At 40.6% G+C, this 254,191-nt stretch overlaps 3 protein-coding genes across 15 annotated transcripts; 2 read left to right on the top strand and 1 right to left on the bottom strand.

The window, feature by feature from the left end:
* Window positions 1–20,640: 20,640 nt before the first annotated feature.
* LOC140733536 (pumilio homolog 2-like) lies at window positions 20,641–159,142 on the bottom strand. Of its 8 annotated transcripts, none has more exons than XM_073056988.1 (22): window positions 158,965–159,142; window positions 158,284–158,654; window positions 134,418–134,486; window positions 108,261–108,366; window positions 105,137–105,324; window positions 91,883–92,046; window positions 89,177–89,462; window positions 81,018–81,111; window positions 79,075–79,200; window positions 72,729–72,871; window positions 72,026–72,161; window positions 66,297–66,440; window positions 54,983–55,273; window positions 51,327–51,563; window positions 50,022–50,289; window positions 43,662–43,791; window positions 40,349–40,477; window positions 40,105–40,242; window positions 28,293–28,418; window positions 26,888–27,009; window positions 26,390–26,582; window positions 20,641–23,374 (listed from the first exon to the last, which is right to left on the bottom strand). In XM_073056988.1, exons 2-22 carry the CDS (start codon window positions 158,638–158,640, stop codon window positions 23,243–23,245), a joined length of 3,579 nt encoding a protein of 1,192 aa, XP_072913089.1. In that variant the 5' UTR covers window positions 158,641–158,654; window positions 158,965–159,142; the 3' UTR covers window positions 20,641–23,242. The 8 variants fall into 8 exon arrangements, with proteins under 8 accessions (XP_072913089.1, XP_072913087.1, XP_072913091.1 ...); XM_073056986.1 differs by having other exon boundaries at window positions 40,343–40,477; window positions 79,075–79,197; XM_073056990.1 differs by having other exon boundaries at window positions 40,343–40,477; window positions 79,075–79,197; window positions 89,177–89,453.
* A 4,802-nt stretch (window positions 159,143–163,944) lies between these two features.
* LOC140733537 (b(0,+)-type amino acid transporter 1) lies at window positions 163,945–243,843 on the top strand. 6 transcript variants are annotated; one of them, XM_073056996.1, is made up of 7 exons: window positions 163,945–164,699; window positions 172,183–172,316; window positions 176,403–176,532; window positions 178,439–178,563; window positions 183,037–183,124; window positions 241,995–242,075; window positions 242,655–243,843. In XM_073056996.1, exons 1-7 carry the CDS (start codon window positions 163,950–163,952, stop codon window positions 242,685–242,687), a joined length of 1,341 nt encoding a protein of 446 aa, XP_072913097.1. In that variant the 5' UTR covers window positions 163,945–163,949; the 3' UTR covers window positions 242,688–243,843. The 6 variants fall into 6 exon arrangements, with proteins under 6 accessions (XP_072913097.1, XP_072913096.1, XP_072913099.1 ...); XM_073056995.1 differs by lacking the exon at window positions 242,655–243,843 and having other exon boundaries at window positions 241,995–242,546; XM_073056998.1 differs by lacking the exons at window positions 241,995–242,075; window positions 242,655–243,843 and adding an exon at window positions 222,581–222,748.
* Window positions 194,688–196,441, top strand: LOC140733543 (rho-related GTP-binding protein RhoB). Its single transcript, XM_073057006.1, has one exon. The coding sequence runs from the start codon at window positions 194,870–194,872 to the stop codon at window positions 195,458–195,460; it is 591 nt and encodes a 196-aa protein (XP_072913107.1). The 5' UTR covers window positions 194,688–194,869; the 3' UTR covers window positions 195,461–196,441.
* Window positions 243,844–254,191: the final 10,348 nt, after the last annotated feature.

Raw genomic sequence — 254,191 nt, 5'->3', positions numbered from 1 at the left:
TCATTTACTAATGCCCACCTCCTCTGCAAAGTCCTTGATTATTATTCTAGCTTCCAAATTCACGTTTGCTTGTCTTATAAGTCTGTGCCTGGATCTTTCCAAGCAGATTTCTGCCCATCACAGAGATGGGTACAATGTCAGCTTGTATGATTTTGACCAGATTGTATTACTATTTATCCAGTCACAGCTAGAGTCACAATTACTTCTTTCTCCATTCTGCACCATTGCCTCTGAAGTCCATGAGCACTTCTCCTTTATTCCCCTTTTTCTACTCCACAATGGCAATATGTAAAAGCACAAACAAGCTTAAACAAACAGCTTTACGTCAGTTGCCTCTCTGTTTCTAAACTAATTATCTGACATCCAGTACTGGGTTGGCAGAAAGTGACTCAAATGAAATTCATGGGGAATATGTGCACCATTTATCATGATCTATGTTATTTTGCCACAAACTCCATTCCTCTCCCTGGTAACTGTCTGGAATGTATAAATTGATCGTCACACCTCACTATCTGGTGTGGGTAAGAGGGCCCGACGAGGGTCACCGGTTGAAAAAAACTGATGGTAAGCCATAACAGCACGTTCGTGCAAAGGGGTTTTATTTAATGCCAGAAGGAAAAAGTGCAGAAACTGCCCAGAAGTTGTGAAGAAAAGAAGTACTTACAAACAGACAAATGAAAATAAACATGTACAAATATACAGAGGCTTTCTTCATGATACACTTTGTCTTTAACATTCCAATATAACTATTCGCTCCAACCTCCATACCTCTCAGTAAAATCAAACTGAGTTTAAGTCTGCCTGCGTAGGGTATAGTACGCTTCCTCCCTCTAGCCCAGGATGCCACAAACTGTCTCTCAGGTCTTTTGGGGCTGTTCTGTTGTCTACAAACCGATGTAGTGGGGTAAGTGAAAATAAATGAAACTATTTAGAATGTCTGTGTCTAGAATCCTTACTTTTATGAAGGGATAAAAGGGATTGTTTTGCTGTTGGGGTGTATAAATGGTGAACTCCCAAGAACTGCAGAACGGGAGAACAAAGTGAAAAATATACTAGGAAAGCTAGACCAAGGACAGAATGAGGAGGAGTGACTAACCAGGCAAAGGGGCATGGTTAGCAGGAGAACTAGCACTGCCAACCTGTTCGTCACATAAATTCTGATTTATTTACAATCACCACTAAGACTAGTTCTTTCCACTGTTATTACAGTGGCCAACTTTGCCTCAATGCAGCTGCCACAGAAATGTTCAGGCATGTCTTGGTAACCTCTAGGATCAAATTTTCCAAAACACTTTTTGCTTTGGAAACATGGTAATCCAAAACATTGTGTTCTGTACTCTGACTTGCATCACGTGTGGTTAGTTGATCAGCCTTGTGCTTATTAACATAATTATTACTTGTTAATTATTGCTAATTATTAAGGGAATTTTACTATGACTTTTTAACACCTGAGTAAAGATTTGAATTTCAAATTTAAGTCACCTTGATGACCTTGCACATTATTATTTATGTAATCTATTCCATGACTATAACTCTCCAAAATCTTATCACTTTTTGTATTCTGATCTCGTTATCACCCCTCAGTACATTTAAAAATCCTACATAATCAGAATTAAGATCAGGTCCATTATCACTGACATATGTTGTGAATTTTTCTGTTTTGTAGCAGTATACAGTGCAATACATGAAATGACTATAAGTTACAAAATATTGCAAAAAAATAAATAGTCTTTGATAGATAGGAGAGTACAAACAATTACATTTTTATTGCACTAGTTAAGGAAGAGTTTACATGAAATTTATGCAAAATGAATTTTTGTGGAATGGTGATTTTTTAGATATATATGCTCATTTATTTATGATGTGAAATTTGTTTTGCATCAGTGGTGCAATGCTAACAGACATAGAATTAATATAAATTACAAAATTCATAAACACAAATGTTCCTGGACCATTCAAGAATCTAATGGCGGCTGAGAAGAAGCTGTTCCTAAGCTGTTGAGTGTAGATTTATGTGCCTCCTCCCTCATGATAGTAATGAGAACAGGGCATGTTGAAATTGTGAGGTACCTGAATGATGCATGCTGCCTTCCTGAGGCACGGCTTTTTCAAGACATCCTTAATGGTATGGCCTGCGATGAGTCGACAGCCCACTGCAGCCTCTTTCAGTCCTGTCTATTGGAGCCTCCCTACAATGCATCAAGTTGGCATATCTCCACTATACACCTGTAGAAATGTACTTTTCTTTATGATATTTTAAATATCCTAAAACTCTAATGAAGTAGAGTCGCTGGAGTGACTTCTTCGTGATTGCTATGTGTTGGGCCTCGGTGTTGACGCCCCGGGACTTAAAGCTGCTCAACCTTCCCTGTGTTGCCCTACCATGTTATTATCATACCTTCTGATTACACTTATAAATTATATATGTATCTGAAGAATCCTTGTGAGAACACATTAGGCAAAAACACAAGATTATCTCTTCACGACATTCACCCTAGCTCTTTATTGCTCACTACCATTATTCTGTTTACATTTTTGGCTTGGTACTGATCTGAAATGACATCTAGGTTTTAGTCTTATTGTAAGCCAATTTCTTATTCACATTGTGTAACAATGAAAAAAGTAGGAATCAAGATCCAACTGGTCTGTGGGTCAGATATTTCACAGCCTTAAAGGCGGTACTTTTTTATTAGCATCAATAATTATTATTGAGAATTGAGGTTCCCAGAAAGATCAGATTCTCATTGCTTGGGTTGAGAGGGTGGTGAAGAAGACATTCGGCACACTTGCCTTCAGAGCATGGAGTACAAGAGCTGTTTTTTCATGCTACAACTATACATGACATTAGCAAGACTACACATGGAGTTTTGGTTGCCCAGAAGAATTTCAATAAGATGGAAAAGATGCAAGAAATATTCACAAGGATGTTTATATTCATCATTCTCCATAACTTCCACCTTCTCCAATGGGAATCTACCACAAAGCACAGTTTTCCCTGCTCCCTCCTCCCTGCTTTCTTTTGGGATCACTCCCTTGTCCACTCATCCTTCCCCACAAATCTCCCTCCTGGAACTTATCCCTGCAAGTGTGACAAGTGCTACACCTGTCCGTACACCTCCTCACCCCCCCCCCCCCCTATCAACATTCCACATTCTGATTCCTCCACGCATTCCTTCTCCTCACCTGCCTAGCAACCCTATCTGGTGCCCATTCTCCTTCCCTTTCCATCACGGTCCATTGTCCTCCTTCAGACTTTTAAGTCTTTCACCTATCACCTCCCAGATTCTTACTCCACTCCCTCCTCCGTCCTCAACCAACCCACCTTCACACTTACCTGGTCTCACCTATCACATGCCTGCTTGTACTCCTTCCCTCACTCCAACTTTATCTTAGAAACATAGAAAACCTACAGCTCAATACAGACCCTTCGGCCCACAAAGCTGTACCAAACCTGTACTTAATTTAGAAATTACACTGGGTTACCCATAGCACTCTATTTTTCTAAGCTCCATGTCTCTCCAAGAATCTCTTGAAAAACCCTGTGGTATCTGTATCCACCGCCATCGCCAGCAGCCCATTCCACACACTCGCCACTGTCTGTGTGAAACACTTACCTGTGACATCTCCTCTGTAACTACTTCCAAACACCTTAAAACTTTGCCCTCTTGTGTTAGCCATTTCAGCCCTGGGGAAAAGCCTCTGACTATCCACACAATCAATGCCTCTTATCATCTTATACACCTCTTTCAGGTCACCTCTCATTCTCCGTTTCTCCAAGGAGAAAAGGCCAAGTTCACTCAACCTATTCTCATAAGGCATGCTCCACAATCCAAGAAACATTCATGTAAATCTCCTCTACACTCTTTCTATTTTTCCACATCCTTCCTGTAGTGAGGTGACCAGAACTGAGCACAGTACTCCAAGTGGGGTCTGACCAGGGTCCTATATAGCTGTAATATTACCTCTTGGCTCTTGAACTCAATCCCACAGTTGATGAAATACACCATATGCCTTCTTAACCACAGAGTCAACCTGTGCAGCAGCTTTGAGTGTCCTATGGACTCGGACCCCAAGATCCCTCTGATCCTCCACACTGCCAAGAGTCTTACTATTAATACTATATTTTGCCATCATATTTGACCTACCAAAATGAACCACCTCACACTATCTGGGTTGAACTCCATCTGCTACTTCTCAGCCCAATTTTGCATCCTATCAATGTCCCGCTGTAACCTCTGACAGCCCTCCGCACTATCCACAATAATCCCTACCTTTGTGTCATCAGCAAATTTACTAACCCATCCTTCCACTTCCTCATCCAGGTCATTTATAAAAATCACAAAGAGAAGGCATCCCAGAACAGATCCCTGAGGCACATCTCTGGCCACCAGCCTCCATGCAGAATATGACCCATCTACAACCACTCTTTGCCTTCTGTGGGCAAGCCAATTCTGGAGCCACAAAGCAAGGTCCCCTTGGATCCCATGCCTCCTTACTTTCTCAATAAGCCTTGCATGGGGTACCTTATCAACTTTCTTGCTGAAATCCATATACACTACATCTACTGCTCTATCATAATCAATGTGTTCAGTCACATCCTCAAAATATTCAATCAGGCTCGTAAGGCATGACCTGCCTTTGACAAAGCCATGCTGACTATTCCTAATCATATTATGCCTCTCCAAATGTTCATAAATCCTGCCTCTCAGGATCCTCTCCATCACCTTACCAACCACTGCGGTAAGACTCACTGGTTTATAAATTTCCTGGGCTATCTCTACTCCCTTTCTTGAATAAAGGAACAACATCAGCAACCCTCCAATCCTCCGGAACCTCTCCCGTCCCTATTGATGATACAAAGATCATCGCCAGAGGCTCAGCAATCTCCTTGCTCGCCTCCCACGGTAGCCTGGGGTATATCTCGTCCGGACCTGGTGACTTATCCAACTTAATGCTTTCCAAAAGCTCCAGCACATCCTCTTTCTTACTGTCTATATGCTCAAGCTTTTCAGTCCACTGTAAGACATCCCTACAATCGCCAAGGTCCTTTTCCATAGTGAATACTGAAGCAAACTATTCATTAAGTACCTCCACTACCTCCACCAGTTCCATACACACTTTTCCACAGTCACACTTGATTGGTCTTATTCTCTCACATCTTATCCTCTTGTTCTTCATCTTGCTTTTGCCTTTTTACTTCCCAATCCTGATTAAGGGACCATGTCTGAAACATCAATTATTTATTTGATTTGACTTGTTGAGTTCCTCCAGCATTTCGTGTGTGTTGCTCAAGGTTTCCAGCATCTGTGGAATCTCTTCCAGGTGAGGCAACATTTCACCTTCTCTACACTGGTGAAAGCTGTCATAGGTTGGGGGACTGAAGCTTATTTCTGCAGAATTAAACTGCAGCAAGTTGTAAGCTCAGTCAACTCCATCACGGACACGAGCCTCTCCAACATCCAGGAATCATCAAGGATCGAAACCTCAAAAAGGTGGCATCCATTATTAAGGACCCCCATCATCCAGAACATGCCATCATCTAATTGCTACCATTAGGGAGAAGGTACAGGAGTTTCTTCCCCTCTGCCATCAGGTTACTGAATGAACATTGAACTTTTAAACACTACCTTATTGCTTCTTCTTCTTCTTCTTCATCTTCTTCACGTTTTGACACTACTTATTTAATTTATCGTTTTTAATATATATTTCTTATTGTAATTTATTTTTTTATTATGTATTGCAATGTACTTTTGCCACATAACAGTGCATTTCATGCCATAAGCCAATGATATCAATCCTGATTCAGATTCCGACTCCTGTCTTCACAGGCCTGCGTTGGTTCTTGAGTTATGAGGAGAGATTGCACAGGCAGGAATATTTTGTTTTCTCTGGTGTGTTGAAGGCTAAGGGGTGATATTCCAGAACAATCTAAATCAAGGGCACATAGATATGGTTAATGGTCAGTCTTTTTTACTCCTGGCCAGGGGAATCTAAAGCTAGGGAGCATAGATTTAAAGTGAAAGAAGGATTCAAAAAGAACCTGAAGAGAACTTTATCACAGAGGGTAATGGGTACATGGAATGAGCTACCAAAGGAGACTGCAGAGCTGGGTACAATTACAACATTTAAAGGCCATTTTGACAGGTACATTGATAGGAAGGGTTTAAGGGGGCTATGACTCCAATGCAGACAACTGTGACTAGCTCCAGTTATCAACTTGCTTGGGATAAATGAGTCGGACTGAACGGCCTTCTTCCCTGATGTGTGACTCTTGTTATGTTTTGTAACTTCAAAACACTAAATTAATTCAAAGAAGTTCGACTTTAAGTGAGGCACGCACGCACCACGTGATTGCATGATATTAAATATTGAAGGAACTTGACCCAAACATCGACTGTACTCTTTTCCACAGACGCTGCCTGGCCTGCTGAGTTCCTCCAGCATTTTGTGCGTGTTGCTTGGATTTCCAGCATCTGCAGATTTTCCCTTGTTTGAGCATGATATTAATGTACTTATACATGTAATCCATGATTAATTATTTAAACAAACAGGAATGCTTAATCAAACAATATATATATACAAGATCACTCAAATATTATTGAAATATTAAATACACAACTCCTCTCCCTATTAGCTATAAAGTCCATCTCAATATAGAATGCATCTCAAATATATACACAGTATATAGAGTAATACAACTACTCTACAGCTTAGTAAATTTTAAATTATCCCATTCAGGCTTAAAGATTTAATCACTGTGGAGGATTGCTTACTCTTGTGGGATACTGTCTTTCCTTTCAAGAGGAATCATGCTGCTTGACTGGTGAGACTTGAGGCTTCTTAGGTTCTGGGGCCTCCTCAGTGGTGGCTGTAGGAGTTGGTTCTGAGACTGTAGGAAATGGTTCCGATAGCAGTAGCCAACTTTCTTCTCTGTCAATCACTTGTGCTCTCCTCACTGGCCGATGTGTCATCTGGAGATGATAATCAGGCTCTGTCTCCACTGTGTAGGCTGATTGTAGACTTCAGGAGATGGAAACCAGTGGTCCATGGGCCAGTACTCATCGGAGGATTGGAGGTAGAGAAGGTCAGTAGCTTTAAATTCCTGGGTGTCACTATCTCAGAAGACCAGTTCTGGACCCATCAAATAACTGTAATTGCAAAGAAAGCACGATAGGGCGTCTACTTCCTTCAAAATTTCTGGGGAAGTGGCATGACGTCAAAAACCGTGACAATCATCTATAGATGTGCAGTGGAAAGTGTGCTGACTGGCGGCATTACAGCCTGCTGTGGGAACGACAATGCCTTTGAGCAGAAAATCCTACATAAGGTAGTGGATTCAGCTCAGTACATCATGTGTGTAGCCCTCCCAGCCATTGAGCACATCTACATGAAACGTTGCCTTAGAAAAATAAGCATCCATCATCAAAGATCCTCACCACCCAGCGTATGCTCGTTTCTCGCTGATGCCATCAGGTAAAAGGTACAAGTCCCTCAGAACTCGCACCACCAGGTTCAAGAATATTGTGGGCCGAAGGGCCTGTAATGGGCTGTACTATTCTATGTTCTATGTTTTTGACGTCATGCCAATTTTCAATTTTCCTCAACCATCAGGCTCCTGAACAAAAAAGTTTAACTACACTCATTCTATTTCCAGTGTTCCCACAACCAACAGTTTCACTTTAAGGACTCTTTATCGTGTTATTTCATGCTCTTTCATTTCATTTATTTATATTTGCATTTGCACAGTTTCTGGTCTTCTTCGTTCTTCCTCTTTCATTGATTCTGTTTACAGTTACCATTCTATAGATTTGCTGAGTATGTCCACAGGAGAAAGGATCTCAGGATTGTACGTAATGACGTATACGTACTCTGATAATAAATTTTATTGCGAACTTTTTTTTAGGAGGGTGGTCCAGTTCTGTCTGTCCAGGAGTGAAATGTTGAATCTCCCGCTTTGAGGAGCTTAGATTTGTCTCAGCTGTTTGTCCTGCATCCTCCTTCCGAGATTGGGTTTGAGGGGATCCAAGCGTGAACACAAGGAGCGACTCCAGGGACAGCATAGCTGGTGAGATGTTGGTTGTAGATTACGTTGCACTGCAATATTCAGGGAGGAAATTGGCGAGCTTCTGGTTCAATGTTAGTGTAGTCAGTTCTGCTGACATTGCTTGCTTGTTCTTTATTCTCTGGACAAGCCTTCCCGCTACGTCATTTGTAGCTGGGTGGTACAGCGCGGATGTAATACGTCTTATTCCTTTCAGTTTTAGGAATGATTGAAACTGTTTGGCCACAAATTATGTCCATTGTCACTGACAAAGTGTTCTGGAACACCAGTCCTTGCAAAGAGGCTTCTCAATAGATGAACAGTTTGCAAGGCTGTAGTAAATGCTGTTGGGACACTTCTCACCACTTCATCACTGCATCCACTATTACCAAGAAGTCTGTCCATGTACAGTCCGGCAACATCCACATGACTCCTCTGCCAGGTCAGTGCAGGCCGTTCCCAGCTCTTGGCATCTTCTGGCCACGTTGGCATCCTGTGCAGTGCATGGCAAGCTGTTCGGTCTGTTGATCTATCCCTGGCCACCAGACAAAGCTTTTCAACCACACCTAGATGACTGGCACGTACTGTGGCTGCATTAACACTTCAGCTCACTGCTTGGATGGTACAACAACTCTCAATCCCTACAAAGGGCAAACCCCGTCAAGGGCAACTTCACCCTGGCACCAGTAAAAATGGGGGAAGTGGGAATTCTGTTGAACATTCCAGCTATTTTGTGTCGCCATGTAGACCTGTGATAGTGTGGGGTCTTTTCTGGTTTCCCTTTGGATCATCTCTGCTGTAACAGGGAAACTTTCGATTTGCATTAGGGAGAATACATCAAGGAATGCCTTTTTCTGTATATTTTTTCCAGTACTTCCTTTTCTAAGGATAAATGGGACAATCCACCTGCACTTCCATGATTAGTTGTAACTGTGTCTTCCCAGAAACAAAGCCCATCATACTGCTGCTGTTAGTGGAACACCCTTCTGTGGACTGAAAATGGACACTAGGGGTTGATGATCAGTAACAAGGGTAAACACTCTCCCATATAAGTACTGGTTGAAACATTTTACATCCCAGACCAGAGTCGAGGCCTCTTTCTTAATCTGTGCATAATTTTTCTCTGCAGCAGTAAGGGGACATGATGCAAAGGCTATGGGGCAATCACTTCTGTCACTCTTAACATATGACATGACTGCACCTACAGCATAATGTGAGGCATCACAGCAGGATTCACTGGACAATGTGGATCATAATGTGTGAGTGCAGTGTCTGTTGTCACCATTTCCTTTACCGTTTTGAAAGCCACCTCACACTGCGTTGTCCAATCCCACTTCTCCCTGATCTGTAGTGTTGTGTTCAAGGGATGGAGCACAGTAGCCAGGTTTGGCAGGAACCTGTTACAGTAATTAACAAATCCTGAAAAGGACCGCAATTGTGACTTGTCCCTTGGCCTTAGAGCTTCCACCACTGCTTAAATCCTCTCAGCACACTTGTGTAATCCTTGTGTGTCAATCATGTGACCACAGTAAGTGATGCTTGGTTTAAATAATTCACACTTGTCACATCGTGCTTTGAGCGCATAATCTTCTAATCTTTTTAACAGTGTCTTGAGGTTTTGGGGATGTTCCCTGTCATCCTCACCAGTAACAATGATGTCATCAGGTAACGCTGAGTGCCTGGGCAGCCTTGCAGCTCCTGGCCGTAGCTTTCTGCCAGAGTGCAGGTGCAGGTGCTGCTCCAAAAACAAGACTATTATCGTGATAAAGCCATTTGTGAGTGCCATTTGGACCCTTCTTCCATTTCCATCTGCAAGTAGGCCTCAGCTAGGTCCACTTTGCTGGTGTGTTGTCCTCAGAAGGGGGTGCAAAGGTATCATCTTTCCTGGGCAGAGGGTATTGGAGTAATTTCAGTACTGGTTTGATGGTAACCTTGAAATCACTACAGATCCATTCTCCTTGGTTACTCTGACCACTGGGGTTGCTGAAGGGCTCCACTCCACCTTGGAAAGAAGTCCTTCAGCCTCCTTGTGATCTAGCTCACTGGCTGCTTTATCACAGATGGTATAGGAAACTGGACAGCCTTCACAGTGGGTGTTAAATTTTCATTTAACACTATTTCACCCTTGATAGGTTTGAGTCTTCTGATACCATCCTTGAACATTGCAGGGGACGTAGCATGCAAATTGTGGATGGATCTCTAATTAAGGTATCGTTGTTTCAGCCAATCTTCCCCCACAATGCTGGTTCTTCTTTTCTTTTTACCACATACAAGCGTAATGTAGCTTGTTGGTTGTTGTATTTCACTGTTGCAGATTTCCTGCCCACAGGAGTTATCTTTTCTCCAGTATAAATTCTTAGCTGGATATCTGCAGGGTTCAGTTTAGTATCTTTGAAATGCCTTTCAAATTTATTTTGTGAAATGACGGAAACAGCCGAACCGGTGTCCAATTCTATTTTAATCAATTTGCCATTCACTTCAGGTATAAGCCATATTGCTTGTCTATTGCTGATTTTCACACTGTAAATCTCAAGACTGCACAATCCTGTGTCACTCTCATCATTATCAGATTTTTCACCCACAACTTGCTATTAGTGCTATTTTTGAAATGGCAACTTGAATTTTTATCTTTTTCTCTTCCCTGTGCAGTCCAGTTATTTTGGTCTACCTGTCATGCTCTTTGGATGTGTCCTTAATTGTTTGCCTTTAAATCTGAACTTGTTTGGTGTTTGTGAGCCTCTGCCACAATGGTAAAACAATTTGTTTGACCAGGCTGGTTTCCATTTAGTTGAAGCAATTTTATTTATGCTTACTTTCATTCCTGACTGCAACTCAATTGCATCTCTGTCTGCAGTTTCCATTGAATTTCAATTGCTCGTTTGAAAGTAAGCTGTGCTTTAGTTATGAGCTTTTCTTGAATGCTGTCTTGTAAGATTCCACAAACTAAACGATTTCTTAATGCATTATTAAGCCCAGTATTGAACTGACAATGCTCTGATGATCTCTTCAATTCAGCCACGAATGCTGAAATGGACTCCCCTTCTTTTTGATTCTGTTTGTTTCTGTTTATTTGGTTCTAAGTGTTCCTACAGTTCTTTTACAATATCTGCAGAGCTCATTTCTGCTGGTTTGGTTGGAGCAGTCAAACTTCAAAGCAAACTGTATGCCTTTAAATTTACTGTGCTTAGCAAAATTGGTACTCGCTTTCCATTAGCTAATTGAGTTTCAAAATACAGTTCCAATAGTTCAGTATACATGAACCAATTACCCATTGTAAAATCAAAATTTCCTGTCTTTCCGATGTAGCCAGTCATTTCTGATTCTTTTTAATGATTAGTATCACCCGGTACTCGTGCTTTATGAATCAGTGAATATTTGTGTTTAGTGCCTTTTTAAAAAAAACTATTGTGTCTTCCCTTCCGAAGACTTCTCCATGACCTGGGCTATTTCTTTAAAATTCTTCCATTCCTTGCTCTTTTTTTTAGTTTGAAAATCTCGCTGCACTTTTACAAGTTGCTGGCCATGTCAGGTTCGTTTTAAAAACAACTCATCACCAACATTATGTTTTGTAACTAATCAAATTCCTAATCATATTATTCCTCTCCAAATTTTTTTTTACAATGGGTGCAGAAGTAGATCATTCGGCCCTTCGAGCCTGCACCGCCATTCTGAGATCATGGCTGATCATCTACTATCAATACCCGGTTCCTGCCTTGTCCCCATATCCCTTGATCCCCCTATCCATAAGATACCTATCTAGCTCCTTCTTGAAAGCATCCAGAGAATTGGCCTCCACTGCCTTCCTAGGCAGTGCATTCCAGACCCCCACAACTCTCTGGGAGAAGAAGTTTTTCCTTAACTCTGTCCTAAATGACCTACCCCTTATTCTCAAACCATGCCCTCTGGTCCTGAACTCTCCCAGCATCTGGAACATATTTCCTGCCTCTATCTTGTTCAATCCCTTAATAATCTTATATATTGCAATCAGATCCCCTCTCAATCTCCTTAATTCCAACGTGTACAAGCCCAGTCTCTCTAACCTCTCTGCATAAGACAGTCCGGACGTCCCAGGAATTAACCTCGTGAATCTACGCTGCACTTCTTCTATAGCCAGGATGTCCTTCCTTAACCCTGGAGACCAAAACTGTACACAATACTCCAGGTGTGGTCTCACCAGGGCCCGTTACAAATGCAAAAGAATTTCCTTGCTCTTGTACTCAATTCCCTTTGTAATAAAGGCCAACATTCCATTAGCCTTCTTCACTGCCTGCAGCACTTGCTCATTCACCTTCAGTGACTGATGAACAAGTACTCCTAGATCTCTTTGTATTTCTCCCTTACCTAACTCTACACCGTTCAGATAATAATCTGCCTTCCTGTTCTTACTCCCAAAGTGGATAACCTCACACTTATTCACATTAAGTGTCATCTGCCAAGTATCTGCCCACTCACTCAGCCTATCCAAGTCACCCTGAATTCTCCTAACATCCTCATCATACGTCACACTGCCACCCAGCTTAGTATCATCAGCAAACTTGCTGATGTTATTCTCAATGCCTTCATCTAAATCGTTTATGTAAATCATAAACAGCTGTGGTCCCAATACCGAGCCCTGTAGCACCCCACTAGTCACCACCTGCCATTCCGAGAAACACCCATTCACCACTATCCTTTGCTTTCTATCTGCCAACCAGTTTTCTATCCATGTCAATATCTTCCCCCCAATGCCATGAGCTCTGATTTTACCCACCAATCTCCTATGTGGAACCTTATCAAATGCCTTCTGAAAATCGAGGTACACTACACTAACTGGATCTCCCTTGTCTAACTTCCTGGTTACATCCTCGAAAAACTCCAATAGATTAGTCAAACATGATTTGCCTTGGTAAATCCATGCTGGCTCGGCCCAATCCTATCACTGCTATCTAGATATGCCACTATTTCATCTTTAATAATGGACTAGCATATTCCCCACTACTGATGTTAGGCTGACAAGACGATAGTTCTCTGTTTTCTCCCTCCCTCCTTTCTTAAAAAGTGGGATAACATTAGCCATTCTCCAATCCTCAGGAACTAATCCTGAACCTAAGGAACATTGTAAAGTGATTACCAATGCATCCGCAATTTCCAGGGCCACCTCCTTTAGTACCCTAGGATGCAGACCATCTGGACCTGGGGATTTGTCAGCCTTCAGTCCCATCAGTCTACTCATCACTGTTTCCTTCCTAATGTCAATCTGTTTCATTTCCTCTGTTACCCTATGTCCTTGGCCCATCCATACATCTGGGAGATTGCTTGTGTCTTCCTTAGTGAAGACAGATCTAAAGTACTTACTAATTTCTTCTGCCATTTCTTTGTTTCCCATAACAATTTCACCCAATTCATTCTTCAGGGGCCCAACATTGTTCTTAACTATTTTCTTTCTCTTCACATACCTAAAAAAGCTTTTGCTATCCCCCTTTATATTCCTGGCTAGCTTGCGTTCGTACCTCATTTTTTCTCCCCGTATTGCCTTTTTAGTTAAGTTCTGTTGTTCCTTAAAAACTTCCCAATCATCTGTCCTCCCACTCACCTTAGCTCTGTCATACTTCCTTTTTTTTAATGCTATGCAATCTCTGACTTCCTTTGTCAACCACTGTGGCCCCTTTCCCCCCTTTGAATCCTTCCTTCTCCGGGGGATGAACTGATTTTGCACCTTGTGCATTATTCCCAAGAATACCTGCCATTGCTGTTCCACTGTCTTTTCTGCTAGGATATCGGTCCAGTTAACTTTGGCCAGCTCCTCCCTCATGGCTCCATAGTCTCCCCTGTTAAACTGCAACAATGACACCTCCGATCTGCCCTTATCCTTCTCAAATTGCAGATAAAAACTTATTATATTATGGTCACTACCTCCTAATGGCTCCTTTACTTCAAGATCGCTTATCAAATCCTGTTCATTACACAAGACTAAATCCAGAATAGCCTTGTCCCTGGTCGGCTCTCATACAAACTGTTCCAAGAATGCATCCCTTAGACTCTCTACAATCTCCCTATCCTGGGGTCCAGCACCAACCTGATTCTCCCAATTCACCTGCATGTTGAAATCCCCCATAACTACTGCGACATTACCTTTGCCACATGCCAATGTTAACTCCCTATTCAACTTGCACCCAATATCCATGCTACTGTTTGGTGGCATGTAGACAACACCCATTAGGGTCCTTTTGCCCTTACTGTTCCTCAGTTCTATCCACACAGACTCTACTTCTCCTGATCCTATGTCCTCCCTTGCAAAGGACTGAATCTCATTCCTCACCAACAGGGCCACCCCACCCCCTCTGTCCACATTTCTGTCCCTACGATAGCATGTATACCCTTGTACATTCATTTCCCAGGTCTGATCTCTCTGCAGCCATGTCTCCGTTATCCCAACAACATCATAGTTATCCATTCGCACCTGAGCTTCAAGCTCATCCACCTTATCTCTGACACTTCGTGCATTCAGATATAGAATTTTTAGCCCATTTCTCCTCTCTCTGTTTAAATCCCTGCCTATTGTGCTTAACCCAGCTCCCCGAACTCTCATCGGGCTATACACCCCTTGAATTTTGTTGTCCTTCCTAAATTTACTTATTCTTTCTGCACATTTAACTCCATGTTCCGTCAGACCATCCCCCTGTACATGTGTCCTCCTTATCACTTGTTCCACCTCACTTTTCTCTACTACACACTTAATATTCCAGAAGCGTGTAGTCCCCACCTGTCCTTTAATCTTCATCTCGCTATCCTCTCTCGCATTCTGGATCCCTGCCCCCTGCAAATTTAGTTTAAACCACCCCCCCCCCCCGGAGAAGCACTAGCGAACTTTCCTGCAAGAATGTTAGTACTGCTCCAGTTCAGGTGTAAACCGTCCCATCGGAACAGATCCCACCTTCCCTGGAACAAAGCCCAATTATCTAAAAACCTGAAGCCCTCCCTCCTGCACCATCCTCTCAGCCACGTATTAATCTGTATAATCCTTCTGTTCCTTGCCTCACTCGCATGTGGCACAGGTAGCAATCCTGAGATTGTTACCCTGGGGGTCCTACCCTTCAGCTTCGCACCTAACTCCGTGAACTCACTACGCAGGACCCCCTCACTCATCCTACCCACGTCATTGGTCCCTACATGGACCACAACATCTGGGTTCTTGCCCTCCCTCTCGAGAATAACCTGCACCCAATCTGAGATGTCCCGGACCCCAGCACCAGGGAGGCAACATACCATCCGAGACTCCTGATCTTCCCCACAAATGTTCACAAATCCTGCCTCTCAGGATCTTCTCCATCAACTTACCAGCCATTGAAGTAAGACTCACTTGTCTATAATTTTCTGGGCTATCTCTACTCCCTTTCTTGAATAATGGAACAACATCCGCAACCCTCCAATCCTCCGGAACCTCTCCTGTCCCCATTGATGATGCAAAGATTATCGATAGAGGCTCAGCAATCTCCTCCCTCACCTCCCACTGTACCCTGGGGTACATCTTGCCTGGTCCCGGTGACTTATCCAACTTAATGCTTTCCAAAACCTCCTGCACATCCTCTAATATCTACATGCTCAAGCTTTTCAGTCTACTGTAAGTCAACCCTACAAACACCAAGATCCTTTTCCGTAGAGAATACTGAAGCAAAGTATTCATTAAGTACCTCTGCTATCTCCTCCAGTTCCATACACACTTTTCCACTGTCACACTTGATTGGTCCTATTCTTCCACATCTTATCCTCTTGCTCTTGACAGGTTACCACACTCTTCTAGGCCATGGATACAATTCAAGCAGGTAGGTACAACACACTGCTCGAACGAGAAGTTGAAGGTTTCTGTGAATACACCAGCTGGTTGGTCAGCACAGCTCTTCAGTACTCAACCAGCTACTCCATCTGGACCAGATGTTAAGAGTCAATTGTTAAGCATGTCATTTCAGGGTCCTTGGAGGCATATGATAAAATAGAAGTCAGCATGGTTTACTTAAGGGAAAATCTTGCCTGACAAAACTGTTAGAATTCTTCGAAGAAATAGCATGCAGGATATACAAAGGAGAAGCAGTGGATGTTGTGTACTTGCAGTTTCAGAAGGCCTTTGACAAGGTGCTACAGTGAGGCTGCTTATCCCATAGTATTATAGGATACTAGCTTGGACAGAAAATTGGCTGATTTGCAGGGGGCAAAGAGTGGGAATAAAGGGAGTCTTTTCTGGTTGGCTGCCCATGACTAGTAGTGTTCCACAGGGATCTATGTTGCGACTGTTTCTATTTATGTTGGGAGGAGGGGGAATATCATTGAACCCGATCAATGTTGAAAGTCCTTAACAGAGTGGATATGGAGAGGATGTGGGAGTCCGGGACCAGAGGACACAGCCTCAGAGTGGCGTATCTGTGGAATTCATTGTTGGAGGCTAAATCATTGGTATATTTAAGGCAGAGGTTGATTGATTCTTGATTAATCAGGGCATGAATGGTTACGGGGAAAAGACATGATATTGAGGCTGAGAGGGAAATGGATCGGCCATGATGAAATAGTAGAGAAGGCTTGAGGGGCCAAATGGCCTGATTTTGCTCCTATATCTTATGGTCTAAATAAATGAACTCCCAGTTCTAGATCTTCCATAGCATTCTACAAAGTACTGTGGTTTGTGCTCCTCTTTTGGTGTGAGTGTAGCAGAAGGCACAGATAGATTTGCTGGCAGAATTCCATCAAGTGTAAGACTTCCACGCTTCAATACTCATGTGCCAGAGGTCTCAACTAACCTGAATTTGGACCTGCTTGGATACCATTGCCATGCAGGAAACTTAAACATTTAGATTTCTGACGGTGTCAGTATTGCTTTTAACAGTATTGAGTTTTCACCCTGCCTCCTCCCAAATCAGGGTCATATGAAGTGATAAGATAAGGTGGAGGATGGTGGTATGAGCATCTGGTGCATATCACAAGTTCCAGTTATATGGCCACTGACACCAGGCAGGCAATCTCTCAAGAGAATTGATAGTAGCTGGGGTCACCTGTCTTGTAAAGACACTGCCCAGGAAAAGGCAAAGGCAAAGAACTTCTGTACAAAAATTTGCCAAGAACAATCATGGTCAAGACCATGATCACCCATGTCATACAACACGGTACACAACGATGATGATGGTCACTGAGTGTCTACCACAAAACCCTTCCATTTATACATTTCCTGTAATTCTGCCCATCTGTAATATCAGATAATTTGTAGGGGAAATCCTTATTTATTGTGTAATCACACAATCAATAAAGCACCAATTATTGCAATAGCTTTCCATCTTCGATCAACAGAAGTTAGCTCTCATCAAGATCTTGCTGCCCATAGCTTTATTATAAGTGTCATCCATCAACCTCATGCTCAGCTCCACTGACAATACCATCTCAATTTCAAAATCCTCAGCCCTGCTTGCAAGTCATTCTTTAACTTCCATCTCCTCATTCCTATAGTTCCTTCGGAACTATTGAAGTTATTTCAAATTTTTCATTCTTGTGCACGCTGGCTGGTCCATCATTGGATTTTGAATTGAATTGACTTTACTATTTACATCCTTCATATATATGAGAAGTAAAAATCATTACATTATGTCTCTGTCTAAATGTGCAATTTATAGTAATTTATAATAAACAGTATGAAAACAGGATAGTCAATATAACATAGAAATACAGTTGTGTCAGCATGAATTAATCAGTCTGATGGCCTGGTGGAAGACACTGTCCCAGAGCCTGTTGGTCCTGTCATTTATGTGGAGGTACTGTTTCCCGGATGGTAGCAGTTGGAACAGTTGGTGGTTGGGGTGACTTGGGCCTTCAATGATCCTTCAGGCCCTTTTTACACACCCGTCTTTGTAAATGTCCTGAATAGTGGTAAGTTCACATCTACAGATATGCTAGGCTGCTCACACCACTCTCTGCAGAGTCCTGTGATTGGGAGGTACAGTTCCCAAACCAGGCAGTGATGTAGCCAGTCAGGGTGCTCTCAATCGTGCCCCTGTAGGAAGTTCTCAGGATTTGGAGGCCCATACCAAACTTCTTCAACCGTCTGAGGTGAAAGAGGTGCTGCTGTGCCTTTTTCCCCCACACAGCCGGTATGTACAGACCACGTGAGATCCTCGGTGAAGTTCATGCCGAGGAACTTAAAGCTGTTCACTCTCTCAACCCTAGATCCATTAATGTCAATAGAGACTAGCCTGTCTCCATTCCTCTAGTTGTCCACAATCAGCTCCTTTGTTTCTGCGACATTGAGGGAGAGGTTGTTTTCTTAACACCACTGTGTCAGGGTGATGACTTCTTTTCTGTAGGCTGCCTCAGTATTATTTGAGATTAGGCCAATCGGTGTAGTGTCATCAGCAAATTTAATTAGCAGATTGGAGCTGTGGGTGGCGACACAGTCATGGGTATACAGAGAATAAAGGAGGGGGCTTAGTACACAGCGCCAAGGGGCACCTCAGAATGTTTTTTCTCATAACCCTCTGAACCAGTCCCTTTAAAATATTTACTTACCTGTAGGACACACTGCATCCATTATGAAGCCAAGGTTATCATTCTTACTAAAATTGAATTACTGCACATACATGGCTCCTCCATGGAAAGTTTGGAGCACCAGGTTTCTGGGAGTGTAACAGACTATTTCACTTGGTCCCTACCACCTCTTTGGTTTTTTAAAAAGGACAGCAGCATCTCTACTTCCTGAGAAGATTGAGACAAGTGAGGCTCTCTCCACCCATTTTAAACAATTTTTAATGTAGCAACATTGAGTATGCTGCCATTACTGTTTTGTATGGGAATTGCAAGGCATCTGAGAGGATCATTGGGGTCTCTCTTCCACCCATTACATATTTATCAGGAACACTGCATACATAAGGTTCTTAACATTAACAATGACCCCTCCTATCCGTCCAACAATTTCTTTGACCTCCTACCATCAGGCAGGAGGCACCAAAGCATTAGGACAAGGTCTGTTAAGATAGGGAACAGTTTCTTCCTCCAGACCAACAGACTGCTGAACTCCCTGCTACCAAATATGAATTTCATCATACGGTCTCATCATGCATGAAGTGCCAGTAGTGGTATACTGTTTACTTTTCAATATGCACCTTATTTGTTATGGTAACATTATTTGTGTTGTGTGTGTGAGTTGTATGTACTGTGTTGTGCACTTTGGTTCAGAGAAATGTTGTTTCGTTTGCTGGTGTATATGTGTATAGTTGAATGACAATAAACTAAATTTGAACTTGAATCTTAAGGCCATCCCACTTCATTGTACTTGCTACATCATGTCTGCCTCCTCATAAAGACATCCTTTTATAAAGAATACCTTTTCCAATGTGTTTTACAGTAAAAGTATTTTCTATGTAGCTCATAATACATAGCTCATTGGAAGTCCACTTGTATGGAACAAATAAGCAGAAGCAATGTAATATTGATCAAATATTCCATTTTAGTGATGTTTGTCGGACAAATGCAGCAAGAATACTGGGTGGGGGATAATACTTGTTTTCTTTTCCCCAAAACAGAGCCATGAATGAGCAGATGGGCTTCAGTTTAACATCTAAATTGCAGCATATCTTATAGTGCAATACTACTGTTGGAGTGTCAAACTGAGAGGATTTTGCTTTAATTCCGAGCATGGTACTTCAACATACTTAACCCAGCAGAGAATGGCAACAACGAAGCCAGATAGATAAGTATGAAAAGAAGATACTCATTCAACAAAAGTAGCATTCAATTAGTTTCATGCAATTGTCGAGGTACAAAGTTCAGATAAATTTCTGCATAATATTGGGATGTGGAGACATCCTTTGGATGATTAATGTATTGCAATCCCTTTAAACTATTGAACACAAAATTAAGTTGTGTGGAACTTAGATCTAGTCCACACTGTGGACTGTATAGCACTTTGGAATATTTGATCTGTGAAGGACAAAAGTATTCAAATAATCATGACTTTCATCATGTGTTTGTGACAGCTCCAATAATTTATTCTATTTGCAGTGACACATAACATTATCTCCTTGTTATGTATATCCTGAAACTATATACTGTTCTTTTTAATGTTATTTGAAATTTAGATTGCTATTGTATTTCTTATGTAGCTGAAGCTGAATTAGAAGTATTGTCCGCAGCCTACAGAACATCACTGTGGTTTATTGGTGCCATCATGATGTCACACCAGTCAATACTAGTATGCTTCAGAGCATAGGACAAGTAGGAATCAGCCTGTGCAGCACAAAGTAATGGGAGAAACCAAAAATAGATTAAGGAGCGGAAACTCAGCTGATCTAGAACTTTGTTCCTTGAATTCCACCTTCAAAACTTTTATCTGTACTAGATCTGGTCTTCCATTCATTGCCTACTACATTTGATCTGTTATATCCTGAACTACAGAATAGGGTGACTACAGAACCAGTCTGCTATTTAGGACTCAAGAACACCTCCATAATCATGGATTGCACATTCTTTCCCACAGAAAATCATATACTACTTGGTGGCTCATGGACCCTCATTCTTAACCCTTTACACTATTGCTTGCAGATATGTTCACACTTAAACTTCATTCAACGCAAAGTGAAATAAAAACATTTTCATACGGAAAACAAAACAGGTTTAATTCATACGTTATTGACATTCTTTATGTACAGCATATACAACAATGAATGTAAGATTAGTCTGTCTTACTACCAAGGAGCCAGGTGGCAGACCTTATAACAAAAAAATGGTCCATCAACTACAAGGAAATGTCAGAGCATTCTCTAGTGGTTTTGTTCATTTGATCTCAAATCTAATTAAAACTTCATCAGCTTTTTCACCTAGACTCACACTACCCAAAACTAAAACTAGAGCACAATCCTCACAAAGTGACCTCCTTAATGCAGCAAATAAATAGCTGCCATGGAAACTAGGGCTGCACTTGACTGATGTTAACAAGCCTACAGGACTGTATGCACACTGTAGGCTAACAGCCAATTATCTAAACATGGCCAACATGATTTTTCCTGATGATTAATTTTTTGCAGCTCTCAAACAAGATTAAAGTCTGCAAAGCAATTGAAAAGCTAGAAAGCAAAGAGCCATAGTACACCGAAATTGAAAAATACAGATGTCATAGCATGAAAAGACTTTAAACTAATAGTATAAAATAATCAAATATTAAAAATTTAACATTGAAATATGAACTAGTTTGAATAATTTAAGTTCAATGATTTTTAGTACAAATTTTTAAAAAATGACTGCACAGCCCTAATGAAAACAACTTTTATCTCTTCAATGCTAAGGACATCACATCCAAAGGCATTAAGATAAATAATTCCCAATTGTTCCAAATCCAAAAGTCATTCTGTTTATACAAAATACTGACTTTTCAAGTATCACTAAAGTACAATCACAATTCTTATCTTTCAGAAACTGAATATACAAAGCACGTTTCAAAATATTTCCAGATGCAAAGAATACAAATAACTATTAATTATATACGATTGCAATTCTGCCTGCAAAACTTCATCAGGAAATGTACATAAGGCCTCCTGTAAAATGTACATCTATATGTAGTGTTACAACCACATGTTCAAATAAAAATTTGACAATATCATACATACTTCCACTTACTAAGATTGACAATCCCAAAATACAGTACTTTTCTGTACAAAAAGGATTTCCTTTTGAGATGGAAAGTAATTTTGGTTTCCATGGTAACTGGGTGCCTCGGTCTAATCTTTTCAATTTTACTATGCACAACTTTCACTGAAACAAGGAAACATTACGATTGTAAATTTTTCAAAATTTACCATATGAACAGAATATCATTAGCTACAATTATAACAAAACATACTGTCCTAATAGATAAAAAGCTAGTTCATCTTTTAAGCCATAGAAAGATAGTTTTTTAAAAATCACTTTTGATTTAAAGAACTTTACATTATACAACACTCTGCAAGGGAAGGGGAGCAAGTTAGTGAATGTACATTACGATGCAAACTTTGTTTTCTGAAGGGTAAAAGACTTCTTAACATTTACAGCATCAGGTTTACAAATGTACAATTTTACAACCAAACTATGTATTACTACCAAGTTAGCCAAGCTTGTGATTAAACACTGAAATTGCAGGTTCTCTTTTGTTTACAAATTGTAAACTTACACCTATAAATTGGAAATCTACACATATACACTATGTATTTAGAAGTAAAACAAGTTTCATTATTTTTACATGCGTTATGTTGGGCTACCAAGACCAGCCTTTAATGACCCATTAATTTTCAAATCTGCACAAGATTTCTAATTTTTAAATTGAAAAAGTAAAAATAAAACTGCCACACAGTCATACACCTCCTTACATTAGTAATTTAAAAATACAAATTCCCTCAAATCTTTGCAAAATAGACTGAAAAGCCAAATTTTGATAGGGGAAAAAAATCAACTTTTCAGGCAATTTTTACATTTAGGTTATGCGTATTACAATGATTCCTTAACTGCCACTTTGTCCAATGGTTAAATACATATGTATATACATCACTGCTATACATTGCTGAAGTAGAAAAACAGGGCAGTGTTTATCTCAAAAAATAAAACCCTATCGAGTATCAACATCTCCATAGTAAAATAAACATCAGGAGTAACATTACATATCAGCCTGTCATTTAAGCACTTCCCTGAATTACATCAAATTTCAACAAACCAAAACCATTTGGTGTGCTATTTAAATATTGGAGTCAACAAGCATTTGCTGAAGTATAATTTAACTTCATCCTGTTTTGATTATTTGATTAATAGAGTATTTTAATTAGCATCTCCCGTAAAAGTGGAACTAATCAATTGGGCTTGAAAAGTATCTAAAACTACCTGAATTTAAAGTTAATCTAAAGAAATATAAAATTCTTTACAAAATAAAACAAATGATTTTACAAGATATAATTTACAGCATGCACAATTTTGTTCAATACAATTATGTTAAATTTATACAATCTGTACTTTACCAAGTTTTCCCACAACCTGCCAGCAAGAAGAAACCAAATGCACAGACTTGGACACGAGTTGCAATTGACTGGTAAAATATACAATTTACAATTAATTTTTAAAAATGCAACAATAAAATGTTATTTTGTCTCTCCACTATTAAGGCCTTCATTGTTTGGTACACCCAATATTTAAGTAGCACAGTTTAGTATATTTCTTGTGTAAATCAAAAACTTAGAGTATTCCATTTTGTGGTCCTCCAATTGGCCCCAGATCAGTGCTATTCTTCATGTAATACTTTTCCAGTTTGGCTAAGATGTGTTTTCCATAAGTGTATTTTCGTAAGGTTGTAATATGAGGACGAATCTGTATACAAACAAAAAAACATTCAGAAACATCTTTTAAAGTGACTCATAAAATTGATAGACCCATTCTACTTTAATAATTAGTGCCTACTATAGAATGGGATACATATAACATTAGAAGAGACGTAGCTGAAAATCCAGGTATTTCAATTGCATCTTTCAATTTGCAAATACTACTAAAAATGTAACAAAATATACTTGCATTATTTACCAAATAAAGGCAGAGTTGTAGAGCACAAAAACAGGCCCTCTTACCCAAATTTTTCATGCGGGCACAGATGCAACCTGTAAAGCACTGGAATAACTCAGTGGATTAGGTACAATATGAGGGAAATGGGTAGTCAACATTTCAGGCTGTAGCTCTTCAAATGGACAAGAAAGTAGAAATAGCCAGTATAAAACGGTGCAAGGAAGAGGCAGGTGATAATTGAACCCAAGTGAGAGGGTTAGGACTTAAGACAAAACAGCAGAATTTTGCCATTCAGTCCATCGAGCCTGCACTACAATTCCATCATGCTGATCTCGGATCCCACTCAACCTCTTTATCTGCCCTCTCACCATACCCCTTGATGCCCCGACCAATCAGGAATCTATCAACTTCTGCTTTAAATATACCCAGGGACTTGTCCTCAACCGCAGTCAGTGGCAGAGCATTCCACAGATTCACCACTCTTTGGCTTAAAAAATTTCCTTCTTCCTTCTATTCTAAAGGGAAGTTTGAAGCTGTGCCTTCGAGTTCTGGACACCCCCACCAGAGGAAACATCCTTTCCATGTTCACCTTATCTAGTCCTTTCAACATTCAGTAGGTTTCAATGAGATCCCCACGCATTCTTCTACATTCCAGCAAGTGCAGCCCCAAAGCTGCCAAATGGTCCTCGTAGGTTAACCCCTTCATTCCCAGAATCATCCTCATGAACCTCCTCTGGACTCCCTCTAATGACAACACATCCTTTCTCAGATAAGGGGCCCAAAACATTGACAATACCCTAAATGCAGCCTGACTAGAGTCTTATAAAGCTTCAGAATTATCTCCTTATTTTTATATTCTATTCCCCTTGAAATAAATGCCAACATTGCATTTGCCTTTTTTACCACAGACTCAAACTGTAATTAACCTTCTGGGAGTCTTGCATGAGGGCTCCTAAGTCTGTCTACATCTCTGATGTTTGAATTGTCTCCCTATTTAGATAATAGTTTGCACTATTGTTCCTTTTACCAAAATGCACTATCATACATTTCCCAACACTGTATTCCATCTGCCACTTTATTGCCTATTCTTCCAATTTGTCTAAGTCCTGCCTGCAATCGCATTGCTTTCCCAGCACTACCTACCCCTCCACCTATCTTTGTATCATCCGCAAACTTGGCCACAAAGCCATCAATTCCACTATTGTATTGACAAACAATGTGAAAAGTAGCAGTCCCAATATGGACCTCTCATAGGTAGGCGATAGGGTTGATAGGCACATGAGGGCAGAAATGATGCCAGAAGGTTAAAGGTAATAGGTGGAAGTGCTAAAGGGTGGAATATGATAGAGGACAGTGGAGCATGGAACAACAGAGGTTGTGGTGGGGAGGGCAACTAATGGAAGGATATTGTGCTTGACAGACAGCTGGATCAGGTGAAGGGGCAAAGAGAGAAGAGTGAGAGTGAGCCAGAGATATGATATAGGAGGAGAAAGACAATTACTGGATGCTTGACCATCTGATATTCATGCTGCAAGATAGGAGATGCTGAGGTACAATCTGAGGTGTTTGTATCTTTAATTTTCATTTGGCTGCAAACTGGCAGTGGAGGAGGCTGTAGACAGGTATGTCAGTGTGTGAATGCAAAGTATAATTGAAATGGCTGGTCACTGGGAATTCCTGGCTGGCACAATTGACGGCCAGATACTTCCACAGCCAGGACATGCTCAAATGAAAATGGTGGACAGCACTTCATGTTTCACCAGGTTGGGTAAGCTCCAACCTGGAAGAGTGATAGTCAAATTCTGAATTTCCAGTAACCAACCACCCTCAGTCCTTTTCCCTTTTTCCCCTCTCTCCTCCTGATCCAACTGGCCCCCACATGCCCATACATCCACGCTGGTTGCCCTGCCTACCTCGCTGCCTTTATTCTATGCACTGTCCTCTCCTTCAGCTCTGTCACTTCCATCCATCACCCAACCCCAAGCTTCTTATTTCATTCCTGCCCTCACTATCATCCCACCTCATCAGCTGGATCCACCCGACACCTTCTAGTTCTTGCTACCCCCATTCCCTCCATCTTTTCACACCCGCCATCTCCCCTTTCTTTCTAGTTTAGATGAAAGATCTCGACCTGGAAAGTTGACTCAGATGCTGCCCGACCTGCTGAGTTCCTTCACTGCTTTTTGTATTGCTTCATATCCCAGCAACTTGTGCTTTTATGAGGACCCAAATGCCTTCCCAAGCTAGTTCCAAGTGCCTGCACTGGGTCCATATTCCTCTAGAGTTCAAAAGGACACAAGTTTAGACTTTGATAATCTCTGGCTTTGTTTTAATGGAATGGTGGTATCCTACTCAGTGTTAATTACAAAATACACAGCTATGTACGTTAACATTTTGTTTCCTTGAGCAGACAGTAATAATACTTTCTGATAACCACTGATAGTCATAAAGCAGAGCACAGAAAGGAGTCATTTGGATTGAGTCTGCACTGACCATTACGCACCCATTTACACTCATCTAAGATTAATCCCGCTTTACTCTCCCCACATTCCCATCAACTTCCATTAAGATTCTTACACAACAGGAACAATTTACTGTGTAGTGGTTAATTAAGCTAACAACCTGCATGTCTTTGGGATGGGGGGATATAACTGAGCTGTACATTGAAACCGAGTCTCATGCAAACTGCACACAAACAGCACTAAAGATCAGGATTGAACTAGGGTGGCACTGTACTTACATTGTTTAAATCTCTTGTGTTAATATACTAGCCTTTAGTATATTAAATACTAATTTGAATTATCAAGCATATCAATAAAAATTTACCTTGTGCATGATGATTTTACGCTGAGCTGGTTCTGCCACATCAATCATCTTCTGAACCACATAGTTAGCATATTGATCTTTCATCATTGTGTATAAGGCACTATGAGGACCATCATTCTGACAACAGATCTCATCGATCAATAAAGCACGTTCAGTACGAGAGGCATGAGTGACACACTTTTCCACAACATTGCTAGGGGGAAAAAAATCATTAAAGCATGTTCAATCCACCAAACAAAAGATTTTCATTTTCAAATTTTGTTGTGCAGAGTGGTGGCATGAAGGGTCTTCAATGAAAGACAAAGATGGTTGAACTAGGATGTACTTATAATATTTAACCTACTAAAGTATTCTTATATTACACCATTTATGACTGAACGTTTCATTCAATCATCCTACTTAATGTATCTTCAAAAAGATAAAAGTATATGGGAATAGCCTCACAGTCCTATTATTAGTTTCCAAGTACATATTTATGTGAAATGCAAATTTGTATACCTGGCAAACTTATGTTGACTCAGAGCAAGAACTTTCCCCCTTATTTCAGCAACAATCTTGCTCTTATCTTCAGGGCGCCCATGCTCCAAAACGTGCTGGATGACATAATTTCCATATTGATCCTAATAAAACACAATGAAGAGACTTCTGTATCAATACATAATTCCATAAACAGTGTTTTGTTACAAGCATTTTTCCAATTGGCTGTTAAATTTTGATTCCCTCTAATGGTAAATGATATTGTAAACGCCTCAGGGGAAAATAAAAATTCCTAGTTCATAGAGTTGAGTCAATTTAATTTACTGCAGCAAGTAGTAATTAGTAGTAAGTAAAGTTACAAAATGCCCGAACTGTGTGCCTATTGACAAGGTTTAATTTGATAGTGTATGACAGATTAGAGGACATAAATTTAAACAAGAGAGATGGCAGATGCTGGAATTTGCAGCATAAAAACAAGTGTGGTAAGAACTCAGTGGGTTGATGTTTCTAGCTAAACCCCTTCATCTGAACTCCAGAAAATAAAAATCAAGACCCAAAATATCAACTGTCTCTTTCCCTCCTTTCCAGATGTTACCTGAACTGCTGAGGTATTTTAATTAGTTTTTTAAAAAATCAGTTATCCATCTCACCAGGATCATTTAGTTACATTTTTTAAAATCCGGCCAAAATTAAATATCACAAAATATATTTCAGGAAGCTGTATTCGCAACACTTCAGGATTAACTAAAGAACGCCACTAAATCTCCATATTTTTCCTTCTCCAAATCATTTCTAACATTCCCTAATTTCCTTATACTTTATTTCTCCGGAGAATCCTATTTAATGATCTTAAAAATACTTTTTCTTATGTATCTATGCAAGGAAACTGAACCTCATTTACTATAACCTCAGTTAATAAGAAAAGCTTCATCGCAGAAATGGGCAGGTAGCAATCAGATGCAAGTATTTGTCAAAGCTGATAGTTGCAATGGATACATGTTTACACCTCATTACTTAGCTTCTGTTACTTAGATTAACGATTGTATCACTAAGTACTAAGCACAGATAAGTGGAATTTGCAATTAAAGACAATGAATATATGATATTAGTGGTGATGGCAAGAAATGCATGTTATATCATGGAATACACACATTTTCTTTCTTAAATGTAGATGTAATCAATTAACTATCAAATTGAAAAGAGCAACAGAACTACTTATTTAAATAGATAATTATTATAATTTAAGAATGTGATCCGCAAAACACTGAGTTAATATTAACATCTCAGAAAAGGTCATTTTTAGCCATCTATAAATCAACGACCCTAGAAGTGTCAGATCTGATATCAAAATCATGCTAATGATCTTAGAATTCCTTGTAAAAGAGGTGTAAACTTAACTGAATTAATACGTGTTAACTGATCTCACCTGCACTAATTGTTCAGTGTGCTGATGCAATTCCTCTAAGATTGGAAGAGTCTGCTCAGGTGTGCAGTGTTCCAAAATACGCTGAATAACTCGACAACCGTAAGGATGCATGGACAAGACAAATACCTAGAATAAAAGACAAAATTATTGTAAAATTCTTCCATCTTTTCTCCAACACATCAACCTTGCTTTGTCAGAATCTGATAGAATATATTTTTCTTCCAGTAAAAATATTTTTTAAATGCTTAGGTGGGAGGAGGCTGTGGGGAAAGAAAAGCAATACCAGACACCTTTTTTCCAGAAAAACACAGTTGAAGAAATGTGAATACAGTGGATTCCATTAACTGGGACATTGGTTAAACAGCCACAAGGGACAACTCTTAAAGAACAAAAACAAATCCAGAATATACCTGGGATTTGCTTTGTTTAATTTGGACAATCACCATCATCATGTGCCATGTCATATGACATGGGTGATCATGATCTATGACTATGATCATTCTTGGCAAGTTTTTCTCCAGAAGTGGTTTGCCATTGCAATCTTTTGGGCAGTGCCTTTACAAGACAGATGACCCCAGCCGTTATCAATGCTCTTCAGAAATTGCCCAGTGACAATGGCTGCACAACCAACTCGTGATGTGCACCAGCTGCTCATATGATCATCCACCACCTGCTTTCAATGTTTTATGCGACCCTGATCATGGGGCCAAACAGGTGCTACAACTTGCCCAAGGATGACCCACAGGCTAGCAGAGCGAAGGAGTGCATTATACCCACCTCTTTTGATAGAGACAGATTTCCACCCTGCCATCCATATTTGGGACAATATACTGCTTAATTGGATAGAAGACTGCTGCTGAACATTTTCTAACCAGCACCAGTTACATGCTAAGTTTTTAAGTAGTGTTGGGTGGAGTGGGGTGGGGTGGGGGGGGGGGGGGTGTGTGTGTGTGTGTTCAAAACACAATGATTTTTGTCATAGACAGTTGGGAGAAATAAGCAGTAAGAAGATTAGCACACCCAGCTAAGCCAAATGCTTATTTAAAATTTCTTATCTGAAAATAACTGTTGGCACCTGCTATAACTTTAGAGTTTCTCTACTTAATTGTGATAACCTCCACCATGGCCATTTCGTTAAGGTGGACCAAAGCACAAATTGGTCTAACAATAGTCCTAATAATAGAAGTCAACATTACTATGAGCAAAGTTTATACAGTTTTAAATGCTTCCATCTGATAAAGGCTTGAACACCTCATTCACACTGAAGATTAGATATTGCAGTCCTGATTCTGGTTTAAAAACAGGAAGTTAGATAATAATGAGCATCAACCCAATCTTGCTCACTGTAGAGAGATCAGAAAAGGCCACAGAGGGTTGCACACTCAGCCAGCTCCATGAGCACTAGCCTCCCCTGCATAAAGGACATCTTCAAAAGGCAATACCTCAAAAAGGTGGCATTCATTATTAAGGACCCCAGAAAAAGTACAAATGATTTAGTCACAATCTTCCAATCCTTCATGGACACAGGGATAGAGTCAGAGCAGTGAAGGACTAAAATGCCGGCAATTCAGTTTAAAAAAGTGTAATGGCACTTGTCATTTTAATTTCAGTGAGGATATTTTAATTATCAAGATGTTGCTTAACCAGTAAATGCAATGTCAAGCAGCACAAGCCGGTAATGTGAAATAACTTTATCAGGGAATATTCAAGCAATAATAAGTATACGGGAAAAGTTTTGGTGATAACTGTCGAAAGTGAGCATTAGGAAAGTTAAAACAAGCTGTTAAGGAGGTGAAAGTAAGTTGTATTAGAGATTGCAATGGCATTAGACTTAAAGCTCAACTTTGTGTTAGGTATGTTACCATACTTATCAGGTGACTGCTCAGAAAAATTTCTGGAAAATGTTCATAACCAAGATTGAAAAAAATGGCTTCCTTTAGAAATTGATGTTGATTTCCTTAGAGCATAGGTTAAGTGAAGCATATGGTTTTGATGTAAGAAATAAGAATTAGTTTATAGTGACCTTACTTAATATGATTGCTGAGGAATCAGCTGTTCTGCAAATAGACGGTTTGCAGTGAGGATTTCTACAAAAAAAGTGTGGCTGATTTAAGTGACTATCAAAATAAAACATACAGGAGCAAGGGTAGGGGAAAGGTTTAACTGCGTGGCTCTTCTGAAGAGAACAACTAAAATGAAAGTGCCAAGTCGACAAGCTGAGGAAATCTGAACAGGAAAGCCTGTGATATATAACACTGAGAGTATTTGACTTCTTTACGCATACCAATTTATTTTGTTTGTTATGTCTTGGGGAGGCAGTGGGGGTATGCTCCCACTACCTATTAAATGCTCCCAATGGCATGTGTCTCTGACAACCAAGCCCCGCTCCTGGTCTTCACATGTGACTTAGCTACTGAACCTGTCGTAACTGCTTCTATTGACAGAAGGGGCAAGTGTGGGTTATTGGCACCTTAAAACCTGTTGCTTGGGCAGATGGGGCTCGTAAGCCAAGTTTGGCAGCTCATCTAGGTGAAGGAAAACTCTGATCTCAAACCTCCACGACCTTGCAGTTATACCCACTCACAGGGAAGGCCTTGGGAGTAAACCCCTGCTGGATTCCCCAAGGCAATCCTATATTGAGTTCAACTCTGACCAGCAATTCCTGCAACACTGCTGGTGCCAAATGTATCGGCCTCTGCCATTCCTTTGGATTTACCAGATACATGAAGAGGGGGAGTCTGCTACATGGGCAACAGCTAGCTCTCCATATTGTACTACTCTAGTTTGCATAACATGTAGACAGCTGGGACATAACTTCCATGGTCACCCCAGACCAATGGAGGTCTTTATTTGACATGATGAAATACAAGGAGTTTTTGTATCAATTTTATTCAAATATTTAATTTCATATATATGCATTTTTCCTCATCCCTTATGGGTTCCCTCAATCTTGGGTCCTCTACCAGAGGCCTGGGAGCTTGAGGATTCGGCTCACTATCCTTGCTGTTCCTAGTAGTGTGCTCTTCTGGAACAAGATCTCCCCTGTTGTTCCTGGGATTTGTTGGGGCTACTCCCCCACTCCGGGTGTCACAGCTCCAAGTGTTCCTATCACCACCGGGATTACTCTGGCTTTAACCTTCTACATCAGTTCTATCTGCTCTTTCTAGTCCTGGTATTTTACCAGCTCTATTTTTTCTTGATGTTACTGTCATTCAGGATTGCCACATCTATTACTATGGCTTTCTTCTGTTCCTTGTCCAGTATTACTATGCCTGGTTAGTTGGCCAGTACCTGCTTATCAGTCTGTTTTTGGAAGTACCATAAGATCTTAGCTCTGTCATTCTCCACTACCTCCTTGGTGTTTCCAATTTGGATGTGGGTGCATCCAATCCATACTCAGCGCAGATGTTCCTGTACACAATTCCTACGACTTGGTTGTGCCGTTCAGTGTATGCTGTCCCTGTATGCATCTTGCACCTTGCTACTACGTGCTGGATGGTTTCAGCGGATTCCTTGCACAGTTTGCTCGAGTCTTGTCTGGTGTGCTTCTATTGCTCGTTCTCACCGTTTTTGTGCTGTCCCTCAGCCCTGCCATTTCCACCCACTGGTAGGACTTTCTTATATCAGCCACCTCTGATATCTAGCGATGGTATATCTTGTGCAGTTGCTTGTCTTCCCATGGCCTCTGGTCCTCTAGCTCTGCTTCACCCACTTCCTTTTCCAAATCCCCTGCCTGCTGTCTGAGGTATTACCCTAGCAGGTCATCCTTAGGGGATATCTTCCTGACATATACTCATGATTGTTTTGCATTTCTTCCAAGACTGTGGTTGACACTTCCAATTCCCCAGTCCTCCTTTATTCCAGCAGGTGCGCAGTTGCTGGATGACAGACCTTAAAATGGAATCCTCCATGTATTGTTTAAGTAGTTTCCAGGTGTTGACATCAGTGGCTTCCAGTTCATTCCTTGTCTGGCACACTACTGCAGCTGGGTATGTGATGACTGGTAAGGAAAATGTGTTGATGGCTCTGATCCTGTTCTTCCCATTCAGCTGGCTTTTTAGGACCTGTCTCACTCTTTGGAGGTACTTGGATGTTGCAGCCTTCCTTGTGTCCTCATTGTGGCTTCTGTGTACCTGCAGAATCCAAGTATTTGTAGCTGTCCTGTACATCTGGTATGTGGCCTTCAGGTAACTGGAATCCTTCCGTCTTGATGAGTTTTGCTCTTTTCACTACCATTCACCTGCACTTTTCCAGTCCAAATGACATCCTGATGTCTCTGCGGTATATCCTTGTCAGGTGGATTAGTGAGTCAATGTCTCTTTCATTTCTGGCATTCAGCTTGATGTCATCCATGTACACGAGGCGGCTGATGGGGTTTAAGCCTATGCAGAAAAGCAGCAGGGGATAAGTGCATCATCCTGGTATATTCCACATCTGATGGTTACTTGTGCGACTGGCTTTGAGTAAACTTCTAGCATTGTCTTCCAAAAACCCACTGAGTTCTTAATGAAGGTCCACAATGTCTTGTTGACCTTGTACAGGGACAAGCATTCCAGGATCCATGTATGGACATTGAGTTGTACGCTTTCTGGCAATTGATCTAAGCTGTGGTTAGGTTGGTTTGCCTGATCTTGGGAGTCTCAAATGACTATTTTGTCTACCAGTCGTTGGTGCTTGGAGCCTCTTGTTCCATTACCAACCCCCTTCTGAGCTGGGCTCAGGAATTAACACACACGTTCCTTCAGCTTGGTGGCTATGATATCTGATAGGAGCTTCCATGTTGTTGAAAGGCAGGTGATAGGCTGATCATTTGATGGTGCTGCTCCTTTGTGAGGATTCTTCATTATGAGTACTGTCCGTCCTTGAGTTAGCTAGTCAGGGTGAGAGCCTGCTTCAAGCAGCCGGTTCATTTGGGCCAAGTGTGTTTCTTCAGCCAACAGGTGTGGGATCATGTCAGGCCCTGGTGATGTCCAGTTCTTCATACTTGCTACCCGTTGCTGGACATCTGTTGCTGTGATAGTGACTAGTATCTGTGTATTTGTACACAGCCTAGTATCTGTGGAATGCTCTGCCTCAGAAAGCAGTGGAGGCCAATTCTCTGGATGCTTTCAAGAAAGAGTTAGATAGAGCTCTTAAAGATAGCGGAGTCAAGGGATATGGGGAGAAGGCAGGAACAGGGTACTGACTGTGGATGATCAGCCATGATCACAGTGAATGGCGGTGCTGGCTCGAAGGTCTGAATGGTCTACTCCTGCACCTACTGTCTATTGACTAGTTCTTCCCCTGCGAGACTGCAGAAGTTTTTCAGTCACTGGTGTCATGTGATGCTTCTTTCTCCCATATACTCTTCCAGTACTTTTCAGTTGCCATTTTGGTTGGTTCAGGTACCGGCATGTTGTTGCTCTGGGACTGTGCTTTTTGGAGAACAGCGCATTTATTTGCTTGTCCTCTATGTCCTTAGTGTACCTCTGTGGTCTGGTAGCCAGAGCTGTTAACTGTTGCTTAGCAGTTTCCAGGGCTTTGGCTATGGACATGCCTCTGTATTTCCTAGTAGCCGAGATGAGTCTTTAGTGTTCCTACCTTTCTGCAGATCAGTTAGTCTGCTGATCTCCACCCTTGTGGTTTTCATCTTGGCTTCTAATCCAGAGGGGGTTATAACAGTACATTCCACTGTATTTCATTTTGTAGCCCAGCATTTCTAGAACTGCTGCTGTTGATACATATATCAGGTTATATTTTAGTTATATTGGAGGCTGCAATTGTGAGCAGTGTTTCTAGCATGCGATCTGATGGAATTTTATCACTAAATCTGGGGGGGGGGGGGGGAGCTTGGTTCGTTGATTTGACTGTCACCAGTTTAGCTTTAATCTTTTCTTTGGTTGCAGCAGCCAGTGTCAATATGCCCCGAGGTGAGGTTCGAACTTGCATTTCCCGTGTACAAGTAATACTATAACCTTTGTGCCATCTGTGGGCTGTGGCGGTGGAGTTTGAACTCATATTTCCTGATCAGCTTGGTTCTGCAGCAATGGTGCATCATAATTGTTTGTCTTCCAATTCAAGATATGATAACAATCCTCTAGTGACGACGTTTGATTGCTGGGTAACCAATTGTTTTTCTGTGAATGTGGACGATGGTTTTCGTTGTTGCCAGAGTCTCCACATGGGCTTGATGTATCCTCTTTCATGTGGGTTGCTGTTAAAGTAGCATTCCATTAATTCCATGTTGTCCAATCTCGATTTGCTTCAGTAGCCAATTTCTCACCAGATGGTCCCAGTTCCCTAATCACTGGCATGGACCTTGTTAATCCAGGCAATGTCAAAGCTGGGATGATTCTTCTTGTTATTGTCACTCTCATCTGGAGGTTTTTGTTGGCAAATGGAGAGTGAAGGGTCCAGTCTAAGACCTCTACCAGGCAGCCAACATGGGACCTGAACCCAGACCCTCGCGCCCCGGAGCCCCAATGGTTCTCAGTGTCAGCCTCCAAAGTTCCCAAAGGTTATTAAGGTTCTTAATAAGAATCTTATTTCAATTATGCCAATTTCTTGTTTGTTTAACAGTCAAATATGAAAGTAAAAACCCATTTTGTTTACACTTTTAAACCTGGTTGCAGCCACCACAAAACTGGAGTTAAAGGAAGACGCCCTCAGCCCAGAGCAATTATGCAAGAAACAGAAAGGTTTGCCTTCAGTAAGTATTGTTTTGAAAGGATAGTTTCAGTCTGGTTGGTTTGTCTGCTTTACATTCTATAAGCATAAATAATGGCTTTATCAAACAAGCTGATATTTATTAACATATAACATCACATCAAGTAGAACAGAATTAAGTGTCAAAAGGTTTATGCACATTTTATCAAGTATGGAAATAAGTAAACACAAAAGCTTGGAATCATTTTCTACACAAGATTTCAGTTCTCAGAAAAAAAATTCATACAAGAGCCATCAGCTTTAAATCCCTGGATATTAACAAATCTGATGGCCTGTCCTGGGTGCAGCACATTTATATAATCATAACAAAAGCATACCAGCATCTTTACTTAGAATCAGTATCAGGTTTAATATGTGGTGAAATTTGTTGTTTTGTGGCAGTACAGTGCAATAGATAATAAAATGTATAGTACTGTCCAAAAAGTCTTAAGCACCCTAGATTTTTCATACCAATTCTGTTTTAGATGGGTTTTTTTTGTCTTTTGCATTAGTGTGCAGTAGAAAATATCAAATTTTAGATGACCAAACATTTATTTTTCAAAAAAAGTTACAGAAAAAAATATTGCATTTTGTTAAAGAAATTAACATATTAAACTTTTCAAGTAAAAACTTGATTACTTTGTAGGTATATTGCCCATTATTAAACAAAGATAACAAACATGATCAATAACATGAGTTGAATGAACTAAACTGATTAACTGAAACAGAAACGGTGTAGAAGTAATCAAACTGGACAACAAAACTAAAAGATAAGGGGGTGGTAGATGTGGCAGTTTAACCTTTAAATCATCAATTCTTACACAATAACAAGAGTACAGCAACAAAACAGAAGATGGTCATCCTGTATTAGAAAGGCCTCTCCCAAGCAGAATATTTGCAGCAGCATGAGTTTCAAGATGTGTTGTCCAAGCTCTTCTGAAGAAGCACAAAGAAAAAGGCAACATCTATCAAGGATCTCCACCATGGCAGATTTTGCAGCCACCATCAGGCTGGAGGTACAGACATCTGAATTCCCACACCACCAAAGTTAAAGGTACAAAAGTCTCACACCATCAGGTTCAACAACAGCTACGTACCTTCAAATCTTCCTACCCAGGCTTGTGCCCTGGAGAGGACACAGTCCACCAGAGGCACAAACCCATGATCCCTTGGGATTGAAGGCTGCTTACTACTATTACTACTTCCCTTCAGCTCTTTAGTTCTTGAACCAAGCAACAAAACCCTAATCACTACAGTTTGGCAACACTATGAACATTTTAGTTCATCATGATCAAAGTGGACTTTGATTATTGATCTAATTGCATTGTCTTGTAAAACACTGTGCATAATTTACAGTGCCTTGTAAATGTATTCAGTCCCCAACCCTTTCTACATATAAAAGGAGTATTACAACCAGGGACTGTGAATTTTTATTCTCCTTCCCCCCCGCCCCCACAGTGGAGCCCATAAAACAGGGAAAATTGTAACGCATGAAAAATATCAACAACTGAAATGTCAGCAGTTCAAAAGTGTTCATCCCCTTTGCTCAGTACGTAGTTGAACCATTCCTAGCAGCTGATACAGCCAGTGGTCTTTTAAAATAAGTCCCTATTAGCTTTGCTCAACATGATGGAGCAAGATTTACCTCCTTGCAAATATCAGTCAAGCTGTGCCAGGTTAGTTGGAGCAGCAACCTGGAAGTCTTGCCAGAGATGTTTGATCGGGTTAAGGTCAAGACTGTTGACTGGCAGTGAGCTTTGGGTTGTTTTCCTGCTGAAATATCAACTTCTTGCCAAGCTTAAGATTTCTGGCAGAGGCTAGCAGGTTTTTATCCATATTAGCAGCATTCATCTACCCAGCAATCCTGACCACATTTTCAGTCCCTGCTGGTGAAAAGCATCCCTATAGCACAAAGCTACCTCCACCATACTTTAAAGTAGGAATGGTATTACTTGCCTGATGTGATGTATTAGATTTACACCATATGTACCATTTAATGTTCAGGCCAAAATGTTTCACCTTAGTCTCATCCAACCACAAGACCTTCTACCATATCTATACAGTATCTTCTAACTGACACTTTACAAGTCTTTATGGGCAAGGGTATGCTTTATTTTGACAAGGCTTCTTCCTTGCCATTCTTCAATAAATACCCTTTCTGTGCAAGCCATAGAGATTGTGGAGCCATAAACCTCGTCTCCAGTTACAGCCATTGATTTCTGCAACCCAGATTGGCTGCTGACATCACATTAGCCGCTCTCCAAGTGCCATTTTTCTCCGACAACTAAGTTTAGAGGGGAGACCTCACCTAGGCAGTGTGGTTGTGGCTTCCTATTTTTTCCACTCTTTCATGATGGATTGCAGAGAGCTCCAAGCTATGTTCAGTGCTTTTGGGTTTTGTACCCTTCCTCAGATTTGTGCTTCTCTATTAACATTTCCCTGACTTGTCTTGAACGCTCTTTTGTCTTCATTTTGGTTTGTTCTGTTGACAATCTACCATACTGTTGGACCTTACAGAGAGACGGAGTACTTATTCTAATGAATTCATTGAAAATGATCCTCCAATTTACTACATCAACGAACTAGGTGAGTTGGTAATACTACACCTGAGAAAGGAGAAACTTAGCGTTGTAATTACTAAGGGAATAATTTCAGCCTCCTAATTTAGGTTTATAATTATTAATATATTGTTGACAGGTTTTTGGACTTTTTCTTTTGATTTGACAATGCTTTGTCGATTGGCTCCAAAGAAGTCTCACTTCAATATATTTTAAATTGTGGAAATGAGACATTAAAGTATGAAAATATTTGTGGGAGCTGAATACTTTTTCAAGCCACTGTATATTTATGTTTTTCTTGTGAATTTTATACAATGCTATGTGTCTGTGATGCTGCTCTAAGTAAGTTTTTCACTGCACTTGAGCAGAAGATGTACGCTGACAATATTCAATTGAGGAATATTTCTTTTAAACTGAATATTTGTATAAATATAATTAATCACAATTGCAACAAAAATTGTCTGTCTATCTGATGATACACACTAGTCTGATTATATTTGGATTTTTAAAACTTCCACTCAAGTGAATGCTTAATGAAAGAATAAGCTTGCTTAGCAGGAAACAATGGTATAATTCTGGAAAAATTCAGCTTCTAAAATTGTAAAAATACTTATTTAATGACCTTTTTCAGCTACATAAAAAAAATCTGCCTCGGCATCAATAACCTATACAGTGGGCCCTCCTTATCCGTGAATTCCACATACGCGAATTCAACCAACCATGAATCGCCAAAACCCGGAAGTGCTCTTCCAGCACTTGTTGTTCGAGCATGTAGACTTTTTTTCTTGTCATTATTCCCTATACAATGCAGTACAACAACTATTTTACATAGAATTTACATTGTATTAGGTATTATTAGAAATCTAGAGATGATTTAAAGTATACGGGAGGATGTGCGTGGGTTATCGTGGATTGGGATTGGAAAAAATCGGAGGTTCTTTTACTAAGTAAATCGGAACAGATACATCCGGTATTATTTAGTGTCAGTTAGTCAAACGTTTGTCTTAGTATATAGTATATATTTTACCTTTCTATGCATATAAAACACTTAAGAATGTATGTTTCAGCGCCGGGCTCAGGAACGGAAGCTCCTGATTTTGATCCAAGCGAAAGACCGCTCCCGAGTGTGCTCTCCACTGCGCCAGGTTGATGTGGAGGATCAAAAACCCAAAACCCAATAATTAAACCACTGCGTTGCTTAGTAATAATTGTAGCTTTCATCGGGGCAGGGCCTTTCTCACTTTATCCTTTAAATTAGTTCTGATCGTTGACCGATGTAGCCTAAAGCTTTTCCAATGACCGATGGCGTTTCACCTCTTTCTGATCACTTTATTATTTCCACTTTATTTTCAATCGTGATTGTGATTATTTTCGTGAACAGAAACACTGAGGATTCAGACCTCCGCCACTGGGTCCTAATGTCCACTGCACTGAGACAGGTTAAATAAGGTCTGGGGTTCCGCTGGGTCCTAAGGTCCACCGCATTGAATAAGGGACTTGAGCATCCGCGTATTTTGGTATCCGTGAGGGATCCCAGAACCAATCCCTTGCAGATAAGGAGGGCCGACTGTACTTATATTGCCAGACAATATAAGAGTATACATAAGAGTATACCAAGCATAATATTGTCATATTATTGTCTTAATTTTACAAAAATGTATTTCTGGTACTTTCACTTACCAAAGCTTGTGAACATTCTCCCTATGATTCATTGCTCCCTTTTGTAACATGTTGTAGGGTTTCACTGCTGCGTAACATGCTGTAAAGTTTCACTGATAATGTAATGGTTTCTCTGTATCAGCAATGTTTGGGTTATGACTAGAGATAACTGGGGTTTGGAATGCTGTTGTTCTTTCTTATGAGTCTGGGAGAGAGATTTTTGCGGTCTTTTGCTGGGGAGAGACGTGGAGAGAAGACGCAAATGGAGAGAGTTGGTAGACCACCTGACAGGGTGGACTTGGAGCGAAGGTCTGAAGGGCAGCGATAATCAGAGGAGATCAATGGTGGACGATCAGCTTATCAGTGAGCTCCAACATTGTGCAACAGACTGTTTAAAAAGATTGGGCTCTTTTTTTCTTTTCTTTACTAACTATATAGTCAAAGTAAGAATTATAAAGCTTAATCGTTTAATCGCATATTGTGTACAGTTTGTTATTTCAGGGTACTGATTTGTTACAGGGGACACATTGCTCAACATCCACCCAAACGACATTTCTTAAGTTTGGCCGGGCCGGGGATATCACGCCTTATATTAAGCCACTAGCCGAAGCGAGAGTTATACTTTAAAAGTAGACTAGCAATATACACATCGTATTATACTACAATTGCTTTACATTTGGTGAGGGTCCAGTCTGGAATTGCTACTTAGTAAAACTATGTTGAGTGCTGGTTTAAGAGAGTTCTTTAATTTTATCAGTTGTGGTACTTGAGAATAAGTCGTCACCACGTAAGTGTTTCATCTCTTGGGATGAGATACAACCAAAGGAAATAAAAGCACAGATGAAGCATCTTACTTGATATGGTTATCTTTACTTTAAAGGAGTTTCATTGAATCAAAGGTAACTGCTCACCTGTCCTTTAAAAGCGTCAATAATGAACTGGAGTGACTGTGGTTGCACACATTCAATACATTTTTGAACAACATGGTTTCCATTTTGGTCTTTAACACATTTTAAAACGTGTCCATCTAATTCTTTTACCATGTCATTCTGGAATGAGAAGAACACCATTAGAAACAGAATTTATGAGAAAAATACTACAATATTTATATAGTGTATAATTATTTTTTAAAAATCTGTTCAAACTTACAATTACCTGCTGGTCTGCTGAAATGGATTCTAAAGCCTTCTGAATAACACGACAACCATACATCTGGAGAGCCAAAGGTAAAACATGGCCACGGATACGTTGGGCTAAAGCTAGCTTCTGATCCAAACTTCCAAACTGAAAAGATCAAAACAAACCATAAATTTCAAGCCAAATGACATGTGAATCTAGCAACTCAAAGGCTACAAAATGTGAGAGCGCATGAGTGAGAAGCAGAGTAGAAATCATGAGCCAGAAATTAAGTAATGATATTCAACCTAACATTTTAAGTGTATAAAACAGATTGCATTGAACATAATTGAACACCACTGGCACTGAGATGCTGGTAATTGGTTGCCAAAGGAAACCAACATTCCCAATATATTTGCTTGTAAAAGTGCCATAAGTTGTTCAAAGCTCAATTCCACAACTAAACATATTTATCAAAATAATTTTAACATTTTTATAGGCCTTGTGACAATAAACAGAATGGAAGATGATCAGATCTACCATAACTTTTTTCTTATTTGCCTTTAGCTTGTCTTATTTCAAATTTAGAGGACCTTAACTCCACAAATTTAAAAAAGGGAAAAGATGAAGTTAACATCTAAAGAAATGACAAATTCAGCAACTTCTTTCTGAAACAGCAAATGTATTGCCAGCTACATGTGATCCACTGGAGATGTACATTTGTTTCCTTCATTTTTATATATAATAATATTCCACCTTAACTACAGTAGCATGAACTGATATTTGATTGGAGCATGAAGCATAGAAGAGAAAATTAAGCAGATGATCATGGAGGAGACAACGAATACAAGCTTAAGGGATTGCTTATAGGACTTAGTGGTTTACTGAGGTTTTGCTGGATTTTGAACCTTTCAATCATGTGCGTCGAATGCAGTCTGGTTTTGCTTTGATTTGGTAAGTGGAAGGTAACAACTGCACCACACAAGCAGCAAGAAATGACCATCTTGAAAAGTTCATCAATGATCCTGAGTCTCAACTGCATCATTCACATAGTTGGAGTCACAAGAACACAAGCTGGTTACAAGCTTATGACAGGAATAGATACTCTATGGTAAATGTATTAATTTCCTTTCCTTACTACATGCGAACCTCCAGTCAACTTCCCAAAATATGTACAGTGACAATATTTCATAAACTCAAAATTATCCAAATTATTTGATTTGTAGCATAAAAGATATATGCTTAAGCAATTCAACCAGATGAAATTGACAGTGTGTCACTGAAGACAAGAGTAGTCATACTGCGTGAATATTGGCTCCAAGTGATACATCACTGCTATTTGGATGCAACACAGACAAAATGCTGGAGGAACTTAGCAAGCCAGGCAGCATCTATGGGGAGAAATAAAAACAAGAGTACAGTTGACATTTCAGGCCAAGGAATGTAATATGTAATATAATATTCCCTTCAAGAAGCACCCTTCTCAAGTCTGCTGAGTTCCTCCAGCATTTTGTGTGTATTGCTTGGATTTCCAGCATCTGCAGATTTTCTCTTGTTTGTGACTGTTATTTGGATACTTTTTTTCACTTCAAATCATTTTGTCTTCACAAACTGGTAAATGTGCAAGTGTTTTTGGGGACATACCAATTCTTCTGAAACTCCTAACGAATTCCTTCTGAAACTGTCGTGCCTTCTTTGTGATTGCATCAATATGTTGGGCCCAGGATACAGAAGATCCTCAGAGATGCTGACACCCAGGAACTTGAAACAGTCCCTTTCCACTGCTGATCCTTCACTGAGGACTGGTTTGTGTTCCCCTGAATTCCCCTTCCTGAAGCCCACAATTAACTCCTTGGTCTTACTGACATTTGGTGCAAGGTTGTTGCTGCAACACTACTCATCCAGCTGATCTATCTTGCTCCTGTATACCTCCTTGTCACCAAAGATACAGATGGTGTTTGAGCCACACAATCGTGGATAGCACGAGAGTATAACAGTAGGCTAAGCACACATCCTTGAGGTAAGCCAGTAGCGACTGTCAGCAAGAATGAGATGTTATTTCTGATGTGCACAGACTGTCGAGGATCCCGTTCCAAAATGGAAGTACAGAGGCCTATGTTCATGGAAGATAATTAAAACTTGTCAGATATACCAGCAAATAAAAGTTCTAATGAGAAGGTAGAACTAAAGGAAGTACAGATTAGTGGTAGAACTTCGGAATTCTCTAACCTGCCATACTGCAGTGGCTCAATGTATTAAACAATGATTATTACACTTCTGGGCACTAAAGGAATTGAGGGATCCAGACAAGGCTGAAAAAATGTCACAAAGATGAAAACACAATCAGCTATAAATATTCATTATTACAGAGAAGGCTCAAGGGGCCAGCCCATCACAGATAAAGTCCTCCCCACCATTGAGCACATCTACATGAAGCATTGTTGCAGGAAAGTAACAATTTATCTGGAACTCCCACTACCCAGGTCATGCTCTCTTCCTGCCATCAGGAAGGTGGTACAGGAGCTTCAGGACTCACGCCATCGGGTTCAGGAACAGTTATTACCCCTCAACCATCAGGCTCTTGAGCCAGACGGGATAACTTCACTCAACCTCACTTGCCCCATCATTGAAATGTCCCCACAACCTACTGACTCGCTTTCAAAAACTCTTCATCTCATGTTCTCGATATTTATTGCTTATTTAATAATAATTATTATTATTACTACTACTCTCTTTTTGTATTCACACAGTTTATGTCTTTTGCACACTATTTGAACCCCAAAGTTGGTGTGGATATCCATTGATTCTATAATGGTTATTATTCTGAATTGTCCGTCAAATGGCCTTTTGGGCAGCCTCGGGAGAGAAGAAGGTTACGGGAGTAAACCCAGACAGAAAATCTGGAGTGGAGCCCCTATGGCGGCTGCACATCACTGAACATCCTTCTGGCAGTTCCTGCATCCAAGCTGGTGCCAAACATATTGCTTTGCTTTCCTTTCGACTACACTGGTGAGGCTATGGGGGACTTTGACAACTGGGCACTCAAGGATTTCCATTCTTTCTGCCCAAGCTTGTGGAAAAAATTCTATTGTCCTTCAAGATAGATGGATGCCATCAAATCAATTATTCTGTGTTGGATTTATTGCAAATGTCTGCAAGAAAAAGAATGTCAGGTTGCATATGGTAGCATTTTGTACTTTGATAATAAATTTACTTTGAACTTTGAAGGACCAGACAGTCCATCCTTGGCCCTGATGTTACTAGCACACCCAAATCTTGAGAATAGAACAGCTAATTAAAACAGCCATTACATTAGAATAATTATCAAGCAAGCTTCAGAAAATATGCCTACCTCAAAGAACTTCTGTATTACATAATTTCCAAACACATCAGTCATCAACTGATATGCTGCTTGCAGGATTTCACTGAAAACCATCTGACGTTCCGCAGGGGTAGCTCGCTCCAATTTTTGCTGAATGAATCTGTCAGATACAATCACAACCCCCCCCCCCAAAAAAGTGTAATTGACTATATGCTAATAGCATTGTAAAATCCATTTTTGTTTTAAATATTTCATCCAGGCAAATGAGTAGTGTTCATTACATAACCAAAATACTCAAGTTGATTACAATCCATACCATGTAGCTGTCAAAGCTGAGGTGATCAAAAAAACCATAAGTCATAGGAACAGAATTAGGTCATTTGGTACATCGAGTCTAGACATTTCATTGTGGCCAATCCATTTTCTCTCTTAACCCCATCCTCTTGCTTTCTCCCTAGAATAGTGCATGTACTGACAAATCAACAACTTATCAACTTCCACCTTAAATACACCCAGCCTCCACAGCCGCCTGTGGCAACGAATTCCGCAGACTCATCACCCTCTGGCTAAAGAAATTCCTCCTCTTTGCCATTATAAATGGATGTCCTTCTATTCTGAGGCTGTGCCCTTTGGTCCTAGACTCCCCCACTACAGAAAATATCCTCTCCATATCCACTCTCTCTAGGCCTTTCAACATTTGACAGGTTTCAATGAGATCCCCCCATTGTTCTAAATTCTATTGAGCACAGGCCCAGATGGTCCACATACGATGATCCTTTCATTCCTGCAGTCATTCTCATGAACCCTTTCTAATGTTGGTGCATCCTTCATGAGACAAGAGGCCCAAAACTGCTCACAGTTCTCCAAAGCCTCAACATTACATCCTTGTTTTTATATTCTAGTCCTCTCGGAATGAATGCTAACATTGTGGCGACCCACTTCCTAGCGCACTTGAACCGGCTCACAAATAGCCAGCGCGCCGGCATAAAGGCCAGTCCCAAAAGGGCGCCAGGTCTGCTTCACTAACAAAGGGAAAAGCTCGCGCGGGACAGGACTGTGAATACATGCCTCCTACAGCATCCGCGCCCGGGGAGGGCGGGATCAGGGAGGCTTTATAGCGAAGCCGCGAAGTTCGAATAAAATCTTCTTTAACTGCAGTTTACCGTCTCCGTGTCATTATTTCAGCGCTGCGTGTAGCACACCGCTACAATTGGTGACCCCGACGGTCCAAACGATATTTGGACCGGAGATGAATGACGCCGCATCTGTTCATGCAGTTTCTTTGAAACTGCCAAGCTTCTGGACGCTGCGACCTCACCTGTGGTTCCAGCAAGCAGAAGCCCAATTCCACGTTCGGCAGATAACCTCAGAGGACACACGTTACTACTACGTGGTGAGCTCCCTCGACCAGGACACAGCGGCCCAGGTTGAGGAGTTCATACAGTCTCCCCCAGCGGACAGCAAGTACACGGAATTCAAAGCCCTGCTCATAAGGACTTTCGGACTCTCACTGCGCAAGCGGGCTGCCCGTTTACTGCACCTGGATGGTTTGGGGGACAGACCTCCATCGGCTTTAATGAAAGAGATTTGTTGTTTCTGGCCTCTCATGTTTGAGCAGGCATTCCTGGAGCAGATGCCCGAGGACATACGCCTGCTGCTGTCCAACGGGGATTTCAGCGACCCCCGGAAGGTGGCAGCCCGGGCGGACTTGCTGTGGAACGCCAAGAAGGTGAGTGGGGCGTCCGTCGCACAGATCACCAGGCCACGCTCCCAGCAGCAAACCAGACCCGGCCCGGCCACAGAGCCTGCTAACCCCAGAGGCAGGGGTGGGGAGCCCAACGAACAATGGTGCTTCTACCACCAGCGGTGGGGTGCAGAAGCCCGCCGCTGTCGCCCGCCCTGCAAGTTCCCGGAAAACGCCAGGGCCAGCCGCCGCTGATGGCTACGGCGGCTGGCCATCGGGAATGCCTCCTGTATGTGTGGGACAAGCGGTCGGGACACCGTTTTTTGGTCGACACTGGTGCCGAGATCAGCGTCTTACCTCCGACGAGTTATGACACCCGCAACAGGGTGCCGGGTCCCCCCGAGGGCCGTGAACGGCAGCACAGTAAGGACCTATGGCACCCGTACGGTGCAGCTACAGTTCGGCTCCAGCCGGTTCACGTGGGACTTCACGCTGGCCGCCGTAGCCCAAACGCTTCTGGGTGCGGATTTTTTGCGGGCTCACAGCCTACTGGTCCACCTGCCCAGGAAGAGACTGGTCCATGCCGAGACCTTTCAGACGTTCTCCCTGGGTGCAGCCCAGTTGCCAGCCCCTCACCTCGACTCCATCACGCTGTCTGACAACGACTTCACCAGGGTCCTGGCGGATTTCCCATCGGTTCTGGCACCGCAGTTCACGGCAGCCATGCCCCGACATGGCGTACAGCACCACATCCCGACCCAGGGACCACCCCTCTACGCCCGTGCTCGAAGGCTTCCCCCGGACAAGCTCTGACTGGCGAAGGAGTTGTTCAAGTGGATGGAGGAATTGAAGATCATACGGAGGTCCGACAGCCCATGGGCCTCCCCCCTGCACATGGTGCCCAAAGCGACAGGGGGCTGGAGACCATGCGGTGACTACCGCAGGCTGAACGAGGCTACAACACCGGACCGCTACCCTGTGTCGCACATTCAGGATTTTGCAGCAAACCTGCACAGCGCACGGATCTTCTCCAAGGTAGACCTTGTCCAGGGATACCATCAAATCCCAATGCATCCAGATGACGTCCCCAAAACGGCACTCATCACCCCGTTTGGCCTTTTCGAGTTCCTCCGCATGACGTTCGGCCTGAAGAATGCCGCACAGACATTCCAGCGGTTAATGGACGCGGTAGGACGTGACCTGGGCTTCGCTTTCATCTATTTGGACGACATCCTCATAGCAAACAGCAGTCGTCAGGAACATTTGTCCCACCTTTGTCAACTCTACGCCCCACTGAGTGAATACGGTCTAACAATCAACCCGGCCAAATGCCAGTTTGGGCTCGACACCATCGACTTCCTGGGCCACAGGATTACTAAAGATGGGGCAACCCCTCTGCCCGCTAAGGTAGACGCAGTACGCCATTTTCCCCGACCCACCACAATCAAAGGCCTTCAGGAATTCGTGGGTATGGTAAATTTCTACCACCGCTTCCTCCCTTCAGCTGCCCGAATCATGTGCCCCCTGTTTGCCCTGATGTCAGGGGAGGAGTCCGCCGCCGCTTTCATTAAAACGAAAGAAGCCTTGGCAAACACCGCGATGCTAGTGCACCCCAGAATGGACGTCCCTACCGCCCTCACAGTGGACGCATCCAACACGGCAGTCGGTGGGGTACTGGAGCAACTCATCGCGGGTCGCTGGCAACCCCTGGCGTTTTTCAGCAAACACCTGCGACCACCCGAGCTCAAATACAGTGCTTTCGACCGGGAACTGTTGGCGCTATACCTGGCAATCCGGCATTTCAGGTACTTCTTGGAAGGTAGGCCCTTCACCACATTCACGGACCACAAGCCGCTTACCTTTACGTTCATGAAGGTGTCTGACCCCTGGTCGTCCCGCCAGCAGCACCATCTGTCCTACATCTCTGAATACACGACGGATGGCCAGCACGTCTCAGGTAAGGACAATGTCGTGGCGGACGCGCTCTCTCGCCCTAACATTCATGCCCTTTCCAAAGGGGTAGACTTTGAGGCACTGGCAGAGGCGCAGCAGGCAGACGAGGAGATCCCTAGTTACAGAACCGCAGTCTCCGGCTTGCAGCTCCAGGACCTCCCCGTAGGCCCAGGTGAGAGGACCCTACTCTGTGACGTCACCACCGGCCAACCCCATCCCGCTGTCCCGGCAAACTGGCGGCGCCGTGTTTTCGACTCCATTCATAACTTAGCGCACCCCTCCATCAGGACAACCGTCCGGATGGTCTCCAGCAGATTCGTTTGGCACGGTCTCCGCAAGCAGGTCAGTGAATGGGCCAAAACGTGCATGCACTGCCAGACGGCCACGGTGCAGCGGCACATCAAAGCTCTGCCGCAGCAGTTCCACCCCACCCACCGGCGTTTCGACCACATTCATGTGGATATTGTGGGAGCGCGGCACCTCCTCACTATCGTGGACCGGTTCACCAGATGGCCAGAAGCGATCCCGCTCACCGACAGCACCCCCGAATCTTGCGCCCGGGCACTGATCACCACCTGGGTGTCCTGCTTTGGTGTACCGGCCCATATTACCTCCGACAGAGGCGCCAGTTCACCTCCAGCCTGTGATCAGCTATGGCTAGCCTTTTGGGGACACAGCTGCACCACACAACTGTCTACCACCCACAGTCGAACGGCCTGGTGGAGCGTTTCCACCGTCACCTAAAGTCGGCTCTCATGGCCCGCCTGCGAGGAGCTAACTGGGTGGACGAGCTTCCCTGGGTCCTGCTCGGAATCCGCACGGCGCCCAAAGACAATCTGCACACCTCGTCGGCCGAGTTGGTGTACGGCGTACCCCTGGTCGTCCCTGGGGAGTTCACACCAGCCGCAAGGGGGCACGACGAAGAACCCGCAGCAGTCCTGGGCAGACTACGCGAGAGGCTTGGCAACCTGGCCCCCATACCCACTTCGCAGCATGGGCAGAACCCAACCTGCATACCCAAAGACCTGCAGAACAGTAAATTTGTGTTTGTACGAAGGGGCGGGCATCGGCCACTGCTACAACGGCCCTACAAGGGGCCGTTTATGGTGCTCAGGAACAACGGGTCCACGTTCGTGCTGGACGTTGGGGGGGGAGAGAGGAGGTTTTCATGGTGGACCGCCTCAAAACGGCCCATGTGGACGTGGCGCAACCGGTCGAGTTCCCGGCACCACGGCGCAGGGGCCGACCTCCCAAACAGGGTCCAGCCCAGACTGTGGACATTGGGGAGTGTATCGCCGGTTCTGGGGGGGGGGTAGGTGGCGACCCACTTCCTAGCGCACTCGAACCGGCTCACAAATAGCCAGCGCGCCGGCATAAAGGCCAGTCCCAAAAGGGTGCCAGGTCTGCTTCACTAACAAAGGGAAAAGCTCGCGCGGGACTGTGAATACGTGCCTCCTACAGCATCCGCGCCCGGGGAGGGCGGGATCAGGGAGGCTTTAAAGCGAAGCCGCAAAGTTCGAATAAAATCTTCTTTAACTGCAGTTTACCAACTCCGTGTCGTTATTTCAGCGCTGCGTGTAGCACACCGCTACACCACTGACTCAACCTGTAGGTTAACATTTAAGGAACATTACACAAGGACTTTTGCACCTCTGATTTTTGAATTTTCCCTCCGCTTAGAAAAGTCTATGCTTTTATTACTTATGCCAAAGTGTATGACCATACACTTCCTGACACTGTATTCCATTTACCACTTCTTTGCCCAATCTGTCCTTCTGCAGACACCCTGCTTCCTCAACACTACCTGCCCCTCCATCTACCTTAGTATTGTCTACAAACTGCCACAAAGACATCAATTTTATCAACCAAATCATTGACATATTATGTAACAAGAAGCAGTCCCAACACTGACCGCTGCAGAGTATTAAAGATCAGCAGCCAACCAAAAAGGCCCCCTTTATTCCCACTCTTTGCCTCCTGCCAATCAGCCAATCCATGCTAGTATCCTTCTTGTAATGTCATGGACTCTTAACTTGTTAAACAGCATTATGTTTGGCACCTTGTCAAAGGCCTTCTGAAGATCCAAGTACACAATGTCCACTGATTCTCCTTTGACTATCTTGTTCATTATTTCCTCAAAGAATTCCAACAGATCTGTCAGGCATGATTTCCCCTCAAGGGGACCACATTGACTTTAGCCTACTTTATCATGCACCTCCAAGTACCCTGAGACCGCCAATAGATCACACTTTCATAAGGTAAAACTTTATAATAAAGAATAGGAAATCTTTCTCCTTGGTGGCAGTTTTAGTATGCCTCAGAAATGTAAAATTGGTTTATTCCTGAATAATCTAAACAGGGCATAGGTGCCATGGGATCCAACAGAAGACATGGAAATCACTGAATTAGTTGCATGAATTTTAAAAAAATCACTAACAAATATGGAACAAAAAATAGTGAATAAAAGCCTGAGACTATAGTCTGCTTAGGTCACCAAACTGTTGGTAAGAGATTAGGTCTGGAATGCACTAGCAGCACAAGTAATGTAGGAAGACTGAATTTAGCATTCAAAATGAGCTAACTCATTATCCAAAGCAATTTGTAAGGCATACAAGCGAAATGCACTATGCTGTAACTATTGTGATTTCCTTGAAGGCATTAAAATTATAGAAATAATCATTATGCTTCATATAATAATCAATAAAATGTAAGAATATATTCTCATTTTTTAAAAAAAATCAACAAATCATTACCTAGACCCATGTTGGTCCTGGGAGAATTCAACTATGTGGCCAACCAGGTCACGTAACTGAAGATTAGGAAAACGGTTATTTCTAAAGTCCTCCAACAGCCTACTACGGCCTGAAGGCATAATATCAGATCGGCTGTAGCGAAGACGAGAGGGAGGAAACAGCTGGCTGCTAGAACTGAACAGACTTGTTGAACCAATTCCACTACGACTTTTAGCTTCAGCACCAGGTGCTGCAGAAATGAATCGCCCACTGCCATTTGTCAGTCCACCTGCAGTGAAAACAAGATGAATCTTACAAGACTGTCCATGTTTTATATAATTGCTCAGCATGAAAATTCAAGTTTCACAATAAGGGAATATGAACCATTAACTTCACTTGCGCTTTCCTTCCTATCTAAAACTACGTCATATACAGTACTGTGCAAGTCTTAGGCACAAATATATAGCTAGGGTGCCTAAGGTTTTTGCACAGTACTGTATTTGTCAAAGTGGAATGGAGAGTGAGTTTGTAAATCTGGCAGGAGCAAATGGTGTTGGGGATGGCAAGTGAAGTGCAGTGGGAGGGATGTGGGACAGGTGGCAGAGAAAGCGTGCCAAGGGTGGGGTTGGTGTGGGTGCAGGAACACCCAACCCTGAGCCACCAGCCATCAGGTATGGACATTCGATTCCAAACAAATTGGTTTATTGATCATTACAGAATGACTCACCGGTGCTTCCTGCTCCTCTCCCTCTCCTCTCTCCTTTTCCCAGCCACGATTCCCCTCTCCCTGCCCCTGACCCACTCTCATCCAAAATAGAGACCCATATCGGAATCAGGTTTATTATCACTCATATGTCATGGAATTTGTTTTTGTGCCCAAGACTTTTGTGCAATACTGCATACTACCAAATAACTGAGCTTTACCACTTTTTACACACAAAAATGCAAATGATACTATTCCACAGAATTAAGATCTATTCACTTTATAATTTGCACATAACTATGAAAAGACATGTTTGAAGTTTGAGTGAACTATTTCAGTTTTGTTAATTACTGATAATTGCTTTCTTTTCCATTTAAGAAAAAAAGACTATTTCTTTGGCATAAACATATAGTTGAGGATTACAACATTAAATGATAAACCAACTAACTTGCAAATTCATAATTAAAGACCAATCTTATCTAGAGTGTACAGAGAGCAACTCTCAAAAAAGATAGTTTTCTTTTGCATGAGACCGAACAGAAGCACGTCCAGCTGACAATCTAGATACAAATGAAAATGCACATTAAATCAAACTATCATGCATTATGGAATAGCAAACATACCAAGATGAAGAGTTGATGAAGATCCCTGTGTGGAAAGAGATGGAGGCGGTGTTAAAGAATGACTAGGCGTCTGGCTAGGAAGGGGCATGCCAATTGGACCAGGCGAAGAAGAAAATCCCAAGCTGTTGTAGAACTGCTGTCCAATTGGAGGCAAATTGCTGTTGGGCCGTTTGTATAGATCAGAAGCAGTAGACAATGAATCTCGTCTTGATACACTGCTGCTTCCAGAGCTGCCAACTGTAATATCAATATTTGGAACAAAGATTAATAAAAACATTTACCTTTTTTTAATCTTCAATGACTGCTAAACCATAAAAATACATTATGAATCAAGGAGGAATGGCTGTGATGATTAACAGCTAAATTGCTATCTTCTTGTCTTGGCATCTTTCTTGTCATTTAAAATCATACTGATCAATGTTCACAGAACACTAACAGTACTTTCCACTGGGAGGTTATACTTTAAAGCAAGAACCAATTTAAGGACAACTAAGTGAAAGAAAACTTACAAAACAAATTAAAAGAGCATTTTTTGGAAATGGCATAGATAGAACAGTGGAAATTAAATAAAAATAACCTACGAGGATTTTAAAAATATGTCTGTTATGCCTAATATCCAAAATGATAAATTGCTAGATGTTGAAGGAACTGTTAACTAGGTGCCATAAGGAAACAAAATATATACTAAAGTGGGGGGGGGGGGCAAGTTTCAGTAATATAACTAAGATTATGTAGCATTTGTATCTTTACAATAACTAAATATGTCAGACCATGCAAGTTAATAATGTTGCTCTTAGTGGAATTGCCTATTTTTAGCCATTAAAACAAAAGTCTGTAACTTTTGTGCATCTGCTATCAAATGTAAATCTGTTAACTAGAAGACTTCCCATCTCTCAGCAATCTTGCTGATCTGCCTTAGAATTTACAGCTGGGGGGGGGGGGGAGGGCCTCACCTCACCAATATCATTCTAGGTTAGACCTTGCATAAAGTTCCATTTGGGAGCTGTAAGGCCATGGATTAAGTGGCAAAGAGAAAGCACCATTTGCAGAGGGATTTTGTTTCAAAAATTAATTTAAATTGTTTTCTACAGTTTTAGTAAGTTTTAGAAGTCACAAATACTTTTAAACTATTCAATATAGCAAAATTGGACCAAAGTCTACTTAATGTCAAAACTTTCAGAGTTGGTTTGCAATAGGAGCACAGTGCACTCCAGGTCAAACCCTGGAAGCAATGCAAGTAAATAGCTGATTTACTAGTTTTCATTTTTGCCATTGACAGTTATCTAAGAATGAATGAAATATTTTTCATCAATGTAATTTTGAACATCTAAGGAGTTGAATGTGCATAGATGCAAGATTTTTTAAAAATAAATAAAAAAACCAAAAAAAATACAGCAAATGCTGAATATCTTAAGAACATGCTCAAAATAGTAAGACTGGATGGATCTGCATAGAGGGAAACATTTAATGATCTTGCAATGAAGAACATGTTTGTTTTCAATGTAATGACACTGCTTCCCTGCAGCTTCCAGGATTTCTAAGTGATAATTCTCTCTGTGAATACTTGGTTCACAATTCCAACTGCATCAACATCCACTCCCCTTTTCCTGAAACTGCAAATGATATAACACCTGCCCATAAGCATCTTTCCTTTCAAACACTCCTTACCTGTACTTCTTCTGATTGACTATACTGCATTCAGTGCTCAATGTTGAGATACCTCTGCTCATTTCACAATGGTGACCTTAACATTCCAATTGCCCAATACTTTAATTCTCCATGCCAGTATTAATTATATTTCATAAAATAGTATCAATATGGTGCAATGATATCAGTCCAAGGCCAACCAATTGTAACCTTTCAATCCAAACACATCACTTTAAAGAGAAAGTTCTGCATTCAGCTCTAGTTGTTCTGGGCAAGCCCAACATTAGCCTAACAAACATCACCTTAATTCCTGACTGTTACAACCCTCTGGATGCATCAATGAATTCAACAATTTCAACAGACCAGCCTTTCCAGTTGTATTTCCAGCATCCTCTCATTTCAGGATTTCCAACAACAGTTATACCTTCTCTTAATTCCAATAATTTTATCTCTCTCCTTCCTCATACATTTGTCCACAATTAGATTGTTTGTGGTTAACAAACTTCAAAATCTTCTCCCAACCAGTACCACCACCATTTGAGTCACCCAGCCTATCAGAGCCATTCTCATTGTTCTTCCCACTGCTGACCCTTTTCTACAACTTAAAACTATTTCTTTCTGATGATGAAAATCATTGACCTGGTTTTAACTCTAGAGGCATTGCTGATGTGCTAAACAATCCCAAGTTTTGTTATTCTTTCATTCATAGTACATGTCAAGCAGATTCAGAGACAACATAGTTAATACTGGCCAGTCAGCACAAATTAAAAAATCAATTCTTTCACAAGGTGTTTTTGATGTTTGTTGAGACCTGTTTGCACACTACAGTACACACCATTCTAACTAGCTAAGTGTGTGAAAGTTACTTGCCAAGGATACAATAATATCTCCATCTGATTAGAAGAAAATTTGACCAGGCTATTTTTTTTTTAAACAGTGACTTTTAATTTTTTCTAGATAAAGCAGATCCAGAAAAATCAGTCAAATCTTGAACAAAGCTTGAAAGAAAATGGCAAGGCAGAAGGAACATGCTCTTCAAATAAAAGATTCACACAATGTTATCAGAGGGGTAACTGAAAGTCAATTTAAATAGGTCGAACAATTTCTGCAAAGAAGAGGTCAAAATTATGGCAATAACTCAGGATAATGGGGCTGGACTTTAAAGATTTTTTTGTCTTGCAAGAACTCAACCATCCTCAAACTGGTATAATTTAAGGGTGCAGGACAGAAGATACTAATGAAACTGTTTGTGTCTCTACCTTCAGGACAATCACTGCATTGAGTCTTACTTTGCTTTTGTACACAATAATAATGAAAAACACATTTAATGTGTAATTTGAAATCAGCAGTAAAGAACAAAGGACAAATTGAAATATTTGGTATTAATCCGGTTATTAATCCAGACAAAAACCGTATCAAAATCTACACAGAGCTTATAACTATGTCCTCCTCCCCCCCCCCCCCCCACCACCGCCAGATGCAGTAAACTCTCATTTATCTGTATTTATGCATCTGGAATTCTCACATAAAATTCTAAGGATTTTATTTCAAATGTTACACAAAGTAATTGTAAAGGCATTTTTAATTGATTTATGTTTATGTATCAGGGCAGTGCAGCATTATCTTCTTTGAAAATATGGCACGTATTTGAAAAATTAGTCATTTAATTTATTTTATCTGTATTTTACAATAAAAAATTTTAACCTTAAAATGTCCAAAACATTGATTTTTAAAAGGGTAAAGAGATGACATACAGTTCTACATTTTATTTGGATATATGCATAATTTCTATGACAAGTATTTTCACCTTAAATTAATCCGAAAATGGTACAAATAGTGATAATCATGATAGTGATACCATTTTCCATCAAACTGCAGAGGTGCCAATGAATAAAAGTTGATTTTGTTATAGTTACATTTTTTGTTATATTTGGCTAATGCAAATAACATAGTACGTTTGATACAAATCCTTGATATGCAAACATGCTGATGATGTAGGAATTACTTACCTGCTGATCCAAATCCTCCAAGTGCAGAACCAATAGCAGCACCCAGTGAGTTACTGCTCCCAAAGCTAAGTGATGTGTTGCTTGGCTGGCCTGGCCCTTGAGAGAACAGTGAACTGCTCTGAGAACTATTTGAAAGGGAGCTGCTGCCATAAAATGAGCTTGACTGCAAGTTGTTACTCTGTTGCTGCTGCTGCTGCTGTTGTGGTTGTGTTCCAATTGGACGGAAGAGACCACTTGCTGCTGCTGCTGCTGCTAAATTGCTTGCTGTTCCATTAGCTGAAGCTGCCACAGCTGTTTTAACAAAATTACCAAAAAAAACAATGCCAAGACAAAGTTAAAATAAGGAAATGTCACATTTTCTAAAAATGGCTCCATTGACAGAGATACAGAAACTTATTTAAAATGCATAATGAAATCAACAAAAAATTTGCAGAGAAAGCTATTGAGGAATTATCTAGAACAAACTTTCACAGAACCTCCAGTTAATTATAAAATGAAATATAAATGAGACTAGAAAATTACTTTGACAATCACTCTCAAGAAATGGGATTCAGTATCTTTTTGTGTTCTCATCCCTTAAAACTCAGTAATTAAGATCTAATAGGAATAAAAAGTCAAACTACCCACCTTGTAAGATCTTCCTCATTCTACAAAAGAAAACATCCTCCACATATCAATAGGATTGAGCCTAGGTTACCAATGGGAAAAATCAAAAGGATGAAGGTCCATCATACCATGCAATAGGTCTCATAAGGAACTTTGCCCTAATGACCCAAGGGACCAGATTCTTTATTACCCAAGAGAAGCAAAAAGATCAGAAGACCAAAATTCTGTACAATATTCTTCCGAAAAGGACATATTGGACTTTCTGGGGGAGGATGGTTCCTGTGGAAAATAAGGAGCATCCTATGTGGCAAGGGTACTTCTTCCTCACTTCAGCATCCTCCACAATAAAAAATGAAACATAATGAAATGACACCCTTTGAAAAAGATGGAAAAATGAACATTTATTGATCATCCATTTAGAAACACTGTCAATAGATACTGCTAACAAGGCTAACCAAATAGGCCTATTGCTTCAAAATTAGCGAGAAGAAAATATTCTAAAAATTAGTGCAGCTTGCACTGGTGTACCAAATTCAGGATTATCATCCAGTTTTAGACATATGGATAGCTTTTGATAAATTGGACACATTTCAAAAACAAGTAAAGCAAATTCATTGAGATCAGACTTTAAAGTATAAGAAATGAATCTGTATTCAATGAAAATGAAATTCATAAAGGCAAAAGGAAGATTGTTTCTTTCAATTTAGTTCAGTGAGGATAAACATATAAAGTCAATTCTTGGCCAGTCTTTTACTAAGATCATTGATAAATTCCGCACCCGGCCCCAAAGGTCTTAAAAAAGAGATCTCGATTTTTACTTCAAAGGTGACACACTTAAAATAGTTAAGTTGTTACAAATTAATTGGCTGCCTATGGATTAAATGAACACCTCTCAAACCATGAAGAAAGAATTTGTGAGTTAACAGACGAGGTGATACAGATGCAAACAATGCAGTAATGCAAGTAATGGGTTCAGCAAAGGTGATTTTTCAACAGCATAAGAATACACAACAGGTAGATTATTTTGCAAGTGGACACAGTTGAAGGAAAAGCTGAAGTCATTTTGGTTCATGTTCCAATCAAAGGACGAGTTGCTTGAAAATTCTCAATATGGTGAGATTGAAACAACTTCACAACGTGACCTAAGCCACACTTCATCTCATTTTAACTCCTGTGAAAATCGAAAACATGCAAAACACTTGTCTATGGTTCAGACTTATTTTTGACTACTTCCACTGCTGGAATGTTAACCCCTTCAGACATTCAAGTAGAAATAGATCACTTTGTCAGATTTTGATAAAAGCAGTTGGAATTTTTTTTACTTACAGAACTTGGGGATTAAATAACTTGTGAAAAATTATCCATGACAAACCTAGATTTAGCTATACAAGTATGTACAATTATATTCCATGGAAACACATACACTTTAGGCCAAGCTAACAATGCTTCTGGAAAATCACCAGACTTAAATACAATTACAGGTGGAAGACAGGGGCATTTAGTTCTTCCATTTTAGACTACAGGAGCATCAGACAGTTATAGATAATCTCTAGAAATTACCTTTATTCATTTCTATTTTATGCTTTTCTTAAATACTAACAATTTTGCATATGAAAGTTTAATGGTTAGACCTCAGACTACACTTAGTGTATCTGCACAAAATCTAAGCATACCATTTGAAAATTTACCCCAAGTAGCAATCTGCCCAGAAGGAGGCAAAGGCAAATCATTTCTGTAGATAGATTTGCCAACAATAATCATGGTCACAATGATCACCTACGTCATACGACAGAGTACATAATGATGACCAATCTTAAAGTAGTTATACATGATGATAATATACAATAGTCAGCATAAGCATCAACCAATTTTATGGCCTTTGACACACCCACTACCATGTCCAATTTTCATTTGGTCATTGCAAACTATCAGACATCGATTCCAGTGACAACAAGTCAATGTATGGAAGTTAGTAAGTTGTGTGTTTTTAAAAAGCATGTTAGTCAAAAATTTAAATTACATTTGAAATCAGCCAAGCTGAAATCAGTTATGATCTTACAGAAGGGGGCAATACAGTCAAGTTAAATGCTCGTATTTCTATTCCATATGATCTTACAGTGACCATATATGTTTCACAGCACACACAGCTCCTTTACAGAGTGAACTTTTCTTAGAACTCCATTTAAGTTTAAAAGCTATCAAGGACTTAATGTAACTAGGGGTTTGAAAGAAAACAGTGACTATAGGAACTGCCTTGTTGATCGGGAATTTCCAAAAACAACATTAAGTTACATTTTTATGGGTATTCAATATAGCAAAGACGTGTTTGTTAGGAGCTACATTCAAAACTGAAAGACAGTGGAAAATTAAAGTTAGAAGAATTAACTATAACACAAATGGTTTGAATACAATTTGATAAAATGGATAAGGAACTATATAAAACCCATACAGGTTTGTGGTTAGACCATATAACATACAAATCTACAGCACATTACTGGCCCTTCAGGCCACAATGTTGTGCTGACCATGTAACCTACTCTAAAAACTGCCTAGAATTACCCTACCGCATAGCCCTCTATTTTTCTAATCTCCATGCACTTATCTAAAAGTTTCTTAAAAGACCTTATTGTATCTTATTAAAAGACCCCACCACCATTGCTGGTAGTGCATTCCATGCACCGACCACTCGCTGTGTGAAAAACTTAGTCCTGACATTCCCTCCGTATCTACTTCCAAGCACCTTAAAACTATGGCCTCTCGTGTTAACCATTTCAGCCCTGGGTTAAAAAAAGCCCTTGGCTATACACACGATTAACACCTCTCATCCTCCGTTGCTCCAAGGAGAAAAGATCAAGTTCACTCAACTGCATGCTCTCCAATCCAGACAACATCCTTATAAATCTCCTCTGCACTCTTTCGAAACTATCCACATTCTTCCTGTAGTGAGGTGACCAGAACTGAACACAGTACTCCAAATGGGGTCCAAGGTCTTATATAGCTGTAACATTACCTCATAGTTCTTGAACTCAATCCTACAACTTTTGAAAGCCAACACACCATACGACTTCTTAACAACTATGTCAAGGTGCACAGCAGCTTTCAAAGCGGAGGGGTCCCAGAACAGATCCCTGTGGAACACCACTGGTCACTGTGCTCCATGCAGAATATGAATCATCTACAACCACTCTTTGCCTTCTGTGGGCAAGCCAATTTTGGATCCACAAAGCAAGGCCTCCTAGTATCCCAAGCCTCATTACTTTTTGAATGAGCTTTGAATGGGGGACCCTACTGAAATCCATATACAGTACATCCACTGCTCTACCTTTATCAATGTGTTTTGTTACCTCCTCAAAGAATTGTTAGGCTTGTAAGGCACGACCTGCCCTTGACAAAGCCATGCTGACTATTTTTAATCAGATTATGTCTCTGCAAATGCTCATAAATCCCGCCTTTCAGGATCTTCTCTAACAACTTGCCCACCACTGAAGTTAAGACCACTGGTCTATAATTTCCTGGGTTATCTTTACTCCCTTTCTTAAACAAGGGAATAACATTTGCAACCCTTCCAATCCTCCAATACTTCTCCTGTCCCTGTTGAAGATGCAAAGATCATCACCAGAGGCTCAGCAATCTCGCTTGCTTGCCACAATACCCTAGGGTATATCTCGTCTAGTCCTGTGACATATCTAACTTAATGCTTTTCAAAAGCTCCAACACATCCTCTTTCTTAATGTCTATATGCTCAAGCATTCAGTATGCTGTAAGTCATCTCCACAAATGCCAAGGTCCTTTTTCCAGGTGAATTATGAAGCAAAGTATTCATTAAGTATCTCTGCTACCTACTCTGATTGCATGCACACGTTTTCAGTATCGCATCTGATTGATCCCTTTCTCACATGGCTCATCCTTTTGCTCTTCACATACTTGTAGAACGCCTTGGGGTTTTTGTTAATCCTGTTTGCCAAGGTCTTCTCATAGCCCCTTCTAGCTCTTCTAATTTCATTCTTAAGCTCCTTCCTGTAATTTTCCAGAACACTCTCAGTACCTAGTTTCTTAAACCTTTCACTAGATTTTTGTTTGTTCTTAACTGGATTTTCCACATCCTTTGTACATCATGGTATTTTTACTCTACCATCCTTTCCCTGTCTCAGTGGAACACATTTATGCAGAATGCCATGCTAATGTTCACTGAACATTTGCCACACTTCTGCCATGTATTTCCCTGAGAACATCTACTCCCAATTTATGTTCCCAAGTTCTTGCCTAATAGCATCATATTTCCCCCTACCCCCAATTAAATGTTTTCCCAAATTGTCTGCTCCTATCCTTCTCCAACGCTATGGTAAAAGAAATAGAGCTGTGATCACTACCTCCTAAATGCTCTCCCACCAAGAGATCTGACACCTGACCAGGTTCATTTCCCAATACCAGATCAAATACAGCCTCTCCTCTAGTTGGTTATCTACATATTGTGTCAAGAAACCTTCTGAACACACTTAACAAAATCCACCCCATCTAAACCCCTTGCTCTAAGGAGATGCTCATCAATATTAAGAAAGTCCTATCACAACAACCCTATTACTATTGCACGGTTCCAGAATCTGCCTCTCTATCTACTCCTTGATGTCCCTGTACTGTTGTGGGGTCAATAAAAAAGAAAAACACATTGTAGAGTTTCTGCCAGTAACTTCCACCCATACTGACTCAGTAGACAATCCATGATTTCCTCCTTTACTGCAGCCTTGACATTATCCCAATCTAAACATCAAGTATAAAGCACAGTGCTTTTTTTGGGGATTCAAGAACATATCCAATACTAATTCAATGTAAATAGGGTTTCCGCCTCCAGCACCGTTAAGCATCAAGTTCGATCTTGTTATTCCTATCTACTCTCTTGCCCATTCATATGTTTTTACACTTCATTTGAGTCTCACTTCAGCCTCTTTTGTGGCAAATAAAGTTACCTTAACTTATACAATCTTCCCTCATAGCATAGGTTTTCAGGATTTGGGAACAGATTTGTAAATACAAGAGACCCTGAGATGTTGGAAATCCAGAGCAACACATACAAAATACTAGAGGAACTCAACAGGTCAGGCAGCAGCTGCAGAAATGAACAGTTGACATTTATGGCCAAGATCCTTCATCGGGATTGAAAAGGAAGGGAGAAGCCAGAATGAAACAGAAAAAATAATCTTTGTAAATTGTCCTTTCAGGCTCTCCGGTGCAACCCCATTTTCCCTGTCACTTGGTGAATCAGAAATGTACACAGTAATTGAGATATGAATAAATAAATGAATAAAATCATCTTAATCCCAAATATTCATTAATCCTTAAATATAAGGAAGGTTGATTATTGCCCAGAAATGGATAAGTTTTAAAACAGATTGATTTTTAAGAAATCCGGTTAACTTCTCTTAAATTCCCAAACAAGGGAGACAGACAGCAATCAATAACATTCCCCAAGTTTCTGATTTATCTACGATGGGATGACATGAGAAAGGTACCACATCAACAAAGAATGGGTCTCCTTTTTCTAGCCACTCCCATTTGATCTGCAGAAGTTTCTCACATTAAGATAACTAATTGACAATCATTCTTGTCATTTTGCACTGATGCTGGAACCTAGTACCTATTACAAGATAGGTACTGGTGGTATGGTACTCTCTTCTCTACATGGCCTAGAATCATAAGACATGTAACAATGCAACATCTTGAAGAATGATGGAAAAGGAAACAAGTATTTTATGTAATTCCTTCTAACATGAGGCATCATCAAAAATCATCATCAAAATCGACTATCTTCCTGATTTGAATTGAATTGACTTTATTTCTTACATCCTACACATACATGAGGAGTAAAATTCTTTACGTTACATCACCATTTGAATGTGCAATTTATAGTAATTTATAATAAATAGTATGTACAACAGAACAGTCAAAATAGCATAGAATATAATTGTGTCAGTGTGAATTAATCAGTCTGATGGCCTTATGGAAGAAGCTGTCCTGCAGCCTGTTGGTCCTGGCTTTTATACTGTGATACCAGATGGTAGCAGCTGGAAGAGTTTGTGGTTGGGGTGATTTGGGTCTCCAATGATCCTTCCGGCCCTTTTTTCACATCCATCGCTGTGAATGTCCTGAATAGTGAGAAGTTTACATCCACAGATGTGCTGGTCTGTCCATACCACTCTCTGCAGAGTCCTGCGATTGAGGGAAGTACAGTTCCCATACCAGGCAGTGATACAGGTTTCCCCCGCTAGCCGAAGGTAGAGCGTTCCTATGAAATGATTTGTAAGCCAGAATGTCGTAAAGTGAAGAAGCAATTACCATTTATTTATATGGGAAAAATTTGTGAGCGTTCTCACATCCAAAAAATAACCTACCCAATCATGCCAAATAACATACAAAACCTAAAATAACAGTAACATACAGTAAAATCAGGAATGTTATGATAAATACACAGACTATATAAAGTAGAAATACTTTTCTGCAATCATTGCAGTACAGTACTGTCCACCGTAACGAAAATCTCACGCAAGCACTCTCGGCAGAAACATTTGGCGCAAGCGCACTCGGCAGCACTCTCCAGTTACCTTTAATCTATGAAGCTGCCAAATGAAACCAAATATAACACATAAAATACACAGCCTATATAAAGAAGAAATAATGTATGTACAATGTAGTTTTACTTACTGGAATCCGGAAGACAGCAAGCACACCGATGATAGTGTGTTAGGCTGAGTCGTCGGAGGCTGGGGTGGTGGGAGACTGGGGTGTCATCTCATCGTCATCTGTTTCCATCAGGGCAGGCAGGTCATCTTCTATGTCTGCCTGCCTCAATGTCGAAGGTCGAGTTTCGTCATCTGCTGTGGCTGATATGGAAGGCTTGAAAAACGACAGTATGCTTGACTGCTTAGCCTCGCGCATTTTTCTATCATACAGTTCTTTGTAAGCACTCAAACCACCCTGCAAACATGCCCCAAATCTATGTACCCTTTCAAAGTTAAAGTCATACTTTCCTGCAATCATTGCAGCATTGTCAATCGCAGCGAAAATCTCATCGATGACTTCACTTTCAGGCCGTTTGCTACTGCGTTTGGTTTCAATTGTTATCTTTTCCTCTTGCAATTGTATCAGCTCTTCATCTGTCAGTTCTTGGTCATGGGATGCCAAAACCTCTTCAACATCATCTTTGTCAACTTCCACAAACCCAGCCTCCTTAGCCAAACTCACTATTGCCGTACTTATTGTTGATGGTTCGAAGCCTTTAAAATCATTCACTGCTTCGGGATATAGTTTCCTCCAACCGCCATTTCTCATCGAGACTGTTAGTCTATCGAGAGCATCTCCAATGTTGACGATTGCCAGTTTTATATTGTACTCTTTCCAGATCTCTCGCAAAGATGCTTCGGAGTTGCCCTCTCTGTCAATGGCACTTACAATAAAACACATCACATCTTGCGTATAGTAAGCCTTAATTGTGGCTATTAGGCCTTGGTCACACAGCTGCAGCAATGATGATGTATTCGGCGGTAAGAATGCAACACGAATGTTACCGCCATACTCGGTAATGCCAGGTGGATGAGCAGCACAATTATCGACAATCACAAGACACTTATTATTGAGGTTATTTTCTCTACGATGTTTGTCAACAAAAGGACTACCGTATCTACTCACATACTCAGAAAAAAGCACTTGGGTATTCCAACCACTTGGATGTGAATGGAACACAACGGGAAGTATTTTCTTATCAACGCCTTTAAGTGCCCTCGGATTTTCTGAATGGTACACTAGTAGAGGCTTAAGGACAGCATCACCAGTGGCGTTAATAATAGGCATTAGGTAAACCTGTCCTTCGATGCCTTGTGCCCCTTAGCCTGCTTTTCTTCTATCGAAATAAATGTCTTCCTCGGCCATTTTTTCCAATAAATTGCAGCTTCGTCACAGTTAAACACTTGCTTATATGAACCACCACCTTCTGTAATTATTTTCTTCAGTTCTCCTGGGAACTTTTCAGTATCAGCCGAAGCACTCTCTCCAGTAAATGTTAAACTATGAAGCTGCCTTCGCCTCAGAAACTGATCAAACCACCCAAGACTACCTTTAAATTCCACTTTCGCAACACTTTCATCACCATCGTCCAGTGCTTTCTGCTTCAGCTTATTAAAAAGACTGACTGATTTCTCCTTAAGTACAACTCAACAGAACACCAAGCTTTGTACACCCATCAATCCACTCAAGCAATAGACTTTCCATTTTATCCATTATTGGATGCCGACTAAGAGAGATCACTTTGCTATGAGCAGAACCAACAGTAACATCAGCAGCTTTCAAGATTCTTCCTCTCTGCGTATAAATAGTGTGAATGGTGGATGCAGGCAAATTCAACTCGCAGACAATGTCCTTACTTCGTTCACCACGATCGAAACGTTTAATTATATCTAGTTTTACGTTAAGTGTAACACCCTTACGAGCTCTTTTAGACTTTTCCGATACAGGTACCTTAGAACTCATCTTGCTAACGGACGAATAAGATAAATCGACATACAGTAAAGCTCAGATGCTCACAGGCACGTGCTTAAGCAATGGTGGCTAAATGCAGTTCTGGGGGAGGAGCTTGGCTGCTTTCTTCGCGTGCTGCCTTTCTTTGTAACAGTGAAAACACCTTCTGTTAGCGAAAACAGGTAACCAATGTAGGTCTATCTTAACAGTGAAGTGTCGTAAAGCAAATGTTCGAAAAACGGGGGACACCTGTACAGTCAGTCAGGATGCTCTCAATTGTACCCCTGTAGAAAATCCTTAGGATTTAGTGACTCAAGCCAATTGTCTTCAACTGTCTGATGTGAAAGAGGCGTTGTTGTGTTTTTTTCACCACAAAGCCGGTATGTACAGACCACGTGAGGTCCTTGGTGATGTGTATACTGAGGAACTTAAAGCTGTTCACCCTCTCAACCCCAGATCCATTGATGTCAATAAGAGTGAGCCTGTCTCCATTCCTCCTGTAGTCCACAAGCAGCTCCTTTGTTTTTGCGACATTGAATACCAGCTATTCACTTTTATGCCCATCGCAGTTATGGCTGTAATTATATCAATAAATGCTTGCTAAGCTTCAATATCAACTGCTGAAACTTATTTCATGCCTCGGAATTCCAATAAGGGATTGGAATTTGTTTATTACTGTATGAACCAGGATGCAGTGAAAAGCTTGTCTTGTATACTGTTAATATAGATTAAATCATTACATTCAGGTAAACCTAAGTAAAACATAACATAATGCAGAATAAAGTATAACAGTCAGAGAGGAAATGGCTGTGCAGGCAAACATCAAGGTGCAAGATTTAACAAGGTAGACTCTAAGGTCAAGAGTTCATCTTCATGCATTTGAAGTTACATGACCTTCACATAACTTATAATAGATATTTAGATTTTTCTTTTGTCTCCCAAAATCTGGGTTGAGACTTGCATTAGTTTGTATACATCTTTCATAATTCAAAGTAAATTAATAGCAGCATTTTATACTGTGATACCGTCTCCAGATGGTAGCAGCTGGAACAGTTTGTGGTAGGGCATTAGACCTTTTTGGGGAAAAAAACTGATTTGTAAGGCATGGAGTTTGTTGAGCATGCCTTAACAACTGGATAAAAATATATTTCTGACATACCCAAGTGACATTGCTGAGAAAGGTTCAGAGTACACTGCTTAAGAGATGCATTTTCTTGCTCCTCAAATAGCTCTCAAAAAAATAGATCTGTGCCCAGTTGAAATGTAGCATGAAGAACAGTGAATGTATACAGTATGTTTAACAAATCCATTGTAATTGAAAATAAATTGATTTATAAAATAGTGAAGAAATGCTGGGTATTCACTTATGTCTATGAAATTAACCAATGTATAGGGATAAGAGTTAAGTTCGGAGATTTTATTGGGTTTGACTTGGTTACGAAGTAATGCACATAAAGACTAAAAGGTAAAGTGTCCCTCTATTAATCCCCTGCCCTACTAATTAACTGCCAAATATGCAGTTAACCTTTATGGTGAAATGATCTACAAATGATGTCTATAATATTCAGTAACTGGAAGCAACTGCTCAATTTTCATCGCTGAAGATCAATTTCATTATCCAAAAGGCCAATAATTAAGATTATAGCCCACAAAATATAAATTAACATCTGTAATATTGGGCTAAACATGGTGTCAGGCAACTTCAAGTTCCTGTTCTTGAATGGTAACTTCTAGATTTTATTTTAAAATGCAGGACTGCACATGCCCAAACCTAAAAGAAAAACCCTTCATTGGAATTTCCACCAGCAATCTCATATTCAGAGATGGCAATCTGTCACCATCCTCTGCTTTGTTCACTGCCCTAAGTCAGCTATGCTTATGAATGTGCAATGTAAAAACAGGGATTGAAGAATTATTTTCCTATGTTCCAATCTGGAGGGGGGAAAGAACACCTTTAATAGGGGCATGCATGGGCTACGCACATGACCGCCCACAAATAAAATCAAACAAGCACAAAATTCAGCCAAGGGAGCAAACATTGAACTCTGCAAGGAATTTAGTGGCACTGATGAGGCTTTGCTGATCATATATTCTGACCATTGCTGCTGGTAAAAAGCAGACAAGCAATTAAGTTTGACATCCCAGACACATCTTTCACTTGAAAGCAATGAATATAGTGCTTCATATTAAAACCAGAACCTACCAGCTTGTGCGGCAGCAGAGCTGATGATAACTGGTGTCGATGCTACCAGCCTAACTGGTGTCCCTAATCCAGTTCTTGCTCCAGGTCCCACCACTAAGGTGCCAGTCTGGTCATAGTAAGCAGCTGGTGCTAGAACTTGATAACCTAAAAAGTAGTGATTTGGTAATAAAAATAGGTGGGAAAAAATCAACTCTACCCACACTTCAAGTCCATAACTCAAAAACCAACAGCTGTTAAAATAATTTGTTCACTGTTCACAATTAAGCATAGAATTTAATTGTGCCATTCAGATCCAGTACAATGGTAAGGTGAAGCTTTTGAGGGAATCCTTAATAGATCAGCCTCTCTTGTCTAAAATTATTCCTGAGCATCTCCATATAGCCTATTTTTATATTATATAAATAAGATGTATTTATATATTAAAAACAGATATAGGATAATTTTTTTTTATATTATGAAATTTGATTATCATACGTTTTCCTTTTACTTTCCAGAGACCAGAATAATAATCAAGCTTGAACAATAAGAAATGGGGGCCCTTCAGTACACCACATCAATTTTTTTGCCCATCTACACCAAATTAGTTTTCCTGCATTTCGACCATATCCATCTTGCCTTGCTTATTAAGTGTTTGTGTAATTGTCACTTAAATGTAGTAATTGTATTTGCTGGCTTCACCTCTTCTGGCCGTGTTCCAGGAATGTACCACTCATTAAGTTTAAAATAAACCACACACCTAAGATCCACTTTAAAATAATTTCCTGCCATGTTTCAAGACTCCTGCCAATTTCCTAAAATACATTTCACTATCTACCTCATGGATGGTTAATCGAATCCTTGTCATATATATTTCTTTCAGGTCACCCTTCAGCTTCCATCAGCCCCAGAGGAAAAAAAAAGGGTAATCTGATCTCTTCTCATAACTTAAGTCCTCCATTTCAGGTAATATTCTGGTGAATCTCTTCTGTGCTCTCTCGAGGGCAATTCTACAGTGTGATGACCGGACCTTCAAATGCAGCTGAACAGAGGTATCTAAAGTTGCAACTTAAGGATTGAACTCTACTATGCCTTGACCAATGAAAGAAAGCATGGCATATCCCTACCTCACCACCCTATATACCTATATTGCCACTTACAGAGAACTAAAACCAATGGCTCCTAGTTCTCTCTGTTCAACAATATTCCTCAATGCCCTAACATTACCCCTCTTTGACTCCATCTGGGTGTCTCCAAAATTAATGTGATTTCTCGAACTTCCGATAATGCCCTCCACCCCCTCTCTATTTCCCAGTTCCCTCTCTCACCTTATCTCCTTGCCTGCCCAATGCCTCCCTCTGGTGCTCCTCCCACTTTTTCTTTTCTCCATTGCCTTCAGTCCTCAATCCTGAGGACTGGAGAATGGCTAATGTTATCCCACTTTTTAAGAAAGGAGGGAGGGAGAAAACAGAGAACTATCGACCTGTCAGCCTGACATCGGTGGTGGGAAAGATGCTAGAGTCCATTATTAAGGATGAAATAGTGGCATATCTAGATAGCAGTGACAGGATTGGGCCGAGCCAGCATGGATTTACCAAGGGTAAATCATGCTTGACTAATCGGTTGGAGTTTTTCGAGGATGTAACCAGGAAGTTAGACAAGGGAGATCCAGGGATGTAGTGTACCTCGATTTTCAGAAGGCAGTTGATAACGTCCCACATAGAAGATTGGTGGGTAAAATCAAAGCTCAGGGCATCGGGGGGAAGATATTGACATGGATAGAAAACTGGTTGGCAGATAGAAAGAAAAGGATAGTGGTGAATGGGTGTTTCTCGGAATGGCAGGTGGTGACTAGTGGGGTGCTACAGGGCTCAGTATTGGGACCACAGCTGTTTACCATTTACGTTAACGATTTGGATGAAGGCATAGAAAATAACATCAGCAAATTTGCTGATGATACTAAGCTGGGTGGCAGTGTGACATGTGATGAGGATGTTAGGAGAATTCAGGGTGACTTGGATAGGCTGCGTGAGTGGGCAGATACTTGGCAGATGGTGTTTAATGAGAATAAGTGTGAGGTTATCCACTTTGGGAGTAAGAACAGGAAGGCAGATTATTATCTGAACGGTATAGAGTTGGGTAAGGGAGTAATACAAAGAGATCTCGGAGTCCTTGTTCATCAGTCACTGAAGGGGAATGAGCAAGTGCAGCAGGCAGTGAAGAAGGCTAATGGAATGTTGGCCTTTATTACAAAGGGAATTGAGTACAAGAGCAAGGAAATCCTCTTGCATCTGTACAGAGCCCTGGTGAAACCACACCTGGAGTATTGTGTACAGTTTTGGTCTCCAGGGTTAAGGAAGGACATCCTGGCTATAGAAGAAGTGCAGCGTAGATTCACGAGGTTAATTCCTGGGATGTCTGGACTGTCTTACGCAGAGAGGTTAGAGAGACTGGGCTTGTACACGCTGGAATTAAGGAGATTGAGAGGGGATTTGATTGAAACATATAAGATTATTAAGGGATTGGACAAGATAGAGGCAGGAAATATGTTCCAGATGCTGGGAGAGTCCAGTACCAGAGGGCATGGTTTGAGAATAAGGGGTAGGTCATTTAGGACAGAGTTAAGGAAAAACTTCTTCTCCCAGAGAGTTGTGGGGGTCTGGAATGCACTGCCTCGGAAGGTAGTGGAGGCCAATTCTCTGGATGCTTTCAAGAAGGAGCTAGATAGGTATCTTATGGATAGGGGAATCAAGGGATATGGGGACAAGGCAGGAACTGGGTATTGATAAGGAATTGATCAGCCATGATCTCAAAATGGCGGTGCAGGCTCGAGGGGCCGAATGGTCTACTTCTGCACCTATTGTCTATTGTCTCTCCTTTTGGACTCCCCCTTGACCAGCCCTGTATCTCTTCCACCAATCAACTTCCCAGCTCTTTACTTCACCCCTTCTCCCTCCATCCACCCACCCACCCTTTTACTTAAGACTCTTCATCTTTCTTCTCTAGTCCTTCTGAAGGGTTTCAGCCCAAAATGTTGACTGTATCCTTTTCCATGGATGCTGCCTAGCCTGCTCAGCTCCTCCAGCATTTTGTGTGTGTTACCTCGCACTTGTCAGGATTAAATTCCATTGCCCAAAGCTCTGCCCAACTTTCCAACTGATCTATATCCTGCTGTACAACATCATCAATTTTCATGACACCTCCAAACATACTGATAGAGTCAGACACCATAGCACAGAAACAGACCCTCAGTCGATCTAGTCCATGGCAAACTGTAATTCTGCCTATTCCCATTGCCCTGCATCTGGACTATAGCCCCCCCAATACCCCTCCAATCCACGTACCTATCCACACTTCTCTTAAATGTTTCAAACACTCATCCGCCAGATCCACTGGCAGCTCGTTCCACACTTGCACTGCCCTCTGAGTGAAGTAGTTCTTCCTCAGGTTCCCTGTAAATATTTCACAGTTCACCTTTAACCTGTATCCTCTGGTTCTAGTCTCACTCTGCCCTGGTGGAAAAGGACAGCTTGCATTTACCTTTAAAAATACACACCTTGATTTTCTATACCTCTATCAAATCACCATCATTTTCCTACTCTCTAAGGAATAAAACTCTAACCTTTCCCTGTAACTCAGTCCCAATAACATCTTTGTAAATTTTTTTTGTAATCTTTCAATGTTATTGCTATCTTTCCTGTAGGTAGGTGACGAGAAGTGTGCATAATGCTCCAAATCTAACCTCACCAATGTTTTATACAACTTCAACATAACATCCCAATCAATACTCTAGATTTATGAAGGCCAATGTACCAAAAATTCTTTTTACAATCCTCTCTGTATGAATCTGTTTATCTAGATCCCTGTTATACCGCAGTCCTCAGCGCCCTACCATTCACTGTGCAAGTTCAAACCTGGTTTGTCCTGCCAAATTGCAGCACATCACTAGTCTTCATTAAATTCCATCTACCATTTTTCCAGTTGGCCCAGATCCCACTGCAGTTTTGAAGGCATCCCACATACCAAGTATTCCTTTGCCACAAAAAAAATCCACACCTGTGAGAGGACCAGTCTTTTCTCCATAATTATCTTGAAACTAGTGGAATTATGATCACTAAATCCAAGCTGTTTTCCTACACACATCTCTGTCACCTGCCCTATCTCATTCCTAATAAAGAGATTCAGTTTCACACTCTCTAGTTGGGACCTCTACATATTAAAGAAACTTTGCTGAACATATTTGACATTTTATCTTATCCGGTATTTTGACAGTATGGGAGTCCCAGTTAATATATGGAAAGTTAAAATCACCTACTATCACACCAATATTTTTCTCACAATGGTCTCCACAAATGTGCTGCTCTAAATACCACTAACTTTTGGGTGGTTTATACTATTATCTCAGTTCCACCTGTACAGCCTTAGCAATCCAGTCTGTCCTGCCTGAACAATGCCATGACAATTTCCCTAATGAGTAATACTACTCTTCCCCCTTTAATTTCCCCCTCTACTATTGTTTAATAAAGCAACAGAACCCTAGAACATTGAGCTGCTAGTCCTACCCCTCATGTAACCAAGTCTCAATAATGGCTAAAATATCATAACTCCATATGCTAATCCAACTTCTAAGCCTATCCACAACACTCCTTGCACTGAAATAGATGCAACGCAGAACATTAGTCCCATCCTGAACAGCCTTTCAGTTCCATTATAGGCTTAACATGTACTTTCCTCAGCACTACCTCACTAGCAGCTCTGGCACTCTACCTCCCATCCCCAAGAGCAGCACGAGCAAACCTTCCCACAAGGATACTGGTACCCTTCCAGCTCAGGTGTAAACCATCCCAACTGTAAAGGTCCTACCTTCCCTGGAAGAGTGCCTAATATTACAAAAAAATCTGAAGCCCTCCCTCCTTCACCATATCCTTTTCCACATTAAACTGTTATTTAACCCGGATGTGGCACCACAAACCCCCCCCCCCCCCCAAGCAAACCTTCCTGCAAGAATATTGGCTCCATCGTCACTTGGAGTTCAGCTGCACACCTTTCCATTTGTACAGGTTCCAATCAGAAAAACCAACTTTCAACACTACCCTCCGCATCCTATCACTAGCAGATTTTGGATCCAATCAGCCAGTTCATACTAAATGTCTAGACCTGTCTAGCACGCGGGACTTGTTAAATACTCCAGCCTGACCATTGGATATTTTCATGCTTCTCCTTCTCATGATTCCATCTAGCTCATTTCACCAACAAGATCCCCTCTCCATTTGGTTCCATCCTCCCTTCACCTCTTCATTTAGGATTCCCATCATCAGCTTCCTTAATTTTCCAATTCCACCTTTTCCCCTCCTGGCTCTACCTGATCATCAATTCATAATCAAGCTTTCTATCCCATATCCTCACAGTCTTAGCAAAAAGAAATATGGCATGTTGGTCAGGAAGGTCTAACTGGTTCATCTTCATCAGATTATAACAATACAGAAAAATTTTATTTAAGACCTCTCTAGTCAATGGAGAGAACTTGTAAATCCAATTCCTGATTTTACCTGTGGAGTTCAGAATGTGTGAAGTTCAAGGAAAACAACTATACCATCTTTTGAGAGAAAATACATTGCATGAAGTATAGGAGTGCTCTTAGTGTAGGAAATTACACTCCTCCAGGAGTTACTGCTTGTCTTCTGTGATGGAGAAAAGTGGAGTTACATATTAAATAGCTCCTCTTCAAAAGTAATTGTAACAAACACACATACCTGGCATTCCAGTGGCAAGGCCTTGACTAAAGGCAAGAGCTGGATTGGTTGCAGCAGCAGCTGCAAGCGAGTCAGCTTGTTGACTCTGCTGGCCCTGATTTGGAGTGAGTGGGCGCTGATTTCCACCTCGCAGGACCTAGCAATTATGCATAGAACAAAGACGATAATTTTCATGATACAACAGCAGCTAGCCAAGCTCATGGATAAATTCATTATTCTTTATCACTAAAATTCAATTACTAAGGCATGATTTATAAAAATGTTTTAAAGAAACTAAAAAATAAATATAATTTATGCAGAACAGTAGTTAGCACCGTCTCTGCACAGCTCCAGAAACCCAAATTTGACCCGGACCTTAAAGGCTGTCTATGTGTACATTGCGACTATGTGGGTTTCCTTCGTTTTTTTTCCACTTGCCAAGGATGTACACATTGGTTTGTAAACTGGCAACCATATGTTTTGACTAGTGTAAATTGAGTGGAAGGTGAATAAATGAGGTGGGGATCTGAAATTGTGTGGATGGGTGTTGAAAATCAGTGTGAACACACTGAACTGAAAGAGCCATTTCTTTGCTATATAACGACAGAATGAACAAAAATATCCATCCAATATTTATGTAAATTTGTACAGAGAATTTAGTAGAATACGTTACAGCCATTCATGGAAGGTAACCTAGATAGTGAAATCAATGAGAAACACATACTTGCTGTCCTTGCTGTGCCTGTGTTGCAGCCTGTTGGTTGGCAGAATTGTTTGCAGCTGCTGCAGCTGCTTGCTGTTGGAACAGATTAGCTGGATACACACCCCATGGAACTCCATAATACTGAGGAGGGACAACGGTAGGACCTAGCACAAAAATGAAGCAACAGGTCTTTTTTCAGCAGCACTAGAAAACAGTGTTCACAAATACTAATAGAAGTCCTCTAATATTTTGCTTCCTTTTGTAACCTTTATCAATATCCATCTCCCAAACATGAATGCCAACCCATTCATCTGACTCTTTTCAATCCCCCACCACTGTCCTCTGCATGAAAGTTGCTACTGTTTCAGTAGCGACCTGAAACTCCAGTGCCTGCACTTCTTACTCAGAAGTAAAACTTTTTCATTTGTATGAAGTTATTACTGAACCATGAACACTCAAAGTCTCTCCGTAATGTTAATTACTAGGAGCATTTTCTATCCTACAAGTATGCCACAAATTTAAAGGTTTTGAATAACTGGAAGTTGGTTTAAAAAATGCAGATGGATACATGTATAATTGGGAAAGAGGAAGGATTTAGAAGATCACTTAACACAAATGAAAGCGGAATAATATCTGGAACTCAAATCAGAAAATTCCAAACCAATGATTTCAGTACATCTTAGGGGCAAATATTCAGAGTGCCACTGAAGAAATACTCTGCTGCTGGAAGTGCTAAATTTTGCATAAGGTAGTAAATGTAGATTTTGTCTGCTCTCAGGGTGTGTTCTAAGAGAGGACATGAAAGATTATATTTACTATTCCTTCTGCATCAACATTTTATCTGATCATGCAGATTGTGGGACCAACATACAAAGCATCTGCCACATTTCCCTATATTGCAACAGTTGTTTTACAGTTACACACTGCTCCTACTGATACCATGAAGGCCACAATAAATAAACAATATAACCACAAATATCTGTATGTGAAATGAACTGAATCAAAGGATCTAATTGTGCAAGTAATAGAAGGTGGTTACAAATGCAAATTGCCAGGCCAATCAAATACAAAGAAATAATGACTGTTGCTGATTGAGGCCTTCATTAACCTCCATCCAAAAACCAAATTAAAGACACTATAGTGAATGGAGGACTACCTGTAATATAAGAGAAATTAATAGCAAAAATAGTGAGTAGTAGCCTTAATGTAAAAGCCATTAGAGATATGGTTCTTTGGTAACTTTAGTTTTAGAATTAATTATTCTGGGCTATTTAGTAATTAAAAAGGAGAGACAAAATTGGAAGTGGCTTGGGGTGGAACAACTGACCACTGCAACAGTGAAGGACAACAAAATAGCAAATAAAGCTCTTTCCTTAGAAAAGTGACAAGTAGAAGACATGAAGGGACAGGAAGTATGTGTGAGAGGCCAATATTCTGTACTGGGTGTCAGAGGTAGGAAGTCCGGGAGACTCCCAGCCTCCCAGACGGCCACATCTGCACCAGGAGCGTCGAGTTGCAGCTCCTTAGGGACCGGGTTAGGGAACTGGAGATGCAGCTTGATGACCTTCCTCTGGTCAGGGCAAGTGAAGTGCTACATAGGAGCTATAGGCACGAAGTCACACTGAGGCCTCAGGAGACATTAAGTGGGTAACAGTCAGGTGAGGGAAGGGCAGGAGTCAGATACTAGAGAGAAAAGTAGCGTACAATCATCACAGTGATATTCGTTTCTGCGCTTCGCAAGTGTCCTTGTGGCTGTCCCCCCTTAATAAGTACTCCTGCTTGAGTACTGTTGGGGGGACAGCCTACCTGGGGGAAGCAATAGTGGCCGCACCTCTGGCACAGAGTCTGGCCCTGTTGCTCAGAAGGGCAAGGAAAGGAAGAGGATGGCAGCAGTGATGGGGGACTCTATAGTTAGGGGGTCAGACAGGCGATTCTGTGGACACAGGAAAGAAACTCAGATAGTAGTTTGCCTCCCAGGTGCCAGGGTCCGAGATGTTTCTGATCGCGTCCACAATATTCTGAAGCGGGAAGGAGAAAAGCCATAGGTCATGGTACATATTGATACCAATGACATGGGGAGGAAAAGGGAGGAGATCCTGAAAAACACACTACAGGGAGTTAGGAAGGAAGTTGAGAAGTAGGACCTCAAAGGCAGTAATGTCGGGATTACTGCCTGTGCCACGTGACAGTGAGTATAGCAATAGAATGAGGTGCAGGATAAATGCATGGTTGAGGGATTGGAGCAAGGGGCAGGGATTCAGATTTCTGGACATTGGGATGAGTTCTGGGGCAGGTGTAACCTGTACAAAAAGGACGGATTGCACTTGAATCTGACAGGGGCCAATTTCCTAGCAGGGAGGTTTGCTAAGGCTATTGGGGAGAGGTTAAACTAGAATTGCAGGGGGGTGGGAACCAATATAAAGAGACAGAGGAAGGGGCGGTTCGCTCACAAATAGAGAAAGCTTGTAGACAGTGCAAAGAGGGAGGATAGTCAGGTGATAGAGAAAAGATGCACTCAGACCGACGGTTTGAGATGTGTCTATTTTAATGTAAGGAGTATTATGAACAAAGCAGATGACCTTAAAGCGTGCATCAGTACTTAGAGCTGTGATGTTGTGGCCATTAGAGAGACTTGGATGGTTCAGGTACAGGAATGGTTACTTAGGGTGCCAGGCTTTAGATGTTTCAGAAAGGACAGGGAGGGGGGCAAAAGAGGCGATGGTGTGGCACTGCTGATCAGAGATAGTGTCACAGCTATAGAAAAGAAGGAAGTCATGGAAGGATTGTCTACTGAGTCTCTGTAGGTGGAAGTTAGGAACAGGAAGGAGTCAATAATTCCACTGGGTGTTTCTATAGACCACCCATAATAACAGGGACATCGAGGAGCAGACAAGGAGACAGATTCTGGAAAGGTGTAATAATAACAAGGGTTGTCATGGCGGGAGATTTTAATTTCCCAAATATTGATTGGTATCTCCCTAGAGCCAGGGGTTTAGATGGGGTGGAGTTCGTTAGGTGTGTCCAGGAAGTTTTCCTGACAATATGTAGATATGCCTACAAGAGGAGAGGGTGCACTTGATCTAGTATTGGGAAATGAACCTGGTCAGGTGTCAGATCTCTCAGTGGGAGAGCATTTTGCAGATAGTGATCATAATTCCATCTCCTTTACCATAGCACTGGAGAGCAATAGGAGCAGACAAGTTAGCAAAGTGTTTAATTGGAGCAAGGGAAAATATGAGGCTATCAGGCAGGAACTTGGAAGCATAAATTGGAAACAGATGTTCTCAGGGAAATGTATGGCAGAAAAATCTCAAGCGTTCAGGGGATATTTGTGTCGCATTCTGCATAGGTATGTTCCAATGAGACAGAAGAAGGACGGTAGGGTACTGGAACTGTAGTGTACAAAGGCTGTTATAAATCTAGTTAAGAAGTAAAAAAAAAGTGTACGAAAGGTTCAAAAAAACTAGGTAATGATAGAGATCTAGAAGATTATAAAGTTAGCAGGAAGAAACTTAAATTAGGAGAGCCAAAAGGAGCCATTAGAAGGCCTTGGTGGACAGGATTAAGGAAAACCCTAAGGCATTCGACAAGTATGTGAAGAGCAAGAGGATAAGATGTCAGAGAATACCACCAATCAAGTGTGACAGTGGAAAAGTGTGTATCGAACCAGAGGAGATAGCTGAGGTACTTAATGAATACTTTGCTTCAGTATTCACTATGGAAAAGGATCTTTTCAATTGTACGGATGGCTTTCGGATGACTAAAAAGCTTGAGCATGTAGATATTAAGGAAGAGGATGTGCTGGAGTTTTTGGAAAGCATCAAGTTCGATAAGTCACCAGGACCGGACGGGATGTACCCCAGGCTACTGTGGGAGGCGAGGGAGGAGATTACTGAGCCTCTGGCGATGATCTTTGCATCATCAATGGGACTGGGAGAGGTTCTGGAGGATTGGAGCGTTGTGGATGTTGTTCCCTTATTCAAGAGAGGGAGTAGAGATAGCCCAGGAAATTATAGACCAGTGAGTCTTACTTCAGTTGTTGGTAAATTGATGGAACAGATCCTGAGAGGCAGGATTTATGAATACTTGGAGGACATAGTATGATTGTGAATAGCCAGCATGGCTATTGTCAAAGGCAGGTCGTGCCTTACGAGCCCGATTGAATTCTTTGATGATGTGACTAAACATATTGATGAAGGTAGAGCAGATGATGTAGTGTATATGGATTTCAGCAAGGCATTTGATAAGGTACCCCATGCAAGGCTTATTGAGAAAGTAAAGAGGCATGGGATCCAAGGGGACCTTACTTTGTGGATCCAGAATTGGCTTGCCCACAGAAGGCAAAGAGTGGTTCTAGATAGGTCATATTCTGCATGGAGGCTGATGACCAGTGGTGTGTCTCAAAGATCTGTTCTGGGACCCCTTCTCTTCGTGATTTTTATAAATGATCTGGATGAGGAAGTGGAGGGATGGGTTAGTAAATTTACCAATGACATAAAGGTTGGAGGTGTTGTGGATAGTGTGAAGTTTTGTCAGAGGTTACAGCAGGACATCGATAGGATGCAAAACTGAGAAGTGGCAGATGGAGTGAGGTGGTTCGTTTTGGTAGGTCAAATATGATGGCAGAATATAGTATTAATGGTTAAGACTCTTGACAGTGTGGAGGATCAGAGGGATCTTGGGGTCCGAGTCCACAGGACACTCAGGTTGACTGTATGGTTAAGAAGGCATACAGTGTATTGGCCTCCATCAATCGTAGGACTGAGTTCAAGATCCGAGAGGTAATGTTACAATTATATAGGAATCCAGCCAGACCCGACTTGGAGTACTGTGCTCAGTTCTGGTCATCACACTACAGGAAGGATGTGGAAACTATAGAAAGGGTGCAGAGGAGATTTACATGAATGTTGCCTGGATTGGGGAGTATACCTGAGAATAGGTTGAGTGAAATCGGCCTTTTCTCGTTGGAGCAAGAGAGGATGAGAGGTGACCTGATAGAAGTGTATAAGAAGATGAGAGGCATTGATCATGTGGATAGTCAGAGACTTTTTCCCAGGGCTGAAATAGCTAACACGAGAAGGCACAGTTTTAAGGTGTTTGGAAGTAGGTACAGAGAAGGTGTCAGCGGTAAGTTTTTTTCTTACAGAGAGTGGTGACTGCGTGGAATGGGCTGCCGTCGACAGTGGTGGAGATGGATATGATAGGGTCTTTTAAGAGACTCCTGGATAGGTACATGGAGCTTAGAAAAATAGGACGGCAATGGTAACCCGAGGTAATTTCTAAAGTAAGCACATGTTCGGCACAGTATTGTGGGCCAAAGCGCCTGTATTGTGCTGTAGGTTTTCTATGTTTCTATGTCTATGTTTCTTGAATGAGTGAAAACAGAGATAGAGAGTCCGAAAACACTGCCCATTTGACAGCAGCTAAATAACATGATTGTCATTCAGTTAATGTGACAAAGTTGTTAATAAAGCCAAAACAAAAATAACAAGAGGACTTAAATCTTGACATAAACTGTAGAAATGAAAATAGCAAAATAAATCATAGATCACAAAAGTTTGCTGCAGCAAGGAATAACGGAATCAGCAAGAGAGCTGGTTATTTTAGAGCGATGATTGAGCAGAAATCTCAGAAAGGAATTCACTGGAGAAAGAGATTACAAGATAATATTTTACTTCAGCTCTGAGCGTTACGTGCCTAAATCTGAACCAGTATGTGAAATTCAAGTACGGTCATCTTCATGAGAATTTAAGGCAATATTGAAAAAAAAATTTAAATTCTGAATAAATTAATGCAACTAGCAAATACAACTCTAAAGTAATTTTCACATTACTACATGAAGGTTAAGGATTACAAGGGATCGATGGAAAAGGTTCAATGTTCTGCCAAAGGTAAAGTAGTAGGCCTGACATTTGGCTGTTCTCGAATTCAAGGAATAGTCAAAAATATGTACAAGTAGCATATATAACTTCTTTAGAATATGCTATGGAAAACTATGGCTGGACACATTATGATGTTATGATAGCGGAAACGGAAAGTTTTCAATTCTCCAAGTACTGAACTGGCTTTTAGATTTAAAATACCAAACCGGTTATTTGGCTCCACCTTCAATACAAGGGTGAGAATCTCGCTGAAGTTCTTTAGCATTAATATAACTTTATCAGACACAAATATTAGAAATCACTGATTTCAATTGGGACTGAAAGCAGTTTGTTCAAGTGGAGTACATGATCTGTTCTGATCTATACAAAAGTGTTTAATACTGAGTTGCTTCCTTCTTTCTCCCACCCCCAGCCCCCAACAGCCTTTTAAATTAGGCCTGTACAACTTTATTCAGTTGTTACTATTATGGAAAATGGTTGATCACCTGCTAAAGTAGCTGCTGCAGCCAGTCCTGCTGCAGTGTATGGATCTGTGCCTGGTGGAGCTGCACTGATTATGTATGGGTTTGGCATAAAGGCAGCTGGAGCAAGACCTGCTGAAAATACACCTGCTGTTCAAGACAAAAAATACATTATTTACTCCTATTCCAAAAAAATCCAAAAGGTACATTTTTGAGTACCAGTCCATCATTCTTCGGTTCTGCAATTCCCCACAGAAATCTAAATAACTCTTTGTAGCAATACATGGTCTTTTCCTTCATATTGCCAACATAAATGAACTTCCATCCCATTGGACAGATTCGATACTTTACCATAGCATAGAAGATACTAACACAAATATCATGGAGATAGAGGGGATAGTTTTCTAAAGAAGTGGTCACACATGTCCTTGCAAACATGACATCTCAGTATGGTTACAAACCCTTAAGTTGCAAGAAACATTTAGAAACAGAAAGGAGGCAGGATCTGGAGAAAAATGAAATGCACATGTTTTCAAACTTAAATCAGTGAACCATCAGTGAAGCAAGATAAAGGGTCTTTAGACGTGTAGAAATGGCAAGCAATAGATTGCAGATTCTGTAATGAAATTAGTCTAAGTGTTGTACCCTGGTAACATTTACCATTAAGATTGAAAACCAACATATAATCATCTCAGCCATGAAATTCTATTTCTTATAACCTTTACAGTGAAGATGTAATTACATTTAGGATAGTGCATGTATTAATCTGGGAATAAGATTGAGGAGCAACTACCATAAATTATCACAGATATTCCTGGCTTGCTGTCCAACATTTCCTTCATCTGTACATGCACCATTTATATTATTGGTGCCAGTATGCAGAATTCTAAATTCCCATTGATTCTATTTTATGAAATGATCTCTAATCATCTTAAAAACTTTGGAGAAATCTGAATACAGCAGTATTTTCTAGCCTTCATCTAGTGCTTTGTATTCTGCATTTGATATCAAATTCCACCAAATACAAAATTGACTGCAGTACAGATTCAAACTGATGACAACAAAACCATCCAAGTTGCAACTTTAAACAGAAACTACTGCTTACATACATGACAAATAAAATGATATTTTAAAATGATCCGCTATCTGTATGCAAATATGGAAAAGGTTACTCTAAGAAATATAAATTCCACTTTTCTTTGCATGACATAAGTGCTGATAAAATTGTGGAGATATTGAGCAGTGTACAGGGGTGGAGGTAGATGCAGCAGACTGTTTATTGCAGGGTCTCTATGGAGGACTACGTAGCCCAATGAACTAAGTCATTTGAAAATGCACTGCATTGCACTGTCATTCTATCTCAAGAAATAATTTCTTGCAATGGAATTGCTTATAAAGGGAAGATATTGCAAAGTTACCTGTTTTTTTTCCAAAATCAGATGTGAGAATGCTGCATTACTGGGCACTTTTACTGTAGTGGCTAATTCATTTTATTTCAAGTAAGGAATCAAGCAACTATTGAGATTTCATACCAAAGTATGTAAATAGATTTGCTTCCATAATTTCCACTGATAATATTTTTCTGGGTATTTCCTATAACTCCCAAAGTTCTCCCTTCAAGGGATTGTGGAGATGGTCAAAGTCTGTCCCAACTGGTTTATGGCAGTGTTTATGCTCCACACAAATCTCCTCTCAACCATCTTCTAATAAACATTATATTTAAACTTCTAAAGATAAATCAATATGAACAATAAGTTTCTAAAGTGTTCAAGGAAAGTTAAAAAATCCTAAAGCAATCCAAAACATTCAAACATGGCCTAACATACATATTAAGCGGCTACATTAAAGTGCAAGAATTGGCCAGACAAATATTCAAAAGGATTTTTTCCCCCCAATTCATCAAGGGCAAAGTATTTAACCTTGAATTTTGATCAAGTATTGACTAAATAGTTATTCTTGCTCCTTACCTATGTGTGGCTGCTGTGTTGCTGCTAGTGCATACTGCTGCTGTTGGGCTGCAGTCAGCTGCTGTACTGTCAGTGCATTTTGCCGTTGGAAGAGCTGCAATGCACAATTACAAAATGAATGTGGAGAACCACAGCAAAGTACTTTTATATTTTACCTTACTGGTTCTTCAAAACTGCATGTAAAAATGGCTCAAGGAAAAATATATTCCTATCACCATTCAAATACACTCTTAGAAGTAAGTATCTTGTAAAACAGCATCTAATATAGTTAATTATAACAGGATAATTTAGTTGTATTGTGAAGAAAGGCTTGGTCTGGATGTAATATGGCTTACTGAGGGTGAGAGAGAATTTTTCACCTGCTTCCAGTATGTATGTTCTCGTTCAATAGTAAGTGACAGTAGCAGGTTCTCAGAAACTATTCATAGTGTGAGAGCAGTCAGGAAATTTAAGCAATTATGTAAATAAAACTATTTATTGATTTAATTTCACAGCATAACTGGATTTAACATACTTAAAATATCATTGGCTCTAAATGATTTCTCAGAGTTAAACAGCTCAAAAATAGGCTAACCACATCCATGCCAACCCTTCTATACTAATCCCACTTCGTAAAACTTATCTATAACCTCTTATGTCTTGGTAATTGAAGGGTCGCTCTTTATAGTTAAATACTGACAAACCATGCTTTCATTCTCTCTCAATCAAATTTTTCAATATTGTATCACCAGGGTGGGGGGAAAAATCCTACCTCAAATCCCTATCAAACCCATCATTACCTACAACCTTAAAAAAGTATCATCTCTGGTTTTAAACATCTCTGCTATGTGCAAAAAATTTTATCTATCCTACCTGTACTCTTCAATTTTGTCTATACCAATCAGAACCTATTAACAACTGCCATGCCAAGGAAATCCAGCCTATCCAAAGAAACCTAGTCTCTCCTTGTACTTGAGGCATTCCATTCCAAGGAACACCTCTTATTCCTTAGACTGAACGTGTTAATCCCTACCAAACTCAAAAGCCTCATAAGTTTTGGCTAATTAATAGAGTAGTTCATAATGAGCTGAAGCTAAAGTTAACAAAACTAATTTCTGATTCTCCCAAAAATACTGCAAGTATAGTCTCATATTTTGTAGATATCCCTGGAATCTGGAAAAAAATAAAGGCTTTGAAATAATAATTATACATTTGAGTTTCTTGGAAAATAGAAATATAATAATTCATATATATTAACTCTGGAACATAATAGAATTCAGAAGCTACTTCAGATACATGTGACTTGTAGATTTTGTGAAAATCAAAAACATTAATGATAATGTAGTTGTAGGCAGAATATATGTAAATTTTATCTGCAAAACCCACCCATTTCAATTAGAAAGTGATCCAACAGCAAATTCAGAAGACAAACAGCAAATTCAGAAGGCTCTGTCGTGGGCAAAGTACTGGAGAGTTTAACATCGGTAGCTGAGTGAAGGGCGCTGAGTAGGCTATGGTCAATTATGGATAACTCTGAACATCCTCTACATAGCACCATCCAGAGACAGAGAAGCAGTTTCAGCGACAGGTTACTATCGATGCAATGCTCCTCAGACAGGATGAAGAGGTCAATACTCCCCAATGCCATTAGGCTTTACAATTCTACCGCCAGGACTTAAGAACTTTTTAAAAGCTATTATTAATGCTTTTTGAGATAGTGATTTAGATGCATATCATATTTTTTTACTGAGTTAAGTATTGTATGTAATTAGTTTTGCTACAACAAGTGTATGGGACATTGGAAAAAAAGTTGAATTTCCCCATGGGGATGAATAAAGTATCTATCTATCTATCTATGAAAGTGAATATAGTTGCACAACATTTCCTATTAAGACACCATTTTCTCAGTCTTTGATTTTTTTCATCTTTATTATCTTTCTTGTATTTTTTAAATATTACTATCATCTAACTGCAGACAAGTTATAGTCTATTTCACTGTGTACTAATTACAGACCACCAAAGTAAAAAAGTAGGACTGCCAAGTTAACCAATAAAAACTTACTTCAGGTTAATGGCATTTCTAATCATATTTTTAAAAAGAACTAAAATCCTAGTACTGTATCTTAGAATGCACCTGTCATTAAAACCTTGTCTTAATCTCTCAAGAGTTTAATATTTTCAATGTGTCCCATTTACATCATCAGCTTGCCTATATTTGTGTAGTTTTCACACTCCTTCAGTATTTGCATTCCCTCCCTATACCTCATTCTTCTCGCTTTTCCCCATTTCACCCTACCCCAATACTTTTCTTATGTCTCTCCACTCTCCATCACCGGTCCTCCTCCTGTCCCATATGGTACCATAATGGAGCAGGACTTACTTCCAGATACTGGATGAACATTGGGAGAGCATCAAACACAAGAGAAAATCTGCAGATACTGGAAATCAAAGCAATGCACACAAATGTTGGAGGAACTCAGCAGGCCAGACAGCATCTATGGGGAAAAAAAGTCCAGTTTATGTTTCAGGCCAAGACATCAGTACTGCCGAAAGGTCTTGGTCTGAAATGTTGACTGCACTTTTTTTCCCATTGACAGAGAATGTAGGCTTTCACTAATATTTTACAGGAAGTGGCAGAGTGCCAATATTTTTGAAGAGTGGGGGCATGGAATTTGCAATTATTCGGAGGCAGCATACTGTCTGCAGGTCTTGTGACTTTTGTGAGAGTTTGCTAATAGTTTAGGTCTTTTTTGTTGAGGGTGGTGACAATAGGTAGGGAAATGAATGGTGGCCATAGTCTAAATTCCAAGATATATGGCCCAGGCAATTCTTTAAAATGATGGCCTAATCTCATATATGATTAAAACTTTAAATTAAAACCTAGTAAAGTGTACTCATATTAATGCTGACTGACAGCTCTAATAAAGAAAACCATCACCATAATTTTTCATTGAATCACTTCTAATGCTTTGTCTTCTTTTTAAAATTTACATGGATTCAAACTTCCATTAAAAAAGAGGTTTAATTAATATTTAATTAATTTTTTTTCCAATCCCCAATACTTATTTCTGAGCATGTCATCATTTTCCAAACTGTGACTGCCCAACCAATTCCATATTTCGATAAAATATCTGCACTTACTCTAACAGGACTAATATAGCTAGCCTCTAATACAAAGCCTTAAAACAGTTATTTTTGCATTTACTGTTTCAGATGATTCATGCAATCAAGATTATGTAATGGATACACAATCTGAAGAGGAAATAAAATACGAAAATAAAATTAAAAAGTGTGAAGACTAAAGACATAAATGACCAGCATCTGCAAATAATTGTGTTATGAGGATATATTATAAAGAAATGTACACAAAAATGTTAATCAATATTAGCACTACCTGTGCTGAAGAACCTGCTTATTAAGTTCTTGTGAATTATCCATGAACAAAACTATAGCCAATCCAGCATGCAATCTAATTAAAGCATGATATTTTCTAAAATTCCACAAGCTCAATTTATGCTGAAATAATGCTAGCGGCTAATTAATACCTAAAATCCCACAACTCTTCTACATGGTAGTCAATGAGTCAATCTGTAACTAAAGATTTTGCCCCTTATCTCAGAGAGGCTGTATTGTCATTGGAGAGTCACAAGGAGGGTCATGAGGATGATTCCAGGAATGAAGAGATTAACCAATGAGGAGCGCCTGGCAGCTTTGTCCCTGGACTCACTGGTATTTAGAAGAATGCGTGGGGATCTCATTGAAACCTACTGAAAGGACTAGATAAGGTGGATGTTGAGAGGATGTTTCCTCTGGTGGGGGTATCCAGAACTAGACAGCACAGCTTCAAAACTGAGGAGCGACCTTTTAGAACAGAAGTAATAGGGAACTTTTTTTATAGCCAGAGTGATGAATCTGTGGAATGCTCTACCACAGACTGTGGTGGAGGCCAAGTCTGTGGGTATATTTAAAGTGGAAATTGATAGATTTCCAATTGATAGGGGCATTAAGGGATACGGTGAGAAGGAGCGGAGTGAATGGGCTGAACGGCCTAATTCTGCTCGCATGTCTTATGGTCTAAAGAACACTGGAAACTTTGCAAAGTGCAAGCTCAAAATAGAAAATACGAGCAAGAGACAACTTGAAAACACATAAATCTAATTCTATGTTTGAATAAGAGTGGAAGTTTAAAAGAATGCCATTGGGAGATTGACTGAGGTTATTGAATGTCTAGTAAAAATGCAAAATTATTTCAACAGCAACACATAATATGCTAAAACACAGAAAACTCCACTAACAGAGAGTCACTGACTGACTAAAGAGGTAATTCTATAGTAAGAAAATGACCATAAAACAAGGGATTAACAAGTACAAAAGCAGATGCCAGAAATTTATTATATTTTTGTAAAAATTATAGTTAAAATCAACTTAGCTGCCAATCAACTGTCTAAAACACGATCAAAGGCACAGTAACTCACAACATTAGATGAGACTGTTCAAAAATATTGGACCTTGCAATTTAATAATTCCAAGCTAGCTTCATACAGATGTTAGACACTTCACAGAGACGTTAACATTGGTTAAAAACCAGGAGAGAATGAGATCAGAAACAAACATGTGAATGATGTAAATCAATTAAATGAATCTTCCTGTTAACATATCAGTCAGGATTGTCCTGCCTTTACCTGCAAATCACAGAATCAAATACACAGAAGACCACTGTGCCTGGGGTAATTCTTTTAAAGAGTTTTCCAGTTCGTCCAATATACATTCTCGCTTGGCCCAGTAACTCTTTTCCCTCTTCCCAAGCATTTATCCAATTCCTTCCATCTTATAAGGTGTTGTCCTTAACATTACAATGACTTCCTGTATAAAATCACTTCAAAACACCCTCAATCTAATTACATACATTTCTGAATGAAAAACTTGTTGCCTTTGCTATCTTTCTGTATCAAGTGGTAATTAGTTAACACTATACAGAATTTTTAAAAATCTATTACTTTAACATTGCACTTAGCATATACAGTGCATCTAGCATAACAATGCTTGTTTAAAGTTCCAAGAATTCAAAATAATTGCTTTCATCTCAGATGATGACATAGCCTTTTATCTTTTATGCTCAACTAGAAACCAACTGTGGAAGGTGATTATATGAAAAGCCACAAGAAAACAAAAGGTGGTTTAACCTCAAACAAGTCCTTTGTTCTGGCTTGAACAGTGGGTTCACCAGCACAGGAGTCCCTTTTAGGTTGGAATAGATTTACCTTACTGAACTATCTTTCAGAATCTTATCATTAATACCCTGATATTCTGCTTCAAACTATTAGTTCATGAAAATAATTTTAAAACATGTTTAAACAGGAAGAGGCAAAAATAATTTTGCAGGCATCATGACTCTCAAACCTTATCTTTATATACTAATTAAAATCTGGGGAAACTGGGAGGTCTCAAAGTGGTGCAAGCAAACAACGCAACCAATGGCAATGCCCTGCAGATAGTTAATGAAATTAATTTTCTTCTTTTAAATATGATTCTTTTACTACATGTGATTAGAACCTGTGGTTTACAACTTGATGCGCATTTTAAGGCTGAGTGACCTGGCACGGAGGTGTCTCCGAGGTTAGGAGCAGACTGTGTGACCTGGTAGGCTGGATGCAAGCAAGGTTGAAGTCGACGAGGATGAGAGCAAAGGTCAGGCGGGTGTTCGGCATCATCTGCCTGTGTGACTGGTATTCCTCTCCCTGTCGCTAGCTTCTGTCAGAGGAAAGTACAGGAGTCTTGGGATCCACGTTGCAAGGGTTGATCGGTAAAGCCTGTGGGCTCATTTTGGGGGGGCTTGGATGTTCATGTTCCATGTATATCTGGATTCTGGTTATTCTTCTTTTTCGATATTTTTGAGCGGTTTGATTAGGGTGATCAATACAAACCTGGGGCACTTGGCGAAGAATGGCTCTGTGTAGTGGCTAGTGGCATGACGCTGAACTGAACTAAACTGAAGACTCTTGGATTGACAATTAACATTCGTTGTGTTGTTCACTCGCTTTTTACTATTTATGCAATGTGTTCTTTTTTCATACTCTGGGTAATTGATGTTCTCTTGAACGGGCCATAATCTTTCTTTGTTTTTATGGTTGCCTGTGGGAGGATGAATCTCAGAGTTGTATACATACTTTGATAGTAATTGTGCTTCTTTGAATAAGAGTGGAAGTTTAAAAGAATGCGATTGGAAGATTTACTGATGTTATTGAATATCCAGTGAAAATGCAAAATTGTTTCAACAGCAACACATAATATACTAAAACACAGAAAACTCCACTAACAGAGAGTCACTGACTGACTTTAAGAGATAATTCCACCATTTGTAGACAATTTGGCTTACTGTGGACTGATAAGTACTCAGATCTTTAGAAACACTGTGTAGTCTTTTCCAGCTTCATGCATCTCCACAATTCTTCTAAGGCCCTTGAAAGTTGATTTGATTGAGGCATGGTGCACATTAACAGATCTTTCTTGAGAAGAACAGGCTCTGTCAGTAACCTGACTTTGTGTGCCTTTTTTTATTGGGCTGGGTACCTCTACAACCCACACCTCCAATCTCATCTCATTGACTGGAACCCCTGACTCGATATAGCTTTTGTAGAAGGCATTACCCCAGAGTTTCACATACTTTTTCCAACAAATACATGTAATAATAGATCATTTTTCCCAATAAATAAATAAACTAGTACAATTTGTTTTGTGTTACTTATTTAATAGAGTGCTGTTTATCTAGTTTTAAGACTTGTGGAAAGATCTGATCATATTTTGGTTATACTTATGAAGAAATAGAGAAAATTCTACAGGTTTCACAAACTTTCAAGCACCACTGTCTACATACATATTCATATATCTAGGGTGCCCAAGACTTTTGAACAATACTGTATTTGTCATTGTGGAAAGGAGAGCAAATCTGTAAATCTGGTGGCAGCAAAAGATGTAGGGAAATATGAGGGTGGAGCACCTTGAGATGGATGTAGAACAGGTGGCAGAGGAAGAGTGCTGGGTGGAAGAGGGGTGTTGTGAGTGCAGGCACACCCATCCCTGAGACTCCAAGCAAGGTCATTTGATTCCAAACAATTTGTTTATTGATCATTGTAGAATGTCGTTGGTCCTTTCTGCTCCCTCCTTTTTCTCCTCCCCTTTTCCCAACCATGATTCCCCTCTCTCTGCCTCCTTCCCATTCTCAGTCCACAAAAGAGACCCACATCAGAGTCAGGTTTATCATCACTCACGTCATGAAATTTGCTTTATTTTGCAGCAGCAGTACAGTGCAATACATAAAATTACTACAGAACTGTGCAAAAGTCTCAAGCACTCTAACTATATATGTGTGGCTAAGACTTTTCACAGTATCGTATATCATGTTAATTCACTTACTTTTTATAGAACTACTTAGATTTGAATACTGCACAGATAGAGCAGGAGGAAAGTAAACCTGTAAGCGCAAAGCTGTGAAATTTTTAACTAGAAAGAAAATGTAAAAATTGGTTTAATAAGAATAAGATGAAAATTCACATTGAATGCAAGCATTAATGAACATTAACAGTAATCTTCTTCAACAAAGATGCTGAAACTGTCAAATAAAATTTTTGTGGAAGGAAATGTTTAGAAAGAATATATGCATTATTCCTGGTAAGCTTTGTTGGGGAAAAAAATGATGATAAATAGTTAAAATCATGTAATTTCCTGGAGGCAAGATTAAAATAAGAAAACAACTTCAATTTGAATCAGAACCTATATTAAAACATATAATTTTTTAAAAGCTTATTATTACACTCTGAAAATACTTGACATTGGCAAAACTATACAACAGCATATGCCAATTTTTCTTTGGTGGCAGGAGCCACATCAATTTTCTAGCAGAAATGGTTAAGCCATTAAAATGGTTTTCAGAAGGAAAGAGTTACTCAAATTCTGATTGAACATTTTTTTTTAAATCTTCTTCTATAGGCACACATAGCTGATTTATCTTAGGAAAACCGTTTTTTTTTATGTGAAGCACTGAATTTTAACCAAGTTGTTGCAATATGTTTGGGTTTTGTAACATTCTGATATACTTTTCTATTTCAAATGTACTCAACTCTGTTAATAATGCTTACATGGGGGAGAATCAAACATCAAGTCACTCAGCAGAAAAGACTAACCTGATGCTGGGAGTTGTAGTCAAAAAGACCTACAGCTGCTGCTGCTGAGGAGTCCATGGATACTTGACCGCTTGAATAGTCAAACTGCAAATGATCTAAGCCAACTGCGGCCTCAATGGTGTCTAAACTTTGAGTGTCAGAATTATGGAACTCTTCTCCAGATGGTTTATTTGTTGTAGTATTAGACAATTGGACTAAACCTTCTGAAGTATTTTGGTTTGGACCCAGGCGTTCAGCCACTTCTGTGGGAGAGGCTTGATGACTTCCAGGAGTACGACTGTGCAGCATAAAAATACAAATAACGATTTATAGTTTTCTGTTAAATGCAATATACACTCTTTTAAAAGGCAGTATTTGAATTAAAAAGCTACTTTAAAAAGTTTAATGGGCAGTTCATACTGCTATTAAAACAATTATTTAAATATCATTATAAATACTAGATATTGAGTGCCTGTAAAATTCAAATTTACCCTCTTTTTAGTTTACTGCAAATTACTTTTCATTATCAAACAAATTAATGAAATAAATAGGTAAATAAAATGCTGTGGCCCTTATCCCTCAAATGGCATCTGCTGATTATTTGAAAATTCATGCACTAATATCAACATACAAGCACATTTTTTCCCCAGGTTTGGTACACTTTTGGGACCTTTTAAAACATGTTGGGTCCTTTCTCAAATACTTGTCCTCCACAACTCCCCATCATTATCCAAACTGACCTCTCTCCTCCTCCAGTCATTTTTTTGACATGGAAATGTCCTTAGGCACAAAATTCTCTCTGCAACAGAAATCGCCCTTAGTGTAGCAGGATATTACTACTAACTTAATGGAAGATATAGCTTCTGATTAACTGAATATACTTTGTTCATTTTGTTTCAAAAATGATTATGACAAATCTAAAAAGTAACAATTACGTCAAAATTGACAGAAATGACATCAAAATATTAGAAATATTAGAAATGCCTATGAACTGCCGGAGTGTGAATTGGTTGCCCTTGAATGATGAAGTACTTTTTGGTTCCATAAAACTTTCCACCTCTCGTAGGAGAAACTGTGCTCGTTGTAGTTCTCACCTAACCACTACTGACTTAATATCTATTACGATATATGTAAGACAGCACACCTGATAGCTTTTCTTCCAAAACCAATTGCAAAGCTGCATATATATCACTGAAACATAATTCATATTCCATCTGAATTTGTATGCGGCAGATACTGCACATCAGTAACTGCAGATCTAGAGCAATGTCAAGGCACATTTACAAAAATATCATGCATCGTGCCTTATGCTTTCCATGTAAAATGACAAATATATAGAAACAATTTGAAATTCTAAGCAGTCATCCATGAGTTAAGACTCCTTTTAAATGGGAAACTGTAATTATCCTTGGAAATGAATCACTTTCGTTGATAACATATTTTTTTTTATCAGACAAGGACCATTTATTGAAAAATGGATAGCAATGGCAACATTTTAACAATGATCTCTAAGCATATCTATTACTGATGATATATTAATAATAAACATTTTCTCCAGATCTTAATATCAAGAAATAACATTAAGTTACCAGTATATCCCACTTAAGTCACAGATTAATGACTTCCTCCATGCTCTTCTTTACTCAAAGCAAATGGTTGAAACCCAAGGGTAAAACCTTTCATCCATTGGTAAATTCAGCTCCAAACCACCCAAAGTCTGTGAGATGGTTTCTTCCATATTTTAAATCTAAATATATTGATGATGTTGTTTCGCATTTACTATATACTATAAGAATCTATTATTCCCCAGATACCTTTCTCTTAAAATAAGCCTACAATTAAAAAAAAACTTGCTGCATTTTGTTGATTCCTTTTCAATTTCCAAACCCTCCTCCACCCGATACCCCTAAACGTGTTGGAGAAGTGTATATTTATAATCAAAAGACTACAAGCAGATATAGGCAACTACCCTCAACGTAAGTTTCTTAATCCAGATGGCAGAATAACTGCAGTAAGGAGAAAACTTGTATCTAATGGCGCATATAGGGAGTGGAAAAGTCTGCAGAGATGATAGAAAACAAGAAGACTTATAAGAATGTGCAAACATGGTCTTGTCACATTGTGATTTGAGAATATTAGATTTCACTGTTGAGGATGTAATTGATTACAAGTTGAATTAAAGCAATTCAAGCTCTTTCTCTCAGTCTGTATTAAAAATCGAGCCATGATACAAGCTGTGAAATCTTCATCTTCAAAAATTATCTAATATAAAATTCCAGTATAGAGTTTATAAAAATTGGCATTAGGTGACAACTTTGCATTCTAAGTAACAGTTAAGTTAGTTGTTCACACACTAAAGTTTGGTTGGAGATACCTTTCTTTTTATTTTGCTAGTTCTTGTCTATGACTGGATATTGACTAAAATTAGCCATTCCAGAAATAAACAAACTTGAAGTAGCTTCAGATGAAACCAGCAAAATTGTATTGACAATACACCTTGCCCTATTCCTTACAAAGGGCAGGGCAGGGCGGAGATGGAGGGGAGGCCCATTTTCAAGTCATTTTTATATAGCCCTTATACTTGGTCTGCTCAGACTTGCACTGCTGCAAGACTTCGAAATAGACTACCTGAGCACTTGATAGCATGCCAACATTTAATTTATGAAAGTAAGTCTGATAGCTTATAAACTTTCACAAAATTTATGAATACCGAAATAAGACACTTACTTGAAGTCTTTGCAATCTGTATCTATTCCATTCTGCAAAACTAGCCCATTAGCTTTGGAAATATCATCTTGTTTCAGATCTCTTTTTTTATCTTCCTCGAATGGTGATGATTTCCCTTTCTGATCAGCCTTGTCATTTTCATCAGGCTCTGTGTCTCCAGCACCCTAATGAAACAAATCCACTAAAGCAGGCATACTACAGAGACATACTGTTTAGAGTCCTCATCATTAGTTTACATCAGGATATTTCCAAGCAGAACTAATGTTCCAAATATTTTAAATGCCCAATAGGAAAGTTAAAGGATGTATTTCTTCATAAATACTAACGACAAGTCATATAAACAAGGAAAGCCCCTGTTTCAATTCAGAAGCTCTGTTAGTCTAACCAGAATAGTGGCAAGGCTGCTATACGTGCTTCCAGTGATGTTTTTGTTAAATTTAGCTCTGGCATCACATCATAATCCAGAAGTCTCCCCGAGAAATCTCTTCAGAATACTAAAGAAATTACATTTTTCCATAATATTCCTAGTTTCCTTCTCCTTCAAATATCTCCAAAATTGCTCTTCTTAACCTCAGGTTAAACTCAGTTGTTTAATATTTTTCCTTGTCACTCCTCTCAACTTTGAATTTGTTTTGACCATTGCTTTGCTATGTACCTGAGCTTGATACTTTACATGATTTCTACATTCATTTTTTGCTGAACACTTAGTGCAGAAAGAAATTTCAGAATGACCTTTTAGTTAGCAAAAATTAAAACAATACAAGCTTAGGAAGAAGTAGAAAGAGCCATTATTGTGCTTCACTTAAGATGCACTGAAGATACATCAACCTTACATTTTGAGTTATTGGCTTGGGCCAAAGTATTGTTCCATAGATACATACATCTCTGCTAAATGTTAATTCTCTGCAAATGATCTAGACAATAGATTTCACAATTCTATAGCAATAGGCTGATATTGAACTCTTCTTCACCCAAAACACTCAGACCTTTCCAGCAAGTATCACTAAATTACAATCAACAATTGGTAACATTGGCAATCATCTGTTCCTTGAACACCAGCCAACAGTAATAACTATTATCCACAAGCTGTAATGAGCATGAGCATTCATCAGACTATACAAACATTTATAAAGAGGAAACCGATGACAAAGAGATCATTACATCAAATAACTGATGTAATTTTCTTAATAATTGGAGACATGCCTGCTTTACCAGTAATCCATTTAAAAGCAAGAAATAAAGGTGATAGCACTCTACATCAAATATCACTTCAGTTTAAATTCAAGGAATAGACGAAGCAAAGAGAAATCTCCATAATGTGCAATAACTATTTAGGGCTGAGATCAGATAATCAACATTTAAATGGATAGTAATAGATAAATCCTGTACACATTAAAAAAACATTGAAATGTTGCAAGTGTGGTGCAGCTGCATGAACAATTACTGTTGTAAATTACTCTTTCAGGTAATCAGCTCTCACCGTACATCAATAATGTAATGGGCAGCAAATGAGTAGATGAGAGGCTTTAGCACTAAACCAAAGGTCTTTAGTAGTGCACTCACAAAGGAAAATGGAGGCAACTAGGTCAAAGCAACGGTCGCAGTCCATTCGGCAGAAAAGGCCTCACGCAGGTCAGGGAAGGTGAGATTTAAAACAAGGCACTTCAACAATTTTTCACTTTTTTTGTTTTCAGCAGTGCAGCCACAGTTGAATCAGTGGAGGAGGCCTCACACAGGTTCAAGAAGAGATTAATTTAAAATTGAGCTTTTGTGGGATTTTGTTTTTTTATGGCAGTGCCGTCACAATTTATTAGCAAGGGCAAATAAAAATAAACCAGGGACAAGCAGAGCAACCATTGAGCGAGTGGACCAGGGTTAGAGTGGGGAGGCTTTTGCTATCAGGCTTGGGGGAAGAGCAGGCTTGGACAAGGCATCTGGTGAATTTCTTTCTTCGTCTTCTTCATTCTTTGCCTTTTAGTGCATAAGTTAGAGCAGTGAGAAAGTCTCCAAGGGTTGTGATACATTCTTTGTGTGAGATGTGGGGAGACCTCCAGCCTCATGGATAATGACATCTGCACCTGGTGCGCCGAGCTGCAGCTCATAAGAGAACATGTTAAGGAAGTGGAGCTGCAACTCGATGACCTTCAGCTCATACAGGAAACTGAGATGATACATAGGTGCTACAAGGAGACAGTCATCCCTAAGTTGCAGGAGGCAAATACCTAGATGACCCATCAGGAGAGGAATGGGAAATAGGCAGCCAGTACAGAGTACCCCTATGGCCACTGCCCTCAATAACAAGTATTCTATTTTGATACAGTTGAGAAGGATGACCTACAGGGGAAAGCTATAGCAACTAGGTTTCTAGCATTGTGGCTCAGAAGGTAAGGTGGGGGTGGGGGGGGGGGGGGGGGGGGAGGGGGGGGAAGAGAGGGGAGAGAGAGAGTGAGAGAGAGAAGACAAATGCATAGCTAGAAGAATAAACACAAGACATGAGAATCTGTGGATGCAATAGAGACACCCGGAAGGTATTTTGTCTCTCAGGTACCAAGGTCAAGGGTGCTCAGATCGGGTCCACCACTTTCTAAAAGGGGGAGGGTGAGCAGCCAGAAGTCTTGGTACATATTGGCACCAATGACATTGATAGGCAAAGCGAGGAGATACTAAAGAGACAATTTAGGGAACTAGGTAGAACACTGAAAAGCAGGACTTCCAGGGTAGTAATCTCTGGACTGCAGCCTGTGCCACACACCAGTGAGGGTACAAAAAGGATGATTTGGCAGATGAATGTGTGGCTGAGAAACTGGTGTAGGGTTTCAGATTTCTGCATCACTGGGATTTCTTCTGGGGAAGGCATAACTTATACAAAAAGGTGGGGGGAGAGGGCTACTGGTTTACAAGCAGAGGCAATGTGGTCAGACAGATGAAAGGCAAAATTGCTGTCAGTGGGATGAGTTGCAGTGTAAAAAGGGGGTCAAAATCAAAAAAGATGATGAACACAGGACTTAAGTTGTTATATTGGAATACACGCAGTATACAGAATAAGGTAGATGATTTTGTAGCACGGTTAAAGATTGGCAGATATGACATGAGCATCACTGAGTCCTGGCTGCAAGATCATAGTTGGAGGCTTAAAATCCATGGACACACATTGTATCGAAAGGACAAGCAGGTAGGCATGGGGTGCCATGGCTCTGTTGGTAAAACATAAAATCAAGTCCTTATAAAGAGGTGATATGGGATAGAAAGACAGAATTCTTGATGGGAATTATATACAGCCCTCTGAAGAGTAGCCAGGATGTAGGCTAAAAATTACAACTGGATATTGAGAATGCATGCCAAAGGGCAATGTTACAATAGTCCTGGGGGATTTCAATATTCAGGAACGATTAGGAAGATCAAGTTGGTGCTGGAACACAAGAGAGAGAATTTGTAGAATGCCTACAAGATGGCTTTTTAGAGCAGTTTGTGGTTCAGGCCACTACAGAATCAGTTGTTCTGGACTGGGCATTGTGTAATGAACCAGATAGGATTACAGAGGTTAAGGTAAAGGAGCACTTAGGAGACAGTGGTCTTTATATGACAGAATTCAACCTGCAATTTGAGAAGAAGCTAAAGTCAGATGTATCAGCAGTACAGTGGAGTAAAGGGAAATACAGAGGAATGAGAGAGGAGCTGACTAAAGATGATCGGATGGGGACGCTAGCATGGATAACAGCAGTGCAGAAATCACTGGAGTTTTGGGGTGCAATTCAAGAGTGGAAGAGAAGATACACCCCACAGAAGTATTCTAAAGGCACAAGGACAAGAAAATCTGCAGATGCTGGAAATCCAAGTAACACACACACACAAAATGTTGGAGGAATTCAGCAGGCCAGGCAATATTTATGTAAAAGAACAAAAAGTTGAGGTTTTAGGCTGCCTTCAAAGACATCATGGTGAAACCCGCACTTGACATGGAAGTCAACACAGAAGAAAAACAGAGTATACGATAAAGCAAAAGTTAGTGGGAAACTAGAGGATAAGGGAACTTTAAAAAAAGAAACCCATGTGGGGGGTGGAAGAAGATGAAATATGAAGGTAAGCTAGCCAATAATATCAGAAGATACTAAAAGATCTTTCAGATATACAAAAGAGTAAAAGAGGGGTGAAAGCATATATTGGATAGCCAGAAATGGATGCTGGAGAGGTAGTAATGAGGGACAATGAAACGGCACACAAGCTGAATAGGTATTTTACATCAGTCTTCACTGTGAAAGACAGTAGCAGTTTGCCAGAAGTTTGAGAGTGTCAGGGGCAGAAGCGAGAGCAGTTGCTATTAATAAGGAGAAGGTGCTTGGGGAGCTGAAAGGCCTGAATGGAGAAAAGTCACCTTGACCAGATGGACTACACCCCTGGATTCTAAAAGATAGCTAAAGAGATTGTGGAGGCATTAGTAATGATCTTTCAAGAATCAGTAGATTCTGACATGGTTCCAGAGATCTGGAAAATTGCAAATGTCACAACACTCTTCAAGATGGGATGAAGGCAGAAGGAAGGTAATTATAGGTCAGTTAGCTTGATCTCAGTGGTTGAGAAGATGCTGGAGTCTATTGTTAAGGATGTGGTTGCAGGTACTTGGAGGCACATGATAATAGATGGAAGTCAGCATGGTTTCTTTAAGGGGAAATCTTACCTGACAAATCTGTTGGAATTCTTTGAAGAAATAACAAGCAAGATAGACAGAGAAGAATCAATGGTGGTTGTGCACTTTGATTTTCTGAAAGCCTTTGACAAGATAAGAGCCTATGGTAATACAGGAAAGATACGAGCATGGATAGGGCATTGGCTGACTGGCAAAATGAAAAAAAATGAGTAGGAATAAAAGGAGCCTTTTCTGATTGGCTGCCAGTGACAAGTGGTCTTCTGCAGGGTTGGTGTTGGGTCTGCTCTGTTTTTATGTTGCATGTCGATCTGATGACAGAATTGATGACTTTGTGGCAAATTTTGCAGACTATACGAAGACAGGTGGAGGGGCAGGAAGTGTTGAGGAAGCAGAGAGGCTACAAAAGGACAGACAAATTAGGAGAATGGGCAAAAAATGGCCAATGGAATAGTGTCAGGAAGTGTATGATCATGCACTTTGGTAGAAGGAATAAAACCACATACTATTTTCTAAATGGGGAGAAAATTCAAAAATCTGAGGTGCAAAGAGGCTTGGGAGTCCTCGTGCAGTTTTTCCTAAAGGTTAGTTTGCAGGTTGAGTCAGTGGGGAGGAAGGCAAATGCAATGTTTGCATTCATTTCAGAGGACTAAAATATAAAAGCAAGGATATAATGAGACTTAATAAGGCTCTGGATAGGCCTCATTATGAGCAGTTTGGGGCCACTTATTTAAGAAAATATTTGGGTTTAGAGGAGGTTCACAAGAATGATTCCAGGAATGAAAGGGTTATCGTATGTGGAGCAACTAATGGCTCTGGGCTTATAGTCAATGGAATTTAGAAGAATGAGGAGAGATCTCATTGAAACCTATCAAATACTGAAAGGCCTTGATAGAGTGGATGTGGAGGGGATGTTTCCTATGGTGGGAGCGTCTAAGACCAGAGGCACAGCCTCAGAATAGAGGGATGTCAATTTATAACTGAGATGGAGGAATTTCTTTATCTGGAGGGTGGCGAATCTGTGGAATTCGTTACCATAGGCGGCTGTGGAGGCCAACTCATTGGCTGTAATTATGATAGAAGCTGGTAAGTTCTTGATTATTCAGGGCCTGATAGGTTACAGGGAGAAGGCAGGAGGATGGGGTTGAGAGGGAAATAAATCAGCCAGGATTAAAGTACCGAATGGCCCAATTCTGCTCCTTGGTCTTATGGTTTTAATGTCAAATGGACATTTAGAAATAGCTTGGCATAAAATGTTAATTTGCAATAGAACCTGGTTTTGACTTTTATATCTGATGGAAATCTGTTCACTAATCTTTTTTGCTCATTTCCTTTTCTGATTATTTATGTGCTCTGAACATCCAATGAAAGACATTTGCTTTAAGTATTACACTACATCTGATAGATGCACTCTGATCCTACACTTTAATTGTTAAGAAATTATACTGCAGTACTTTTAGATCTACTTAGCAGCAGACCCTCAAAGAAATTTAGCAGAAAAGCACATCAAAGAATGATGGGCAAGCTATATTTCACTGCTTTACACAAAATACTGCCCTTTATATTTTTAAGTCTTGTTTTTGGACTCTTCAAAGAAATCTGACAAGTTCAGTGTTTTCTTCTGTACATTAAAAACAAAGACACTAAGTTTTCACAATATCCTATAGCTACTAAGAAGCATACTGTTTCAAAATACACACAGAAATTCCATGAATTGTAAGAGAGAACAGGGAAGTGAACAGGAGAGTGAATTGACATACACTCAGTGGGTCAATGGGCCTTACGGAAATAAGACATGGGAAAATCCGATACTACTGCATATGCAAAAGGGTATCGTTTTCTACAATTTACATTCTAAATATTGGAGTGTCCTGAATCCAAACTTTAGAATTGTTTTCCTTCCCACCTAGGTCTCTCACATTATATCTCCCAATAAAAGATTATCTGACTTTTTTTGTTATGAACAGATTGTCAAATGTCCAAATTATGCCTAGGAAGACCTACTTATCTATTAACATACCATGAACTCCATCTAATTTACAGAAACTGCATACATCTTTCAAATTTTGTAGGTAAACATTAAAAATCTAAATCATTATTGTGCCTTTAAGACAAAGTCATACCCAAAAGCATTTTCAAAGTTCAATCCCAAGCCAATGGAAGATTAGGGCACATACAAATCAACCCAGTTAAAAGGATACTTTAAAGAACTGCAACAAGAAAAAGTAAACAGAGCTGAGAGAAGAGTCAGAATTACATTAACATAAAACCAAATCAATTCAAGCCTGGGCTTTCAGTAAGATTAATAAAAATAATTGCTTTCAGTTTTTTGAATTGTCATAGTCCTCATTAAAATATCTGCATCTAACAAAACCATTAGATGCACAGATGGCTAATAATCAGTGAGTCTTTTGATTCAGGCAAGAGAAAGTATCAATTAACTAATTACCACTTAGCCTCTGAAGGCCAACATCTGCAATCTTCTCAAAGAAAACAGCTTAAAACATTTCATGGAGAGGGCCGGGGGGGGGGGGGGGGGGGGGGGGGGGGGGGGAATCACTATGAATAAATTAAGTTGACCTGGAAGGGACAGTTTAAATGGTGAATTGGGAGCAAACAAGAGGACAACACTTAATTGGAGAAGTTGCTAGTAGGTAGAAGAAATGTGTAACCCACCTCCAAAGGCAGGTCTGTGGTTAGTGCTTAATGTGTCCAATGGAAAGTGTACAGATATATACAGGAGCGAATTGTTGGCAGTATGGTAATGAGGAGGCATACAGGAACGAGATCAATCAGCAAGTTGAGTGGTGTCACAGCAACAATATTACACACAACTGAAATCAGTCCAAGGAATTCAGGAAATTGTGAACTTCAGGAAAAGAAGCCAAGAGAAGACACCAGTCATCAGCGAGGGATCAGAAATGGAAAGGGTGAGCAGTTTCATGTTCCTGGATGTTAACATCTTTGACCATCTATCCTGGGCCCAACATATTGATGCAATTACTAAGAAGGCAAGACAATTTCATTAGGAGTTTGAAGAGAATTGGTACATCACCAAAACTACTCGCAAATTTCTACAGATGTATTGTTTGGATTACTGTCTGGTTTGAGATGCTACTGCACAGGATCGGGAAAGCTGCAGAAGTTGTAAACTCAGCCAGCTCCATCATGGGCACTAGACTCCCCTGCATCCAGCACACCTTCAAAAGGCAATGCCTCAAAAAGGCAACATCTATCATTAAGGGCCCCATCACCCAGGACATACTACCATCAAAGTGGTGGCAGAGGTGCCTGAGGACACACACTGAATAGACAATGTATCTTTGAACACCACTTCAGTATTTTTCCTCTCTTTTTGTGCTACTTATTTTATTTAATTTTCTTTCTATGCATACTTTTATTGTAATTATGTATTGTGATGTACTGCTGAAACAAAACAATAAATTTCACAACATACGCCAGCGATATCAAACCTGATTCTGATTCTAAATCAGTGGCAAAGTCAGTGGCATCACAATGCTTGAAATAAAAGAGCTCCCCAGGCACCTTGGTGTGCAAGGTGGTTAGCTAAGCTAGAAGACAGTGTATTAAGTTTTACTGCTAGTAAAGAGACACCAAAGATATAGAATTAATGCAATTAAGCAATTTAAAAGACAATGTAAATAACAGAAGAGGATGAGGGGAGAAAAATGTTCAAAAAATAAAAATGAAAGACAATGATTGGAAGAATGGAGAACCCAAGAAAACAAAACGAACGAAGTAATGAACTTCAAAGGGAAATTGCAAGCAAATACCAAGGGGAAAGGGCATGAAGTTCATGGAAGGCTGCATCAAGAGTCCAAAGCATTTTAGTGCACATACAATTAAAAATAAAAGTTTAAGGTGAATTGGGGGGGAAATTGGGCTTCATTCCATTAGCTTTCCATTAACAATGTTCCACTGTACATCAGAACATTTTACATAAAATGTGCACAAAAAATTAGTTTCTAACCAATGAATATTCAACAAAGGAAAATATTAAAATTCTCAGTAATTGAGACTTTATCTCAGTAATTCTTTTCCTACAGATTTGGACTTGATAAAGAAAAAATATTCCCACAGAATACTGCAATGCATTTCTAATATTTTTAAAACAAAAGCATCTGATTTCTATGCATCTACCCGTGTCGAATTTAACTTCATAAACGATGGAGTCTAAATACAGTAAAACTTGAAAAATAATAGCACAAAATGCTATTAAGAGAGGTGGAACAAACTGAGAATATAATTATGAGCCAATATATAATCCTATAAGCTGGAAAGTAATCATCACACTTTTGGAAAAGTCATGATTAAGACATTACTTGATGAATAGAAAATACAAAGAACGGTTTAAAAATATGATGCTGTTTCATTTAGATCATACAAAATAAAGGGGACGATTTAATAACAATGTTAGAAAGGGATTTAAAATGATGGCAGATTTATTTTTGCATAGAATCAGAATAACTACTTATAGCAAAATAGTTGTTGACTGATTTGGTGGAATGAATTGCTTCCTAACTGTTATTTCCGCACAATAGGCAGGATGAAGTTGATCCTAAACCACATAATATCCAAGCCAAATCTGAGACAGACACTCTGAGACACTCATTCAGCTGTTGAGAAGGGGATGGCATTTATGGATTCACGCGACAATAAGCCATTTCCAACCTATCAGCATTTGTTAGAAACAAATTAAAACTAAAACCATTGAAAAGTATGCCTTTAATTAGCTTAAAGAGTTTTATTCAAACTGAAATTACTTTAATGAGGTGACAGGGTAATCCAGGTTAAGGGCAGGCAGAGTTTCATGGAACTAAGATGGAGTCAGTAGGAGACAGGTTGAATTTGATTTGTAGCCATAAGGCCATAAGAAATAAGAGCAGAATTAGGCTAGGCCATTTGGCCCATTGAGTCTGCTCTGCCATTCCATTGCGGCTGATTTATTATTCTTCTCAACCTCTTTCTCCTGCCTGCTCTCTGTAACCTTTAACACGTTTACTAATCAAGAAATATCAACCTCCTCTTTAAGTATACTCTATGACTTGGCCTCCATAGCCACCTCTGGCAGCGAATTCCACAGATTCACCACCCTGGCTCCTCATCTCTGTTCTAGAGGGATTTCCTTGTATTCTGAGGCTGTGCTCTCTGGTTCTACTCCTCTCCACTATAGAAAACATCCTCCTGATGAGATCTTCCTCACTCTTCTAAATTCCAGTGAACACAAGTCCAGATCCATTGAACATTTCTCATGTTAACTCTTTCATTCTGGAATCACTCTTCTGAACTCTTCTGGTCCCTCTCCAACTTAGATAAAGGGCCCAAAACCACTCACTATACTCCAAGTGCAGTCGAAGCAATGCCTTATAGAGCTTCAGAATTATGCTCAGTACACCTAGGAACACCTTTCTAGACTGAGTAGGACACCCGTTTTTTCTCCCCAGAAAAGTATGAATTCTTCATGGCATGGACTCCGCAGATGTTGGATACATTCCTTAGAGACGCTGGGCTATGTTGACATGATAGCATCACAGTTGCTACAGATTTGTTAGCTGCACATTCATTTTGCAAATCTCCCATTCCACCACATTCCAAAAGTATTCTATTGGATTGTGAGTTGGTCACTATGGCAGCCACTGGAGTACAATGAACTCATTCTCAAATTGGTTCCATGAACATGACAATACACGGGCTTTGAGATATGGCATGCTAGAAAAATTCCTCAAATTTCTGGCATACTGTAAAGACTTATGCAAAATACTTCCACTATTAGCAGAATTCACCTATTCTTTGTCCCCCATTACTACCTTTCCAGTGTCATTTTTTCAGTAGTCCAATATCCACTCTTCTCACTTTTATTCTTTAGTTCAAAGTAAATTTATTATCAAAGCACATATATGTCACCATATATAATGCTGAGATTCATTTTCTTGCACACATACTCAATAAATAGAGCCATAATAGAATGAATGAAAGACTGCTCTAACAGGGCAGACAACCAGTGTGAAAAAGACAACAAACTGTGCAAATACAATTAAGCAATAAATATCGAGAACATGAGATGAAGAGTTCTTGAAAGTGAGTCCATAGGTTGTGGGAGTAGTTCAGTGATGGGGCAACTGAAATAATCCCCTCTGCTTCAAGAGCCTAATGCTTGATGGGTCATAGCTGTTCCTGAACCTGCTGGCGTGAGGGCTGAGACTCCTGTACCTTCTTCCTGAACAGCAAGTAGAGAGCATGACCTAGGTGGTGAGGGTCCTTGATCATGGGTAATTGGATTGCTGCAAAAATGCTCCATGTAGATGTGCTCAATGGTGCAGGGCTTTACCCATGATGGACGAGGGCGTATCCACTGCTTTTTGTAGGATTTTCTATTCAAGAGTATTGGTGTTTCCATACCAGGATGTGATATATCTCCACCACACACCTATAGAAGTGCATCAATGTTTTAGATGTCATGCCAAATCTTTGCAAACTTCTTAGAAAGTAGAGGTGCTGCCGTGCTTATTTCGTAATTGCACTTACATGCTGAGCCCAAGACAGGTCCTCTAAAATGATAACACCAAGGAATTTAAAGTTGCTGACCCCTGTCCACCTCTGTTCCATCAATGAGGACTGGCTCATTGACCTCCGGTTTCCTCCTCCTGAAGTCAATAATCAGCTTCTGGTCTTGCTGGCATTGAATAAGTGATTGTTGATGTGGCACCACTCAGCCAGAATTTCAATCTCCCTCTTATATACCGCTTTATAGACATCTGGGGGGAAAAAACTTACAGTACCCTCCTTTAAATTATTGCCAGCTTATCTTCATACTTTAGCTTTTTGCTTTTTAATGCTTTTTAGTTGCTTTCTGTTGAATTTTAAAAGCTTCCCAATCCTCTAGTTCCCATAATTTTCGTTATATGACCTCTCCTTTGCTTTTATGTTGTTTTTGACTTCCCTTGTCAGCCTCATCCAACTTATTTATTTGGGGTGGATCTACCCTGCATCTTCCAAATTGCTTCCAGAAATTCTAGCCAGTGCTGTTTTGCCATCACTCCTCTAGTGTCCCCTTCCAATCAACTATGGCCAGCTTCTTTCTCAAGCCTCTGTAATTCCCTTTTCTCTGCTATAATACTGATACATCTGATTTTAGCTTCTTCCTCTCTAATTACAGGATGTATTCTATTATACTATGATCATTATCTCCTAAGGGTTCCTTTACCTTGAGCTCCTATCAAATCTGGTTCACCACACAATATAAAAAATGAAAATTACCCTGATTTTCACAACCTACCAACATACGGAAATCCCCAATGACTAACATAACTTTGTCCTTTTTACATATCTTTTTTCTATCTCCCATTGTAGCTTGTACCTCTCATTCTGGCTACTGTTCAGAGGGACTGTATATATCCCCCATTCATGTCTTTTTACTCTTGCAGTTTCTTAACTCTACCCACGAAGATCCTAGGTCATCTCTTTCTAAGGATTTGATCTTACTTTTTAACCAAGAGAGCCACCCTATTCCTCTACCTACCTGCTTGTCCTTTTGATACAATGTGCATTTTTGTTGTTAAACTCCCAACTATGATCTTCTTTTAGCCACAGCAATACACACAAAATGCTGGAGGAACCCAGCAAGCCAGGTTGCATCTACAAATAAAGAGTAAACAGTTAACGTTACAGGCTAAGATCCTTCATGAGGACGCAGGAAGGGTCTTGGCCCAAAATGTCGACTGCTTATTCATTTCCACAGATGCTGCCTGGCCTGCTGAGTTTCTCCAGCATTTTGTATATATTGCCATGATTTCCAGTGTCTGCAGATTTTCTTGTTTCTTTCAGCCACAACTCAGTGATGCCCACAAAGTCATACCTGCCGATTTCTAATCTGCTACAAATAATATTGTGAGTACTGCATGCATTCAAATTTAGTCCTATATTCATATTCAATTTTGCTCACATATTACTGAAAGTTAAGGAATTTGAAGACACAGATTTTAACTTAAAATTACAGCAAATAGCCAAAAACATTCCAGCAATGACAAGGATGATTGAAAAGATATCTGCGAAAATGTGCTAAATTTTGAAAAAAACATTGTGATTCAAAAGGCAGAAAATCACACACTGTATCTACAGAAAAGAAAGGCTCGAGTTCAGCAACAGACAGTCTAAGATATGGAATATTACAAATACGCAACATATTTATAAAAGGGAGAAAATAAAATTAAAGCCATCCCAGGGACAAAATGGTCAACAAGATTGAAAATAACAGCAGAAAATACTGGACATATCAAGCAGATCAAGTAACATCTGTGGAGAAAAAAATTAACATTTACACTTACTACAAACTCTTATTTAAATATTTCTTCCCAAATTCACAATCCTACGAAATTAGTCTTTAGCAAACCAATACCTAATATAATTGCAAGCTACTAATAAAACTTATGTTTACATAATGCAAAGATCACATTAAGAAAAAAATTAAAGCACTGCTCAAAAATAAGTGTCTTGATCCAAGTACACTAAAAGCTGGCGACTAAACATTTAAATTTAAGTGAAACAATATACTTAAGTTCACACAATATATAATTTGTAGGCTGGTTACTTACAAATGGTCCCTTCCTAAAACGAGTGTCCAGTTTATCCCCAGGTGAAGATCTCAAAACATACTCCACCATGCTTACTCCTAGACCACCACTTTCAGAACGGGGAGACAGAACAGAGCTGACTTCACTGTTCCCATGAAAACCTTGGCCAGGTCTTCTCTGAACCATGATTGGCTGTGATACAGTATGGCCTATGTAATTTAAATTTAAACAGTAGATAAATGCTTGTTCACTGAGATAGAACTAAAAAGTTATCAATATCTGAAGCTAGCATAATCAATAAGAGACTCATATACATTGTAATCCTACGGAGGAGATAACATGGTAATAAAAATTATGTCAGAAAAGCTGCTTGTTAAACTATTACTCTATCACCCCCCCACACCCCGGCAAAGAACCAAGGCATCTTTTTTTTTCTCTCAGTGAAAGATGGGAGAAAAACACCATATATTGGAAGCAAGAGAAAATCTGCAGATGCTGGACATCCAAGCAACACACACAAACTGCTGGAGGAAATCAGCAGGGCAGGTAGTACCTATGGAAAATAGAGTACAGTTGACATTTCAGGCCAGGGCCTTTCAGCATGACTGGAGAGAAAAAAAAATGAGGAGCAGTTACTCTACTACCTGCTGAATTCCTCAAGCAGTTTGTGTGTGTTGACCATATATTGGAATTCAGTCTTAATTCTGTTTTGTGTTTTGGGATCAGAGAAATTGCCTCACAAGGAAAAGATGAATACAGAATAAACAGTATGCAATTATGGAAATGACAATCCTGATTTTCCAGTCTTTTTACATTCTGTGATTGTTATGGAAAAACAAAGGTTTTAAACTCTTAAGCTGCATGTAATTCTGAGACTGGCATAGCCAACAAGTCTTAGAGAAGGTTCTTCCAAAGTACTTGATATTATTTTAAATCCTGAAGATCCTGAAGGAAAGGTTATAAGAAACTTCAGAACAACAGAATGGTATTGCACCAAGAGAATAATTATACTGGTTGGAAGCAAAGGACAGTGCAAGAGAAATGAGAGACACAAGATAATTATTTCATTATAATAGTCACTTGCTGAAACTAACTGAAATGATTTTCTAAAATCAAAAGACAAGTCACAAGGAACTGAACAATTCGTTTTTAAACCGAAATTTTCAGAAACCTATTTGGAAATTCTATCTAAACATACAAAAATGCAATCCATAAACAACTTAACATTTAATTATATTTTTATATATTCAGCACATTCTTAAGCAGAATTTGCTCAACAGTTCGACAATGAGGAGGAAGTGACACATGCTTGCAGTCTTCATTCAGTGCAAGAAGCTCTTGGCTTCAATCGAGTATCTGTGGAATACTCCTGAGCAGAGACTAGATACTTTGCTTCACAAGATTCAATAACATACTAAACCATTTATAGGCTAATACTACTAACTTAAATAATGGTAATTATGTACTGCAGGTGGTTGCAGGCCACTTACAACTAAAGTGAAGGGAAACTATATTACTGAGCAGTAAATCTTCATTAGGATTACCAGATTTAACAAATAAAGAGAAAAGGCACAAAGATCAAAATTAAATTGTCACTCCACAGACTGAGTCAATGATTATCTATCAACCCTGAAATTTGCCAGTTATCCATCATTAATTTATTATTCGCTCCCATTTTCTACTTATAACAAATCATTTCTGTAGTACAAAAAATACTGCGAGTAGCAACTGAGGAGGGAAAGAAAAAGTCAGCATTTTAGGACAAAACCCTACATGAGGATAGAAAGAAGAGAGAAGATGATACAGAGGTAGGGAAATGGCCCTGAGTGCCTGAGGGCGAAGCCCTCTTAGTGGACGCTCCAGATGCCTCTGGCACACCTGTTTCCGGTGACAGTAATGTCCAGTGTCCTGTGAGACAAACCGGGGAGAAACTATAGGAAAAAGGGGGAAAGTTGACAGCAAAGGTAGAGGCGGTTACCACTTGGCCAAGGTCCCAGACTGTGAGCACTCTGCGCTCATTCCTTGAGTTCTGTGATATATGCTGCCTTTCGCTAACTCCCCATTGATTGAGGAAGAGTCTCCCGGCCCTTCTCCCATTGAGTTAGATGAGGGGGTGCGGAGGTCTCAGAGAATTAGGGACCACCAGATAGGCTGGCCTATGTTGCACCAGGGGAACAGAGTGTGACCCCTATCATTTTGGGGAGCTATGCCACTGCCTTTTACACCTGGATTGGGCTTTGTGTTTTGCAGGAAGGGTTGGCGAATCATCTCAGCGTCATGAGGACATGACTAAATTTGGTGGGGGGGGGGGGGTGGGCGGAGTGTAACCCGCTGTAAGGTTTCACTGCTAATGTAATGGCTTCTCTGTAGCATCAATGTTTAGGTTATGACTAGAGAAAATGGGGCTTTGAAACATATGTTATCCAATGGGCGAAATGTTTTTCTTTTTTGTGAGTCCAGAAGAGATTTTTGTGGTCTTTCGTTGGGGCGCAAATGGAGAGTCGGAAGACCACTGGATGGTGTGGACTGATGAGTGAGGGTCCAAGGGCCGGCTACGCTTGGAGGTCGATAGGAACAAATGAATGAACAGTGAGCTCTAACGATGCACAATAGACTTTTTCCTTAAAATGGGCCCTTTTACTTTTTATTTTCTTTACTAACCCTCTATCCGAATTAAGATTTATAAAGTTCAATCATTTATTTGCATATAGTGGACTGTTGGATATTCTGTGGTGTGGACTTGTAACCAGGCAACACATCATGCTTGAATTCTGAGTTTGACGGGGCCAGAAGATGTTTTCCCCTAGATGAACACGTGCTGTCCGAGCCTGAGGGTGACATAAGCTTTTCTCCTCAAAACGAAGGCATAGAGATTATTGTTAATTACATTTGTGAAGAAGCCAAATCAATCCACTTGTGCAAATGTTAACTTAGAATATCTATGAAGAACACAGTAATTATGTTTGCCATTAGAACAACAATTTTGAAAGATTACAGTAAAATATTCAAGTTCATAAAAAATAAAGTTCATCAGCTTAAAAAATACATTTTCTATTGCATTGGAAACTAGTGAAGTTATTAAACATTTTATACAAAAATTGGAAAGAATACAGCTTTTAAATAATGTGTTGCCAGTAACACTTACGAGATGCTCCCCATGTAGTATCCCTCCACTCATCTCCCAGGAAAATCCCTTTTTGGCTATCTTTAGCCGAATCATCTGATTCCCAGAATTTATTAGCAGGTAAAAGCTAAAATAAAGAAATAGCAAAATGAATGACAGCAAGGTTAAATATCAAAATGTAGCTGTTTCACTAATTTCAAATGTAGAAACAAACTAGTGATCTCACGATGGAGGGGAAAAAAGATGAACATTTTCATTTGTTTTCTATTTCACACCATTTATAAACTGGGGCCTTTTATGGTTAAACATCATGTCAGCAAACCATATTTACCCAAGGTAACCAGGACGCATTTTGAGCTTGGAGATTAGCTAATTTTAGAGATTCTTTCGTAGTTCACTTTATTTTCAAGCCAAATGACTTTCACTACCCATTGGTTACTTTTGTAAAACAAAAAGAACAAAATGAACAAAGTGAGCTTTTAATTAAAATGCTATACCCCTACTTCATTCCTTTGTTTCAAACATCCATAGCAGGCTAAGACCACACAGAGCAAAAAGAATATAAGCAGAAAGCTACCTGGTCCTTCCTGCCTGATTTGCCAATAAAAGCTCATAGCTAAATCACCAGGACATAAGCTGAAGACCTATTTCAGGAAATTAGTGTACAAATGGATGACATTGAGAAAATACAACAATGGCAATGCTGAATTTCTGATGAGATATTAAACCCAAGATCGTTTCATAATCAAAATATTTTTGTATTTTAATGCTCAAGGTCATTGACATTTCTTTATCCAATATAATTTTGCCTGAATCTCAATAAATGGCCTGTTTCCTTTTTAAATACCTACAGGAGTCCTTACAGTATGTTTTCATGCCTCCTACTAGTTTACTTTTGTACTTTCTTTGCTCTGCCTATTGCTTGACCCATTTTTGTTAATCCTTCTCTTTTCAATTTCTTTTGTCTTTCCTTAACCTTAAATACTAACTTTTCTTACTTGACTATTTTACTTATGTTTCATTCTAATAGAATTACCAATAATTTTCTTAAATATTTTCCTATCATATATATTAAGCAACGTAAATTGCTGGGGGATTCAGCTGATCAGGCAGCATCTATGGAAATGAATATACAGTCAACATTTCAGGCTGAGACTCTTGTTCAGATGACAGAATAAAAAGGTGGGGGAAGGGGAAGGAAGCTAGTTAGAAGTTGACAAATAAAGCCAGGTGGGTAGGAAAGATCAAGGGCTGGAGAACAAGGAATTCTGTAGGAGAGGAAAGTGGACCATAGGAGTAAAGGAAGGACGAGGGGGCCCCTGGGTGAGGTGATAGGCAGATGAAAAGAGGTAAATGGTCAGAGTGGGGAATGGGGGGTGGGGGTTTAAAAATTAAATGGTAACTAAATGGAGATATCAATATTCATGCCATCAGTTTGCAGGCTACCCAGATGGAAAATAAGGTGTTCTTCTTCCACCCTGAGGGTGGACTCCTCTTGGCCTAAGAGAAGGGCATGGGAATGGGGATTAATTTGTTTGGCCACCAGGAAGTTCCGCCTGCGGCAGATGGAGCAGTTTATGATGGGTCTCAATGGGTTTATGATGGTGATCGGTCGGAGCTTAAAAGAGTTCAGAAGGAACTCAGAGTACAGATAAGGGGGGCAAAGGAGCAGTATAGGAGAAAGCTAGAACAAAAGCTGCGGAAAAAAAGCATGAAGGAGGTGTGGGATGGGATGAAGATCATCACCGGATGCGGTGCAAAGCGGGGGGGCGAAAATAAGTGGAGATGTGGAGAAAGCGAACCAGCTGAACAACTTCTTCAACAGGTTCGACAGCTCAATCTCATTCTCACCGCAGAAATCCACACCAGGCTTACTTCCCTCACAGGAAAATAGCCACTCACTGGAGACCTTGCCCACGCCCAGGATTACGGCTGCACAGGTGGAAGGTCAACTGAGGAAGATCTGTACCAGCAAGGCGGCTGGACCGGATGGAGTTTCCCCACGATTACTGAGGGCCTGTGCGACTGAGCTGGGAGAACCACTACAGCGCATCTTCAACATGAGCCTGGAGCAGAGAAGAGTACCCAGATAGGAGTAGACTCTCACATGGTGGATTGGATAGTGGACTACTTGACAGATAGACCTCAGTATGTGCGGTTGGGAGACTGTAGGTCTGACACGGTGGTCAGCAGCACAGGAGCGCCGCAGGGAACCGTACTCTCTCCAGTCCTGTTCACCCTGTACACATCAGACTTCCAATATAACTCGGAGTCCTGCCATGTGCAGAAGTTCGCTGATGACACGGCCATAGTGGGGTGTGTCAGGAATGGACAGGAGGAGGAGTATAGGAAACTGATACAGGATTTTGTGATATGGTGCAACTCAAACTACCTGCGTCTCAATATCACCAAGACCAAGGAGAAGGTGGTGGACTTTAGGAGATCTAGGCCTCATATGGAGCCAGTGATCATTAATGGAGAATGTGTGGAGCAGGTTAAGACCTACAAGTATCTGGGAGTACAGTTAGACGAGAAGCTAGACTGGACTGCCAACACAGATGCCTTGTGCAGGAAGGCACAGAGTCGACTGTACTTCCTTAGAAGGTTGGCGTCATTCAATGTCTGTAGTGAGATGCTGAAGATGTTCTATAGGTCAGTTGTGGAGAGCGCCCTCTTCTTTGTGGTGGCGTGTTGGGGAGGAAACATTAAGAAGAGGGACGCCTCACGTCTTAATAAGCTGGTAAGGAAGGCGGGCTCTGTCGTGGGCAAAGTGCTGGAGAGTTTAACATCGGTAGCTGAGCGAAGGGCGCTGAGTAGGCTACGGTCAATTATGGAAAACTCTGAACATCCTCTACATAGCACCATCCAGAGACAGAGAAGCAGTTTTAGCGACAGGTTACTATCGATGCAATGCTCCTCAGACAGGATGAAGAGGTCAATACTCCCCAATGCCATTAGGCTTTACAATTCAACCGCCAGGACTTAAGAACTTTTTAAAAGCTATTATTAATGCTTTTTGAGATAGTGATTTAGATGCATATCATATTTTTTTACTGAGTTAAGTATTGTATGTAATTAGTTTTGCTACAACAAGTGTATGGGACATTGGAAAAAAAAAGTTGAATTTCCCCATGGGGATGAATAAAGTATCTATCTATCTATCAATGTAGAGGCCGCTGATTGGCAAAATCAGAGAACAACTCAACCCAATCATCAAGCACCTGAGCTACACATTTTCCGAGTTATTTCCATAAGCAAAAATTGATGAAGTCACTCAGGTTTTAAAATTCAACTTACAAGAATTTAGAGTTGCACAGCTTTCCAATGAGATTCCATTTAGGAAATAGGTATAAGCTCCATTTTAAGTCAAAAGTTACATGTATACTTGTGCCATGATGCATCCTACTGGCCATCAATGGCTCAGAGCAATTCCCGTATTGTTGTCCAGATCAGTGAGGCTGTTACGTGATTCGACACTCATAGGGTAGCACAGTGGTTAGTGTAAAGCTATTAAGCATCATCGATCGGGGGTTCAAATACCACCACTGTCTGTTAGGAGTTGGTATGTTCTCACATGACTGTGTTGGGTTTCCTCTGGGTGCTCCAGTTTCCTCCCACAATCCAAAGATGTTGGTTAATGTTAGTGAGTTGTGGGCATGCTATTTTACATGATAAATAAAACTAATCAAACCTAATTGTCCAATCTCAGATTGATTTCTTTTTAAAAGATCACTTAACTATGCAGAATCATCCAGTTCATTACCAATTCCAGTTTCCTATTTACAAATTGTCCATTTCCAACAGTATCTAAAAAGCTTTGAGGTTTAATTCTACATATTGCTTGGTAATTGCCATTTCTCCTTGACCATAACCTTTTGCAACCTCAACAGTGCTGTGTTGCTCGATAACTAGACTTGGTTTAATCAACGTTTTCTGGTTAGACACTGACAGTACAACTCATCACCTTGTAATTCCATCACTAACTTCCTAACTTTGACACCAATTCTACTTCCCATTTTGCTTGCTTACTTGGCAGACTGTTTTCCACCTTGGATTCTGAATGATCTAGAACTGCCAAAGAATTTCCAAACTCTACCATTATCTCTCAGCCTATTTTTCTTTGAAAGAGACAACTATTATTTTGAAGCCAATAAGTTTAATTATCAAAATGCTCTCCTAACACTCATAATATTTCCACTGTATGAGAATTTTAGCCTTGGAAAAAAAATATGCTACCTACATCCCAAGTTGTACCAATCACTTAAATCACTTTAATGGCCCTCTGCACTCAAAACAAACCAAACATACACAAAGTGCACTGCAGATGCTGTGGTCAAAGCAACACGTACAAAACGCTGGAGGAGCTCAGCAGGTCGGACAGCATCCATGGAAATGAGCAGTCAATGTTTCCACAGATGCTGTCAAACCAAACATACAATTCTGTGTTTAATTTGCCTAACAATTTATTCTTTCAGGAATCACCATAACCTCCCTATTCTTCTTCCTTGTACAATTTTCTCTCACCTCAGGACTGATAAGATCTCAGCCATCCAGCCTCACAGTTCAGATTCCCTCTCTAAATTCCCAATACCTATGCTATGGAATCAGAATCATAGAACAATACAGTACAGTATGGTACTCAGGTGCATCATGCCCATGTTGATCATTTTACCCATCTGTATTAATCTCATTTGCCCACACAGATTGCTATCCCGTCTATTGAACTGTCTGTCTTAAAAGGTTTCTTCACATTGTAATCACATCTTTCAGCACTTGTAACAGCACATTCCAGAAATCAACCTTCTTTGTAGAATAACACACCTCTCAGATACCCTTTAAATCCCTCCTTCTTACCTTAAGTCTATACCCTCTAGTTTTTGACACCACTACCATGGGGAAGAGATTCTATTCACTTTTTTTTAACCTAAAACACTGGTTTCCTTGGCTGCATAAGTCTAGGGAAAACACTTTCAAGTCCCGCCAAACTCGTGAGATTTTGATGGCTCATCCCACCCTAAATCCTAGTTTGTGTGGATGCTGTGTAATTTGCTACCCTTTTACAAATTAGTGCCACAAAATAACAGAAAGTACACTGACAACACACACAACATGCTGGTGAAATGCAGCAGGCCAGGCAGCATCTATAGAAAGAAGCACTGTCGACGTTTCAGGCCAAGACCCTTCGTCAGGACTAACTGAAAGGAAAGATAGTAAGAGATTTGAAAGTAGGATGGGGAGGGGAAAATGCGAAATGATAGGAGAAGACCAGAGGGGGTGGGGTGAAGCTGAGAGCCAGAAAGGTGATTGGCAAAAGGGATACAGAGCTAGAGAAGGGAAAGGATCATGGGACAGGATGCCTAGAGAAAAAGAAAGGTGGAGGGGAGCACCAGAGGGAGATGGAGGACAGGCAGAGTGATGGGCAGCGAGAGAAAGAAAAAAAAGGAGGGGGAAAAAACTAAATATATCAGGGATGGGGTAAGAAGGGGAGGAGGGGCATTAACGGAAGTTAGAGAAGTCAATGTTCATGCCATCAGGTTGGAGGCTACCCAGCCAGTATATAAGGTGCTGTTCCTCCAACCTGAGTGTGGATTCATCTTGACAGTAGAGGCGGCCATGGATAGACATATCAGAATGGGAGTGCAGAATTAAAATGTGTGGCCACTGGGAGATCCTGCTTTCTCTGGCCGACAGAGCGTAGATGTTCAGCGAAATGGTCTCCCAGTCTGCGTCAGGTCTCACCAATATATAAAAGGCCACACTGGGAGCACTGGACGCAGTATACCACACCAGCCGACTCACAGGTGAAGTGTCGCCTCACCTGGAAGGACCGTCTGGGGCCGTGAATGCTGGTGAGGGAGGAAGTGTAAGGGCAGGTGTAGCACTTGTTCCGCATGCAAGGTTAAGTGCCAGGAGAGAGATTGATGGGAAGGGATGGGGGGGATGAATGGTGGGCACATGGGGTGAGGGCAGATGTGCGGGAAATGGGAGAGATGCGTTTGAGAGCAGAGTTGATGGTGGAAGAAGGGAAGCCCCTTTGTTTAAAAAAGGAAGACATCTCCTTCGTCCTGGAATGAAAAGCCTTATCCTGAGAGCAGATGCGGCGGAGACAGAGGAATTGTGAGAAGGGGATAGCATTTTTGCAAGAGACAGGGTGGGAAGAGGAATAGTCCAGGTAGCTGTGAGAGTCAATAGACAATAGGTGCAGGAGTAGGCCATTCGGCCCTTCTAGCCAGCACCGCCATTCACTATGATCACGGCTGATCATACACAATCAGTACCCCGTTCCTGCCCCCTCCCTATATCCCTTGACCCCACTATCTATAAGAGCTCTATTTAACTCTCTCTTGAAAGCATCTCCACTGCCTTCTGGGGCACGGCATTCCATATATCCACTACTCTCAGGGTGAAAAAGTTTTTCCGCATCTCTGTTCTAAATGGCCTACCCCTTATTCCTAAACTGTGGCCTCTAGTTCTGGACTCACCCATCAGCAGGAACATGCATCCTACCTCCAGCGTGTCCAATCCCTTAATAATCTTATACATTTCAATCAGATCCCCTCTCATCCTTCTAAACTCCAGTGTATACAAGCCCAGTCACTCCAATCGTTCAACATATGACAGTCCCGCCATTCCGGGAATTAACCTTGTGAACCTACGCTGCACTCCCTCAACAATAAGAATGTCCTTCCTCAAATTTGGAGACCAAAACTGTACACAATACTCCAGGTGGGGTCTCACCAGGGCCCCGTACAGCTGCAGAAGGACCTCTTTACTCCTATATTCAATTCCTCTTGTTATAAAGGCCAGCATGCCATTAGCTTTCTTCACTGCCTGCTGTACCTGCATGCATGCTTTCATTGACTGATGTACAAGAACACCTAGATCTCGTTGTACTTCCCCTTTTCCTAACGACTCCATTTAGATAGTAATCTGCCTTCCTGTTCTTGCCACCAAAGTGGATAATCTCACATTTATCCACATTAAACTGCATCTGCCATACATTTGCCCACTCACCTAGCCTGTCCAAGTCACCCTGCGTTCTCATAACATCCTCCTGACATTTCACACTACCACCCAGCTTTGTGTCATCAGCAAATTTGCTGATGTTACTTTTAATCCCTTCATCTAAATCATTAATGTACCGTAGATGTTGGATTATAAGCCGCTACTTTTTTCCCACATTTTGAACAGCTTTGAACACTGCGGCCTTTACTACGGTGCGGCTAATGCATGATTTTTTTTCATGCCGCCAAAAACATTTTGCCTCGTAACAGTAGACCAATAAAATTGATGAGTAGTTCACAGAGGTCCAATGAAATTGTACGATAAATCAAGCGCACTTTCACAATTAAATTATTGTAAATCAGTCATTTGTACTCACCCTCATCAACATGGAAAACACTCGAAGAAAAGCATTGTGCTGCCTTTATGGCAGTTATTTAGTTTATAATATTTTCGCTTAGTAATTCATTTTCTAGTTAAAGTTAGAAGTGTTTTAACTATATTTGTTTTCTGTACTACATCCCGAGATGCTATGACGTCACACCCGGTTTCGCCGCGTCTTGTGGGAAATACCGGTTTGCGATAAACGGGAAGGTGGGGGCGAGCGGCATTAGATCTGAGCGAACGCTGCTTTTAAGTTAAAGGCGATCAATAACTTTTCCTGGTAGGCTGCAGTATATATATTTTTCACCAGTCATTAGGAGATATTGGAATGTTGTTCAGTAAAAAAGTATACGCAACGTAATTTGTGTGTTACCGATACGTATGTATATTTAAAAGTAGCCGCGTTACAGGCACGGTTGGAAAAAAAGCATTTGCAATATGTATTTGTTTATGTTACCATATGGATTTAATTAAAAGTTAAAAAATCCTCACGTGTAATATCTTTCTGTGTAAATATCTCATATTACAACGTGGGCCACCTGTGGCCGAAAATCCGGTGCGGCTTGTACAAGTACAAAATTGATTTTCTTTCTAAAATTAGAGCCAGCGGCTTTTAATCAGGTGTGCTCTGTAGTGCGAAATCTACGGTATATTGTAAACAGCTGCGGTACCCCACTGGTCACAGCCTGCCATTCTGAAAGGGACCCGTTAATCGCTACTCTTTGTTTCCTGTCAGCCAGCTAATTTTCAAACCATGTCAGTACTCTGCCCCCAATACCATGTGCCCTAATTTTGCCCACTAATCTCCTATGTGGGACTTTAGCAAAAGCTTTCTGAAAGTTCAGGTACACTACATCCACTGGCTCTCCCTTGTCCATTTTCATAGTTACATCCTCAAAAAACTCCAGAAGATTAGTCAAGTATTATTTTCCCTTTGTAAATCCATGCTGACTCGGACTGATCCTTCTACTGCTATCCAAATGTGTCGTAATTTCCTCTTTTATAATTGACTTCAGCATCTTTCCCACTACTGATGTCAGGCTAACCGGTCTATAATTCCCTGTTTTCTCTCGCCCTCCTTTCTTGAAAAGTGGGACAACATTAGCCACTCTCCAATCAGCAGGAACTGTTCCTGAATCTATAGAACATTGGAAAATGATTAACCAATGTGTCCACAATTTCTAGAGCCATCTCCTTAAGTACCCTGGGATGCAGACCATCAGGTCCCGGGGATTTATCAGCCTTCAGACTCAACAGTCTATCCAACACCGTTTCTTGCCTAATATAAATTTCCTTCAGTTCATCCATTACCCTAATTCCTTTGGCCACTATTACATCTGGGAGATTGTTTGTGTCTTCCCTTGTGAAGACAGATCCAAAGTACCTGTTCAACTCATCTGCCATTTCCTTGTTCCCCATAATAAATTCACCTGGTTCTGTCTTGATGGCCCAATTTTGGTCTTAACCATTTTTTTGCTTTTCACATACCTAAAGCTTTTACTATCCTCCTTTATAATCTTGGCTAGTTTACCTTCGTACCTCATTTTTTCTCTGCGTATTGCCTTTTTTGTTATCTTCTGTTGCTCTTTAAAAGCTTCCCAGTCCTCCGGCTTCCCGATCATCTTTGCTATGTTATTCTTCTTCTCCTTTATTTTTATACTGTCCTTTACTTCCCTCATCAGCCACGGCTGCCCCTTACTCCCCTTGGGATCTTTCTTCCTCTTTGGAATGAACCGATCCTGTACCTTCTGCATTATTCCCAGAAATATCTGCCATTGTTGTTCCACTGTCTTCCCTGCCAGGGTATTGTTCCATTGAACTTTGGCCAGCTCTTCCCTCATAGCTCCATAGTTCCCTTCGTTCAACTGTAATACTGACACATCTGATTTTCCCTTCTCCTTCTCAAATTGTAGGTTAAAGCATATCATATTATGGTCACTACCTCCTAATAGCTCCTTTACCTCAAGGTCCCTGATCATATCCGGTTCATTGCACAACACTAAATCTACAATTGCCTTCTCCCTGGTTGGCTCCAGTACAAGCTGTTCTAAGAATCCATCTCTGAGACACTCCACAAACTCCCTTTCTTGGGGTCCAGTAACATTCTGATTCTCCCAGTCTACCTGCATGTTGAAATCCCCCATGACAACTGTATCATTACCTTTGCGACATGCCAATTTTACCTCTTCATTCAACTTACACCCTACATCCAGACTGCTGTTTGAGGGCCTGTAGATAACTCCCATTAGACTCTTTCTACCCTTAGAATTTCTCAGTTCTATCCATACTGACTCTACATCCCCTGATTCCATGTCCCCCCTCGCAAGGGACTGAATATCATTCCTCACCAACAGAGCCACCATCAGTCTGTCCTTTCGATAAGACGTATATCCTTGAGTATTCATTTCCCAGGCCCTGTCTGCTTGAAGCCATGTCTCTGTTATTCCCACAACATAGTACTTGCCAATTTCCAACTGAGCCTCAAGCTCATCTACTTTATTCCTTATACTTCGTCTGTAGGCTTATAGTAGATATCAGTAGATAGGCCGTCTCCAGAGATGGAGACAGAAAGATCAAGAAAGGGGAGGGAGGTGTCAGGAATAGACCAGGTAAATTTGAGTGCAGGGTGAAAGTTGGAGGCAAAGTTAATGAAGTCAACAAGCTCAGCATGCGTGCAGGAGGCAGCGCCAATGCAGTTGTCGATGTAGCAAAGGAAAAGAGGGGGACGGATACCCGTATAGGCTTGGAACATGGACTGTTCCACAAAGCCAACAAAAAGGCAGGCATAACTGGGACCCATGCGGGTGCCCATGGCTACACCTTTGGTTTGGAGGAAGTGGGAGGAGCCAAAGGAGAAATTATTGAGAGTAAGAACTAATTCCGCTAGACGGAGGAGAGTGGTGGTAGAGGGGAATTGGTTAGGTCTGGAATCCAAAAAGAAGCGGAGAGCTTTGAGATCTTCCTGGTGGGGGATGGAGGTATATAGCGAACGGACATCCATGGTGAAAATAAGGCAGTGGGGGCCAGGGAACTTAAAATCATTGAAAAAATTCAAAGCGTGACAAGTGTCCTGAACATAGGTGGGAAGGGATTGAACAAGGGGGGATAAAACAGTATCAAGGTATGCAGAAATGAGTTCAGTGGGGCAGGAGCAAGCTGAGACAATGGGTCTACCTGGACAGGCAGGTTTGTGGATCTTGGGTAGAAACAGGAAGTGCGGGGTGTGGGAACTATGAGGTTGGTGGCAGTGGATGAGAGATCCCCAGAGCTGATAAGGTTGGTGATGGTATAGGAGACAATGGCCTGGTGCTCCTTAGTGGGGTCATAATCAAGGGGTAAATAAGAGGAAGTATCAGAGAGTTGTCGCTGTGTGTGTACACAGTAAAGTACACTGCACATGATTAAAGGAAATATATTTATAAATTTTATCTTAACTAAAGGGTTATTAAAGAATAACAAAAAGAAAAGGGCCCAGTCTAATTAAACAGTCAAATGCTCACAAGTTGGAGTTCATCTTGAACTTCTCTGTCACTCACGGGCTGGGCCCTTGGTTAGCATGAACACCTGCACCATCTTCCAAATGCCACTCGTAATACATCTCAAACAAATGGGTCTCATTTTGGCAGTTCTGTAAAAGCAGCCTGTCTGCTTTCAGCCTGTTTGGGTTATTGTTGAAGATGAGGGATGACGTGGAATGTCTGCCATCCAATTAGTGGGAGATTTTCTTGGTGAGGGACGATAAGGTTGGTCTTGGGCTTTTTGGTGGGAGATGAAGAGAGAAGAAGCTGGGGAGAAACGGTCGCACCATTACATACTTTATTCTACATTGCTATTGATTCACCTTATTCTAGTTCAATGCACTGTGCAATGATTTGATATGTATAAACAGTATGCAAGACAAATTGCTCGCTGTTATCTTGGTACATGTGACAACAATAAACCAATATCAATATCTCAAATAGCCTCAATTTGCTCCAAGGCCAGACTCTTCGATCTTGCCTTTTAACTAAGTCCTCAAAATCAGACAACATCCTAGTTAATATCTCCTCGATGTCCCTTTGGCCAATCCTAATGGCCTCCTACCTGGCTGGTGATTGTTCTCTTCGTTGGCACATTGATTTTTAATCACATAAATACAATTTTACTTTTGAATTCATTCTCCTTATGGGAAATGTAACATAACAACTTGTTTTTTTCTAGTCATTTTACTTAACACACTAAATGCTTTACTTGGTCTAATTCACCTTTCTAAAATTACATGGTGTGTCCAGGACTTCAATCACAAGACACAGGACCAGTTGTGATAAATTGCACTTCAGTAATCTCAAGTTTAGCTCAAGGTATATAACTACCGTAGATTCCGGACTACAGAGCGCACCTGATTAAAAGCTGCTGGCTCTAATTTTAGAAAGAAAATCAATTTTTTACTTGTACAGGCCGCACCGGATTTTCGGCCGCACCAGATTTTCAGCCGCAGGTGTCCCACGTTGTAATATGAGATATTTACACAGAAAGATATTACACATGAGGATTTTTTAACTTTTAATTAAACCCATATGGTAACATAAACAAATACATATTGCAAATGCTTTTTTTCGAACCGTGCCTGTAACGCGGCTACTTTTAAATATACGTTGCGTATACTTTTTTACTGAACAACATTCCAATATCTCCTAACGACTGGTAAAAAATATATATACTGCAGCCTACCAGGAAAAGTTATTGATCGCCTTTAACTTAAAAGCAGCGTTCGCTCAGATCCAATGCCGCTCGCGTAATGCGCTCCCCCCCCTTCCCGTTTATCGCAAACTGGCATTTTTCCCACAAGACGCGGCGAAACCGGGTGTGACGTCATAGCATCCCGCGATGTAGTACAGAAAACAAATATAGTTAAAACACTTCTAACTTTAACTAGAAAATGAATTACTAAGCGAAAATATTATAAACTAAATAACTGCCATAAAGGCAGCACAATGCTTTTCTTCGAGTGTTTTCCATGTTGATGAGGGTGAGTACAAATGACTGATTTACAATAATTTAATTGTGAAAGTGCGCTTGATTTATCGTACAATTTCATTGGACCTCTGTGAACTACTCATCAATTTTATTGGTCTACTGTTACGAGGCAAAATGTTTTTGGCGGCATGAAAAAAATCATGCATTAGCCGCACCGTATTAAAGGCCGCAGAGTTCAAAGCTGTTCAAAATGTGGGGGAAAAGTAGCGGCTTATAATCCGACATCTACGGTAATTACTTCAATATTGTTCACCTGTGCTAATGGTTGAGCTTTTAAAAAAGCAGTGTACTCTAGACCGTATTAAATAACTACACAGGACTGCACAAAGTCCTGAGCACATATATATATAGCTAGGATGTTTAGGACTTCTGCAGAGTACTGTAGTAATTTTATGTATCGCGCTGTACTGCTGCCACAAAAAAATATCATGACATACCTGAGTGATGATAAACCTGACTGATAATGGGTCTCTACAGTAGACTGAGAGTGGGATGGAGGCAGGGAGAGGGAAATCATGGTTAGGAAAGGGGGAATGGAGAGGGAGAGGGAAGTACCACAGAGACCTTCTGTAATGATCAATAAACCAATTGTTTAGAATCAAATGACCTTGCCTGGTGTCTCAGGGCTGTGTGTCTGCACCCACACCAACCCCCACCCTGGTACTTCTCCACCACCTGCTCCACAACCCTCTTGTAGCGCTCCACCCTCGTCATTCCCAACATCTTTTGCTCCTGCAGATCTACAAACTCAGTCTCCATTCCATGTTGACAAATACAGTACTGTGCAAATGTGTTAGGCACTATATACACACACACGCACACACATATATATACATACATACACACACCTATGACTTTTGCACAGTACTATATGTTAATACTAACCCAAGTAAAACACCTAGTCACTGGGAAAGTACTTTAAAAATGTCTAATTGTCCAAAAATGCATCTGTATCTTGGTTTTGTGTTAGATGACAAGAAAATAAATCTCAAATAAATCGAACTTGAATTGCCTATATTGTATTATGATTTCTTTATAACTATAGAACAGAAGCTACGAAATCAGCACTAATGTTTGAATAAATGAGTGAAAGAATTCCAACCAAATATCCCAACATACCAGCTACAGACCTGCAGGAAACATTATGGGAATGATTGTGAATGAACACTTGAAGTAAAATCCTATTCTAAGCAAACACCTTCCTTTCTTTGTGGAACCTGAGAAGTGCTACCTACCACAATAGTTATAAAAATAACAATTTGCTCTAGATTCATCAAGGATACCTTCAAATACCAAGCTAATTTGCAATTTGAAATAAGATCACTGGAAAATAAAGACAGGTAAAAAACTGGCAGATTCATGCATTTGAGGGCTAATGGACAAGGTACAAAATGTGTTAAATTATTTAACCTGAACCAATATTTGACAAAACTTGAAATAACATATTATTAATCCATACATCAAAGCTGTCTGGCTTAAATTCAAGTTAACTGCATGCTAAGCACACAAAAAAAAGTGGTCCAGAGCAATCTCATTCATCATTGGTCTGCCATATGGTTTGTTTGATTTTCCACTTGCCTCAATCAATTTTCCATTTCCAAAACAACCTCACTCTCTAGTTAAGAATGTGCCAGCTACTACTTTGAAGTGGGGAGGTCTAATGGCCTTGATCACCATGTTTCTATAACCACAGAAAGTCTTAGCCAAAGGATAGACAAGACAAGAGGATCCATAACCAAGATAAAAATTCTGTGATTGGAAATTAGTAATGCTTTCAATCTGAATATTACTTTTCTATCATTGTGATGTGATCCACAAAAGATGTTTACCAATACTATATACCAATCTGACAAGTCTTCCTAAATGACATCCCTACAAGTAATTGTTCCTGCTGGAGTTACAACAGCAGTGTTTCAAAATTGACACTTGCACTCAGTCGTTCTGGCAAACTTTGTGCCAGACTCTCAATGACCCAACAACACAGAAATGGATGGAGATTCTACATATATCTAAGTACATTTTCATATATCTAAATCTACTTATATCTTAATAGAATCTTTTTTTAATTTTTAATTTCATATATTATTTGCCAAAAGATTGTCAATAATCAGAACTGCTGCTGATCACTGTTCAAAACAGTGAATGCTGTCAAATTTATAATAATGTTAACCTAAAATGAAGAGGTTTAAATTCCACCTGCTGCATGGACTGTGGTACAGAAAGCAGGCCTGACAATTGATGTACCAATGAGATAAACTAAAATAAGGTTAAAGATGTAAATGTACTTTGGCAACTAATTTTCACAGAAGACTTACAGGTAGTTGATTCATATTCCCATTGTTAATCTGTTTTGGTAGTACTGGCAAATAATGAATGTAGGACATGTTATCATAGCCCGATGCACTGCTTGAAACCTCTCATGGCATTCATCATATCCATATGGACAAGGTGATTCGGGCAAGACGGTAAAAAGAATACCAGGGACAAGCAATGCATTATTCCATTCATATATCCAAACACTTCTTTCCCCATTTGAAGTGGATATGGCCAAGAGATTTTCAGTAATAAATGGGATTGTAGCTCTTCAATTGAGTTTTGCAAATATCCTTGAATCGTTTCCTCTGTCCGCCTGAGAACTTATCCTTGTGCTGGAGTTCAAACTAGAATGACTGTTTCACAGTGTCTGTTAAAAATAGCCTCTGTACAGAAGGATCTTGGCCTGAAACGTCAATTGTATTCATTTCCACAGATGCTGTCTGACCTGCTGATTTCCTCCAGTATTTTGTGTGTGTTGTTCTGTAAAAAATTAGGGAGAGAGAGAGTCTGTGGTATGTCGAGTGCCAGGTGAGCAATGTAGTCGTTGGAGCACTGCAAGTCTGTGTCTTGTTGTTGCCTTCCTCATGCTTGAGTGCTCGGTGGTGGGTGCTGATGCTTTTTTTGCCAGTGGGGTGGGAGGGGGATTGCTGCTTGCTACTGTTTATGTGTGGGAGGGAGGGGAGCTGAGGGGGACTTTGTGGTTCTAACATTTAACTGTCATCTATTCTTTGGGGGCACTCCTCTGTTTTCGTGGATGGTTGCGAAGAAAGAGCATTTCAGGTGTTTATTGTATACATTTCTCTGACATTAAATGTACCTTTGAAATGGACACAGTTCTGCAAGGGACAATGACTGACCTCATAGTTTGTCTTTTCAATAAACTGGCAAAATTTTGGGAAGGTGTCACTGTTGTTCTTTTTCCAATGCTTCAAAATGCCTGCTAAAGATAGCTCAGGTGTCAGAGGTAAATGAAAGGGCAAGCATCACTGTACCCTTTAGACCAGGGGTCACCAACCTTTTTGAACTGCGGACCAGTTTAATATTGACAATATTCTTGCGACCGGCCAACGACGGGTGGGGGGGGGGGGTGTTAATCACGACCAGAATATAAATGATAAGTCATCTATAAGTCACTTTTAAGTGGCTAATACACTCAATTTCATTTCTAAAATGGTTTTTCTAGCGAATTTAATTTTAAACACAGCGCACATTTTCCTCGCATGAATATAGTGATAAGTCAATTATAACTCACTTATAATTCAATAGCATCATAACATTTTAAGTAACGTTTGGATATTAAACACACGGCACATATTTTCCTTGTATGAACATATAAAATCATTGCAACACACCAGTGAGTGGACAAGGTAAGGGCCGGAGGTCCCCATACCGGGGCCGTAGTCCGGAGAGAGCGACCGACCAAGTGAGGAGTGCGACAGGGAGCGTGCCTGCCACCCCCCCCCCCCCCCCTTGTAGGTAGGTAGGATCTATCAGCCAACAAAAGTTTGGCTTGAGGGATGACTTTCAGTAGATTGCAGCGAGGTAGCTGCTCGGCTACTTACGAAATCCCTGAGCCCGAATCAAGTCATCTGCAAATATTTTAGCACCGGGTTCCCCACGAACATTCGGTGTGCTAAACAGGTTTAAAGGCAGCACCCATCCGTCTGCGCTCCAAGCCAGTAGCAACGGCACTTCTCGCCGGCTGATTACCTGAGGCCAACCAGTGATTCCTGGCGCGAGGGTATCACAGCGTTTAGGCAACTGATGACCTCTCGTGCATTCAAGTTCAACAGTGGGCATGACAGGGAATGAGAAAAGGTGCAGCTGACTCATGTCATTTCATATCGCCAAATCATATTGTTTCCTCGTGGCCCGGTGGCTGGGATTGCTTTAGACCATGACTTTTGTGACAAGTGTAAAGTATTCAAATATTTATTTTCTCAACTAACTAAAGAACATGCTAATGTATTAAAGATGACAGGGAACTTCAATGATCGATCACTGCTGATAGGTGCTCCTGAGATGGAGGAAGTATCCAATATCTTTCAAGATCTTGTCACAGATCTTTACTGTTGGAGAGCAGCATGCTTATCAAGCAAAGTTAGAAGTAAAGATTTGGTTTACTGTTAGTGGAAAAAGTTTGTCCTTTTGCACACTTCAATGAAAGATCCACAATGGCATGGAACTCAGCAGCTAAGCACATGCAAATGCAAGTGCTTGCTACAGCTCAACTAACGAGGCTTGGGTATCCCATGGCTCAGGAGAGTTGTTGCTATAGGTTAAAATCGCATGCAAGTAGTTCTGAAGATTGTCACTTACTGAAGAAATGGACCTAAGAGGTCCAGTGACAAAGTTTTGTTGGGGATGAAATGCAATGCTATGCAAGAAAGATTAAAAAGGAAACATTTTGGGAAAAGGCACAGCTTTTCTGTAGCCTCTGCAGTAACAGTGGTTCTCATCAATAGCAATTCTAATGATGGAACCATGCTTAACTCCATTCCACAGCAGTTTTCCTTGTCAGACTTGCTGCCACTCTGACCCACAAGAAATCAAAACAGCTACATTACTGCACAGGCCTTGGAAGCAGACAGTATCCTCAATGAAATCCTGAAACTTAAGACGTAAGAAGCTTTAGTATCAAATACCCAGCCTCATTATAGACATCTGGTAACATGTTATCCCAACAATTCCAAATTCAATAACTAACCCATCTTCAATAAAATAGATGTCCAATGATGGCTGATACAGAAGGTATCCTGTGGTACTGTGTGCCACAGCCTCAGTCATCACTAAGTTCCTCTGAAATGTTGCTCTCTGAAACTCGGCATGGACGTAATCCTTCCAAAGGCACAGTTAATATGATCCTCGGACAATGCAAAACCTTGAAGAACCATGCAGAGAACAGTGCGTGTTATGGCACATGGCCTTTCCCACACTCACTATTAAATGGGAGAAATAGTAGAACATCCTCCTGAAATTCAGCTGCCTGCAGAAATTCCAATGGGGCCTAAACCACACCTCCATAGACCTAGGCTTGATCCTGACTTTCGATGCTGAAGCTTACAAATCATCTTCTGATCACATTGATTTCTTTTACATCCCAAGTGGTCTGGTTAGTTAGTTAGTTACTACTGTAAATTACCCATGTAGCTTAATGGCAAAAGAATCAATGGCTGAATTTGTGGACGGGCTTGAGAGAGACTAAGTTACAGTGGCACAGTGAAGTATGGGAGAATGAGACTATGGAGACTGCTTCCCTTGAAACCGGTACCAGTTAGCCATATGGTCTCCTCCTGTGTTCATGTCAGTAAAAGAATAATGTTCTGACTTGAGTGATAATTCTCAAAATTGAACAAAGGTCACAATTAAGAAAATCTACTAGTTCATACTTGAGGACAATCAAATTATGTGGTCATGGCAATTCAGTCAGCTATACAAAATGGAACCCGACCCTTTGGCCCAACTCTTCCATACTGTCATTTAGTTACACAAAATCAACAAAATGATCATTTTTGTCTCTGAAGAAATCAACGCCAACTGCAGAAAGCATCCAAGACAAATATGACACTGTCAAGATGAAAAAAAATTGGCACACAAATCAAGTTATTAGGATACAAATGAACTTTGTTCCAGGACTATATGACCTACTAGAAATTAAAGCTTTTACACTCCCCAAAAACTGTCAGTAGACAGGAAATTACAGTTGCATATTAAAAGTTGCAAAACAAGAATAGCTGTGGATGGTAAATTCTAGTTCTACCAGGCACAACCAGAAACCATGAGTGAATAAGCAAAAGAAAAATAACAAAGTTAAAATCTAAAACACACAATTCTACTAGTTCCAGTTACTCTGGGACTTATCTTCCAGTGAGGGAAAATACATAAAGAAGAATGGTGAAATTTACAGTTTTGCATTTTTCTCCTTACAACTGTGATCACTTCAACTTGAGAAAAGTTATTTAATTTTGGTCACTTTTAACCTTCAATTCAAGATTCATAGTCCCAAAAACAGGACATTCAAAGCTTTGAACATTACCCAATTTGTAGCTAAGTCCATCCCCAAAGATATCATCCCACTGCTGCAGTAAATATTCTAATCCCAGCATTACTTTCAGAGAAAATGTGGTGTGAGGAAGTGGGAAAAGTTGTGATCTGCCCATTTCATATTTACAATCAATATTCCAACTGGCAACTGGGATTAGCAGATAGGACGCTGTGATCAACATGGACTGACTGAGCCAAAGGGCCTGTTTCTGTGCTTATTACTCTATGATTTGATCAGCATAGAAAATGGAGTAAAGACAAAAAAAAGAGTTCAGCTATGAAACCAAGTTCGCCTATAAGAATTCTCTCTCCTCAGTCACTTTCCTACATTTCCCATAATACTCAGAAAAACAAGCATTTGTGTAACATATAAAACAATAACAAGCAACTGTACTTCAAGGAAACAGTGCTTTTTCAAACAATGTTGTGATGTCAATATTTCAAGCAATTTTATATGATAATGCTTCAGAATGTAGGATCTCTTAACTTCTAGGCTGAGTCAGTGGTAAGGAAGGCAAATGCAACATTGGCATTCAATTCGAGGAGGACTTGAATATAAGAACAAGGATATGATGATGCAACTTTATAAGGCATTGGTAAGGCCACACACTTTTGGGCCCCTTATCTAAGAAAAGATGTGCTGGCATTGGAGAGGGTCCAGAGGAAGTTCAAAAGAATGATTCCAGGAATGGAAGGATTAACATATGAGGAGCACTTGATGGCTCTGGACCTGTACTCACAGGAGTTTAGAAGGTTGAGGGGAAACTCACTGAATATTGAAAGGCCTAGACAGAGTGAATGTGGAGAAGGTACTTCATATAGTGGGTGAGTCTAGGGCTAGAGGGCACCCTCAAAATAGAGGGACGACCATTTAGAATAGCGACGAGAAGGAATTTCTTTAGCCGGAGGGTTGTGTATCTATGGAATTTATTGCTGTGACAATAAGTTCCAGATTCACAACCCTCTGGCTAAAGCACAGGTTGATAGGTTCTTGGTTAGTCAGGATGACAAATATAATAGGGAGAAGGTAGGAGAATGGGGTTGAGAGAGATATTAAATCAGCCATAATAGAACAGCTGAGCAGACTCGATGGGCAAGTGGCCTAATTCTGCTTCTAAGTCCTATGCCCTTAACTCAATGCTAAGTTTACTGTAGTGCAATGTGTGCCAGTGCTGATTGTTAAAATGTAATGGTGTATAATGAAGGGACTGAATGAATCACGAAAAAATTCCTAAGGTTAATCTATTAATGTTGGAGGACAAAACTCAGAAATAGTATGAAGCTTCAACTTCACAATAAAATGTTCTCCAACTGAAGATTTAAAGCAGCTACCCCTGACAGAGCATAGTCCAAAGCCTGGGCAGTCTTTCATTATTTTACCTTAGATAAGGATTTGCTCTGGAAACATCACTGTTCTTGAATTGAAGGTGGCAGCATTCAGATCCCAACAATACAGCATCAAAACCTACAGAAAGACAAATGCAGGATAGGTAGACTGCAAGCTGTGTGTGGAGGGTGAACTGTTTTGAAGAACTAGGGTGGCCAAACCTTAGCATTCATTCTATGGTTTCTTATTCCGTCAATCTGCAATTACAAATAAATGCATTCCAAAGTGTAGTAATTGGAGAAAGAGGCACTGAGCCAGCTTAGTGTTAAAACACTTATTCTGCATCATCAGATTAACTTCAATATTGAAGACAACATACAAAATTGTGGGAATTTTACACACTTGCCTAAACCGGCTACACAAGGATAGGCTTACATTTTCCAAGAGGATGCAACAATTTCAAATAGATCCATAAAGAAATATGCTAACTTTCATTGAACTTACTAATATGAGCTTCATAAAATAAAACTAAGCATGGACAGTTACCCTTCACATGACAAGATGCATGGACTGGTAAAGACCTTATGTGCTAACTGCCTATTTAGTGAACCCTAAACAAAACAATCAATTGATACTCACATTAAATGAACTTTGCAAGCATGTCAGGTAAGGCCATAAGAACTGAAGACATAGAAGCAGAATTAGATCATTAGATTGAGTTTGCTCCACATAGCTGACTTATTTCCCCTTTCAACCCCATTCTCTTGCCTTCTCCCCGTAACCTTTAACTCTCTTACTGATCAAGAACTCATCAACGTCCGCTTTAAATATACCCAATGATTCAGCATCCACGGCCAAATAGGGATGCCCTTGTATTCTGAGGTTGTGCCCTCTGGTCCTAGACTCTACCATTATTAGAAACACGTCCACTCTAGCTAGGCCTTTTAATATTGGGTAGGTTTCAATGAGATCTCCCCCACTCCATTCTTCTAAGCTCCAGTGAGTTCAGGCCGAGAGGCAAACCCTCTTCATACATTAACCTTTCATTCTCAGGATCATTCTCGTAAACCTCCTCTAGACCCGCCAGCACTTCCCTTCTTATATCAGGGGCCCAAAACTGCACACAAGCCTCAGCATTACATTAGTGATTTTATATTCTAGTTCTCTTGAAATGAATGCTAAGGTTGCATTTGTCTTCCTTAATATTGCCCCAACCTGCAAGTTAACCTTCAGGGAATTCTGCAGTAAGACTCCTTCTACCATAGTGCATGACCATACACTTCCCTACACGTATTCCACCTGCCATTTCTTTGTCCATTCCCCTAAATTTCTCCATGTCCTTCTGCAGACCTACTGCTTCTTCAACACTGCCTGCATCTGCACCTATGTTTGCATTGTTCACCAAACTTAGCCACAAAGCCATCAATTCCGTCATCTAAATCATTAAGGTATAACCTGAAAATTAGTGGACACAACACTGACCCTTGTGGAACACCATTGGTTATCAACAGCAATCCAGAAAAGGCCCCTTTATTCCCTCTCAGACTCTTCTGCCAGTCAGCCTATCTTTTGTGCATGTTAGTATCTTTCCTGTAATACCATGGGTTCTCAGTTTAGAAGTCTCATTTGCAGCACCTTGTCAAAAGCCTTCTGAAAATCTAAATAAACAACACGACTGACATTCCTTTATTTATCCTGCCTATTAATTTTCTCAAAGAATTCCAGCAGATTTGACAATATTTCCCCTCAAGGAAACCATGTTGACTTCAGCCTATGTTATCATGTGCCTCCAAGTACCCTGAAACTGCATCCTTAATAATGGACTCCAACAGCTTCCCAGTCACTGAAGACCGGCTATAATTTCCTGTCTTTTGCTGCCCATCCTTCTCAGAGTGGAGTGATATTTGCGATTTTCAGTTTTACACAACCATTCCAGAATTTAGTGAAAGATCATATGCCTGCACAATTTCTACAACTATCCTTAAACCCTGATGTATAGCCCATCTGGTCCACATCTCCTTCAGACTTTCAGCTTCCCAAGAATATTCTTAGTAAGAGCAACTACGTTCACCACTGCTCCTTTGACACTCGAAATTTTGGCATGTTGCTGGTCTCTTCCACAGTGAAGACTGATGATCCTTTGTTCCCTATTACTACCTCTCCAGTGTCATTTTCCAGCAGTCTGATGTCCATGCTTTCCTCGCTTCTATTCTTTATATAGTGAATAAAATTTTTGATACCCTCTTATATTATTGGCAATCCAACCTTCATATTTACCTTTTCTCTTACTGCTTTTTAGTTGCCTTATGTTGGTTTTCAGAAGCTTTCCAATCCTCTAGCTTCCCACTATGTTTTGCTCTATTGTATGCCCTCTCTTTTGCATTTATGCTGTTTTTGATTTCCCTTATCCACATTTGCCTCATCCTTTTTTTAGAATTCTTCTTCTTAGGGATGAACTGATCCTGCATCTTGCAAATTACACCCAGAAGCGCCAGCCAATGCAGCTTCCATCACCCATGGTCATCCTAACAATGCCCTTTTTACATGCCTAATCTTTTGGTTCTGATTCTAAAAGGACAATTATGAAGTCCTTGCAGTGGTGAAAGTTGGTGGAAGAGTCCTAACTGTCGTGTCTATATTTACTGACAAGTTTTTACAACTAGGCTATTAACCAGGAGGCAAATTAATGAACATATTCACTCAAAGACAAAGAAACACAATGGCTCACATATCTTAAAGGTACCTTTAAGGCAAATAACCATTTCTGAAGAAACAAATGTGAATCAGAAAAATAATACCATGGTTTTGGATGGAAATGACCAAATAAGCCCAAGTGTAACATGCAATACTGAAACTGCTATCCTCCATCAAAATCAATAGCAGAGTTGGGTACAGCACATTAAACTATGTAGGCCTATATGAAATTCATGTCATACAAAAAAAACATGCTGTGACAATCCAATGGTACATGCCATGCTGAAACAACAATTGCGAAGGATGAAGGAAGTTTACTTCAAATCAAAATGAACAAAATGTGTTGTTAGTAAAACAGAAGATATACTTTCTCTTATTCAATGTTGTCATCGATTCAGTCATTACTAATAGTACACCAGAGATGACTGGAAGGAGTAATACAGAGAATGGGGCCATAAAATGATCTAGTATATTTAGATCAACAACTTATACTCAAAACAGATGAGCTTAAAGAATTTCCAAAACAGTAAGTTGGAACAGAGTTGGAGGCCTGACACGACTCATCACCTACTCTCAGGCTTCAATCCAGACTAAAATTCATTCACTTTTCATGACCTCCAACTTCCAAAGTGCCAGTAAAAAAAAAAGGTGAAATTATGCCATCTAATAACTAGTATATGCTATACACCTCTTGAGTCCTCAGCCTTCCAGACAAATAGGCTCAAATGCAGAACCCCAAAATGTCCCAAATGCCAGGTACTTGCAATCTATATGTCTGCTACATTGCTGCATTCACCATTCAGTCATGTAGTAGAGAACTGAGTCCATGACCAGAAGGTCTAATGCACTTTCCAACCAGCCCTGAGCAATATGCCTAGAAAATGAGTTGTGATAATGGCATGCTCATTCATTTGAATGAGTTGATCCAGACTCACTGTCATAACACAAAGAAAATAGTAAGGCTCTAGAAAGCCTGAAACCTGTCCTGCCATTCAACATGATCACAGTAATCTACCCAGACCTCCACTACTGTCATGTGCCAGTCCCACATATCCCCCAGTTCCCTAACCTTTCAAGAATTGATTGATTAATGATGACAGGTAGAAAGGGGGTTAAAGCTTTTAAGTACTAGAGGTGATGTACGAAATGCTCAGCAAGTCAATGACTGTTAGTGGAAACAGAAAAACTTTGTTTGACCCATCCTTCCCACCCACGTACACTTTCAAACTTGAATCTAACTCATGTTCCCTCTTTCCCTATTGCAACAAAGATCTTCAACTCAATATGTTATCACTTTTTTCCATAGTTGTCTGAACTGCTGAGATTTCTAAAATTTTCTGGTTTTATTTGTCACTTCCACTCCAGTTTCCAGACAGTGTGCAGCTAATCAAGTCAACCTCCAGACTTTAATCAAAGAAGCAGACTCTTTGATCTCAACACCCATCTTCCTTTCCTTCAACCACCTCTCGCTCCCTTCTCTGTCGCATTCTGTGAGACAAAAACAGATTGCTCATTTACCCAGTATTATCCATACTTCGTGAATACCCTGAAGCCAGCCTTAAAGTCACAATACTTAAACTGAATGTTCAAGTACAAAGGTTTGTTTCAATTATGAACAGTATAAATGCTCTCTCTATAGTAGCATCTCTGTAAAAATAACTTTAATATACTCCCTTGTCAGATAATAATGCTGACCACAAAAATGGTTTGTGAAAGATCTGGCAACACAGTAATAAAACTGGAAAACAATCTTATTAATGACAAAAGTGACTGGCACCATTCTTTCCAATACAAGATCTCTTCCCAGATCCTCAGCATGCAGAAATCATTCCTGAGAATTACTACAATGTGAAGACACGGTCAAAAGACTCACTTATAGGTGACTTCAACATGCATAACTACGTAAACCCTTAACTGTATTGCAAAATCAACTCAGTACATATGAACCAGACCACTATACTCACTCCCATCCCAAGTTAATAGCAAAGGATCCAACATAAAAGATTTAAATGCATGCAAGCTTAAAACTAATAGTAAATTGATTAAGATTATAACATGTTTAAATGGCTTGAGATTGACAAACAGCAATTCTGAAATGATAGAAATTCTGAAATCAACTGAAATGCTAGATTGTGCTTACGAAAGTAAAGTGGGTAGTGCTAAAATGCAAAAGATTATTCAAGTTTGAAGACCATTTTATCCTTATATGCCATTTATGCACTTGCCATTTTAGATGCGCTGGGCCAATTTCACTGACATGCTACATGGAAAAAGTCAAGTAACAAAGGTGGCCTCAGGTTGCGTACTGCTTAGGTATCCCATCGGCCTTTAAAACAAGGCAAAACCTAGAACAGAACTTTGCTTTCCATCAAAGCAAATAAAAACTTTTTTACTCCACCACACATTCTTAAATAACTACATAGTTAAAAATAAAAGTTAAAACATGTTAAAACACATAAATAAGGAAAACACTGGACTACAATGAAACAGCTTTTAAAAACCATAGTTAGCTTTCCTATAGTTCAGGCCAAGAATGGAAATTCCATTCTTGGCCTCAAAATATAGTTGAGAATCAGAGCATCAGACTCCTCAGCATAATGCTGAAGAATCCCATCGAGTCTGTACTCACTGCTGGACACCATATGGAGTCTAGTGACAAAGTATTGTGACTGATTCAATAGCATGTCACACATTAAATCATGTATTAACAACAGGTTCACACAAATCCAGAACTTACTTTCATGGGAACAGCTACTGCTCAGCTCAAGCTGTTTCACTTGAAACCACTGAACACAGCTATCATTAGAAGGCCTATTTTCTCAATCACTGACAAGGGCACAAGGTCCCAAATGCTAAGGTTTTGGACTACTTGCTGTGATAGTTTTACACATCAATTACCTCTATCATCTGAAATACTCTACTGAGAACCCCTTTTGCATGGCCTCCTCAACCAAAAATTGAAAAGGATCTCTGCAATCCTCACCCTAAATTTCTCTCCTTCTCACTTCCCCTTAAGGCGTCTCTTTGAAATCCAACTTTTCGATCAACTTTCCAAGAACAGATTTTTAAAATATTCTTTGGCTTGGTTTTTTGTTGTTTGTATTCCTTTCTGCTGAAAGTTGTCACATAAATATAGTTTCCTTACAAACAAGTACTTTATGAACAAAGTATTTTAAAAAGTGAGAATTCACACAATGAATATTCTACTTCAACTGCTCCATATAGCTACAAAGTGATTTTGAAACTACTCAGTATTTACAAACATATAATTTTAGTCTGACTTCCATTATCCATTTCCTGGGCATAGAAGGAGCAACATAGTGAAAACTGAAAAAAAATCTTTTTCCAGGGTGAGCCTCCAGTCGTCGAAGAATTTCAAATTTTAGCCAACTTACTTCGCTCATTCCCCGTCCCTCCAGTGCAAGAGCTTGAAAGTCATGATTCATCTCATCCACAGATCGAACCTGCAGGAAACATAGCTCCATTATTTAAATGAATTTTGTTAGTTTATCATTGCATTATGTTTGTTTGTAAGTGACTTCACACATGCATGACTACATAAACCTGTAATTGTATTGCAAAACCAATGCCTCAATAAATATGAAGCTGACTGAAATCTACCACGATATCCACTCCCAACCCAAGTTAACAGCAAAGGATCCAAAATAAAAGATTTAAATGCATGCAAGCTTAAAACCAATAGTAAATTGATTAAGATTTTAACATGTTTAAATGACTTGAGATTAACAAACAGCGATTCTCTATCAGCTGAAATGCTAGATAGTGTTGACTGATGCTTATCGCCACAATAGGTCTATAGCCGATGCAGCCTCACTGGCTTTTCACTCAGCCTTGGATCACCTGGACAACAGTAATACCCAAGTCAGGCTGCTGTTTAATTACAGCTCAGTATTAAACACAATCATGCTCTCAGTTCTAATCAACAAGCTCCAAAACCTAGGCTTCTGTACCTCCCTCTGCAACTGGATCCCTGACGTCTCCAACAGGAGACCACAGTCTGTGTAGATCTGAAATAACACTTTTTCACTGACAATTAACACTGGTGCACCTCAAGGGTGTGTGCTTAGCCCACTGCTAAGTCTATTCTTTCTACACCACAACTGTGTGGCTGTGCTGGGCACAGCTCATATAAATTTGCTGATGACAACTATTATTGGGAGAATTTTTGTTAGTTATAAGGCAGCTGGCTGAGAGGTGTCACAGCAACATACATTCACCATCAGTAAGACCAAGGGATTGAATGTGGACTTCAGGAGGGGAAGTCAAAGGAACACACCTCAGGCAGGGACCAGAAGATGAAAGGGTGACCAGTTTCCAGTTCCTGGATGTTAGCATCTCTGAGTATCCTGGGCCTAACAAATTAATGCAGTTACAAAGAAGACAGGACAGTGGTTATATTTCTTTAGGAGTTTGGGGAAGATTGGTACATCACTAAAGACACTCGCAAATTTCAAAAGATGTATCACAGAGAGCATTCTAACTGGCTGTATCACTGTCTTGTAAGGAGGGGACACTGCACAGGATCAGAAAAAAAACTGCAGAAAGTTGTAAATTCTGCCAGCTCCATCATGGGCACTAGCCTCCCTAGCAGCCAGCACTAGCAGGAATTTGAAGTTATTGATTCATTCTAATGACTGTCACAAAAACCAGTTCTGAGTTACCCTTTACCCTTTTGTTGAAAGAAAGACACACTATTTTACACCCAATTTTCCTCAACATGCATTCTGTATTGTATACATTTATTGGGTCTCTTGGGAAAATAGAGATTTTATAAGAAAATTCTCATTTCCAGCTCACTAGAAGGATACATAAGAAGTGGTAACTAGTTCCTTATTGCTTATTTATGTTTCTTATTGTGGTGTTATACAATAATTTTAACATTTTCTGAGAATCTTTGGGATAGACAATGCAACTTGATCTTACAAGTCTACTGTTTGCTGATCTATCTTTGAAGGACAAAAAAAATTCCAAAATTATAACTCATGTAGCATTCATAATTATGATCCATTCTCAAAATTCACTCAATGCCATTTCTAACAGCAGTCTCCTGTTCTTCAACTCATCTTCTATTTAATGGAATTCTATTTATTTTTATTTCCTTGTAAAGCTTATGGAAATAACCGGTGATATTTGTAAAAAGCTTCCAAAAACATACATTCCTGTTACTGAAAGTAAAGTGCTAACATTGTTTTTAAGTAAATATTGTATTAATAAGAACACTGACATTTAAATTATTTAGTTTCCCTTGTGCCAAAGCATCCTTTATTTATTTCAATGAAACTCATATTTCATCTGAATGTCATGCACAAACCCTGAAATCTGCAAAAACATGAAGTGCATGATATGATAAACAGAAGCAGGCATTTCAATAATTTCCAATTCTGCTTCCTTGACATTATTCACCAATGCTAAAGTAAACACCTATGTTAAATGCACAATTTTGTTAGAAAATCAATTTGAACCAGTCACATAATTTTGTTGCTGTGGAAAACCATCTTCACACTGTAAGCTCCCTCCCACCACATTTTTAAAACAACACTGCTCATCATATTTATACATATTGTTATTTATACAGATACATTCTTTCAAAAGGCTGAAACACTTCATTGGGACCTGCTGAGTTCCTCCAGCATTTTGTGCTCTGGATTTTCAGCATCTGCAGAATCTCTGCTGTTGAGAGCCAGAAAAGGAAGTTGGATGGTTAGCAATTTAGTGGGAACAGTAGCAGAGTGCAAGATGAGAGAGAAAAGAACTTTCACAGATTCTTGATGCAGTAAGCTAAAGTGAGTGGGATAACAAAGGTCATTGGTGTAACTGGCCTTGCTGTCTGGGGAAATAGCACTTACTTTTGGAGGCAAGGATAGGTGGAAGAGACAGGAAGTTCTAGATCCTGTATGATATTACTCCACAAACATTTTAACACATAGGTTACAAATGCCTGACTTAAATTCTGCCCATACATATGAGCAAGCAGTTGGTAGTAAGGATTTGCCAGCTGCTGCATGACTGTAGGCATCTTCTGCTAGGTGGAAACCAAGTGCGTGTCTGCATTTCCATCATGCAAATGGTTCAGATCATGGGCAGTTCATAAGATCAGCATCTGGAAGCGACAGAATGTTCATGCTCCAGCAATCGAGGTTACTGGGAATACTTTAGGCCAGACTAAAGAGACATGGAACACAACCGCCACTCCATAGTATTCTCCAGTAGTCGCTTGAGAGCAAGACAGATGACACTGTGTTCATTCTCACCCAGACATGGCTCCCCTTGACCCACACCACCGCCCCTCAAACACTCTGGACATCATGCTCCAGCCTGAGGAGTTCTCAATTCACCAAACGGACTGGACAATGGCATCTGCAGGGTCAGAAGTAACAGCACCTGCTTCACGACAAGCTCATCGTGACGTTCAGATGAAATGGTCTTGTCTCACTTTTGTTCTCCTGAGGTGGAACATCTAATGATTAAGTGCCGACTGTTCTACTTACCGAAGAGTTCTCTGTCGTGATCCTGACTTCAGTTTACTTACCACCAAAGGCACATGTCAAGCTAACACTTGAGTGTATTGATTAACAAACAAGGAAAAGCCTACCATGATGCCTTTCACATCGTTAAGGAGTCCAATCAGGCTTGCTTGAAAAAAGTCTCAGCCTAACTCATTGCTTACAACACTAGACAACCCAACACACTTGGCCACTGATACAGAATCATCATGAATGCCACCTGTTCCCTCAACCACATTTCAGGAAATCTGATCATTTGGCTGCCCTCCTATCTGCATATAGGCAGAGATCTCAAGTTCAAGTTCAGTTATCATTCAACCATACATGAACACAGCAGAGCAAAGCAGCATTTTTCCAGGGCCAAGATGCAAAACATGTATAGCACAAGAAACATTCAAGACAGCAAACACACAATCATGCAAAGATATATATATGGCCCAAGTCCTTGAGTGACACATCCCGCAAACTGACAGTGTGGTTCCTGACAGTCTGCAAATGAACACACGCAAGCAATCCAGCTTGTCATCCCACCAAATGAACAATGGGAGAGCAGCACCGAATGGAGAGGGCAGCTGCCAACCGAGCATGGATATAATGCTACACTGCCTCTGGCATCTTCTCTCTTGCACTGAGCAGCAGGCAAGCTCACGACTTGAGACCTGGACCTTGCTACAATTGAGGCCATGCAGTTCCCCTGCAGTCTGTTGTGGTAACAAACAAGGGAAATAAACTTGCAGCATCTTACATTATCAATGTCCAACGGGATTTCACGATTGCAAGATAAATGTCCCAGACAATCTCCTGCCATTACACAGCATGCTGCCTTGGCGCACCAACTCCAATGTCTTCAATGCCTTCCTGTAGCAAGCCAGCATTATGGTCTGCACCCAGTCCAGCTCCCCTGTCAACAAATAGCTCATTGGTGGAATAGATCCGCAGTACCCAAAGTTCTTAAAGATTGTCTTGCGACCATAAAAAAAGGCACTTTAAAAAAAAGACACCCTATCTACTTGCAAGTCTCTTTCAGAAATCTGTGGATTTGGACCCCATGATCCCTCTGTACATCATTGCTGTTAAGGGTCCTGCCATTAACTGTCTATTTTCCCCTTACAACTGGCTACTGAAATGCAACACTTATGAAGTACAAAGTAAATATTATTATCGAGGTACGCATATGTCACCTAATACTACCAAGATTCATTTTATTGCAGGCAGTATAGAACACGGTAATACAATAGAAACGATGAAAAACTACAAAGTCTGACAAATTGTGCGAATGCAAAAAACATGTAACAATAAATAAAACTGCGAACACGAGTTGTAAAGTCCTTGAGTCAAAAGGTATGTTTTTCAAATGCACGTAAAAGTGCTCTTATATTGCAGTAACTTGCAAGTATCAGTCAGAAACTGTTTAAGATGCATAATCACTTTTCATAGCTGCATAACCACTTGACATGATTGATTTTGTTCAACCAGTTTGTTGCACCAATAGGCAAACGGGTTTGGATGGGAATACACCAAGTCCTGAAATGGACAAGAGGGAAGCGATAATGGCAGTCCAGCTGTAGGAGCAACTCCAACAAAATCAGTAAGAACACTGCCACTGAAATCCATCATTATGAAATATGTAATTTATCCACTATTGCAATTAGTTAGGGCATTATCAAAATGAATAATTTTTTTAAAAAACACATAACCCCCATCAATTCAAATCAATTGCAAACATGGGTTAAACAAGGTCAAAATAATTTGCTCAATTCTACACCGAAAACTTATCTGCCATACTAGTCAAATGTCAACCAAATATCCAGTCATTTCATAGAAATTCTACAAGTTCCATGGTGGACTACCAGCATAAAATTTGGCAATGGTTTGTAGGCCAGGATCTAATGAATGGACATCAACATACACAGAGCACCAATTAGACTCCTGCATTGGTACCTGTCAACATGTGTAAACACACATAAACTTACCACTTTCTCACAATTGCCCACCCTCCATTTGATCCCTCTTACATACAGCCCTTCATGAAACACCTCTTTTTCAACGTCTCTGCCACACCCTACCCTACTGAGCAGTTAATCTCCTCCCATCCTCATTCAATACACCTCTCTCCAAAATTTCATGCCTTTCTCTACTTTGCACTCTGCTATTTGCTCCTACTTCAGACATGCTTTCCTCTTACCTCACTCTCCTCTTCCCTGCATGTCACTATAAACAGCTAATTTTCCACTTGCTTTTTCTCTTTCCACTGCCCCATGAGAAAACAAAAAAAAAAATTATTTTAAATCACTGTGGTTGAAATTTTGGTAGTTTTCAGCAGTCCACACAAAGGCATCCATGGTTGGGACATGACTTTCATTGATGCTGTCTAAAGCTGACAGTCCTCCTCAGAAGCTTTGATTGTGGGCAGTTTTAGATCAAATGCACAGAACTGCACACACACCAACCCTATGGCTATGAGGCCAAGACTTCCATTAATCTGGAAAAAACCCCTCATCATTGAGGAAGATAAACTGATCCTCAATACCAGGATCAGAAAGGAGACAATCCTCTGGAAAAGTATGAATGGCAGGTTAAGAATGGGAAAAGTTAACCCCAACAAAGGCCTATTCCTAACAAAATATTATTAGAGCCAATATTACTTCATCATAGATTCCAAAAAGACTTTATGGAATATTCACAGGAATAGCTTGTATTAAAACTGTTTTAGTCTGAACAACAAATGGCAACAAAATCATCTGTGTCATGACCAGGAGATCCAGGAGTTAATTAGCCACAACTACCCAGTGTACTTGGATTGAGTATTCCACTGCCTCTCAGGAGAAAGCTTAAAGAGCATCCAAACCTCAGTCCCATCCAACAGAATACATTTGACCTACTGAACAAATAGTGAGTGGAAACATAGCAGGACAACCCATTGATTACCATGGCACGTAGGAATTTCAGTGTTATGAAGGAAATCTACAGCTCAAACAGCCCAAGGAGTCAGCTTGTGAGAGCCAAACAGAGGAAAATTAGTCAGTGCCTGATGCATTAAACACTATGCATCTCAACTCAATTCTGTCCTCGACAAGTGCCCGACACCATCCAAAAACAAACTTGCCGCTTGCCCAATAATGACTAGAGACTGAAAAGGCCATATGCATGGTCAAACAACTCAGAGATCACATTATCAAGTTTACCAATGACACGACAATGGTGGGGCTCACCACCAACAATGATGATAGGTGGTGGAAGAGCTAAAGGCCCAGTGCCAGACAAATAACCTTTTCCTCAATATCAACAAGATAACAAAGATAGTCATCAACTTCAGGAGAACTTGCACCACTCACACCCCTCTTTACTTCACCAGCAGAGAAGTGGAAACTGCAAGCAGTTTCAAATTGCTAAGAGTGCACATCTCATATAATCGCTCGTGATCCCAGAACACATTTACATAATCAGGAAAATGCACCAATACCTCTACTTTCTAAGGAGATGGACAATGCACATCTACATTCATGTCATTCTACACATATACGCAATAGGGAGCATCCTAACATATCACTGCATGATATGGAAACTGCACAGCAGCAGACAGGAAGTTGTTACAATGGGTAGTCAAATCTACCCAATGCATCACCAACATCAGCCGACCTGCCAACAAGGACATATATATGAAAAGTGCCAGAAAAGGGACAGTAACATCATGAAGGTTCCCACCAACCCTGCTCATGTTTGTCCCACTCCCATCAAGGTGGAGGCTACATAGCATCAACACCAGGACTACCAGACTCAAAAACACTTACCGTAGATTCCGGATTTTAAGCCGCTACTTTTTTCCCACATTTTGAACAGCTTTGAACTTTGCGGCCTTTAATCCGGAGCGGCTAATACATGATTTTTTTCATGCCGCCAAAAACATTTTGCCTCGTAACAGTAGACCAATAAAATTGATGAGTAGTTCACAGAGGTCCAATGAAATTGTACGATAAATCAAGCGCACTTTCACAATTAAATTATTGTAAATCAGTCATTTGTACTCACCCTCATCAACATGGAAAACACTCGAAGCATTGTGCTGCCTTATGGCAGTTATTTAGTTTATAATATTTTCGCTTAGTAATTCATTTTCTAGTTAAAGTTAGAAGAGTTTTAACTATATTTGTTTTCTGTACTACATCGCGGGATGCTATGACGTCACACCCGGTTTCGCGGTGTCTTGTGGGAAAACGCCGTTTGCGAATAAACGGAAAGGAGGGGGTCGAGCGGCGGAGCGAAACGCTGCTTTTAAGTTAAAGGCGATCAATAACTTTTCCTGGTAGGCTGCAGTATATATATTTTTTACCAGTCGTTAGGAGATATTGGAATGTTGTTCAGTAAAGAAGTATACGCAACGTATATTTAAAAGTAGCCGCGTTACGGGCATGGTTCGAAAAAAAGCATTTGCAATATGTATTTGTTTTTGTTACCATATGGATTTAATTAAAAGTTAAAAAATCCTCACGTGTAATATCTTTCTGTGTAAATATCTCATATTACAACGTGGGACACCTGCGGCCGAAAATCCGGTGCGGCCTTTACAATTAAAAAATTGATTTTATTTCTAAAATTAGAGCCAGCGACTTTTAATCAGGTGCGCTCTGTAGTCCGGAATCTACGGTACTTTCCCCAAGCAGTAAGGCTTCAACACCTCCACCCACTCACTAACCCATAGCTCTACACCCCCCAACCACTTCTTTATCATTTCCTGTCAGTCACCTATGTACAGACGCTCCTGTGCCTAGCATCACTTTATGGATAATGTATTTAAGGTGTTGTGTATATTTATATTTATCATGTGTTTTTAATATTATTGTGTTCTTATCTTATTGTGGTTTTTTGCATCAAATCCGGAGAAACAGTTATTTTGTTCTTCTTTACACGTGTACTGGAAATGACATTAAACTATCTTGAGATTGTATCCTAGCTAAAATTTTAAATTTAGTACAAAAGAATTTAAGTCACAATTTACAGCCTCAGCTTCTGCATTTTGTAGGATGTGCCTATAAGCTTCAGATATATTCATGAGACACCTTCAAGAAATGATGCAAATTCAATTGCACTGACTTCAGAAAGGTCATAAGTTAAGTCATCGCCTATTCCTTATCAATTATATAACCATATAACAATTACAGCACGGAAACAGGCCATCTCGACCCTTCTAGTCCTTGCCGAAAGCTTACTCTCACCTAGTCCCACCGACCTGCACTCAGCCCATAACCCTCCATTCCTTTCCTGTCCATATACCTATCCAATTTTTTTTTATATAAATGACAAAATTGAATCTGCCTCTACCACTTCTACTGGAAGCTCGTTCCACACAGCTACCACTCTGAGTAAAGAAGCTCCCCCTCGTGTTACCCCTAAACTTTTGCCCCTTAACTCTCAACTCATGTCCTCTTGTTTGAATCTCCCCTACTCTCAATGGAAAAAGCCTATCCATGTCAATTCTATCTATCCCCCTTATAATTTTAAATACCTCTATCAAGTCCCCCCTCAACCTTCTACGCTCTAAAGAATAAAGACCTAACTTGTTCAACCTTTCTCTGTAACTTAGGTGCTGAAACCCAGTAAACATTCTATTAAAACTCCTCTGTACTCTCTCTATTTTGTTGACATTTTTCCTATAATTCGGTGAGCAGAACTGTACATAATACTCCAAATTTGGCCTCACCAATGCCTTGTACAATTTTAACATTACATCCCAACTCCTATACTCAATGCTCTGATTTATAAAGGCCAGCATACCAAAAGCTTTCTTCACTACCCTATCCACATGAGATTCCACCTTCAGGGAACTACTATCCACCATTATTCCTAGATCACTCTGTTCTATTGCGTTCCTCAATGCACTACCATTTACCATGTATGTTCTATTTTGATTAGTCCTACCAAAATGTACCACCTCACACTTATCAGCATTAAACTGCATCTGCCATCTTTCAGCCCACTCTTCTAACTGGCCTAAATCTCTCTGCAAACTTTGAAAACCTACTTCATTATCCATAACACCACCTATCTTAGTACCATCTGCATACTTACTAATCCAATTTACCACCCCATCATCCAGATCATTAATGTATATGACAAACAACATTGGACCCAGTACAGATCCCTGAGGCACACCACTAGTCACCAGCCTCCAACCTGACAGTTATCCACCACTACTCTCTGGCATCTCCCATCCAACCACTGTTGAATCTATTTCACTACTTCAATATTAATACCTAATGATTGAACCTTCCTAACTAACTTTCCATGTGGAACCTTGTCAAAGGCCTTACTGAAGTCCATATAGACATCATCCACTGCTTTACCCTCATCAACTTTCCTAGTAACCTCTTCAAAAAATTCAGTAAGATTTGTCAAACATGACCTTTCCGGAAAAATCAATGTTGACTGTTCCTAATCAGACCCTGTCTATCCAGATAATTATATATACCATCTCTAAGAATACTTTCCATTAATTTACCAACCACTGACGTCAAATTACAATTGCTAGGTTTACTCTTAGAGCCCTTTTTAAACAATGGAACCACAAGAGCAATATGCCAAATCCTCCAGCACCATCCCCGTCTCTAACGACATTTGAAATATTTCTGTTAGGGCCCCTGCTATTTCTACACTAACTTCCCTCAAGGTCCTAGGGAATATCCTGTCAGGATCCGGAGATTTATCCACTTTCTTTAAAAGCACCAGTACTTCCTCTTCTTTATTCATCATAGTTTCCATAACTACCCTACTCATTTCCCTTACCTTACACAATTCAATATCCTTCTCCTTAGTGAATACCGAAGAAAAGAAATTGTTCCAAATCTCCCCCATCTCTTTTGGCTCCACACATAGCTGTCCACTCTGATTCTCTAAGGGACCAATTTTATCCCTCACTATCCTTTTATTATTAATATAACTGTAGAAACCCTTTGGATTTATTTTCACCTTACTTGCCAAAGCAACCTCATATCTTCTTTTAGCTTTTCTCATTTAAGATCCTTTTTTCATTCTTTATATTCCTCAAGCACCTCATTTACTCCACGCTGCCTATATTTATAGTAGATCTCCCTCTTTTTCCAAACCAAGTTTCCAAAATCCCTTGAAAACCATGGCTCTCTCAAACTTTTAACCTTTCCTTTCAACCTAACAGGAACATAAAGATCCTATGCCCTCAAAATTTAACCTTTAAATAACCTCCATTTCTCTATTACATCTTTCCCATAAAAATTGTCCCAATCTACTCCTTCTAAATCCTTTCGCATCTCCTCAAAGTTAGCCTTTCTCCAATCAAAAACCTCTACCCTGAGTCCAGTCCTATCCTTCTCCATAATTATATTGAAACTAATCACCTACTAATGATTTAGAAAGCAGCTACTCAGTCAATGTGTGGATTGCATCCTGCTGGAAGAAAAATGAACATTTTCTCCAAAAAGCCAAAGGAGAGTGTCAACCATTACACGCTGCTTAACTGACAGACAAAATCCTTCAACTCCAATCAAGGAATGTGGAGTAGCCTTGCTAAACTTGGCTGCTTGCAGAAACCACCTCCATCTTACTTCTGCTACAATCAGACATTATCCTAACCAACTAATGTACAGTACACCAAATCTCAATGCAGATTATTGTCAAAGTTGCACTATTTCCCCTTTTCGCAATCTAACTCTATACTTCATCATCAACATACTTCCCACTAAAGAGCTGTTTACATAATTTATGGGAACCTGCTCAACCCATAACACCTGCTACCTCCTCTCTAGATTTAAGGCATTTCCAACAGTCATTTGATTTCTGTATTCATTTAATAATAATTTAGCTGGCCAATGGTGTAGTGGTGCCTCCACACTGGACTTTGAGGCAGGTAGTCTTAGGTTCGAATCTGGCCAGCTTCTTGCATGCTTTCCACCCACGCTGGAATGAGCTGCGACCTAGCAACTTGGCCTCATGAAAAAACAGACAAATGCTAAAGAAAAGGCAAGGTTTCTGCCCAATGTATCACATGACATGGAAAGGAACAACAATACAACAATATTAACAGTTTACTCATCTGTTCAGAACTCAGAACTCATGATCAGCACAAGCCTACCCCACATTACAAAGCTATCGAGAGAAAAGGTTTGTAATGAGATTCTGAAAAGCACCAACCAGTTCCAATATCTTGGCAGACACCACTCAACAGAAAATTTTAAAGGATGTTGCTGGATCTTGAGGACCTGAGTTATAGAAACATAGAAAACCTACAGCACAATATAGGCTCCTCAGCCCACAAAGCTGTGCCAAACATATATGGAAAGACTGAATAGGTTAGAACTTTATTCCTTGGAATGTAGAAGATTGAGAGGAAATTTGATAAAGGCATACAAAATTATGAGAGGGATAGACGGAGTAAATACAAATAGACTTTTTCCACTGAAGTTGGGTGGGACAACAACCAGAGCTCATGAAAGGTGAAAAGTTTAAGGAGAACATGAGGGGAAGTTGAGAGAGTGTGGAATGAGCTGTCAGCACAAATGGTGCATGCAAGCCCAATTTCAACTTTTAAGCAAAGTTTGGATAGGTATATGGATGGTAGGGGTATGGAGAGCTGTGGTCCTGGTGTAGGTCAATGGGAGTAGACAGTTTTAATGGGCCAAAGGGCCAGTTTCTGTGCTGTAGTTTTCTATGACTCTATAACAATGTATCAAAGATGTAGCTGACCACTCCACTCTGAGGTCCATCACAACAAAAATTACCAAGAGGAGAGAGGAACAATTCAAGAATATGTCCAAACTGTTTCTTTATAAAGTGGCAAAGACTTGTGTCTGTAATAGCCCTTCTGACACTGAATTACAGTCCATAAACAGCTTGAAGCACTGAAAGTTTGCCATCTCCCCTCTCTGCTCTGTAGCAATTAGGTTTCCTAGTTTCTGATGCAACTACAGCGAACTTTTTATTTATTCACCACAAATGTTGCCCGTCAGCCTCCCTTTTCGTGAGAAAGAAACCCAAACCTATACTGGAAATAGTCATGTAATCTTATTTGTATCCTCTCCAGTACAATTTCATTTTTACTGTAACCTAGTGATGAGAACCATATACAATATCCAAGCTAAGGCTTAATAAATATGATTATATCATTCTAATACAGTGGTCGCCAACCCGTCGATCACAATCGACTGGCCAATCTTTGACACTTTCCCAGTAGATTCCGAGAAAAAAAGAAAAACAAATACACAAGCGCTGCTGAGAGATTGTTTCTGGGTTGCGGGCTTTTAGTTCCGTTTTTTCTGCCCAGTACGCATGCGTGTAGCTCCCCCGCACTACATAGTGTACTTCAGTGGTCCCCAACCACAGGGCCGCGAGGAAACGATACAAGTCACCCTTCCTCATTCCCTGTCACGCCCACTGCTGAACTTGAACGCACACGAGGTCATCAGTCGCCTAAATGCAGTGACATCCTTGCACCAGAGATCACTGGCTGGCCTCGGGTAACTGGCCGCCTCGAGCGGCTGGCGAGAAGTGCCAATGCTACTTGCCTGGAACGTGGACAGATGGCGCCACCTTTAAACCTGTTTAGCACACCAAATGTTCATGGGAAACCCAGTGCTAAAATATTCACAGACCTAATTCGGGCTCAGGGTTTCATAATTAGAGCAGCTACCTCACTGCGATCTACTGAAAGTCATCCCTCGAGCCAAACTTTTGTCGGCCGATAGATCATACCGGGGGGGGGGGGGGGGGGGGGGGGGCGGGTGCGTGCCCTACCACACTCCTGCTCACTCTCTCCGGACTGCGACCGCTGTGGTCCCAGCACGGGGGCCTCCAGCCCTGACCTTGTCCTCTCACCCCACCCACGACCAGCCGCACTTGGCCAAGGCATCTGGCGGGCGGGAGGCTGCAGTTCAGGCCCAGAGGCTGTCTAATGAGGGAATGAAGCCCTCAAAACTGCTCCGGTACCTTGAGTCCAAGCACCCTGCACTTAAAGACAAACCCGTTGAGTTTTTTAAGCAAAAAAAAAGTGAGCAAACTGGACAAAAACTAAGTGCTGAGGGCCACGAAAACTAAATTGCGGAATAGACTGGACATAAGGAACCTACTTCAAGTATCGCTGTATTCCGGTCTTGTTTAACAACCCCCCCCAACAGTCTACAAGAATATTGTCAATATTAAACCAGCCCGCGGTGCAAAAAAGGGTGGGTACCCCTGGTGTTTATACATTATTTCTACTTCTGGGTTGCGGGGTTTTACTTCCAGTCTTTTCTGTCCCAGTGCGCGTGCGTGTAACTAATCGATCTGGGGTTGATCTTGCCTTTCACTAAGGTCGAGGTAGGGGATCTTGGGCTTAAAAAGGTTGGTGACCACTATTCTAATACAACCTCCATGCTCATACTGTATACCTTAACTGAATGAAAACAACTAAATGCTTTGTTCATCTCCATGTTTTGTAATGGATAGAGACCTTGAGTTATACCAAAAAAAAGTAACTCCTTATTGAGTGTCGCGATCTTAGTAGTTGCCTCGCCATTCAGAAGATATGACGAAGGACACGAGTGCCTCAATTTCCTCAGTTTACTCAATTTACTATTTTTTTTAAGCTTTGCACTATAGAAAACATCCTATCAAGATGCATCATAACTTGTTACAGCAACTGGTCTGCCAAAAACCACAAGAAATTGCATTGTTGTGATTGTGAACACAGTAGTCTATTATGAAAACCACTCTCCCCACCACTGACTGCTTTGAGGAAAACAGCTAACATAACCAAATATTCTCCACAATTCCACCAGGCATAAGCTCCAAAAGCTTAAGAACAATACCACAAGCTTAAAGGTACCTTCAACCCTGCTGTTCTATGACAAAGCAGAACACTTGACGTCTCAATCTACCTCTTCACGGTCTTTGCACTTCATCTATCTAGCTGCACATCACTTTCTCTCTAAATGAAACTACATTCAGCATTTTGTTATTGTATTTCTTTCATACTAACCCATTGTACTTATATATGACATCTTCAATATCTCCCTGAGCAGCACCGTCATTCCAACGTGCTTCAAGGCCTCCACCATCGTCCCTGTACAGAAGTCGTCTTCGGTGTCCTGCCTTAATGACTACTGTCCCATTGCACTCACATCCATCATCATGAAGGGTTTCGACAGGCTCATCATGAGGCGTATCAAGACCCTGCTGACCCCCCTGCAGTTCACATACCATCCCAACCGTTCAACAGACAACGCCATTGCCATCACCCCCCACCAGGACAAAAAGGACACGTATGTTCGAATGCTGTTCGTACACTTCAGTTCAGCATTCAACACAATCATCCCTCAGAAACTGATTGGAAAGCTGAGCCTACTGGGCCTGAACACATCCCTCTGCAACTGAATCCTAGACTTCCTGACTGGGAGATCTCACAGTCCAGATCAGAGGCAGCATCTCCAACACCATCACACTGAGCACGGGGACCCCCAGGGCTCTGTGCTCAGTCCACTGCAGTTCACTCTGCTGACCCACGACTGTGCTGCAACACACAGCTCCAACCATATCATCAAGTTCACCAATGACACGACCGTTGTGGGTCTCATCAGCAAGAATGACAAGTCAGCATACAGAGAGGAGGTACAGCGGCTAACGAACTGGTGTAGAGCCAACAACCTGTCTCTGAATGTGAACAAAACTAGAGATGGTTGTTGACTTCAGGAGGGCACTGAGTGACCACTCCTCGCTGAAAATCGACGGCTCCTCAGTAGAGATCGTTAAGAGCACCAAATTTCTTGGTGTTCATCTGGCGGAGAATCTTACCTGGTCCCTCAACACCAGCTCCATAGCAAAGAAAGCCCAACAGCGTCTCTACCTTCTGCGAAGGTAAAGGAAAGTCCATCTCCCACCACCCCCCCACCCTCACCACATTCTACAGAGGTTGTATTGAGAGCATCCTGAGCAGCTGCATTACTGCCTGGTTCGATAATTGCACCATCTCGGATCTCAAGACCCTGCAGCGGATAGTGAGGTCAGCTCAGATCATCGGGGTCTCTCCTCCTGCCATTACAGATATTTACAAACAGCATAATGAAGAACCCCACGCACCCCTCATACAAACTCCTCCCTCCTGCCATCTGGGAAAAGGCACCAAAGCATTCGGGCTCTCACGATCAGACTCTGTAACAATTTCTTCCCCCGAGCCATCAGACTCAATACCCAGAGTCTGGACTGACACCAACTTACTGCCCTCTACTGTGCCTATTGTCTTGTTTATTTTTTATTGTAATGCCTGCACTGTTTTGTGTACTTTATGCAGTCCTGGTTAGGTTTGTAGTCTGGTGTAGCTTTTTGTGCTCTTTTACATAGTTCAGTGTAGTTTTCATATTGTTTCATGTAGCACCATGGTCCTGAAAAACGTTGTCTCGTTTTTACTATGTACTGTACCAGCAGTTATGGTTGAAATGACAATAAAAAGTTACTTGACTTGATATGGAATGACCTCTCTGGATGATATTCAAAGCCTTTTGTTGCATCTCAGTACATGTGACAATGACAAATTAATTACCAATGTCAAAGGAAACTCACAGATAAATAACTATTCTGTTCTGTCCTCAAGGGCAAAAAGGTCTCACAGTAGCATATTGGTTAGCTCGATGCTATTAGAGTTCAGGGTGTTCCAGAGTTTGGAGTTCAATTCCAGTGCCATCCTCATCAGGAGTTTTTACATTTTCCCTGTGGAATGTGTGGTTTGTCCCTGGTGCTCTGGTTTCCTCCCATTGTCCAAACATGAACCAGCTAGTAGGTTAATTGTTCTTTGTAAATTGTTCTTTGATTAGGTTAGGGTTAACCAGGTTTGTCAGGGGTTGCTAGAGTGGCGTGGCTCAAAAGGCCTACTCCGCATAGTAACACTAAATAAATATTAAACTATATCATCAATGGATGTAGCAGTGAACAAAGATTGCAAAAGAGTAAAAGCTCTTGCCTTCAAATCCAGTTTTAACTTCTACAAAGGATGATCTTGACAAAACAGCAGTCGCTTCTCAATGCTAAGAAGTCACAACAGGCTTCCTTCATTCCTTACAGAACTGCGACCTTTAACTACCTATGGGCATGGACTCCAATGTTCCTGTTTTTCCACATTTCTCTATTCTTCCCATTTACAATATATTCCACTGATTAACTACTCTTTGTAAAAATATCACCTTGTACTTCCAGATTAAATTCCATTTGTTGCTCAATTGTCTAAATGACCAGATCATTCATATCCCCAATAAGTCAAAAGCTGTCATCCTCCTAAGCAACCTCAGATCATTTCTATTTGGAAATTTTTTGTCATGTTTCCGACACTTAATGCCGACAAACATCTAAAAATCACCACACTGTAGCGGTGTGCTACACGCAGCGCTGAAATAACGACACATAGTCGGTGAGCTGCAGTTGCAAAAGAGGTTTATTCAAACTTCGCTGCCTCGCTTTAAAGCCTTCCTGTTCCCGCCCTCTCCAGGAATTCACAGTCCTGTCCCGCGCACGGGCTTTTCCCCTTGCTGGTGAAGCAGGCTTGGTGCCCTCTTTGGGACCGGCCTCAATGCCGGCGCGCGCCACTTTGTGAGCTGGTTCGAGTGCGCTGGGAAGTGGGTCACCACAACACCTTAAATCATTTGGAATAACACTGGTAACAGCACTCAATCGCAGTTAATTGTAATTTTCTACTTTACAACACCAAACTAACTCTGAATCCAATTTAAACATAAAGTGCCAGATTCACTCAGGTATGTACACATGGAAACAGAACCAGTGAATGGTTGAGGTGGAAGACTCATCAACAAAACTTTGAGAAAGAGAAAACCAGCTAGTTTTACATTGTAAAGAATATGGCAAAAAAGACAGGTGGAAATCACAGAGAGGAACGAAGTTTTTTCGAGTTGGCCACCCCTGGAACAGAAGTATTTGTGGAAAAGACAGCCTCCACCTGAAAATTTTCCACAGATAATTCCTGAACTGAGTGTTTCCAGTGTTTTTTTGTTTTGTTTTTTTTTGCATCTGTAGTTTTTTTTAAATTTTCATTTGGATCCAATTGCAGATGATAAACATGTACTTCAAAGGTTTAACACTTTAAACAGAACCATGAAATACAGGTATTTCCACAATTAAAATTATTGCTTGAAGAAATGAAGCATATGCACAGTATACATATAAAAAGTACTGATACAATGGATGCTATAATTCCTACCCTCTCCCCCTATCCCTTCATGCCCTGACCAATCAAGAATCTATCAACCTCTGCCTTAAATATACAGTGGTGTTAGAATGGGTGTGAACCCTGTAAAATTCTAAAGTGTGATCAGATCTTCACGCAAGTCCTAAAACTAGATAAAGAGAACCCAATTAAATAAATGATCACAAAAAACATTATACTTATTCATTTTATTGAGAAAAATGATTCCAATAATACACGTATTTGTTGGAAAAGTATGAAAACTTTTGTTTTCAATAACTGGTGTGACCCCTTTGTACAGCAATAACTTCAACCAAGTGTTTCTGGTAACTGTCGATTAGCCCTCCACGTCAGCTTGGAGGAATTTTAGACCATTCCTCCTTATACAACTGCTTTAACTCTTGGATGTTGGTGGGCTTCCTTACATGAACTGCTTGCTTCAGGTCCTTCCAAAACATGAATTTTTTTTCTTTTTAAACCATTCTGTTGATGATTTACTCATCTTTTAGATCACTGTCTTATTCCATAATCCAACTTCTATTAAACTTCAGGTGACAAACTGCCACCCTTGCACTCTCCTATATAATGACTTGATACAATTTTGAATTCATTGCTTGCTCAACAATTGTAAACTGTCCAGACCCTGAGGCAGCAAAGCAGCCAAAAATCATGATACTCCTTCCACCATGCTCTACAGTTGGGATGAGGTTTTGGTGTTGGTGTGCAGTGCCCTTTCCCCTCCAAACATAGCATTGAGCATTTCTGCCAAAAAGTTTAACTTCTTTCTCATCTGCCACAGAACATTGTCCCAGAAGCACTGTTAGAAAATCCCAGGTGGTCTTCTGCAAACTTGAAACATGCAACAACTTTTTTTTTGGAGAGCAGTGGTTTCCTCCATGGTGTCCTTCCATGAACACCATTCATTAAGTGTTTTTCTTACAGTTAGACAGACATATGAACTGAGACTTTAGCAAGTTCTAATGATTTTTGCAGGTCTTTTGCTGTTACCCTTGGGTTCTTTTTCACCTCCTTCAGCATTGCATGTTGTGATCTTTGCAGGTTGGCCACTCGTAGGGAGAGCAGCAAGAGTACTGAGTTTCCTCCATTCCATTTCCTCCAGGATGTAGTGTACCTCGATTTTCAGAAGGCATTTGATAAGGTCCCACATAGGAGATTGGTGGGTAAAATCAAAGCTCAGGGCATCGGGGGGAAGGCATTGACATGGATAGAAAACTGGTTGGCAGATAGAAAGCAAAGGGTAGCGGTGAATGGGTGTTTCTCGGAATGGCAGGTGGTGACTAGTGGGGTGCCGCAGGGCTCGGTATTGGGACCACAGCTGTTTACCATTTACGTTAACGATTTGGATGAAGGCATAGAAAATAACATCAGCAAATTTGCTGATGATACTAAGCTGGGTGGCAATGTGACATGTGATGAGGATGTTAGGAGAATTCAGGGTGACTTGGATAGGCTGCGTGAGTGGGCAGATACTTGGCAGATGGCGTTTAATGTGAATAAGTGTGAGGTTATCCACTTTGGGAGTAAGAACAGGAAGGCAGATTATTATCTGAATGGTGTAGAGTTGGGTAAGGGAGAAATACAAAGAGATCTCGGAGTCCTTGTTCATCAGTCACTGAAGGTGAATGAGCAAGTGCAGCAGGCAGTGAAGAAGGCTAATGGAATGTTGGCCTTTATTACAAAGGGAATTGAGTACAAGAGCAAGGAAATCCTCTTGCGTTTGTACAGAGCCCTGGTGAGACCACACCTGGAGTATTGTGTACAGTTTTGGTCTCCAGGGTTAAGGAAGGACATCCTGGCTGTTGAGGAAGTGCAGCGTAGATTCATGAGGTTAATTCCTGGGATGTCTGGACTGTCTTACGCAGAGAGGTTAGAGAGACTGGGCTTGTACACGCTGGAATTAAGGAGATTGAGGGGATCTGATTGAAACATATAAGACTATTAAGGGATTGAACAAGATAGAGGCAGGAAATATATTCCAGATGCTGGGAGAGTCCAGTACCAGAGGGCATGGTTTGAGAATAAGGGGTAGGTCATTTAGGACAGAGTTAAGGAAAAACTTCTTCTCCCAGAGAGTTGTGGGGGTCTGGAATGCACTGCCTCGGAAGGTAGTGGAGGCCAATTCTCTGGATGCTTTCAAGAAGGAGCTAGATAGGTATCTTATGGATAGGGGAATCAAGGGATATGGGGACAAGGCAGGAACCGGGTATTGATAGTAGTTGATCAGCCATGATCTCAAAATGGCGGTGCAGGCTCGAAGGGCCGAATGGTCTACTTCTGCACCTATTGTCTATTGTCTACTTGTAGACGATATGTCTTAATGCGGACAGATGAACACTCCAGTCTTTAAAAATGCGATTGTAGCCTTTTCCAGCTTCATGCTTCGCTACAATTCTCCTAAGGTCCTCTGAAAGTTGTTTTGATCGAGGCACAGTGCACATAAACAGATCTTTCTTGAGATGAGCAGGTTCTGTCAGTAACCTTGACATTGTGTGTCTTTTTATAGGGCAGGGCACCTCTACAATCCACACTTCCAACCTGATCTCATTGATTGGAACACCTGACTCCAAATAGCTTTTGTAGAAAACATTACCCCAGAGGTTCACATTTTTTTCCAACAAGTACATGTAATATTTGATCACTTTTTTCCAATAAATAAATGAACAAGTATAATGTTCTCTGTGTTATGTATTTTATAGGGTTCCCTTTATCTAATTTTAGGACTTACATAAAGATTTGATCACATTTTAGGTCTTATTTATGCAGAAATAGAGAAAATACTACAGGGTTCACAAACTTTCAAACTTTACTCCATATAAAAACTTGGCCTCCACAGCCGTCTGTGGCAACGAATTCTACAGATTCACCACTCTCTGGATAAAGAAATTCCTCCTCGCATCCATTATAAAAGGACATTGCTCTATTCTGAGGCTGTGTCCTCTGATCCTAGACTCTCCCACCATGGGAAACATCCTCTCCACATCTACTCATCAAGGATAGATATTTCCATGGATGCTGCCCGACCTGCTGAGTTCCTCCAGCTTGTTGTACGTGTTGCTTTGACCCCAGCATCTGCAGTGTACTTTGTGTTTACTCTATCAAGGTCTTTCACCATTTGTTAAGTTTCAATTAGTCACCCCTTATTCCTCTAAATTCTGGTGAATACAGGCTCAGAGGAATCAAACGTTGTTCATACATTTGATTCCTGATTTTGGGGACTGTTCAATCCCCAAATCACTTTTGTGAATCTCCTTTGAATCTTTATCCTTTCTAAGATAAGGGACCCAAAACGTCCCACAATACTCCAAGTGAGGCTTCACCAGTGCTTTATAAAGCCTCAACATTACAGCCTTGCTTTTTTTACCAGTCCCCTTGAAATGGATGCTAACATTGCATTTGCCTTCCTCACCACAGACAGTGAGGAATCCTGCACAAGGACTCTCAAGTCTTGTTGCACCTGTTTTTTTGTATTTTCTCTCCACTTAGAAAATAGTCAGCCTGTTCATTTCTTCTACCAAAGTGCATGACCATATACTTCCCAGCACTGTACTCCATCACACAATGACACGACCGTGGTGAGTCTCATCAGCAAGAACGACGAGTCAGCTTACATAGAGGAGGTGCAGCGGCTAACGGACTGGTGCAGAGCCAACAACCTGTCTCTTAACAAAACAAAAGAGATGGTTGTTGACTCCATGTGGGCACGGAGCGACCACTCCCCGCTGAACATCCACGACTCCTCGGTAGAGATCGTAAAGAGCACCAAATTTCTTGGTGTTCACCTGACAGAGAATCTCATCTGGTCCCTCAACACCAGCTCCATAGCAAAGAAAGCCCAGCAGCGTCTCAACTTCTTGCGAAGGCTCAGGGAAGTCCATTTCCCACCCCACATCCTCATCACATTCTACAGGGGTTGCACTGAGAGCATCCTGAGCAACTGCATCACTGCCTGGTTCAGAAATTGTACCATCTCGGATCGCAAGACCCTGCAGTGGATAGTGAGGTCAGCTGAGAAGATCATCGGGGTCTCTCTTCCCGCCATCACGGACATTTACACTACACGCTGCATCCGCAAAGGAAACAGCGTTATGAAGGACCCCATGCACCCGTCATACAATCTCTTCTCCCTCCTGCCGTCTGGGAAAAGGCTCCGAAGCATTCGGGCTCTTACGACCAGACTATATAACAGTTTCTTCCCCCAAGCTATCAGACTCCTCAATACCCAAAGCCTGGACTGACACCTTGCCCTACTGTCCTGTTTATTATTTATTATAATGCTGGTACTGTTTTTGTGCACTTTATGCAGTCCAGTGTAGGTCTGTAGTCTAGTATAGCTTTCTCTGTGTTTTTTTTATTACGTAGTTCAGTCTAGTTTTTGTACTGTGTCATGTAAACCATGGTCCTGAAAAACGTCTTATATTTACTATGCACTGTACCAGCAGTTATGGTCGAAATGACAGTAAAAGTTGACTTGACTTGACCTGCCATTTCTTTGCCCATCTGTCTGTCCCTCTGTGGCCGCTCTACTTCCTCAAAACTACCTGCCTCTCCACTTATCTTTGTATCGTCCACAAACTTTGCAGCAAAGCCATCAATTCCTTCATCCAAGTCACTGACATATAACATAAAAAGTGGTCCCAACACAGACGCCTGTGGAACACAGTAGTCACTGTCAGCCAACCAGAAGACTCCCTTTATTCCTACGCTTTGCATCCTGCCAATCAACCACTGCTTCATCCATGCTAATCAATTCCAACATCTTCCCAACCACTGCAGACAGATTAACTCGCCTATAATTTTCTTTCTTCTACCTCTTCAAGAGTAGAGTGACATTTGCAATTTTCCAGTCTTCCGGAACCATTCCAAAACTTAGTGATTCTTGAAATATAATTACTAATGCCTCAACAATCACTTCAGCCACCTCCTTCAGAACTCTGGGGTGTATACCACCTGGTCCAGACCTTTCAGTTTCCCAATAACATTCTCCCTACTAATGGCAACTTCACATACTTCTGGCCCCTGACACCTGGAACCTCCACCACGCTGCTAGCATCTTCCACACTGAAGATACTTATGCAGTTCATTTCCTCATCACTCTCTCCCCACTACTGTTTTCCAGCGGTCCCATATCCACTCTCACCTATCTTTTACACTTTATGTATCCAAAGAAACTTTCAGCATCTCCTTTAAAATTATCGGCTAGCTTACTTTCATATTCCACCTCTTCCTTCTTAAAGACATTTGTAAAGTTGCCTTTTATTGGTTTTTAAAAGCTTCCCAATCGTCTCACTTCCCACTATTTTTGCTCTATTTTATGCCCTCTCCTTGACTTTTATGCTGGCTTTGACTTCGCTTGTTAGTCATGGTTGTGTCATCTTGCCTTTAGAACACTCCTCCTTTGGGATGTACCTATATACCCTCTGCTTTCCTAATTGCTTCCAGAAATTCCAGCCATTGCTGCTGTATCGTCATCCCTGCCAGTGTTCTCTTCCAATCAATTTTGGCCAACTCCTTTCTCATGCCTCTGTAATACTGACATTGTATGTGTCACTGTAATACATCTGACCTCTCCAATTTCAGGGTGTATTCGATCATATTACAATCACTTCCCCCTAAAGACCTTAAGCCCTCTAATCAATTCCAGTTCATTGCATAACACACAATCCAGAATAGCTGATCCCCTAGTGGGATGAACCACAAGCTACTCTAAAAGGCTATCACAAAGGCATTCTAGAAACTCCCCTCTTGGGATCCACCACCAACCAGAATTTCTAAATCTACCTGCATATTGAAATCCCCATGACTATTATAACATTGCCCCTATAGCATACATTTTCCATCTCCCATTATAATTTGTAGACCACATCCTTACTACAGTTTGGGAGTCTGTATACAACTTTCATCAGTTTCTTTTTAACCCTGCAAGGTGAGAAGACACTGATATAAACATAGTCATATCAAAAATTAAAAATAGGTTGCATCTTCACACAGATTTATCAAAGCTTTAATTTCCAAATAGCTGCTAAAATGGCAATCTAACAAGTATGAAAAACCCAAAATTGGAAAAAAAATGAATTAAGTAGTAACTAATTATAAAGCTACAAGTCAATCAGACAAAAATGAATCCATCTTTTGGGGGAAAAAATAACATTTGGCAACTAAAATGTTAAGAATGTGCTTAGAATCAAAGCAGGAAGTTAAACAGTAGAGGCAATTATAAAAGGAGTATCAAGGTCAGTTGAACAAAATTTAAAGTATATTAAGACTAAAATTAAATATTGTAAACAGCAAAAAAAATTGAAGTGTGGAACCTAACGATTTAAAAATTGTGCTATTGGTCAACAACCATTGTGGAATGGAATTAAAAAGCAAAACCAAACCACTTTGAGAACTCTTTAATCTGTTTCAAACAAAATCAGGTACATAGAAACGAACAAAGATCGCAATTTAACCTTCAAGAAGAAATTTCACATCCCCATGTAACAGAAATTACTGCGATCTTGCTGCTTGTATTAACCGGGGAAAACCCACCTGATGCTCAATGTGAACTCCATCTCCCGTGGGCCACCGGTGTTTGTTTGAGTAGCCGCCCAGCTGCTCGCCTGGTTGCCGCTGGAAGAAGTAACCCACCGTGGCGTCGTCCTGCGAACGACCACTCATAAGTGGCTGCGCACCGGGGTGTCCAGACACGATGGCCGGCGTGGCGCCAGAGCCCAAGGCCCTTGGTGGCGCCGCGCTCAATACCAGGCCACTGCTGTCGTCGCTGTTGCCATTTCCAACGCTGCCTTCAGGAGCAGCCCCGCCGCCGGTACTACCGTGCATCATCCGCGTCGACTCCTGCTGCCAAGTCACTTCACTCATGCCCAGCAGGACACATGAAGTATTCATTCCACCACGGCAACCTGTGGGGCAGATAACAACAGATCAACAAGCGTCCTGACAGAGAGGCCGGAATGCCAATGTCCGGGCACCACTGAAGGGCCCGGGAACCAAAACACCATCACATTAAAGTGGGTTCAAAACAAGCGAGACTCGGCCGAAACGGGTAACAACCCGGACCCCTTCCTTCGAGGATAGGGCCGGGAAGCCGGCTAAAGGCTCCCCTCCCATCCTCTTTGTTCCGACTGCTATGTCACAACAGGCCAGGTTAGACGGCATCGCTCTCAGCAGCACTGGCTGCTGGCCATCGTACGCGATCCCGAACCTACTCACCTGCGCGGTGTGTGCACAATAGAGGGCTGCTCCACTATCTTTCCCCCCTTTTGCTTTCGCCCGCAGCCACTCGCAGCCCTTACAGCAACATGGCGCCCGGTATCTTGTTCGCGCAAAGCACGCCGGCCCCGCTCCCGCTCCTCCCCCGGCTCGCGCTGTCCCGGGCGGCTCCCAGCGCGCCGGCCCCGCTCCCGCTCCTCCCCTGGCTCGCGCTGCCGGCCCCGCTCCCGCTCCTCCCCCGGCTCGCGCTGTCCCGGGCGGCTCCCAGCGCGCCGGTCCCGCTCCCGCTCCTCCCCTGGCTCGCGCTGTCCCGGGCGGCTCCCAGCGCGCCGGGGTTTCGGTCACAGGGAAGCCACTCTCCCGCATGCGAACGGAGAATCCGGACAAGCCGCGCCCCTACGGGAGTGGGGATGGAACCGGCTGGGTTGGTGGGTGGACGGACGCCGGAGTCGTGGAAGCAATCCCGGTGGAGGCGCGCTGCGGAACGGGGTGGGGGCATCGTCCAAGCCGCGCTCCAGCAGACGGTGCCAGACACGGAGGAACACTATGCATACTGCATCGCAAAATGTAGGAAGCCTGTACAATATCAGAAACAGCCTGCCCAGAGCTGAGGAAGAGTGGACGGGGTAGTACTGTAGTTAAATTGCTAGGAGAGTGACAAACTGGAAAAGCTGCAGCACCAGGATCAAGAGAAAGAGGAAGGAACTGACACTGCAAACTCTAGTGGCAAAGCATAGCTTAGAGAGAAATCCTGAGACAACCGGCGACACTCGGCTTGACTGGTGTTGGAATTAAGTCGGAAGAGCTGAGGCACTCAAATTAACTTGGGTCTGTAGAGAGAATGCTATACAGTGCAGTACACTGAATCAAACCCTTCTCAATAACTCATGACACCTGTGCTAGCAGCTATATGGAACAGCATATGTAAATTCACATCTTGGTGTGGAAATCTGTTGCCGTTCCTTCACTGCTGTCCAAAATCCCAGAATGGAATTCCTTATTAACCCTGGAATATGTGGAAACAGTTGAAAATAAGCAGCTCACTCTCAGCACCTGTATCTCAAGGCCAATAAATGAAAGGTGAGAGAGGGAAACAGGAAGGGAATGATGAGGTGGGGGGGGGCAGTTACTAGATATTCAAGAAATCAACATTCATGCCATCAGGTTGAAGGCTGTAGAGATGGAATATAAGATGCTGCTCACTCTGCAGAATCTCCCAGTAGCCACACATTTCAATCCTACTTCACATTCCCATTCCAACATGCTGGTCCATGGTCTCCTCTATTGCCCGATGAGACCACACTCAGGTGGGAGGAGCAACACCTCATATTCCTCCCCCCCCCCACCTGTGTTTTGCCTTGGATTGAAAGTATCTGCAGATTTTCTCCTGTTTGTAAAAACAGGATGATTTGGCAGATGAATGCGTGGCTGAGGAATATTCACATGGTGTGTTGAAATAACTATTGAGTTTAGATTTGTAAGTCTCGGAGGTAATACTCTCTACACAATTAAGTAGTTTAGTTCCATGTGTCCACAACTCACTGCTTTAAGAAATGCTTCCCTTTAACCAGTCTCCACTCTTACTAGCAGGACACACTGGGCTCATTTACCCTTCTTGTTACCTTCGATGAAGTTGAAAATTGGTAGATAAAACTTTCTTTATAATTTTATGCTGGTTCAGGATCTGTCATTTCTTGACGTCCAATAATTGTGTGTGAGCTGTATTTACACAACATTTGTTACAATCAATGTTCCTTAATTGGAACATCCCACCTTTCCCGTTTGGTTGAACCCCAAATCATACCGACCCTAGACGTATATTGTTTATGAAAGGTGACCTTCTCACCACTGAGTCACATAGCTGTTAGCAGAGTTAGCTAACAAACCAAGTTTGTACATAAGCCCCAGTGAGAGGGATACATGGACAACAGAGTCACAGAATGGAAAACAGAAACAAATGCTACACCTGCCCCCCCCCCCCATCACCATTCAAGGCCCCAAGCAGTCCTTTCAGATACAACAACACTTCACCTACAAGTCTGTTAGAGTAATCCACTGTATCCAGTGTAACTTTTTTTATATCAGTGAGATCCAACATAGATAGAGGGGCCACTTTGTTAAGCACCTTCACTCTGTCCATTCCACAAGGCTGAACCTCCTGGTGTTTAGCCATTTTAATTTGACATTCTGACATAGTCTCTCCATGGTCTTCTCTACTGCCATGATAAGGCCACACTCAGGTAAAAGAAGTGATACCTCTTATTCCATCTGGGTAGCCTTCAACCTGATTTCTCTAACATTTGGAAATTTCTCCCTCTCCCTTTCTCTCTTTTTTCCATTCTGGAGGCCAAATCAGTGGCAAGGAGGTTACTGGTAGGCTGGTGAAGCTTGAATAAAAGGAGAGCTTCGCTTTGTGGGTGTTCAGACATTCCAAAGGCCCAATCAGCAGCGGGAACTGAGCACTTTGAAGTAAGTAAAAGTACAGAAGGGACCAGCGGTGCAGCCGTTGTTGGGAGTGGGCCAGCGGTGAGAGTGGAGCATCAGGCTTCAACTCAAGAGGCTTCAACCAGAAGAGGCTGAGGCCAAAGACACAGGTTAGAAGATTTGGTCTTAAAAAAACATTGTTCCCTTGTTCTTGAAAGGGAGTAGAGATAACCCTGGAAATTATAGAGTCTTACTTTGGGGGTGGGCAAGTTGTTGGAGAAGATCCTGAGAGCCAGTATTTATGAGCATTTGGAGAGACATAATCTGATTACGGATAGTCAGCATGGCTTTGTCAAGTGCAGGTTGTGCTTTTCAAGCCTAATTGATTTCTTTGAGAAGGTAACAAAACACATTGATGAAGGTAGAGCAGTAGATGTCGTGTATATGGATTTCAGTAAGGCATTTGATAAGGTTCTCCATGCAAGGCTCATTCAGAATGTAATGAAGCATGGAATCCAAGGAGACCTTGCTTTGTGGATCCAGAGTTGGCTTGACCACAGAAGGCAAAGGGTGGTTGTAGATGGTTCATATTTTGCATGGAGGACGGTACCCAGTGGAGTTCCACAGGTATCTGTTCTGGAAACCCTCCTCTTTGTGATTTATATAAGGGACCTGAATGAGGAAGTAGAAGGGTGGGTTAGTAAGTTTGCTGATGACACAAAAGTTGGGGGTGTTGTGGATTGTCTGGGGAGGGGGGTTGTCTGCCAGAGGTTAAGCGGGACATTGATAAGATGCAGAACTGGGCTGAGAAATGGCAGATGGAGTTCAACCCAGATAAGTGTGAGGTGGTTCATTTCAGTAGGTCAAATTTGAAGAGGGAATATAATATTAATGGTAAGACTCTTGGCAGTGTGGTAGATCAGCAAGACCTTGGGGTCCATGTTGATAGGACACTCAAAGCTGCTGCGCAGGTTGACAGTGTTATTAAGAAGGCATATGGTGTGATGGCATTCATCAACCATGGGACTGAGTTCAAGAGCTATGGGGTAACATTAAAGCTATATAAGACTTTATTTAGACCCCACTTGGAGTACTGAGTTCAGTTCTGGTCACCTTACTACAGGAAGGATGTGGATACTATAGAGAGAGTGCAGAGGAGATTTACAAGGATGTTGCCTGGATTGGAGAGCATGCCTTATGAGAATAGGTTGAGTGAACTTGGCCTTTTCTCCTTGGAGTGATGGAGGATGAGAGGTGACCTGATGGAGGTGTATAACACGATGAGAGGCATTGATTGTGTGGATAGCCAGAGGCTTTTTCCCAGGGCTGAAATGGCTAACATGAGGGGGCATAGTTATAAGGTGCTTAGTAGTAGGTACAGAGGTATGTCAGAGGTAAGTTTTTCACACAGAGAGTGGTGGGTGCGTGGAATGCACTGCCGGCGACGGTGGTAGAGGCAAATACAATAGAGTCTTTTAAAAGACTCTTAGATAGGTACATGGAGCTTTGAAAAATAGCAAATTGTGTGGTAGAGAAATACTAGGCATTTTCTGGACTAGGATACATGGTCAACACAACATTGTGGTCTGAAGGGCCTGTAATGTGCTGTAGATTTCTCTGATTCCTCATTTTAGTTCCCATGTCACCTCTTCTCACAATATCAATTAAAAGATGAGATGGGGGTACTGGTGTTTAAAAAAGACAAGACATTGAGGAAGCCACCGAAAGTCCAAGGCTAAACTTATCAGGAAGGAAGAAGAAACTGAGCTGTTTTTATTGAAGTGGCAAGGCTGAGGGAATCATAATGGTTTGGCAGTTGGTGCAGCTCTCTCACAGCATCAGTGCCCTGGGTTTAATTCTGATCTCTAGTGCTGTCTGTGTGGAGTTTGCACTTTCTCTAGATTGCCAAGTGGTCTTCCTCCAGGAGCTCTAGTTTCCTCCCAAAGATATACTGCTTGTTAGGCTAATTGGATACAGTATTGTAAAGTATTCCTAGTCTTGATGAATGGTAAGAAACCCGAGGATTATTGACAGGCATGTATGAGAGAATAGCTTACACGGAAATCAGTGGAGAATTGGGATTCATGGACTGTAAAGACTCAGAAGGCTGAAGAGCCTTCTTCTATGTCATAGCAAAATATACTGTAAGTGATGAGAACTGACCCAACAATGGACATAGATTTGACAGAATAGTTAGAAAGACCGACAGCAATGAGATTTTCAAAATCATTAGTATAGGAGGAAATAGTTGAAGTCAAATGGTATAGGTGCATTTGAAGAAATTCTAAGTAATTATTTGTGGGAGAAGGAAATAGATAGATAATGAATGGTGTTACCTAAAGAAATATAGATGGATGCTAACTGTTGACTTGCATTAATGAGCAGCATGACCTGTTATACATAATTTATACAATGTGTAATCAATGTTTTTACACAACCAGATTTAGAACTGATATATAACCCACTGGTTAATGTTTACTAAGTCCATTATTGCCAAACAGACTTAGCACTAGAAAGCTACTAATAAAAGTTACAGTATTTGAACCTTTGCTATTGCTGCAATGAGATCGAGAGGAAAGGAAGAGGCATTGCCTTTGTTCACGTTGTTTCCGACCATGGCAGCAAGTACGGGAAAACTGAATTTAAAACGGGACGTTGGACTAATTAGTGCTGTTTCTTTAATTGTTGGAACGATTATTGGCTCTGGCATCTTCATGTCCCCAGAATGGGTCCTACGATACATTGGGAGCCCTGGAGCCAGCCTTTTGATTTGGATGGCCTGTGGATGTCTGTGCATGACAGCTGCTCTCTCATACGTAGAATTAGGGACAGTGATAAAAGAATCTGGAGGTGAATACATATACATCTTGAGAAACTTTGGGCCTGCCCCAGCATTTCTTTATTCTTGGACCTCTGTATTTGTAGGCATTCCTTCTTCTATTGCGGCAATGTCTTTGAGCCTAGCACAGTACATTGCAGCACCATTTTATGGAGAAAGTCCAGTGCCTCCTGCTGTAGTGAAATGTACAGCTGCAGCTAGCATTTTAACTATAGCTATCATTAACAGTCTTAATGTGAAACTGGCAACCCGCATTCAAAACATCTTCACTTTTGCCAAAATACTGTCCCTACTTGTAATTGTAATAGGTGGAATGGTATTGATCATCAATGGACACACAGAGAGTTTTCAGAATGCTTTTCAAGGAACAAGAGGAATAGGCTCAGTTGGAATTGCTTTCCAACAAGGTCTGTGGTCCTATAGCGGATGGAATAATTTAAATTATTTGACTGAGGAAATTAAGCACCCTGAGGTAAGTACAAAACAAATTATCTCAATCTATTACTAAGTACTTAAAAGTACTATTTTAATGCAATAACTAACAAGGTAAGGTTAGGAGCAACAGGTTGAGGTTGGCTGATTCATGTGAAGGAACATGTCACTCAGGGTCTTGGGCGGTATATTGGTGTTTTTTTTTTCCTTGACTGTTTTTTGCTGGGTTTCAATAGGCTGCTGGAAAGGAATATCAGGTGACTCCTGTTAGCTGGGTGGAGACTGGGAGAAGCCTGCATGTGCAGGCCTGACAGTTAGTAGGCTAGCCTATCTTCTGAGATTGAGGCAGAGAAATCCAGAAATTGAAGGAAGAATATGTATTGGGAAAAAAGTATTGAAATTGTCAAGTTCTGTTTAAGCACCAATCCAGTCGCTACATCCCAACCATTTCCTGCATGTTTGTTTCCACCCCACCTATTCCGCATTCAATAAATCATTCTCCACAACTTCCAACACCTTCAAAGGGATTCCACCATATTTCAATAGGTACACTTAATGCCGGAGAAATGTATACAATATACATCCTGAAATTCTTTTTCTTCGCAAATATCCATGAAAACAGAGTGCCCCAAAAGAACCCCAAACCCCCAGCTCCCCCCACCCATGCATAAGTGTGCAGCAAAGCATCAATAAAGACACTGACTTGCAGTACCCCAAAGACTACTCATTCACCTGGTATTTGACATAGCACAGTCTCTCTCTCTCTCTCTCTCTCTCACTAATAAGGGAAAAAGAGGTGTCCCTCTTTTTCCACCTCTTTCATCATTTCTCCTCCTCTTCAACATTTTTCTGTGCCCTACCAATTGTGATTCTCTGGCCAACTCTTCCTTTTCTAACAGCAACCCATCTTGTTGTATTTTGCCTTTGAATTGCAGGTGCTGCAGCATTAGTCCTTTCATCTCTTCCCTTACCACCGTCTAGGGACCCAAGCAGTTTTTCTTGGTTAAACTGTGGTTCACTTATATTTCTTACAATCTGGTGTACTGTTTTCAGGGATCACAATATGATCTCCTCTGCATTGGAGAATCCAAACACAGGTTTGGTGATCATGACGAACAAAGTTCCGAAGGAACTCTGCAAGGTAGGAGACATCTGTGGAAGGAAATAAACAGTTTATGTTTTGGACTGAGACCTGAAGATGGGTGATTTTCTCCAGCATTTTGTGTGTGTTTCTCAAGATTTCCAGCATCTGCAGACTCTCTTGTGTCTTTCGGTGATCACTTTGCAGAGCATGTGCATTCAATTTGCAAAGGGAAACTTGAAATTCCTGTAGTGTGTCTCTTTCATTTTGATCCAATTAACACTCTGAACCGTTAGTCTGTGGGCTCTTGCATTATTATAATGAGGTCCAAAACAAAATCAAAGAACAGCTAACACGAGGAAATCTGCAGATGCTGGAAATTCAAACAACAACACACACAAAATGCTGGTAGAACACAGCAGGCCAGGCAGCATCTATAGGGAGAAGCGCTGTCGACGTTTCGGGCCGAAACCCTTCCTCTGGGATCCTCAGAAGGTCCAAATTGAGAAGCTTGAAAACGGACCCTGAAGCCAACTGGAGTCAGTTGGCGGCGGAGACACGTTCCAAGGAAGGATATATGGCTGTAATAGCGGGTCTGGGTCAAAATATGATTGAAAAGTTGAAGGGCCGAAAGAATTATAGATGGGGAGCAGCGAGGGAGGGTTTCACTGAACTCCCATCGAAGAGAAGATTTAAACTTCTTCAGTGTAGGCATCACTGGCAGAGGCTTTGCAGTAGTGAATTTAAAGAGCAAACACGAGGAAATCTGCAGATGCTGGAAATTCAAACAACAACACACACAAAATGCTGGTAGAATACAGCAGGCCAGGCAGCATCTATAGGAAGAAGCGCTGTCAACATTTCGGGCCGAGACACGGCCCGAAACGTCGACAGCGCTTCTCCCTATAGATGCTGCCTGGCCCGTTGTGTTCTACCAGCATTTTGTGTGTGTTGTTGTTCAAAGAACAGCTCCTCAGTTTCCATCTAGGCAGTACTGTATTTGACAACTTGAGGTAACAACCATATAACCATGTAACAATTACAACATGGAAACAGGCCATCTCGGCCCTTCTCGTCCTTGCCGAACGCTTACTTTCACCTAGTCCCACCAACCTGCACTCAGCCCATAACCCTCCATTCCTTTCCTGTCTATATACCTATCCAATTTTACTTTAAATGACGATATCGAACCTGCCTCTACCACTTCTACTGGAAGCTCAATTCTCTCTCTGCTTCAGTTGTTCATCTGTGATATTGGGATAACTAGTTTTATTATTTATTCCCTTCTTTCTCTTTTTTTCTCTCTCTGGAAGTGGAATACATGATGAAACTGAACATCCAGGCATGTCTTCTTGCTTTGCACTTTGCAATGCCTACATTCTTTTGTCCATGCACCCCCTCTCTAACAACTAGCATTCACTCAATTGCTCAGATAACCTTGCTTACAAATTAGCACCATGATCATTCCAGTTTTTCTTATCAGAGACATGTTCAAAGTTTATTATTATACATACACTTAGTAGCTATTTTATTAGGTAGACCTTTACAACTGCTCATTGATAAGACCTTAAGACCATAAGATACAGGAGCAGAATTTGGCCATTTTGGCCCATTGAGTCTGCTCCACCATTTCATCATCGCTGATCCAATTTTCCTCTCAGCTCAAATCTCCTGCCTTATCACCCATATCCCTTCTTGCCCTGACCGATAAATAATTTATCAACCTCCGCCTGAAATATATATAAATGCCTCCACAGCTGCCTGTGGCAAATAATTCCACAGATTCGCCACTCTCTGGCTAAAGAAGTTCCTCTTCTTCTCTGTTCTAGAAGGATGCCCCTCTATTCTGACACTGTGTCCCCTGGTATTAGACTCTCCCACCATTGGAAACATTCTCTCCAAGTCCACTTTGTCACACCTTTTCACCATTTGATAGGTTTTAATGAGGACACCCCTCATTCTTCTGAATTCCAGTGAATACAGGCCCAGAATAATCAAACGTTCTTCATATGACAAGCCATTCGATCTTGGAGTCATTTTCGTGAACCTCCTTTGAACCCTCTCTAGTTTCATCACATCCTTTTTAAGATAAGGGGCCAAGACCAGCTCACAATACTCCAAGTGAGGCCTCACAACAGCTGAATAAAACCTCAACATCACATCCTTGCTTTTATATTCTAGTCCTCTTGAAATGAATGCTAACATTGCATTGGCCTTCCTCACCACAGACTCAACCTGCAAATTACCCTTTAGGGAATAATGCACAGGGACTCCCAAGTCCCTTTGCACCTCAGTTGTTGTATTTTTTCTCCATTTAGAAAATAGTCAACCCTTTTATTTCTTCTACAGAAGTGCATGATGGAATTGATGGCTTTGTTGCACTTCCCGACACTGTACTCCATCTGCCATTGTTTTGACCATTCTCCTAATCTGTCCTTTTGTAGCCTCTCTAAATCTTCAAAACTACCTGCCCCTCCACCTATCTTCATATCTTCTGCAAACGTTGCAACAAAGCTATCAATTCCATTATCCAAATCATTGATGTATAACGAAAAAGAAATGGTCCCAACACCCCTGTGGAATGCCACTAGTCACGCACAGCCAACCAGAAAAGGCTCCCTTTAATCCCACTCTTTGCCAATCAGCACTGCTTTATCCATGCTAGAATCTTTCCTGTAATGCCATGATCTTGTAGCTTGTTAATCAGCCTCATGTGTGGCACCTTGTCAAAGACCTTCTGAAAATCTAAGAGCACAACACCAACTGATAGTCTTTCCTGCTTGTATTTCTTCAAATAATTCCAACAAATTTGTCAGGCAAGATTTTCCCTTTTGGAAATCATGCTGACTATGGACTATTTTATCATGCGTCTCCAAGTACCCTGAGACCTCATCCTTAATAATCAACTCCAGCATCTTCCCAACCACTGAGGTCAGACTAGCTGGCCTATAGTTTCCCTTCTTCAGCCTCTCTCCCCTCTTGAAGAGTGAAGTGATGTTTGCAATTTTCCAGTTTTCTCGAACCATTCCAGAATCTAGTGATTCTTGAAATATCATTACTAATGCCTCCAAATATCTTCAGCCACCTCTTTCAGAACCCTGGGCTGTACAGACACCAGGTGACTTATCTACCTTCAGCCCTTTCAATTTCCCAAGAACCTTCTCGCTGGTAATGGTAACTTCACACGCTTGATCATTCTTGACACCTAGAACTTCCGTCATACTGCTAGTGCCTTCCACAGTGAAGCCTGATGCAAAATACTTATAAACTGCTTGTCCACCATTTCCTTGTCACCCATTACTACCTCTTCAGTATCATTTTCCAGTGGTCTGACATCCACCCTTGATTCTCTTTTACACTTTATATATCTTAAGAAACTTCTGGTGTCCTCTTTAATATTATTGGCTAGCTTACTTTCATATTCCATCTTTACCTTCATAATGACTTTTTCAGTGGCCTTCTGTTGGTTTTTGAAAGCTTCCTAATCCTCTAACAATGCAATAATTTTTGCTCAATTATATGCTCTCTCTTAATGCCAATATCTAATCAGCCAATCATATGCCAGCAACACAATGCACAGAAGTATGAAGACATGGGCAAGAGGTTTAGTTGTTGTTCAGACCAGTAACTAACTAATCCTCCAGAACCTAGAATGGTGGAAGATGGTCCAGTGTACACGGTTCACCGGTTGATGGATTCACATTCTGATGGACAGAATGTGCAGTGCCTGGTTGATTGGGAAGGATACAGCCTAGAGGAGAGATATTGGATCCATCACTCACAAAGGAAATCCATCCAGATTGTCCTGAGCTATTGGAAGCTGGCCGTAGGTGGGGCTTCGTGTTTGGCCTGCACATGTAGGCTCCTCCTAGGAGTCACCTGCCACTCATTTCCATCTCATCGCCTGCAGCCTATTTAAACCCAACTATCATCTACAACTTTTGTTCATTCTCTCAATCAGTTACTCCTAGCCTTCAGTTACCTTGTTACTTGTAATTTTAGTATCTGTTCTCTCTGGTTTTGTGGCTTGTAATTTTGTAGTTGATAATTAAAGTTATCACTCACCACTAAATCATTTCCAGTGCTCTTCTTTTGGGTCAAGCCTCCTCTACATTTCCTGACATTCACATCCATTGCGAGCCTCCTGACTCCTTCAGCTATCTCAGCTGCTGTTTATGTTTTCAATAAGAACTCTATCCCATTCTTCCATTTACTATGTGACGCCATTGTACTTGCTCCACCAATGAGTCTTTCTAGATAAGAGCATTTAAAATGTCTTCCAACTTTAACAAAGCCCTTGTCTGCATTTCACCGAGCCAACAATTTCTGTGGGTCTGACTGCATTTAGTTAGCCACATTACACACATTTTTACTACTGGACTCTATCACAGGGAGGGGTGCTGAGGCAGAGAGAAGAAAAAAGGTTAAAGGGAGTGTACAAAGCCTCCTTGAAGAATTGCATCATCTCCACAACTTATTGATTGCCCCAAGTAGAGAAGTGGCTTTTGAGAACCTTGTGACATTCATCAAGAGAATACAACCATCTGCCCACCCATCCCTTCAGCCACCACATGCACATGTTAAAGAGTCCCCTATTCTCACATTGTCTGTTTCAGAACCTATAAAATCAGTGGTGGAAGTAATTCATCCTTGATCCTGAGGGATAGCTTAAGACTCAAGACGAATCATTTTGCAGCAGGCAATATGATCATTAGAATAGGCAACAGTTTCATTTATATGAACTTAAAAATCATAATTATATGGTAATGAGGAGGTTTTCAATTGATTTGATAGCCTTTAGAACTCCATTCCTTCAGCACTGATTTTCCAGGGTTTGAAAACCATGACAACAAAAAGTAGTCAAGTTTGAACTGTGCTTCAATGTACTCTTTTAAGCTGAAGATACACTTAGAAAATAATATCTTAACTTGCCACCATATCTCTTAAGCACTCTAATGCCTTTAATTTGTTAGGATGCTTGTCTGATATTCAGTGACAGATGAACAGAAAATTTCTCCAAATAAATATTAGAGGACAGAAGTCACAGACATTAGATCTCTCTATAAATATAATTTCCTATCAGCTGATTCTTTTCCACAGTCTAACAGCAGACTGAAACTTAAACCATAAAGTCCACAAACTTATCATCATATTTGGCTACATATTTCCATGACCAAGAATACATTTTAATATTTTCCAAACTGTGTCTTAGCTCATCTGTAATTAAGCCTTCATCTTTGCTTTTGTTGCATGGTCAGTTTCCCTCTTTCATTTTCATATTAATTTGTACTCACCCTAAGATCTATTACCCATTCACTATATTGTACTAAATACATTTATACTATTTATGATATATGTATAGGATCTTACTCTAATGCGATGTAGTGCTGGAAAGAAATAATCAAGAGATATGATGATGGATAAGAATGTGGCAGAAAATGATGTGAGGTATGGATCACTTTACTATGATTTACTTGCTTCTACTGGCACTGCTGGAAATCTCTCTCTCTCTTTGGTACGAAGACATGGGATGAGATTGGGGCAAGAGGGATGGGAAGAAACCAGGTTGTTTGGGATTCCTATAACAACTTTGCAACCTTCCCTGTTTCTCCCGGTTCAACAACTTCATATCTTCATATCATCTGCTCTCTGAAGAGGAGCCACTGAAGAGAAGTTGAAAGGAGATTGTGCTGTGAACTGTGATAATTGCTGCAGAGAGTTTGAGAAGAACAGTGCAAGTAATGTGCCATGGTTACAGAGAAATTTATTTGTGGCTCTCTGCAGGGCTACCTTGGTGCATTACAATGAAACACAGTCAAGGACATTCAAAGGTACTGTATGTTGCTGCTGAAATGACCATTTATTTAAGAAGCAACAGGACTATACACAGAATTTAAAATATCACCTAACATAAGGAGCAAGAAGGAAAGCTGAGTGTCCAAATGTATTGGGGTCAAGCAAGGAGAAGGTGATCTCATTGAAGGGAATAGCTCTGTAGGACTGATGTGAATCATAGTGTGAACTATATGTGAATAATGTAAGTGAAAGATGAATCAGGACTAGGAGAAGTAGGTGTTGTTCTGCCTTTACTTTAAACTTCATAGATTTCCTTTCAGGATAGCACAAACAATTTACTGTCTTTCTATATACTTCTCTTCCAGCTCCCCACCCCCCCCCCCCACCCTGTTCCACAAGCCTAACCATGTCAATTGAGATCAAATAACTTTGACCAAAGATGGATTCTCCTTTACTGATGCAGCCTAACTACTGACTGACTCCCTTTGCAACATCGGGTATTGTGCTCTGACTTATCTGCATTACGTGACATTACATTTACCAGCAGGAATCATTCACTTGTCTTTGGCATTTCATTCTTGAAATTCATTTGTAAACTTGTCCAAACTAAATCAATATTGAGATTGCAGTGAATTTCTTGTTTCAGGTCAATTTGCCCCGAGCTTTACTGATTTCCCTTCCACTGGTGACATTGCTTTATAGTCTGGTCAATGTGAGCTACTTCGTGGCCCTGAGTCCAGCTGAGATTATGTCATCTGGAGCTGTGGCTGCAACATGGGGGTAAGTGAAATGAGAGGGTTAAAAACAGATCTTATTACTTAGAATGGAGTTGTCTGCTTAAAATACTTATAATAAGCAAGCCTGTAATTAGGAAGGTAAATAAAATGAAGTCTTGATTTGTGAGGTCCATGAGGCCTCAAAGCCTGCAGATGTAAAGTATTAAGTTATGTGACAACTTGCTTTTGGAGATGAGCAAAACTGTTTCAGTTGGCAAAGTCTTCTCTGATAAGATTTTCAGAAACAAGCGGGACTTGTTCAATGGCAAATGTAAAATCCTCGCTATGCATCTTTCATTAAGAAATAGTTTGTTTTAGAATTGTAACTGACTGGTATGTATAGATTAGAAAAGAAACCCAGGCTTTCTTGATTACTAAGTGTGAGCAGACTGGAATTGTGATCGGTGCCAAGGACCCCTCAGAGCCTTAAGGCTAGTCGTCATAAATTGACATCCTCGATGAGCAGAAGGGTGTGAGACTTGCTACTATATCAGTTATTCTGCACCCTTTTTTAGACTTACTGTTTTGTTACTCCTTTGCATCACATAGTAGAAGGGAGTGGGAATTAATTTTTATCAATTATTTTACACATTGTTTTAGATTTGTGTTTTGTATATTGTATATGTTTTTCTTATCGCTTATTGTACTCTAATAAAATACCCTGCGGCAGCCTTGAAGTGTTCCTTCTCTCTCAGTGATCTGAATACTTGAAAGCTGCTTATCATTCTCTTACAGTAAGTTAAAAACGCACTTGCGATATTTGTCTTCGTTGCTGAGCCTTAAAATACAAGCTAGAATTGTAGAAAATATTAGATAGTTAAAGTATTGCATACAATTCTTTTTGTCACTCTATAGGAAGGATAGCAGCATTAAAGGTGCAGAGGAGATATTGTCAGGACTGCAAAATATAGTTTGAGAGACAATCTGTGGTTGTTTTCACTATTTTGAAACAAGGAGACTGGGGAGTACATATTTAAGAGCATAAAGTTATGAGAGATATAAACAAGATTGACTATACAAACTACTTCCCTTAGCAGAGAGATCAGTTATTGGGGGTGAAAGAGTTGAAGAAGGATTAGAAGTTGTGGTAATATAATTTCATTCAAGAACTGGTGAGTGCCACGAACTCAAAGTCTGCAAGAGTAAAGTAGTTAGATTCCCTCACCACATTTAAAAGGTATCTAGATGAAAACTTGGAAGTTCAAGTGTAAGAATATGGACCAAGGACTTTGCAACTGGATTGCCTAAAGTATAGTTTTGTATTATTCATTTGTGTTTACTCCTCCTCTTGATTACCTTCCACCAAGTTCCAGAACTTTCTTTGGAGTTTCTGACATGTAACAACTACACATGTATCTGCTCTGGTGCAGAGCAGATAAAGTTGCCTACTGCATTTATCAAGGTAAGACACAAGGCAAAGCTTTGTGCTTGCCTTGGGTCTTTTCTCTTTCTTTTTTCACATTCATATTCAAGGTCATATTTCTTTCCTATATAAATGCTTGAATATCCAAGATCCTCAAGGAATGATCAGACTGAAAGTTGTTTTTAAAGAGCAAACACGAGGAAGTTGTTTGATTTGTCTCTTGGAGCAGTTGTAAGTACACTGAGCAACAACATAAGGGAATGCAGAGGATTAGGCAACATATGCAAAGGAAATGGAGAGTCAATATTTCAGGTTGAGACTCTTCATCAGACCATATGAACGTTCTCAGCCAGAAATCTCGATTGTCTATTTGCATCCACAGATGTTGCTTGACTTGCTGAGTTGCTTGACTCTTGGGTTTTTTTTGGTGCTTCAACTTCCAGCATCCTGCCTATATATTTGTACCTGAATTTCACTGATAATGGGGCCTATCAGGAGGATGCCTAATTTACTTAGTAAACATACAATTAAAAATGGTGGCAGAGTTGGGAATGGTAAGCTCACCACATCCATTTGATAATCATTAGTGTCACATTTTATTCTGAGTAAAGTTCAAAGTACATTTATTTTCAAAGCATGTATACTAAAAACATTACTAATTATGAGGTAAATCATGGTAAACTATCACAGTAAACGGTCAGCAAGCACAGGTGAAGCTGATTCGAAGGATGGGCTGTGTGGGTGCATTGTGAAGCCGAAGAGCAACATGCTCAAGATGAAGTTGGTATCGCCGTCACTGTTGGAGTGAACGATCTGGAGAGGAGTCAATGCGGAAGAATTTTGATGCCCGACCACCTGACCCAGGTGCGAGTTTGGATTGCTCCAAAAGCGGAGCCGATTTGGTGAGATCAAGAACGGCTTTGGGCTGGGCGGCCCAAGCATATCACTATGCCAGGGTCAGGGTCCTAGAGCAAGGCACTACCTGGTGTTTGGACAATTTAAACACCAGTCCAGATAGACTGGAAAGCCTGAGTGTCAGGACTGGAGGTGAGGATAGGGCTGGTTTTGCTCACTTTCCTGTAATGTTCATTCATCTCTCGCTGGTGAACTGCTCCAGCTGCTGTGTTACTGAGATCAAGGCTTGGGCCTACTCAAAGGTTCAGAGGTTCATTTATTATCAAAGTATACAACTCTGAAATTCTTCTGCTCCTGATAGCCATGAAACCAAGAAGGAAAAGAACGGCAGCACGATCATCAACTCCCAAATCCCTCCTCCCGGCACAAAAAAATGACAAAAATGGAACAGGCATATTGACCCCCAAATCCCCCTCCCCCACACACAAAAAATGAGAAAGATTGGGCAAAAAACACAATACGAAAAAACCATAAGACTGAAAAAAAGCCCACTGTCCAAGTCCACATCCAAAACACAGAAACCTGGCAACATTCTTCCTCTCTGTAGCAGAGTGATCACACCAGCAATCAAAAGGCTGTCTCCCCTCTCCATTAGTAGCGTGATCTCACAAGCAATAAAAGGCAGGGAGCCGGCGTTTCAGTCTCCTTCGTTGTTTTAATTGGTAGACAATGGAAGCTTTAATTGGCGAAAGGGAGTCAAACACCGGTTCACAGCCTTCTCACCATGAGGTTCCTGCATGCTGCCTCTGCTTCCCATAATCCCCACAGAGACTGCAGAATGCTGAAGCTCCCAAACGATCTCCAAACTGCAAATCACAGGCTCCAACAGTTCCAGAATCACATTCAAGATGCATAACCAATGTAAAAGACCTAAAAGGAGTGAATCACATGGTCTCGTGATCTATCCAGAAGATGTCAACTGAAGGAATGTCGTACACAGGTGACCGGAAGGCAAATGAGACTGAGGCTTGGGCCTACTCCAGCTGCTCTGGGGAGTGGATCTAAGGACTCAATCTGGTTCAGACTGCTGTCCTGTGTTTCTATTGTTGGCATAATTGTGTTTCCCCCCCCCCCCCCGTCCTTTTCTGCACAGTTGTTTTGGTCTTTTTTTTTCAATTGGGTCCTTCAGCTTTCTTGCTTTGTGGCTGCCTGTAAACAAAGCAAGTCTTTGATAATAAATTGTACTTTGAACAGTATACAAACTTAATATTCATCTTCTTGCAGGCAGCCTCAAAACAAAGAAATACTGTAGTACCCATTTAAAGAAAAAACCCTCACCATCAAATGTACGAATAAAGAACAAATCACGCAATCAGCTTAAAGTGAACAAATAACACACAAAACATTAAACATCAACCACAGAACCACCAAAGTTGAATCCACAGCAATGAGTAACCAAGGCAAGTGAAGCCGGTCCAGGAGCTGAAGGGCTTGCCATGGTCACACAGCTGTGTCGATGGATGCAAGCCACAACCGCAGATCTAGTTCCATGCTGAAGTGTCTTGATCAAATTGCGCAAATAGTAAAGATCATTCAGTGCTGAGAACATTAAACATCAAATCACTGCCGAAAGTGAGTCCACAGCCACAAGTCACGAGCCATGAGCTGCTGAGGTGATTGAACCTTGCAGCATGGGACCCAAGACTCCTGCAGCCTCTGCTGGCAGCAGTGAGAGGGAGACCGGTCAAGCACATTAATATACCTGTAATAATTCATGTGTATAATGTTTTTCGCATTGCAATATTTTAAGAAGAATGCCCTAAGCACAAAATTAATGATTGAACAATATTTTTAAATGTTTTTCAATTTTAGAAGCAAAGTCTTGGGCAGCTGGGCATGGATCATTCCACTGTCAGTCGTACTTTCCACATTTGGGTCTATAAACGGCAGCTTCTTCACTAGTGGTCGCATTTGCTACATAGCAGCCAGAGAAGGTTCATTGGTAAGGACTGAGAACTTCCATCGTGGATTTCAGAGCTGCTTCATTCCCACAACTTTAAATGGAGAAAACATAGGCGAAATGCAATGTTGGTTGGAGAGGGCAGGGAGAACATCTTAAAGGATCTGAGGCGAAAGGCTCTGCCAGTCTGCTTCTCAATAGGGGAAAAGCTTGAAACTAATCACAAATCTCAGTAGAAATATGTGAGATTTTAGGCTGAAAACAGAGTTATTTAAGAATACACTCAAAAGAAAGGAACACTTTGAGTCTTAAAATGCTTTCCAGCTAATAACACGTTTGTAACATAGAAAATGTAGGTTAATTTTACAGACAGGAACCCCCCCCCCCACACCCCAATTTAAGACTAAATTTTAATTCTTTATTCACTTGACAGAGAGAGAAACTTTGGACAGCATATTATTCCATTGAAAAATGCCATAATATAGTTTACATCTATCTGAGTGGACTGATAGCACCTCATTTTAGCATCTCATCTGTCAAAATTATGGAACAAGAAATGACTGTTGTTAGCTGCAAGGTTATTGCTTCCATAAACTTCCTTTTCATTCAGAAATAATATTTAAACCATTGATTGATTTCACAAAAAAATTTGTAATATTTCTCTGTCATACCTCAAAATGGATAAATTATGCAAAATACTTGATTCATCTATTATTATTCTCTTATGAGCCATGCAGGGAAGGGATGCTTGAAGTCCATGCATTGAGCTTATTTGGCCCCATTGTTAATGAAAATCAGATGTCTATTCCAATACACAATAAACATTTGGATTGTGGTAATAGATACTACCATTCAAAGTTTCAAATGAGATTAGTCATCCTTGTCCCTTGAGACTTCAACAGACTCCGGTCCAAATGCATTTCTATACATGGGGTCTCATTGCCCTACTGCTGTTTTCTGGGGTAAACCTGCAGTGGCATGAAGCAGGTAGCCAATTTCTTCTCCTATATTGGGTATTCTGAATCAAGTTCAATTTCACTTCCTTAAAATGTCAGCAATAACATATCATGTGGTACCTCTGTGCGTCCCAACAGATAGCTGAAAAAAAAACGGAATTGCTCAAATGATGAATAGTACCTGTGGAAAGAGGAACAGAGATTATATTTCATGCGGATGATTTTTCAGCAGCCTTGAGGAAAGTATTAAATCTACTCTTTTTTTTACACTAATTGCAGCCTTTGGTTTAAAGATGACAATAAACAGCAGAAAAGTCAGGATTCTGGCTTTCCTTCCAGTGTAGGGTTACTCCATAATCCCATGTTCATAGTTGGAAAAACCACTCATAAAGAGCGTAGATTGACGAATTTGTAGAGTACTGTAGTCCCAATCTCTCACCTATGCTTATCATGGCCCAGTTCTCTGCTGTGAGCATGTAAACAGAATTATTCATGGCATCCCCAAGTCTGATTCACAGCCAGGTCAGTAGGAGGAACAACAATGTGACTCAGCATATTTGTAGCAGTGAGGATGGAAACCTAGGCTCAAACACAGTGTGATCATTTCAGTAAAGCATAACTGAGTAAATGGCAGTAAGTGGGACTATACTCAAGTATTTTAAAAATTAAACTTTTATTGCTAATGTGTTTGTTAATTATTGACATTGAATTCAATGCTGAGATCAATGTAACTGGTGGCCAATATTCACATACATCTTTAACTCCAGTGGTCAAAGATCAATCTCTTCAACACTGTGTTTATCAGAGAAGAACAAAAACAAAGCTGATAACGATAAATTTCTGAATTGTCACAACAACGTGGAAATATGAACGTATTTCATATAAGATATGAATTTATAGATACAGTATGAAGCTCTTGTTTTGCATTGTGAAACTTGTAAGTTGTGCTTCTAAAATAGATGTATGGTGACTGCTTGATTTGTTTCCCTCAGCCAGATATTCTCTCCATGGCACATGTGAACCGGCTGACTCCTTTGCCTGCTCTTTCATTCATTGCAGTCATTGCTTTGATATTGCTAATCCCAGGGGATTTTGGGTCTATCGTCCAATATTTCAGGTTTGTTCAGAATGGATTTTTAAAAAAATATTTCTGCTAATAACAGTAAATTGCTGTAATTTCCCAGGGATATTCCTGTTATCCACCAAAGCATTGACAGAACAACCAGACACATGGGATACCTGGTGCAATATGGAATAGAAACGTCCTTCCAGCATCTTCCCTATCAATTCCCCTGAGTATCTTACACTTCTAAAATTCGTCTTACTCTTTTAACTTCCTATCCAATACAGACCTATGCAGCACAATCGTTTCACCTAATGCAACCCTTTCATTCCAAGATTCAACCTAGAAAACCTTCTCTGCATGAAAATGAATGTAAAAATACCCTTACATAAATAAGGATTTTAAAAGTATTTGGAGTAATCTGTACAGTTGTAACAAAGTTTCCCTACTGCAAGCAAGAGGTTAAAGGCCTGCATTCTTAATTACCTGCTGCACCTGTATGCTAACCCTCCATTCTTGCTTCATTTAAGCAATATTTTACATAAGATCATAAGATATAGGGAGAGAAGTAAGCCACTCAGCCCATCAAGTCTGCTCTGCCATCAATCATGGACTGATCCAATTCTTCCAGTCATCCCCACCTCCCTGCTTTCCCCCATACCCTTTGATGCTCTGGCTATCTATCTCTGCCTTAAGTACACCTTGGCTTCCACAGCCGCATGTGGCAACAAATTTACCACCCTCTGACTGAAGCAATTTCTTTGCATCTCTGTTCTAAATGGACGTCCTCGTACCCTCTTGTCCCAGACTCCCTTACCATGGGAAATAACTTTGCCATCTCTAATCTGTTCAGGCCTTTTAACATTTGGAATGTTTCTATGAGATCCCCCTCATTCTCCTAAACTCCATGGAATACAGCCCAAGAACTGCCAAACAATCCTCATATGGTAACCCTTTCATTCCTAGAATCATTCTTGTGAATCTTCTCTGAAACCTCTCCAATATCAGTATATCCTTTCTAAAATAAGAAACGCAAAACTGCACACAATACTCCAAGTGTGGTCTCACGAGTGCCTCATGGAGCCTCAACACCACATCCCTGAGAATTCTATACCTCTAGAAATGAATGCCAAATTGCATTCACCTTCTTCACTACTGACTCAACCTGGATGTTAACCTTTAAGCTATCCTGCACAAGAAATCCCAATTCCCTTTGCATCTCTGCACTTTGAATTCTCTCCCCATCTAAATAATAGCCTGCCCATTTATTTCTTCCACCAAGGTGCATGACCATACACTTTCCAACATTGTATTTCATTTGCCACTTCTTTGCCCATTCCCCTAAACTATCTAAGTCTCTCTGTTTCCTCAACACTACCCACAACTCCACCTATCTTTGTATCATCGGCAAATTTAGGGAGAAATCCATTAATCCCATAGTCCAAATCATTGACATACATCATAAAAAGCAGTGGTCCCAACACTGACCCCTGTGGAACTCCACTGGTAACTGGCAGCCAGCCAAAATAGGATCCCTTTATCCCCACTCTCTGTTTTCTGCTGATCAGCCAATGCTCCACCCAAGCTAGTAACTTCCATGTAATTCCATGGGCTTTTCTCTTGCTAAGCAGCCTCATGTGCAGCACCTTGTCAAAGGCCTTCTGAAAATCCAAGTACACCATGTCTACTGCATCTCCTTTGTCTATCGCGTTTGTAATTTCCTCAAAAAATTGTAGTAGGTTTGTCAGGCAGGATTTTCCTTTCAGGAAACCATGCTGGGTTTGGCCTATCTTGTCATGTGCCCCCAGGTATTCTGTAATCTCATCCCTAACAATCGATTCCAACAATTTCCCCACCACTGATGTCAGGCTAATAGGTCTATATTTCCCTTTCTGCTGCCTCCCACCCTTCTTAAATAGCAGAGTAACATTTGCAATTTACCAATCATCCGGTACAATGCCAGAATTTATTGATTCTTTAAAGATCATTGTTGATGCCTCCACAATCTCTCCAGTTACTTCCTTCAGAACCCGAGGGTGCATTCCATCAGGTCCAGGAGATTTATCCACCCTCAGACCATTAAGCTTCCTGAGCACCTTCTCAGATGTAATTTTCACTGCACTTACTTCACTTCCCTGACACTCTTGAATGTCCGGTATACTGCAGATGTCTTCCACTGATGCAAAATACTCATTCAGTTCCTCTGCCATCTCCCTGTCTCTCATTATAATGTCTCTAGTGTCAATTTCTATTGATCTTATATCTACCCTTAACTCTCTTTTACCCTTTATATACTTAAAAAAGCTTTTAGTATCTTCTGTGATATTAGTTGCCAGCTAACATTGACTGGCATCTCATTAGATCATTCAGATGGGGTGGAATTTGTTAGGTGTGTTCAGGAAGGTGTCCTGATGCAATATATCCATTATTTTTGCTAGAGTGGACAATCTCACACTTCACTCCAAGTACACACCATCTGCCAAGATCTTACCCACAGACTTAACCTATTTACAACCCTTTTCAGACACTTCATGTTGTCCAGACTTTTAGCTTTGTATTATCAACAAATCTGGCATTAGTACTTGACATCTTCATCTGCCATTAATGAAGATTATAAGTAGATTAGCCAGTCCATGCACTCCCCCCACTGTAGCGTTAACTTACGGGTCTCCCACCAGCCCCTCTGCCACACCCATCCTCGCACTGATCCCTGTGGTAACCAAGGTTACAAATTGGTGACCTGAAAGTAATCCACATACATAAACCATTTTCTGTTAATTAGTAATTCCAGTTAATATATTACGCCACCTCTTGCGTAATGCCATGAGGTCTTGTCCTTTTTATATGACAACTCACCACATGCCTTTTGTTATTCAAGTACACTTATACTTACTGGTTCCCCTTTATCTATCTGTTACTTACAACCTCAGGAGCTGTAATACATTTGTCAAATGGATGTAGTCTCAGCTTAATCATATTCTGAAATTTTTTAAACATTCTATTACTATTTCCTTCATAATGGATTCCAGTATTTTTCCAATGGCAGCTGTTAGGATGCTGACTTATGATTTCTTCTGTTCTCTCTTCATCCTATTCTGAATCCAGGCTATTTTGGAAGATTGAAATCAATGCATTCACTTGTTATGTAGCCACTTCTTAGATGCTAGGATGCTGGTGAGAGACTTGACAGACTTGGGTGCATTCATTTCTATCACTCTAATGATAATGAATATATATGTTGAATTCTCCTTTTTGCTCTCTAGTCTTCTACAAATTTAAGGTCTGTTATTGAGATGCTGATGATAAAGAGAATTTCAGAGGACTTTTCCCAAAATATTAACTTAAGGGTGGTAGAGTGGTGCAGCTAGCAGAGCCACTGCTCAAAGCAGTAGAGACCTGGGTTCAGTCCTAGCCTCCGGTGCTATCTTTGTGGAGTTTGCAGGTTTTCCCTGTGATTGCATAGGTCAAGTCAAGTCACCTTTTATTGTCATTTCAGCCATAACTGCTGGTACAGTACATAGTAAAAATGAGATAACGTTTTTTCAGGACCATGGTGTTACATGACACAGTACAAAAACTAGACTGAAATACACAAAAAACAACACAGAAAAAAACTACACTAGACTTACAAACCTATCCAGGAGTGCATAAAGTGCATAAAACAGTGCAGGCATTACAACAAATAATAAACAAGACAATAGGGCAGTAAGGTGTCAGTCCAGGCTCTGGGTATTGAGGAGTCTGATAGCTTGGGGGAAGAAACTATTACCTAGTCTGGTCGTGAGAGCCCAAATGCTACAGTGCCTCTTCCCAGATGGCAAGAGGGAGAAGAGTTTGTATGAGGGGTGCATGGGGTTCTTCATAATGCTGTTTGCTTTGCAGATGCAGCATGTAGTGTAGATGTCCGTAATGGCGGAAAGAGAGACCCCGATGATCTTCTCAGCTGTCCTCACTATCCGCTGCAGGGTCTTGCGATCCGAGTTGGTGCAATTTCCTTACCAGGCAGTGATGCAGCTGCTCAGGATACTCTCAATACAATGTAGAATGTGATGAGGATGGGGGGCGGGAGATGGACTTTCCTCAGCCTTCACAGAAAGTAGAGATGCTGCTGGGCTTTCTTTGCTATGGAGCTGGTGTTGAGGGACCAGGTGAAATTCTCCACCAGGTGAACACCAAGAAATTTGGTGCTCTTAACGATCTCAACCGAGGAGCATAGGTTTCCTCTGCTCCAGTTTCCTCCCAAACACATGCAGATTGGCGGGCGACTTGAACGCTGTAAATTGCTTTTTGTGTGTTGGGGGTTGGTAGAATCTGGGGGCGTTGACGAAAATGTGGAGAGAATAAAGAATGGAATTAATACAGGGTTAGTGAGAATGGGTGGTTGCTGATCAGTGCGGATTTGGTGGGCTGAAGGGCATGACTATGAATCTATAGTGTGTAAGGCTCTAAAAACATTGAAGCATATTGGTTTCTTTTGTGTTAGACCTAGCATTTCCACCATAACTGTATCTTTTTCTTATCCAAAAGTTTTACAGCATGGATTTTTTATGGTCTGACGTTTGCTGCATTGGTGCACATGAAAATAAAGAAGCCACATCTTCCTAGACCTTTCAAAGTAAGATTTAGTTTAACACACCTACTTCCATGAAAGTGCATTTTTTTATGTTTATCTTTTCTAACACTGATTTCAATTTTGCACTATTTCTTTTTAGAAATTACATATTGTATTTCATAAGCATTATTAATAATTCACTCTTTCTAAGCAAACATATTGATCTAGATTATGCTGGGAAATACTGGCAAAACTGTCAGAATTTGTGAACATTATGTCTAATGACTGTCAGCAAGTTCTGCAGCTCCACGAAACAGGAAAATCTAGGCCAGGGTTGCACTCCAATAATCCTCATATAGTGCAACATGGAAATGGGAATCTCGGCAAAATGCCCAGCACGTATGCACCTTCCACCCTTGCTGAAGAGTCCTGTGCTGGGTAGATTTGAGAGGCAAGTGATCTAAACTTCCCAATTAGAAAAGGAAGCAATAAAGATGAGAGCCTGAGAAAAGTTTTCATTACTTAAAGAATTTTACATTGTGTTTTTTTAAAAACCATTCTAGCTTTTAGTAAGTTCTAAAGCAATGCTGGTGTGTTCAAATGTATTTATTATTTTACTAAGGTTTTAAAGTGTTATATACTCTTCTTTCAAAAATTATCAATCCTTTTTTATTGCTGTGCTTTTAATTTTTTTAATGTTTTCTGGAACTTTGGCATATTTGAATGCTTAACAGCTTTCTGGCCAAGTCAAGATGGAATGACATTTTGTTCTTCTTTCTGTGGGTTGTTTTTTTTTTATGGCTTTTTGTAATGCCCATTACTAAATAGACCTCCCTGCAGAATAGCACTGCTCAGGAACAGTACTTCCACACCGACCTTGATGCCAGTCTAAATTTGTTCAGACTGCTTTCACATGGTCTATATCCTTTTATTCCTCCCTGCCAGTCCATGTTTCTGTCTAAATGCCTCTTACACAGTGCATCGCAATCTGTTTCTGCCACCTCCCCTGGCAGAGTATCTTCCTGTGTGAAAAAGCTTGCCTTTACATTCTCTTTAAACTTTCCTCCCTTCACCTGAAAACTATATCTATCATTTCATCTTTCCATCTTGGGGAAAAAAAGATTTTGATTTCCGCCCTATCTACGTCTCTCATACTTATCTCTCAGCTTGCATTTAGATGTGGACACTCCTGTTAAAACAATCTAACTTCGTCCATCCAATTTCAATATCTGACATACACCAATTCAGGGAATATCCCAGTGAGCATCTTCTGTACCCCCTCCAAAGCCTCCATGCCTGGCCTATGGTGTGGTGACCAGGACTGCATACAATGGTCCAAAAGTAGCCTAAATATGTTTTATACAGCTGCAACATGGCTTCCTGACTTTTATAAGCAATGCCCCGATTAATGAAGGCAAGCATGCCATACACCATCTTTACCAACCCATCTACTTCTGTTGCCGTAATTTATGAAATATTATCAAAGGTAATTATGGACTACATTTCAGTCTGCAAAAGTTTCACAGTATTCACTGTTGGGCAACAATAAACTTGAAGAAACTCAATTTAAAAATTTTTATAAAGAAGTTAAAGCAAGTTAAACTGGCAGTTTAGAAGTAGAGGGAGTTATGTTTCATATTAGTTTGATTCTTTTTAATTGGAGTGTTCCTTCAATGGATCTGGAAGAGAAGCCATTCTTTGCAGTAAGGAAGAGTAGGAATGGCAAGATTGTGTGTTACATTATCAAAGTAAATGTAATTTTCAAGGTTTAATGGGTCAGTCTCAGTTCTATGAAAGAAATAAAGATCCTTTTGGAGATCTGGAATTCAGTTGTGATGAATCAATGTATTCAAGGCCCTTGGAGGTCAATAGGGTTGGAAAGCAAAGATACTCAACATAACAAAGTATCTTCACAAATATTATCCTCTCTGCTAAGGAAGATGCACAGCTTGGAAATGGTTGGAAGGGGAGTGAAATGTAAATTATCTGCATATAGTTATTTGAATATATATGGTTGTTTATAGAAATAAATACTTTGTAGCAATCACACACCAAGGTCTGGAGTATTCCAAATTATCTGAAAATCAGAAATAACTAATTTTAACTGCTCAATGTTGAGTCAGCTACTTGTGTGACAGCAATTTACAATTTAAACTGAACTCTAAGCACAACAGATTTGAGAATCAATTGTAAGAATGGACAGATATGTGCTAAGGAAGCTGTTTGGAAAATTGGAAAAAATTAGGCAGAAAGCTTCAGAGGATTAGGGTCCTGAATGAACTGTGGCATAGTCCACAACGAGGCATTTAAATGGAACTTGTGTTCATATGATTATTGTCTCCCATAGTTTCACCTCATAATATTTTAGTGACCCAACCTGCTGAGTTTCAAAGGTCTATCTCCATTGACATCTTCAAACTATAGTCATGATTTTAGGTCATGATTCTGCTCAGTTGGCTTTTCTTGGTGTGTTTTAGTTTCTTGGCCCCGATTATGGTTGTCTCTTTTGCATCATTTGCCAGCCATTATTGAGAAACAAAATGGGCATCTACATCAATGGACATGGTGTTACAACTGAGTTTTTCAAGTTGTTGCTACTTCTACAACAAAAGGTTAAAGAAGCTGCAACGAATTCCTAGTCAGTGACAGAATTATGGCAGAAGAATTTATTGAAAACATTTTCAATACTGAGATCTATTTGTTCAGAGCTCTAGAATCACCATGAAGTATCTTTTTTAACTAATATTTATAGTACATTTGCTTTCATTTGAAACTTTCTTTCTCTATTTAAAGGTGCCAATGGCTATTCCAGTGTTCATGCTAATTGTTTCGATCTGCCTGGTGATGGCGCCGCTCATTGAAAATCCTCAGATTGAATACTTGTTTGTTGGTTTGTTCATGTTGAGTGGAATATTGATTTACTTTCCATTGATTCGCTTCAAATTATGCACATGCTCAGTGGAGCGCATCACTGTGCATTTGCAGCTGCTGCTGCAAGTTGCGCCAACAGAAGCAAACTTAGATTCGTTGGTCCAAAAAAAAATTGCAGAAATTGGCATTATTTAGATCAGTGTTTCCCAACCTGCAGTCCACAGACCCCTTGCTTAATGATATCAATCTATGACTTAAAAATACCAGCATCATAAAACTTAGTAAATGTTATTATCTAGGACTCTTTCACAATGATAAAAAGCAAAATTTGATTTGCTCTGTGTATTATAAACAAAATTATCAGTATTGCCTTTGAAAATGTTACATTTATAGCTTCAGCTACCAATATCTCACAACTGGGCCAATTTAAGGCAATTCCTGAACACATACCGGGGCATAGTTATCCACCTATTGCTTCTTCCACCATGTCATTGTCTTTATCACTAGTATTATCAGGTTTGGGAGTTAATTTCATTTGTAGAATTCAAATGAATTCTAATGAATTCCAGCAGCTGGAGCAGACTGTATTTTTAAATAAACATAAGTTTAATACTTTAATACAATTCTGGCAAGAAAATAAATATTAATTACAATAGTAAAATGTTCATTAAGTTTGCTCAAAGGTGATGTGAATAAGATTAGTGTTTTACAAAGGCAAACAAAAACGCAAATATGTAGATTTGCAAAATTTCATGCTCAAATCACATAGGTTATATTTTCAGAACCACTAGCTATATTCCTTCTGACTTTAAAAAAAAACTAGTATTTTCTTAACTATCCCTATCTTAACCACATTTGAAATTAATTGTTATTGCCAAATCTGAAGCAAATTTTTCAGACCTGATTTTCACCGGAGTTACTCTAGAATTCCAGGTCAAACCAGACAAATTTCAAATGTTAGCTTTATTATGGAACCTTAATCCCAGCCCAACCTGACTCTGTGATGCAAACTCTCTACTCATTAGAGAGAGAAAAAACAGGGAAAAGTATGCCTTTTTAGCTCTTAAGTGCTGAACCTAGTATTTAATGTGGCCCCTTCACGGTCATTGGAAAAAAGCTCTAAATTTAATGTTGCAAATCATTTCAAATTATCATTTAAAATTACCTCAAAGCTATTGTGAAAAATTGTAACTAGTGATGAGTGGCATGTTGGGATCATATAGAAATCACTCTAAAGAATGTGAAACAAATCAGAATCAGAATGATTATCACTGACATATTGTGAAATCTGTTGTTTTGCAGCAGCAGTACAGTGCAAGATATAAATATTACTATAACTTATAATTATAGTACAAAAGTGGCGGATGGAAAGAAGCTGTTCCTGATGCGTTGAGTATGGGTCTTCAGGCATCTACAGTAGTAGTAGTAGCGGTGCGATCACTCGATTCGAGTATGATATTCTCCGAAAAGGTTGTCATTAGGATGGATTCTCTTAATGGAGAACAGCTCTGTGTGCTTTGTTTAACGTGGGGAGTCTGATGCACAAGCAGACATCACACAGTTCTTGACGGATCAGGGTAGGTTCAATGGCATGCAATGCAAGACATCTGGGGACCCTCCACTGCTGCAGCCTTCTTCCACCTTACTGCCATTGTGATGTGTTATCATCCTCTGCTAGCTCCATTGTTGAAGTCTTGGTTGGATCACTTTTTGTCTGGAACCTCCTCCCCCTTGACATTACCGCCATGAGTGACTGAATGGGAGCTAAGCTCCAGAGGGCATCACTCTTGAGATGTCAGGGAAACACAAACCTCTCCACCAAGACAAGGTGACATTATTACCCGACTGTGGTCTCCCAATGAGGAAGCTGAGGATCCATTTGCAGGGGGAGGTATAGAGGTCTAAGTTTTAAAGCTTGTTGATTGCTAGTAAGGGGAGATGGCATTGAACATCAAGCTAAAATTAATAAACAGCAGCCTGATGTATGTTTTGCTGATGTCTAGGTGCTCTAAATTTGAGTTAATCTGCTGTACATTTTTTGTGGTGGTAGGCAAATTGCAGCTGGTCCAGGTACTTGCTCAGGCAGGAGTTAATTCTAAACAAGACCAACCTCTCAAAGCACTTCATCACAGTAGATGTAAGTGCTACTGGGTAATTTTCATTGAGGCAGCTTACCCAGCTCTTCTTGGGCACCAGTGAGATTGATGCTCCCGTGAAGCAGGTGGGAACCTCCAACTGAAGCAGTGAGGGGCTGAAGTTGTTCTTGAACAACTCTAGTCAGTTGGTCAACACAACTTTTCAGTATCATCGAAGTCTGAAAATTTATGAGGGTTTATCTTCAATGTTCTGATGTTGGCTTCTGATACAAAGATCATTGGGTTGTCAGATGCTGTGGGGATTTGCATAGGTATAGTGTTATTTCTTCTTTCAGGGTGTGTATAATAGGCATTGAACCCATTGGGGAGTGAAGCATCACTGCTATTTATGTTGTAAGGGTTTGCCTTATAGGAAGCATTGCTATCCAAACCCTACCATGGCTGTCATGCATGCAATTGTGGCTCTAGCTTCATGCAGAATTCCCTTTTCAATCTCATGATGGCTTTCTGTACGTCATACCTGGACTTGTTGTAGAGTTGTGGATTGGAGGTCCTAAATGCGGTGGATCTAGTGCTCAGCAGGCTGTGAATCTCCACGTTCATCCAAGGATTCTGGTTTGGGAAAACTCGATATATTCTCAAAGGCACATGTTCATCCATGCTGTCAGTGATAGCCATGGCATAGTCATTCAGATCCAAAGATGAATCCCTGAATGAGTACTGTGCCTCTGGTAGTCACTGAGAGTGGCCTCTCCAGGGCACAAGCCAGGGCAGAGTTGATATAGACATCAGTCTGTTGCCCATACAGTGGGACCCCCCCCCCCCCCATGCTGATGACAGGTCCAAAGGAATGACGAAAGTTGATACAGTTTGGTGCCAGCAGCATCACAGGAGTTGCCGTGCCGGTGCTGGGTACAGCAGTCAGCTGCCTTTGGGACTCCGACTCCAGATTCTTCTTCAGGGTTTACTCCCAAAGCCTTTCCCGTGGGCGGGTATAGCCACAAGGCAGCGGAGGTTTGAAATCAGAGTTTTCCCTCTCCTAGATGAGCTACCATCCAGGGTTAATAAGCTCCATTGCCCGGAGCAACTGGTTTTAAGGCGCCAGTGGCCCACCTTTGCCCCTTCTCCTGTCAGTGAGAACAGCTCCGCTGGGCATAAGAACTATGCCACACATGAAGGCCAGGAGTTGAACTTGGTTGTTAGAGGCTGTTTGAGATGCACGCCATGAAGAGCATTTGTTTAGCAGTGGGAGCTCGTCCCCACTACCACCCTTCGGCTATGACTACCCTTGGAGCCTGAGAATCATCATCTAGTGATTCAAGACAGTCTTGTAAATACTCCACTTTGACTCCTCCACTTCCCTTGACCATACCTTTGCTGTTCTCATCACTGGTGCTCAGTGTCTGCCTATATTCTGGGAGTAGAAATACAGCCAAGTGATTGGACCTGACAAAGTGCAGGCACAGGATGGCATGGTAAGTATTCTTGATGCTGATGTAACAGTGGTCTGGTGTGTTGGCTCCTCTGGTTACACAAGTGATGTTGGTGGTAGCTTGTCAGAGGTTTCTTCAAACTAGCCCGATTGAAGTCCCTTGAAATGATTCGGAAGGCATTGGGGTATGCTTTTATTATTGAAATTACTTTCAGAGTATATTCCTAATTAAATGATCTTGCTTTAAACCAGACCAAGAACATACCTGATCCCAATCAACCAATAATCAATGAATTAAACATGCTTCAAAGTTAACCAATAAGAAAATCAGGGATTTACAGATAGGCTGTAAGTTAGAAATCACTGCCATTGATTTTCATATGTATTGAATTTAATAGATCAATTAAAAAAAATTATGGAAGTCAAGCATGTTTCACAGTGAATGATAACTCTATATTAGCTATCCATTCTATTTTTCAGCCCTTGATTGCCCATCCCAGTCTGACGATACTGGTGATCAATTCTCCCTTACAAAGCCAAAGTTTAATTAATACTATTTTGAATCTGTAGGTGGCGCTCATGTCCAGCTTCAAATTTGGTTGAGGCACCCCAAATGTAATTTGTTGCGAGGTTAGGAAGAATACAACTGGTTTTCGTTGTCACAAAATTAGTGCTCACAATAAGAGTGCACACTGTGGGAAATCATGGGTCTTTCATGTGAAAAATTCAATGTCATGTGTTTATACGGACAGCTGGAAAACTACAGATATTGGCCAATTCTCTCTTGATTGAGTGAAAGTATTGCATAATCCAAACCAACAATCTCACAAGACTTTGATTTACACTAGCGCCTGTAATGCACAATGATACAAACTCAATCCTAATAGTAAGTTGCTGCATACTTTTTAAAATTTCACAACTAAATTTTATTCATAAAATATATACAAGAAATACAAAAGCAGTACATGAGTTTCTTTTACATTCCTAGTATTGCTCAGTCTTTATAGTTGAAGTGTTATTGGTTCTATGCATTTGTAGTGTTAGCACATTCTCTGTAGAGAGCTCCTTTACCATTCGGGTAGCCTCTTTCATGACACAGATTTAAAGTGTCTGAGAGGCAGCTATATGGGACTTAGACCCTCAACTTTTAGTGGCGGAAGAACCTTACACTACAGTTTTTCTCTACAAAGCCTTTGTGTTGTCTGCACCAAGCTTCACTGCATCCCTTAATTACTTCATTTTCTAGTATGGATGTTCCATTGCACAAGATCCAGAGAAGCTGCAGAGGGTTGTAGACGCAGGCAGCTCCATCAGAGGCAAAACCTTCTCTGCCATCAAGGACATCTTCAAATGCCAGCGCCTCACGAAAGCAGAATTCATCATTAAAGACCCTCACCACTTGAGATATAGATAGATAGATAGATACTTTATTCATCCCCATGGGGAAATTCAACATTTTTTCCAATGTCCCATACACTTGTTGTAGCAAAACTAATTACATACAATACTTAACTCAGTAAAAATATGATATGCATCTAAATCACTCTCTCAAAAAGCATTAATAATAGCTTTTAAAAAGTTCTTAAGTAGTTTACTTAAATACATTAAATACAATCAACCCCGGCACTTTAACATATCTTACTCCTGGCGGTTGAATTGTAAAGCCTAATGGCATTGGGGAGTATTGACCTCTTCATCCTGTCTGAGGAGCATTGCATCGATAGTAACCTGTCGCTGAAACTGCTTCTCTGTCTCTGGATGGTGCTATGTAGAGGATGTTCAGGGTTTTCCATAATTGACCGTAGCCTACTCAGCGCCCTTCGCTCAACTACCGATGTTATACTCTCCAGTACTTTGCCCACGACAGAGCCCGCCTTCCTTACCAGCTTATTAAGACGTGAGGCGTCCCTCTTCTTAATGCTGCCTCCCCAACACGCCACCACAAAGAAGAGGGCGCTCTCCACAACTGACCTATAGAACATCTTCAGCATCTCACTACAGACATTGAATGACGCCAACTTTCTAAGGAAGTACAGTCGACTCTGTGCCTTCCTGCACAAGGCATCTGTGTTGGCAGTCCAGTCTAGCTTCTCGTCTAACTGTACTCACAGATACTTGTAGGTCTTAACCTGCTCCACACATTCTCCATTAATGATCACTGGCTCCATATGAGGCCTAGATCTCCTAAAGTCCACCACCATCTCCTTGGTCTTGGTGATATTGAGACGCAGGTAGTTTGAGTTGCACCATATCAAAGTCCTGTATCAGTTTCCTATACTCCTCCTGTCCATTCCTGACACACCCCACTATGGCCGTGTCGTCGGCAAACTTCTGCACATGGCAGGACTCCGAGTTATATTGGAAGTCTGATGTGTACAGGGTGAACAGGACCGGAGAGAGCAAGATATGCACTTTTCTTGTTATTAACATTGGGGAGGAGGCACAGGAGCCTGAAAAACCACACTCAATCTTTTAGGCACAATCTCTTCCTCTCTGTCATAAGATTCTGCTTTTGCAATATTTACGTACATTGGAACATTGAGTAATTTTTATACCTTTCTCTGTGCTGTCTCTGCAATACAAGAGATTTTATGACATATACCAGTAATAATAAACCCAATTCTGATTCTGACGTACTTTTGCAGTCTGTAATGTGCCAGTTGGCAGCATTTCCTGATGGACATCTTGTACTGGAAGACCAGTAAGATTCAGCCTGACCGAAGTGCATCTTTCACCAAGCTGATGATCTTCCAACAGCACTCGATGTTTGTCTTGGTGTGTGTCCCTGGTAACAGTCTGGATAGCAAACTCATGTCACTGTATCAAGTGACTTAAACACATGTTTATATGATGCGGTGCACTATTACATCAACTGGCTCATGTTCCAGAGACCATGCATGTAGGTTGCAAAGTATAATAAGCAAACAATATTATTTTACATTTTATAGTTATGAAAAATAAATTTTTAAATCTTGCTGATGTAAATCTTTCTTTTCCATAGAATTTTGCTTTTGGTTCTCACATTATGTATGTTTTATAAAAATTTTGTTCTATTATAAATTTGCAACCATTTGCTCTGCCAATTTAAATGTCAATCTGCTATTTTATGAACAGGCTTGCCAATAAAATGGTTTCAGAAAATTTCCTTAAATATCAACATTTTGTTCAGTCACTAAAATTTAATGTCATTTGGATGGGGAACTGATATAGAGTGGAAAATAATTCATATTTCTCAACTTTTTAATTAAATCTATTTAAATAGACTTCAAATAATAACAGAGGGTAATCATTATTATCTACCATTGATTACAAAGCAATAACATAACAATTCATATAACATCTTTACTGCATTAAAATATCTCAAAGTACTTCATAATCATTAGTATTTAAAGCTCAGTCACATAAAGAGAGATGACCTAAACTCTGGTTTTAGGGATGGTCATATCAGAGAAGAGAGGTGGAGCAGGACAAACGATGAGGGAAAAGGATCTGGTGTGTATATGACGAATAAACTCTTCTCATGCTTCTGTCCGGGTACAGGTATCAATTATAACCAACATTTCGATGACAAACTCTGCCATCTTCATCAGGGATGATGCCTGGGTCAGTTATACCCGGCTGGAAACCTGAGAAGAGGTTAAGTGATGAGGAAATTCCAGAATTAAGGCATTGCTGCCAATGCTGGAGCAACTAAACTGGGTATGATTAAAAGTCAAGAACTGGAAATAAAATGGAAAATATTGGAAATAATTAATATGTCAGGCAAAATCAGATTTAGTGTTTCAAGTTCATGTCATTCACTTGGAACTGGAGGAATTAGGAATGCTGGAGGTTATAGGGATCAAAGAAGAGCAATCCTGCAGAAGAACTTGAAAGACAAGAGATTCTGCGGATGCTGGAAATCCAGGGTAAAACACAAACAAAATGCTGAAGGAACTCGACAGGTCAGGCAGCATTTATGGAAAGGAATAAAGAGTTGATATTTCAGGCTGAGACCCTCAGGGCTGGAAAGGAAAGGGGGGGAAAGCCATAATAATTAACAAGCCAGGATTTCAATTCTTTCACTTGAACCCAATGTACAAGTGAGGGGTACTCGCTGAATGATATGAATGATAGGGACAACAGAGTTTGGGATATCCTTTAGAAAGTCTATCAAAAATATTAACATAGTTTTCTTCTCCGCTGATCCTATCTGACCTTTGGATTTTTCTTCCATTTCTTGTTTTTACTTAAGATTTCTGGCATCTGCTCTCTGTTAGCTTTCCATGGGACAAAGGAAACAGGCCTGAAAAGCTCTGGATTATTATGATTGCAGCTAATAATGGCTTGTTTGAATATTTCAGAAGATCATTTGGGATGGTCTGTCAGCTGAGACAACAATTAAAAGCTGGTTTTAATTATGCCATGGCTAAAATTCTATCACAGGGTCAAATATGAAACCAAGGATGGAAACATTTTGGTTCAGTTTTAGACAGTATATAGGACTGTTGGACCATGTGGGATTTTACAGATTTGTTAAATTCATCTGAGTGAGCGCTTATATTGGTATATTATTTTAATACAGCACTAAAAATAAAAATTACGGGCTCACAACTGACAATGGACATCAATCACCAACACATAATAATTACTGCAGGACATTCATAGATTGGTACAGACAAATGCAGGCAAGTGGTTAATTTAGAACCTATTGAATTCTGTCACACAGCGTTGAAAGAAAAGTTGCTGCACTTCTATTTAAAATCCGACACTCCCAGTGACTCATCTAAAGGGAAGACAAGTTTATTGGTTCTAAAATACTAACTGTTCTGTACAATATTTGTCACTTTAAAGTACAGAGAGCCCTGGGCATGATTTATTGCTTCCCGAAACGAGTTCTGAGCTCATTGTGTCTTTTCCCAAATGCCGGTTGCTTTATTCAAAAACTCGAAACGGAGCAAATATGCAGGCATTTCAGAAATCGTGTTTCTTTTTTCACTAACAGCCGATTTGAATGTCAAATTATTATTCCTTTTCAAAACTTTTTTTAAAACCTAATGTGGGGGAGGGTACTTCAACCGAGTTTTCCTTCCTGTCTCTCGTAGTCTGGGAGCTGACTAACCTCTTGCACTTTCCAGCAGCGCGGCTCCAATCAAGGAGAGGCGGAGAGAGCCGATGAGCTCAACCAGTAGCCTGCCATTGGACGGCTATATTTAGGCGATAGCGCCGGCCCTTTAAAAGGTGAAAGAGGCGGCTTCGATGTACGCATTGCTTGGTTGTGCGTTACTGAGAGAGGGATACAGAGTAGATCCGTTTAGCTTGTGTTGCTGCTCGGATTTCTAGACTCTTTGCATTGGCACAACAATTCATAAAAATAGTTTTAAGAGGAAAAAAGAGTCAAAAAATAGAAAGGAAAACAAACGAGGAGTCATGGCTGCAATTAGGAAGAAGCTTGTGGTGGTGGGTGACGGTGCCTGCGGGAAGACATGCCTCCTGATTGTGTTCAGCAAAGATGAGTTTCCCGAGGTTTATGTGCCCACGGTGTTCGAGAACTACGTGGCCGACATCGAGGTGGACGGCAAGCAGGTGGAACTGGCGCTGTGGGACACGGCAGGCCAGGAGGACTACGATCGTCTGCGACCCCTGTCCTACCCGGACACTGACGTGATCCTGATGTGCTTCTCGGTGGACAGTCCCGACTCGCTGGAGAACATCCCCGAGAAGTGGGTGCCGGAGGTGAAGCACTTCTGCCCCAATGTGCCCATCATCCTGGTGGCCAACAAGAAAGACCTGCGGAACGACGAGAACGTTCGGAACGAGCTGGCTCGTATGAAACAGGAGCCAGTACGCACGGAGGATGGCCGCGCCATGGCTGTGCGTATCGGAGCTTACGACTACTTAGAATGCTCGGCCAAGACCAAGGAAGGAGTACGGGAGGTGTTCGAGACCGCGACGCGGGCAGCGTTGCAGAAGCGAGCCCGGCCTAGCAGAGGCTGTGCCCACTGTTGCACCGTCCTATGATGCTTCACCGACCACTGCGGCCAGCCGGCATTACTCTGCAAGCTGAACTCTTCCCGAGAGGGGACTTAACTCTTGGACAGTAAGAAAATGCGGACAGTTTCCAGGAAGAAAATGCGGGACATCACTAAAGAAGGGGTGGGGGAAATGTTTTTTTTGTTCTGACAGAGCCGATCGACCACCGTGAGAGAGATGCAGATTTTTTTGGGTTTATTTTAAGTGGGCTGAAGATGAGTTATTCACACCGATTGCAGGCGGCACTGTCCTGTAGAGCCACGGGTTGTATAGCATCCCACTCGGGATGCAGCAGACGGACTGCCTTACAATATGCCAATGTTGTAAAACAATGCTTTAATGTGTGTGTGTATATATGTGTGTTTATAAATAGAGAGGGACGTTTATGTTATTCTTCTCCTGTGAGAAGCGACGAGAAGGGTTTGTGGTGGGTTCCTCCGCCGATTCCCCTTTCCGTTGTTTTGTCCGGTTCGCTTTAAGCGACATCTTGGTGTGTGAATGGGGTGCTGGCCGGCAAAGGGACACGGTGTATTGGAAAGGGCACGGTGGTACTCTCCTCACCTACCTACATCTAGCCTACTCACGAATGACTGTCCGGTTGTGCCATCTGCCAGAAGTGGGCGATCGCGGTAGTTTGGCGCGACCTCCAAAACACTCTTGTGGTGGCACTGACGATAAACTTTGGGATTCTCACTATATACACAAGAGAAAATGGGAGGATATTTACAACCTTTTATTTTGCTCTGAACATCTGTACTGGTCAAAAGAGGACTTCTCAAGTTCCATCGATATTTTTGCTGTATCTCAAGTGGTACTGAGGTGGGCCTTCACTGACTCAGTGTTAAACTCAAAAAATGGCGAGCTTCGCAATGAGGCCGAGACGTGCATTTGTTTACAGAATTGTATACCGAAGTATAAGCTGTGTAAAAATTCGTTTTCACGCAAAGTATTAAATGTAATCAAAACTGACCTATTGGTTTGATTTTATTTCATAATTATTGCATAAACCTAAAGTTATTTTAAAAATTAGTAGTCGAGTGTCCTTTGAGTCTGCGCGGCTGTCCAAAATTTAATGCTGGGATGCACTAACGGGGGAAGGCAGGCGACTCTGGTATTGCAAACACAGTATGTTTCGTTAAGTGCACAAAAAAAAGCTAGTGTTTTTTTTTTGTGAAACGTGGTGTGTTAAGGACAGTCAGAATTCGGTTATCTTTTGTGAGGGAATGGGCGTGGTTAGTTTTTATTCCCCTCTGCTGATTTAACGCCTTCCATGTTGACAGCGAACACTGCTCACGGTGCGGTTATCCCTAACCCTGGCATTTCTAATTCTCGTGCCCGAATTCATTGGTGTATTCAAATAAGTATCCAAATATGATTGCCAGTTCATACTAAAATGGGAACTTAACACTACCGCACGACATAAAATTTGGAAAACTTTTTGAACAAGATTAAATTCCTTATTTGCTAAGGCATCGCCGGGAGATTGTACATTCGAATAGTTGCACGGGCGTTTCTGAAGGAAGGACTCACTACTCCGGTTGGTGCGAAGCGTGAAGGTACCCTTGAGAGAAAGAGAGAGGGTTTCATTGAAGAGTCCCAATTGTCCACTAGAGTAATTTGTATCCGTAGGCACGTCTAAGGACCACAACCATTGACCCTAGTAAATAAGTAACACCCTATCTTGCCCTCGGAATATATGTCCTGATGTTAGTTTATAGTAACTTTTTAGCCAAACCGGAAGGTGAGAGATTGAATCTGTTATATCTTTAACATAATTTCCTCTTTTTACCATCGCCCTTTCCCAATCATTTGCTCTTGATTTTTTACTTGTATACTGCCAATGTTAAAAACAACAAATTGAAACCCTTAATTATGGGCTTTTTTAACACAGTGTTCCATCTAATATGTTGTGTTATGGCACCCCATTGCATTGTTCATAATTAGCGCGCACAACACTTCAATTTGCCTGATAAGTTTGTAACTTCTGTGAAAGATGGTATTTCATTTTCCCTCTGTCACAAAATAGAAATAGTAATTTATGCCGTTCCTGAACCATTGGACAAAGACCATGCATACAAATATTTTCAATAGAGGGAGTATTATGTCGCATGCTAATTTCTTTACAATTTGCTACAAAACTCAAGTTTCTGCCATTGTGAGGAAGCAAATTCAACGTAAACATTTGAAATGGTGCTCTTAAAAATCAAAAGAAAATCTTGATTCCTTGGAATACAGATTAATTCAAGGATAGTACTAGAAAAGGCATAATAAATCTAATTACGAAGGCAACGGGTTATTATGTCACGTTGTAATGGTAGAATAAAATTTAAAACCAGAATAAAGCTAACATTCTTAAATGATTGTTACTACAAACCTGCCCAGAAACTGCAAATATTTCTGGATGTAAAGTTGATTGCCACATTTGTTGTTCTACTGCAAAACAATTGTAGGCAATGTGCTTTGTTACACAAAAAGCTATTTTTGAAAATCGCAAGCAAGAGAAAATCTGCAGATACTGAAAATGAGAGCAACATAATGCTCAGCAGGCCAGGCAACATCTATTGGGGGGGAAGTACCGTCAATTTTTTGGTCCAGTATTCTGGAGCAAAACAAGAAAGTAAATATCTGCAGGATTTCACTATGATTTGCAGCAGCTGTTCAAGAAAGGAAACTGCGAACAATTTGATTTAAACTTGGATTATTGCAGGTAAATACTTAAAATTCCACTTCTCATCTTGGACATGAAAGTGCCAAAGCAAGAATTTTACCATATGAAGAAGCAGAACATGGGTTAAGCCTGCCTTTCTGGCTTCAGGAAGAAGTAGCACATGAAGAGACAAATTAGAAGTGACAATACTTCACTTATACTTTCACTTACACTTCAATTTATGAGGAATACATCTGATTCCTAATTATTGAGGCTGATGATTTGATGTAAGTGGAGATCCGGCATCACCTTAAAGGTGCTCAAGAAGTCTACTTCAGTTTTATAGTAATTGAAATGGGTAAGTACTCAGGACTCTACACCAATAGTGTAGAGTTGGACTGCAATCTTGATGTAGGTATGGGGAGGTTTAAATGTAAATAATAGAAGTTCAAAATTGTAAAATCTAATATTGATCATTTGAAATTCTGTCTATTTCCATCAATATTATTTGTTAAATTACCTAGATTCTTCTTGTGTTGGGAGCATGGAATGGAAATCCTAAGGACAACATTTAAAGAGGCTATTTTAAAGCAATTAGAAAAGCAAATTGATGCTAGTTTTCAAAGCAGAAGGATTTGAGTTAAAGAGTAAAGGTGTTTTTCTCCCCCCCCCCCCTCAATTAATTAGGGTTGTGATGAGACCAAATCTTGAATACTTTGTTCTGCAGTAGAGGAAGTGTGGCAACTACCTAGAAAGCCCTGTTTTCTCTGAGGAAAACTTTAAATAGGGCTATTGATCTATACTCTCTAAAATTTTGAAGATCATACTTTGCTTGGCTGGATTGCCAGAACCAAACGTTACAACCTTTGAGCAAAGGGTTTTGCCGTTGAGGACAGAGGTTAGATAAAAATCCTCCATCCAGTGAGTAAGTGAATCTTTAGGAGTCTTTACTACATAGTTCTGTGGATGTTTGTTACTAAGTTTATCTTTGCTACAAGCAGGTTAGTATTTTTGGGGGGTGTTAAGGAAATCATGAGACATGGGATAGTGCAGGAAAGTGGAATAGGGGTTTTTTAAAAAACAGAATTTTATTGAGTAACAGCAGGCACGAAGGCCTGAGTGGCATCTTTCTGCTTTCCTTGTTCTTATCTGGCTTCAATCCATGCTGCCTCTCTGCTCAAGCAATCTGGTGATTCTCATTGCCAAACTTTGTGAAACCCTCAATTGTTTCCCCTGTATACGCTTGTTCAGTTCTGCTTGAAGGTGATATTTAAATATGTTTATACCACTGTTTCATTTAGGAATTACAAATAATGACCACTCCTGGAAGGTTTGCATCGCACACCATTAGATCTAAAATGATTGGCACAGGAATTATGTTTTGAGTTTTGATCAAGAATGGACCAGTTTTGCTCATCATTTTGAACAACTAAATCAATTCAACTTTAAATCTTCTCAACCCAAGTGAGCTTAAAGAAAGCTTTCTCCCATTCATGCTATTAAAATTCCTAATTTTTCAGAGTATTCTGCTAAATGTTCTGCAGTTTTTTCCTCCCAAAAGCTTTGAATCATTCCTATTTTGCTGTAGGCAGAAATAGATACAATATTCCACTTGTGGTCAAAGCAGTGCTTTATGCAGATTCAATATAACCATTTTTTGCATCCTCTTTAGAATTATAGTATTTCTTCCCTTGTTCTTTCTATCACATTTATAACCTTCATAATTTGACCAACATTTTGTCTGCTATTTGACCAACATTTCATTGGGCTCTTTGTATTTCTCTTGAAATGTATTATTACCCTCACTACCATCCGAACAAACATCTCATTTGCAAAATTTGAAATGGTGCTCTGTATGTTCAAATCTAAGTTAGTAACGTATACCCACAAAGGCCGTTGTCCTAGTTGTGACCCAGAGGAACAATAGTTTCCTGTCCTAAAGCCAATTTTGTATCAATCTACCCATTGCTCTTTTTAATCCATGTTGACCAGCATATTATTTGGCACTTTCCTTGATAAAGGCACAGAGGCTTTCATTATATTGATTAACCTTTTCAAAATTAGACTGATGTCATCTCTATATGTAATGCCAAAATGCATAACAGTCAGCTATTCAAGTGGACTGGTATTGTTCATTAATATAATCATGATTCATTGATATCTAAGATAGCTGAAATGAATGAAATTTTTTGTCCAGTACTACATTCCTTCATCCCTTTTTTTGTCTTCCCTGATGAAAGAAGTTGGTCTTTGTTAGGATAAAGGCATTTATATTCCGAAGGGGCATTCTGCAAGGATTTGATAGAATTAATTCTATGTTTAAAGCAGGCAGGAGAACTTTTGGAAACTGTTGGGAAATCCTGCCAATGCCATCTCTGAATTTCTAAGCATCTGATGTGTCTACCCCATTGTGACTTTCTAAAACATATTGGAGTGTTACCACCCTCTGGAAATGCTGGATTACGGATTTAACACTTGTGTGCAGTTAGTTGATCATAAAGATAGCAAATTCAAACACGGAGATAAATTAATTGCACCTGCAATTCTATTACTTTCAGTAAGGTGCATCAGGCAAGTCTTTTAAATTAACGTTTTGGCTGCCTTGTCCGATGAGATGCACTATTGAACCCAATTGTTACATGCAGTATTAGCATGAGGTCCAAGAAAATGTAGATTTAATGGTCACCAGAACACTGCAGAGACAAAGTCTGTGAAAAGAGTAATAGAGTCCATGTTTCAGGATTGAGGCCCTGATAAGTGATCTTTCTCTAGAGGCTTCATGACCTGTTGAGTGTTTACAGCACTTTTAAATTTTATTTTAGAATAAATGGCCACTGGCCTCTTCTCTGTGATATGCCACATGGACGTGTCTATGTATGTGGAGATAATAAATTGGGATCTATTTGCCTCCAGTTTTACATTACCTGCTATTTTTGATAACTGATTTATGTCCAGGTGATGAGTTCAAAATCTATTCCATCAAGTTTGTCAGTTGAATCATTGATGGCAATGTTAATACCTCCTGAATACTGTGTAGATATGAATGAGCCTCAGAGCATTGAAGCTTAAATAAAATATATTGTACAAGTTTGCTGCTGGTTTCCTTCGTGAACCATTATGATGGGATCCTTTTGTATGTAAATCTTTACCCATTATTTAGATAGATAGATAGATAGATAGATACTTTATTCATCCCCATGGGGAAATTCAACTTTTTTTCCAATGTCCCATACACTTGTTGTAGCAAAACTAATTACATACAATACTTAACTCAGTAAAAAATATGATATGCATCTAAATCACTATCTCAAAAAGCATTAATAATAGCTTTTAAAAAGTTGTTAAGTCCTGGCGGTAGAATTGTAAAGCCTAATGGCATTGGGGAGTATTGACCTCTTCATCCTGTCTGAGGAGCATTGTATCGATAGTAACCTGTCGCTGAAACTGCTTCTCTGTCTCTGGATGGTGCTATGTAGAGGATGTTCAGAGTTATCCATAATTGACCGTAGCCTACTCAGCGCCCTTCGCTCAGCTACCAATGTTAAACTCTCCAGTACTTTGCCCACGACAGAGCCCGCCTTCCTTACCAGCTTATTAAGACGTGAGGCGTCCCTCTTCTTAATGCTTCCTCCCCAACACGCCACCACAAAGAAGAGGGCGCTCTCCACAACTGACCTATAGAACATCTTCAGCATCTCACTACAGACATTGAATGACGCCAACCTTCTTAGGAAGTACAGTTGACTCTGTGCCTTCCTGCACAAGGCATCTGTGTTGGCAGTCCAGTCTAGCTTCTCGTCTAACTGTACTCCCAGATACTTGTAGGTCTTAACCTGCTCCACACATTCTCCATTAATGATCACTGGCTCCATATGAGGCCTAGATCTCCTAAAGTCCACCACCATCTCCTTGGTCTTGGTGATATTGAGACGCAGGTAGTTTGAGTTGCACCATATCACAAAGTCCTGTATCAGTTTCCTATACTCCTCCTCCTGTCCATTCCTGACACACCCAACTATGGCCGTGTCATCAGCGAACTTCTGCACATGGCAGGACTCCGAGTTATATTGGAAGTCTGATGTGTACAGGGTGAACAGGACCGGAGAGAGTACGGTTCCCTGCGGCGCTCCTGTGCTGCTGACCACCGTGTCAGACCTACAGTCTCCCAACCGCACATACTGAGGTCTATCTGTCAAGTAGTCCACTATCCAATCCACCATGTGAGAGTCTACTCCCATCTCCGTTAGTTTGTGCCTTAAGATCTTGGGCTGGATGGTGTTAAAGGCACTAGGGATGTCAAGGAATGTAATCCTCACAGCACAACTGACCCCCTCTAGGTGAGAGAGTGATTTGTGCAGCAAATACATGATAGCATCCTCCACTCCCACCTTCTCCTTATACGCAAACTGAAGAGGATCCTGGGCGTGCCTGGTTTGTGGCCTCAGATTCTGTATTATCAGCCGCTCCATGGTCTTCATAACGTGCGACGTCAAGGCAACAGGTCTGAAGTCATTCAACTCCTTTGATAGATAGATAGATAGATAGATAGATAGATACTTTATTCATCCCCATGGGGAAATTCAACATTTTTTCCAATGTCCCATACACTTGTTGTAGCAAAAACTCATTACATACAATACTTAACTCAGTAATAATATGATATGCATCTAAATCACTAACTCAAAAAGCATTAATAATAGCTTTAAAAAAAAAAGTTCTTAAGTCCTGGCAGTTGAATTGTAAAGCCTAATGGCATTGGGGAGTATTGACCTCTTCATCCTGTCTGAGGAGCATTGCATCGACAGTAACCTGTCGCTGAAACTGCTTCTCTGTCTCTGGATGGTGCTATGTAGAGGATGTTCAGGGTTTTCCATAATTGACCGTAGCCTACTCAGCGCCCTTCGCTCAGCTACCGATGTTAAACTCTCCAGTACTTTGCCCACGACAGAGCCCGCCTTCCTTATCAGCTTATTAAGACGTGAGGCGTCCTTCTTCTTAATGCTTCCTCCCCAACACGCCACCACAAAGAAGAGGGCGCTCTCAACAACTGACCTATAGAACATCTTCAGCATCTCACTGCAGACATTGAATGACGCCAACCTTCTAAGGAAGTACAGTCGACTCTGTGCCTTCCTGCACAAGGCATCTGTGTTGGCAGTCCAGTCTAGCTTCTCGTCCAACTGTACTCCCAGATACTTGTAGGTCTTAACCTGCTCCACACATTCTCCATTAATGATCACTGGCTCCATATGAGGCCTAGATCTCCTAAAGTCCACCACCATCTCCTTGGTCTTGGTGACATTGAGACGCAGGTAGTTTGAGTTGCACCATATCACAAAGTCCTGTATCAGTTTCCTATACTCCTCCTCCTGTCCATTCCTGACACACCCCACTATGGCCGTGTCATCAGCGAACTTCTGCACATGGCAGGACTCCGAGTTATATTGGAAGTCAGATGTGTACAGGGTGAACAGGACCGGAGAGAGTACGGTTCCCTGTGGCGCTCCTGTGCTGCTGACCACTGTGTCAGACCTACAGTCTCCCAACCGCACATACTGAGGTCTATCTGTCAAGTAGTCCACTATCCAATCCACCATGTGAGAGTCTACTCCCATCTCCGTTAGTTTGTGCTTTAAGATCTGGTTTCTTCGGTACCGGGACAATACAGGATGTTTTCCACTGTCTGGGTACTCTTCTCTGCTCCAGGCTCATGTTGAAGATGCGCTGTAGTGGTTCTCCCAGCTCAGTCGCACAGGCCCTCAGTAATCGTGGGGAAACTCCATCCGGTCCAGCCGCCTTGCTGGTACAGATCTTCCTCAGTTGACCTACCACCTGTGCAGCCGTAATCCTGGGCGTGGGCAAGGTCTCCTGTGAGTGGCTATTTTCCTGTGAGGGAAGTAAGCCTGGTGTGGATTTCTGCGGTGAGGATGAGATTGAGCTGTCGAACCTGTTGAAGAAGTTGTTCAGCTGGTTCGCTTTCTCCACATCTCCACTTATGTTTGCCCCCCGCTTTGCACTGCATCCGGTGATGATCTTCATCCCATCCCACACCTCCTTCATGCTTTTTTTCTGCAGCTTTTGTTCTAGCTTCCTCCTATACTGCTCCTTTGCCCCCCTTATCTGTACTCTGAGTTCCTTCTGAACTCTTTTAAGCTCCAACCGATCACCATCTTTAAAGGCCCTCTTCTTCTGGTTTAGGAGGCCTTTGATGTGACTAGTGATCCAGGGCTTATTATTGGGATAGCAGCGAACAGTTCTAACAGGGACAACTGCATCCACACAAAAGTTAATATAGTCCGTTGTGCATTCAGTGACCTCCTCAACGCCCCCACAGAGCCCCCCTTGCAGTACATCCCAGTTAGTAGTACCGAAGCAGTACCGAACACTTTCTTCCTGCCAAGTGCATAACCTTATGGTTTATCACATTATGCTCCGTTTGGCATTTTCTTATCTAATCTGTTCACATCTTCCTCCCAAATCTCTGCACCTCAGTGTCAGCTCGCTATCCTGCATTTGTACTTATCATCAGAATTAGATATATTGCACTGTGCCTTTTCATCCAAGTCATAAATCCAGCTTGTGAATAACCAAGCGCCCAACAAGCCAAAGAAAACTTTCTCCCTATAATGCAACTTGAATACAATCCATTTAATTTCTACTCTGCTTTCTGTCCCTCCTCCAATCCTATACTTGAGCAATGAATTAATACACTTTTGTCCACCCCACCACCCAACAACTCCAAGCACTCTCATTTTGTGTAATGAGATTTATATATGGTACCTTAGTTTGAAAATCTAAATGAATCCATTCATTGGGTCCGGTATACACCATAATGCTGAAATGCCAGTTTCAGTAGAGAGTGGTGGCTTTTATTAATTGCAGCCACTGACCCACGTGGCTTGCAAGGTCACTGGGAGTTCAATCCATTTAGACAACCCATCAGCTTCTTAAAACTCACTCAGGTGTAATACCCTAACTGTCCCTGCATTGCATGCGTTAAATAGACTTTCCTGCTCTCCTCCTTCTGTTGATAATTATTGCATCTGTTCATATGTTCACATTTATTTAAGTTTGATTATTGACGTTTGCACATGTGACCATTCTGCTAATTGTTGATGTTTGTGCTATTGTCTTCTAAATTGTTGGTTGCTATTGTGTTGTCTTATGGTATTGTCCTGTGTTTTATGCTTGACACCAAACCACAATCGATTCTGCTACATTTCATAATACTGGCAATAAAGTGACTCTGATCCAAATTCTGATCAGATATTAAGGCCACTTGAAATCTGTCTTTGTGCTGGAATTTCTCTTTAATTCAGTAGACTCTACATTTTTAGAGAGATTAGGGGACTACTTCCAAAAGTAACCAAATCATATTCATTTGATGCCCTGTGGTATCGATTGAATTGTAACCCAATTATTGGTATTAACTTGAAACTCCTTGTAGAGCCTTCTATTATCACTCAGTGATCATATACTATCATGAATCCTGCCTCATGCAGTTTCTGAAATTGCCCGACTCCATCCTGTTCTCTATTATCTTGCATTGGTGCATGTGAAGTCTCTGCTTCCAAGAATCTGTTTCAGAATTTTTTTGATGTGTAGGAACAGACACAAGTTATAGCCCTATGATGACTGCAGTGGTAAAAATGCTCCAAGAAGGCTGTTGACTTTTAAACTTTGTTCCTTTATATTAAAGCCAATGTTACTTGTCAATAATCTTAATAATTCCAGAACACAGCAGTGTGTTTGTAATTTTCAAATGCCAATTATTCTCTTACAGCTCTAAAACAAAACCAGTTAGATTGAATAGTTTCCTGATATACATCATCTCTCACCAAACATTTTGATGTACAACCAGGCTCTGGATTATTACGGCCAAAAGCAAGTTTCAAAGTAAATTTATTGTTAAACTACATATATGTCACCATTTACAACCCTGAAATTCATTGTCTTGCAGGCATACTCAATAAATTCATAGAAAAATTAGAACAGGATTAATGAAAGACCACATCGACTTGGGCATTCGACCAGTGTGAAAAAAGCACCAATCTGTTCAAATACAAAAAGAAAATAATAATAATAATAATAATAATAATAATAATAATAATAATAAGTAAGCAACAAATATCAAGAACAGGAGATGAAGTGTCCTTGAAAGTGACTCTATAGGTTATAGGAATGATGGGGCAAGTAAAATTATCCCCTTTGGTTCAAGACCCTGAGATGGTTGAGGGGTAATAGCTGTTCCTGAACCTGGTAGTGTGAGTCCTGAGGCTCCTGTATCTTTTATCTGATGGCAGCAATGAGAAGAGAACTTGGGCAGAGGGGGTACCTGATGGTGGTTGCTGCTTTCCTGTGATAGTATTTCATGTAGATGTATTCAATGGTGGGGAGGGTTTCACCTGTGATTGACTGGGCCACATCCATTAGTTTTTGTAGGATTTTCTGTTCAAGGGCATTGGTGCATCCGTACCAGGCTGTGATGCAGACAGTCAATATGCTCTCCATTACACATCTATAGAACTTTGTCCAGGTTTTAGAAATCGTGCTGAATCTTCACACACTCCTACAGAAGTAGAGGCGCTGCTGTGCTTTCTTCATAATTGTGTTTACAGGCCAGCTTCTCTGAAATGATAACAAAATGCAATTTAAAGTTGCTGACCTTCTCCAACTCTGATCTTCCGATGAGGATTGGTCTCTGGTTTCCTCCTTCTGAAGTCAATAATCTGCTCCATGGTGTTACTGACATTGAGAGAGAGAGAGGTGGTTGTTGTGGCATCAATCAGCCAGGTTTTCAATCTCCCTCCTAAATGCTGATTCATCACCACCTTTGCCATGGCCAATGACAGTGGTGTCATCAGCAAACTTCAATATGACACTGGAGCTGTGCTTTCAGTTTTTATCCGTACAAACATATTTCCTTGTAGTATGAACATCCCATTAAATTTATGCCTGTATATCCACAGTAAGTAAATACAATTGATCGAAATCAACCTGTGTTCTAGAAAACTCACATATCACACTGAATATTGTCAAATCTTCTCTCTCTTTTGTTTAAGAGACATTGGTCCGTGCTGGGTACACAGTTGAATACATTTCAAGTGACCTTTCTTGTGTGCATGACTAGATTTCTGATTTTACATTCAGTTGTATTTTGACAATGTGTAACGCGGTTTTCTGACTAAAATATACAACGAAGAAACGTTGGGATTTCCAACAACTGAGAGTACAATGCTTCAGGGCACTTTTGTCAAGGTCTTTGAAAGTGTCTTGGGATAGCAACACTAAATTCTCATCTACTAGTCTGCAAGAAGACAGGTAGTGACTAATAACATAAATTTTGGATGACCCTTCTCTCTAACCAAACAATATAAAAGAAGATATTTGGGTTTCCTTGCTGTTCCCTTGGCTACAGATTTTACAAGTTCCTTTTATCTAGCTAGGGGCTTTCCTAGTTCATATTCATCAGTACCAGTATGGCAATGAATGTGGCCAGTCCGGCAATTAGGTTTCATTGTTTAAATTTCAGTGTAATGTTCGTGAGATTTCCTCAAATTCTGGAACAACCTTGGTAGATTTTCACAGAAGTCATGACTTCACAATGATAAATCAGCCCAGCGGGAAACAGTTTATCACATCAGCTCAGATTACACAGATTTCACTGATCAAACAGTTAAAGTACATTTAAAGAAAAACAGCAAAATATCCTGAAAATCATTTCATTATGAGAAATTTTGTTTCACTTCTATTGTTATAATAACTTGCTTTCTAATATTAAATGAGGGCATTTGGATTCAATCAGGAATACTTCTGAAAACCTTGTTTGCAGGAAATCTTTACAACATTTATTTCTGGTTTACGTTGCTAACTCATATATCTGTATTGTGAGTTGGCTTGATACTTTTCTTCCTCAATGTTTATATATTTATATGGCTATATTTTACTCTTCATATGTACTTGCTTGCTGTATTCTTTATTTGGTCTTTATCTTTGCTAGCTATCTAAACAGCAAAATTCATTCAGAATATCATATCATTCTACAATTATATTTAAGTTAAAATAAATGCAGCGAGCAATGCCTTTTTGATTACCCACAGTCTCTTATTCAATGCTTTATATTTAAAGGTATAAACACGAATGGGGAAGAAAGTAAAGACCTCAAAATTGCCCTTAAATTTGGTTCTGTTCCACAAACAATGCTTTAAGATGCATTTCCATCAAGATGCTGCAATATTTCAGTCAAATTTTGTTACATTTGTTTATTTGCAAAGCATTATTATAAGTACCAGAGGAATGCACGGGAATCACCAGATAAAATCAGCACCTCCATAGGCACATGGAGAAATCAGATTCAAAATCAGGTTTAACATCACTGGCATATGTCATGAAATTTGTTAACTTTTAAAATCAAATGCATAATAAAGAAATATAGAGAAAAAAAACTGAATCACAGGAAGTATATATATATAATTTATAGTTAAGATGAGTAGTGCAAAAAAACAGTTATGATGTTGTGTTCATGGGTTCCTTTTTGGCCTTGTCTATTTGCCCAGATAATACAGGAATTCCTGAGAGCCACAACACTGGTATCTTTAGGGCATTTCTTAACAGAATTGTCATGACACAATTTTGTAAATCTTCAGAAATCTCCATCCCAAGGAAATATGAATGATGAACTATAATGTATATTCAAGGCTGAGGTTGATCATTTTGGGAATAGAGGGGAGATCAAAAGTTAAGGGCACCAGGCATGAGAGTAGAATTTAGGCCAATGAGCAAATCAGCCATTGGTTATTAAGTGGTAGTGCAAGCTTAAAGACACATATCTTATTTTCCTATGACCAGCTCTAATACTGAGTTCTCTTCAGATCTTCTATCAACTGATACCTCCATGGATTTGTTTGTGCTGTGAAACTCTGTCACACATAGTCTTGTCATATTGTAAAGTAACCATGGAATGAAATAGGATCAAAATGTTGCAGAACTAAGCATCAGAAAGAGAAAGTAGGCAAATATGAAAACAAGATTTATAAAATGCCAAGTGAGGAAGAAAAATATAAACTCAATCCGTAAAGTTGTTTATTCCCTGAATAAGACTGAGTTTATTTAGTTCTGTGAGGCCGGGCTTAAGGAGAGAGGAGTGAATGCAAGGCAATAGAACAATGTGATTAAGGGTATCTTAGGGGGAGAAGGGGCTGTTTTGGAAATGTGATTGATGGTCAGTTTTGAGCTTGAGTGAAATGAAGCCAAAGGACAATGAAGGAAGGGTCTGTTTCTGTGGTGTACTGGTCTCTGATCTATTGAGACCTTGTTTGAAAAGACAAAGGGAGAGAAACAGATGTAGAGTAAGTATTAGGGGATGAGAATGGAACAGTGTGGGATTGTCGGCTAAAGAGATCACAAAAAGAGACATGGGTCAGTCGGTCCCAAGGCATAAGCGGAAGCCATTCTGAAGGAACAGGCAATGGCCTCCGTTGGCCTGGGCTGATTGAAAGGGAATCGGGTTTGGATCCCGAATCTGGAATGGCAGAGATGGGTGCTATGCGGTGTCCAGTGTGGTATCGCAAATGATCTCGGAGGAGCTTGACGGAGCCCCAGGAAGAGTGCTCTTTTCTTTCTGATTCTGAAGAGACAGACAGTAGACTGTTTCATACAGAAAGATAGGAGGGAGTGAGAGAGATGAGAAGAGATCAGTTCCTGCGAAGAATAGGACAATAACATGCCATTCGGTGCAACTAAGCATTTATAAATAAATGGAACTTAGTTAAAAGGATTAGTAATTTATTTTCTATAGCCATTGTGTGATAAATGGAATGAGCTCTTGCAACTTATTGGAAATCAAGAATATTTCTCCAATATGAATATGGCACAAATTGTTTCATGACCAAAGTAATTTAGAATCACTGTGGTAGTAACTCTGCTGTGACACCACTCTGCTGTGACATTTGAAAAGAAACATTTGACACAAAATGTCAGTTAATAAATTCCCTCTGCAATCTATTGTCTATCTGTTTCATAATTCAACGAAGATCCAAGTCAAACCTCAAAGGACAAACTTGCCAGGCATGTGAAGCATAGGCAATTCATTTTGAAAAGCTTTCTTTATTAGAGTTAATTATTGTTAAATGATTTGCAGTTTTTCATGACTTATAGGAGGCCATTCATCCCACTGAGTCCATGCCAAATGCCTAAACAATCCAAGGATTCCCATTTCCCTCTTACTTCCCGTTAACCTTTTTTCCAGTTCCATGTTACTGCTCCACTTAGAAACTGAGTTGTAAACCACTTTTTTGGACAGGATTCATGCTTGCTGGCAACAGACAAATTGAAGCAAAATATTTGTTCACTTCAGTAATACAAGAAATAAGAACATGTGGGACATAATGCTCAGAGATGAGTACAAAATGTAAAGAGAAAGATAGCAGTAAAATTTTGAGTGGTTTATGTCCTTATGATGGGAATAATCAAGTAATTACATTTCTCTCTTCCCACTTATTTCTGAACTTAGGGGAAAATATCAAAGGACAACACCAAGATCCTGCTTGAAGAGACCAAAACTGAAATATAGGGTGACATGAATGGGGCAGTGCAGGAGAGTTGGATAAAAAGAATGAGATTGCAAAAAGGAGACAGATATAGACTGTTTCCTGCCAAAAGTTGGGAAGGGTTGAGGATGATGGTAGCACATGAACTCCTATTAGAGTTCAGAACTTGCTAAGAACAATGGCAGCAGGTTCTTGGTACCTGCCACTCTCTGTGTAAGGAAATTTGCCATGACTCCTTTAAGCTTTCCCCCTTTCACCTTAAAACTATGCTGTAAAGCTATTACCATAAGGCTACTTAAGTTTATGTACAATAACAGACTAATAATCTTTATAAGTCACAGTAGCAGCAACTAAGTGACAGGACATCAACATTTGAACATTCATCAGTCATAACTTTGAAATAGAGAACCTTTACAAACCACAGAACACAAATATAAATAAGTTTTGAGGATTTTATTGGCTTTACAGGTGAAAACCCAACTGCAATCTATAGAAAAATTGTCACCATGTTTCCAAGTATAATAAATGCAGCGCTTATTTATAGATAATTGCTTATTTATTTCCTACAACTGACTAACCACCCATGCAGAGAAGGGTCACAGTGCAATAACTCATTTGGGATAAATTTATTTAAAATATGGAAAATGATTCTGAGACAGAACCACAACTAATTTTCCCATGAATATTGAATCCACTAATTCTCTAACACAAACGAAATGTTTAATGACTATTTCATTGACTTTGACTTTCATTGACATGTAGTGTAATTGGTTCTGTAAATGGTCTGATTGAGACCTGGTCTCTCTTTTACAGATATTTAGGAAAATATCAAACAATGTCAGGCTATGGCATTGAAATATGACTTCATATTGCTTTAGTTTATCATCAAGGAGTATTAACTGAAAAAATGTTGTAAACATATCATCCCATGAAGGATGTTCCATCTCATTTCTGCTACTTCATCAAATTCTATGTAAAGGTTCTATTAATTCCTGTACTGTGCTGTACTTGCTTTTTTTTCTAAACTTTTAACCAATCAAAATGAACTGAGCCTAGTACCTCCCATTGAATGAAAATAAACATTCTGAGAAGTACTTATATATTTCACTCATGTCCTGATCTCAATTCTACCCAGGTAAACATTTCTGATTAGCGTGAGAATATAAATGATAGAAAATCATTAAGAGAAGAGCTATTCACTTGGTACTAATGTTTGGGATATACAACACTTTGGATGTACAATATATCCAATTGCAAACGTTTCAATCTCTCAACATACTGTCCACCAGAATTTTATTTCTCAAAATGTATCAATGCTGACTTCATATGAGGCTACTGTGGATACAGGGGGATATATATAGAGTGCAATTGTGGTGTTAGTCATTTTGGATTTCAATTACATTCCAAATACAGCTGCAGTGCTGAACCTGGCACTGGGGATGTGGTCTGTGGCCTGCAGCCTTCAGGCTCCTGGACTGGCAGCAGCACTGAACTGGCTCCATGGCTGTAGACTCACTTTCGAGCTATCTGTCGTTCATGTTCTGTGTGTTATTTGTTTACCTTTGTATTGTTTGCATGATTTGTTCTTTTTTTTTCATGCATTGCATGTTTGATGGTCTTTGTTGTATGGGTATTTTTTTAGTGGGGTCCATTGAGTGTCTTTGTTTTGTGGCTGCCTGCAAGAAGGTGAATCTCAAAGTTCAATATGGTATACATACTTTGATAATAAATGTACTTTGAACTTTAAACCCCCAAAAAAACAATGTGGGTTGCCATTACATGCATACTCTAATAATAATAGTCATAATTTTGTGGTAAATAGTTTTTAATTTTTCATAAATATGTTCCCCAGCATTATATATCAATAGATTTAATTATAGACACTGATAGAATCAAAATTAGAATCAGGTTTATTATCACCGGCATGTGATGTGTAATTTGTTAACTTGGCAGCAGCAGTTCAATGCAATACATAATACAGCAGAGAGGGAAAAAAATAATAATAAATAAAATAAAACATAATAAATAAACAAGTAAATCAATTACATATATTGAAATGGATTATTTTTTTAAAGTATATTAAAAAAGTGAGGTAGTGTCCAAAGCTTCAAAGTGCATTTAGGAATCGGATGGCAGAGGGGAAGAAGCTGTTCCTGAATTGCTGAGTGTGTGCCTTCAGGCTTCTGTATCTCCTACCTGATGGTAACAGTGAGAAAACAGGAATGCCCTGGGTGCTGGAGGTCTTTAATAATGGACGCTGCCTTTCTGAGTCACTGCTTCCTAAAGATGTCCTGGGTACTTTGTAGGTTAGTACCAAAGATGGAGCTGACTAGATTTACAACCTTCTGCAGCTTCTTTCGGTCCTGTGCGGTAGCCCCTCCATACCAGACAGTGATGCAACCTGTCAGAATGCTCTCCACGGTGCAACTATAAATGTTTTTGAGCATATTTGTTGACATGCCAAATCGCTTCAAACTCTTAAAGTATAGCCACTGATTTCTAGCTTAGTTCAGAATATTTATATTTATTCAATTATGAATAAAAATAAATAACACAAGCAATCAGAGTTCTAGAAGGACCTATAGACCTTTGAGTTTTCTCTGCCATTGAATAAGATCATGGTTGTACTGATTATTAGACACAACACCACTTTCCTGCAGGTCCCATGCCCCTTGATTTTCACACAGTCTATCAAGTTCTGTTTGATACTTCTTACTGATATGACACCTGAAGCTTTTTGGCTGAAGTCTTCCAAAGGTTCACAAGCATCTGAGAAAAAAAATTCTCCCCAACTCAGTATTAAACCAGCATCCTTTTATGTCCCTCTAATTTAACTACTTCATGATTTGTGATGCTGACTATTTCCAACATTCTCTGTTTAAACACCAGAGTTCCAAAATCTGTAGTGTTTTGTTTTCATTCTTCAATGATTTTCTAGGTGTCCCAGCTTATTGTTCCTTTTTCCTTCCTTCAAGTTTGGGAAGTAGATCCTATATTTAAAGATACGAAACAGAACCTTTTCGGTGGGGGTGGGGGGGGGCAGAGTATTAGTAGTTCACTCTTGTTAATCAAAGGAAACTTGTAGTTAGTGAGTGCACTGTCAACTTAAAGATGGATTTGGATATTCCACATAAGAAACTACAGATTATAGAATTATTTTTCTATACATTCTGTAGTTCTACCTCAATAGAAGTAGTTTGATATGCTAGAATATGTTGATGTTAGGTAAGAGGATCTGCTGGAACTTTTGAAAAACATTAGGATAGATAGGTCCCCAGAGGTGGACAGGATATACCCCAGACTATAATGGGAAACAATCTTTTGGTGATGACCTTTGCATCCTGACTGGCCACAAGAAGAGTACCAGATAACTGGAGGGTGGACGATGTTATTCCTTTGTTCAAGAAATGGAGAAGTGATAACCCTGGGGATTATAGACCAGTGAGTCTTACTTGATTGGTGGCAAATTATTGGAGCAGATTCACAGAGACAGGATTTATGAGCATTATTTATGAAACATGGACTCTTTAGGATAGTCAGCATGGCTCTGTAGAGGCAGGTTATGCCTCATGAGCTTAATTGAATTACTTGAGTGTATGACAAAACACATTTATGAAGGTAAAACAGTGGATGTGCTGTGTATAGATTTTAGTAAAGGATTTGATAAGGTTCCCCATTGTAGGCTTATTCAGAAAGTCCGGAGGCATGGCATCCAGTGAAAATGCATTTTGTGTGTGCTCTGTGGATTCAGAATTGGTTTGCCCATAGAAGGCAGAGGGTGGTCTTCGTTGAAGCTTACTCTGCCTGGAGGTTGCTGATCTGTGGTGTTCCACAGAGATATGTTCTGGGACCCCTGCTCTTTATGATTTTTACAAATGACTTGGATGAGGAAATGGAAGAGTGAGTTAGTACATTTGCAGATAACATTAAGATAGGTGGTGCTGTGGATAATGTAGAAGGTTATCGTAACTTGTAGCATGACATTGATAGGTTGCAGAGCTGGGCTGAGATGTGGCAGATGGAGTTCAACCCAAAAAAGTGTGAAGTGATTCATGTTGAAAAGTCAAATTTGAAGGCAGAATACAGAGTTCATGGCATGTTTCTTTGCAGTGTGGAGGAACAGAGGGATCTTGGGCTCCACATCCATAATTTGCTCAAAGTTGCAGCACAGGTTCATAGGGTGGTTAAGAAGTCATATGCTATGCTGGCCTTCGTTAGTGAGGGGACTGAGTTCAAGAGTCACAAGGTAATGTTGCAGCTCTATAAAACCCTGGTTAACCTACATTTGGAATATCGTTGCCATTTCTGGTCACCTCATTATAGGAAGGATCTAGAAAGTTTAGAGAGGATGCAGTGGAGATTTATCAGGATGCTGCCTGGATTAGATACAATGTCTTATGGGGACAGGCTGATCAAACTAGGGCTTTTCTCTTTGGAGTGAAGGAAGGTAAGAGGTGACTTGATAGAGGTGTACAAGATGATAAGAAGCATAGATTGAGTAGATAGCCTGAGACTTTTTCCCAGGGTGGAAATGGCTAATACCATGGGATATAATTTTAAGGTGATTGGAGGAAAGTATGGGGGGGGGGGGGAATGTTAGAGATATGTTCTTCAGACAGAGAGTGGAAAGAGCATGAAATGCCCTGCCAGGGATGGTGGTAGAGGCAGATACATTAGGGGCATTCAAGAAATTATTAAGATAGCCACATGGTTGATCAAAAACTAGAGTGCTATGTGGGAAGGAAGAATTAGATTGATCTCTGAGTAGATTGCAAGGTTGGCACAACATTGTGGGCTGAAGGGCCTGTACTGTGCTGGACTGTTCATACTTCTAGAAAAACGTTTGTCAAAATTCTGAGACTCCCTACCTAACAGTTAAGATTGCAGTGGATTTATAAAGATATCACACCATCACATCACCCAGGTAGCTAAGGAAAAACAATAAATACTGCTCTTGCTATCTATACAGAGAAGAGTAACAACATGGAAAATATGTCATTATTTTATTATCTGTGGCTGCCACATTTTTTGCTTGAAGCACTTAAAACAGATTTTTGTTTTGGATTTGGCTGTATATTAATTAGAAGGAACAATTTGCAGTACATTCTTCATAAATCATTCTTTCAGAAAAAAATATGAGTTTTTCCAAAATAAACGAAAAGGCTCCTTTCTGCATTCATCCTTAGGGCCCACAACTACACATGCTTCTCAAGTGAAGATAGACAATTCTTTCAGTAGCTTCTGCAACCTGCAGCAAATAGCCTTCATTTATAGTGTATCACACTGACAACTGAGCTAATGCTATAGGTGCTCTTGTATGCAGAATATTTTCAATCACATAACATTTAAAATTAACCCTTGATTATGACCTACTCGTCCTGGGTAGCTGTAATTGCAGTTTATGATGACTGATGCTACATTCGCACTACACCGGATAAATCCGTAACCAAAGCTTTTTCTCTTCGTTTTTACCCTCCGTCCACACTGAAACGGCGTTTTCGTACCCCGAAACCAGAGATTTTTAGAAACGCTCTCCAGGGTGTGTAATTTTGATAACTCCACTTGGCCGGAGCAGTGTGGACGGGGTAACCGGAGAAATCTAAAAATGCTGTCATGACGTGACGGAACAGATGGTGACGGCAGTGCGCCATTTCATTGTTTTCTTGAACACAACCTAACAATTTCAGAACAGATGGCAACGAGACTGAAGCCAGAAGAGTTAGAAATGTACTCACCAAATACTTTGACCCATAACTTACTGAATAAATAAGTATACTCACTTTGCCCTGTTTTCTGTCCTTGCTCGTAAGAAGGTGGTTTACCTATTTATGCAAGTGCTTCTCTGGCAATAGATGTGTAACAGCCTAATGTAACATTGTATGGAAATACAAGATAACACTGATGCAGACATGTTTTATACATTTAACAAGGGGCTTTATTAATGCAACAGAGTTCATCAGTTTTTCAATGTTCGTCGTCAGCTGGGTCATACTGTCTGTGAACTCCCTGTCAGTTGCCTCCATACGCTCCAGTATATGTTTTTTTTTACTTTAAGTCCTCCTGCACAAGAGCCAACAGCTGTCCGTCGTTTAAGTTTTTCTAGTCTGTAACTGAACAAACGTGCAGCAAGTCTTTCACGTCGAGATTCGACACCAAACATGTTGCTTGTTTTCGGTAGATGAGTCCTGCACATGCGCAGTAGGAGGAGATTCACCGAAATATCCATTTCAATGTGGACAGAGATATTTTTAAAAACGCATAGTGTGGACGCCTATCATTTTTACGCAAAACTGGTGTTTTCAAAATTATCCGGTCTAGTGCGGACGTAGCTTGAGGGTAAATGTTAATCTGATGAATGTAAAAGCATGTGGTTGTGCATTTGGGGTCATTACTATCTAAAGTAGATTGAAATTAGGTGACCAGCAGATTTTTTTGTCAATTTAAAACCATAGCAAATTTACACAGATTTACATATTTAAACCTCTGCTGTTGATACAAATAATCTTACAACAATGACTGAATTTAAGTTCTGTAACTATATTCTGTAGAATTCCTATCTTGTTTCCATCCCCTGGAGTTATTATTCCAAGGTGCATTTTTCTAGGTTTCAATGTTGCCTGCTGGTATGTAACATGTGATTAAGGGTTTCATTGCTGCCGAGGGAACTCCATAATTTGGATCCAAATGACTAAGTAGAAGAGAACAGTTAATGCAAGTTGCATACTATATTTTAAAAGGATAGAAAGAGATATATCCAAAATAGGATGTTTAAGGCAAAGTTTTGACGTAAGAAAAAAAACGTATTGAGAAAGAATTGCTAATCAATGGGTTTATGAAGACATTGAAATGGATGAACAAGAACCTTCTGGAGCCTCTTCAGGCACCATTGCAACATCCAGAGGGACACCATGCCCAACAAGGAGCAAATGATGTGTGATCTATTTTTTTGTCCAGATTCTGAGAACTCTGTGAGGCAAGATTTACAATATTTGCTGTAAAATCAAAAAGAAACTTAGCAGAGAATTGAAACTGGTTTGTTATTGTCATATGTACTTAAGGTCCGAACTGGTTAACCAGGACTAGCAGAGATGATGTGGAGGTCGGTATGGATCAGTTGGGCCAAAGCGCCTGTCCCCGTACTATAATAAATAATCAATAAAGGCTCCAATGTTCACCCATTGATCCCACGGTAGTATTTGGAACTTATATTAACAAAATACTATTAAGTTTCAGATTGTGAAGAGGGTGGCAATATACTGAATCATCCTTTAAAAAGCTGCCAATTCTATTTGGAACTGCCACCTTCTTTGTTTAGAAATCTTTGAAGACCTGATATTCCTAAAATTGCTCAAAGACAATGATTACTTACAGAATGCCATTCCACCGGTGATATCTAGCATGTAGACCAGGAAATGCACTCTTTGTCCATTCATGTTAGAGAGAAGAAACAAGTATGGAGTGAAGATTAAGTGGAAAGTAGTTTCCTTTCTTTTCATTTAATTGCATTATATCTAAGCATTATAATAACATTTAAAATATTTAGTAGAGCTTATGATTTGTAATAGCCTTTGAAAACTTCTGAAACTTTAAATATATCCTATACATTCATACATATAACTCTTGAAATTGCTAAGCATGGGTGCAGGATTATTAGGTTGTCAACATAATTTAACAGAGGGGCTTTCCTTTCACAGGCACAGAATATATCTTGTCCTACCTCTTCCGTCACAGCATCTGGTGCTGCATCCAGAAATCCTTGGTCTCTCTTCCATTCCAAAACACGCTGCTGTGCCATTCAGCAGTCTACTCGCTCAGTGAAGGACAAATGAGACCCTCATTTATCCCGCCACAAAAACTGCATCCAAGAAATAATTGAACGGTAGTGCAAGATGTACTGGAGAAACTCTGAAGGTCAGGAAGCATCAAGATCAGGAGGGAAATGAACAGTTACCATTTCAGATTGAGACCATTCAGCTACACCTTTAGCACCTCCTGGCATGTTAAATTTGTTAAAAGGCTTTTGACAGCATCCACAGGGCGAACATCTGGCGGAATCTCAGATCATATGGCATCTCTTTCTAAATTGTCCAGCTTATCCAGAGTTTCTGTGCTAACTTCACCTGCACAGTTGGGGGCTGCAATTTGAGCTTTGAAGTCACAGCTGGAATTGAATTGAATTGACTTTATCTCTTACATCCTTCGTATACATGAGGAATAAAAATCTTTACGTTATGTCTTTGTTCAAATGTGCAATGTGCAATCAGGGTAATTTATAATAATTTATAATAAATAGAACAGTCAATGTAATATAGAGTACACTCAAATCAGTGTGAATTCATCAGTCTGATGGCCTGGAGGAAGAAGCTGTCCCGGGGCCTGTTGGTCCTGGCTTTTGTGCTGTGGTACTGTTTCCCGGATAGTAGCAACTGGAACAGTTTGTGGTTGGGATAACACGGGTCTTCAATGATCCTTCGGGCCCTTTTTACACACCTGTCTTTGTAAATGTCCTGAATATTGGGAAGTTCACATCTACAGATGTGCTGGGCTGTCCTCACCACTCTCTGCAGAGTCCTGTGATTAAGGGAGGTACAGTTCCTATACCAGGCAGCCAGTCAGGATGTTCTCAATTGCACCCCTGTAGAAAGTTCTTAGAATTTGGGGGGGGGGGGGTGCATACCAAACTTCTTCAACGGTCTGAGGTGAAAGAGGTGCCGTTGTGCCTTTTTCACCCCACAGCCGGTATGTACAGACCATGTGAGATCCTTGGTGATGTGTATGCTGAGGAACTTAAAGCTGTTCACCCTCTCAACCCCAGATCCATTGATGTGAATAGAGGTTAGTCTGTCTCCATTCTTCCTGTAGTCCACAACCAATTCCTTTGTTTTTGCGATGTTCAGGGAGAGATTGTTTTCTTGTCAGCACTGTGTCAGAGAAATGACTTCCTCTCTGTAGGCTGCTTCATTATTATCTGAGATTAAGCCAATCAGTGTAGTGTCATCAGCAAATTTAATTAGCAGATTGGAGCTGTGCATGGTGACATATTCATGGGTATACAGAGAATAAAGGAGAGGGCTTGGTACACAGCCCTGAGGGGCTCTTGTGTTGAGGGTCTGAGGGACAGAGGTGAGGGAGCCCACTCTTATCACTTGCTGGTGATCTGACAGGAAGTCCAGGATTCAGCTGCACAAGGCAGGGTGAAGACCAGGGTCTCTGAGCTTCTTGTCAGGCCTGGAGGGTCTTATGGTGTTGAATGCTGAACTGTAGTCCAAGAACAGCATTCTCATATAAGTATCTCTCTTCTCCAGATGTTTAAGGACGGTGTGCAGAGCTGTGGCTGTTGCATTGTCTGTCGATTGGTTGTGACGTTAGATGAATTGTAGGGATCCAGTGTGGATGGCAGCATGCCCAGCCTCTCAAAGCATTTGCTTATTATTGAGGTGAGTGCAAGGAGTCAGGCAAGGCTCTGTGATATCGGCGATATTTAACCTGGTGATTGATTGGGTTATGAGGCAAACAATGAGAGATAAGCAGAGAAGCATTAGGTGGACTCTATTCTCTACTTTAGATGAGCTTGACTTTGATGATGACCTCCTATTACTATCACACACATAGCAGCACATGCAAGAGAAAACTCAGTGCTAACGTACCTTTGGTGGACAGGTTGAACTCTGCGTCAGCCAGAGAAAGACTGAGACCATGACCTCTACGTAGAGTCTCCTCCTCACACCAAGGCATATGGTGTCAACTTACATCGCCAGGTTCTCTTACCTAGGTAGTGTTTTTCAGCAAGATAGTGGGACCAAGGACGACATCCATTGCAGACTCAGCAAAGCTAGAAATGTCTTCAAATTGATAAACGACATCTGGAGATCAACCAATTACAGTGTCCACTGCGAAGTGAAGCTGTACTAAAACTATGTTCTGTCTACCCCCTTGTACAGGTCAGAATGCTGGCGCATGACAGAGAATGACCTTGCCAAGCTGTCATTCCACACCAGAGGAAGATCCTCTGTATTTTCTGGCCAAGAAAGATCTCCAGGCCATCAATGTCCTTTAGTCTCACCAAGAGGACATGCCACACTCATCATGAGGAAATGTTAGAGATGGATTGGTCATGTGATGAGAAGGGAGGCCAACTCCATCATCAAGACAGCACCTCATTGGATCTCTGAAGTACAGACGAAACACAGGAGGCCAAAGACAACTTGGCGCCATACCGCAAAGGCAGAAATGAGGACCCTGAACCACACCTGGGGCACACTAGAGAAGATGGCTAAGGACAAGCAGAGGTAGCGGACCTTCATTGTTGCCCTAAACACCAGTGGCGTATGAGGCATTTGATTGATTGAATCAGAAATTATTGAATTGAATTGACTTTATTTCTTACATCCTTCACATACGAGTAGTAAAATTCTTTACATTACATCTGCTTCTGAATGTGCAATGTGCAAATTTATTGTAATTTGTAATAAATAGTATGTACAACAGTAAGGTCAATATAGCGTAGTAATACAATTGTGTCAGCGTGAGTTCATCAGTCTGATGGCCTGGTGGAGTAAGCTGTCCCAGAGCCTGTTGGTCCTGGCTTTAATGCTGTGCTACCGTTTCCCAGATGGTAGCAGTTGGAGCAGTTTGTGGGTGGTGTGACTTGGGTCCCCAATGATCCTTCGGGCCCTTTTTATGCACCTATTTCTGTAAGTGTCTTGAATAGTGGGAAGTTCACATCCACAGATGTGCAGATCCAAAATTAGCAGGAAAATTATGTGCCAAACAGATATTTCTTATTATCACAGTCTCTGTTTAGAACTTGTTTGGAGTCTTATTATATTGCATGATCAAATATCATGCAATTATTCACCATACTAAATATGTAGCTGATACAGCGGAGGAGCTGGATGGTGCAGACCATATTGCTGCCTGCTACAGAAAGGGGTCAGAGTTGGCGAGCAGTCTAACAGTGAGTGATTGTCTTGGATGTTTTTCTTGTGATTGCAAGACTCTGTTGGACACTGGTAACATAAGATAATGCAAGTCCGGTTCACTGGTTTATTGGAGAGACTTGTTGGAGGGGGCTGCGTGGCTTCGGTTCCAGCAAGATCTAGGCCTCCTGCTGAGGGGAGATTCCGGAGGCAGTGTGGCACGGCATCCATGCTGGATTGGGGGCTGGCCCCTCCCATCAGGGCTGCCCTCCAGTGTTCGCTCGCTGCAAGACCATCTGGATTGCGTGCATGCATGCGTTGGTCTGCAAACTGCTGAGCACCTGTTCTTGCCAACAACACCCATGCACCATCAATTTACAGGACATGTCATTCAGGGGCTTGGGATGTATATTTGTCTTTGTGTGACTGTATGTTTACTGCTATCTTTTATGCACTATACTGTATGTGCCTTGTGCTGTGCATGACTGCTGATACTGTGTTTTACATCTTGGCCCTGGAGCAATGCTATTTTGTTTGCCTGTATTCATGGGTAAACACTCATGTATGGTTGAACTTGAACTTGAACAGTGATGAATCTTTCCTGTCATTAAAGATTCATCATTTTTATGTTAAGAGTAAAAGCCTTGAGTATCAAGTACAAGGAAACCTGGATGTTGAAGGATATTGAGGGCTGGGCAAAGAGACAAAAAAGAAGCATGTAATAGGTATAGAGAAGTGAAAATGGGCGAGGCCCATCAAGGGTATAAGTAGTGTAGGAAAATGCTTTAAAAGGACATTAGAAAGGCACAGAGGGTCAAAAATATCATTGACAGGCAGGACCAAGTTAAAAGTAAAACAGTTTTATAGTATATTAAGAACAGGAACAGAGCACTCACATCTTGATGAAGTGCTTTGAGTGATTGGTCATAGCTAGAATTAGCTCTTGTCTAAGCAAGAATCTGGACCTAATGTAATATGTTGATCACCACAACAGGTCTACAACAGATGCAATCTCATTGGATCTCAAGTCAGCTTTGGAGCACCTGGATGACAACAATGCATACGTCAGGTTGCCGCTTATTGATTGCAGCTTGGTGTTCAGCACCATCATCCCCTCAGTTCCAATCAACATTCAAGGCCTCTGTACCACGCTCTGCAACTGGATCCTTGACTTCCTCATTGGGAGACCATAGACAAGTCAGATTGATGAAGCATCTGCTTATCATTGACATTTCATTTTTAGAATCTTTTTATTGATACATAATCTTCTACAGCTATAAAATGATACAAAACCAACAAATTGATATATATATACAATTTATATATATATATATATATATATATATATAAAGCTGAAGAAAAACTGATCGTAATATATTAAAATTTTAAAAAAATATTTTTTATAAGGAAAAGAAGAAAAAAAGAGAACCCCAACTAACTAAAAAAAAAACACTAACTACAAAAAGAAGAAAAAAGGGGGGAAAAATTAGGAATCAACCCCCGGAACAATACATCTTATCATCATATATATATATATGTATATAAAAAGAACCATCAACCGCCAATTCATGTTTATATAGAATAAAATTGGAAGGAAACCATATAAAGTAATTCAAATTGACAATCAACTCAGGCACACCTGAAGGATGTGTACTTAACCCACTGGTCTACTCTCTCTACACTCATGACTATATGGCTAGACCATATGACTGTTCAAAGTTCAATCTAAATCTATTATTAAAGCACATACAGTATATGTCACTATGTACTACCCTGAGATTCATTTTCTTGCAGGCATTCACAATAGAATGAAGAAATACTGTGCTGCCTTTATGGCAGTTATTTAGTTTATAATATTTTCGCATAGTAATTTGTTAGCATTTTTTAGTTAAAGTTAGGATTGTTTAAATTAATTGATTTGTCTGTAATACATCGCGGCTGCGATGACGTCACATCCGGGTTCGCCGCGTCTTGTGGGGAATTACCAGTTTGAGAGTCACGCAAGGGCGGGGGTCACTCACATGTGCGACCATAACGCTGACTAGGGTCTCTCTATGCACCAAAGACACAGTGAAAGCAACGCTGTAAGTCATTAGATAATCGGTATTTTGAGTTAAAATGTTAACGCCGATTCTGTTGAAAGTAACGACGGTCGGTAAGGTTTACCTTTTCGTCAGTTAAAGAGTCGGGATAGTTTGTATTGAAGTGTGTCTAAAGCAGCCAATGGAGCAGCTAGATTCTGACTGTATGCTGCACTTTAATGTAATGTAGTTATTGTAGTTTTACCTTTGCAAGTATTCACAATGTAAATGTGATATTTAGAAGGGAACAAACACTGTACCAATCTTGTATTGTTTTTCAACAGTTTTCACCATGCGTTAATGTGAAGAGTGAACAGTAAATGGTTAATCTTACTGCGGTCTCGTTTGCATTGATTCTGGTTTATCTCGACGTTTACCTCGGCGTTACTTCACACCCGAGCGAGAACGTTACAGTGAAAAAGCGGCATTATCAGGTGTTTAAGGTGCAGCCATGTCAACCCGATCCAGCATCAAGTCGTTGTCAAAGTCATCGTCATCCTGCGATAGGGGCAGTAGGGCATCAAGTAAGGCCACCCAAGCAAGAGCGAAAGCAGAAGCCGCCAAGGTGCGAGCGCGCTTTGCCAAAGAAGAATTAGAAGTAAAGATGAAAGCGGCTGCCAGAGAAGCCGAAAACCAGAAGGAAGCGGCTGCCAGAGAAGCCGAAAACCAGAAGGAAGCGGCTGCCAGAGAAACCGAAAACCAGAAGGAAAAGGCTGCCAGAGAAGCCGAAAACGAATTGGAAAGGAAAAGGGTAGAGGCACGGTTAGAAGCGCTGAAGCTAGAACGAGAAGCAGCAGCTGCCGAGGTGGAAGCAGAGTTAATAGAAGACGCCGAAGAAATGCATGATCCGAAGGACGGAAAATCTACCTCAGAAAAGATCGGATTGGAACGTACAAGGGACTATGTCCAATCTCAAATGGAATGGAAGACTCTTTCTTCCTCTCCTTACTTATTCGATAACGTCCCACTTCGCGAGGAGTCTTGGAGAGGCCCGACGGCATCACGTCCATCCGAGGAAGATAATTTACCCTCGCAACTCCGCGATGAACCCAGGAATGCAAGGGCTCACGACAAGTACTTCTCGACACCGAACTTACCGGATTTGGGGAGAAGAGAGGCAAAGACTGAGTCCAGACCAGCAAATCCCATAACAGATGTACGCCCTCAGTCATGTACCTGTGGACATGTTCCCTCAGCCCGCACGCCACCTGCAGATGAATCCGCAGCACGGTATTTCGCACGACGGGATCTCGTCACTTCAGGACTATACCGGTTTGACGATAAACCTGAAAATTACCGTGCATGGTACTCCACTTTCACCAACGCTATCGACGGAGTCCAGCTCAGAGCAACCCAGGAGTTGGATCTTATGGCAAAATGGCTGGGAAAAGAATCATGCGAACAGGTGAGACGCATGCGTTCAGTGTACATCAACAAACCCGAGCTAGCATTGAAGAAAGCATGGGAGAGACTTCAGGAGGGCTACGGAGCCCCCGAAATTATTGAGGCGGCGCTATGCCAACGTTTGGGAAATTTTCCTAAGGTGTCAGCCAAGGACCACACCAAGCTAAGAGAATTTGGAGATTTACTCTTGGAGATTCAAGGCGCCAAAGAAGATGGCCACTCAGCTGGTCTAGTATACCTAGACACTCCAACCGGGATTAGACAACTCGTGGACAAACTTCCATTTGGGCTGCAGGACAGGTGGTTGTCCGTTGCCTCAGATTACAAGGAAGAACACGAAGGTCAATTCCCTCCCTTCGAGTATTTCACCAGGTTCGTGTGCAAGGAGGCGAAGAAGCGAAACGATCCTAGCCTCATAGGTCCAGGAAGCAGTACAATTTACACCAAGCCAGATAAATCCACTTCGAATAATTCCAACATTACTAAACCAGTCTCAGCGCTTAAGACTGAAGTCCTTACAACTAACAACGACCCTAGCAAGAATTGTCCATTGCATAACAAACCCCACCCCCTCAAAAGATGCAGAACGTTTAGGGAAAAACCCCTTGAAGAGAAGAAGGCCCTCCTCGAGGAGAAAGGAATATGCTTTAGATGCTGTTCCTCGACCTCTCACTGTGCGAGAGAGTGTACGATCGCCGTGAAGTGCCTGGAATGTGATAGCACTAATCACGACTGGGCCATGCATCCTGGCCCGTCACCGCAAACCGACAACGCTCCTTCACCCCCACAACAGGACGGCGGGGAGGGAGAAGCTCACTCCAGGACAACTGTTGTCAGCTCGAGCTGTACGGAAGTTTGCGGTCAAGCGCAGGCAAGCCGTTCTTGTTCAAAGATCTGTCTCACTAAGGTGTACCCTAAGGGAGCCAAAGACAAGGCCATCAAAGCCTACGTAATTCTGGACGATCAGAGCAACCGCTCGCTAGTCAGTCCAAAGTTCTTTAACTTGTTCAACATTGAGAGTGAGCAGTTCCCATACTACCTTAGAACTTGCTCAGGCAACATGAAAACTTACGGAAGGAGGGCCGAAGGCTTCCAGATCGAGTCCCTGGATGGTAAAGTCCTCATCTGTCTCCCCCCACTCGTAGAGTGCGAGAAAATCTTGAATAACCGCACTGAGATCCCGACGCCAAGTGCGGTGCTACACCAACCACATCTCCACCACATCGCCAAACACATCCCAGAGCTGGATCCAGAAGCAGAAATACTCCTGCTATTAGGAAGAGATGTTCTCCGGGTACATAAGGTTAGGCAGCAGGTCAATGGACCACACGACGCCCCCTTCGCCCAACGCCTGGATCTGGGCTGGGTGGTGATAGGAGAGGTGTGCCCTGGCAACGAACACAAATCAACGGTTAACACACTCAAGACCAATGTGCTAGAGAGTAGCCGCCATATGATTCTTCAACCCCGCACAAGTTCCATGTGCGTCCAGGAAGCACCACAAGGCTTTAACAAGCGCAAAGTAACTGACGAGACGCTCGGTCAGTCTGTCTTTGCTCAAAAGGAGCATGATAATAAACTCGCTCCATCGACTCAAGACGCCATCATCTTAAAAACGGAGGACACCAAGGTCTTCAGAGACAAAGCAAATAGTGGGGTCGTCCCACTACCTTTCAGAGAACCACGCCAGTGCTTGCCAAACAACAAAGAGCAGGCAGTCAAGCGGTTCACGCCCTTGCAAAAAACCACGAAAAGGAGACCTGAGATGCAGCAAAGCATCCGATCGACCCACGAGGTACTGGGCACACCAATGGCAGAGGTCACAGCCATTATGAATGCACGACCACTCCTACCCGTGTCTCCTGACCCGGAAAACCCCTTCATACTGTCGCCATCAATGCTCCTTACGCCGAAGGCAGGAGCTGCCCCTCCACCAGGGGACTTCTCCGATAAGGACCTGTACACAAAGCAATGGAGAAGGGACCTTCAAGTTGGAGATTTAGTCCTGCTCAAGGACAAGCCAATCGCCGGCAACTGCTGGCCAATGGCCAGAATCACTGCCACATTCCCTAGTAGGGATGGACATGTCAGGGAAGTCGAGTTGAAAACTACCGACCAAGGCGATGGGAAAATTTACCAAAGGCCTGTTACAGAAGTCATTTTACTTCTACCTAACGACTGATTTAGAGACTGAAGTTCGTATTATGTTCATTGTGACCTTACGAAGGCCAAGCGGGGAGTGTGCTGCCTTTATGGCAGTTATTTAGTTTATAATATTTTCGCATAGTAATTTGTTAGCATTTTTTAGTTAAAGTTAGGATTGTTTAAATTAATTGATTTGTCTGTAATACATCGCGGCTGCGATGACGTCACATCCGGGTTCGCCGCGTCTTGTGGGGAATTACCAGTTTGAGAGTCACGCAAGGGCGGGGGTCACTCACATGTGCGACCATAACGCTGACTAGGGTCTCTCTATGCACCAAAGACACAGTGAAAGCAACGCTGTAAGTCATTAGATAATCGGTATTTTGAGTTAAAATGTTAACGCCGATTCTGTTGAAAGTAACGACGGTCGGTAAGGTAGATTCATTTTCTTGCAGGCATTCACAATAGAATGAAGAAATACAATAGAATCAATGAAAACTAAAATTAACAAACAACTAATGTGTGAAAGAAGACAAATTATGCAAACACAAAAAAGAAACAAATGAATAAATAATGCTGAAAACATGAGTTGGAGAGTCCTTAAACAAGGTTGTGTTCAGTGCCGGCTGTGGAACGTCATCTATATAGTGAGTTCAAAGTAAATCTTTTAAGGAAGTACATATATTTTACTATCTGCTATCTTGGGAATTACAGGAAAGAAATAAAGAAATACATAGAATCTATGATAACCACAGATAAACAAAGACTGACAAACAACTAATGCACAAAGGAAGACAAACTGTACAAATAAAAAAATTATACTGAGAACACGAGATGTGAAGGATCCTTGAAAGTGAGTCTATAGAATCAGTTCAGACTTGTGGTGATGAAATTATTCACACCAGTTCAGGAGTCTGATGGCTGTTACTGATCCTGGTGGTGTGGGATCTCAGGCTTCTGTATCTCCTGTCTGATGGTAGTAGGGAGATGAAAGCATATAGTGTTCCTGGATGCTGCTGCCTTGTGGCAGTGCTCCATTTTAAGTGTACTCAATAGTGGGGGTGGGGGGGCTTTTGCCTGTGATGGACTGATCTGCATCCACTACTTTTTGTAGTCTTTCCATTCCTAGGTATTGGTGTTCCCATATCAGGCCGAGGAGCAACCGGTTTGGATACCCTGCACTGTATACCTATCGAAATTTGTCAAAGTTTTTGATGACGTACTGAGCCTGTGCAAACTTCTAAGAAAGTAGAGGTCATATTGTGCTTTCTTCACTTACATCCAGGACAGATCCTGTATGTTAACATCAAGGACTGTAAAGCTCCTGACCCTCTCCACTTTGTTCACCTAATAACGACATGCCTCATGGATCTGCAACTTCTTCTTGTAGTTGATGATCAGATCTTTGGCTTTGCTATCGTTGAGTGGTTGTTGTTGTGGCACTCTATCAAATTTTCAATCTCCCATTTATATGCTGATTCATCACCAACTTTGGTTCATTCAAAAACAAGGGGTTGTCAGCACATTTAAATAAGGCATTTGAGCTATACTTAGCCACAATCATAAATATAATGTGAGTAGAAAAGAGGGCAAAGCAGATAGACTTGTGGTGTTTCTGTGGTGATGGTGAATGTGAAAGAGATGTTGCCAATCCATACTAACTAGGGTCTGCCAGTGAACCACCATGGATAACTTCACTCACCTCAACACTGAACTGATTCCATGACCTCACTTTCAAGGAATCTAGGACTCAAGTTCTGAATATTATTTATTATTATTATTATTTGTTCTTTTTTGTGTTTGCATAGTTTGTCTTTATTTGCACATTGGTTCTTTGTCCGTCTTTGTTTGTGTGTAGCTTTTTCATCGATTCTGTTGTGACTTTGTTCTATTGTACTTTGATAATAAATATACTTTGAACTTTGAGCAGTGAGGAAATTGCACAAGGGAGGTATTGAGACCCAGGTCTTGGAGCTTAGAATGAGTTTTGAGGAGGTGATGGTGTTAAATACTGAGCTGTGACCAAAGACTCCAGCAAGTTTCTACAGATCTACAATGGGGAGCATTCTGACTGGTGGCATCGCTGTCATCTAGGTGGCTCCAACAAGAGGATTGAAAGAGGCTGCAGAGGGTTATAGACACAGGCAGCTCCATCACAGTCGCTACCCTCCCTACCATCAATGATATCTTGATGGTGCCACAAGAATGTGGTATCCATCAGCAAGGACCCTCACCATCTTTAACATGCCTCTTTTCAATATTACCATCAGGGATGAGGTAGAGGAGCCTGAAGACCCACTCTCAATGATTTAGGAACAGCTTTTTCCCTTCTGACATCAGATTTATGAATGGCCTAGGAGTTCATTAACAATATCTCACTATTCTTATGCATTATCTATCTTTCTCTCTATCTGTTTATTTATTGATTGATTGATTGATTGAATGGTTTTAACTTACAGTAATTTTTATGTCTTGCACTGTACTGATGCCACAAAACAACAAATTTCACAATATACTGTATGTCAGTGATAATAAACCAGGTTCTGATTTGGAGTAGGTCCCACAGGGAAAATACTTGCATCAAGCCAGATGGGATAAGTGAGATCTGAAAATTCAAAGTAAATTTATTATCAAAGTATGGATACATTATACAGCTTTGAGTATCACCTCCCTAAAGGCAGCCACAAAACGAGAAAACCAAAGGAACCCTTTTATAAAATGACTGAGGAGTCAAATGACTGAAGGACTCTAGGCCCCAGGCCTGTTGCATCGATACGCTCTGGGCCTGTACTCTGCTGCCACATTTTGCTCTGTACCTGACCTTCCCAAATCAGCCTGGCGCTTAGATCGATCAAACTTCACACTCGGTGTAGGTGGACAGGCCCTGCCACTCATTCACTCCGACTTTTATCCGCATTGTTCAGCCCAACTTCATCTCCAATATGCTTCAACCTCACTCCAACTTTGCCTCGCAGCCACGCACTTCAACCCTTGACTCAGCCTTGCCTTTGCTCGCCTCTCTATTCTTTATGGCAATCATTTACCGTAATTTTTAACAGAAAAGGTTTTATTAATAAAGTATTTAGTTGTGGTTCTTATCTTGGGAACCACCAGTAAGATATTGCTTGCCCTCAGCAGTGCCATCTTAAAGCAGAAGAAATGAATACTTCTCATCAGTATTCACAGAGGATGTGGGCTTGGAGTCAGAGAACACAACAAAGGGGATGGTGAAATTCCAGTGCAGGTCTTCATAGATAAAGAGGAGGTGCGTGTTGTTTTAGTGGGCTTGAAGGGGGTAAATCCCCAAAGCCAGATGAGATTTATTCTAGGTGTTATGGGGGGCAAGAGACAAGATAAGCGGATGAGTTTTTTTTAAAGTCTTTGCTGGCTACATAGGTACCAAATAGCTGGAGCACATATGGGAAAAGGCTGGCAATTAAGACTTGTGAGCCTAACATCATCAGTAGGTAAGTTATTAAAAAAAATCCAAGGCCAGGATCAGTGATCATTTTGAAAAGCAGAGACTAATCAGATAGTATGGTTTTATGAAGGACAGGTCTTCTCTGACCAATCTGAGTAAACCTCTCTAAACAATGTGTATTGATGAAGGTAGTGCTGTATATATGGCTTACATGAACTTCAGTAAGGCCTTCGAAAAGGTTCCCCATGAGGGACTGACTCCATAAGAGCTCATAGGATCAGGGCAAGTTAATAAAAGGAGAGAAAGTGAGATTGTACAGGTCTGTTTTAGTGATTGGATGCCTGTGACTAGTGGTGCTTGAAAGGTATTGGTGCTTAGATCTTATTGCTTGTAATATACAGGAATGATTTGGATGTGGATGTTGGTGACATAATTAGTAAGATGTGGTGGAGTAGTTGACAATGTGGAGAGTGGTCTTAGGCTACAAGGTGATATCAATATGTAGTTGATGATGGAGTTAAATACTGATAAAGTATGGTGCTGCTTTTTGGAGTACTGATGTGGGTAGAGCATACAGGACACCAGAAATAGTAAAATTCTAAGGAGCACTACCTGGGGGTGCAGGTCCAAAGATTCTTGAAGGTGGTGTGATAGATATTCACTTCCTGGGCCAGGGGGCCTCTTGGTTTTGCCAAGCTTAGCTTTCTAAGCACAGCAATTGCCACTTGTGCAATTTAGTTTCTGGTCAAAAACGGAAGACAGTCTTCAGTTTCTGCAATGTAAACGGTAAGTAGTAATCTGATGTTTGGAAAAAACAGTTCTGTCTGTAGAAAGCAGGATGCTGGGTCACTGCACTTGGTTTATTGCTGCTCAGGAAGTGCAGAATAAGAGAACGGGTTATTTATTTTGTCTTGCTTCAAAACAAACAATGCTGTCTAAATTGCTTATTCATGGAAGGTTGCAAACCAGATGGAGGCAACTACTTAGCATATCAGTACTAACATTGGAAGGTCTATGAGAAGTTCGCTTTACAACATTAGTTGTGAGTAAGTGGGAGCTGTGTCTCTAAGAGGCTTTTAGACCGTTAGTGTAAAAAGGATATCTGAGGAAATATATACGTGTGAAGTCACCCAAGTGGCAAAAACCTGTATAAATGTAGAAAGCAGTTCAGGCTTATTAGGAATAGCATAAGGAACATCAAGAAGCATGAAAAAAATATGGGATGAACTAAGGTCCATTTCTCTGGCTCGATTTCTGCAAAGGACTATTTGTTTGTCTTCATCATTAGTATGTCTTTTTAGTTTATAGAAATGTAACTATGTTTTGGAAATTGTTCATGTTTTAGAAAAGGTTTGTGATTTTGAAATACTTTATAACATGGGAATCCTCTGAGTTTTAAATGTGTTGTTTGGATTCATGCATGTATCACTGAAAGTAAATCAACTGTGTTTAAATTATTTTGTTCGCTGAAAGTACCTTCTCCTTGGTAGGGAGGGGGGACTCACTGCTCAAATAGTGAGTATTAGCAGTTGAACTCCCCGTGCAGGATAAACAGTAAAGTGAACTAGTATTTGAATCAGAATCAGGTTTATTCTCACTGGCATGTGTCATGGAATTTGTTAACTTAGTAGCAGCAGTTCAATATATATATGTATATTGAATAGATTAAAAAGAGAAAAAAACAGAAATAATATATATTTTTAAAAGTAGGTAATGTTCTTGGGTTCAATGTCCATTTAGGAATCATATGGCAGAGAGGAAGAAGCTGTTCCTGAATCACTGAGTGTGTGCCTTCTACCTGACAGTAACAATGAGAAGAGGTGATGGGAGTGCTTAATAATGGATAATGGATTTCACCTCCTGAGGCACCACTCCTTGAATATGTCTTGGATACTACGGAGGCTGACTAATATTCACGACTTTCTGCAGCTTCTTTTGGTCCTGTGCAACTGCCCCCCCCCCACCACCTCCCCCCAACTCCCAAGACCCAAGACAGTGATGCAGCAAGTCAGATTGCTCTCCACGGTACATCTATAGAAGTTTTCGACAAACCAAATCTCTTCAAGCTCCCAATGAAGTCTTGCCTTCTTTATAGCTGTATCAATATGTTGGGACCTGGTTAGCTCCTCGCAGATTTTAACACCCAGGAACTTTCCACTTCTGATCCCTCTATGAGGATTGGTTCATGTTTCCTGATCTTACCCTTCCTAAAGTCCACAATCATCCCTTTCGTATTACTGATATTGAGTGCAAGGTTGTTGCTACGACACCACTCAACTAACTGGTATATCTCACTCCTGTACACCCATTCATCTTCATCTGAGATTCTATCAACAATGTTTGTATCATCAGTAAACTTATAGCCGCACAGTCATGGGTATAGAGATAGTAGAGCAGTGGGCTAAACACACATTCCTGAGGTGCACCAGTGTTGATCATCAGCGAAGGGGAGATATTGTCACCAATCTGTACAGATTGTGGTCTTCTGGTTAGAAAGTCAAGGATCCAGTAGCAGAGGGAGGTATTGTGGCCTAGGTTCTGTAACTTATCAATCAGGATTGTGGTAATGATGATGTTTTCCGTGAAGTTGAGGAGGTTCAGAGGGGGCATGACTGAAAGATATAAAATTATGAGTGGCATAGATAGGGTTGACTGCAGGGAGCCTCCCTTTATCAAAGCTGAAGTCAGAGACTTCAGGTCAGGGTAAGAACTTTAGAGGGGTCTGAGGGGAACATCTCTCAGCCCAAGAGTGCTGTCCCAGGAATGCATTGCTGGAGAAAGTGGTGGCAGCAGAAATACTGACAACATTTGAAAAATGGCCTTATTAAGGCATTTCAGATTTCTGTCAAGTCTTTATATTAAAAAATCACACGTTATTGACAAAATTCAGCTATATAGAGCAATTTTTTGAAGTGCACTTTGGCAGCAATAACACAATTTGCAAATCGGCAGATATAATAAAGGATAGGGATACAAGGACTGCAATGACTATAAAAGGAGTGGTGGTATCTTATCTTTTGTTGTTTGATGTTGCTAAGGAAAACCAACTTCCTTTCCAGCAAGGATGTCTGGAATAGTAATCAGCAGAAAACAATGGTAATCACGTAAATCACTAATCACATTACTGGCAGATTCTTGGGTTTATTTGCATAAATTTCCAAAAAAGCTCTTTAACTGGATGAACTGGTTTTATTTCTAACAATCAATACTGCATGAAAAAGATTTTGATGTCCCTAAATGTTGTTCGTTTTTGAGGCAGATAATAGATCTGGAGGAATTGTAATGAGCATAGCCAGAAGATTTATGTTTATCAGAGGGTTATTGGATTAAGGAGGAAAATTAAATACTGAATCTGGAGCAACAACAAAATGCTGGTGAAATTCACCAGGTCTGTCACTGAGGTCTGGCTGCCAAGCCTGCTGAGTTCTTACAGCATTTTGCTTGTTGGAACAAAGAGGATTTGGGTTAAGTTAAGGAGGTATGTCTAGGGTTGGAGGGTGGAGAATGAATGGTGGGGTGATGGGACTAGGGCAGGTAAAAGTATAGGAGGGATGGGAATGACTTTGGAGCAGGGAATAGAGCAGGGTAGGGATTGTGGTGGGGTAGAAAGGAATGAGGCGGGCAGTGTAGTGGATAAAGAGTATCGGCTGTTGGTAGTGGCAACACAGGTAGACAAGATGGTGGAAAAGGCATTTGGTATGCTTGCTTTCATTGGTCAGAGCAATGAGTGCAACAATTGCTTCATCATGTTGCAACTGTACAACCGATTGGTGTGACCACATGCAGTATCTTATGCAGTTCTGGTCATCTGGTTACTGGAGGATATCATTAAACAGGAAATGGTGCAGAAAAGATTCACAAATATGTTAGGACTGGAAGGTTTGAGTTATAGGGAATAAGCCGTACAGGCTGGGACTTTTTATCTTGGAGCCTAGCAGGCTGAGGGTATTCATATAAAGGTATATTAAATAATGAGGGGCATAGATAAAGTAGATGGCAACTGTCTTTTTAGGGGATCCAAAACCGGAGGATATTAATTTGTGAAAGGAGAAATAATGTTGAAAAGACTAGATAGGGTGGATGTGGAGAAAATGTTTCCTATGGTGGGGGTATGCAGCTGTAGAGGGCATAGCTTCAAAACTGAGGGTCAACCTTTAAGAACAGAGGTAAGGAGAAATTTTTTTAGCCAGAGAGTTGTGAATCTGTGGAAAGTCTGCCACAGGCTGCAGTGGAGGCTAAGTCTGTGAATACATTTAAGGCAGAAGTTGATCATTTCCTGATCGGTCAGGGCATCAAAGGATATGGGGAGAAGGCAGATGAATGGAGTTGAGTGGGATCCTGGATCAGCCATGATGAAATGGTTGAACAGACTCGATGGGCTGAATGGCCTCATTCTGCTCCTATGTCTTATGGTCCTAGAATTAGAATCAGAATCAGGTTTATTATCACTGGTGTGTGATATGAAATTTGATAACTTAGCAGCAGCAGTCAATGCAATGCATAATACAGCAGAAGAAAAAAATAATAAATAAATAAATCAATTACAGTACTGTATACGTATATTGAATAGATAAAAAATCTTACAAAAGCAGAAATAATATATATTTAAAAAGTGAGGTAGTGTTCATGGGTTCAATGTCCATTTAGGAATCAGATGGCAGAGAGGAAGAAAATGTTCCTGAATTGTTGAGTGTGTGCCTTCAGGTTTCTGTACCTCCTTCCTGAGGGTAACTGTGAGAAAAGGGCATGCTCCTTGAAGATGACCTGGGTACTTTGTAGGCTAGTACCCAAGATGGAGCTGACTAAATTTATGACCTTCTGCAGCTTCTTTCAGTCCTGTGCAGTAGCCCCCTACCCCCATACCAGACAGTGATGTAGCCTGTCAGAATGCTCTCCACGGTACATCTATAGAATTTTTTGAGTGTTTTTGTTGACATACCAAATCTCTGCAAACTCCTAATAAAGTATGGTTGCTGTCTTGCTTTCTTTATAGATGCATCAATATGTTGGGACCAGGTTAGGTCCTCAGAGATTTTGACACCCAGGAACTTCAAACTGCTCACTCTCTTTACTTTTAATCCCTTTATGAGGATTGGTATGTGTTCCTTCATCTTATCCTTTTATCTTACTGACATTTAGTGCAAGGTTGTTGCTGCAACACCACTCCACTAGTTAACATATCTCGCTCCTGTTTACCCTCTTGTCTCCTTCCAAAATTCTACCAACAAATCAGCAAATTTATAGATGGAATCTGAGCTATGCCCAGCCACACAGTCATGGGTATAGAGATAGTAGAGCAGTGGGCTAAACACACAACCCTGAAGTGCACCAATGTTGATCGTTAGCAAAGTGGAGATATTATCACCAATCTGCACAGATTGTGGTCTTCCAGTTAGGAAGTCAAGGATCCAAATGCAGAGGGAGGTACAGAAGCCCAGGTTCTGCAACTTCTCAATCAGAATCATGGGAACAATGGTGTTGAATACTGAACTATAGTCAATGAACAGCATCCTGATGTAGGATGGAGGTCCTTAATAACTGATGCTGCCTTTCTGAGACACTGCTCCTTGAAGATATCCTGGGTACTTTGTAGGCTAGTACCCAAGATGCAGCCGACTAAATTTACAACCCTTTGCAACCCTGTCTTTATAAATGTTTCTAGCACATGTTCTAATACATCCCAAAGCACTGGAGGTATCACCAACACTGTCTCTACAAAATTCTTAAAAACCTTTGGAAGGATAAGAAAACAAGCATCAGTGTTCTCTGAAGACAACATTCCCAGCACTGAAGCCCTTAATAAACAGTCAATGTCAACCTAAAACATTAACTGTTTATTCATTTCCGTAGACGCTGCCTGACCTGCTGAGTTCCTCCAGCATTTTGTGTGTGTTGCTCTGGACTTCCAGCATCTGCAGAATCTTGTGTTATTGAAGCATTCACTACAGTCAGTTAACTCTGTTGGGTAGGCCACATCAATTAAAAACGTGACACCCAAAACAGACTCTCCATTCCAAGCTCTGTCACAGGATGAGATTGCCAAATTTACAGTGGAAACAATTCAAGGATGCTCTCATCACTCCCTTCAAGGAATGCAATGTCCCAGTGACACGAGAGACTGCAGATTTTGGTATCTGGAGCAACACACAAACTGCTGGAAGAATTCAGTGGGTTAAGTAACATCACTGGGAGGAAAGACCAGGGATCATCACTGATCACTGACTCCTGAGAATTTCTGGTTCTTGACTGCTCAAAGTGGCAAAGGGTAAGAACTATAGACTTTGGGTTGATGTCTTGGGGTAACTGAGAAGAGCAGCTAAAAAGGCAGAAGTACACCATGTTCAAAGCTACACATCCACCTCACCAAACACCTCCGGTCTCAACACTTCCATTATCTTTAACTGTGGGTTCCATATCGGCTTTATCAGTCACCTGTCAATCCACATAAGGGGAGATGAGGCAGGTCATCCTTGATATTAGTGGACTATCTCATAGACAGAACCATTAATGAAAAAGTTGTTTATGCAACAAAACTCCTGACAGAGTTGATACAATTAAACTGGAGTACTTAGAAAGCAGTATCTAAGTTCTCTTACATTTAAGGATAATTATTATCCTTAATGTATTCAAAATCAAGGTCACTAGCTTGGTACATCAGCAGTAACTGGAATTAAGAAGCAAAACTAAAAGCAAACCATTTACAGTCAATACCTCACAAAGAATTTCCTGTGGAGTCTCCGTTCTTTAAATGATGAAACAAGTTGGATTTTGTCTGGTGTATTATGTTCTTTAGCACACATTCTGCAGCAACACAAATAAACCAGCATACTAACTATAACAAAAATGTTCTAAAGCTTGTGAATATAATAAATTATACCAACTTTTGTTGAAAACCGGTCCATATTTTTAATATGTTGGTAATAATAGTGCGCTTGAAAAGTTATGTTTTGGGTAGTACAATTTCTTTTGTTATATTTAACATCACATAGGAGGTGAGTTTCTATGGTCTTTTACTCATTAATTAGCTGTGAATGCGGATAAAAGTTGCAGCTATATGGACTGCTTTGCTTTCTCATTGTTTTTCTTGGTCTATTGCACCGGTTCTCTTGACAACATTTTGCAATCTACTGGTTCTTAAGTGACTTCTATTATCCTTACCTGCAACTTCCCCTACACTAGAGTTGATATGGCTCTCAAGTGCATCTACCCCAAGTCCTGTAATTCTGCTTTCTACTTCTCCAAAAAGGATAGACTTCCTTTTGTCCTTGCGTCCGTCTCAATAGCCCACATACACAAAGGCTCATACTCCACAATTTCCATCGCCAGGCACACTTCACATTTCAGCTTTCTGGACCATAACACGTAGGAACAAAATTAGGCCACTCAGCCCATTGAGTCTGCTCCATCATTCCATCATGGTTGATTTATTATCTCTCTCAACCCCATTCTTCTGCCTTCTTCCTGTAACTGTTGGCACCTTGACTTAGTAAGAACCTCTCAACCTCTGCTTTAAATATACTCAGTGACTTGGCCTCCACAGCTGTCTGTGGCAATGAATTCCACAGATTCACTCCCTCTGGCTAAAGGAATTCCATCTCATCTCTGTTCTAAAGTGATGTCCCTCTATTCTGAGTATACCCTCTGGTCCCAGACCCAACATCCTGTCCACATCCACTCTGTCTAGGACTTTCAATGTTTGACAGGTTTCAATGAGATTTCTCCTTATTTGTCTAAACTCCAGTGAGTACAGGCTCAAAGCCATCAAATGTTCCTCATGCATTCATTCCAGGAATTATTCCCTTGACCCTCTTCTGGACTGTCAACAATGCCAGCACATCTTTTCTTAGATAAAGGGCCCAAAACTGCTCACAGTATCCAAGTGCAAACTGACCAGTGCATTAAGTAGCCTCAGAGCATAGTTGGTCTTTATTTTATTATTTTTTAAATTAGGTTCTTTTGATTTTCTTTCTTTGTGGCTGCCTGTCAGCAAACAAATCTCAAAGTTGTATTATTTTTACATTTTTTGACAATAAATATACTTTGAATTTTGAGGTTGAGTCTGTTGTGAGGAAGGTAAATGCAATGTTGGCATTCATTTCAATAGGATGAGAATATAAAAACAAGGATGAGGTCTCACCTTTATAAAGCACTTGTGAGGCCTCACTTGGAGTATTGTGAGCAATTTTGGGTCCCATATAATAGAAAGGATGCGCTGAAACTGGTGAGGGTTCAAAGGAGGTTCACAAAAATGATTCCATATTTGAACAGTTTGTCATAGGAAAAGCATTTAAAGGCTCTGGGCCTGTAGAATTCTGAAGAATGAGGGGTGACCTCATTGAAACCTATCGAAAGATGAAAGACCTTGATGGAGTGGATGTGGAGAGGATGTTTCCCTTCGTGAGTTAGTCTAGGACTAGAGGACACATCCTCAGAATTGAAGGTTGTCCTTTTAGAATAGAGATGAGAAGGAATTTCTTTAGCCAGAGAGTGGTGAATCTGTGGAATTCATTGCCACAGGCAATGGTGTAGACCGACTCTTTATGTATATTTAAGGCAGAGTTTGATAGATTCTTGATTGTCAAGGCATGAAGTGATATGGGAAGAAGGCAGGAGATTGGGGCGTAGAAGAATATGCGATCAGTCATGATGAAATGGTGGAGCAGACTTGATGGACTAAATGGCCTAATTCTGCTCCTATGTCTTATAGTCTTATAAAATAGAATTTAAGATTTCATATATACATTTAGTAAACACAAAGTACACTGCAGATGCTGTGGTCAATAGACAATAGACAGTAGGTGCAGGAGTAGGCCATTCGGCCCTTCTAGCCAGCACCGCCATTCACTGTGATCATGGCTGATCATACACAATCAGTACACCATTCCTGCACTCTCCCCATATCCCTTGACCCCGCTAACTATAAGAGCTCTATCTAACTCTCTCTTGAATGCATCCAGAGACTTGGCCTCCACCGCCTTCTGGGGCAGAGCATTCCACATATCCACCACTCTCTGGGTGAAAAAGTTTTTCCGTATCTCTGTTCTAAATGGCCTACCCCTTATTCTTAAACTGTGGCCTCTAGTTCTGGACTCACCCATCAGCGGGAACATGCTTCCTGCCTCCAGCGTGTCCAATCCCTTAATTATCTTATATGTTTCAATCAGATCCCCTCTCATCCTTCTAAATTCCAGTGTATACAAGCCCAGTCGCTCCAATCTTTCAACGTATGACAGTTCTGCCATTCCGGGAATTAACCTTGTGAACCTACGCTGCACTCTCTCAATAGCAAGCATGTCCTTCCTCAAATTTGGAGACCAAAACTGCACACAGTACTCCAAGTGGGGTCTCACCAGGGCCCTGTACAGCTGCAGAAGGACCTCTTTACTCCTATACTCGATTCCTCTTGTTATAAAGGCCAGCATGCCATTAGCTTTCTTCACTGCCTGCTGTACCTGCATGCTTGCTTTCATTGACTGATGTACAAGAACACGTAGATCTCGTTGTACTTCCCCTTTTCCTAACTTGACTCCATTTAGATAGTAATCTGCCTTCCTGTTCTTGCCACCAAAGTGGATAACCTCACATTTATCCACATTAAACTGCATCTGCCATACATTTACCCACTCACCCAACCTGTCCAAGTCACCCTGCATTCTCATAACATCTTCCTGACATTTCACACTGCCACCCAGCTTTGTGTCATCAGCAAATTTGCTAATGTTACTTTTAATCCCTTCATCTAAATCATTAATGTATATTGTAAACAGCTGCAGTCCCAGCACCAAACCTTGCAGTACCCCACTGGTCACAGCCTGCCATTCCGAAAGGGACCCGTTAATCACCACTCATTGTTTCCTGTCAGCCAGCCAATTTTCAATCCATGTCCGTACTCTGCCCCCAATACCACATGCCCTAATTTTGCCCACTAATCTCCTATGAGGGACTTTATCAAAAGCTTTCTGGAAGTCCAGGTACACTACATCCACTGGCTCTCCCTTGTCCATTTTCATAGTTACATCCTCAAAAAACTCCAGAAGATTAGTCAAGCATGATTTTTCCTTCATAAATCCATGCTGACTCGGACTGATCCTTCTACTGCTATCCAAATATGTCGTAATTTCCTCTTTTATAATTGACTCTAGTATCTTTCCCACCACTGGCGTCAGGCTAACCGGTCTATAATTCCCTGTTTTCTCTCTCCCTCCTTTCTTAAAAAGTGGGACAACATTAGCCACCCTCCAATCAGCAGGAACTGTTCCTGAATCTATAGAACATTGGAAAATGATTACCAATGCATCCACGATTTCTAGAGCCACCTCTTTAAGTACCATGGGATGCAGACCATCAGGTCCCGGGGACTTATCAACCTTCAGACTCAACAGTCTATCCAACACCATTTCTTGCCTAATATAAATTTCCTTCAGTTCATCCGTTACCCTAGTACCTTTGGCCACTATTACATTTGGGAGCTTGTTTGTGTCTTCCCTAGTGAAGACAGATCCAAAGTACCTGTTCAACTCGTCTGCCATTTCCTTGTTCCCCATAATAAATTCACCCGTTTCTGTCTTCAAAGGCCCAATTTTGGTCTTAACTATTTTTTTGCTATTCACATACCTAAAGAAGCTTTTACTATCCTCCTTTATATTCTTGGCTTTACCTTCTTTATATTTTTTAATATTCTTTATTTTCTTTACCTTCGTACCTCATTCTTTCTTGGCGTATTGCCTTTTTTGTTATCTTCTGTTGCTCTTTAAAAGCTTCCCAGTCCTCCAGTTTCCCGCTCATCTTTGCTATGTTATACTTCTCTTTTATTTTTATACTGCCCTTTACTTCCCTCATCAGCCACGGCTGCCCCTTACTCCCTTTAGGATCTTTCTTCCTCTTTGGAATGAACCGATCCTGCACCTTCTGCATTATTCCCAGAAATACCTGCCATTGTTGTTCCACTGTCTTCCCTGCTAGGGTATTGTTCCACTGAACTTTGGCCAGCTCCTCCCTCATAGCTCCATAGTTCCCTTTGTTCAACTGTAATACTGACACATCTGATTTTCCCTTCTCCTTCTCAAATTGTAGGTTAAAACATATCATATTCAATCAACATGTACTATACATTTGCTTGGTGGGAAGTAATAACAATGGTATTTCTACATTAACTGATGGAAAATGGATCATTACTATTAAAAAGATCAAAGATGAAATTAGGTCATATATAGTGGTTGTGATAGGAAGTTGAAAATTGCCTTGTATTGTTAAAAATAGAAGTGGGAAAATGTAATAGTAGCATTTAGTGGGGAGTTCATCAAAATCACTTGTACTGCAAAAAAAAATCAAAAGTTCCATCAGATGTGTGTTTTCAGTCTATTGCAGGAATCTCTTCTAATTTAGGGTTTACTAATTTGTTCCGACCTCTCACATCATCCATGAGGAAAGAAAATAAGGTAACCTCAACTGCTTGCTATTATCTTCCTGTCCAAGTGCTAAGTTTTCACTCTTTGCTGTAGTACATGAGGTGCATTTTAAAAAAGGCAATTTATTCAACTATTCATTCTTAAGATTTTCGTCCACGACTTAAAGCACAGACTCTGGGAGACAATTTACATCCAGCACAGAAATATTTCTCTTATGATTTACATATTAATAATAAAGACAACTTGCTTCTTGTCTAAAGTAACACAGGGAACCTTTCATATTCATGTTGAGGGCTTTGTTCCAGCCAGCTCGGCTTGATCTCTGCTGGAGGGTCATCGCAGCTGCTGGGAACAAAAATTTGTCTGACAGTCTCCCACACGAATGACCATTTCCGCCTTGAAAAGGAAAGTAATTGTTTTACAAGGAGCTTTGAAAGGAACCATTTTAAATGATAAAAGATTTTCTGACCAAGTAAAAATACTCCTACAGCTCCCAAACAGAGGCCACATTTTGCTACATTCTAAGTGTTTACAACTAATTTTCACCATTGTTTACTGGTTAGATCAATTTTTTCATGGGTTAACTTTTCATTTAAATTACAATTATAGAGAGGAAGTGGAGCGGCTCCTGGATTGGTGTGAGAAGAACAACCTAAATCTGGAAATGGAGAAGACAAAGGAAGTCATTGTGGACTTCAGGAAGGTGCAGACGAACCATCCCCCTCTGGGAATACATGCTCCTCTGTCGAGAGGATTAAGTGCACAATGTTCCTGGGAGTCCACATCACAGATAACCTCACCTTAATATCACATCCCTGAACAAGAAGGCACTGTAGTGCCTCTGATTCCTAAGAAGATTGAGGCAAGCAAGGCTCCCACCATACCATTGCAAACATCCAAACAGGTTTCATTTCCATCTGGGATGGGAGCAGTTGAGCATCGGACAACAAGTCCCTGCAAAAGACTGTGAGACCAGCTGAGAGGATCATAGGGGACTCCCTAACTTCCATCGGGGATATTTATCAAGACCGGTGCATACGCAGGGTCCTTATTATTATTAAGGATCCCAGCCACCCATCCAGCATCCTCTTTGACTTTCTACCATCAGGCAGGAGACTACGATGCATAAAATCAAGAATGGTCAGGATGAGAAACAGCTTCTTCCCTCAGGCGATTAGGCTTCTGAACTTCCTATCGCATTGTGTCACTGGTTAATCTCTTCCCCACCTTACAATATTTAATATTAATGGACTCTAGTTTGTTATTTATGTGTGATTCACCTGTAGATTGCCCTCTTCTTTGTGGTGGCGTGTTGGGGAGGAAGCATTAAGAAGAGGGACGCCTCACGTCTTAATAAGCTGGTAAGGAAGGCGGGCTCTGTCGTGGGCAAAGTACTGGAGAGTTTAACATCGGTAGCTGAGCGAAGGGCGCTGAGTAGGCTACGGTCAATTATAGAAAACTCTGAACATCCTCTATATAGCACCATCCAGAGACAGAGAAGCAGTTTCAGCGACAGGTTACTATCGATGCAATGCTCCTCAGACAGGATGAAGAGGTCAATACTCCCCAATGCCATTAGGCTTTACAATTCTACCGCCAGGACTTAAGAACTTTTTAAAAGCTATTATTAATGCTTTTTGAGATAGTGATTTAGATGCATATCATATTTTTTACTGAGTTAAGTATTGTATGTAATTAGTTTTGCTACAACAAGTGTATGGGACATTGGAAAAAAAGTTGAATTTCCCCATGGGGATGAATAAAGTATCTATCTATCTATCTATCTATCTATCTATCTATTTTAATCCTTACTGTCATAAGTTTTGTCTGTTATGTGTACTACTGTGCTTTACACCCTGAGTCGTAGAAACATTATCTCATTTCTACAAACGTTATATATGTTACATGCATGTATATAGTTAAATGACTTGACTGCTTGACAATATGATGCAATTGTGTGCTGCTTAAAATAGGAAATCCAGTAGGGTTTTAGAAATAACAAAAAAACCCACTTACACTTCTCTAAACACCCAAACCATATGGACTATGAGAATCCCAGTTCTGATCTCAGAGTTCATTTCATGGCCACACCGACAATATCACAAGTATAAACTGTATTAATTTTTAACCTTAATTTTCATACCATATTGTATACAGAAGACACCTATTAGTTTTCACTTCCATAAGATTTATTGTGAAGCAGTGGTCTTTAGTATAATGTCAAGACATCACCCCAAGCCACATTTGAAATTACGGAGCTATTTCAAGCTAGAATGTGGTTGACAAAAGGAAACTAGAAATACAAACCTATGGAAACAAAAACTGCACAAATATTGTGCATCACAGGCATCTTAGCGTTTTGAGTCAGCATTATGCCTAAAGTTAATGCCTGGAATAATGAAAAAAAACATCAGGATGGATAGAGTAAATGACATTAATATACTAAGCAAAAATGTTCTTGGAATCAACAGCTGTGATCCCACATGACTGTACTGAACTGATTCACACCCTCTGCCCCAGTGGGAAGTTTCAGGGCAACTAGCTGTCAGACTGAGTGTTGAGACACTCCACGGAAAGTCCCTGACAGCTTCTGACAGAAGCCCGGTGCTGAGGATGTGCTTCCTCTCCTATTGTAGCAGCAACTGAATTTTAGCAGCTTTTAAAACGGTATTTAAAGACATCTAAAATTTATTGTAATTAGAATAATGAATTTTCAAACAGATTTTAAATTTTTAAAAAAGCAACGTTATTAAAAGCAAAATTATTAAGTAAATTAAAAAAAAGAAAAGATAATGTGACCTCTGTGCAACCATGGACACCACAGTAGTGTAGCAGTTATCATGATAACATTGCAACTCAGGCCATTCTGGAGTTCAATGTTCATTCCAGTGCTGTCTGTAAGGACATTCTCCCCGTGAACTGCGTGTTTCCTTCAACAGTCTGAAGACCTACCGGTTGGTAGGTTAATTGCTCATTGGAAATTGTCCTGTGATTAGGCCTGTGTTAGATAGATGGTTTGCTGAGCTGCGGCTCTAAATAAATAAATAAGACCATAAGGAGCAGAATTAGGCCATTTGGCCCATCAGGTCTGCTCTGCCATTTCATCATGGCTGATCCATTTTTCGTCTCAGTCCCAAACTCCTGTCTTCTCCCTGATAAATAATTTACATCACAAAGGGTTTAGAGAATTTAGAAATAGTTAAAAATTATCACATTTATGTAAAGTAATTTAAAAATATAATTTGATTCTCTTTTTAATGTACAGATCTGAATTCTGTCCAAACTCATTAGGATCTATCACAGGTTTGACATGCAGAGCTAGAGAGGTAAATTCCCAACATAAACCCCAGAAGATTAGTCCAACCACAAGTTTTCGTATTGAGTCCCACACATAATAAACGTGCTGCCAAACATGACTCAGTAAGTCTCAGACTTTGACGTGCAGATGTATGACCATTAAAAGAACCACTGGCCTAACGCCTCATTATTAATTATTACATTTTTAAATGTTTCTTCTCATTAACGTTTATCCTTTCATCTTGTGAATGGAATCGGCAAAAGGTGGTCAGAATAGTGGGAGGTGATTACAAAGAAGAGTTGGTAAAAGAAGTGCTCTCTCCAAATCTGATAAAAGTGGATTTTCTGCTCATAATGTAAGCTCACATTTTATTCACTATTTTAAAATTATGTTTCTAAAAGATCCAAGAACAATGCAGTTAGGTTAATTATACTTGTGATTAGCACACTTTAAGTTGAGATTTCTTTTCACCCGTCCAAGACCATACAGCTGGTAATAACCACCACATGAGAGCCTTTCCCATTCTAAAATTAGCAGCAGGGAAAGACAGCCAAATTATACAACTCATGCAAGTTTAATAATCATGACAAGATTGAAGACGACCCAAAATAAATGTTTTCCTTTTGAAACCTCAGAAGATATATGCTATTCAGGTGAGTGACACAGGCACAGCTCTTCCACAACATGTACTCAAAGCTTGTACAATTTGTTCCCAAGACTCTGCCAAAAATCATCTGGGCTCTTTCACTGCATCAGCAAGTTCTATTATTTACAGCTGAAGTTAATCCTCACTTGTTAATGAGCAACAAACTGATTCTTTACACATTTTAGAGCTGTAACTGCAGTGGAAACTAATTAGAGAAACTTTTTCTGCTTATCTAGAACATGAATTCATTATACAGTAGCTCAATTTGAAATACATTATTTTGTAAGTTAAATGTCCACACCCTCAATGACTAGATTTTTTTGGCTATCTAAACCAGGATTCAGTGTTCAATTCCAATGAATTTTAACAAATGATTTCTGCTTTAAATATGTTCGTTTGTTTTCATACAGCTCCTTAGTTACAGCCTGTATCAAAATGAATCTCAGGATTGTATTAAGGACATATATGTACTTTGATAATAAACTTCCTTTGAACTTTAAAGTGACAGAAAAGTTTTGTAACATCAAAATCCAATAAAGTAAAATTCAATGCAAACAAAACAGCCTTGTAGAAGCCTACCCTTTCTTTTAACAAGCAATGGAGAGTCATCCCTGCAGACCATAAAAATTAAGGAAGACAGGTAAGAATACTTTTGAATGTGTATGCCAATGGAGCAAGGTGAGAATATTAATGCAGAATCTCTGAAGGGCTTTTGGTTTTGGTGCCAATGAACAGTGAGCACACTTACTTAACGTGGCTCTGCAACTGGACTGACCTCACGGGATCTCCTGAGGTCATCCACTTTGTAGCTCCAGGCACAGATTTATTCTGCTGTTGGGGATTGGTGCTAGGGTGGTAGAAAGGCCGGGGAAGGGTTCAGGAAAATAGTATTGCAGCTGCAGCTCTTCAAAGGCAATGTTGCTGGGCAGAAAACTCAACATGGCTTAAATGTGAGGTAAGAAAGGCCGCTTCCATTTTCAACTTGGAAAGATGAGGCAAGGAAATGAAGGTATGTTAAGTAGTGGATATGACAAACATAGCCACAGGTGTCACCACACCCAAGAGGGGTATACCCTACAGTTTAGTAATGGGGCTATTTCAATCACTATATTTTAGGAGAGGCATTGACACTTAAAAATGTGTTTAACTGCTTCACTGGCTTTGAAATTTCTGATGGAACAATCAAATGTTTTCATTGTGCCTTGGGAGCAGTCAATCCCTTTTTATTTCATAGCATGCTATTATAATGGGTACAAAGATCGGAGTCGATGAATAAAATACTGAAGAGGTTATCACACTAATCCAGAACCTGATTCAGAAAATGAGGGAAGAGTTCTACTTCAATTCTTTTGAGAGTAAACATATGTCAGAAGCCTATGGGGGAAAAGAGGGGAGAAATCTATTGTGTAAAGGGGAGAAAGACTGTATGGGGGAGAGAAAAAGAAAGAGAAAGTGGAGACAAAGAAATGGAGAGAGGGGGAAGAGTAAGAGCTGAGGGACAGTAAAAGAGAAGAGAAGGGGTACAGAAATACAATATACTGAGGAAGATAGTCATGACTATACCATGTGAATGCTGCTGAACACACATCCCCTAATTCTGGGACCATCCTGGACAAGGTTCTCCAGGCTGGGCTTAATTATCCTCAACTCACAAAAATATCACGGTCATTGGTAGCATCTCCCTGTCTTCCACCTTCAAGGTTGGATGTGCACTTGACCCTTGGTTCCAATTTCTTAATGAACTGAGGTACAGGAATAAAGGCAGAAATATGATGGGGTAGGAGTGAGAGAGAGTAAGTAAAGCGAGAGTGGAATGAGAAAGGGGAGAGCTAGAAGCAGGAATTAGGAGGGTGTCATGAAAGAAGGGGGAAGGGAAGGAAAGGAAGGGGATGAAAGAGCATAAAGGGGAAGGGCAGAGACAGAAAAATAGTGGCGGTGGAGAAACAGACAAAGAAAGGGGAGGAGAGATCGAGGGAGGGTGAAGTGCTCTGGTTTGAGCCAATCATCTCTTTCACATCCCCTTCTACCATGTTCTTAAACTTTTAATTCTACCCCTCAATTATTTGATCAATGTTAGTTTAGCATTTGTTTACTACTTCAGATTGAAATACAATCTTTGCACCACTCTGCTGTTTTGCACTCAATTTATATATTTATTTTTGTATTTATTGTTATCATGTGTACTGTTTACTCTGTGAGCTTTATGCAAGTAAAAAATTAATTTCACCCTGGTGTATATTATAATATAACTTATTTGAGATCACATCATCCATGATTTTACAATTTTATAGCGCAGGTTCCAGAGGCCATTGGGATTACTTCTGTTCCTATTTCTTATATGAATTCATCTGTACATATGTACAGTAACTTTCTAATTCTGTTTTATGAAAAGAGAAGCAAAAGCCCAAAAAACTATTTTCAGCGCTTATGTCATCTAGCTTATCAGCAAATGGTTGCTTTTAGAGAGCAGGGTAAGTTATCTCCTACAGGTGCATCCTGCAGGCTTGCATTGTTTAAAGCACATACAATAACATCGGAAGACCATCTGTCTAAAATCAGAAAGATTTGTTGAATCATTCTTCCTTCGCAATTCCTCACATTGGACATCATTGGCTTGTCAAATAAGGTTTTGTTTCTTTATTTGCTAACTTCTTCTGGGAAACCACACAGCCTAAAACATAACAGATAAAGTTAAAATGCTAAAGTCAACTCCAGCCAAGATGCAAAACGCACTGCAGTACATCATTGAACTCCTTTACGGCCCAGTTTTGTATTGGGAGACTTTTGGAATGTTATTTTGTTCCTGCATTCTGACATTAAATGTAACCCCCATTTATCTTGCTCCCTCATTTATCATGAGGCTAATATCTCCTCTGCTCTTGAAATCACGGAATTACATTGCAATGCAGTTCCAAGCAAAATCCAAAATGTCAAGCTTCAGTTATATTAATTTCTGTCCAGGTGCCATAATTCTTAATGAGATATAGATTCAGAAGCTCTCAGACAACTTGTGCAGAGGGCTTACCATACCTGGGGCATGTTTGCAAGTGGGAATTGTCACACCATTTCAGCATTAATCCAGCAGACCTGAAACTGTGTTCACCTAGTACAAATCCTCGCCAGTTTATGACAGGCTTCCATGCCTGTGAGATGTTCATAACTTGAATATAGTTTGTGGCTGCAAATGGAGTTCCCAGATAGCAGAAGATATCTCCACTGCAAAGAGCTGTTATATCCATCGCTTGAGTCCCGAAAACACTTGTTTGTATATACAATCATGTTGGCCATTTGTAGTCTGGGAAGGACTTGAAGTCATTGCAACACACGAAAGACTGTGCATGCTGGAAATATGGAGCAGCACGCAACATTCTGGAGAAACTCAGTGAGGCAGGCTGCTTCTATGGATGGAAATGGACAGTTGACATTTCCTTCCTCTGGTTCCATTCCTCACCTCTTTCCCTTTATTCCTTAGTCCACTGAACTCTTTTATCAGATTCCATCTTCAACTATTTCTCATTTTCACCTATTGCCTCCCAGCTTTTGACACATATCTAATTTCCCCTCCTGCAGAAACCACTCACACTTGACAAAGTTGTGAAGCCAGCAAACTGTAACAAATTTAATTTAAACTTGGGTGTGAAGTTCTGCTTTCCTTCCCCCAACTAAGATTTTAGCATTTGATCTGAAAGAGTACCCTGACTAAAGTTCCATTTGCAAAAGAAATCCTTCTAGTGAGCAAGAAGAAGAGGTAGCCAATCAGTTCCCTTCAGTCCACTCCAAGAGACTACGCTCTGGCTGATCCAAATTTTAACTCCATGTATCTGCCTATCATGAACTCCCACAGCCTGATGACCCTGTGATTTCAGTCTCTAAGGCTAACGTGAGAGCCTCCTTCATGAGAGTGAGCCCACAGAAAGCATCTGGCCTGGACGGGGTACCCGGCCAAGTACTAATAATCTGGCTGGAGTGTTCACTGACATCCTTAACCTTGTGCTTAGGCAGTCTGAGGTGTACCCGCCTGCTTTGAGCAGGCTTCAATTATACCGGTGCGTAAGAAGAATGTGGTAACCTGCCTCAATGACTATCATCCAGTAGCAACTTATATCCACTTTGAGAGACTGATGATGAAACGTACCAACTCCTGCCTGAGAAGCAACTTGGATCTGCTCCAGTTTGCCTACTGGCACAACAGCAACAGCAGATGCCATTTCATTGGCTCTTCACTCAACCTTGGAACATTTGGAGAGTAAATATGCGTACATCAGGATGCTTTTCATTGACTACAGCTTGGCGTTCAATACTCAGAAAGGCAGCGTCCATTATTAAGGACCTCCAGCACCCAGGGCAAGCCCTTCTCTCAGAAGCCTGAAGGCACACACTCAGCGATTCAGGAACAGCTTCTTCCCCTCCGTTATCTGTTTCCTAAAAGGACATTGAACCTGTGAACACTACCTCACTTTTTAAATATATATTATTTCTGCTATTTGCATAATTTTTAATCTAAACAATATATGTATATTGTAATTGATTAATTGATTTATTTTTTCCTTATCTTTTTCTATGTTATGTGTTGCACTGAACTACTGCTGCTAAGTTAACAAATTTCATGAAACATGCTGGTGTTAATAAACCTGATTCTGATTCTACCATTTACTCAAAATTAATCAATAAGCTTCAAGGCCTTGGCCTCAAAACCTACTTGTGCAACTGGATCTTCAATTTCCTCACTTGCAGACAGTTCAGATTGGCAACATCTCCTCCACAATCTCCCTCAGCATAAATGCACCACAAGGCTGTGTGCTCAGGCCCCTGCTCTACTCATTTCATTCTTGTGACTGTGAGGCTAATAACACTGCTACAATGCCGTATTTAAATTTACTGACGACAACACTGTCATAGGCCAAATCAAAGGTAGAGGTGAATCGGCATACAGGAGTGAGATTGAAAATCTGGCTGAGTGGTGGCATAACAACAACCTCTTACTTAATGTAACCAAGACCAGGGAGCTAATTATTGAATTCAAGAGAAGGAAAACAGAGTTCATGAGCCAGTTCTCATTGGGCAATCAACGGTGGAGAGGGTCAGCAATTTTAAATTCCTCCGTGTTATTTCAAAGGATTTGTCCTGGGTCAAACACACAAATGTCATTATGAAGAAAGCACGGCAGTGCCTGTACTTGGAAGTTTGTGAAGATTTGATAAGTCATCTAAAACTATGACAAACTTCTAGAGTGTAGATATGTGGGGGGAAGTATATTGACTGGTTACATCATGGCATGGTATAGAAACACCAAAGACCTTGAACAGAAAAGTCTACAAAAAGTAATGGATACAGCCCAGTCCATCACAGGTAAAGCCCTCCCCACCATTGAGCACATCCGTACAGAATTCTGCAGTAGGAAAGCAGCATCCACCTTCAAGGACCTTCCACCATCCAGACCATGCTCCCTTCTCACTGCTGCCATTAGGATGGAGGTACAGCTTCCTCAGGCCCCATACCATCAGGTTCAGGAAAAGTTATTACCCCTCAATCATCAAGCATTCAACTTTACTCGCCCCATCACTAAACTGTTCTGACAACCTATGGATTCGCTTTCAAGGACTCCTCATCTCATGTTCTTGACATTTATTGATTATCTCTCCGTTTATTTATTTATCTATCTATTTATTATTTATGTATTCTTTTCTTATTATATTTGCTGTTTGTTGTCTTCACGTTGTTTGTCCACCCTCTGTTCTATTGTGTTTCTTGTAATTATTGTGCATAGCTGCAAGAAAATTAATCCTAGGTTGTAGATGGTGACACATATGTCCTTCGATAATACATTTACTTTGAACTTTGAACTTTGATGTCATTGCCCAACAAGCATATCCCAACCTTTGAAAATTTACTTGACTCAATATTCTTCATCTTTCAAGCAGACACTAGTTTCCAATATCTTTTATGTGGAAAAACTGTTTCTTGTTACAAACTGGAAAAAAACCCTCTTATTTTGACTACTCAAAACAAATAAATGATTGTATATATCCAACTGAACAATTATTTAGTCAGGTTATAAAAATTATGGTTCTTATAACATAATGCTTAAGTCTGGAATCATTCCCACGTGCTCTTGCATGGTGTGATGTGAATGAAAAAGAAAGCAAGATATAAGAATAGGTTTGCTCTAGTCAAAGCTTGGTGAGCATAAGGTGTCCGCTTTAAATCTTAAACTGCACTGTACTACTTTAATGAATTGATGAGCTGCAGGGGGAAGCTGTGGGGAGAAATCCAGTGTGAATGGTGATGCAGGGCCAGATGAGCATAATTGTACCAAAGAGTTAACTTGAAATCAGAATGAGATCAGGACCTTACACCACACAGAGAACATATTGAAGTTTTGCATCAACAACATGAATAAACAATAAAGGGCATAGTACAACACAAACAGGAAAGTGTGCCAGACGAAAAGGAATGACTCTGTTTGCATGAATACCTCTTCACAGCAGTTTCTGAGGGGAGTAAACTACAGATGTCATCGACTGCGCCAGCCTATTAGATCGGATTTCTGAGCAGTTTTTTACTGAAGTTTTCTTATTTTTAAAACTATTGGGGGTGTTTGTGGGTAGGAAGCCGGCATCTCATTCATCTCTCCATGCATCCATTTCGTCCTTCATAATTTCCATTGTCAGCCCTGGGACTGCTCATGGTGTTTACCCACATGCAATAATCCAATAATGTTTTCACACTATTTCCTGCAGAAACTTCAAATGAGAAATGCTGCTTTCAGGGTTCAAGCCATGAAAACGTCTGACAATTCTCCTATGACTCCCAATATTACACAACATTCATGTACACAACCTTGCAATAGACTGTATATCTTATTGTTTATGTGCATGTTGCCTCACATCATGTACAAACATGAAAATCATTGCCAGTGACAAAGAAAAATTAGTATGGGACATGTGCATCTTCAAGTGAACATGAATTTCAAAGCCATTTGGCCATGCTCCACAAAAGCATTAAATTGAACCTTTAAAATAGAGCTATTGTTAGAATACTGACAAGCAAAAGAGTAATGATTTTCATAAAGTGCTTACTGTTTCTTTCTCTTAAAGGTTTTAATTATTTGCTTGAAAATAAGTTCTTGCAGTCCCAACTGACAATACCATCAAGCAAGTTTACCATGAAAGACATCACTGTCAAAGTCATCCTATCCTCACCCCAAAGCATACAAAATACATTTCCAGTAATGGGCATTGGGTGGGAAAAATTAGTGTACAGCATTTAGTCGTGGAAATGCAGTTCATCTTTTCTTGCTCCAGTCCAAGAGTGCTGCTGCCAGTAGCTCCAAATCAGGAACGATGGGGCAGTTCAGCTCAGAATCTCCCAGGAAACTACAACTGTGTGAACTGCTCCTTGAAGACCGTGTTTGGGACCTGAAGCAGCAGCTCGATGACCTTCAGCTTGTATGGGAGAGTGAGGAGGTAATCACTCAGTGTTATAAGGAAGTAGTCACTTCTAAGTTGCAGGAGGAGAGTAGCTGGGTAGTCAGGAGAAATGGAAATTTGAATAGGCAGTTAGTGCCCCTGCGGCCATTCCTCTCAATAATAAGTATTCCGCTTTGGATACTGTTGTAAGGATGACCTCCCAGGGGAATACTATGGAGTCGGGTTACTGGTACTGTGCATAGGTCCAGGGAGCAGAAGGGAAAGAAGGAGAAGAAGGGACTGGTAGTAATAGGGGACTCAGTAGTCAGGGAAACAAACAAGAGATTCAGTGGTGGTGAAGAAGGCGAATGCAATGTTAGCATTCACTGCAAGAGGTGTAGAATACAAGAGGGAGGGTGTGATGCTGAGGCTTTATAAAGCACTTGTGAGGCCTCTCCTTGAGTATTGGAAACAGTTTTGGGCTCCTCATCTAAGAAAAGATGTGCTGGCATTGGAGAGGGTTCAGAGAAGGTTCACAAGGCTGATTCCGGGAAAGAAAGGGTTATCATATGAGGAATGTTTGATAGCTCTGGGTCTGTATTTGCTGGAATTTAGAAGGATTAGGGGGGACCTCACTAAAACCTTTTGAATGTTGAAAGGCCTAGACAGAGTAGATGTGGAAAGGATGTTTCCCATGGTGGTGGAGTGTAGGACAAGAGGGCACAGCCTCAGGATAGAGGAGTGTCCATTAAAAACAGAGATGCGAGGAAATTTCATTAGCAAGAGGGTGGTG

The sequence above is a fragment of the Hemitrygon akajei genome, chromosome 9 (assembly GCF_048418815.1).
Source record: "Hemitrygon akajei chromosome 9, sHemAka1.3, whole genome shotgun sequence".
Lineage (NCBI taxonomy): Eukaryota > Metazoa > Chordata > Chondrichthyes > Myliobatiformes > Dasyatidae > Hemitrygon > Hemitrygon akajei.
Note: the sequence above shows the minus strand (reverse complement) of the source record. Positions and strands in the feature narration are given on the sequence as shown.

Coding starts and splice junctions, on each gene's coding strand:
- LOC140733543 (XM_073057006.1), top strand. CDS start 194,870: ATGGCTGCAATTAGGAAGAAGCTTGTGGTGGTGGGTGACGGTGCCTGC.
- LOC140733536 (XM_073056985.1), bottom strand. CDS start 158,640: ATGAATACTTCATGTGTCCTGCTGGGCATGAGTGAAGTGACTTGGCAG. Junction 40,478..43,661: donor TAATACAGAAGTTCTTTGAG/GTAGGCATATTT, acceptor TGATCTTTTCAG/TTTGGAAGTTTGGATCAGAA. Junction 28,419..40,104: donor TTGACGCTTTTAAAGGACAG/GTGAGCAGTTAC, acceptor CTTTTATTCTAG/GTATTTGTCTTGTCCATGCA.
- LOC140733537 (XM_073056994.1), top strand. CDS start 163,950: ATGAGATCGAGAGGAAAGGAAGAGGCATTGCCTTTGTTCACGTTGTTT. Junction 178,564..183,036: donor TCTATCGTCCAATATTTCAG/GTTTGTTCAGAA, acceptor CTTATCCAAAAG/TTTTACAGCATGGATTTTTT. Junction 183,125..185,854: donor ATCTTCCTAGACCTTTCAAA/GTAAGATTTAGT, acceptor CTCTATTTAAAG/GTGCCAATGGCTATTCCAGT.